Raw genomic sequence first — 288358 nt, 5'->3', positions numbered from 1 at the left:
TTACTGACTTGTTACTAATGCACACTACTTGGTGCTGAATTAAAACCAGAACAAACATGCCGCGATCTTTACGTACTTGCTTTCTTATTTGAGAAAGTGAAGCATGTTAACAACTGCTTACTACGGTATGTAGCGTAAAGACTGAAAACTCGAGAGATGTGAAGGTATAGTGGTATTGCATCAGAGGGAAGGGCTGACAACGCCGAGGAAGTGATAGGAGAGAACTCTGTGAGATAGTATTTTTGAGCTGGTTCCCAGGTTTCACTCATTCACGGAACGAATTAGAGATCAAGAGAGTCTCTAGGACTCTGTTCTCTAGCATGTGGCATATTTTCTTTTTCAGTTTCAAATCTTATTTCACTAACTTAAAGATAAAATGAGTATTTCAAATCTTATTAAACTCATTTATCTGAAACATGTTTACATAGAGGACAAGCAGATACAGGATTTCAAGTAATGTATGGTAAGTTCACCGTCTTGTACAACGGACTGAGCTAGTCTCTGAAAGCGAGTCATCACACAGGCTGCTGAAGCTACAGGTGTCTCCCAGAAACTGCTTCCCAGGACACAAAAAATACTGACGCCAAAGACGAGAATCCCTCACTGCTCAGGCTGAGGGAAGAGCATCCCAAAAAGATCTACATTTTAAATATATAAAATAGTGCTACTTTAATTCATTTAGTCCTACAGTTAGTAATAACATGCTCCTCTTTCTTGGCTGACCAAAATAACACCAAATCAAATCCCCGCTAACTCATAACCTCACTAAAAACCTTTAATCAATGTTTATGTCCAATTTGCAAGACTCCCATGTTAATTGTCTGTGTTGCTTATTTTTCAATTAATCATATGTCTTGTGAAATCTACTGCAGTAATACATTGAAGTTTATTTTTAAAATAATATTATTTGCACCTTTAAACATTTATATCAGGTTTCTCTAACTTTATATTAAGTCCCAAGAGAGTAGAAATGGCAGTTTGCATCTCTTCCTTTCCTACAATCCTAGAGATTATGTGCTTTAGTTGATATTAAATAAATGCTTATTGATTGGTTATTTTAAATAAGTTCTCCAAGTAAAAGTGGCAAGGGTTTGTACTAAGTCAATGGCCACGAGAAAATAAAGTAGGGGTTCTATTTAAGAGGAATATAGAAAGTAGGATTGGCCAGACTTGGTGACTTACTACTTAATGGAGGGCTGAGAGATAGGAGATGGATGACAAGAATTCAATGTTTGTAGACTGAATAACTGAATAGAGGAGGCCATATTTAACATATATATATATGCAACATATATAGGGACTATAGAAGGGGAATGCCTTGCTTTGGGGAGGAGGTACATGTTTTCTCAGTGCATATTAACAGCCAGGCCTAGTCAAGCAATTTGCCGCCTCATAATAAACCTAATATCATTATTCATTCTTGAAATGTTGCAAAAATAAGACTCAGAATCCAAAATCACTAATAAGTGGCTGAGATTCCAGTCCTGATGGGTTGACTGCAGAGCTGCTGTTCTTCACTCTTGCTTTCCCTCAGTCATTTCATTAGCACTATGCAAATTAAATACAAGTACAAAACTTCTATATGATCTCATCTAAGCATTTTCTACACATAAATTTTCTATAATACTCATGAATAGCAGAATAAAAAATGCTAGTTAGAAAATCTTTGAAGAACTACTCGATGCACTGTAATACCAAGGACGTTTTTTCGCTTTATCAAACACATTCATCTTCCTTCCACCTCAGCAAGAACATCTGCATGATTCAGACTTAAAAGCCCAACACTTAGCATACTGGTTCACATGTGATAAGCACAGTGATAATTTTTATTGAACAAATGGTGAATGAATGAATGAAAAAATGACAGAAGGAGCGCATAGAAGGGGCTACGACTTAACCACCTTCTGTTTCAGTTCTGCTCTTAAAAATGAAAGTAATAATACATAACAGATATCTGTTATAAGAATTAAATAAAATGGTTATATATAATTAATGGCCTGCTAATAATAATCCATACAGGTATGAGTTAGTATTGTTATTACAATAAAGGAGGTAAAGCTGGTGACATACTTTTTTATAAGTATGTTAGACTATAAGCTGAAAGATATAAAAACTCATAAGATTAAGGATGACTGATTTCCGAATGTGATGTTTCTTTTTACTCTTATGGTTTCATCATTAATTATAGGAGAGCTATGAATCATAAGGCATGATACAATTATTATATGCTAATTTTAACCACAGCACTGTGCCTGCATGAATGTATATTTGCATAAATGCGAGATTTTGCAATAAATTGCTGTTGCATACTGTACAATCCCCAAAGAAAATTCTAAATATCATTTAATATAGTAAAAGTAAGGTTTTGTATTTTAATTTTCAAAGAAGAATGGATAACAAAAATAAAGTTAATTTCTCACCAAATAGTATGTGTAATAGCATTTCTTATCAAATAGTAGAAAAGTGTTATCTCCAAACACTAAAAAAAAATTAAACAAATGCACAGGCAGATAATCAAAAAACAAACAAATAAAATTCAGAGTAACTGTGAAGTGAAATGGACACGATGGTGAATTGAATGTCTCACTAATGAAGAGCGGCGTCGTGGGACAGGGCTGTTTTGATCTGTTGCCTTCACTGCCTCCTGTTTTATTTTGAAACTGGAGCATCAGCAAAGGCCACTTACTAGTAATGAAGATAAGAGTGAGGGCTAATATGTAATCACTTTTAACAAGTGTGTGTATGCTCTTTACTGGAGGTGTGGTTAGGAGGTGACCTCTCTAACAAAAGCAATCTGAAAGGGTAGATGTTTATTTTACATTCAGGATTGCCATTTGCTTTAAGATATTGGAAGTCTAGGAGGACAATCATTTTAGCCTCGTGTTTTTTTTTTTTTTTTTTTTGCTTCTATTAGTGTGCACCTAATCTGTCCAATATTTATGTTTTTAAAAACTCATATACATGTCCACATTCATCATTTTTGTATTTCTCTTTAAAGTTGGCAGTGGAAGTTGAAAAGTCAACTATTTGCCACTCCAGAGAGCAGGTCATTTTTATGTTTATGCCAGTTGAATTCTAGGGAGTCAGTTTCTGCATTTTTTAAGGGAGAGCCTCTACAACTATGTGGTAAACAGTGACATCTGAGGTCTGATCTGAGAGAAATACATTAGCATCACTTAGAGGAGATGAGCACGACAAGCCATATCTGTTACATTTGGTCCTTTCTTCCAATTTTTAAGCCTATGCCAGATTTTCTTGAAAAGAAATCATCATAGAGAGTTTTGAACAAGGAATTTTTGCTTGATTTGCAGTGTACAATATAAAACCCATTCCCATATTGGAATAAGTTAAGCCAGAGTTCACATACCTTTTGAAAAAACTCAACTTCAGTTTACAATAGAACTTGGGAAATTTTCAACTGTTTCATGGTTAGGTGTGAAAATCAATGGAATCTTTGTGGTTTTGGTTGGGATAGTAATAAGACCAAATTATTACTATAAGATAGACGCTTGCATTTCATTTGGCTCCAAACTTGAAGAAAATTTTGTCATGCAAATCAACAAAATTATAAAATTTATAAAGTTGTGTTTTATCTTGATGTATAATATTATAGCTAAGAAGCTTAACTTCATGTTAAATATTGCTCCCTTGTATAATTAAAATCTATACATCTATTGTTGATATCTCCAAATACATTGCTATTGTTTTGTTTTGTTTACTTCTCATCTTTAACCTATTACTGCATTTCATCAATTCTTCATCAAATATAGGTGCTGAATAATCCATCTTCTACTTATTTCATTAATTTAAGCTGTAATGCCCTCGTATTCACATTTAAGGATGGTATCCTCCCTTTAAATTCAATAGATGTAATATTTTATAATACAGATTGAGTGTATTAATTTTCATCTCATCAGCATTCTCACATGACCAAATATATCTTGTATTAAATGTGAACTTTAGATTTAAATTGTAAGCACTCTATACACATTGCAGGAAATTACCCATTTACTTTACCTTTGCCTGCCTCCCAACAGTTATAGTTTTGAAATGTCTGAAATAGGAATTATTTTCACATTTTTTCCTAAGCTATATTCCTTGGCCTCCTCCAGAACTGTACCCAGAATTCTACTCCACAAGTTTCAAATTGCTCTCAATCATGTATTCAGTACACTATAGTCATTCATAATTTACTTTCTGTTTTTCTAGTTTCTTTTACATCTCAGTGTGCAAATAACAGTTACAAAATGTATGAAGACCATTTATTGGTGTTCTGAATTGATCCGTGACAGTGTGGTCGTGAATAAATGATTTTTAATTTGACGTGTTGCAGTATTACAAATTATGTTTGGTACTTTATATATTATAGGAATATAAAAATAGTATTCTTTTAGTTTCATAAACACTGTTTTTAATTAACGTTATGAATAAATACATTTAAATTTAATTTTTTACTATTTGGACAAAAATCTGAAATTAGTATAAACCACATATAGTTGATGATCAGTAAACAAATATAAATATAAATATTTCACATTAATTGGTTTGTAAGTTTGCTAGAGATGTCATAACAAAGTACCACAAACAGGATGCCTTAAACAATAGAAATGTATTTCTCATACTTCCAGTGTACAGATGTCCAAAATTAAGGTGTTGGTATGTAAGACAATTTTTTAGGCTATCTCTACCTATCTAAATACTATTATGGCCCTATCACCCTATCTTGCTTTTCAGAAATGGAAATATTTTTATCAATTAAAATATTTTTATATTTTTAAATTCCCTGTGACTTGAACAAATGTCAAAAATGTCTTGTTTATTAGCCGTATTACAAGTATTAAAACATAATAACCAGAATAACAAACACATTACACGTTTTTAAAATGATGATTATTCATGATAAGTAACTGCTTAATTGGAAAAAAAAATTCTTAATGAGATGAAAGTGGATATTTTTCACAGTGAATTTGTATATCCATGGGTAGAAATTACTTCTTTTTGAAATGAGTCAGGATGTTAGTTAGGGTTCAACCAGAGAAACAGACATAACAGACAGTATACATTAAGGGCTTAAATGCAAGGAATTGGTTTACATGATTGTGAGGGCTGGCTAGGCAGGTGGGAATTCTATAGGGCTGGCGGTCAGGAAAGACAGGCTGGATGCCTGCAGGAGCTGAAGCTGCTATCCTTGGGCAAAGTTTCTTCTTCGGAGAAGTCTTCAACTCTGTCCTCAAAGCCTTTCAATTGAATGAATCACTTCTACCCAGATTATCTGTATAGTTTTCCAAACTTAAAGTCAACTGATTATAGACCTTAAACACATCTATAAAATGCCTCACAGCAATGCCCAAATTAGTGTTTGAATGACTGGAGACTGTAGCCAGGACAGGCTGACACATAAAACTGACTAGCAAACAGGGCTTGCCATCACCATTTGAGAATCCATTTTTTGATACTCAGTTTTTCATGTGATAGATTTAAGTTCCAAAAATTCTTGCAGAAAAATAACAGGATGGAAATTGTGGCTTCATAGATTTTTCTAGAAAGCTTTGTCACTAAATTCTTTAAAGCCATTCCATGTTATAGGCCAAAATTCACATAGTAACCTATCTGACCATAGAATAATTTCAGTCTATCTGCTGAAAACTCAGTTAGATCCTCCTTTAATTCTGTTAAAATTAAACAATTGGAAGCCAACTGACTTTCAGAACAATTTATTATCCACTCATCGGATTCATTAATTTGCTCAGCTTATAGGAAATAAGCAAAAAGCTTTAACCAATATGTATCGATTCTATTACTCTTTCCCTTCGAGGCACTTTCACTTTTTCACCCTGATACAATTAGAAAAGGTTGCAAAAAAATATATATGTGTGTATATATACGTATGTATTGTGTGCATTTTTATATATAATTTTATTAAATCCTTTCATATAACATTTTCATATAGTACTTCATAGATCGACAGAATGTATTATAACTTTAGACACATTTTTAAAAAACCCAAAAGTTTAGTTCTGCATATTTAGTTCACTCAATTTATTGAAAATATCTGCCACATAAATTAACTGGCAAAGTCAGTAAATATTGCCAAACTGGTCAGCCAAATCATACTGAAATTCTATGAGAAAAAAGTCTGATTTCATTTCATTTCAAATAAATATATTAATACACACATTTTTCCTTAAATTTCAGCTTTGATAGATGTATAAATGTATATACATACCTATAGATATAGATTTAGATATTACATAGAGCCATGATTTGAATTCTAGATCTGGATGATAAAAATATGCTGCCATTTTCAATGGTTTATACTGATAGTATACCAATTAATAAGCTGTTTTCTCACAGCTCCAAAACCACAATTATCTAGTCAGCTATGTGATGCTAGACTAGAACCCTGCAAACTACATTTCTAATTTGTCAGCTGGCTCCCTATTATATTCTACCACTGAGGGTGTTAGAGAGAGACTGAATGGCTGAGAAAGAAAGGATTTCCTCTTTATTCTTAGCATTACTTTAGTCTTTTTTTTCCTTTTTAATCTGATAGCAGCAGTTTATTCCTATAGCAGTGGGTGAAGCCAGTTAGTGGTTTTTTCTTTATGCACAGAAGCAACCTCACCATGTCCCCTCAGAGACAGCGGAATCAGCCAAGCAACGTGGCCTCCCGAGAAGTCTGAATTTCAGTCCTTCAAGTTTACTCCTCTAAGCTTTAAGTTTTCATTATTTCAAACAATCCCTTTTATTCCCTCACCCACAGGGATGGTAGCTATTTCCCCTAGGTTGATACCTCCGTGACGATATTTTGGCTTTTTTGTTTTTATGGTGAACTGTTTTAACAAACAGTTATGTCTAGTTAATAAATTAATTTTATTTAACTACATCCTTAAAATATGTGCTATAATTTTTGTTTCCTGACTGAATCCTGATTGATGTAGATATACTTTTCCGTGCACATCTGAAAGCAACAATAGACTCCTACAATTACCTCCTTGGTTAAGATTGAACCATCTAGCCACATCTAGGTACAAAGAAAGCAGATCAATCTCATTTTTGACTTATCAAATTTCTACAGTAAGAACATGTAAAACATAAGGTGGGTGGAAATTTAAATCACTCCAATCAAGCTACATTGTCTGTCAACCTAAGAACATTAGTTACAATGGAAAGAAGTTGAATCAGATAAAAAAATTGAATGAAATTAAAGTGTAATAATAAAGTTAAATAAAAGGTAATAAAAGTAGTATTGACATTGTGGAAATTTTAGTCATAATTTGCAGAGCAAACCTGGAAATTTGTCATGAATCACAGAGAAGAAAGTAAAAAGATTGAAGAGAGACAAGAAAGAGAGAGAGAAAACCTGATAGCCAAGTAAGTTAGACAACACGCATCTGAACAAATAATTATAAACATCTTAGACAATAACATAAGAACAGTTGGAAAGCTATATAAGAATCAAAGACCACATTTGGAAAAGGAAAATTCTCATCTTGAAGAAATATGAAAAGGCACAAAGTAAAGTGGTTCACCCTATGCCAGGAAAAAGTATTGAAAAAAAAATTAGAAAATGGAAAATATTTTTTAAAAGACTATAGAACTTATGGAGATGAAAAAAATATATTAATGGAAAAAATGTACAAGATGAAATTAACAGCTGATTAGACAATGCAAATAAGAAAAGATAAGTGAACTTGAATATGTAGCAGTATAAACTATCCAAAAAGAATCATATATAGTGGGCCAGCCCAGTGGCGTAGTGGTTAAGTTCACGTGCTCTGCTTCATTGGCCCGGGGTTCATGGGTTTGGATCCTGGGAGCAGACCTGTGCACCACTCATCAAGTCATGCTGTGGCAGTGTCCCACATACCAAAAAATAGAGGAAGATTGCCACAGATGTTAGCTCAGGGCCAATCTTCCTCACAAAAAGAAAAAAAAATTAAAAAAATATATAATATATATATTTTATATATCAAAAAGAATCATATATAGAGAAAAGATTGGAAAACAAAATCAGTAAGTCTAATAAACGTGTGAGTGAAGACCTAAAGACAAAGAAATGAGCAGGGAGAATCCTCAAATAAAATATTTGGAGAAATATAATCGGCCCTCCACATCTGTGTGTTTGCATCCAAGGATTCAACCAACCACGGATTGAAAGGCCTACAATGGTTGCATCTGTACTGAATATGTACAGACGTTTTTCCTTGTAATTATTCACTAAACAATACAGTATAACAACTATTTACATAACTTTTACACTGGATTTGGTATTATAAGTAATCCGAGATGATTTAAAGTATATAGGAGGATATGCATAGGTTATGTGCAACTACTATGCCATTTTATTTAAGGGACTTGAGCTTCTATGAATTTTGGTACCTACAGGGGATCCTAGAGCCAATTCCCCAGGAATATCAAGGGATGACTGTGATATTAAAACAGTTTCTGAATTTAATAAAAACAATATTTCATATATGGAAGATGCTAAACTAACCCCAACTAATTCGGCTACTATAAAAAGACAAATGTGGAGCTTTGGATCATGAAAGTGGGTGATGGAAGAGAATAAAAGCTCTCATAATGTTTTGATGTCAGCGTAAATTATAGATAATTAGACCACTTGCAAACAGAAGTCAATATCCAGTTTGAACATACAGTGTTCTAGTCCGCATATACTCTAGCACCTTCCTACTCAATGTGTAGTGTTGGATCAGCAGCTTCAACATCACCTAGAGCCCAGTTAGAAACTCAGGCCCATCTCAAATCTACTATAAACTACTATAAACAGAAGAAAAACATCAAAATTATGATATAATGAAATTACTGCAAACCAATGTTAGAGATTACCTTAACAGCAGCCATAGAAAACTGAAAAGGAACAAAGATTATAATGACAATAGATTTCTCATTAGATACAATATGATCCAGAAGATAAAATGTCTTTAATGAACGGACAGGACAAAACAAAAAAATTGTTGTCTTATTTTTCTATTTTATAATTATAGATATTTTATAGATATTTCAAAATTTCAGACAAATTAAAGGCTTTTGGGACATATAAGATATGAAAGACTTCATCACTGACAGAAATGCACTAAAATAAATTTTAAGAGAAGGTCTTCGGATAGAAGAGAAATGACACAAGATGAAAATTTGGATCTGGATAAGAAATACAAGGCACCAATAACAACTAAAACAAAAGAAATCAGAAAAGTTAATCTGAGGAACACAATGCAAATAAGTTTGAAAATATTTAAGAATTGGATGGTTTTCTAGAGAAACACAGATAATCATTTTGACCGTAGTAGAGTTAGAAAGCTTAAACAGATACATGTCTATACTGTGAATAGAGAAAGTTATCAAGAAACTACCCAACAAGAAAGAACCAGGTTCAAATAGTTTCAAAAGAGAATTCTACCAAATCTTCAAAGACCATACTATTCCAATGTGCTATAAATTGTTTCAGAGCATTGAAAATGAAAGAAACCATCCTAACTACTTTTATAAAGTAGGTAGGATATTGTATCTAAAACTGCTAAAGAAAGTAGGAAGAAAAGAAAAATCCGGACGAAAATCACTCAAAAATATTGATGCAAAAATACTACATAAAATATTAGCAACAGAATCTAAGAGCACATTTAAAAAATACAAATTGACCAAGTAGTTTTTATTCCAGGAGTAATTTATTCACATGATTACTATGTTAATAAATGTAAAGAAAAAAAATCATACATATCATGTGGTTATCTCCACTGATGCTAAGCCTTCAAAAAAATTCAGCATTAATTTGGATAATAAGATAAAATTGAGCGATGATTTCTTTTTATGAATATATAAATGCAAAAACCAACATATAAACAAATATAATACATAAATATATTTGTTATGTATACTAAATTTAAATACACATATATGTAATCTCTCAAGGCATAACGGGAAACAAGAGAAATATCCACTGTCAGACAGACAAAGCAAGAATGCACACTTAGCTACTACGCAATAGTGTACTAGAGGTATTAACCAATCCAATTCAATGATAGAAATCATTTCATGGCATGCAAGTTGGTACCAAAGAAGTAACACTATCTTTTTCTATATGATATGATAGTATATCTAGAAATACATAGAACCCCAATAACAGAATTACTCAATAAAATAATTCATTAAAGTAGAAAGATATAAAGTCAATATATAAAAACTAATGGCTTTTTTATACTAAACAATAATCAATCGGAGAATATAAGTGTAAAAAAATACCATTAAAATGACATCACACAAACAAATTCTGAACCTTTAGTAAAAAAATGTGTAAAACCTATGTGGGGAAACTAAAACTTTAAAACACTCCTCAAGAAAAGAAAAAAATGTCTTGGACAAATGAAAAGACATTTTCTGTTCTTGGATAGAATGACTCAACATTGTAAAGATGTCAGTTCTTCTTAAGTTAATTCATAACTTTAATGCCATTTTAATAAAGATACTACCAAGCTTTGTTATTGAGTTCAACAAATTAATTCTAAAGTTCATATGGTAGACAAACACATAAGAATGGTTAAGGAATTACTGGGGGTAGATTGGGGGTTGGGAAGTACCAAAAAACTATGAAGCAGGACTAGTTCTGCCAGACTATAAAACATACTGAGCTTCTATAATTAAAACGGGGTAGTATTGGCACGTGAATAGTCACGAAACCAGTGGGAAGAAAATAGATAACCTAGAAACAGATCCAACATATAATGTCAGAAAATATGCAAACCAAAAGATGATGGAAAGCCATGTTTAAAACAGATATTAAAATATCTGTTACCTTTGAAGTACTTGAAAAGTAAAAGAATAGAATAAAAATATGCGATACAAGTACTAATCCAAAGAATGCTGAAGTGACTTTTTAATAAAAGACCACGTAAAAGTCAGAAAAAGAAATATTACCAGGATAAAGAAGGAATCTCATAACAATAATTATTTCAAGTCATCAAAGAGAACATAGAAATCTTAAATATTTTGAGAAATAAAAGTTTCAATATGCATGAAGAAAGTCTGATAGGAATGAAAGAAGAGAGAGACAAATCTACAGGTATACTTGGACTTTGCTGCACTGCGATCCCAGTAATTATCAGAACAAATAGAAAATCAGTAAGGACAGAAGACTTGAAGAGCAGTGTCAGCTAAGTTGAACTAACGCATTTATAGAACAGCCATATGAAAATAACAGAATATACATTCTTTTCAATGACACTTAGATCATTCTCTAACACAGATAATATTTTACACCATAAAAAATCCTCAATAAATTTCAAAAACTTGGGAAATCACTTCTATTCTCCGGCCATAAGGGAATTAAACTGAAAATCAATTACAGAAAGATGTCTGGAAATTGTCCAGATATTTGGAAATAAGCTATACATTTTTAAATCCATGAGCCAAAGAAGAAATCACAAGAAAAAATTAAAAACTTGAACTGAAAAATGTCAAAATTTGGGAAATGCCATAAAAGTCATGCTTAGAGTAATATTATAGCATAAAATGCTCATTAGAGAAAAGAAAGGATTCAAATAAATGCTCAAGTTTCCACTTAAAGTAACTAGAAATGAAGAATAATATTTAGCTTGAAAAAAGTAAAAAAAGAGAAATATTAGAATAAACAGAAGAAAACAAAAAACAGAATAAAAATAGAGAAAAACAATAAAAACAAAAATAGTTTCTTTCAAAGAACAAACAAAATTAATAAATCCTATCATGAAAACTGATCATGACAAAGAGAGGACAAAACTTAATGTCAGAAAAGAAAGAAGAAATTACAAAGCCTATAGACATTAGAAAGCTAAGTCAATATTATGAACAATTACTGCCAATATATTTGACGTCTTAGAAGAAAAACATAAACTGCCAAAGCTCATTAAAGAAGGAATAGACAACATGAATAGGCCTATATCTATTAAAAAAAAGCTAAACTTTCCCATTAAAAAGAAAACTTGTCCATGCCAAGTTGCCTTCATAGTTTATCAAGCGTTTAGAAGTTTATTAAGCATGTAATGTCAATTCTATAGAGTCTTCTGTAGAATAAAAGAGGAGAGATCACTAAAAAAATACTTTGATGATGCCAACACTATCAGGACAATAAAACATTTCAAAGACATTACAAGAAAATATGACTATAAACCAATATCCCTCAGGGACATGGATGCAAATGTCCTTACCAAAATTTTAACAAATATAATTCTATAATACATTAAAGAGATGATATCCCATGAAGAAGTAGCGCTTATCCTAGGAATGGAAAGTGGTCTTAACATTTGAAAAACAATGAAATTACCATATAAATGAATTAAATAAGATAATTCATATGATGATTTTTCATAAATCAGAAAAAATACAACAAAATTCAATTACCGTTCCCGAGTCTTAAAAATCTCCATAATGCAGAAGAAAACATTCTCAACCTGATACAGGCATCTTTCTGAAACCTACATTTAAATTCTACTTAAAATGAAAGACTGGATATTTTCCTGTAAGCTCATGAACAAGAGGAGGAAGCATGACTTCACCATTTCTACTCAACTTGTAACGGAGGTACTAACCAGTGCAATAGATGAGAAATAAATAAAAGATTTATTTATTAACACAGATTGTACAGAAGAAATAGAAATTGTCTTATTTGCCAACAGCATGATCATCCATGTGGAAAGTCCTAAAGAACCTAAAAAGGCTTTGATCACTTAAAGGAGAGCTTAGGGAGGTTGTAGGATTCATGGTAAATATACAAATATTAAGCATATTTCCATTTCTAGGAATAGGAAATAGAAATTTCAACAAATATTACTTATAAAAGCACCAAAAATACAAAGCATTTAGGGAGGACAAATATTAATATAATCTCTACATTGAAGAGAAGAAATCACAGAGGACCCAAATAAATAAAGAGAAATCCTATGCTCATGGGTCAGATACAATGCAATTTCAATCAAAATCCCAGCAGGCTTTTTTCTATAAAAAGTATTTTTTGATGAACTGCTTCTAAAATTTTTATGAAGAGGCAAAGGATCTCAGAGAGCCAAAACAGCTTTGAAAAGGAACAAAAATAGATGACTCATACTGCCTCAGTTCAAGATTTACAATGAAGCTACAAAAATTGAGAGAGTGTATGATTGTGTAAGGATATACAAACAGATCACTGCAATAGATCAGGGAGTCCAGAAATAGACCAACACATATGTGATCAATTGATTTTTCAAAAAAGGGCCAAGGTTTGTAATTCAATGGGTAAGCGCTGGAACAATTGGATATACATATACAAACAAACAAACAAAAATAGGAACTTCTATACTTGTAACTGAAATCAGAAATTAACTTGAAATGCACCATAAGCCCAATGTAAGCACTTGTGTATAGAATGCATGGAACTTGTGCATACATGTATAGAACTCTTGGGAAAAAAAAATGAGAAATTTGTTGTGATCTTGAGTTAGGCATGGATTTCTTAAGTCACAATAGGTAAATACATTACAATAAGAATAAAATGATAAGTTGACTTCATTAGGATAAAAAAAGCTTTTCAAAGTATATTGTTAGGTCAATAAAAAGGCAAGCCACTGGAAGAAAATATTTGCAACATATATATCTGATAAAGAACATATATCTAGGATATATAAAGAACTCATAACTCAATAATACTAAAAGCAACCAGACAAGCTCATTGAGATTTGAATAAATATGTCACCAAATAAGACATAGGTATAGGAATGGCAAATAAGCACAAAAACGATGCTCGAATCGTTAGTCATTAGGAAAGCAGAGGTTAGAGCAAGTCCTAGGCCTGCTGAGGCGTGGCCAGAGACAATTTTCATGGAATATTTCCAGTCTCCATCTGAATCAGGGAAAGACTTGCTATAGGAAAGGAATCATTTGGACTTTGTCCTCTAATATACACCTGAGACTTATTAAAAAATTAAAATGAGAAAAAAGTAAATTTCTTAAAATTCAGTTTGTGATAAAATGTTACATTTATGAGTTCAGTTCTATGCTGTATCTGACATATCTAAAAAATTTTCAAGGAAAAACTAAATTTAGAAATTCTATACCTCTATAAATACCACTTCGACTCAGTTTGAAGAAAACACTAGCAGAAGATCTACCATATTTCTTATAAATAAAGAAAACTTTGATTTCATTAAAAAAATGATTTCTCCCTTTGATGAATTTTAGACAAAGAAAGTATGTATGTAGTTTAGTTAATAAATGTTTATTCTCATTTACTCACAATGTCCAGATTCCAAATTATTTACTTTATCCTTTTTAGGAAGTAAAATAAATACACCTTTGTATTTTAAACCTGCAGCTGTTTGGGAAACCTTCCCAGAATGATTAAAAAACTAACTCGTTCCCTTGACTGTATTTCGTGTGCACATGTGGTACTGTGTTTTTTCTCCTTGATTTCACCATTAAATACCCAGTCTACAAAAACTTCAGCATCTAATCTCCTTCTTTTACGGTTCATGTGGTATTTTAAAGTGTCCATAATATAAACTGTCTATGCAACAGTTTTATTTTTCTTAAGGAACTATAATTGCTTGATTTAGTAACAATCAGGACTTTGTGTGTGAGTTTTTTTAAACATTTATTTTAACACAGCAGTTGTTATATGAATGACATGGAAAAGTTAAGATAAACTGTTAAAATGTAGTTAAATTTACTATTTTTCTGGAGAAACAGACAACAAAGATGGATAAATGATTGTTATATCTGTGAAGTTTTATGAATTGTACTGAGTCTTCTAAATTTCTTATAGTGGCTAAAGTGTATTTCTTCTAGAAGATCTCGGTTATGCAAATGAATGAACACAAACGTATTATTTTAACTGGGCTAATTGGGCAGGGAGAATTGTACTAGTTAAGCACATTCCTAAACTCTACAGGGCACATAACATTTATATCTTCATTGTCTAATAAAAAGTAAATTTCTAAAATTTTACATACAAATGCTTTGATTCATAAATCGAATGTACACATATGTATGTAACCATATTCTCTTTTAGATATCTCTCTCTTAAATGTTAATAAAGGCATATAAAGAAAACTGTTCCAGGCAATGCTTCCTACATAGTAGTATTATTAGACACTTATTTTCCTTTGTTTTTTTTTTTTTTAAATAAAGGAATAAGAAGGTAATGGCAAAGGTCCTTACTTTGAGCCAGTTTCAATGATATGCCTTAGCTGCTTAGAGTCTGGTGCTAATGAGGTCAAGGCTAAGGGTCTAATCCCCACATGAGCCAATTAGCATTGTTCTGCTTTCTGATCTCACACCATGTATCTTGCAAAGCGCCCCACTTACAAAAGGGAAGCCAGGTGATAAAGTGTTGGTGGATCAGTAAAATTCAGAAAATCTCAGTTGGCTAACACTTAGGCAACATCTCTGTCCTACTGTAGATCTGTTATGTTCCAGCTAAACTTGTCACTTGCAATTCCAAAATCATGCTCTGTGATTTTCAGCCTTTATGTACTTTTTTTTTCTTTAATCTTCTGTGTTATTCATATCTTTAGGAATTAAAATTTTTCTTATCCCTTAAATCCTAGAACATTTGGCATCTCTTCCACAAAGCGTCACCACTTTCTTCTCTCGAATTACAACAATCTTCTTTATAGCAATCATATGATATCAGTCTGATAATTTATGTATGTGTATGTGGCACAAATCCTTTAGGAAAATAAATCCTTGAATTAGATATAGTGTGTTGTTATTCATCTTTATATCTCAGTGTGCCTTGAACACCATCTATTTCTATAAATATTTGCTGAAAGAATGAATAAATAAAACAGAGAGTGAATAAGTGAAAGAATGAATGTAGTTCCAGAGTTCCAATTAATTACCTGGCAGCTAATCCAGAGCATGTACTACACTTCACAGCAAAAGCTTTTCTTATGAAAGGACAGTCTCTATACCCAACTATACTATATCTCTAATATTCCTAAGTAAAGTTCAAGTATTGGCCATGGTTAATTTTTTCACTTTATCCAAAATGCTTATTACGTATGATTAGGAATGCTTCAACTTCAAGTAGCATTATCAGACTTTGCCTTTCTCTTAAAATATAATTATAGCATTATTTGGAAGGATAGCTGGCTCAGAGAAGCAATGGGAAAGGGAAAAACCAGATTTCGAAAATAGGCTTTAATTAAATAAGGCAGCTTCAGAGGAGCGAAAAGGAGACAGCCACAAAATTATCTTTTATGTGGAAAAGTCTAGCCAGAAAGCAAGTATATTACAGGAACCACCACAGCTCAGGGTTTAATGCAACTCAATAGCTACTTTCCTCTGTGTTACTCACTCAGGATTCAAAGTTCCAAGTAGCAGAATCCTGTTGAAGGGGCCTTGGCTGTCAGGAGAGGAGAGAGCAATATGGTAGCCACTAAGGATGAATGTGGTTTGAGCCCTTGAATTGTGGCTGGTCCTAACTGAGATGTGCTGTGAGTGTAAACTACGCTGGGTTTTGAAGACATGGTAAAAAATTAAAAGAACATAAAATATCTCAATATTTTATATTGTTTGCATGTTGAAATTGGCTAAACAAAATATATTATTAAAATGAATTTTACCACTTTTAATGAAAAATTTATTGTGGCTACTGGAAAATGTAAAATTCCACATATGGCGCACTTTAAATTTATCATTTCTGTTGGACAGTGCTACTGATCTAGATCTTTTAGGCATTTTTAGCAAGTAGTGGGATGGTGCCTACCACGTTCCCCACCCATGGGGACCCAACCAAGCCTACACACAATGGCGAGTGTGGAGGGGGAAAGAGCACAGACTGCACTTGTGCCCCTCATCATTTGTGAGAGAACACATAATTTGCGGGAGACCCACAATCTTATAGTGAAGCCGTGATATCAGTGGGATCCTACATAGAATGAGCACTACAAAGTCTCAAAAGTCTTTAGATTTTGACCTTTGATTTTTGTTCCAAGTGAGATAATATAAAGCAACACAGAGATATACTGCTAAGACAGAAACATGAAGACACTCATTAACCTTTAACATTCATCTCATTACCATATTTTAGTGGCTATTTAAAGAAATCTTGTGAATGTAAAAATTATATTGCATGATATTTATGTTTATATTAAAGTGTTAATTCAACGTACGTATCTAATTTTCTCAAGATATGTGTTTAAAGTAAAAGACATAAGATATATATATTCACTCCTGTGAAGTTCTACCTATAAATGTCAGGTTTTCATGTGGGGAAAAAAATCATACTGTAAAAGCTCAAAATTTCATATTAAAAGTAGATGAATTCAAGTCCTCTCTATGTACCTATCTTCCTCTTTTTTCCATTAGTATTTATTAATATTCCAAATAATTCTTTAATTGCCTCTTTACGGTATAATGCCACTTGTAATAATATCAGGAATATAAATATTTTCTTTCAAATATTTTATGAGCTTTTGAAGTGACTAAAAAAACTGTGTGTGTTAGTTTTATCCCCCATCTCTGCTGGGTACATAAAATATTCTCAGTTAACACGCAGTGTATGGGATTACACTCAAACAAGAAAATGTGCAAACCATTAGAGAGAAAAAAGAACAAACAGGATAAATAAAAAGGAAAGGCTAAAAATTTTTTTCCAAACCACTTTTAGGCAGGGGTGTTAATCTCCTGGTTAGGATTTGGAGGGTGGGAGAAAAGGCTCTGCCTACCTGGTTACAACAAACATGTTTTAAATTTCATTGCTTCATTAAGGCGAAATTTCTGTGTGAGACTCCAATGAGTGCTAATGCGAAATGGAATGTTTACTATTCACTGCCAAATACTTTGGAACTTCTTTATAAAGCTTGTTTTTGGAAATAGCATTAATGTATACTTGAGGTTAAATATAACATGACAAAAGAGTTCTATGTGTAGCTTTGATTTGGAATATGCAGAACATTTTGGATTTTTCTTTTGTATATGGAGTTTCAGTGGATATATCCTAATCCCTATTAATTTTTATTAAAATTTTGTGTTTGAGTTAAACATAGTATGATTCCCCTTTGGATCTTTATGATTTTCTTTTCCTATTTGTAGGTTCTTCTGGTATTATGGTTATACGATTATGTGCTTTCAGTTTATAAATAAAATCACTCCATAGGGCAATTCTTAGAACAAAGGGTGAATATATCTTTGATCTGTTAAGATTATTGGAGAAAGTGGAGCTATTTATTTATAACGTGCTCCAGACTTATTTCCAAGAGAAAAGACATAGTGAAAAGAAGATAACTAGAAACAGAAGACTTAAAATGTACCATGTTGAGGGAAAAAGTAAGCATCCCAATTTACTGTAGATATCTCATTTTAAAGATAAATCTAGCATCTTTATTTTTTTTCAGTAAGATTAGCCCTGAGCTAACATCTGCTGCCAATCCTCCTCTTTTTGCTGAAGAAGATTGGCCCTGAGCTAACATCCGTGCCCATCTTCCTCCATTTTATATGTGGGACGCCTGCCACAGCGTGCGTGGCTTATAGGTCTTTCTTAGTAATTAAAAATATTACACGGAATTTATTTTATTCAATTATTTATATACATTCAGGGTTTTTTGTGTCCCCACAACTCTTCTTTACTAGTATTTTTATGACTATAGCAAGGCTCTCCAGAGATGGATTCCTCACTCAAAATTTGTAAGTAATTTTAATTTTAATATACCTAAGAAATCAGAATTTTTCCTTAGGAGGTTTTACAACACCAAACTCTCATGTCAATGAGACAACCTCTTGCCTTTAATTCTCATAAACTGGATATATGATGGTTTATTTTCTTAATTTTTAAGAATCTAATAAGGCAAAAGCACATTTCTTTATGCTTTCAATTTACAGGGCCCTAACTTCTGTAGAAGTTGAACATTTTAAATTTGAGTAATAAACATCCCTTTATTTAGTGGTTAAAAACTGATTATATTAGTTACTGAAAGGGAGTTTTTGCATGAGTTTGAAGTCAAGCACAGCTACTCCTGCAAAAGGTGAATAAAACAGTGAAAACAACAATATTAAAAATGTTAAATTTTGTATTTTCATTATCATATTTTAGTATCTGAACAAATCTTATTTCACAAAGATTATATATTCTTTCTATCTCGAGGAATATAAATATTTAATTATTTCTAATTTTATTGTAATAACTAAAATCTGATATTATCTATACAAGTAAGAACTTTATTTTTCTCTTTTTTCTATATCCAATAGTTTAATAAGAATTAGAAAACACACAATTCTGTTTATTGTTGAGCATCTTTGCATATATATGTATTGGCTATATGGATTTTCTTTTCTGAATATTGTCTTTCCACATTCTTTTCTCACATTCTTTTCTATTTCTCCCTTTCATATTTAGAAGCATTAGGCATAGTTCGAATGTTAACACTATCTTCATTCATAAATTATATTATAATTAACATTTATAATTGACACTCTTTCTCCTCAGAAATAGCACTTAATAAAAGATCAAACTTTCAAGAATGCAATTTGAGATATTCATGACTATTATATTTTGCAAATGAATAAAGATTTTGTTAAAAGTTTGTCATTCTTTCAGGGTTAGAAACATAGGCAAGTCTTATAGTGTCAATAAACTGCATCAATGGAAAAGAGTGGCTGGTTTTTAAAGTTACATTTTGTGGAAATTCTAATTTTGTTTTCAAAAGTTTGAATAAATAAGCTGTCAGATACACCTGTATTCTCATATAGTTATTCCCTTGCTATAATCTACCTGTATCTTATTTACAAATTAATTTACATGTAATCTACCAGTATCAGTATTTACAAATTAATTTATATGATTTTCAAGCGACTCTTGCGACCTGGCTATAGTTGTCAACAGAACACTTGTCTAAATGAAATTTGGAGAAACATATTGCTATACGATACACGTGGAGAGGAGAGGAAATAATGTCTGAGCTATTGGGCTGACCTCACTCTCCCTCCTCCTTGCAAAGTGGCCCACTAGAGCTGCCACATAGGGGGACTGTGTGGCTTAGGGTGATAGTGGTTGGTTAGTGGATACTTAGTGGTCAGTATGGGATTCTCAGTATATGTAGAAGGGATGTTGAGATTACTCCAGACTGTGTTTATGAAGAAACTGGCACATCTGAACTGTCCCAGCAAATGGAGAGGTGCTAATTATCTGATGGCTGCAATAAGCCCTCTGTGGTTAGACTTTCAGGGAAGCCATCGTGTCCAGATAGCTCAAGAGTTCTAGTCTGGTCAGTCTGGACTGACAAATGTACTTAGGTGTATCTCTCTGTTCTAATTGATCATGATCTCTAGGCCACTTTGGTGACTGGAATATTCGGCCCACCAGGTCACTTGTACCAGATCCAGTAAGAGTATGGTTCAAATGAAATGTAAAAAAAAGAAAAGAGTAAGTGAATAAATAAGAATTCAGTAGATGACATTGACTTTTCGCTCTACTCAAGAAAAGTAAGCCACGTGCACAAGAACTTATCCCCTAGCTTTACGGATGCATGGGTACAACTCAAGATATACAGTAAAACACACAGTATTGGAGAAACATGGCAGTGTATTCACATACTTCAGTATGATACTATGCTTACTGTGTTAGGCACACACAAATGTACTTTATCCTTTGCTATGTTTATTTAAACCAACCTTCTGAAGAAAGAAATGAAGGAATAGATGGCTCTCTAAAGATAGCAGCATTGTGATATTTTCCTTTGCGTCTTTATTTTCTGTGTACACTTTCATCCTGTGGTTAGGCATATGAATATGCATCATTTACTAGTTAATATTAAGGCTTATTTATTTTATTCTTTTTTCTTTTTTTTTGCTTTGAGAGCGTGAGGTAAAGTTAATAAACACACAAACACGCACACATACAGAAAGAGAAAGCGTTATTTAGATAAGCTGTGTGAGGTGCAGACATTTTCGAGAAGGATGGGACTACAGAGGTCCTCTAGTATTGTTTCTCCTCTCATCTTAATACAAACAATTATTTTCTTTTGTCGATTAAATAAAGATGGAAAAAGATAAATGGCCCTAAATTCCGCTCTCAGATCTTCAACCAGTTTGTAAGATGATTTTGAGCCAGGTCTTGTATGCATTGTGTTTCTGTGTCTCCCCAATTAAACTCTCTACCGGTTACTGCTTTGAAGTATGTGTCAGTTTAAAATATATTTGTATTCAAAATTTCCACATTTCCACTTGGAAATCAGAAAAGGCTGGAAAATTTGTTTGAAAATCCACAGGGATGCTAATCAAGACCTGAAGTAATTTTGGAATGGACAAGTGGAAAGGAACATCATTCTAAGGTTGAACTAAACCAATCAAAAGACACTTAGGGGAGATTTTGGTCCTGCTGGTGTTTCAACAAAAATAATTTTGATGCTGTTTACAATAAACATAAATGCATTTGGTAACTGGAGATAAAACATAGCCCCTTAGGGAAATAAATCTGCATTGTTTTCGTGCAAGTGGATGGAAAAAATTTTATAACAGAAAGTTGCTGTTCATGAAAACAAAAGAACTCAGTTTATCCAGTTCCAGACGAAAATGTTACCTGTCTAGAAGTGGCAAAGGGTTCTGCTGAGCCATCTATGTTTTCTTACCTGATTAGGAAGCTGGTAGCTCTAGCAAGTATCTGTGCTCCCACGTGCATAGGAGTCTGTGGACAAAGACAAGAACCAGGGTCTAGCTATTATAGAAGCTTAAATAGGGTTGAAAAATTCTAAAATTTATTTGAGAATCTGTGAAGAATTACCTGTTTCTCTATACATTTACTGATAAAGTACAATTAGTTGAAAAAAGAATTTGAAGCTTGAAGAGAGAGTAAATTCCTAAAACAGAATTATAATGCTTGAATAAAAATGAAGTATTAGAACCAAGGATAATGCAAAAATAGGAAGTACTTGTAAAATTGAAATGTCAAAATGCAGGTACACAGATGATAAATACTTGAGAGTTACTATTCATAAACTCAAAATGTGGCTCTAAGTTTCCTAAAAGCCAAAAGAAAACAAATCTGAATGCCCCAGATTGGATTTATAATACTGATGAATGTAATTTACTAGAGAATGAGGAACTGTCCCGAGGATATATGTATAGGTAAATTCCTCCAGCTATCATCATCACTCTTGAAAACTCCCACAGCCCTATGTCAAAGTGAGGTGAAAACTTCAAAAGTATTACTGTGTCAATGGAACAGAAAGTGGCCCAAATTAATGTGGATATTTTTTTTGAAGCCCTGAATGCACCAGTCAAGACACCCAGCAAAGAGAGCAAAGCCTGTGGCTCCGTTTAGAAAAGAATATAACTTAGTTAAGTGGTCTCCATGTCTGAAATAGACAGTGTCAGCCATGACGGTCTCACCATGCAATATAGCATTGAGAAAACTGAAAACAGCAGAAATGTATTTGTTTGCATCTCAAGCCGCTACTGTGCTGTCCCAAATCAAAAGTAAATGCAAAACCATGATCACTGGTGCTGGGCTACTTTCTCCTTTCATGCCGCTTGATCACTCCTTCCAGTCTCCCTTGGTCTCAGCAGTTCTGAGGAGAATAATGTCTTGCGGTGCAGCCAAGATCTCCTTATCTCCGAAGGGAACCCAAAGGCCATTCTCACGAATGTGAGCATACTGAGGAACTTTGGGGAAAGCAGGAACTCAAACTGTATGGTTCTGTTGAATACAGACACCCAAGTCGCCACTGCACCTGCTCTTGTTGGGCAGGGGACCTCAAATTTAACTGATGGATTTGGGGTAAGATTCACAGCAAGGAAGGTAATCTAAAGTTATCTTGTGGGTAGGGCCCTTTGGAAGGATTCAATGTACTGTTGTGACTTCCGCATGTTTGTGAGTAACGTTTTACATGCTTGTGATAGGAATGCTCATGAAGTTCAGAGGCGGATCCTCCGGACTGAGAATAGCTCCACACAGAGAAGTGCTAATGGGATGCCTAAATCACTTCAAACCACCTCCTCGTCCCTGCTCTGATGGTCCTTGCAGAACTCCAAGGAGAGAAAGAGAAAATACAACCTTGATTAGGACTTGAAAGCAGCACAAGTAACAAGAGATGAAATATTTCAATACAACAGCCATGATGCTAGTAAAAATGACTCACAGGATCTGGAGACTTACAGTTGATTATTGTCAACTGAATTTATTCGTTGCTCCCATAGCCCCAACTGTTCCAGAAATTCTGATTGTAACTGAATCCATTGCACAGACTGATGACACTGGATATGCTGTCTTAGACATTGCTAACAACTTCTTCTACAACCTATTGGCACCCAAGGGCCAAGATCAATTCCAATTCATGTGACAAGTCCTCCAATACATGTTTGCAGTAGTTTTCAAGGGATATATAAACTCCCCTACTTCTTGCCATCAGCAGTCAGATCATGATTTAATATGAGTGGTCTCCTTTACTCTCCGAGACAAAAAAGTTTTTGTGGTATAGATGATGTCCTGCTGGCAGGTCAGAAGTTTTAAACTCAATAGACCTGAACACAGTGTTGTCATATGTATTTATGGCTAAAATGGCTAAAAAGGTATTTAAGGGCTTGATTGCCAAGAAATGTTACTTGAATTATGCTGGGAGATTTGCAGTGCTCAGTCTCTTCAATACTGAAAAACAATGTTGGCTCTTATCTCTTTGATCACCATCACCAAAAAAGATCCAGGACCAGCTTAGTCCTTTGTGTACTGGTGATTGAATGTGCTTCGCATCGTCATTGTATTTTATCCTTTCTATCAGCCAGCCCACAAATCAGCACAGTCAGTGTTGGAAGATATTTAGCAAGCTGAGGCCTGCTTGCTACCTTCCAGGCAAATAATCTAATAGCTCTTTGAGCTACAAGTCTCTGTGCTGATGATTTTGCTTATCAGAGCGTCTGGCAAAGGAAAGCACAGCTACATGTTTTGGATTCATCGTCTCCTTGGCATGGAGAAATATCAATTTTGAAAAAACGTTACTAGTTTGTTGTTGGGCTCTTGTGAAAACTGAACTGTTTCAGGGCAGGCTCTGTGGCTGAGTGGTTAAAGTTCCACATCACATGCTCTGTTTTGGCAGCCAAGGGTTTGCAGGTTTGGATCCAGGATGTGGACCTACTCCACTCATCAGCCATGCTATGGAGGCATCTTACATTCAAAGTAGAGGAAGATTAGTACAAATGTTAGCTCAGGGCTAATCTTCCTCAAACCAAAAAAAAAAAAAAAAAAAAAGAGGAGGATTGGCAATGGATGTTAGCTCAGGGTAAATCTTCCTCACAAAAACAAACAAACAACAAAAAACTGAACTGTTGTCATAGTCTACACAATGGAAATCTAGTGATTCTCCAGATGATTCTGCCATTTTGAGGTAAGTTGACTTGCATACAGTGACTATTGTAGTGGGAAGGACCTAATATGCATTGCTTGTTAAAAGGAAATGGTGTGTTCAAAAATAGCGACCCCAATGGCATCTCAACTTTACCCAATAGAATTCCAGCTATCCCTTTTGGGGAAATATTATCCCACACTTTGCCATCGAAATCAAAGCTTCTGGCTTAAAGAGAACGTTGATTTATGCATTTAAGGAAACTCTAGGTGTAGATTATGTAATCCTCAGGTCACTTGGCGATCTCTCCAAAATGAGGCTACCCTGAGCTCCTTGACAGAACTTCTTGTAGGGGTAACTGATTCATTACTTCTGTGTTACCGGTGGGCAGTTATCCCTATAATTAAAGTCATCCAACTGGAAAAGTTGGTACAAAATTTTTCCAACATTTAGAAGAAGGGATCAATGACACCACCTGATCCCTGGGAAGCATTCAGATTGGCTGCGACTCACCGGCCAGAGTTATAAATGATAAAGTTAACCTAGGTTTCCTCCTTGTAAGACGATATATAGTATGAAATCACTACTACATCTTGCTTTGCCTGGTTAAAGCCTTGGGCCACATAGAAAGATCTTCACAGAAATTCAAGGAGACAGCCATATGACTCTTTAAAGTACACCCTGTAAGTTTATGGACTTCTTTAGCTGGCTGACTCCAAGTGCCTGGTGGACACGGTCAAAGGTTTGGCCTCAAATTCTGCTTGGAGCCTTGTTTATGGTAGCCTTAATGGAAAGCTGAATGAAACAAACTGAGTGGATACGATCAGCTTCTATCAGTCAGACTACTCAGAATGACCAACTGAATGACATACCTGTGGGAAAATTTTCTGGAAAGTAAGACCATAGAAATAGATGGGGACGTTGTTGGAAGATAATTCTCCACGGTGATACTCTGGCCATGGCTATTACCATGAATGTTAAAGTCTTTGTCTTTGACCCAGTAGTTTCATATTTTCTGCTAGGATCTATGAAATTAGCTGGCTAACTTGTTGGCTTGGCTTACAAGGATGGTAAAATCTCAGACTCTTCACAGTACTTCAGATAAGTATGGGGTTATATGTGTATAAATTTTATTTTTATATATATATTTTTTTAATTTTATATTCACTTTTAGTCACGTCAAAGTTGAGCTTTTCAAAGGAATATAAGAATGAATAAACATTACCAGTTCAGTCAACATAACTCCATGTATTAATAGATTAAAGATAAACAGGCAATGGGCATCCCAATAATTCTGTGATAACATTCAACATCTTTTATGAAAATGTTATCCAGTGAAGGCTAAGAAAGAATCTCCTATATCTGATAAAAGTAATTTATCTCAGCCAATACCAAATTGTACTTCGCTTGTAAAACGTTCAAATCAAGATTGCAATCCCAGACATAGACCATCTAGTAAGCAAAGTTAAATACATAAATAAATAGATAAATAAGTTAATGGGTGAATAAATAAATACATAGGTAAATTACTTTTTAATTTTTTTTGTATTAAGGCTTTATCTTTTTAGAAGTTTAGGTTCACAGCAACACTGAGGGGAAAGTTCAGAGATTTCCCATACACTCCCTGCCTCCACATACACATATCCTCCCTCATTATCAACATCCCTCATCTCAGTAAGACATTTATTACAATTGACTCCGTTGACACATCATAATCACCCATAGTCCATAGTTTACCTTAAGGTTCACTCTTGGTACTCTTGGGGTACATTCTATGGATTTAGGAAAATGCATAATGACATTTATCCATCATTATAATAACATGTGGAATATTTTTACTGCCCTAAAACTCCTCCATGTTTCGCCTATTCATCAGAGCACCCTGCCAACCCCTGGCAATCTTTGACTTTTTTGCTGTCTCCATAGTTTGCTCTTTTCCACAATGTTATATATTTGGAATTATACAGTATGTGCAGCCGTTTCAGAATGGCTTCTTTCACTTAGTAATATGCATTTAAGTTTCCTCCATGTCTTTTCATGGCTTGATAGCTCATTTCTTTTTAGCACTGAATAATAGTCCATTGTCTGGACATACCCAGTATATTCATTTACTTACTAAAGGACATCTTAGTTGCTTCCAGATTTGGGCAATTGTGAATATAGCTGTTATAAATATCCATGAGCAAGTTTTCGTTTGGACATAAATTTACAACTCCTTAGGATACAATTGCTGTATCCTATGATACGATCATGTTTAGTTTTGTAAGAAAGCACCAAAACATTTTCCAAAGTGGCTGAACCATTTTGACCTCCCACCAGTAATGAATGTTGAGTTCTCGTTGCTTCCTATCCTTGCCAACAATTGATGTCAGTGTTAGATCTTGGCTATTCTAATAGATATGCGGTGGCATTTCATTGTTGTTTTAATTTGCACTTCCCTGAAGACAGATGAAGTGGAGCATCTTTTCATATGCTTATTTGTGATCTGCATATATACTTTGGTGAAGTGTCTTTTAAGCTATTTGGCCCACTTTTTAAACAGGTGGCTTCTTTTCTTATTACTGAGTTTTAAGAATTCTTTGTACATTTTGGATAACATTCCTTCATCAAATGTGTCTTTTGCAAATAGTGTCTACCACTCTGTGGCTTCTTCTCCATCACTTGACATTGTTTTTTGCAGAACAGAAGTTTTTAATGTTAACTTTAATCAAGTCTAACTTACTAATAATTTCTTTCTTAAAAATTTACTTAGGGGCCTGATTGCCAAAAGAAGTTACTTAGACTATATGGGGAGATTTATAATGCTCAATCTTTTCAACAGTAAAGAAAAATCTTGACTCTTATCCCTTTGACCACCGTCACCAAAAAGAGATCTAGGACCTGTTTACTCTTTTGTGTATTGCAGGTTGAATGTGCCTCCTATGTATCTCTTTCATTGATCTTGCTTTTGGTGTTGTATCTAAAAACTCATCTCCACAACCAAGGTCTAATACATGCATTCAGTGCTATAATTTCCCTCTAAACACTGCTTTTGCTACATCCCACACATTTTTATAAGTTGTTTTTTCCTTTTCATTTAGTTCAAAATACTTTTTAATTTTATCCTGAGATTTTTTCTTTGACCTGTGTGTCATTTGGAAGCATGTTGGTAATTTCCATATATTTTGGAATTTTCAACTTATCTTTCTGTTGTTGAATTCTAGTAGTTTTACTCCACGGTGGTGTGAGAGCAGAGTATTAGTTCTATTCTTTTAAATTTGTTAAGATGTGTTTCTGGCCCTGAATGTGGTCTATCTTGCTGAATGTTCCATGTGAGACAAAGAAGAATATGTGTTCTGCTGTTGTTGGATAAAGCAGTTGTAGGGACCTGGAAATGGCCACCCCAAGATATGTCTCTTTGGCATCAGGATTATTTGAGGCTGATTGCTTTTGATAAACTGGGACAGGGAAGGAGGAATGGAACTTGCCTTTGTTAAGACACATTTACACTTGTAAGGTAAATCTCTATCTGTAAAAGGTGCCTCCCTCTCTGTACCAGGAAGAAGAAAGGAGATGACCTTCTCTCTAGAAACTCTTAATCAATATCAAAGGCAAGGACTTAAATCTGCATTTTACTGTGCTAGTCTGGTAACCTCCTGTAACTGACTTCCCTCCCCCTCCCAATGTTGGCATTTCTTAAGGATTAAGCATCTTTCCTTAGGCAAGGAACTGATTGCTGCACTCACCTGTGACCGCCCAGCTCCAGACAATAGACTTGCCTCCTGCTATGCCCACAGAGATAGCAGACCACTACCTGCTGTGTCCATCAAGCACTGTGCCAACAGGGCAATCTTGTGACTATTGCGGGAGGGACATTTCAATCACATGTGAAACACCCTGTTTGGGGGTATATAACCACTACGTGCACCCCACTTCTTCAGTGCCCTTTCTTCCTTTGGGAAGAAAGGCCCCGGGCCATGGTTCCTCATAAAGCTTTGTTTAATTTTCTCTTGCTGTTCTGTCTCATGTGAATTAATTCGTTCTCCAGCCAGAGGAACCCTCATTTGGGAAGAGGAAATGTCTTCCTCCCCAACACAGTCTATAGATGTCAATTATATCCAGTTGGTCAGTGTTGTTAAGTTGAACTATGTTAGAGATTTTCTGCTCACTGGATCTATCTATTTCTGATAGATATTAAAGTCTCCAATTATGATAAGGAATTCATCTCTTTTTCTTTGCAATCCTATTAATTCTTGCTCACATAGTTTGACACTCTGTTGTTAGGTGTATACACATGAAAGACTGTTATGTCTTCTTAGAATTGACCCCTTTATTATTATGTAATGCCTTTCTTTATCCCTGATAACTTCCCATGCTTCCAAGTCTGCTCCGTCTGAGGTTAATATAGCTACTCCTGCATTCTTTTGATTAGTGTTAGCACGTATATTTTTCTCCATCCACTTACTTTTAATCTATATGTGTCTTTATATTTAACGTAATTTTACTGTAGACGACACAATATTTGGGTCATGTTTTTTGGCCCATCTGACAATCTCTGTCTTTCATTGGTGCATTTAGACCATTGATGTTCAAACTGGTTAATAATAAAGTTGGATTAGTATCTACTATATTTGTTCCTATTTTCTATTTGTTGCCCTTGTTCTGTGTTTCTATGCTTATCTTCCACACTTTGCCTGCCTTCTGTCATTTTAATTGAGCATTTTATATGATTCCATTTTGTCTCCTTTTTTAGCATGCAGGTTATACTTCTTTTTTTAACTATTTTTTATTGTTTTCCATACAGTTTGCAATATACAGTTACAGCCAATCCAAATTCACTTTCAGATAAAACCAGACTACTTCACAGGTGTGGGGATATTTTATAATCACAATGTAATCCTAATTCTTTCCTCCTGCCCCTTGCATCTCAGTCTTGTAGTGAGTCTACGCTTCTGGACTGTGAACTTCCCAAGTGTTTCTCTGAGTTTTTTTCTTCCTCCTTGCTGATGCAAAATAACCGATAACCATCCTATAGAGAAGAGAGATAGGTGAGTTTTGCTTGAGCCAGGTGAGGATTATAACCCAGGAAGGGTTTTTCCAGAAAGGAAGAAAGCATTCTGGAGAAGCATGGTTTTCAGTACAGTCTTGTATCTTTTTAGAACAAAGGACATACATTAAACACACTCAGGATACATTTCCACCCAGGTTTCAAAGAGGTATTCAGCTGTAAATCAGCAGATCAAGATGACCCTGATGTCAGGAAAGGGACTAAAGGGGATGTTATCAATAGGGTGTTACCAATAGGGAGTAAGAGGGGAGTATGCATTCTTATTTTAAGAGAATGAATTCTTTACTTTAATGGTTAAAGCAGATGTACAATATATCTTTGATATGCCACAAGTAAGGCTTTTTCTTCAAGCTGAACCAGTTTTGAATCCCAATAGTTACCTCATATACCTCAATATGTGAAAATCTCTTGTCACCCTTAGGTGGAACAAGACGGTACAGTGGGCTGGAGTTTGGTATTTCCCTTCCCCCAGGTCAGTTACTCTCTAATAATACTCAAGCAGGTTAGGTTCTGGTTTAGTAGTTTCCCTGAAGGCAGGCCTTGTTAAGAACAAAGTGTTCTGGTCTATTTGAAATGGTTCCTTTTTCCTTTCCCCCCTGCTGGAAGTCTGAAGGGATTTTTCTCTGATATTTATTGTGAACCCCTGGTTGAGTTCTGGAGGTAAATCACACAATGTCGTAGGGGCCCGCCATGACTGAGTCTCCATGAAGTTTTTAACTTTCAGAATTGTTCACATTGAACCTCCAATAATTAGTCAGTTACAGTTTAGGTTGTTCTACCCCTTCACTGGTTCCCAGGTTAGCCCACTCCAGTGACTTGTGACTCCCTGTATTCACCTGTCTATCTCTCCAATCTCAGCGGCATCAATTTGCCCTCTCCTACAGATGCAAGAAGAGTCCTTGATTTTTCAGTCTGTTCAGCTTTTACTTGTTATTAAGATGGAGTGGTAAATTCCAAACTTCTTACATGTGAAACTGTAAATGATTTTTGAGTAAAATTAAAATGATCATTATTTGTAGATGATATCATTGTCTATAAAATAACTTCATATGTTTAATAAGAGATTACACCCATTTTAGAATAAATGTACAAGAATATATTTCAAATCTTTATAAAGGAAGGATTTCTTAACTAAGAAGTAAAATCCTTGAACTTTAAAAAAATATATAAACTAGGCTATACCAAAATGAGGTAATAATTTTAGTTTACATGAAAGCACTACAAATAAATTCAAGAAAATTAGCCCAATGATGGAAAAATATAGCTGAAACATACAAAACTAAGTAGGAATTAAAAAGAACATCTAAAAGTCATGAATAAATATCTAAAGTAAATTATTGGTAGGATGCAGTTAAAACATGTGAAAATGTAATTAACATAAAAGAAATACAAATGAAAACTAAATGTATTAAGGATGCTTAAATTCACTAGCACTAGGGAAATGCAAAATAAACACACAATTGCTACTTCCAACTGCAAAAATTTAAAAACTATCACCATAACAAAGATTAACAATAATCATTCTATACTATTGGAGTATAAAACTGGGATCACAATTTTGGGAAAAAAATTAGCACAATCTAGTAAATATATAGACACAAAATTTTGTTGGCAATTACTCTTCTATTTTCATTAACTTACAGTAACTTGTGCATCTGTACACAATTCAACATGAACATGAATATTCAAAGTAGCTTTGCTTGTAATATCAAAAAAACAAAAACTGGAGGCAATGAAATGCATAGTAGTAGAAGAATGGAAGAATGGAATAATATACAGCAATAAAAATGAATGAAGGCCATAGGCATCAAGATGATAAATATTGAAACATAATAATTGAGCTGAAAATTGTTTCAGAAGAATGATGTAATTTAAGTATATTTTTAAAATGTAAAATAGTTTCATGAAAGGACAGATAAAACTATATAAAACTATGTATATCACTTCAGACCGTACTGACTGTACATATGCATCTGTACTATGTATAGATGTATACATCTATCCTTAAAACTATGAAAAAATTCATTTGAATGTAAATGATCAAATTGTAATTAGTCAATGCCAGTTGAAAAGGAGGATAAATCAGGGAAGGGCTCTCCTACAGACTGAATTTTTGTGTCCCCCCAAAATCACATGTTGAAACCTAATCCCCAGTGATGTATTTGGAGGTGGGTCCTTCCAGAGGTGATTAGATCATGAAGGCAGAGCTCTAATGAATAAGATTAGTGCCCTTATGAAAGAGATCCCAGAGAGTTCTCTCGCTCCTTCCACCATGCAAAGAAACAGTGAAAAGATTTCCATCTTATGAACCAGGCAACAGGCCCTCACCAGACATTGAATCAGCCGGCACCTTGATCTAGGACTTCCCAGTTCCAGAACTCTGAGAAAGAAGTGTTTGTTGTTTATAAGCCACCCAGTTTATGGTATTTTGCAATAGCAAAAGGACTAAAATTGACTCATATACTCTTCAACTGTAGTAACGTTTTGTTTCTATAAAGTAGAAAGTCACAGTGTTTGTTGTGTCATTCACTACATGTTTTTCAGCACAGGAAAATGAGGGTTGAGGAATGTTTAAGTGGGGTTAAAAGACACACTATCATTAAACTGAGAATTTCTCATCGAAGGATTGTAAGGAATTGAAATGGGAATAACTTTCTCAGTTTGTGATTTACTACCATCTAATGCTGTTGCCATGTAACAGCTAAAATCACCTTGAGAATTGTAACTCATCCAATATCCCCATAATTTGGGAAACAATAGTGTGGATACAAGACTCAAAAGACCTGGGTCCTCTGCTCAATTCTATCATTTACTGGATGTGTGATTTTGAGGCAAATCCTTTCTCTGCTCTGTCTCATTTTTTCCATCTATAAAATGAACTCTTACAGGCCCTTCATTCTCTACAATAACAGAATTTTCTGGTCTTAAATTTAAGTCACTTTCAGCCTTCAGAAATTACCCTTTCGAAAAAGTCCTTTTAATGGGAGAAATGTACAGATTTTTGGGAGAGGAAGGTATGGACACGTGGCCAGAGTTCTCAACCCTTTAGCCCTCTGGTGGGGCTTACTTTGCTCCTCTTGTCCAGAAGATGAGAGAGAAAGGAGAGAAACAAAGTGAGGTCTTAAGGAAGAAAAGCAGATGAGAGCAGCAAACAGAAGTCCAGCAGGACGGGGATGGGTAGTATGGTGATATTAGTGGAGTACGAGTTCTGGAATCAGCAAAGCTAGGTTTGAATCCTGGATCTCTATACACATAATTACATGGTCTTATGCAAGCTACTTAATCCTCAAAGCATCCATTTTCTCATACAGTAGGTTGAGATTCTAGTACTTAGTATATAAGATTGTTGTGAAGAATAAGTGAATCATAACAAGCTAAGTTGAAAAAGTCACGTTCGGTCCCTGTCCAGGGGATATATATTGGGATACCCAAAATGAGGGATTTTGACCTCTTTTGTACTTGAATCAACAACTTGATTCTTCTATCTCACTTCTTGTGAACACCAGGCATAGAGTAGGTATGGAGGAAGACATTCCTGTTATTAATACTATTGTTTGTAATATCAGAGAATACAAGAATGACACCAATTAGTAAGATTAAACAGAAAAATAAAATCTAGAATATGGTGAGTTCGATAGGGCAAATTAAATGTTAAAAGAAAACAAATTTGGCTTTTAAATTTATATTAAAATGAAGAAGATAAACAACAAAAAAGAGGGTAGATTGGATTGGTTCTTAAGACAAATGTTATAATATTGCTAAATGATATGAATCAGAGTAAGGAAATTCAACTCACGTCATGTGTGAATTACTTTTGAGAATGATAATAGTTGTTATACTATAAATTATTGAACGAATATCAGAAAGAAAGGATTGACCTTCAAGGCAGTTGAGATTTTGAGGGAGTATATTTCACTTCACCACGTGTCCATATTTTATATATGCTCTGTTGCTAGAAGAAGTTAAAAACAATCAGCTGTAAAGCAGCATAATAATACTACCTAAATAAAGCATTTCTTTTGGTACTTAAAAGAGATAATATACGTAAAGTTTTTAAAAGAATTTTAACATTCATGTTAGTTGCAATAATAATAGGGAATCTAGAAATTCTCCATGAATCCCAGAAATGACAAGTAATTTATCTATAAAAATCAGGATAACTGTAGTACCCACTTTGTGATGTTTCAGTGAGAATGCGTCATATAATATATGTCAAGTAGTGGGAATAGCACTGACACAACCAAGATTCACTTGGTGTTATGTATCAGGGCTTTTAAATATGACTTACAGATCATTATCTATAACTTCTGAGGAATTGTTAAGAAGTGATGTATTTTGGGTCAAAATGTGGCGTTAACGTGATTTTTAAGAGAAAAAGGACAAATTTGTTAAATATCTACCAATGAACCTTACATTAATATCCAGACCAAATTATGGAACTGTTTATATAAATGACGATTTGTGGAATTTTTATATAATTGATATTATGAGAGTTATGTAACTATCAATTTTCACATACCTAGGTTTTCGTTAGAAGGAAGGCCACAGTTCTTTTGAGGACGGACTAGCGGTTCAAGAGCAGGCTCCGGAGTCAGACCATGTGGATTCAAGGCCTTGCTCCCTGCTTTCTAAAAGCATTACCTCTAGGAAACAATGAAACGATTAGTCCCTCAGTTTCATCATCTGTAATGTGAAAATTGTAAAGGTATCTACCGCATTTTTTTGGTGAGATTTAGACAGTGCCTGGCATACGATAAATACCCGATAGGTATTAGCTTTCATTACTACTTTTCAGAATTATTAGAAAATATTTTGATAAAGTTCTTCCAGATTTCTGCGGATAGATTGGGCGTGGTACTTACTTTTTTATTTTAGTATTCTTAATTCTAGTCTTTTGCTTCTAATTAATTGCTCATTACTCTGATGTAGAGCTCTTATTTTCCTTCCTGTCCATTTTCAGTACTTTATATATATATTTCTTCATATATATACATAGATATAAACAGTTCTTCAAAATCCTAGTTTTAAGCAGAGATGGTCAGGAAGTCAGGAAAGGTGACTGGACAGATTCGATGTTAAAGGCAAATTTCATTTCATTCATTACCTACTTAAATTTACAATTAGATCAGACGCTTAATTATTCCTCTAGAATCACAGAACTTCAGGGTCCTAAATACCGTTCAGAAACTTGTCTTTATGAAATCCAAATATGATTCTATATGATTTAAATTTGATGGCGTTTTATCCCAGGACAATACTGGAAAGTTCTTGAGACTGTTACTGGGCTGCTGCGAAGGACAGTTTCCAGTATGGATAATGATGATAGAAATTATCATCCAACATGGATAATTTGGAGACTGGGAAAATTACATTGGGATAGTGGATGTAAACTGAGGATATTTCATGAGAAGTGGGAGATATGTTAGCCCTACTGCTGTGTATGAAACAATAGCAACAACAACAACTAGTAGTTCATGATATAATTGTTTAAGAAACCCAAAGGTAGTATTTATCTTCAGTTTTATCCACACAATTATGATAAACCCCCAAATAGAATACTTTTATGTTTTCTCCACTATTATATTTACCTTTTGGCAGCCTGCTGGGTGTCTAAATCAAGAGCCTTCTCTCAGAAGCAAATCAAAATTGCTATGTGTGAATTTTTAATTTTCCAGTTCCAAGCTTAGAAGAACCAATAAGCATACAATCGATTTTCATTTAAATTGAAACCCACTGCTCTATTTACTATAGATGGTCTTTTAGGGAACTAAATCTAATATAATTTCCTCACTTATCTAATCATATTGAAGGGATGCTTTGGCCAGCCTGTTACAAGGAGAATATGTAATGAAATAGCAGGAGATGATGTTATGTTTTACTATGTTTCATATTGTTCTGTTATTCTTCGATTGTGAGAAGTAGTAAGTCATTTGGATTGAATATGTCAGAGTATGTAATTACTGCTGACAATAGTACAAAAAAACACTGAAATTGTGGCTATGAATGGAGGTACAAATAATTCAGGAAGGGCTGTTACAGAGGCCCACACATGTAGCACACTGTCCAACTCTTGGGGACATCCTCACATAAATTATAAAGGGAAGGTTCCCCCTGCCCAGAGTGTGTGATTCAGTGGCTCTATACCTAGGCTTTAACAAAGTGATTCACTAGGAAACCAGAAAAGAATATCATTCTTTTTTACTTATTTGATCTGTTTGTCCTAGAGTCCTTCAAACGTAAAGTGCTACACTTGGGGAGAAAAGAGGAAATTGGTCCCAAAAGTTCAAAAACTTCGAAATTTCTTAATGGAATGAGTGGGTATAGAAATGATGATAGATAGATATATGCATAGCTACACAGAAACCTAGAGTAAAGAATGATGCTTCTCAGTGTTTACCATCTGTGCTCACTACACATATAGCAGGATTGATACAGCATAGCTCAATGGCTAAGTGGAAAATCACGGAGTCAGAATTCTGTTTCCTTCCTTGATTTGAGATGTTTAATTGTCCACAAATTATTTAACCTGCAAATTTGATCATTTTCTCACTGGGACTACCCAGTAAGTCATATAAAATGGTTTTCTAAAAACAAAGTTATATTCATAAAGTATTTCAAACATTTATTTGAATATTACTCTATGTGCACTTGAACTTTTCTTTTATAAAATAACAAAATTCTATGGAAATAGGTAACTTCTTTGAAAAACAAACTTTCCTTTAACTTTAAAAATAAGGATATTGGGTCTTAATTTGCAACAGGCAGAACTCTTAAGCTACATATTGATCTAGATTTAGTCTAACTTGTCTTACTCTTTTTAAAAATAATTTGGCCGCTGAACAGAAGCTCGGTTCAGAGCTGTGTATAGTGCCACTTCAGGGGTTTCTACTCCATCTCTGAAACTCATCCAGAATTTTTCTGCTGTTCCTACTTAACTCTGTCACGGTTTTAATATTCCTTCTCAGAGTTTTCCCTTAGCAAAGACCAAAGGAAAGCCAGTGTAGGGGAGTTAAGCTCCACAGAGTCTGGGGGCCACATCTAGATAAGGCACTAAGGAAAAAGAGGGTTTAGAAAGGGAGAGTCAGAGAAGGCCAAGGTGGACAAGGGTTTATGTGTGTTTTGAATAGTTTTCCTGTAAGTATGTTGTACGGCGGGTGCACTTTAGCTTGTTTTTCCTATATCCCTCCAAATGTTTTCTTCCAGGCAGCGCTTGTTTTAGAAAAGTATTTCAGGAAATCTCTCTCACTCCGCTCCCTTCTCCAAGTCCCATTAGGGACCTGGTTCTAGGTGGAGTGGAATTGAGAAGTAGAGGCTGGGTTTTGTTTTGTTTTGTTCCAGAAAGGATGTGAGGTGTGAGAAATAGATGTTATAATTCAGCTTCTGTTATGTTACTTTTGTAGATACTCCTGAAAGGTGGCTTTGTAGCAGACAAACATACTTCCTTTCTTTTTTCTCTATGCTCTATGGGTGGTGAGAAGGGTGTGAGAATAGGAAGATGCTCCAGAAGAGCTCTGAATAAATATTACAATGTGGATGAAGCTCCAAATAATTAAGCTAAATTAAAAAAACATAAAAAAATGTACATACTGTATGATTCAATTTAGATAAGATTATAGGAAATGCCCACTAATGCATAGTGTTAGAAGGCAGATGTGTGGTTTCCTGGGGCCAGGGAGGAGTGTGAGGGAAGATGAGAGGGAGGAATTACAAAGAGGCAGGATAAATTTTGGGGGATGATGAGTATGTTAATTATAGTTACCATTTTGCCAATTTCACAGACATATGCTTGTATCAAAACTAATCAAAGCACACTTTAAATGTGTACAGTTTATTATATGACAATTTTATCTTAGTTAAGCTGTTAAAAATAATAGATATTATGGGCTGGCCCTGTGACCTAGTGGTTAAGTTGGGCGTGCTCCAATTCAGCAGCCAAGATTCAAGGGCTCGGATTCCTGGTGTGGACCTACACCACTCATAAGCCATGCTGTGGCAGTGACCCACATATAAAGTAGAAGACTGGCACAAATGTCAGCTCAGGGTTAATCTTCCTCAAGGAAAAAAAGAGGAAGATTGGCAATAGGTGTTACCTCAGGGCTAATCTTCCTCAGCAAAAAAAGAAAAAAAAAGATATTAGAAAATAAGGGATCGAAAGTAATTAAAATGACAATAGAAATAGTTATAACAAATACTTTGTATGTGTGACTTTTGAGATGTATGAAACAACCCAAACCAGAAAATAAAATTTATCTTCTTCTGTTATTCAAACATTGTTTGAAGACCTTTCAGGCCATTTTCCCAACAGCTCCAAGATTTTGCTTCTCATATTATCATCAAAATAAAGATTACTTAAGAGCAAAATAATATTTAAAATAATCTAAATCAGTGGCTATAAAACCAGTAAACAGTTATCCATTAATGATTAGGTAACCAATGACTAAAGTGTTTTTTGCAATTACTAATTATAGCTTTTAGTTGTTCCGTGAACTGTGCTTCCTAGGCAATGTATTATCCTACTCCAACTGGGTTCCTATAGATAACACCTCCCAGGCTCCTGAGTCATAAGGATATTCAAGTTGTTTTATAGGGATTAGGACCCCCTTGTCTAGTTCACATCAGTTGAGACCACCAACCCATCAACTGAGCCTGTGTAGGTGCCCAGTAAGTGACATTTTTGGGTGTCAAGAGGTTAACAACTCCCTTTAGATCACACGAACACCACCATCTTGTGAACATGCATCCTATGAGCAGCTGTGAAGCTTGACTATGCACACGCACATCATCGATTATCTCACTTCTCCCCGCCTCCAAACATATATCCCCACACTTCAGATCCCCTTGCCCCCAATCCCATAAATATCCCTGAGTCCCCATTTTCAAGGAGGCTGATTTGAGACTTGTTCTCCTGCCTCCTCACTTGGCTGCCTTGTGATTAAAACCTCTCTCTGCTGCAAGCTTGTCATTTGGGTGATTGGGTTTCTGGGCGATGGGCAAAGATAAACCTGCTTCAGTAACAGTTATAACTATGTTTTTAAAACAGTTGCTATATTTCATCTTAACATTTTAACTACTTTAAATTTCTTAGATAATGAATAATTGTGGATCTCTTATTATTCTAGGAATTTGCCTTTACTTCTCTAACTATTTAGCCACCAAAATATACTCATGTAGAAAACTTGTGTTTTTTATCCTTTTAGTTTAGAATTTTTTGTCTGACGTTCCCTAATCAGATCTGAAAACTATTTAGAACTGGATTATCAGTCAAATTTTGGTAACTGAAAACTGTGTATTTGAATAGAAAGTCAAACTTGTTTCAGTGTCATTTTAAATTAGGCTATTAGTTTAAAGTTTCCTTCCATTCTTGCACATTTGCTTTTTGCGTGCAGTTTTTGAAGTAATGTTTTGGAACATTGTAGATAAATCTTCCTTCATTTCAACCTATGTTATATCAGAAATAAATTTTTAAGTCAAATCAACAACCCATCCAAATATGTAAGATTTTCATGGAAGAGGAATGTGTGTGTGTGTGTGTGTGTATACGTAATGTAAAATTTTGGACTCTTGAATTTACGTGTAATTGATGGCTAGTGTTGTCCTTCCCATGGTAATCATCATGCCTAAAGGAGCATTCAAATAATATTCTAAAAAATGAGAGAGGTATTGACTTAAAAACTTAGGACTCATTAATGTCAAATGCCTCATTGCTTAGAGAGGTTTGGTTCCCTGACTAACAACATTAGCATTACCGGAAAACTTATCAGAAATGCAAATTCTTGGGCTCCACCCCAGACGTACTGATTTACAATCTCTGTGCTTCATCCAGCCATCCATGTGATTCCGATTTGTGATTTGAGAGTTATTCTACAGTAACACCTTTACTGTCAACAGAATTTTTTGACAAAAACAGACAAGAAAATGGCAGCAATCTGTGGCAATAATTAAGACTCTGATTTCAATGGAGAGCACATATCCACATGCATGTGTGCAACACACCCACATAGATCTTCACAATTACTGAATTCAAAATGAGAATCTTTCTAATACATGTTGCCGTGAGCAGCGTCAATTAGTTTCTCATTCAGGATTTGAACTTAATCATTTTTTGCCCTTGACATTTTTATAGATTAAACTTGAATTGGAATATCTAGGCAGCAATTCCAAGAGCTTGGCCTAAAAGAATTCATCTCACTGGGAAGATACCTAAGTGACAAAAAGTTTGTCTCAGGTGAAATACACAAAAAGCAAACTACCTCTTCCAATTTCGACAATTCCTTTTCAACAAAGCATGGTAAAAATGCAGAACACGGAGGTGAAACAATTGGAACTCATATCAGAACAGATCAGCATGTTGCAGCGACAGAAAATGCTACAAGCTCCCAGCTGGGAAAACTTGTAATTGCAACCAGCCAGAACATTGATATAGAGATAGCAAAATTACTAACAAGGGAAAAAGAAAATTTAGAAGACAAATAGAGGAAGCGTTTTCCTATGTATGACAAGAACTCTAGTAAATATGACAAAGTGCTCGTCAAGAGCAGAATGTTGAACTGGCGTGAAGAAAATATAAAATTGATTACTACAATGACAAGCTACATAAAATGCCATAATAACAGCACAGGAACTCATTTCAAATAAAAGCGAAATAAAAACACTCTCCCAAATTAAGGGGGAAAATGTGAACAAAACTAAACTTCTTGCTTTGGGCAATTTCGTAACCATTGTCAAAAGCAATCAAGACTAATGGTAACATTATCATAACAGAAGAATACGCATGGCTCTAGGGATTTCTTCAATATATACATCTATAGCCCCAGCTCCTGTAGCATCAGGAAAGCAGCAATCTAGGAGCTAATACCCCATTACAGTAGAATTTGAACAAAGCTATGCCATAAATTCATTTCTAAGCCATGAAGTATCTCTTCCTTGATTCAGATATACCAAAATACAGGGAGGCAGAAATATACATCAGTTAACATATTCGGGACTGCAATACTATATATATTGATGTCAACTCAAAAATGTATCATTGCAGCTGGTTATTATTAATGACCTTTTGTTCTAAAGTCAGAAAATTAAAGGGATAAAGAAGACTCTAGATCTCATCTGCAATGCTTATTCCGGAAAAGTTGTTCAGTTGCAAAAAAAAAAGGGCAAGCTCTAAAGTGATTGCTAAATAAATAAATGTCTGGTGAGCATGAAGACTCATGTTGTGCCTAGAACTGCTTATTCTAACCTGTCAGATTCTATTGAACAAGATACCCACAGTAGAGGGCAACCATGATACTGTTTATTAGTGTAGGGGAGGAAGACAATTCCACTGCCCTCTAGGACCTTCTGGTTGGCTGAAGAACTAAATTGACGTGAGACAGAATAATGGGAGAAAATTAAACAAAGCTTTATAACGTATATATGGGAGAAACCCAGAAAAACTGAGTAACTTGCCAGAATGGCCAAAGTTGCCACCTTAAATACCATTTTTAGCTAGACACAAAGGAGAATGTTGACTGTAGTGGTTTGGGACTTCAAAGGGGAGGAAGGCAATTTACATGGAGATCAAAATGCAAATGTTTATTAAACAAGTGTTTCCTGGGTCGGAGAGAGACAATGTTTTCTTATAGTATTAGCTCCTTCCTGGAACAGGCCTTCTATCTTAAATTTTTTAAGGCAGTTAGGGGGAAGGTCAAAGTTTCTTTCAGAGTCTTGTTCTTAAAAGTAGTCAAGACAGAGACACATTTTGAGGTGGCTGATTCTGATCCCCGACAGTAGCAAGGGACATATAAAGCTCTTTCCACGTTACTAACAATAGATGCCTAGAATAATACTCACCTGTATCAGGTGTGATAGTCTTGGTTGGTGTAGGCACTCCTGGGTTTCAAAATTCTCCATGATCCCAAAACCAACAAGTTGGACAGTAGCCAGGAAATGAATAAGCAGAACTGTGGGATGCCAGCAGCTCTGTAGAGAGAAGGCCTCTGTGAATTAAATGATGCTCTCCGCTCTCTTTACCTTTTACACTATTATGAGGCTGCCCTTCACTCACAGGTCTCTCTCACATATAGTGCTTGGCTTGTTTTATTTTATTTTGGTGAAGCTATTTTGTCCACATTCCACAAGCCTAAGAAAATAGTCCGCCACAATGGATAGGCTTATTGATATTTAAAGATACAAAATTCTAAGTACAGGCTTATCCAGAGGCCATTGGATATTGTGAGGGTGCAAAACACCATCCTGTGCTTACTTACTGTGGATCATTTTGTACTGTTTTTTTTTTTATTTATTTGTTTATTTTACCATGCCCATGTGTTTCCTATTCAAATGAATTATTTTAAGATCACATTTAAGCATTCGAAATTCCTCCCCAACTTAATGAATCTATGTAATCTAAAAGTCCCTGTGGTAAAGAAAACTTAATTTTTTTTAACAAAAAGCATGAGATGAAAATAAAAGAAACAAATACAGAGTAAAATTCCTTATCAAAATAATTTTATTAAAACAAAATACATATATTTGTAATAAAGTTTTCCTTATGATTAAATATATTTTCATTAGTCACTGCTACCTTTGACTCTCCATCTTTTCCTCTAAAACAAAGATATTTAGGTGTTTTAGAAGGTAGTATGGATGCCACAGTCTTTCTTCCCCCCAGTGCTCAATGCCTTTTTGTTTTTCTGGATTGTCATCTACTCCTTCTGTACATCGCCATTTTCCCAAATACAGAGAAAGTAAGTATGAAAAGCCCATGCTCTATTCTGCTTTCTCTCTCTTTTATAATTTGATGTCTTGAGAAGAACTCAGTTCTTTCCCTCTTGACATTCATATGGATACAGTACCAATGTTTTGGAATGCTTCTCTTTAGTATCTTTCAGGCATCCTGATACTGTATTGTGATAATCAGCTTTGTGTATTGTCAACACTAGGTGCCAAAGGAAGACCCTCTAAGGTAGTAATGATAGCAGACCCTTGGCATCAGGCAGGGGATCCAGTCCCAATTATGTCAAACATAATCACTGTTCACTTCAGAAGTTCAAACTATGCAGAATCTCAGTTACCCCTCCATAGACTAGCATTAATAATACCAATTGGTAAGTATTAGGGATGATTCATTCCATAGAAAGAAAAGAGAGATTGCTTTATTTTAAAATGTCTGTGGAATGTTACAAAGCTGATAGTGTACAAGTTCAATGATATTTCAATATATTGAAAAGGAAGAATGAAAAAATGGGTGAAGGGGGTATAAATTTATCTTAAAAATTAAAAAAATACAAAAGGAGTATTACACATGACATTATCTGACCAGAAGGAAATTATGTTAGATATTAATATAAAGGGATAAATAAAGCAAGGGAAATCTTTGAAAACAACTCATTTAATTGCCTGGGGTCAAGAACGAAATCGGGGCCAGCCCTGTGGTTGAGTGGTTAAGTTCACACACTCTGCTTCAGTGGCCCAGGGTTTTGCCAGTTTGGATCCTGGGTGTGGACACGGCACCATTCATCAGGCCACGCTGAGGTGGTGTCCCACACAGCACAATCAGAAGGAGCACATCTACAATATACAACTGTGCACTGGGGGTATGAGGGGAGAAGAAGAAGGAAAAAAAAAAGAAAAGAAAAGATTGGCAACACATGTTAGCTCAGGTGCCAATATTAAAGAAAATTTTAAAAAAGGAAACGAGGGGCTGGCCCCGTGGCCAAGTGGTTAAGTTCGCGCGCTCCACTGCAGGTGGCCCAGTGTTTTGTTGGTTCAAATCCTGGGCACAGACATGGCACTGCTCATCAAACCACGCTGAGGCAGCGTCCCACATGCCACAACTAGAAAGACCCACAACGAAGAATGTACAACTATGTACCGGGGGAACTTTGGGGAGAAAAAGGAAAAGAAATAAAAAAAAAAAAGAAACCAAATGATAGGTTAAAACTATTTAGAATTTGATGAAAAAAAGAATATTAAATATAAAATTAATAAAAAGGAAATTTATAACTGTCACAGGAAATTTTATAAGGTACTTTCATTAAATAAGCTAAGTTGAAAAGACAAGGTAATTCACTGGACAAAAAAACTAGAAAAATGATAGTAAAATAAATCTAAAATGAAGAAAATGCAATAAATAATTAGAATACATTTAGGAATTGCTGCAGTACTAAACAAAAAAAATTATTTACAAATGACTATAGACAAATGTGTTTACCGAATGATTGACCGAAGACTCATCAAGATTCCCAAAGAGTGTAAACTTTTAAATACTAACTTCTCAGGGCACTACATCCTCTCTCAAGGAGGAATGATATTCTGATCCATCAGCTTTCTACTCTTGGGGAAAATATAGCCTGATCCAAGAACATTCCTGAGGTCACCTCCGTAAAACCAGACCAGCAATTAGAGTCTGACATATCTCCAGGAGAGTGCCAACAAGTCCACCAGGGAGCTAGAGAATTTATTCCACAAAATACATAGTTTGTGTATTGAAAAAACTAATTGAAAGCTTTTTTTTGGCATACTCAAATAAGAAGAGAGGGAAGACACAAATACACAAGAGTAAAGAATAGGAAAACATTAATCCAAAAATACAGAAAAAGTATTTTTCAACTGTTTAAAAAATTATAGAGGGCATATTTAATAAAATCAAAAATTCAAACAATAAGATACATAGAACAAAACCCATTGCATACATATCCCTTCACTCACCCCCATCCCCAACCTTACTCCAAATCTAGGAATTTATTCCAATGAAATAATGATGACAAATAAATCAAAAGAACCACAGTGCCATATATAATAGAGAGAACATACACAAAAATTTTACAATATACCTTTATATATAACTATATATAGTCATATATATAAAGACATATATATATAACCATAGCATAACTATATATATGTATATAAATGTAACTGCCGGAAGATAATTGTCCAAATAAGAGACTCAAAGGTACTGGCCTTGGAGGGAAGAAAGATCCATATCTTTCCAGTTGCCACAGAGATGTTCTGTTGCAGCTGACACCTTCTTTCAGATCCTTTCAAGAAACATGGGTGGTATGCGGGGGCCAGAGGAGTAGTGGGAGGTGGTTGATATTCGTTAGAATATTCTGGAGTCTCTGGATATGTTTGTGCCAGCCCATTGCCGCAAGTAAGTGGTAACGAAATCAATACTTTCTGAGTGCTCATGAGAGGAGAAAGTAAAGTTCCTCCTCTTTGGGTAAGTCTTCCCGGTGCTCCAGACCCTAAGAACCCTGGGCTTCAGGCCTACTGAAGTACATTCCTACACATACCAAATGCCCAATATCTAGGGATTTGTAATAAACGATTCGAAGAATTCATACAATGAAATCCCTCACAGATATAAATGATATATTTCAAAGTAATCTACAAATCAAATTACAAAGAGATGTAATTATAGTTACAACATAGTTTCTGAAAACCAAGAGGCATCAAATCATCCCCTCTCTGTCCTAAAGAAATATCCTTCTTACTCACCATTGCATAAGTTGCACCTATCATCCCTAGTTCCAGCCACCACCCAAATGCGGCTGTCTACTATGCTAAGAACCTGTTAATGAGTCCCACATTTGGTAATCCAGTCAGATTTTGGATTAGTGGTTATTTTTATCTGTATCATTTTACTTTTCACTTTATTTGCAGAAAGTATGATAAAAGCTAAATGTTAATCTTTGTGATTCAATTTATACAATAATAGTTTTTCTTGTATCACTGAAGGATGTGCATTTTGCTAAAAGGGAAGTGCACTATTTGGTACTTTATACTTGATATATACATACTTTCGTTCATCTGACCAGACAGATTTTTGAGGAAAAAGTTCTGCAGTTTAAACCAGTTTCTACATGTGATTCAGCCACTAACTAAAACTTTTCAAAATTTTATGAATTTTCTGAAGAGAGTATTCTTAAATATGTAAGCTGAAGAGGAGCAATGCTTTTAAAGATATTTTCGATGTATCATTAACCTAGTTAATACAAACTTACATCAAGCACCTACTAAGTTTAGGATACTGTGTTTCATATTATGAGCAATACAATGTGATCTTTATCCTCAAGGAGCTTAGAGTCTAGTGGAATTGAGAAGAAGGACAAACATATCCATAATACGAAACAGAATGTGCTAAGGATTTTGAGAGCTTTACAAATTGCCATTACAGCATAGACTGCGCCCTTTGCCAATGATTTCCAGCCAGGAGGATTAGGGAACACTTTAAGGAAAAAGCATGAAACTTGAAAGCTGAGCATGCTTTGAGCAAGTGAAAATAAGGGAAAGGAAATCTACTCTTGGGCAGAGGAAAGGCACAAAGTCAAGAAAGTTTCAATGGTGAATCAAGAGCAGAAATTACTTATATGCGATTAAAGAGTAGAGAATGGAAGAAGGATTTCTGGGAGTTAGGATTGAAACTGTAAGTGGAGACGTGATTAAAAGGAAGCTCTTTTGTGTTTAGTTTGGAAAAATTGCTTCAGAAAACACTTCGTACCTCATTCTTCTCTTTTATTACTTGAAGTGAGCTGCTTTTGGAAGAAACATTTCCAGGAACAGGTTTCATTGATATTGTTAGGGTTGCATTGTCTTAGTTACATACTGAGGAACACATCCCAACTAATGAATATTAAAACAAGATTCTCAACTCCAGACTGAAGATTTTTGATTAGATTAGTAACACCTAGCGGGTAATTTTAAAATTACTTTCTTTAGACTAGCTCTGATAAAAATTTCCCAGCTTTCTTCAGGCTAGCTCTGATAAAACTTTTCTTTGTGTAGACTTTTGAACTTGTCACCCAATATCTTATTTACCATTCCTTTTCTGAAAACAAGCTTGCAGAACTGAACTACTATTTAGTTGATGCATCATTACTCTTACCTGAGGAGTTTCACATTATTTTGTGAATATTGCAGAACACGGGCTGCTTTTACGCTTTTAGAGTCATAGAGACCAACATTTCCAACTAGTAACTCTTCAGTAATGCCTCTGACCCAAGTGAATTTTATTCTATTTTCCCTGAGAAGTATCGGAAATGTTTCAGGTCTCATTACCTCATCAACTGTCCTCCTAACCCCATAAAATAATGGAAAGCAAAACAGCTTTTCATAGGCCTTCATTGTAATTGATTCTCCACGGTATCTTGCACTGCCCCATTAAAATGGTGGTGTTGCTCTGATGATATTTCTCAGCAGGGATGTTCTTAATAACTGATTAATATGCAAAGCAGTAAAAATGTAACTTTTGCTGTTAAATTGGCCAATGCACAGCAACTCAGAGCTGTTGAAACAAAGCAAAATAAAACGTTCAAGCCATTCTTCCTGACGTAGTATCATCTAAGATGCTAACAAGCCAGGTAGCTAACGTGTATTCATAGCATTGTATGTTATAATCCATCAATGCATAAATCACTTTCAAGTTCTTTGTACCACTTTTAATTTTGCAGTATACCAAAGTGCTTTAGAATTTATGGCAAACCCTTGAATATTGTGTTACTTCTTCTTTAAAGTGAGGGTTAAAATATGTCTGTAATACGTCTTATTTTATTTAATGCCTTTATTTATAGAACACTTTTTTAATGTTGCTAGACACATGAAGCATTATTATAGTCTGTTTTCAAATTTCTTCTCAATGCCTTATTTATACTTTTAAAAGAAAAATAGAAGCCAGATGGTTTTACTATTGTCCTGTCCCACAAAACAAAATCAAACAAAACTATTGAGAAAAACAGAATTAAAAAAAAAAAAAAAAAAAACATAATCTCCATCTTCCCAACCCATATGGTCTAGATACCCTAGTTTTGCTGGAGGTTTCAAACTATACAGCAGCCCCTGAGAAAGCGCTTTCAGGAGAGAAGCCAACAAGATCTCCCTCCCACCCCGTCCACCCTGCCCTGCTCCCCAGCCCCCTGCCTCGCAGTGGCTGTGGCACACGCACACAAGCCCTTTCGTGAATTCTTCACATATGCTTTCTGGGTTTTACTCAGTGAACAAGCACCAAATCACTGGAGATTTTATGCCCAGTGACTTCTCACGGAGCTGATTTTAATTTGGCAACGATTCTAGGCTCCTCCTGGTGAGAAAGCTGCTTCTGGCAGAAGCTTCATTGCTGATGGAGGGAGGGTCCGCCCATGGCTCTGTCTCTTTAGACTAGGCCTGAAATCACATCTGTTCCTGGGGCTCTGAGCCCCAGGGAACTCTGAGGGAAGCATCACCACAGAGAACTCGGCATTTTCTGGTTAAATGCAATCCTCTCCCCTGTTTCAGAATGAATGCTCCTCGTTGCCTAATGACCCTGACATGTTTTTTCCCCACAGCATGCAATTTTACCTCAGGTGTATGAAACGATATTGTGAATAGGAGAAAGACTATGGCATTTCATACCATGTAGGAAACTATGTAGGCATACTTTTCCTGGAATAAAGTGACTACAAAATTAACAACAAGATGAGGTCTTTCAGAAATAAAGACAATATCAACAAAAACAATTAAGAATGAATAAAAAATGTTTGCCGTATCTATGAAAAAAAATTGTTCTCTGTATGATGAACTATGTTAATCATAAAGGATTCCTTTTTTCTTTTTTTTGAGGAAGATTAGTTAGCCCTGAGCTAACTACTGCCAATCCTCCTCTTTTTGCTGAGGAAGACTGGCCCTGAGCTAACATCCATGCTCATCTTCCTCTACTTTATATTTGGGACGTCTACCACAGCATGGTGTGCCAAGCAGTGCCATGTCCGCACCTGGGATCCAAACCGGGAACCCCAGGCCCCGAGAGGCGGAACGTATGAACTTAACGGCTGCACTACCGGGTGGGACCCATAAAGAATTTTTGAGTCAACTATGAAACTCAGAATGTGTAAAGTTATTTCTTATAAGTGCTGCCAATTCCTCTGATACTAACACCACTAACTTCTCTTTATACCTGCACATGTTGAAAACTCAATAGAAATTTCTGGCTTAATTTGAACAAAAATATTTAAAAAGTAACATCTTTGTTATAAGTTAAGTCAGCCTATAATTTTTAGGAATGTTCCAAACGGGAAAATTAAAAAGAAGAGGCTCATTTCTTTGCAAACTGTCAGGATAAATAGATATCTCCAACAGCTGGTACCACACAGTATTCCTAATTAAATCATTGCAAATATTTCCAATTCTCCATTCATAGTTGTATATAAGTAAATATCCCTTCCATTTCACTCCATTAAAGATCCTTTGAATTTCCACAATACCAGGTACTCAGCTAAGCTTTGCCTTCAAGACCTCTTCATGAATTAGTAACCACTTGAAACATACTCTTTTCAAAGACAGAGACAATAGTTTATGTTGTCTTTCTATGCTTCATTTAAATAGTTTTGTATGTGTGTGAAGAAAAGATAGAAATTTTTCCGAGGGAAATGGCAGACAAAGACTCAGCCGCATAGTATGTATGTGCTGCCTGTGGCTATTTTACAAGGAAATCTACCAGCTCTCAATAATGTGAAAATCTTCTTGAGAGGCACCGTGGAACAGCAAGTCACTGAACCAGAGAAATTCAATTTGCCTACTGTAAAGTATGTTTTGTCTGTCTCAGAAAGCTCTAATTCAATCCAAAATTACTTTCTAGAAGCAGTCACTCTGGCCAAGGAAGGGTGTCCAGAGTCTGGGATAGAACAGAATACAGTGGGCTAAAATTGTCAAAAAGCATTTGATGCTACTTCTCCCTCTTGGGACGTGAACCACAGCCTCATCTGGATGTCACTGATCTCTCCATGTTTTAGATCTATGTATATTTGTGATCAAATAAACTTTAGGTCACTTTTATCTTTGTTCTACATTTACTCTAATAGTATCAAGGGAGAAACGGGAAACAGAGAAGATGGTTAGATTAACAATACGTGGATAGGTAAGGAAATATATTTCTGCTCGAATTCTATGAATCTTACATTATTTGCAGGTAGCTTTGAACATGCCTGGAGAGGTTTGCAATAGCTCTCTAATGCATATCTTCGTGGTTGATTGCAGGGTAAATAAACTAATGTTTCACATAAATTGACTCAAAACCTACTTTTTTTTCCTAAATTACATAGTTAAATTTATCTTTTCAAAACTTGGCAGATTTTGTCAAATATTATGTCTTAACTCTGCTTTGTCTAGAAGTCATGACACTAGCTTGCTTATGGTAAAATTATTAAGTTAATTATACTTAATTAGAAACTATGGGATTTCATAATATTTGAGTCATTAATATTAAGTAAATGTTTGTCACACCTCTCAAAAAAATTAAGTAAGCTTAATGTGATTGTTAGGTTCTATATAGAAATACATGAGTGATAAAGAATCTTAAAATTACCCATGAGGTATATAAGAATAGAAAGATAGCGCCTTGGCAAATATCTGTAGCACTTTGGTAATTTCTTTTTTAAACTAAGGTTACTTTCACATTTCAATATTTGTAGGCAAAAGTAAGAAATAGGAAATAATTATATTAAGTGTTTATTAATAAATGCAGTAAGATTATAGTTTTCATGGTGATTCATAAACTTCAGCGTGCAAAACAATTCCCTGGACATCTTAATTAAAAAATGTAAATGCATGGAACCCACCCTCGGAAGATTCTAGTTAGCTGGGTTGGAAGCAGATCTTGGCACCACCAGTTTAGCAAGCGATCCCGTAATTATGATGCAGGTGATTCTTTGAGTACATTTGGAGGAAAAAAACCTCACCATACAAACATCTAAAAACTATCTGGGAAGTAATTTTTTTAATGCTTACAATAAACGTACCATGACAATATTTTCGTTACATTGATATCTTTTAAAGTGATGTGAAATACTTTATAATTTACTTTAGGGGAGGTGACAATAGTCCCCAAAGAAGACTATAGCTTAAAAAAATCTCTGTATCTTTAAAACACAGGATTGATTTTTTTCAACATGATTAACTCCTTTACGTTTTTAATAGTAAAACTTTGGAGTTGTAGTGGTATAGAAAATCCTTGTTACATAGAGTCCTGATTGCATTATTTATTTCTCTACAACTGAAATCTCAAGGTAATAAATAATTTTGATCCCTCATTGGTGAATAATATGTCTCAGCACTTGGGAAAATTCTTGACCATACTTTCAGATTTGAGCATGAAACTGTCAAGTATTCCAGATTTCTTTTTAAGCAAAAGCAGGCATCCTTTATTTTACCTTGCTAATAACTGTGAGATGAGCCTACACATCTAAGGAGAAAAATAATTTCTGTTTCTGCTTATTCTAAAAATGAAAAGGAAGTATGTGTGTTGAAAAATTGTCAGCACAATTGTGTTTACTTTCCTGACAAAATAAATACACTAGTATGTCTTCATTTTTTTTGGTTCATGTTAATTACCACTTTAAGTAGGTTCTATAGTGGAAAACGTGACTATTAATAAAGCTATTTAGGCTCTTTGGTATCTCATACGGCATTATAAAATGAATAAGTTTAAGGACGTTAATACTTTTAAGATTTTAAAAGGAGTACTTCCATTAAATAAGGGCTTAAGGACTGTGAAACATATGATAAAATATACACACTATTCATGGCTTTTTGCCAAGGGACAATATAATCAGCCAAATAGAGATGGGTTAACTAGGAAGCTCATGAAAATTAAACTTTGTGGCTTGTTCCTTTCATGAGTCCCTGCTAAGGCTTCCATTTTCTCATTCTAAATGGATATTCAGTTTCTTATGCAATTACATACTTTTAATCTTTGTCTTCTTTTTCTAAAAAGGGGTTGCCAAATTGTTTGACTTTCAGGACCCCAAACTTGGATCTGCCCTCGCATATAAAGATATATTTTTAAAACTGAAAGAAAAGAACAAAGTGCATACCTCTTTTGTCTGCATTTCGATAGCTCTTATTCTACGGAAACCACTAAAACTTTCATTTTTCAAAATGGAAAACAGTACTATGTGTAAGCACACAATCAAACCAGAAGAAGAGGTAGAAAAGTTCTTTAAGACAGGGATGAATTTTGTCATTATTTTAATCATGTGCCATCTTTTAAGCATGCAAAGCTGGGGTTCTAATGGCTGATCCTAGTGAGAGTTAAACAAGGGAGGTATCAGCTGGTCTGAGGCCCTGTTAGCCAATCTGCCATGAGATGCTTATCTCCGTGGGAATCTTGCCTGTGTGCTTCTGCAAGTTCCACTAGAGCCGGACTGAGATGACATGTCATATGCACTCTTCAACCTATTTCTAAAGGCTGGATTAGCAACTGTGAAATGATATTACTTGCCTTTAGGGTCTCTACAGTAACAAGAGGATTTGGAAAAGTTGAGAAGGGGTCAGCTCTGTCCTTAGTAAGTCACTCTGAAGCCTGTTCTGGCAAATTTCTCTTCTGCTCCTGTCTTGGCCACTTACCTTGTTTTCAATCTTAGAAAAATACCCAAATTAAAGCACATTAAAAACCTATCAGAAAGAGAGTTGAGAAAGAGTTTCAAAGAAACTAGGTGAAATTGAGGTGACCTACCTGGAAGTTCAAAAAAAAAATCAAAACTACTGCTGAAAATTAAAATAGGTAAATGCTTAGTTTATTTTTTTGTTTTAAACAGGAAAGTAGCCACCATAAACGTTTCTCTAGAAGGAAGGTATAAAGGAGAATGATTAGCTTTGGGATTAGAGTTTAAAATTGTCTAAAACACAAAGTGATCAAGTTCAGAAAATGTCTTCATCTCAATCTATATTTATAAAATATGAGGAACTGTTTGCAGCTCAGAGAGAAACAAAATTTATCTGACCATATGAATATTTTTATTCTACACTTCCAAATATTTCAATATTTACCTATTTGAATTTTTTATGCATAGCCGTATAGACAGACAAAAACTTGAATATGTAAAGAAATGTTTAGTTAGCAGAATTTGGGTATTCTAATGGTCTGCTCTGGACTTGTCATCTACCCCTCACTTCTTTGCCTCCACGTCATCTCTAATAAAGAGGTGTGACTTTTAGGGGTGAGCTCTTGAAGCCTGGGCCGCACTTTGAGACTCAGAAAATCACTTATATTTTTGGAGCCTCTCCTTCCTCATCTATAAAATGAAAGACTTACATAAATTTCTAATACTCAATCCAGCTTTGAAAATATGTACTTTGATTTTTGTGAAGTATCAATGAAAAAGAAATCTTAGACACTAGCCAGCATAGAAAAGCAACTATTTAGCATTTGGGGTAAAAATGATCTCTGTGGTAGTGATTTTATGTCATCTACCTTTTCCTACTGAGTTTACTCTCCAATTTCTTCATCACTTTTTTTTGGGTCCCTTTTATGTATCCTTTACCGCTCTGGGCCGGGGCGGGGAAGAAGGAGAAAAAGAGGGAGAACAAGAAGGAGAAGGAGAATTAGAAGAAAAAAAAAATAAGGACAATGGAAAGAGCAAGTGAAGAGAAAAAATCTTACCATTTTAATATTTTTAAATAATCTATAGGGGTTGGCCCCATGGCCGAGTGGTTAAAATTGCATGCTCCACTTCAGTGGCCCAGGGTTTCCCTGGTTTGGATCCTGGGCACAGACATGGCACTGCTCATTAGGTCACGTTGTGGCGGCATCTCACATGCCACAACTAGAAGGACCCACAACTAGAATATACAACTATGTACTGGGGAGCTTTGGGGAGAAAAAGCAGGAAAAAAAAGAAGATTGGCAACAGTTAGCTCAGGTGCCAATCTTTAAAAGAAAATAATAATCTATAGGTTAAAAAGCTTATAACATGGGGCCAGCCCAGTGGCACAGCGGTTAGGTGCACATGCTTTGGTGGCCCCGGGTTTGCTGGTTCGGATCCCAGGTGCTGACATGGCACTGCTTGGCACACCATGCTGTGGTAGACATCCCACATATAAAGTAGAGGAAGATGGGCACAGATGTTAGCTCGGGGCCAGCCTTCCTCAGCAGAAAGAGGAGGATTGGCAACAGTTAGCTCAGGGCTAATCTTCCTCAAAAGAAAAAACAAAAGATTATAACACTATTATTCAATTCAACCTGAGTATAAGTCTATCATTAGAAAAAAGACCCTGGGTTGAGAAATCAAACAGCAACATAATTTTGATGAAGACCATAAAAAGCCATTGAAAAAAGTAATTCAATTGCAATGAAGTTTTGGTTTCCCAAGAAAGAGTTTGTAGAATGATTTTAATACTAGATGACCTCATTTGTATTTTTCTCTTCCGCTTGCTGAAACTCCAGTTTAGATGAGACAATTAAGGTTCAGACAAATTGATTAAAGGTAATTCTTTTGATTTTAGGTGACAGCAAAAAAGAAATTCAGATAGTTATGAGTGTTTATTTTCGTATGTTCCCTCTTTCTTATGAATACATGACCATACTTATCACAGCAATCGTCAACTTAAAATACAGTTTTCTGTCTTTCCCAATAGTTGGTGAATTTTTGAAAATAAGAGACCATATTTTATCAGAGCTTGGCATACTAAACAGAATTTGTTTTCAACGGTTATTGACTAAATGAATTAATAGACTAATAGCCATTTTAATATACCAATACAAACTACTAGGATTCAGTTCAGTTTCTTAGACAAGTAAGATTAACTACAGATTTATTTTTGGTAATATACCACCTCAGTTTGAGATTATTTTTCTCCTCCACAAACTTATTGGTGGAAGTAAAATTATATTTCAAGTGTTACATATTTTGTTAGAATCATTTTCAAAGTGAAATTATGTATATTAAATTCTTACTAACAGTTTTAAAGATGTTATTTCTAACTCTATAGAGAAAGCTAAGAATCTAAGAAAATTTATATAAATAGAACATGATATGTCTTCTTTATAGTTTTGCAATCAGTTCTTAAATGAAAAAGTACAGAAAGTCTTCTTTTAAAAAGACTCTTTTCATCAGAAAATGAGAAAATAGCTATAATTTACAATGTATGTATTACTTTAGGATTTTATAAAATTGTAACTCACATGTGTCACCACACAAGATCCTTTCTTCTGTTTTCATTTATATTATTTACATTATTGTGTAAATATCCCTTATTCTTTCAGAGTGTATTGAAGACAAGTCTTTTACATACATGACATGAGAGACGTTGAGAAAACAGCAAATGTAATAGCTCAAATGGAAATTAGATTATTAAGAAGCTTTGTTTCATTTCATCTCCTGCTTCTTCTTTCAAGAGAATAAATTCAATGATGCTAGTAAACCACTGCTCTTCAGGCTGGGATGTAGATGGTTATTTATGGGTCCTTGATTCAACGCTGACTTGGAATTCCAGAATCTCTTACATTTTCAAAGACTAACAGATGGTTTTTTCCCTAGTTAATTAAATTCATTTTATTTTTAAATTATTTATTTCTCATTCACTCATTTTCCTTTTTAAATTCTGTAGATGGAAAAGAAAATTGTGCCTATAGTTTCTTTTGAAACAAAATTATGACCTCAGATTCTAAATGTGTGAAATGCCCATGAAGTTTTATGATTCCTGTGTTAGATTTCTAAGAAATCTGGTCATGCATTTGCATTAACTACGTTAGAGTCCAACACACTGATTTTCCTTTTGAATCATTCAGACTAAGAAAAAAAAGTAAACTAGTAAAAGTAATATTATTATAGCTTTCAACTTCAGTAAGTCTCGCTGTATTATTCTCTGCTACTACGGCTTTTCCTAGGAATAAAAAAATAAAATCCTTTCAAAAGGCACCTCACTTTCAAAACCAAACTAAAAATGATCTGAAGCCTTCATTTAAAACCTTCATTCACAGTATGTTATGTTTCTTTTGGGAGATGGTAGAGGCCTATTGAAAGCCCAAACTTCTTGCTCTTCATTTTCTCAAAAAGGAAGTGATCACCAAACTTTGTCATTTGGGTTAAAAAAAAAAGTGCAGCAATCTTTTTAAATATTTTCATCTTTTTGATTTTTTGAAAGTGCAACAAAGCTTAGAATCCACCTCCTAGCACAGTGACTGGCACCTTAAAGAAGGTTAATAAATATTGTGAATGAATGAATAAAATATGGAAGAAACACCCCACTATGCTTATCTCCCACACTAGAACAATTTTTTAAAAGTTGTCAATACTCCCCATTTAAAACATCACGTGTTTAAAGTCCTCAAAGAATGAACTCTGTTAAAAACATTTTTTTCACTATAATTGATACTGTTGGCCTTAATCGATCTCCTTTTCAGAGAACATATTCTAAATTTGGAATTTTCATGAGTGGAGTGATTTGTTTGTTTGTAATGTGCCATTTCTTTTGCTTATCTGGCTCATTCAATTAATAGGTATGTGAAGAGCAGCAAGAAAGGGGAAAAAAAACCACATTAGAATTCTGTCTGTAAAAAATATAGCTATTCTTATGTCTCTACAGTAAGAATCTAGAGGAGAGCTTCCTAGTTATCAATCAGGTCAATATACTACATATGCAATTTTTATCATTATATTGAAAGGCAACGATATTTTATGGCAAGTGAAACACACACTCTTCCTAACTTGTCAACCATTCATTCCATGGGACAGGAAGGTTTCAAAAGATACTAAGCAGGAACAATTAGTTGCTTGAGATACTGAAGTACTTCACTATAGATAAGGTTCCATTTGTTAGCATCAGTGACGTCATCTTTGGTGGTTTTCTCCGTGTGGCCTGACACTGATCTGAATGACAATCAAAGTCCTCTTCTCTGAAGGGATCTCTTCCCTGTCTCACAGCTTCTTAGGAAGATTTACACCGCCCTTGACTTATGTGCAGACCAGGGGGTTTCATTCTTCAATGAGGACTTTCTACCTATTACAGCGTGGTTTGTTGCTGCCTTGTCATTTGGAAGCTGGATGTTAGAAGTGACTTTTTTTTTGTAAGAATATGCTCTAATCTAAGTTCAAGGGACAAAGCATCTTTCACAGGAAGAAACATCTAGCCCTTCAGAAAGATTTAGACATGTTATCTAAGACTATTCTTCTCTCTCTTTCAATGATCCTCAAGATATATTCTTTTCTAACCTCTCTATTCTGGGGGTTGCACTCAATAAGCCCATTAGGACATTTTTCTTTTTTCTATTTGTTCTGTGAAGCACTTGATAGGTCTTTTCAATCTAAAAAAATAATGCCCTTTATTGGAATGTTTCCTTTTTATTAGTTTCTTTTGCTAGATTTTTTCCCCCTATTCTCTCATTCTGGAAATGCTGTAGCGAATATTGAATTTTACAAACTGAACTTGTATTTACATTTGTCTTCAATTTTGTGAAAATTTTATTTTACTTTATCTTCTAAAATTTGATTGATTTTTATCAAACAGAGCTATATTATTTTAAATTTCCATGAGCTTCTTATTTCTTTCTAGTTGTTCCTTGTTAAAAATAACATTTATACTTTCATAGATACAGTATTTTTAAAAAAATCTCTATGAAGATATTGCTTATAGTTTTTAAGTTGTCTTTATTTCATCTGATCTCCTTTCCTTCTTCATGTCTCCCTTGCATTAAGACTTTATTCAGATAACTAGAGATTCTTGGGTGCCTATTCTTTTTTTAATTAATAAACTTTGTTTTTAGAGCAGTTTTAGATTCACAGCAAAACTGAACAGAAAGTAGAGAGTTCCCATATGCTTTCTGTCCCCACACATGCACAATCTCCCCCACTATGAACATCCCTCACTAGAGTGGTATGTTATTATACTGATGTGCCTATTCATTTTTTAAAATAAAATTCTAAAATATTAGAAGCTTTGTATGAGTAGTGTGGGGGGGAGGGGAAATTCCTCCACCCTTCTTTGTTCTTCTAGCTGATCTAAGAATTAAATTGACATAAGACAGAATAACAGGAAAAAATCAAACAAATCTAATAACATGTATACATGGGAGAAAACCAGGTAAACTGAAAATCTCCCAAAATGGCCAAGCTACCACCTTAAATACCATCCTCAGCTCAAGATGAAGGAGGATGTTTTGGGTAGTGGTTTGGGACCTCAGAGGGGAGGAAGGCAATTCATATGGAGATGGAAAAGCAAATGTTTGGTAAACAAATGTTTGCCATGCCTTGTCAAGACAATGGGATGTGGAGAAGACTTTGATCCAAGGGGCTCCACTAGATTCCTCCCTGTCTACCACACTTAATTCATATCATACTGTAGTACTATAGTTATCTGTGGTGATAGGTCCTTTCTGGAACATGCTTTCCATCTTAAAGACTTTTAGACATTTAAGGGGAAGGTCAAAGTTTCTTCCTGACTCTTTTCTTCTCAAAAATAATGAAGTCAAAGAGACAGAATTTGGGGTAGCAAATTCTGTTCCCCTACATTTCTGTATATTGACTGATGGCGTTAATACTTAACAATTGGTTGAACAGCTGTGTTTTTCATTGGAGACACCAAAACACTATTTCTTTGTGTCTTATCTATAGAGTAGTTCAATTTCTCCTGAAAAGTATCCTTTCTTAATACAAACACAAGCAGTTGTGTTTTCTAACTGTGCCGGGAAAGAGGCCTGGCCAGGGGGTTGTCACCATTTTTTATATAGACAAATGGAGCATACCTGAAGGCAATAAATCTTGTGTCACCCTAACCCAGCTGAACTCAGATGGAATTAGTTAAAACATGGTAGAGATTTGGGTTCTGTTTGTTTTGCAGCATTTTCATTGCAATCGCTGATGAATATAAATGTATGCAGTAGGGGGAATAATGACTCCCAAAGATATCAGATCCTAATACGTGGAATCTGTAAATCTTACCTTATATTGAAAAAGGGTCTATGCAGATATGATTAAATTGAGGATCTTGAGACAGGGAAATTATCCTGGATTATCCAGATGGGCTCTAAATACTATTACATGTATTTATGAGAGGGGGCAGGGGAAGATTACATACAAAAGGAAAGGTTAAGGTTATTTAATAGGGAGGCAGAGACGTTAACGATGAGGCCACAAGCCAAGGAATGTTAGCAGTCACCAGACTCTGGAAGAGGCAAGAAATGGATTCTGCTCTAGAGGCTCTGGAGGGAATCCGGTCCTGCTAAAACTTGATTTCAGCCCAGTGATACTGATTTTGGACTTCTGGCCTCTAGAATTGTAATAGAATAAATTTATGTTTTTTAAAACTTCAGGTCTTTGATTACAGCAGCCATAGCTCAGTGGAATTTGATTCATTTGCCATGGATTTCTGTGTCATAGATGATTTGATTTCTTTTCTTCCCATTTCCATTGTACTTGGTAATTACTTGTGATATGCTAAGATAATATTCTATTTTGGATATGCCGTGGGTTCTAAATAATTTTTAAACCTCTTTAGTTCCATCTTCTCCTTAAAAGTTAACTCTTCTTTTGTTATACTCTTTCAGGTCTTTAGTGTTAGTTGATAGCTAATATTTTGATAAATGTATCCATGTTAATTATAGTTGTTAAGACCTCTGCATCAAAAGGTAGTATTTCCTTTATTACTGTAGCCCAAAAATCACCCAAAAACTTAATGACTTAAAATACCACTTTATTATCTCTCACAGTGTCTGTGGGTCAGAAATTTGGAAGAGTATGTTGGGAGACAATTCTCCATGTCTCTTGCACTTCTGCCCATCTTCCAAGCAAGAGGCATTGGCATCTTCGTTCCATATGCTTTTTAAAGGATGTTTCTACAGCAATGAGCCTTGGAAGATAGATATAACGTCTCTCCATAGTTCTAGATAGGATTCACCTGTAAGGTTCTGGTTCGAGGTATCTCAGACAGTGACTTACACATCTGGGGGCCAGAGCAGTTGGAGACTAGCTGGATGGAGATCTCTCTCTATCTTCTCGCTAGCCTGTTGCACAGATTTCAGATCTCACTGTGCAGTCCCCACAATCAATGGACCAATTCCTCACAATAAATCTCTTCTCTCTGATATAAACATGCACACATATGTATTTATGTGTGTATGTATATATACACATATAACACCTATGTGTTTTTATATATATATATAAAAAATTGGCTCTTTTTCTCTGGAAACTCTGACTGATACAAATGGTCTGAAAAATATTGACTCAAACAAAATGACAGAGACAGTTCAGATCCTTTAATAATAATACTTACCATGTATCAAGAATATTCTCTAAGTCAAAGGTTTTGCTGTATTAGTTTAATCCACAGAACTAGAATGCAGACATATCCCAATGTACAAATGAGGAAGCATAGGTTGGGTAATGCTAAGCAACTTGCTCTTGTCACCCAGGAGATGAGAGCCAGGGTTATGACTTGATGTTAAGCCTTTCCACTCCAGAGCATGTTATTGTCACTCAGTCATGTGACTACTAGCCTTAGTATTTCTCCTAAAACATCAATAGATTCTTTGCTTTACGTTGAAGAATTTGCTCAATTATTGGTTACTCAAATTTTGATGCATTTTTAAATGAAAAGGAAAAAACTACTTGCCCATTTGTCATAGATACTTTAACTAGCTGTCTCCCTTTATAGCCAACTCTTTATAGTTATAAAATATGAATTTATCAGCATGAAAATATCTTAATGAAATATCCCTGAGTAGAAATTTATTATCAAATAAAACACAATATCAGAATACTAAAAACATTGATGTTCTGTTTTTTCACAATAACATTGGCGTGAAATTTAGCTTTCAGTTTCTGATCACAGAAATAATATATAAAAATTAGTGAAATATGGCAAAATATAAAATACAATGAAGGAAAATCAAACTAACCACAATTAGACCATTAGGCATACAATGAGAAATTTTACCATAATCAAAATTTGTAACTTGTTTTTCACTTACTACATAATACACAGATGTTCCATGTCATTGAATATGATTTTTAATGGCTACAGAGTATTCCATATAAGTAAGGGGCCCTTACAGACCCCTACTTTAAACAACTAGAGAAAAGTAGAAAGACCATATTATAAATGGCAACATCTGACATCTTTACACATACATCTCTTTGGTCATTTCTGATGGTTTAATTTAGAAATTATGCTCTGATTAGAATTTCTGGCTCAACAATTATGAACATTTTAAACTTATATAATATTGATTGCCCTCTAATCATTTTATTACATTTACTTGCCTCCCAGCAGAGTGTCTTAAAACCCTCACAAACTTTTGAGAGAATAAGATGCTTAAATTATCATAATTCTTCTCAAAAATTCTTAATTCTGACTTATACTCTATTGATGTTATATAAAAGGAAATGCTAACACTTTTTGGAAATTTCTGATGTAATTAAATAATAAAATCATAATTGTGAGCCTATATTTTACTCCACGCCTTATGTAACACAGTTTTAATATATAATATTCTTGCTTGCACTGTTTCATAATATTTGTGAAACAGAAACTATTATAATGAAAGTGGTATCCTTGCTCAAGGTCAAATAGGTATTAAGAAGTAAAGAAGGACTTCTGTCTCAAGAAATGGAATAACAGGGAATAACAGGGATTTACCCTCCCTTCTGAAACAACCAAAAAAACAGAAAAGGTATATGAAATAATGTTTTTCAAAACACTAGACATCAAAGACAGTGATTTCTGAAAGAGAGAAAACAAATGATGAGACAACTAAAATTGTACCAGATTACGGCCTTTAGACAGTACAGCAAATGTGATGCAGGAAGGGGAACCCAGGCAGAGCATGGAATTGAAGAGAGAAAGAGACAGAGCTTAGCATCAAGGGAGATCAAGACAACTAGTGTTTGAAGGACAGAGAACCAGAAAGAAGAGAGCTACACATAGACATAACCGGAAGAGCTGCAAAAGGTGTCTAGTAGAGTCCTGATCAGTGCATGTGCGTGAAGAAACTAAGGCTGGGAAACACCATCAAATGGACTAAAGGGAATTATAACTGATGCTATTCTCCAGCCAGAGTAGGAAAGTCATCATTCAAGGGAAAGTACTCAGAAGCATTTTGTATCAAAAAGGAGAATAAATGCTGCTTGACTTCACTAAACAAATCAGGAAATCAAGACCCAAGAGTATCACAGTTCCCAAGTAATTTAACTGTGCCCCTTAAGAAAGCTCAAGAATTTTTATAGGAATGCAAAGATATTCAGGGCCTACAAGGTAAAATTCACAATGTTTCAGTCAATAAAATGTTACCAGGCATGTGCAGAAGCAGTAAATATGACCGATTATGAAGAGAAAAGTCAATTGACTATAGTGGATCCAGAATTAACACAGATGTAATAATTAGAAAACAAGGACACAAAAACAGTTATTACAACTGCATTAAATATGTTTACACAGTTAAGCAGAGATAAGGAAGATATAAAAGATCCAAACGGAACTTTTAGAAATAAACTGTACAATGTCTCAGATGAAAGATATATTGAATACAATTAATAACAGATTCGACATGGCAAAAGAAAGGAACTTAGTAGGATAAACTATCCAATACAGAACACAGATGGGAAAAAAGAATTACAAAAAATGAACAGAGGCACCAGCCCAGTGGCATAGTGGTTGAGTTTATGCGCCCCACTTCGGCTGCCCAAGGTTCGCAGGTTCAGATCCCAAGCGTGGACACACTGCTTATCAACCCATGCTGTGGTGGTGTTCCACATACAAAATAGAGGAAGACTGGCACAAATGTTAGCTCAGGGACAATCTTCCTCAAGCAAAAAGAGGAAGATTGGTGGCCAATGTTAGCTGAGGGCCCATCTTCCTCACCAAACGAAATAAAAAAGAACAGAGTACCAGTGAACAGTCTAATATACACATAACTGGAGTTCCCAAAGAAGAGAGAGAGGGATGAGAAAGAAAAATATTTGAAAAATAGAGGTTGAAATTTACCAAATTTGCGGAAAAAAAAGTAAATGTACAGATTCAAGGTCAATGAACCCAGCACAAGAAATATGAAAACACTAAACCAAAGCACATAGTAATTAAAATGCTTAAAATCAGAAATAAGGGCACATCTTAAATGTATGCAGAGGGAGGGAAAAGCTGCATACGCGGTAACAAAGGTAATGATGACAGCAACTATTTCATTAGTAATAATGCAAACAAAAAGAGTGCAGTGTAACATCTTCAAACTATTGAAAAACAGCAACAACAAAACAAAACAAAAAACTATCAAGCTAGAACTCTATACCATGCTTAAATACTTTTCAAAAGTGAGACAGTCAGACAAAGCTTGCAGAAGAAAAGAAAACTCCACGCTAATATCTCTCAGGAACTTAGATAAAAAAATCCTCAACAAAATATTAGTAAGTCAAATTTTAAAAATGTGTAAATTAATTAATTTTACAGCAAGGAAAATTGGGATTTACTCCGAATATGCAAGACTGGTTCAACATTCAGCAACTAATGTACAATATCAATATAATCCATAATAGCAATAAGCTAAAAGAGAAAATGATCAGTTGACATAATAATATGATCAGTTGACACAAAAAAAGCATTGGACAAAATCCAACGCCATTTATGATAAAAACTCAGCATAATAGGAATAGAGAACCTCTTCTATCTGATAAAAAAATCTCCGTTAAATCTCTACAGCCACATCACATTTGATGGCAAAACGATGAATGTTTTCTCTTAAGACTGAGAACAAGGCAAAGATATCCTCTTTTACTACTCTTTTCCAACATAGTACTGGAATTTCTAACCTGAACAATAAGGCAAGAAGAAGAAATAAAAGGCATTCAGATAGGAAAGGAAGATGACATAATTTGCAGTTGTCTATATAGAAAATTCTCGGAAATATATATCTATTCCAAGAATTAATAATAGAGTTTAGAAAAGTCACAGGATACAAGATCATCACAGAGAAGAAAATTGTATTACTGCATACAATCACGTGGATACAACACAATATCATTTAAAATTTCTTCAAAGAAAATGACCTTGAGGCTATTAGACCTGATTGAAAATGTTCATTACAAACAGATATGCACTATAAGAAAGTTTAAAAGATGCCCTTCAGGTAGAAGGAAAATAACACCAGATGAAAATATGGGTACACACAAAACCATGAAGAGCACCAGAATAGAAACCGCATTGTAAATATTTGACTGTTAAAAAAATTTATATAAATCTCTTTAAAAGATAACTGACTATTTAAATGAATATAACACTGCATTGTGAGGGTTTACAACATGTATAAGTAAAATATATGAAAGAATACTGGAAAGACACTAAGTCGAGAAATGGGAGTATTTTAAGGTTTCTATACTTTATATGCTGTGGCATAATACCACATGAGGGTAAATAGTAGTGTTAAGGTTGTATAATAAAAACTGTAAAGTAACCACTAAAATAACAAAACAAATAGCTATGGTTAGCAAGCTGTAGAAAAGGAAAACAAGCTTATATAAAAAAAAGCTCACCTAATAAGAAGGCAGGAAAAGAGGAAAAATGGAACGCAACACAGAAGGGACAAATAAAAAACAAATAGCAAGATGATAGATTCAAGACTGCCCAGATTAATAATCACATTAAAAATAAATGGCCAAAACCTTCCAATTAAGAGGCAGAGTGTGTCAGTTTAGGTACAAAAGCAAGACTCATCTATATGTTGTTTACAGGAATCTACTTTAAATATCAAGACACAAATAAGTTTAAAGTAAAAGGATGGAAAATGATATACAATAAAAAAGCCAGAAAGGGTATATTCATACACACACACAAATACAAAGTAGGTATCATACAAAGTAGATTTTGGAGTAAAGAATATTACAAAGGATAAAGAAGATCATTTCATAATGAGAAAGGGATGAATTCACCCACAGGATGTACAATTCTAAATATGCAACTAATCATAGGATTTCAGAATACATGAAAAAAAAGTCAGAACTGTAAGAAGTAGTAGACAAATTTGTAATGATACATGAATAAATCAAAACCCCTATCTTATCAATTGATGGAACAAGTAGTCAGAAAGTCAGGAAGGATATACAAGATTACCAACACTATTAACCAACATGACCCACCTGACATTTATTCAACATCCCAAACAACAGCATTCTTTCAAGGGCACAGGGAACATTTATGAAGGTAGACCACATTCCATGGCATATTAAATGTGTGGGGTACCACTAGAGCAGTTTTTAGGAGGAATACTACACCAATAAATGCCTTTATTAGAAATAAACTCAGCTTTTACATTAAGAAACTCGGGGCTGGCCCCATGGCTGAGAGGTTCGAGTCTACTTGCTCCACTTCAGCAGTCCAAGTTTGCCAGTTCAGATCCAGGGCACAGACCTACACAGCTCATCAGCCATGCTGCTGAGGCATGCCACATACAAAGTGGAGGAAGGGTGGTACAGATGTTAGCTCCGAGCAAATCTTCCTCACCAAAAGAAAAAAAAAGAAGAAGAAGAAGAAGTAAAGAAAGAAACCAGAAAGTGACAAGAAAATTAAATTGAGAATAGTGGAAGAAAGAAAATATGAAAAATCAGAGTCAATTTTAATGCAGTAGAAAAAGGAAAAATGGTAGAGAAAAACCAATGAACTAAAAGGTGGAACTTTGAGAAAATCAACAAATTGATAAAATTTGGGCCAACTAGCTGGGCAAATACTGGTTGTGGGCCAAATTTGGCCCTCAGTCTGTTTTTGTACGGCCTGTGTGCTCTGAGTTTTTTTTTTTTGAAGGGTTGTTAAAAAACAAAAACAAGGATTTTCCTCCCTTTTTAAGGTTGAATGAATAATATTCCATTGGACGGCTGTACCACAATTTAACTATTCATCTGTCGATGGACTTTAGATTTTTTCCACCTCTTGGCTGTTGCAGACAATGCTGAAATGGACATAGGAGTGCTAATATCTCTTTGAGATCCTGTTTTCAATTCTTTTGGATAAAGACTCAGATGTGGGATTGCTGGATCATGCGATAATTCTACTTTTAATCTTTTGAGGAATTGCTATACTGTTTTCCATAATGGCTGCAGCATTTTATGTTTCCACAAATAGTGCACAAGTGTTTCAATTTCTCCACATCCTGGCCAGCTTTCGTTACTTTCTATTTTTTTGATAATGGCAATTTTAACAGGAGTAAGGTGAGGTCTCATTGTGGTTTTGAGTTGCATTTCCCTGATGATTAGTGATGTGGAGCATCTTTTCTTATATCTGTTGGGAATGTGTATGTCTTCTTTGGAAGAATGCCTATTCAAATTATTTGCCCCTTTTTGAACCATTTCTTTTTCTTTATTTCTGCCATATGCTACAACATGGATGAATCTTGAGAATGTTACATTAAGTAAAATAAGCCAGTCACAAAAAGACAAATACTGCATGATTCCAATTACAGGAGGAAGCTAACGTGGTCAAACTCATAGAAGTGGCAAGTAAAATGGTGGTTTGCAGGGGCTGAGAAGAGGGGCAATGAAGAGTTGCTATTCGACGGGCATAGAGTATTAGTCATGAATGATAAAAAAGTACTAGATATCTTCTGTACAACAATGTGCATATACTAATAATACTATACTGTAGACTCAAAAGTTTTTTAAGAGGGAAGATTTCATGCTAGGTGTTTTTTACCACACTAAAGAAAAGCAGCAACAAAGACTTGATGTGGGCCATGGCCTAAAACATTCACTATCTGATTCTTTACAGAAAAACATTTGCCAACCCTTGCTCTAGTCAGACTCATCAGGAAAAAGTGAGAGAGGACAAATATTAACACAATCAGGAATGAGGATGTTGACATCACTATACAGGCACAGATATTAAAAGGACAATAACGGAGTATTGTGAGCAATTTAATGCTAATAAATTTGACAATTTACACGAAATGGGCACATTCCTTGAAATAAACCACCAAAGTTCACTCAACAGTACATAGATCACCTGAATAGCACTATGTAATTTAAAGAAATTGAATTTTTAGTTAGAAACTAACCCCCAAAACAACTGCAGGCTAAAATGGATTCACTGGTAATTTTTAACAAACATTTAAGAAAATAATACCAATTCTGCCCAAGCTCTTTCAGAAGATTGAAGAATTCTCTGAAGCCAACATTATCCTGATATTAAAATCATGCAAACACATTCCAGAAGAAAAGAAAAAAGGCATTACAAAATATCCCTCGTGACTTTAGACACAAAAATCCTAAACAAATGTTCAAATCCAACAATATCTCACAAGGGTAAAACATCATGACCTAGTTGGGTTTATCTCGGTATTTTAGAGGTGGTTTAACATTATAAAAATAAGTTAATGTAACTCATCACATTAATAGACAAAAATATTCTAAAAACCATATTATCATCCCAATAGACCCAGAGAAATCATTTGACAAAGTCCAATAATCATTCCTGATAAAACTCTCAGCAAACTAGGAATAGAAGGAAACTTCGTTAACCTGATAATGTCATTATGAAAAAGTACAGCTGATATTGTACTTAATTATGGAACACTGAATGCTTTCCACCTAAAATTAGGATTAAGACATGAGCATCCACTCTCACTACTTGTATTTAACATTGTCCTAGGAGTTCAAGATAGAGCCAAAAATAATTAAAAAGCAAGAAAAATAAATAAAAGACCTACATATTGGAAGCGAAAAAGTGAAATTGTCTTTGTGTACAGATGAAATGATCACCTATGCAGAAAATCTGGTAAAGTCTAGAAAAAAGCTACCAGAACTAGTAAGTGAATTTAGCTAGATTTCAAGATAGGAACTTTTATTTCTATATACTAACAAAGAAAAATTTAATATAATTTTAAAGAAATCAATGCCATTAGTAATAGCAACAAAAGTATGAAATATTTAGGGATAGATATGACAAAAAGTATCCAAAACCTGTTCTGTTCACAGAAAATTATGAAACATTGCTGAGGAATTAAAAACCTAAACAAATGGGAAGATATAGCTGGTTTATGAGTCTGAAGACTCAATATCTTTAAGACATCAATTCCCCAAAGTTGATATATAGATTCTATAAAATCCCAGTAGTTTTTTTTTTAAAAAGAAATTGCCAAGTAAAAATTCATATAGAAATGCAAAAGACTGACAAAAGCCAAAACAACTTTAAAAAATAAGAACAAACTGGGAGGACTAATAATATCTGACTTTAAGACTTAGTATGGAGCTACATTATAAAGGTTTACTTACTATGTAATTTATTCTAAAGTTTTATATTGTCATTAAGGGAATCAAATTATAAATGTAGACTCCAGAAATAAACCCATACATATATGACATATATTGACAACTGTCAGAATACGATTTTAAAGAAAGTTGGCAAGGCAATTCAGTGTAAAATGGATGATCTTTCAACAAATCATACTGAAACAATGGAATATCCACATACAAATAATGAACTTAAATTGCTGTTGACACCATATACAAACATTTACTCGAAATAAATCAAAGATGTAAATGTAAATGTAAATCCATATTATTCTAGAAGTTTGGGTTAGGCAAACCCTTCTTAGACGTGATCCTAAAACCAGAATCCATAAAAAAAAAATGATGAATTGTAACTTGTTAAAATTAAAAAATTCTCCTTGAAAGACATTTTTAGACATGATTTTAAAACCAACAGCCATTAAAAAATGATCAATTGTAACGTATCAAAACTTAGAAATTCTTTGCAAGACTATTAAATGAAGGAAAAGCCACGGCACAAACTGGGAGAAAAATATTTGCTAAGCATGTATCTGATAATGGATTTATATCTGAAATATATCATGTCAAAATCTAATAAGAACATTCACAACCGAATTAAGAAATGAGCAAAAGATTAGAACAGACACTTCACTAAAGAAGATAAACAGATGAAAACGAACACATGAAAAGATGTTCCACTTCACTAGACCCTAGGAAAATGCATAGCAACATGGCAATGGAGTACAATTACACACGTTAGAGGGGCTACAATTAAATAGCTGACAATAAAAATGTTGACAAAGACGTGGAGAAACTGGAACTCTCAGATTTTTCTGGTAGAAATGTAAAATATTATTACTAATTTGGAAAACAGTGAGGCAGTTTTTAAAAATGTTAAGCATACATCTACCGTATAACCCAGCCACTCTAACCCTAGGTGTTTAATTAACACCATAGAAAAAAAGGAATGATGTTGGAAAGGCTTGTACAGGAATGTTCTTACTAGCTTTATCTGTAATATAGCTAAAAACTTGAAACAGCCCAAATATTTATCAACAGGAGACTAGATAAACGAATTGTGACATATCCAAACAACGGAACCCTATTCAACAATATAAAGGAACAAACAATACATAAAACAACACGGAAAAGTTCTTGAAATAATTATGTTTAGTGAAAGAAGCCAGAGCCCCCCAAAATATATGAATTTGTACCTTTTGAGTATCTTTTATATTTTTGTCTAATTCCATTTATATAGAATTTCAGAAAATATGAACTAATCTATAGTAACTGAAAGCACATCAGTGGTTGCCTGGGACAGCGGCAGAGAGGCAGAGGGGGCCAAGGGAGAGGAATTATAATGCAACCTAAAGAAGCTTTTGGATGTGATGAATATGTTCACTATCTTGCCTGTGATGGATTCAGAGGTGGCTAAATATGTCAATGCATGAGAAAGCGCATACTTTATGTATGTGCAGTTATTTTATGTCAATTACACATCAATGCAAACATTCAATTAGGGCTCAAGAGCCACCCCTTCCCTAAGTTCCACAGGGAAAACAAAAAGTAAAGGAGGATTTCACAATTTTGCATTCTTACTCCACATTTTACCCTTTTAACCATTGAACTATATCCCTAGGCTCCAGCACAGTCATGGGAAAAAATAATGACGAGTATTTTTTGGCACCCTTTAAGCCATGGGTCCTAGCAAATCACTCTTGAAAGGTAGAAAGCTCAGATCTGAAGCGAACACTTGCTTCCTACAGCCCTTTTCATTTATCATTGTCCACTCACAGGAGGCAGCGAGGGATGGGCAGAGCATTATGTTGACGGCTACAAGTACTTTCTTCTCAAAACACATCCCTATGGTTCTGTGACTGGAGCAAAAATGAAAAGGCAATTGCTGTGACACTTATTTTTCTCTCTCAGGATATCCAGACAAGAAAACAGGTTCTGTCCATCTTGGAGATTGTCTAGACATACTTGTACTACAGTTCACTCTAAAGGCTAGAGAAAAAATAATAATAATAGAAGTTTCATGTTTGTCGTTGTTTCTACTGCTTCCAGGATTTCAGTGAGTCAATTAGGCAGCCCGAAGGCTTCTGAGATTTATTTAAGTGTGGAGTACATGGCATTATCTGTCCTTTGAACCTCTAATGAGGAGGTTTTAGCACATGAGATCTAATTTATAACAAGGACCTACACCCCGGATAATGAAACACAGCCTATTAAGAGCTTACATAAACAAGGGCTACATGCAATGCCAAAACAAATCATTCTGACATGTTTTAAAAATACAAGGGGCTTCTTCAAATATCATCAGGAATAAGTCATTTGGTGTTTCAGGTTCACACATCAGTGCAGTTGCTGTCACTATGAAAAATTGGACTTTTTGTTTACTTAAAATTTGAAATGCCATGATTTGGTACTTGAAAAATGAGGAGGGAAAAATGAAGGTCCTCCTGTTTGTGAAAAATGGAGATTTTATTAGAGCCAAGTAGGGAGGAGGAGAGAATGCTCATCTGCACTGGTAAAACAGTGTTTACACGGGAAGAAGTAGAACAATGGGCAGGTCACGGGGGACAGGGAGCAGAGTCACTCAGGGAGCTGATGACAACAGGAGCCAAGAATAGAGGCTGGACCCAGAGCTGAACCACCTCCTGGGCTCTTTACACATGTAATGAATAAATGCATCGTGAAGACTCATATTTCATAGCAGCATGAGACTCCCCAGTTAGAATGCATCTGTTAATAATAAAAATTTCCCTTCTGGAATGAGAGTTTAATAGTTTTTGTTCATGCTTTAAATAGGAGATCACAGCAATAAATCAGCATTATGATTTTAGTAGGTAGTAACATATGAAATATAATATATTATTTCTGGCATTTAATTTGGTCAAAATTAAGTTAAAATATTCACCCAAAGGGACAGATTGATAAAGTAATAATTATAAGCATACAATCCTAAGAAATTTTGTACTTTGTGCATTCTGGAAGTACTGTTAAATTTAACATACATATTATCTTTGTGGTCGTAATGAGAAAATGTTGAATTATTTTATTCAACTTCAGAAGCCAAGTGTCTGTTTCAAATAAAATTTATCCAAATAAAGTTTACACACTTACTGTATTTTACAACACATTTTCATCTGTTCCCTTGGTGAATTTCATTAGTTATAAACATATGAGAATAATTATTCGGTAAATTTTTTAAAGATAAACACCCACATTTATGGTTTAGATGGGTCATTTTCATTTTAGATTTGGATGTTAATTCAATTAAATTATTCCCACCGCCTTCCTCTTATCTACCTATAACACACACATACAAAGACACACACACACTCATACTCAGGAGTGTTAAAATTATCACAGGCAATTCACTTGATAAAAATGCGTTTGAATACAGACGATGTACACATAAATATGCACTGACAAAACACAAATATATAGAAAGATAATTTTAAAAGCTTTTAGAAAGTAAGCTCTATATCTGACATCTTTTATCTGCACCCCATACTTACTGCAATAAATGGCAAAAAGTAGATTCTTAGTAAGTATTCATTGAATTAATGAGAATAAATTAGTGAAAGAGTGAATAAAATAACTGGGCACCATTAAAGATAATGTTGGCACACAGCCTGGCGTGCCTGGCTCGTAACTCTCATGGATTCCTCCAGGACTGCACATGTAGAACACTCTCTTTTCGGAGAGGAATATGCAACTGATATACCGAGTCACAGCTTAGGCATACCTAATTCCACGCATCCTTGTTAGCTCTAGGTTTCTGAGAAGTACTCTTTACTAGGTTGAGAAATTGTATTTATATGCTGATGTTATTGTGGGGTTTTGTTGACATTAATAGCTATGGAATTTTACTAAATTCTTTGTGGGACGTAAAGTGATGCTTCACGGCGCTTTCCACTAATCCACCTTACCGGGGAACTACGTTAACAGTTTTTTTCTTGAGGAACCACTATACTCCCTGATGTAAAGTCTTTGTTCATCGTATATTGTCTGGTCACTATATGTTTATTATATTGCTTATTTGTTTTGCAGATTTTGACTTATGATTATTTTATTTTCTAAGGAGAAAGTCTGATGAAGCAAAATATATGTAGTTTTATAAAACTGTACCAAGACCAATATTTAAAATGGTTAAAGCATACCGCTAAACGAAATATTTTCTCATTTACTAAGGACAAACTACATAAACTTCTAGGAGAAAGTCATGTCGTGGCTTAAATATTTTGTACCAATCAAATTTACATGCTATTACTTGTGGAATGTTAATATAGTTCCATTTGATTAAATAAATTAAATAAATGCCACACAGCTCTAATTACTATAGTTTTAGAATATGTCTTACCATATGGTGGTGTAAGCCCTCCAGCACTGTCTTTTTCTTAAAGATTCCCTTGACTATTCTGGAGTCTTTGCGTGGCCATGTGAAGTTTATAATCTCATAAACAATTACTGCAAAAGAAAAATAAAGGGATTATGTTGAAATTGCATGTTATATATGCTATATTAATGTGAAGAGAATTGCCATCTTTATAATAGGAAGTCTGAGAATTCATGAACATATATTCCTCCATTTATTTAGGTTTCCTTTAATTTTCCCGAGCAAGTCTGTTTTAGTTTTCACGTGGAGGACTTATAACTTTTCTGTTTGATTTATTCAAATATATTTGATGTTTGTCAACACAATTTTGAACAATATTGTCTACTATGCAAACACTAAACACAGACAAGTTGGTTCCATATGCCAACATCAGGCAAAGCTGACTTGAAGACTAGAAGCGTTATTAAAATTAGGGACATTTGTCAGTGATACAAGGGTAAAACCAGAGTATCATATAACAATCCTAAAATTGTGAACACTCAACATATGCAAAAATATTAATGAAATGAGAAAGAGAGAGGAAAAGAGAGAGAGAGAGAAACTTGAGTTTGACTTGAGCAGTTATCCAAAGAGCTAAAACTGGTTTGCATAGTTTTTTTCTTTTCCTTCTTTCCTTCTTTTTCTCTTTCTTCCTTCCTTGCTTCTTTTCTTCCTCCCTCCCTCCCTCCCTCCCTTTCTATCTCTTTCTCTCAGTGTGTCTCTTTCTTTCTATCTTAACTTTTCAAACTCTGAACTGATTTTTGGCTTTTGAGATTTTTTTATTTTCTTGTCCAGTCAACACTTCATTTTAATTTATGTTTTTAATTTTGTTTTTTCTGTGTGTGTGTGTGAGGAAGATTGGCCCTGAGCTAACATCTGTTGCCAATCTCCCTCTATTTCGTATGTGGGATGCCACCACAACATGGCTTGATGAGTGGTGTGTAGATCGGTGCCTGGGATCTGAATCAGTGAACACTGAGCCACCAAGGCGGAGCATGGGAACTTAACCACTATGCCCACAGCTGGGCTGGCTCCACATTTTTGTAAATATTTTCATCCAATATTTTAGTTTTAGAAGGAGGGTTTTCTCAGTGTATCTGACATCTATAATGACAGAAGACATAGGTGGAGCTTTTTCACTTCAGTGAAGTGAGAATCTAAAAAGTCAGAGAAGTCTAGGTCGTATGTTTACATGATAACTGCAAGGAAAGCTGGAGAAGTGACTTTCTGGGTTGTCTTCATGAATTTGTCATTATAAGGCAAAAAATTTCTGAACAATAGGAGTGGTAAACAAATAGTGTTCCTTCTAAGCCAGGTATTTTAGATGGATTACAAATTGTGGGATTATCAGAAAAAAATATAGTTTAATATTAACATAAAATTTTGTAACTGTAGCTTTTAATGGGTTCATAGTATGGGTAAACTGGACTATGCTTTGTCATTAAGAAAAGAAACTTCCTTTTAAGAAGTCCATCTCTAAGCCAAAATCCATATGTGATCTTTCAGGCAGAACTGTAGGCAATCACGAGGCTTTTCCTGGCAGGCCTCATGAGGGGGAGCTGCTCTCACCTCACCAGACTAGGAGTACACTCAGCATACGCAATTTTCCAAGGGAGCTGCAGCCGCCAAGGACTCGGCGCTCCTAGGCTAGCCACGCTCACGTGCGCATCTATATTCCTACCCTGGGAACCTCCTACTGGAGGTCTCCTTTTTGGCTGAGACTTTGCAAAGATCTCTTTTTTGGGGGGGCTGACCCCGTGGCCGAGTGGTTAAGTTCTCGCACTCCACTGCAGGCAACTCAGTGTTTTGTTGGTTCGAATCCTGGGCGCCGACATGGCACTGCTCATCAAACCACGTTGAGGCGGCATCCCACATGCCACAACTAGAAGGACCCACAATGAAGAATATACAACTATGTACCAGGGGGCTTTGGGGAGAAAAAGGAAAAAAATAAAAATCTTTAAAAAAAAAAAGATCTCTTTTTTGGGGGACTTCAACTGAGGTATTTTCCTTTGCATCTGCACTCATGTCATCTAGTCATTGGACTATATCATTCCTTGGGGGAAGATGGAACACTGGCAAGTTGGCAGCTTTCTCTTTTGCCTCTTGCCTGCACTGTCTCAGTAAGTAAATAAAGGCTTGATTGTCACTTTCAGTTGAGTTCATTGTGCTAAATGACCACCGATGCAACAGGCAACTCTACAGTTTTGCTTACAAACACTTTCATTGAACTATTGTTAATACATTTCTTAATGATAATGTGACTTATACTGCTTATTTTAACATTACATGCCATCAGTAATATAAATTCTTCAGCAGAATAATGCTACACAAAACATTATTAAATGTTTTATTTAAATGAACTAATGAATGTTGTATACTTAATATATCATATTCTATGATTATTACTATGCAGAATGTTGCCAAAAGAATGAATTTGGTCACAGGCATAAATAAAAATAAAATAATTTATAACCAAAATATGTTCTAAGACACAAACAGCGATTCTCAAAATTGATAATATATTGATGCATTACACTTGAAACTGCTAAACAAGGTCATTGAACAATCACTGAGAAAAAAGGGTGAAACAGTTATCATTTTTTCCCCCATTGTTGAGAAAGTGGCAGGGGTATAATTTAGGGTGTTTATACAATTTTTTATTTGTATCCATCATCTACCAGTCTAGCACTGTAACATTCAGTACTCAATAGAATCTTTGTTTCTTTTTTCCTGAGGAAGTTGGGCCCTGAGCTAAAATTTGTGCCCATCTTCCTCTATTTTATATGTGGGACGCCTGCCACAGCATAACTTGCAAAGCGGTGCCATGTCTGCACCCAGGATCCAAACCAGTGAACCCTGGGCCAATGAAGGGGCATGTGCACACAGAACTCCTGTGCCACCGGGCTGGCCCCCATTAGAATCTTTAATTAACAAAATATACTCCTTAACAACATATAAAGTACAAAATAGTTTACCATAATATTAAATATGTTCTTAAATATAAATTTAATATTAAATATAAATTTAAGCACATATTTAAGAAGGGCATCATGTTTTGAAAACAAATTCAAAAAGCCAGATTCCTAGCAAAGGATTAAATGTCATTGACTCTAATACTGATTTGATGAGATTCATTTCCCAACTAATGAGAAATGTGATTGTGGTAGAGCTAGTAATTAACAACAAATGTCCCATGGTTACATTTTAGGTGTGAGAAATCATAGAACTACTAGAAAACTCTCAAGCTCTTTTTACTCAGATTGAATAGGAGTTAAATCATTTCAATGATGAACATCTTTCTTTTTCACATACTGTTATGACACGTGACGTGCCAAATCTGATGAAAATATTTTGTGTCAAGTGACAGCATTACTGTAAGTTATCATTTTCTTTTAAATATACTTTCTTTGTAGTTGCAGAATCCTTCTTTAGAATTATTATGTGTATTCTTTTGTTTCAGCAAATAGCCTTACCCTGGGGCTTATGTCATTGGTTTCCTTGTTAACTTATTTTGTATTGCAAATCTCATGTTAGCTGTGAATCCAGGTACATTCTTTCCCCGTAGGTGCTACGGGCTTTATAAAACACATTATAATTTAGATTGCTTAACATATTTTGAATGCTTTCAATTTTAAACTTCCAACAGAACAAGAAATATATTTCATTTGTTTACACTCATTTTATGAAAACAAGCCTACAGCCTTTAAATAGCATTCTCAAATTTAGACAATTTGTCATTAGAACTTGTATTATTACTGTCAGTACAACAGGGTTGTGTTTAGAAGAGATAGTTTTCCCAACCGTCAGATGATACCCAAACTAAGGAATCCCCTTTGCTCCAGCTCTAAATAGCTCTACTGCCAGATTAAACCACTAGTGTGATTCATTTGGGCTGTATCAACGATTCTCGTTTATTCCTTTAGCATGTTGGAAACTAAGCATTTGGGAATTTGCCACAACAGCAGCATGCATCTGCTTGAATTTTTTGTTGTTTCTTTAAACAGAAGCAATTGGAAATCATCAGTTTAAAATAAAATTTTGACCAAATTAGAGAAGAGTCCAAATTAATAATATCATTTCCTTTAATCATTGTCCTCTTTGAGAAGCCTAGTTTGGAGTCTTTAGTTCTATAAACTGCACAGATTGCCATTTTGTCATTAATTATCTTTGTAGAACATTAGTCTATTTCATATAGTATTTAGTCAGTAAAATACTTCAAGGAATGTTTGGAAAGTGTATTAAAACATATCTCAGAGGAGGGTAAATTATGTAAAATCAAAAGCAATTTAGTAAATACAATTTTATCAGTTTTGATGAATTATTACATTTTATTAATATTTAATATTTTTAAAGTTATGTGAATGACCTGAAGTTTGAAAGATTCTAACAGAGCAAATTGATAGCTGGGGTTTAAGTAATCTAAAATAATATTTGAAATTTAATGTAGACAAATTATTAGATTTAGTATTTTTTCTAGAGTTCAAATAAACTTATTTTTGTAGAGTTTACTTATATAAGTAGGATATTCAAATACATGTAAATGCAGTTATGGTTTATCTTTCCTTTAAGATTCTCCAAAATAGGGGCTGGGCCGGTGGCATAGTGGTTAAGTTCAAGCGCTCCGCTTTGGCAGCCCAGGGTTCGCCATTTTAGATCTTGGGCGTAGACCTACACACCGCTCATCAAGCCATGCTGTGGTGGCATCCCACATAGAAGATCTAGAAGGCCTGGATATACAACTATGCTGGGGCTTTGGAGAGGAAAAAAAAAATGTAACAAGATCTTTTAAAAAGAAAATATTTTCCAAAGTATAAATAAATTAGGAACATCAACTAAGATCCAGAAAGCCATTTATTTGTGCTATTTTATAGAGATTTGACCTAAATTTATCATCTTTGTTTTTTCCAGTCTACCTACTTCAAGAATTTTAAATTATCTAAATTATTCCTGTCTATATTTAACATGCTTAAATTCCTTTTCTGAGTTTTAGAGTTTCTCTGCGCTGAAATTATCTTGCCAAATAAGTGCTTTGCTTCAATGCTGTTTGATCCTTACTTCTTGAGCTCTGAAATTATTTAGCAGAAATCAGCTTGGCCAGAAGATAGTCCCTTTAAGAAAAATAAAATTAGTCATCAATAAGATCTTAGAAAATGTGAATCTGGCCAGAAAAATTTGGTGAACAATGAGAAAATTTAAAATACTAAAAGATTGTCGTGTACTTTTCTCATTTATGTTTGATTTGCTGTCTATATTTTAAGCTTCAATTTTCATGAAGGAGAGGAAGGAAGTCCAATTAGGCTCCCTTAATGTGTCCTTTCCAAACTTAAATATAAACATTATGTAAAATATAAGTGATAATAATAATAAATAATAATTAATAAATAATATTTGTATAAAATATATATGTATTAATATGAATTGAACTATATATAATCACTACTGAAAAATGTGAAGAAAATTTTAAGTTCTGAAGGAAGTCAAAACAAAATATAAATTTAGATTATCATAATGTAAATGATAAGTCTATGCCATTTCTGAAATTGATATAGATGAGTAGTTGGCATACAAAGTGGAGACTAAGAAGTAAATTTATTTATTTATTTACTTATTCTCCTTACTATTTCCTTATTCTCATGTTCTCTGCAAAAAATGACAATTCCCCTTAAAAATCAACTTTATTTTAAATTTCATAAATGGCTATTCCTTATCCATAGATTTTATTGTGCATAAATAGTGTGAAAGTATAAATATCATTTTGAATAAAAACGTCTTCTTTCCTAGAAAATAAAGAAAACAAATTTACATTTTATAAAAACACGGTTGAAAGATTTTCATCATTCAAAATTTCAAAGTGATTTTAAATGGTCTGTAACATCAGACTTATGAAATCTAATGTTCTTTCAATGTTAAAATGTCTAATAGCTCAGAAATATCTTATTAGTGAAGTATACAACTACTGGTAAAGGTAGATCATTATCTTCACTAGTTAAACAAATATTAGCGCCATAAAGAAAATAAAGTGCCTTGTAAATAATTGGCTTTAAGGTGTTTACTCAGATATTGTTGCTACACAGATGGCTAGTGCCACACTTTTGAATAGATGTACAGGTTAATGAATTGACCTTAAATTGTAAACTACAATTCAAGTGTGAATGAAGAAGTTTGCTTTTGTTTCAAACACCCCTTATATGCCACTTCAGTTTCTCTTGCTCTCACCTATCTCCAGCTTTGGCCACTCTTTTGGTTCAGTAACCATTGTAAGGGCCAACTCTGTAACTGCAGGTAAGCACAGCACAACCGCACCTTGCCTGGGTGCTAGGGTGCGTCCCTCCATGGGGTCACGTCCTAAAGCTTTCTTTTTGACACAGAAGCTTGTGACTTCTTAGGACCTAGTCAGAGCCCATGCTTGTGGAAGAAAATAAGTGCTGTGGAGTTAACACCTTGTGGAAGCAAACATCCCCTGGTTTAGACCAGGAAAGTTCATGGTTGAATGCTTTCTCTTCCTTCTTCCTTCCCTGCCTCGCCATGGACTTCCTTGGGACCAGAAATTCTGTAACCTCTCAGAAGAGTCCCCTGAGAGCACATGATCATTTTTGCTTGGTTCCAAGTGGTAGCAGCTTAGTACCACATAATCTTATTGACTTCCTTCTTCCTTGTTTCATTCCTTCTTTCTTATTTCTGCTTCCCTGATATTCTACCTCATAATAAAGTAATAGCCCCTAAGTTTATGCCTCAGTTCTGATTCCTGGTGGAATCAAATCAACTAAGTTTTCGAAGTCAGTTTTCCATTCAAACATTCTCTTTCTAGGAACAATATTCCCAGGGTAGAAAACCTACAGTTCACTGTTTTGCCATGATGTTACATCTTCTAAGCAACATCAATGCTATTAAAACCAATACAACCAGTATCTCAGAATCAATTATTGTTGAAAATTCAGACTTCAACTGCAAACAGATTTCTGTTTCTATATATTTATAAGTCTAAGGAGTGTTCACTTTGGCATCACTTTAATGCTAGACATTTAATTAAACATTTGGAACAAAAACTCATCCCCCTACCTCATCAAATGGAAGAATTAAATATTTTCAAACAACAATTGCATGAAATCTTCAAGAGGAAATTATTTGGAAATCACATTTTTGAAATGGCAGTGACACTAAATAAGTTTAAAGAAGCTTCTCAAGATTAAATTAGTAAGTATACTCAGCATTATAATACATAATGACATTTAATCTTTAAAACTGTTGATACTTGGGCAAATAAACTTTAAAAAAACAGTGTTAGCCATCATTGGTAAATTTTATAATAAATCATTTGTGTATAAAATATTCAGCATATGTTGGGCTTTGCAAACTGGCAACTGCTCAAAGTAAAAATTGCCAAATGTTTTAGGGTTATTTCCTTTAATTAATACCGAAATTGGTATTTGATGTTTGTGTATGCCTAGAAACCTGCAGAAATAAGTGCAAACTCATTTCATTTCAAAGAAATGTTCTGTTGTCTCTGTGGAGTTCTGGAATTTAAATGCAAACCTCTGAGGTTAAACAACTATGTTTCCGATTATAGAGCTTTACCATGTCATGTGTGCACACATTTAAAAAAATAATCAATAGAAAGCTCTTTCTTTGTTGTCAAATGAGAAACAGTAAATTAATTTTGCCTTTGAATTATGTGGAATTGAATTATACAAGAAAATCTTGGCAATATTCCTTCTTTTAATTAATGTTTTGTCAGATCATCAATCTTACTTTCTCCCTGTGTGTTAATACTCAATTTGTTTAGTATTTACTTAAGCCCACATCTCTTTCCTAAAGAAGAATTCTTATCTAGTTCGTTAAGATGTCTCTAAGCAGCACAACAAAAGCATTGGGGATAATTTCCTACAATGTTTAACTATAAAATGAAGTGCCCAGTTCTCCATATTGAAATTCAGAGTGCTTTTTAATGAGTTAGGTTAGAAGACTACATATACGTTTTGCAGGTAAATAGAATCTGTAGCACAAGAAAGCCGGTTGTTTGGAAGAATAATAATCTTAATATGATAAAAGTGTATTTAATAGTAGCTTTACACCTCTGAGGCAATATTATTTTTCCTTTAGAAATATAGACTGAGATGATTATTTCTCAATTTAATCACAAAATTGAGAAAAACAATGTGTTTTACCCTCTGGTCATTGGCTTTGCCCATTTCAGAAGCTTTATGCTGAAGATATTAGAAGGTGCAATTACCTCATGGATCAGTGACTACTAAGCTGATATGCCATTGATTTTCTAACTCGTGAGGCGAGGCAGAGCACAGCTGAAGTGGATCAAAATGTCTCAGCCCTGTTAGAAGGTCTTTTTCCCAAGTCTCTGCTGCATCTATGCAGGGAGGAATCAATCAGGGAGGAAAGATTTGGGTAATATTTAGTCTACACTAAGCAGAGAGAAGAAATTTCATTTTAAGAGTGAATTTTTATCTAAAATTGTATTATAATTCTTTTTACTGCATTACCTAGGTCGTTAGTAAATGATTTTGACCAAGACTTAGGCATAGGCTGGCTGCAAATAAAAATGAATGAACTGAGCAGAAAATAGATTCTTGATCTCCTAGTGAAAAATCAGAAATTCAATGATTTAAACATCACAAATTTCAAACTGACATAGTATTTGAATAGTCCCGTTGTGCATGCTAATCCTTAGAAGAGATTTAATCCATCACTTTTAAGTGCTAACACACACACACGAAGAATGGTAAAATGCAGATAACTCGAAAGAGAAATAAATTTATATTGATCTTTAAATAGATCACAATAAAGGTGGGAATTATGGTCAATGTTGTGGAAGGAATCACTAATATGGGCTCAATCCAGAACTGAACAGACTCTCCAAGTTTCATTTTTAGACAAACTGAAGTAGCTTTCAGATCTGTGCTTTTTTGGCTTTGAGAGTTTGCTGGTAAATCATTCAGTTTTTTAAATCTGTCACATGCACAAAAACCTTTTGGAAGCATCCAGTAGTAGTAAGTTTAATGACTGACTATATCATTGACACATATTTATTATTCCTATATTAATATTATTTATAGAATATCACAAAAATAGTTAAAACCAAAGGCAAAGGTTGTCTGAGGAAGAAAGAAAGAAAAAAAGGAAGGAAGAAATAAAGGAGGAAGGAAGGAAAGGAGGGAAGAAAGAAAGACATCATCATAAATGTGTATTCATATTTATCTTATGAAAATAGTTTTTTGGGAGATTTCTCCTAACAAGGACCGTACCTATTGAAAAAACAGAAGAAAAGGGTAACATTTGATTCAATATTTGAGAAGTAGTATGTCACAGCGGGAAAGAGAAAAAACTAGAGCCAGACCACGCGGGTTTGAATCCCAGTTCAACCGCTTGCTAATCCTATGACCTTTGCAAGTTACTCAATCTTTTTGTGTATCTTTTGTGCCCCTGTAAAATAAGGATAATAACATTAATTTTCTATATAGTCCTTGCAGTGTGAGTTGTAGTGCTCCCAGAACAATGTCTGGTATGGAGCAGGCGCTATATAAGTATTAGCAAATAGTATTTTCATTATTTTTAATGAAATAACAATAACACAAACAGAAACTCTGTGAACCAGGTATTGCCTGCTTGAAAACATTTTTCTTTCCCAAGATTCTGAGACACAAAGAAATTTTCTTTGTTATTATCATCTTATGTTGTCTTCATCCTCATATGCACTGCTTCCTCCTCTCCAGCTCTCCTCCAAATTTACCTGTAATCCGTCTCTTGGTTTGGGCCATTTCTGAATTTACCTTCCTCAGTTACAAACTCGTGACCTTCAAAGGGCCTCAGCGGCCCTTATGATATGATGCCGTAGTTTGTGTCCACCAGCCCCTCTGGCATTGTCTGCTTAAGCTGGTAGCCTCACATATGATGGCCTTTGCTAAAGTCAGAGTTTACTGACTGCCTGAATGTAGCCAGCGAAGAATTCCCTCTAACTGTACAAGCATCTTGATAGACTGATATTGCTCAGAATCACCTTAGAGGAATGCTTCTAGATTCCACACTCTGGACTGGAAAACATCCCTCGTCCACCTCCTCCTCCTTCCAAGAGAGGTACCTGCCACAGAATAAGGACTTAATAAACACTTTTAAACAAATTAGGAGGGATAAAGTTGAGATTATGTTTTATATCCTATCTTTGAATTAGTAATATATTTAGATGAGACTATTTTAGGGTGACTTCAATTCAAAATTATAAAGATCAATAAAAGTTTAAGTAACAAAATGCATACGCTTTAATATCTGGAAAAATTGGCTCTCTAAATAATAATTTCTTCAAGGATTTTAAATAACCAAATATGCTTGGTTAATATTAAGCCTGATAGTATTTTTCTGGTTTAGAAAAGTAATGATTTCTGTGTTTCTCCACACATGATTGAAGCTAAAGCTAATTGACAAATTTGATTTAACATTTTCTTTCCAGTTTTTGAGACTCTCGGGAAGTATTTTTGTGTCAGAGTTGAATGATCAGTGAATTATCCTCTGTTTTATCAGTTTTAAGAGAGAGAGCTGGCAATGGTGCTTAAAACATATTGGAATACAAAAATAACTGTACATGTTGGAGAGCAAAATATTATGAGACAAAACAGCAAAGTCTTTATTTGTATATGTAACTGGTCACTAATTCCTGCCATCTTGTCTTGCATATGTTTGAGAATCTATGGCTTTCTCCCACTACATTTATTTTCTTGTTACACATCCTTGTCTGTGAGAGAACTGCAATTTCAACCAAATACAAATATGGCTGAAAACTAGATTTTCATGCTAGTGTATTATGAGAAAGTAAAATAAATGTGCTACAAAGACACTGTTAGAATAGGGAATTTTCACTAATCTATGTCTTGCCCAGAAAAGTGCCAACAACTATTTTTTTTTTAGAAGCTGATATAAAATTGACCTTTCATAAGTGAAATGAGCAAAAAATCAATAAAACTTGCATCCACTGCATTTTTTAGTTTAAAATTGCCTATTCCTTTCATTTTCGTTTATTCTCTAAAAATGTAATAGGTTATTCACACACTTTCTAAGATAGCCTTTATAATGTAATGCTAATTCACTGAAGTCATTCAATATGGCATAGCAGTGCAATTATAATAATGGCAATAATTTGTACATCTATACTCCATTGTGCTTGAGAGGCTAAGATGTACTCATCTGTCCAGACTTTTCCATGGAGTGAGCATGACGGTTCACTGAAATTCTTCAGGGGCACATCTGCTCTAGCGTGGTGGCTAAGTCGGCATGTGCGGAGGAGTCATGTAATGAGATACATGAAGCCCACTTTCCTCTCTCTGCTGGAAAATCTATAGGGGAAATATGCACTTATATCAAAATATGTGACACACAGGAATACAATTAGCTTTACATGAAACTCTAGCCCTGAAAATAGAGTGCATTAATTGAAAATGGCAAAACAAAGAAACAACAGAAAATTTTTATTTCCCTACACATTTAATGAGTGTTTGGGGATTATTTTGAAGTCGTAATACCAAAAGTAAATTAACTGCTCTCACCTGATAAAATGTTCTATTAAGAGTGGTTTAAGGATGTGTACATTTGTTTCTCAGTGGAATGAGGATTAGAATTCTGAAACTCTGTTAAGTATATACTACTGTTGACCAAATAAGTAAATATATCTTAGATCATGTGAGTTGGGTTTCTTATTATTGGGGAAAGAAGGAATAAGGAAAGGAGGAGGGCTAGAATGAGTGATGTAATACTGCATTTAATGGAAGTATCAATGTGAACTTATGGTTTTAAAATAGATATACAGGCAGATAGATTCAGAAACAAACACAGATACCTGCGTATACATGGGTTAATATACATACATATATTTCCAAGCTCCATTTGTTGAGAGGGCCTATAAGTTACACCTTTGTAACAATGGGAACTCTCAGAACATACATGTTGCATTCTTGATACTATTCCCCAATAAAAGGCACTTGGATCTTTGGAGAAATGGTTTATTCCAAGACGAGAGCAGAGGAAATATAAGAGATCTTGGAGCCTTTTGTGAAGCTAGAAAATGCTCAGAAAATGATAGGAGCAGGTCAAAAGGGCAGAGGAACCATTGCAAAAGAGCTCCCAATAGCCAAAGTTGGAAAACTGGAAGGAACAAAATAACAAAGGTATTGAAAAAAACCCCATAGAATAAAATATAAATTCATGAGTCCATACTGATATAAACAAATTATTGAATGAAGAAAGAAAGAAATAGGGAGAAGAAAAACAGTTCTTCATTATAAAGAATTCCAATTAATAAATGTAAAAGAAATGAAAGAAAAAGAAAATAATCATTAGAACACCATGATGATAATTGTTGCAGGCAAGACTCACTGATGGATACTAAAATAGTGGGTAGAAGTGAAACAGGGTATTTGCATGTTTCAAAATACCTCTCACAATACATTTATTAATGAAAAAGGGGGAAAGTAGTAACTTTACAGTCAAATATCTGGCAGATACCACCTTATTCAAGTGATCGAGGTTAAAATCACCAGTAAAAAGATGTATTAACATCATACACTCCCAGAAATGATGCAATAATAGAGGGACATCAGTTCTGTGGCAGCCTCACCAATGAATACATAATCTTAATCTAATCATAAGAAAATGTTAGACAACTCCCCCATACCCCCACCTCCAAGCCCCTCATGACCATGGTTCACTTTCTGTTTCTGCAAGTTCACTGTTTTTAGATTGCACGTATAAGTGATGTCATACAGTATTTGTCCTTCTCTGTTAGAAGATGAATAAGTTCTGGAGAACGAATGCATGCATTTTGGTTACAGTCAATAATACTGTATTATATACCTCAAAGTTGCTCAGAGACTAGATCTTAAATGCCCTCACCATAAAGAAAATGATAATTATGTGACGTGATAGAAGGGTTAGCAAATGATACTGTGGTAATCACATTGCAAGACATAACTGTATTGCATCAACACGTTGTACACCTTGAACTTACGCAATGTTATATGTCAACTGTATCTCAATAAAAAAGAAATATATTAGACAAACACGAGTTAACGGATAGTCTGAAAAAGAATTGACCAATACTCGTCAGAAGTGTCAAGGCCACTAAAGAAAGGAACGAAAGACTGAGAAACGGGCACAGATTGAAGGAGACTGACGATAGCAACTAAGTGTAATAGGAGCTCATGGGGTGGGATCCTGGAACAGCAACATCAAAAAGATATTAATGATATATCAGGAGAAACCCTAATTAAGTTTTTAATTTAGATAATAAAGTTGTATAAATGTTAATTTCTTAGTTTGGATAATTGTACTATTGTTATCCACACCCTAACATAAGAATAATCTGGTAAAATGAAGACAGGAACACTCTGCACTATTTGTGCAATTTTTCTGTAAGTATAAAATTGCATTAAGATAAAAAAAGAGATAAAAATAGTGGAGGTTCATGTCAACTCCAATAAGTGTTACTTCAATATTTAATCTCTTATTAAGATTGCAATAACCTAAAAGGGCAATCTGAGACCTCATTTGCAGATATTAAATTTCATTTAGGCAAGAGCTCAATTTTGGGGTGTCATGGGGTAACTCTATAATAAAAGGTAAGCCAGAAGGAACGAGGGAGAAGAGATTGAAAAAGGGAAAGTCTTTTTTTTTTACATCTTACTACTGAAGGAAGGGAACTCTGAATATATCATGTATAATTGTATATTATTTGTAGGTTTAAGGATTGAAGCAGACTATAATAAATAATGCTATCTTTGTTGCTGTAAGAAATAATTTGAAAACTTGCTATCTCTCTTGAATATGTAATTTCATTTTTACTAATTAAATGGATTCCTTATAAATTGTGATTGAGCTTTTCATAGCAAATCTTAAGCATCCTTGATAACCTTCTTGAAATTAAAGTAAGTTATTTATATATCGTTCTTCATATGATAATTCCTTTCTAAACATTAAATTATTTATATATACATCACTAAAGAGCAAAAATAAAAACATTAAGGGAGAAATGTTAAAACATCTCTGCAGGGTCATAGGAAAGGTGGTGTTCTAGTTCCAAAAGAGAATAAAATTTCCCTTTGCCCTTTAGCTTCTTCTGCTTTCTCCTTACCATGTTATTTTTCAATAGTGGGTTATGTGATGACATATATTTCATCACTGTATTCCCATTATTTTGAAATATTGATAATTAATAATAATTATTACCACAAAGCAGACAATTTTTTTGTGGCAGGTCTAATGCAATCTGTCTATGAACTGCGGAATTACAACCAAATTATTTTCTTCAGCAATGCATTTTTAGATATGAAGGCATGGAGATTTCATTATGGAGAAATGAATGTGAGATATTTCATTCTCCTTAACTATAACATTCAATTACTGCAGGTCTCTACTAAAAGCCTTTTATTCACAATGAAAGAAAAAGTGGGTCAATATAATATTCAAATAAGATTAATGGATATGTGATTTTAAAGTACTTTGAAAATATAAATTACTCTTCAAATATCAAATATTAGAACATATATTATACTTTTCTACATGTAGAATTTTATAACAAAAATGTGCTAATATTTTGATAGAATAGGAAAAAATTGTTTCAATGTGAAAAGGTCGTATAGTGAAGGTAGTAAGAGAGAGTGAGCACTAGATAAACAAAATGATAATTTGCACACAAAAGAGTCCTCATTTAACATTAAATTTACATGATGACAGACTAGCCCTAATTTAACATTAAATTTTACGATGTTTAAGAAAATTCTGAAAATTATTTGGCCAAAGCTGCAGATTTTAGACCTATTTGCAGTGTAATAAAACATCTAGCTTTACAAATCAGTATACAGAGGTAGCATGATGTGGCACACAGTTCAGGGAAATTCACTCAATATCCTTGCAGCCCTATGTCCCAGGTGTCTTCTGCTGTAGAAGTCGGAATGGTGTTGCCACTATTTCTCAATCTGCATTTCAGTTAGGAATGGTGGTGTGATATAGACCTGACACCAGTGCAAATAAGCTGGTGTTCTTGTCTCTTTCTCTCTTCCTGCTACCTGGGAAGTGGGTATGATGCCTAGAGATTCAGCAGCTACGTTGTGAACATGAGGACAAAGGCCTTACCTACAGAGAATAGAACAGAATTAAAAGCATCATTGAGCTGCCACAAATCCTGGAATGTGATGTTATTGATGTTGAAGAAAAAAAAAAAAGCCTTGATTGTTTAAGTCAATGGAATATGTTTTCCCATTCCTTGCACGTGATTGCAATTCTACATGACACACGTGGCCTTGGGGGAAAGAGAGCCCGTGTCTGATTCATCCTTGCTTCACAGTCCCTGGCCCAGAGGAGATATGCAGACATTGCTAAAGACAGGATGCTGGCAATAGAGAGACAATGGGATTTCATAGCATAAAGACAGAGCATCAACAGAAAAACAGGGAATGTGCAAGAGAAAACTCATTTAGGCAGCAGGTATTAAGCAAGCTCGTTAAGAAGTGAAAGTGCAGCAAATAGTTCTCCAGATTCCAGGGCAAGACACTAATCACTATGGAACAGGGTACCATAGTACAGGGCCCTTGCAGAAGGAACAGAGTACTAGGCATTTTACCCATTTAGAATTTAAGCACAGGAAAAAATCAGACATTTATTCATTGCTTCACTCACTCAACATTTATTTGGCACTATATTATTAGCACCACACTACAGCAAGGGCCAGCAGCGTAAGGCCAGTGAACCTGTTTCAGTAAGCAAAGTTTTATTGGAACACAACCATGTTCATTCATTTACTTATTGCCTATGGCTGCTTTGATGCTACAACAGCAGAGCTGAGAAGTTGTGAGGGAGATCGTGTGGCCCATAAAGCCAAAAATACGTACTATCTGTCCCTTTACAAACACAGTTTGTCAGCACTGAGCTAGAGGTCAGGACTGAAAAAAAAAATGAAGGAATGATTCCATCCCTCAAGAAGCTTAGGTACAGAGAGATGGGCAGAAACACCAACAAACAATTTCTCTGTAGTTATTAATGTTAGGATAGATATATGCAAGAGTGCTATGAAGTCACAGGCAAAAAGTAACAAAGGATGCCTGGAAGACAAGTCTCCTGACCTAAGGGGAGAATAATAATACCAAAAAAAGGTAGAAAGTGGGTTTCTTGGGGAGAGAGAACATGAGCAAAGAGGCATAAAACAGATAAAGTGAATGGAAATGATAAGCATTTTGTATTTGAGGGTGGAAATTGTGAAGCATGAAATATGAGCAGATGAGGATGGAGGCAGAAACAGGGCCTGTGCCCAACAGAGCCCTACATACTCATGGCTCGAAACTTGGAATTTATCCTGAAGTTCATTTGCAGTCCAGTCAAGGATTTGACAAAAGTTCTGGCTGCAAAGTGAGTGAATTTGATTGTTTGTTTGTTTTTTGGATGGAGGGTTGGAGTCAAGATAAGAAATAGAGAAAGGAACTGCAGAAATGGGATAGTTTATGGCTGAATTTTGTTGCTTATGTATCTTCCCATTCACATTCTTATTCATCTTTGTATTCCCAACATCCAACACTGCATTGTGTACAGTAGGGGCACAATGATTTTGTTTAATTGAATTAATAAAGAAACAACATTAGGTATTATGTAAAATAGGAAGCACTGAGAAAAATGGTTTTAAATAGCTTTGTTTAATAGAAAGAAAGCAGCATGAACTGAGGCAATAGTGTGGGGCTACGGCTGTCAGAAAGAAAGATATAAAGTTCAACTTTTAAGCCTCATTCTTAGTAATAGCGGCCAACGTATAACTCATTGGTGGTACTTTTCTACCTGAGTCTGAAAATACAATGTAAGGATTGTTTTGATACCCCCACAAAAAAAAATTTATTGTTACCAAAATCCATAATAGGAAATATTGACACAACATGAAGTGAGATCTTTTTCCCCAAGTCACACATGTAGAAGTGGAAACCTGGAATGTGAACTCTTCTTTATTACTCTAAGTATCCAAATCATGCTTCTTACTATTTAGTGAAGCAAATTGGATTGTAAGGAAGAATCAGTTAAACTAACATCATATCCTCAGAAGATTTACACTCGCCGTAAAAAAGATATAATGAAAATAGAAAGAAAAAAAGCAGCTTTTCCCAGCATCATTTATTGAGGAGACTGCTTTACCCATTGTGTGTTCTTGGCATCTTTGTCGAAGATCAATTGACCATAAACACGTGGTTTTATTTCTAGGCTCTCTTTTCTGTTCCACTGGTCTATATGTCTATTTTTATGCCAATTGTTTTTATTATTATAGCTTTTTAGTATGTTTTGAAATCAGGTAGTATGATGCCTCCAACTTGGTACTTTTTTGCTCAAGATTGCTTTGGCTGTTTGGGATCTTTTGTGGCTCCATATGAATTTTAGGATTTTTGTTTTATTTCTGTGAAAAAGGCCATTGACATTTTGATAGGGATTGCACTTAATCTGTAGATCACTTTGGGTAATACAGACATTTTAACAATATTAATTTTTCCAATCCATGAACATGGGATATTTTTCCACTTATTTGTATCTTCTCCAATTACCTTTTTAAAAGTTTTATAGTGTTCAGTGTACAGATCTTTCAACTTCTTGGTTAAATTCGTTCCTAAGAATTTTATGTATTTTTTGATGTTACTATAAATGGGATTATTTTCTTAATTTCTTTTTCGGGTAATTCGCTGTTAGTGTATAGAAATGCAACTGCTTTTTGTATGTTGATTTTGTATTCTGAATTTGTGGATTAATTTTAACAGATATTTTTACTTTTTCCTTTCCTATTTGGGTAGATTTTATTTCTTTTTCCCTTGCCTAATTGCTATGGCTAGGACTTCCAGTACTAAGTTGAATAGACGTGGTAAGTGTGGCCATCCTTTTCTTGTTCATTTTCTTAGAGGAAGGAGTTTTAACTTTTCACCATTGAGTATGATGTTAGCTGTGGGCTTGTCATATATGGCCTTTATTATGCTGAGGTACATTTTTTCTATACCTTATTTGTTGAGAGCTTTTATCATGAAAGAAATTGAATTTATGAAAGAATTGAATTTTATCAAATGCTTTTTCTACGTATATTGAGATGACCATATGATTTTTATCCTTCATTTTGTTAATATGGTGTATCACATTTATTGATTTGCATATGTTGAAACATCCTTGCATCCCAGGGATAAATCCTACTTGACCATGGTATATGATACCTTTAATGTGCTGTTGAATTCTGTTTGCTAGTATTTTTTGAGAATTTTTGCATCTATGCTCATTAGGGATATTGGCCTCTAATTTTCTTTTCTTATAGTGTCCCTGTCTGGTTTTGGTATGAGGATAACCCTGACCTCACAAAATGAATTTGGAAATACTCCTTCCTTCTTAATTTTTTTGGTAGAGTTCGAGAAAGATTGATATTAATTCTCCTTTAAATGTTTGGTAGAATTCACCAGTGAAGCCAACTGTTCTGGGCCTTTACCTGTTGAGAGGTTTTTGATTACCAATTCAATCTCCTTACTCATTACAGGTCTCTCAGATTTTCTATATCTTCATGATCTAGACTGGTAAGTTGTATATTTTTAGAAATGTATCCATTTCTTCTAGAATATCCAATTTGTTGGCATAATTTGTTCACTGTAGTCTCTTGTCATTCTCTGTATTTCTGTGGTATAAGTCGTAATGTCTCTTTTTTATTTCTAGTTTTATTTATTTGAGTCTTCTTTCTTTTTTCCTTAGTCTAGCTAAAAGTTTCTCAATTTTGCTTATCTTTTTGAAAAGCCAATTCCTGTTTAACTGCTCTTTTCTACTGTTTTTCTAGGTTCTATTTCATTTACTTCTGCTCTGATCTGTATTATTTCCTTCCTTCTACTAACTTGGGTTTAATTTGATCTTCTTTTCCCAGTTTCTGGGGGTGTGAAATTAGGTTGTTTATTTGGGGTCTTTCTTTTCCTTGATGTAGGCATTTATCACTGTAAACTTCCCTCTTAGAACTGCTTTTGCTGTATCCCATAAGTTTTGGTATGTTTGTTTCTATTTTCATTTGTCTCAAGATATTTTCAGATTTCCCTTTTGAGTTCTTCTTCACCCCATTACTTGTTTAGAAGTGTGTTGTTTAATTTCCACATATTTATGAATTTTCCAATCTTCCTTCTGTTACTGATTTTCCACATGCATAAGGATAAAATTGGACCTGTATTTCACTCTCTACATAAAAGTCAACTCAAAATGGATTAAAGACTTAAGCATAAGACCTGAAGCCATAAAACTATTAGAAGAAAACTTACGCAAAAAGCTTCTTGGCATTGATCTGGGCAATGATTTTTTGGATATGACCCCAAAAAGCACAGGCAACGAAAGCAAAAATAGACAGATGAGATTGTATGAAACTAAAAAGCTTTTCTACAGCGGAGGAAACAATCAATGGCTTGAATAGAAAACATTAGGAGTGGGACAAGATGTTTGCAAACCATTCATCTGATAAGTGATTGATACCCAAAATATGTAAGCAATCGAATAACTGAATAGCAAGAAAACAAATAACCTAATTATAAATGGACAAAGAACCTAAATAGACATTTCTCAAAAGGAGACATACAAAGGGCCAATAGCTATATGAAAAGGTGCTCAATATCAGCCATCATCAGGAAAATGCAAATCAAAACCACAATATCACCTACCTGTTAGCATGGTTGTTATCAAAAAGACAAAAGATAGCAAGTGTTGGCTAGGAGATAGGTAAAAGAGAACCCTTGTATACTGCTGGTGGGAATGTAAGTTAGTACAGATATTATGGAAAACAGTGTGGGGACTCCTTAAAAAATTAGAAATAGAACTACCATATGACCCAGCAATCCCACTTCTGGTTATATATTTGAAGGAAACAAAATCAGTATCTCAAAAAGATATCTGCACTCTCATGTTCATTGCAGTTATTCACAATAGCCAAGATATGGAAACAACCTAAGTGTCTCTGGATGTATGAATGGATAAAGTTGATGTGATATATATATATATATATATATATATAGGAATATTATTCAGCCATGAGCAAGAAGGAAATTCTGCCATTTATGACAACGTGGATGAACCTGGAGGACATTATGCTAAATAAAATAAGCCAGACAGAGAAAGACAAATACTTTATGCTCTCATTTCCATGTAGAATTAAAAAAAAAATTGAGTTCATAGAAGTAGATAGTAGAACAGTGGTTAACCAGTAGCTGGGAGCCTGGGGGAAATGGAGATATATTAGTAAAAGAGGTACAAATTTGTAGTTATGGGGGATGAATAAGTCTAGATGTCTAATCTGCAGGCATGATGACTTTACTTAAGAATACTGTACCAAACACTGGAAATATTCGAAGAGAGTAGATTTCAAGTCCACTCATCACACACACAAAAAATGGTAATTATGTGATGAGGATACGTTAATTAGCTTAACTGTAGTAATCATTTAACTTTGTATATGTATATGAGATTACTATGTTGCACACCTTATATACATATACACCGTTTTCAGTAAAAAAGAACAAAGAAAACAAGGAGCTCTTCTAATTGAAAAAATAATGCATTGTACTTGGAAATTTTAAATGTATTTGCCCCAAGTCCTGATTCCACACTACTAAAAAATGAATGAACAAATGATAAGCCTGATCTTGAAGACTTGTCATAAGCTAGCAAACCTGCTTTTAGATACTAAAGTTTTTCTATGCCATAGATTTTCAAATAAATGCAAATTTTATAAGAATCAAATACTGGAGTGATGAAAGAGGAGGTTCTAAGAGAAAAGAGTGTCTTTTGTATTTAGAGACAGCTTAGTACTACCTGTAATATGTAGGAGGAAAAAATTCAACAATGAAAGAATTTGAAAGCAAAAGTTACAAATGCAAATAAATATGTCAAAGTCTCAGGAAAATGACACTATAAAATCACTACCCAACTGTAGACTAAGAGAAAGGTTACTTATTCATATTTCCAAATGCCAATTTCCTTAGGCGAGAAATGCCATTGACAGCTTGTCTATTCTTCTACCAATTTATAAGTCTTTTGATCAAAATGGCATATTCATTTTGGTTACCTGGGTTGGTACTTTAATATTGTAGCTAAAGTAATAGAAAATTAAGTTGGGTTAGACAAAGAATTGAGGATGCCTGTACAAAACATTTTTCAATAATAATCTTGGTTGAAAGAACTGTGTAAAGTTACTCAAATGTCAGAATTGATTATTGGTTTAGCATGAAAGAGATACAGACAACTGATCCAAAATGCACAATATATTTGAGGTGTGGAATTTCTACACATGGATCTCTTTAAGGCAATGATGTTTTGTTAGGCCTGATAAAAATCACAGGAGTCTGGGCATCACAAAGAACACTTTTACAAATATTATTTTTCATTCTACTCTTACAAAACAGGGTTACTATGTTAATAGCACAGAATTAATTAGAGACACAGAATCTTAGATGATGGATGTTTTATACCTGTGTTTGTGAACGTTTAGTGAAAGTACAATTATTCTCATAATTTAAGATTGTTTTTACATTTGTTTTCTTTTGGAGAACTATATGATTCATTTTAGGTGTTCTAAGGAAGGACCATTTTAACTGAAAATGCTCTCTTTAAGAAAAAAAGGAAGCAACAATATAAATTGAATCAGTTTTAGATTCTGACTACATATTGGGAAATAAAAAATATTTTGTGGTCCCCTGGAACTGCCCTAGCGCATTTACAACTTTGAATTGAGTGGTTTTATTATTATTATTATTTGCTCTAAGTTTTTGTAGTTTTTCTTATTACTTTTCTTTGTGTAGATGTCCCTACACTCCTCTTAAAAATATTAAAAGCCTAAAATTAAATGGGGAGAAAAAATGAGAGAGAATATCCAGGGGAAGGGGAAAGGAGAACCAAGACAACATTTACCCCTAGTTGGGGCTTCCCCAGACCTCAGTTTATATTCCTAACTCTGGACCCTTACTCTCTCCAACTCATCCCATATGCCACTGTTAGTCTACTGTTTCATAAGCTCTTCTTTAGCCAAAAGGGTCTTGCCTAGTAATTATTTTCCAAGGACTATCCAAATAAATACAAAAATAGATAAATTGTGGGATAATCCTTTTAACATTATATACATAAGCTAGAAGGAAGGAAGGAAGGAAGAACAGGATGGGAAGAAGGATGCAAGGGAAGGAGGGATGGAGGAAAGAAGTGGAGAGAAAGAGAAGGAATGAAGGAAAGAGAAAGGAGATGAAGAAAAGGTAAAAAAAAAGCCATTGATAGTTGCTAACATTGGGAAACTTGACCAACGTTGGCGTAATATATAACGCTACTTGGCAATTGAGTAGTGTTTTCAAAAGAAAAATTGTTATTTCAAAAATGTTATATGTGAAAATTTCCACAATATGATTCACACAGACACACACACACACATACACACACACACAATGTGATCCCACTGTTATTATAAATAGATAAAAATAAAACGCTATTAGGAAGCAGTACCTATTAATGTGAACATAGGCTATTTATTTCTGATGTGACTATGAATGATTTTTATCTTACCACTTGTATTACTCATATTTTTCACAATTTTTGCAATTAATATGCATATTAGTCATTTTCACAATAAAAATTCAAATGCAATAAAAGAACTTTTTAAAATTTGACACTCTTCTACAGATCTAAACTTATCCTCCATTCTGTCCAGAGCTCTATTCTTCCTACAACGTAATTTAGACGGAAAGTAATCCGGCAATACACCATGATTATTCCTTCATCTACATCTTTGAAGAAGTGAAATCCATAGAATTCCCTTTTTCTTTGCAAATTTTACCCACTTATCTTTTCCATCCTTCTTTATGATAACTTCATTGACTACTACAGCTTTCTCCAATTCTCTCTCCCCTGTCAGTATCAGTATTAGACTCCATAAAATGTCTACTTTACTTACTTTAAGCCAAGAAAGAGATGGGAGTATTTATTTCAGTTTCCCTCCAGTGTTAGAAAATGTGTGAACACCTTGTGGTCACTTAAATGTCTCACTAACTTGCTATTTCATTTCCCTTTCTTTCTTGAGAAATGAATCATCCAGGTCCTCCTAAACTCAAGGCTTAAATACCAATAATCATGTATCAAGGGGCTTAGGGTTGTAATTATTAACAAACTGTCATACTGTGTTTTCTTCAATCTTCATGCTCCCTTTTATGAAAGTAATTTGCTCTTATAACCAGGTACAAGCAGTAATTTAAGACCAAGATCTTAAATGGATCACCACTGCAGTCACAGAATACCCAGGGCAAATTTGCCCTTTGGGATATTGAAAAAAAGTAAACTTTATAAATTTCACCAAAGTCTATATTTTTCAGACCACCTGCTGTTGATAAGCCTGTCAGGTGATTGTGTCACAAGTTTGATGACTGCTATTTTGTTTAAATATCTTAGTGGTGGGTCTTATATTCTCAAAGGTAAGTCTGCCAGTCTAACTGCTTGCTTCATTTTACCTCTGTCTTCACAGTAGACTCATAGAGATGCCTGAAATTATTCAGTTCATCTATATGCAAATATACGTGGCCAATCTTCCTGGTCTGTTACAACAGAGAAAGTAATCGCAATGATGCAGTGATTTTACTCACTCAAAACTTTGGCTTATAACAAATAGGCATTGTTTTTTTATCTAAAAAATTCTGAATACTTCTTGAATCTGAGTCTGATGAAAATTTATGAACACCGAGGGTGAACCAGCAGTCAGTTTATATAAAATGAATAACATATAAGTGCATTATGTCAGTCAAAAAACAAATATGTTACTTTTTAATCAACATCAACTGCATTTAATATTAGCTAAAAATATTTGTATCTTAATTGTTTGTCCTTGTTCTGGCACTGAAAACCTCACAAAGTATTATCAATACAGAAAGAGCAGACAAAGTGTGCTTATACTGTATTCAAGTACCTCTGTGTTATGTTTTACTTGAAAGAGGGATTAAGGTAAGAACGAGTCTGATGCTAAACTAAGTAGTCTCAGCAATTATAGGTGGTTAGTCTTGCTGTGATAACTGTTAGTTTTTCACGTTCCTACTTCTAGATAAAAAGTCGAGGCTGAGGAGATGCTATCTATCCTGGGACTGCATCTTCCAGTCCTACCTGGTTCCTACCTCCTTTGAATGTAGGTAGGACTATGTAGCTATTTCTTTCAAAAAGCATGGGAGTGGAAGTGAGTAGAGCACCAAAGCACGATTTCAGTTAAAAGGAGGTCCTAATGAATGATAAGAGAATACAGTGCAAGGATACTGGATCGTTGATTCACCGTGTGGAGAAAACTGCCTGCCGAACAAGAAAACCCATATTGGACTACTGCGAGAGGGAAATATAAACCTCCGGTATACAAATCTCCTGAAATGTTCCGGTTTGCTTTATGCAGCAGCTAGCATATTAAAAAAAAAATCACATACTTACTTAAACCACTGCAATTTCCATAAAGTTCAATAAAGCACAAAATTAATTTAGAAAATTCTGAAAAATTATTGAATAAACTGCACAGAGTATAGATAAACTGAGAAAAGAAGTATGTCCATCTTAAATTCAGAAATAAATAGTGAAACAATAGAGGCATTCACATAACCATCAAGCATCGTAATTCATATTATCTCTATATTACATAACATTATTCTGGAAATACAAACTATTCAGTAATAGAAAATAGAATTATAGAATTCAATCATTATAAGGAGACAGACATATCATTCTATCTTTGATACAATTGAATAACAATAAAACAAAGAGAAATGATCACATTACAAAGATAATAGGATATACTGAATATTCAGTAAGTTGACCAGACACAACAAATATTAAAAAGTTAACAGCATTACTATTAAAGCAAAAATAAATAAAAACAGAAATTAAATCAATATTGTTTTATGGAATGTTATTAATAGTGAATGTAGACAACCTACATGAAAATAATCATAAAATTACACAACTTTTTGCAAAGTATCCTGAAAGTCACAAGTTCACACTGAAGACAAATCATAAGATTTGAGACAAATGAATGAAAATGTCCAATAGTGTGTATGGGATAATATATATGGTTGCTATATTTTATTTTAATTAATAGACAATTTATTAATTTAATTAATGAGAGAATACTATTTATTGCATGACTATAATAATTCTTTTATAAATTATGGGATATTATAATATGATTTGGAATAAATTTTTTTGCATATATTTGTATGTAAGATTTGCTCATGGAATTATTTCCTCTGTCAGGAATCTGTGTCAGGTTTTAGTCATTAAATATCCTTTATAAAATAAAGAGTGTATGTAATTTAAAGTAATATAATAAAATGTTATTTAAGTTTAAAGTAATTCACTAATTTATATGTGTCTGGATGTTCTTCGAGATCGTTTTTCTTCTATTTCTTTTCCTTAAATAATTGGCTATTGACAATGTTAAATGTTTTCAAAACATTTTGAAAAATGTTATTTTGTTTTCAAAAAAATGTTTTGTTTATGACAAAGTTAAAATGTTTTCATTTGCATTTTCCAAGTATTTCACAAGCTATTAGATTTGTATGAGTATAGAATTCTCTCATACTGTGTTAATCTGTATACTGATTGTTATTTCTTTTTATACCTGGTGGTTTGTTCTGATAATGGGATAACCACAAATGTATGCCACAATTTGCTTATCCAATCATCAATTGATGATCATTGTTTCCATATTTTGGCTATTGTGAATAATACTACTGTAAATATTCCTGTACAAGTTTCAGTGTGAACATATGTTTTCATTTCTGTTGGGTATTAACCTTGGAGTGGAATTGCTGTGTGATATGTTATTTCTATGTTTAACTTTTGGAGAAACCACCAAAATGTTTTCCACAGAGGCTGTTCCATTTTACATTCCCACCAGGAATGTACTGGGATTGCTATTTCTCCACATCCTTGCCCATGCTTGTCATGTTCTGCTTTTTGTTTAAAGCCACCACAGAGGGTGAAAAGTGATATCTCATTGTGGTTTTGATGTGAATTTCCATAATGACCTATGATCTTAAACATTTTTTTCCTGTGCTTATTGGCCATTTGTACATCTTTTTTAGAGAAATATCTGTCCAGGTCTTACACACATTTTTCAGTAGGGTTGTCTTTCTGTTGATGAGTTGTAAGAGTTTTTTATATATTCTGAATACTAAACTTTTGTCAGATACACAATTTGAAAATAGTTTCTCCCATTCTGTCAGTTATCTTTTCACTTTCTTCATAATGTCCTTTGATGTACAAAAATTTTACTTTTTATGAAATTCAATTTATATATTTTTTTCTTTGGTTTCTTATGGTTTTGGTGTCAAATTTAAGAATCCGTTGCCAAAATCTAGGTCATAAAGATTTATCCCTATCTTTTCTTCTAATAGTTTTATAATTTTAGCTGTTATATTCACAATGTTGATTAATTTGGGGTTAATTTTTTTAATATGGGGTGAGATAGAGATCCAATTTTTTCTTTTGCATGTGATTACTCAGTTGTCCCAGCACCAATTTTTTGGAAGAGACAATTCCTTCCCCAATGGATAGTCTTCACTCTCTTGTCGAAAATCAATTGACCATAGATGTCTGAATTTGTTTTTTGACTCTCGCTTTTATTCTACTAGTCTTTATGTATGCTTACACCAATACCACACTGCTTTGATTTCAGTAGCTTTTCAGTAAACTTTGAAATCAAGAAGCGTAAGTCATTTGTTTTTCATGTCAATATTGCTTAGTTTACCCAAGACCTCTTGCAGTTTCTTATGAATGTTGTTTTAATCTTTATTTCCTTTTCAGTTTTTCATTGATAGTGTCTAGAAAAACAATTGACCCTGCAACTTTGCTGAATTTGATTATTAGCTCTAGCAGTTTGCGTGTATGCTTGGGTGTGTGTTGGTTGTAGGGGGAGGTAGTTTAGGATGCTCTGTATATAAACTCATGTTATCTGAGAGTAAAAATAGCTTTCTTTCTCTCTTTCCAATGTGGACCCTGTTTATTTCTTTTACTTGACTATTTTTTCTCTGTAGACTTCCAATATAATGTGGAATAGCAGTAGTGAAAGTGGTCATCTTCTTCTTCTTCCTGATCTTAGGAAGGAAAGTTTTCAATCTTTCACAATTGAGAGTGACATTAGCTGTGACTTTTTGATAAATGCTCTGTATCATGTTAAGGAAGCTCCCTCTATTCCTAGTTTGTTGAATGCTTTTTATAATGAAACTGTGTTGAATTTGCTTGAATCCTTTTTCTCCATCTGTTGAGATGGTCATATGATTTTCCCCTTTGTTCTTTTAATGTGGTGTGCTGCATTGAGTGTTTTCTTATATTGAACTACCCTTGCGTTCCTGAGATAAATTGTACTTGTTCAGGATGTATCATTCTTTCAATGTACTGTTGAATTTGATTTGCTATTATTTTGTTGAAGACTGTTGTATCTATATTAATATATATTGATTATAGTTTTTTTCTTGCGGTATCTTGTGTATCAGAGTACTACTGGCCTTGTAGAATGTGTTTGGAGTCTTACCTCCTCTTCTCTTTTGGAAGAGTTTGAGTAGCACTGGTGTTAATTCATTTTTATGGTTTGGTAGACTTCACCACTCAGTGAAGCCATCTGGTCCGGGGCTTGCCTTTGTTGGGAGATTTTTGATTACTTAATCTGTTTACTTGTTATAGATGTCTTTAGATTTTTTCATTTGAGTCAGATTTGGTAATTTATGTGTTTCTAGGAATTTTTATATTTCATCTAGATTATCTAATTTCTTTGACATACAATTTGTCATAGTTTTTTCAAGATCAATACTAATGAACTTGTATTTATTTCTGATTTAGTTACTGTGTATTCTCTCTTTTTTGCTTCAGTCTAAGGGTTTATCAATTTTGTTTATCTTTTCCAAAAACCAACATTTGGTTTTATTAATTCTTTCTATTGCTTTTCTATTCTCTATTTTGTTTATCTCTACTCTAACCTTTATTATCTCCTTCCTTCTACTTGCTTTGGGTTTAGTTTGCCACTTTTTTTCTAGTTCCTTACGGTATAAAATTAAGTTATTGATTTGAGATATTTCTTTCTTTTTAATGTAGGCATTTACAGCTACACTTTTCTCTCTGAGCATTGCTTTCATTGCATCCCAGAAGTTTTGGTGTGTTGTGGTTTTGTTGTCATTCATCTCCAAGTACTTTCTAATTTCTCTAGTGATTTCTTCTCTGACTCATTGATTTTAAGACTATCTTGTTTAATTTCCACATATTTTCCAATTTTCCTTCTATTGTTGATTTCTTTCATTCCATTGTGATCATAAAACATACTTTATATGCCTTCAATCTTTTAAAATATAATGAGAATTTTATATGGCCTAACATATGATCTATTCTGAAAAATGTTGCATGCACCCTTGAGATGAATATATTTTTTCTCTTATTGTATGAAGTGTTCTGTATATCTGTTAAGTATAGTTGGTTTATAGTGTTGATGAGGTCCCTATTTCCTTTTGATGTTCTGTCTTGATCTTCTTTTCATTATTGAAAGTGTAGCATTGAAATCTACAACTATTATTGAAGAATTGTCTATTTCTTCCTTCAGTTCTGTCAATGCTTCTTTCAGTGTCCATAACAAGGTTTTATTGGAACACAGTCATACTTATTTAGTGTACTCTCTATGGTTACATTTGTACTGCAATGGTCGACTTGAGTAGTTGAGACATGAAACAAATGGCTCTCGAAGTTAAAATATTCACTCTCCGGGCCTTTACTAAACAGGTTTATTGTAAAAGAATGGCAGAACCCCGGCAAAGACAAGAATTGATGTAAGATTTTTCACACAATTGAAAAATTGAAAATTCATGTTGAATTATATATTTGGAGTTGTTCATGAAAAAGTCCAGACATTTAACATAAGAAAGTGCTCTTTGGCTTTATTGGGGATCATTTCAAGCACAAGAATATAAAGTCATGTTATCATCAATGAGAGAAAGTTGGTAAAAAAAGGAGGAAACCTATTATGACCGAGAATTGATCCCATGATTGCATAAATGCTTACAATCAAAAGTCAGAGTTTATGGCAACTATTTTAACAAAGTAAAGTAGCCTTAAAAACCATCAAAAGTTGTAAAAATTGCTAAATCCAAACACCCTTTCTTGACAATGTGTGTTAATACACTAAAGCCACAAGAGAACTTTCTTAACTGATAATAGCAATTTTCTAAATTCTATCCATTCATCATATTTAGTAGTGAAACAGATAGAGTGCCTTTAAAGAAATTAACAAGATAGAAATTGAGATTTATTGAATTACTTATAAATATTGAATAGAAAAATATTTATAAAAATCATAGATAGTAAAATAATACAGGGTAAACCAAAAAGATGTTTAAAAGTTGAAATAAAAAGATACCAAATTTTTATTATTCAGTGATTAAATAAATAAACCAAAAATCCAAAAACTTTCCAGCAAACTAAACAATATGACTCCTACACAGGATTCAATAGCATTACATATACTAGAAACATAAAGTAGCAAAGTTAATTTTAAAAATCCCATTTTAAATACCAATATAAATTGAAAATTACTTAGGAAACGTGTAAAATATTCATTGAGAAAATTATAAAACTTTCATTAAGGACGTAAAAGAAGGCATTGAGAAATGAAAACATAAGCCGTATTCAAAGATAGAGAATTATAAATAATAGCGAGATATAAATTAATCCTAAATTTGTCTATAAATTATATGCAAGTCCTATCAAAAATCATGGTTTTCATGAAAATCTTGATTTGGCAGAGTGACCTGAAGTTCATTGAATGACTACGAGAGACACACCGTGTGGAATGGACAGGTATGCAGGAATGAGACAGAATCTATTTCAGTGCTACGGAGGAAGACTTCCTTTGGCCAACGAACAAATGATAAGGCACAATTCTCTAAAAAAACCTAAATTACTCTGATAGGAGAGATTCTTTTCTAGATGATATGGTGTTTGTTAAACTCCACTTTGGTTGATATGTTTGCGGTATAAATATTAGTAAAGAGCAAGTGGTTTGACTGGTATGACTTGGGTCCTGGGAAATTCAAAAGAAGGGTCCATGACATGGTTGCTCACTTCTTCTGAGAACATCTGAAAATGACTCAACCACACCCCAAAAGAACAGCAGAATCCCTATAGACTAATTCCTAACTATTTGGTAAATTAAATTTCAGATTCCTAGAAAATTGTAAATCCAAAATTCTTTATGTACTATTTCAATTTTTAAAGAGCCAAACATTAGACCAGGTGAAGAAGACAAATCTTGGTAAGAGGTTTTGCTGGTGAAATTGCAGACTTATACACATGTGCTTATTGAGTATGACTCCATCTTCTCCTAAGATTTCATCTCCACCTTTCCCACGACAAGCAAAGCTTGTCATGATTACGGTTAAACCCAAGTTCCTCTGTGCCTTTGCTTTTGTTCTCATCCCGAGTTGTTGCTATATTGACAACTATATAGACAATCAAAATAAACTAAATAGATTCTCTGGATTATCAAATAGATATAGAACATTACAAATAGAAATGCATGAATGGATGTCTGGTTATTAGTTATAGATAATATCAGTTTTTGTCTTGGGATTTACCTACTCCCTAGTAAGCAGTAGTCACTGACAATTCTACATATATGCTTCTTTTTCAAGTGTTCTCAACTTCCTTAGCTCTAGGGGGAGAGGGGGTCAAAACATTATATGTTCTCCAATTTGTATTTTAATCAAAAAGATGGAGTAAACTTTACGATTTATTCTTAGCCATTATTTATTTGCCAACTCTTCCCTTCATTGCAAAATATAATACAATTTCGTCTTTAAAAAGAAACATATGCAAGAGATAACATCAGGGTGGAGAGATGTCTTTAGGGTGATAAGAATTTCATGCCTAGGTTTATTCTATTCTTTAATTATGCTCACTCAGGGAACAAAGTTATGTAATGCTTGATGTTAATTTCAGACCAAAAGTTAGTATTGGACATTTCAACTATGAGCAATCACTATAAGGATGAATTGACATATTTAACTTTACAATGGAATAAATCAAATTTGTAATATCTGTCTAAAATCATTTTAGCAATATAATTTAAGAAGAAAATTACTTACAATTGGAGCTTTAGATAAAAACTAGGTATTTTGAGTGATAGAATAATCTTATCAAATTATTTGATTATCATAACTTTACCTTTGATTATACCTCTTATCTATGTCAGTAAGAAAAGCAAGAATATAATCCTCCAAATCACCATTTTTGTGACTTCTCTAACATACACTTTTAAATCACATATTTTTCTCAGTAATATGTATGCAAACCTCCATCTTTCTTCATACCTGCTCTCATTTCAGCTACTTAAATTGCTAATTACTTGGAATCAAATAAAAGAAATAATCTTCCCTTTTTTCCTTTCAGAATTTCCTCAGGATAAAGATATTTCTAAAGCCCCTTGATGTATTTTTTAATGATTTCTAAGTTTAATTTTCAACAGACTATAATGTTATAATTCAACATAAAAATATTGCTAATAAATTGATTATTCTTCATAATCTTAGTACTTGGTAATTTCCTTACATATAAATAGCCAAAATTAATTAAATTAATTAATGTTTTGTTCAACCATTTTAACATTCCTAAAATGTCTACTAACTAATTTAATAGGAATATTTATGTTTCATATGTTACTTTCTGCCCTCAAGAAAAAAATAAAATATTTATGTACTTTTTATTTATTATGTCAGCAACCTAATCATGCATAGTATACCATCCTCAACCTTCCCATGAAAATAACTATAAAAATATTTTTTATAAAAAGAAAAAACTGTCTTTGCAAGTGAAAACCAAAACCCATGTGTGGAGACTTCTCACTAATTGCACCATCAAGGCAGAAGCCCTTTCTTAAGCCGTCTAGCACTCTCCTCCCTCTGACACAAAATTGAAAAACTCTCTCAAAGGAACATTTTACATCATATTACCTGTCAGTATTTAGATATAAGATTTTAAAGACTGTGTCTCGGTTATTGGAACTATGGCTTAAGTGAAAAAATTATTCCTACTTCTCCCCCCCTGCACATGATCAGCTTCCCTGGCTCTCCAACCATTCTGAGGATGTAATACTAAGTCCCATACATGACAATGGGAGAGAGAGATACTCTGAAGTTCTTTTATACTGACCCCTAATACTGGCAAGATGGATAATTTTTTGAACAGCATGTGGTTGAGAAAAGAACTTCCAACTCCATCAGATTCTCTAGGCAAGTGTTTGTAGCAGAACAATATACAATTTCTGGGGGCAAGCTCATTAGAATAATTGTTGGGGGTTGGCTCTGTGGCTGAATGGTTAAGTTCATGCACTCTGCTTCGGAGGCCTGGATTCACCCCCAGTTCAGATCCCGGGTGTGGGCCTAGGCACTACTCATCAAGCCATGCTGTGGCAGCATCCAACACAGAAGAACTAGAACAACTTATAAGTAGGATATACAACTATGTACTGGGGCTTTGGATATTACATATTTAACAATGAAATGTACAAGCATAGGTTCAGAAGAAGCAATTTATGAGTACTCATATTTACACATAGGTGGTGGAAGGGGTTGAAGAGATGTCAATAGGATACTTAGATCAATGCACACAATTCTGAGAGTGACATCAGCATCATGGCAGCATGAAGTTTCCTGGTAATCTCTCCCCTTCAACATACAATGAAAAAACATTCATACTCCAACAGAGGACATCCAAACACAGCAAAAATAACGTTGGAGAGACACACACAGCCATAGGACAGAGGACAGAGAGGCTGTAGCCACTCTTGGAGGAGGTGGAATAGGGTAAGAGAAAACTTTGCTTCCTCCCCTAAGGACTGTGGTCCAGGGCTGTGGGAGGCCTCTGAGCGGGAAGGGATGGGGGAAGGAAAATCATTCACAGGAATGTCAAGGACTCCTGAGGGCTCTTGCAGACAAGAGGGAAGCCCTCTACTTAGGTGAAAGCCTTCATGGGGGGTGACCTTATCAAGCCAACACCCCAGGAGAGCAGATAGCAAGAGCAGAGGAAGAAAACCGTGAGAGCATGCAGGAGAAAGGGCCCATCCTCCTACCCACTCAGCATGGCTCCAACACCTGGGATCTTGGCTGAAGGCAGATGTCTCAGAATACGTGGCACTTGACACTCACTCAGTGGCAATAGGTGGTAACTGTGACCAAACAACACCAGGATGTGTAAAAACAGAGCCACCCCCTCTAGCAATATCAAGAATTATATCAAATCTCCAAACCAGAGAGAAACGACAAGTACCCAGAATTCAGTCCAGAGGACACAGACATCTCTAATCTAAATGACAATGAATTCAAAATAGATATCATAAAAAAACTCAGTGAGGTAAAAGAGAATGTAGAGAAACAATTCAATGAGTTCAGGAGCTGCTTCACAAAAGAGATGGAAACTATAAAGAAGAATCCATCAGAATATTAGAGATGAAAGACACAATGGAAGAAATAAAATAAAATACAGAATCCCTGAACGCTCGAGTGGACATCATAGAGGATTGTATCAGCATAATCAAAGATAGACATGTTGAAATGCTCCAGACAGAGCAGGAGAGAGAAATAAGACTAAAAAGAAATGAAGAAAGTCTCTGAGAAATATCCAACTCAATTAGGAAATGCAACGTAAGAATGATAGGTATTCATGAAGGAGAAGAGAAGGAAAATGGAGCAGAGACTGTTCAAAGAAATAATAGCAGAGAACTTCCCAAACCTAGGGAAAGAGAAGGAAATCCATGTGGAAGAAGCTTCCAGATCTCCTAGATTTGTCAGTGTAAAAAGACCTACTACAAGGCATATAGTAGTAAAACTGGCAAAACTGAATGACAAAGAAAGAATACTAAAGGAAGAAAGTAGAAGGAAATAAACTACAAAGGAACCCCTATCAGGCTTTCAGCAGATTTCTCTGCAGAAACCCTACATGCTAGGAGAGAACGGAATGACATATTCAAATCTAGAAAGACAAAAATTTTCAGGCAAGAATACTCTATCCAGCAAAAATATCCTTCAGATATGATGGAGAAATAAATACTTTCCAAGACAAACAAAAGCTAAGGTATGGAGTGAGGAGATAAATAGGTAGACAGAATCAGAACAGGATAGAAAATGCTCAAGTATAGCATTAAAGATAAAGGGAAGGAAAACACCAAAAACATAGATAATCTTGTCATTTTAACCACAAACTCACAACACAAGATAGAATAAGATATGAGAAAAACAACGTAGGAGGGGAGGAGGAAAGAGATTGAATTGGTTTAAAATAATGAAAACGATGGCAAAATGGCAGCATTAAGCCTTCATATATTGATAATCACCCCAAATGTAAATAGCTTAAATTCTCCACTAGAAAGACTCAGAGTGGCGAGACGGAATGAAAAACAAGACCCAACAATATGCTGCCCCCAGGAAACATATCTCAGCTCCAATGACAAATGCAGGCTCAGAGTGAAGGGATGGAAGAATATGATACTCCAAGCTAATGGCAAACAAAAGGAAGCAGGGGTTACATTACTTAGCAAAGTAGACTTCAAGATAAGATAGGTAAATAGACAAAGAGGGGCAGTTTATAATGATCAGTGGGACACTCCATCAAGAAGAAATAACACTTATACATATCTATGCACCCAACAGAGGAGCACCAAAGTTCATAAATCAACTATTAACAAACCTAAAAGAAGATATTAATAATAACATGATAATAGTGGGGGATCTCAACACCCCACTCACATCAATGTATAGATGATCCAGACAAAAAATCAAAAAGGAAACTGGAATTAAATGAAAAGCTACTCAGTTGGACTTAATAGACATATAAAGAACAGACATATAAAGACATATGAAGAATAAACATATAAAGAAATCCATCCAAAAACAGTAGTGTAGACATTCTTCTCAAGTGCACATGGAACATTTACAAGGACAGACCATATGCTGAGAAACAAGGCAAGCCTCAATAAATTTAAGAAAATTGAAATAATAAGCATCTTTTCTGATCATAATGCTATAAAGCTAGAAATTAATTACAAGAAAAAGCTGAGAAAGGGACAAAGATGTGGAGACTAAACATCATGCTATTGAACAAGCAATGGATCATTAAAGAAATTAACAGAGAAATAAAAAATATCTGGAAACAAATGAAAATGAAAACATACTGTACCAACTTATACGGGATGCAGCAAAAGCAGTATTAAGAAGGAAATTCACTATAATACAGGCTCACCTTAGCAAACCAGAAAAATCTCAAATAAGCAATCTCCAATTATACCTAATTGAAATAGAAAAAGAAAAACAAATCCCAAAGTCAGCAGAAGGAGAGAGATAATGAAAATCAGAGCAGAAATAAATGCTAATGAAACTAAAAAGGCAGTAGAAAGGATCAATGAAACAAAGAACTGGTTCTTTGGGAAGATAGGCAAAATTGACAAACTCCTAGGCAGACCTACAAAGAAAAAAAGAGAGAGAGCTCAAATAAACAAAATTAGAAATGAAAGAGGATAAATAACAATGGATACCACAGAAATACAAGGGATTATAAGAGAATACTATGAAAACTATATGCCAACAACATAGATAACCTAGAGGAAATGGATAAATTCTTAGACTCTCACAACCTCCCAAAGCTGAATCAAGAAGAAACAGATTATCTGAATAGACCAATCACAAAGAAAGAGATTCATGATAACAGTAAACAAAAGCATTTTAAGAATAAAAGCCCAGGACCAGACAGCTTCCCTGGAGAATTCTGCCAAACTTTCAGAGAGGATTTAATATCTATCCTTCTCAAGCTCCTCCAAAAATTAGGGAAGATGGAACACTTCCTAACGAATTCTACAAGGCCAACAACACTCTAATACCAAAGCCTGACAAAGACAACACAAAAAAGGAAAACTATAGGTCAATATTGATGATGAACATTGATGCAAAAATCCTCAACAAAATTTTGGCAACCCGAATTCAGTGATAAATCAAAAGCATCATAGATCATGATCAAGTGGGATTTATACCAGGAACACAGGAATGGTTCATCATCTGCAGATCAATCAATTTGATACACCACATCAACAAATTGAGGAATAAAAACTACATGATCATCTCAATAGATGCAGAGAAAGAATTTGACAAGATCCAAAGCGATTTATGACAAAAACTCTTAACAAAGTGGGGATAGAAGGAAATTACCTCAATAATAAAGGCCATATATGACAAACCTACAGCCAACATCATACTCAATGGGGAAAAACTGAACCCCATCCTTCTGAGAACAGGAACAAGACAAGGATGACCACTATCACTACTCTTATTCAACATAGCACTGGGGGTTTTGACCAGAGCAATTAGGCAAGAGAAAGGAATAAAAGGAATCCAAATAGGCAGTGAAGAAGTGAAACTCTTGCTGTTTGCAGATAACATGACCTTATATATAGAACACCCTAAAGAATCCATTGGAAAACTATTAGAAATAATTAACCACGGTAAAGTTGCAGGGTACAAAATCAACTTACAAAAATCAGTTGCAGTTCTATACTAAATTAACAAACTTAGAGAAAGAGAACTCAAGAATACAATTCCAGTTACAATTGCAACAAAAAGAATAAAACAACTAGGAATAAATTTAACTAAGGAGGTGAAGGACTTATACAATGAAAACTATAAGACAATGTGAAAGAAATAGATAATGACACAAAGAGATGGAAAGAGATTCCATGCACATGGTTTGGAAGGATAAACATAGTTAAAATGTCCATACTACCCAAAGCAATTTACAGATTCAGCGCAATCCCAATCAAAATCCCAATGACATTCTTCACAGAAACAGAACAAAGAATCCTAAAATTCATATGGGGCAACCAAAGACCCTGAACTGCAAAAGCAATACTGAGAAAAAAGAACAAAGCTAGAGGCATCACAATCCCTGACTTCAAAACATACTACAAAGCTACAGTCATCAAAACAGCATGGTACTGGTACAAAAACAGGTGCACAGATCAATGGAACAGAATTGAAAGCCCAGAAATAAAACCACACATCTGTGGACAGCTAATCTTCGACAAAGGAGCTGAGGGCATACAATGGAGAAAAGAAAGTCTTTTCAACAAATGGTGCTGGGAAAACTGGAAAGCCACATGTAAAAGAATGAAATTGATCATTCTTTTCCACCATTCCCCAAAATAAACTCAAAATGGATCAAAGACCTAAAGGTAAGACCTGAAACCGTAAGGCTTCTAGAAGAAAATGTAGGCAGTACACTCTTTGACATCAGTATTAAAAGGATCTTTTTGGACACCATGTCTTCTCAGACAAGGGAAACATAGAAAGAATAAACAAATGGGACTTCATCAGATTAAAGAGCTTCTTCAAGGCAAAAGACAACAAGATTGAAACAAAAAAAACAACCCACTAACTGGGAAAAAATATTTTCAAGTCATACATCTGACAAAGGCTTAATATTCATAATATATAAAGAACTCACACAACTCAACAACAAAAAATCAAACAACCCGATCAAAAAATGGGCAGGAGACACGAACAGACATTTCTCCAAAGAAAATATACCGATGGCCAATAGGCACATGAAATGATGTTCATCATCGCTGAACATCAGGGAAATGCAAATCAAAACTATACTAAGATATCACCTTACACACATTAGAATGGCAAAAATAACCAAAACAAATACTAACAAATGTTGGAGAGGTTGTGGAGAAAAAGGAACCCTCATACACTGCTGGTGGGAATGCAAATTGGTGCAGCCACCATGGAAAACAATATGGAGATTCCTCAAAAAATCAAAAATAGAACTACCATATGATCCAGCTATCCCCCTACTGGGTATCTATCCAAAGAGCTTGAAGTCAGCAATTCCAAAAGTCCCATGCACCCCAATGTTCATTGCAGCATTAATTACAATAGCCAAGATCTGGAAGCAACCTAAGTGCCCATCAACAGACGAGTGGATAAAGATGTGGTATATATATATATATATATATATATATATATATATATATATATATATACAATGGAATACTACTCAGCCATAAAAAAGAACAAAATCGTCCCATTTGCAACAACATGGATGAACCTTGAGAGAATTATGTTAAGCAAAATAAGCCAGATAGAGAAGGATAATCTCTGTATGACTCCACTCATATGAGGAATTTAAAAATATAGACAAAGAGAACAGATTAGTGGTTACCAGGGGAAAGGTAGGGTGGGGGGGTGGGCATAAATGGTGAAGGGGTGCACCTACAACACGACTGACAAACAATAATGTACAATTGAAATTTCACAAGATTGTAACCTATCATTAACTCAATAAAAATTAAATTAAAAAAAAAGACTCCATTAACCAGGGGAAGCATTTCCAGCTAGACATAACATCCATTCCCAAAAACCACTCAGGCAAAGTTGACATAACCTCTTTATAAAATACTAGCTCAAACATTTTAATCTTTATAATTTTATCAACCTTAGTGGCTTAACTGTTGCCCCAAATGAGTGTTGGTCAGATTTCTCATTGTAATTTCTGCCTTCTGGCTTTTTTCTTTTCCTTTTCATAGGTTCATAATTGAAAATGTTCCAAAACAACAACAAAAAAGCAATACTGAGAAAAAAGAACAAAGCTGGAGGCATCACAATCCCTGACTTTAAAATGTACTACAAAGCCATAGTGATCAAACAGCATGGTACTGGTACAAAAACAGGCACACAGATCAATGGAACAGAACTGAAATCTCAGAAATAAAACTGCATTTCTATGGACAGCTAATCCAAAGATGCCAAGAACATACAAGGGAGAAAAGATAGTCTCTTCAGTAAATAACGTTGGGAAAACTGGACAGTCACATGCAAAAGAATGAAAGTAGACCATTATCTCAAACCATACACAAAAATAAACTCAAAATGGACCAAAGACTTGAAGATAAGTTCTGAAACCATAAAACTCCTTGAAGATAATATTGGTAGTACATCCTTTGACATGGAACTTTAAAGGATATTTTCGAATATCATGTCTTCTCTGACAAGGGTAACAAAAGAAAAAATGGACAAGTGAGACTTCATCAGACTAAAGAGCTTCTGCAAGGCAAAAGAAACTAGGGTCAAAACAAAGAGACAATCCATCAATTGGGAGGAAATATTTGCAAATCATATATCTTACAAGGCATTAATCTCCATAATACATAAGGAACAAACACAACTGAACAATAAAAAAAAAAAACAGCCTGATCAAAAAATGGGCAGAGGATACAAACAGACATTTTTCCAAAGAAGATATACAGGTGGCCAAGAAATATGTGAAAAGATGTTCAACATCCCTAATCAGGGAAATGCAAATTAAAACTACACTAAGATACCACCTTATGCCTGTTAAAATGATTATAATTACTAAGACTAAAAATAACAAATGTGAGAGAGGTGGTAGAGAAAAGGGAAACCTCATACACTGCTGGTGGGAATGCAAACTGGTGCAACCACTATGGAAAGCAGTATGGAGATTCCTCAAAAAACTAAAAATAGAACTACCATATGACCGAGCTACCCCACTACTGGGTATCTACCCAAACTCCTTGAAATCAACAATCCAAAATAACATATGTACCCCTATGTTCATCGCAGCGCTATTCACAATAGCCAAGACATAGAAACAACCCAAGTGCCCATCAGCCGATGAGTGAATAAACAAGATGTGGTATATGTATATAATGGAATGCTACTTAGCCATAAAATAAGACAAAATGATGCCATTTGCAGCAACATGGATGGACCTGGAGGGAATTAATTCTTTGTGAAATAAAACAGGTTAAGAAAGACAAACGCCAGGTGATTTCACTCATATGTGGAATATAAACAAACACATGGACAAAGAAAACAATTCAGTGGTTACCAGGGAAAGGAGGGTGGGAGTTGTGCACAGGGGGCGAAGGGGAGCACATACCTCATGACAGTCAAGAAATAATGTACGACTGAAATTTCACATTGATATATACTATTATGAACTCAATTTTAAAAAAGCACACAATTCTGTTCCTACTGGGTCCCATTGCCGACCCTAGCACCAGCAAACTATACCAGAAATGGAAAAGCCCAACCTCACATTCATATAGAACCACAAGGAGCCCAGGATAATCAAAATGATTAAAAAAAAATGTTGGAGGACTCACATGCTTGATTTCCAAACTTACTATTAAGCTGTAGTAATTGAAACAGTGTGGTACTAGTAAAAGCATACACATGTAGACCAATGGAATAGAATTGAGAGTCCAGAAACAAATCCAAACATATATGGCCAATTGATTTAAATTTCATATAGTTTTCACATGTAACAAAATCTTCTTCTCTACTATTTACAAATGCAAATATCATTCTTAACCTACAAGCTGTACAAAAATAGGTGATGGGCTATAGTTTGCCTACCTCAAAAGGGAATCTGTTTCTCTCAAATTCACTTCATTCTCCAACCTGATTAACCTCAAAAAATATTCAGGTGTTTTTCTATATTTCTATTGATAACGAAAGGCTATATCTAGAAATTACTACTCTTCCTGTAAATTACTTATTAATTCCCACAGTATTTTCTTTCTCTGTATTTTGATTACCACTCTATTATTTCACCTCCTCTCTCTCTCAATCAATATTCCAAATTATAATCCTATAGATTTTATACTCCTCTAATCTGTTTAACGTTTTCAGGGAATTTCTTATTCCAGAATCTTCTATGCCATTGCTTGCAATAATGTTGACACACTAGGAAAATAAGAATTATAGAAATAATTACTTCAGATTATCCTTCCCCTAATAACTTCATTTAAAAAAATATTGCATAACCAATGGATTCTTTTCTACCCTAGTCACTAAGGAAAAGAGAAAGTCATTGAGGACTGAGACAAGTAAAAAAGTCCATATCAAAACCATCCATTCTGGAAGAACAGATTTTTTTTTTATTTTGATCACATATGTAACATCTACTCTTAGAGACTTGACATATAGCAAGTGATCAAAATGTTTACTGTCATGATTAATTTGATACTGTTTGTTTTTGCTACTACATCTCCCAAACCTCAGAACAGGTGAGAAGAGACATATTAATAAGAATGAAATTTACTATAGACTTCTAAAGAAGACAGTGTTCGTTAATTTAAGGGTGGGTAAGGAAAAACTACCTGAGGAGTACCTAGCTGTCTCTTACAGGCTCTGGTGGAGAAAGAATTAAAGCCTGTTAATGTTAAGTGTAGATTTTTCAGACAATCAAGGCATGATTGGGTTTATCTAGTTAAGATTTGCTTGTTCCAGAATAAAATAAGGATTTTCTACAAAGCAGCTACTCGTCAAAAGGGCAAAGCCTACATCACAGAAAGGTAATAGAGTCACAAAACTCTGTAAGTTGTTTTTGTGCACTGGTTGTTGTCTTTTGCTTTTGCCCTTGACATCATTTTTTACAAAAGATGAGTGTTCATAAATTCATTGATCAATTAAAGACACTTATTTCCTCCATTTCAACAGAAACTTAGCACTCCCCCAGAGGGACTATTTTCACAGCTGTGCTACCTGCTTTAATGAATAAATTATGAAGTCTACAAAGAAAGTCATACAGTGTAACAGTAAAACAAAATATTTGAATTTTAAATCTTTATGGTTCCCAATGCCATATTTTTTGAAAGATAGGGCATTCACATATTAGCATCTGTGTAAAACATGATTCATTACAGAATTGTGGTTAAATCACTGATACAGCAAACCACATATATCTGACCTTCTCCAGGGAGACACTTGATTACATGTACACTAAGGAGGTGCACAGTGAATAAAATGTTCCCTTGTGATTAGAGTTAAGGAACTTTTCTTGATACTTGAGTAGAAAACAAGGACTATTTAGGTGAATAATTGAAAGCAGGACAGAGTCTCCAAATAATTCTGATATTTGAATCAACTTTGCCCTTCACTAATTAATAACTTTTATAATAAGTAGACCCTCAAAAACATATGAAGTTCATACCTATTAAATGACCAGAATGAGTGTACACATCTAGCTGACTGGATATTTGGACATCAGGTGTTAATTGCCAAATTCATCACATCTGATTTCATGCTATTTTTGGACTTGACTTTATGAAATTATACTTGTAAATATTTAACATGAGAGGTGGTAAAAAAAAAAGTGCTAGAAAACTCACAGTAGAAAGTAAATGCAAGTTAGGCATACCTCAAAATGAGGGAGGATTTTTGCCACCTCAAGCTACTAATTTTAAGAATCAACAGTGGTAATCAAATGTAAATTCTGAGATTAAAAATCGGTTGATATCAATTTGAAATATGTATATATATCGAAAAAAGATATATTTGTGATATTGTTATAAGTGAGAATGTCAAAGAGAAGAGATGTAAGTGTACAAAGAGATCAGGCAAGATTTACTTGAAGAGTGGAGAATAATCAGGAAAAGGGCAGGGCTCATGAAATACATAAGTCAGCTGAGCTAGTGTTTCTTGAAACAGGATATTACACTATAGAATTGGGGAAGGTAAGAATATAATTTTTTTAAAACTACCCAATTGAGCATGAAAGAAGAAATACACAAGTCAATAAAGCAAACAACAGCATAAATTTCCTAAATATGTCATCAGCTAGAGACCAAGAATGCATTCCCTTTAAGAAATAATGAAGAAAATGCATCAATAAAATAGATGAATAGTGATAGGAAACATAAGCTGGAGGGAGAACACATAAAGAAGACCATCTTTCATGTGAGTGTGAGAAAAATTATTAAAATTCCAGGGTACAATTGAGATAAGTTAGTGCAACATATTTTTCTAAAAAAGCATTTTGCAGAAACTAGTTTATTAAAAGAAAAGCCACAATGTTAAATCAACAGTAGAGAATGTATAATCAATTAAGTGAGAATTGGTCCAGAAAGCCAATATAAGATAGAGACAAGATGAAACTAAGACAGCCATCCTGGACTTTTCCTCTGTAATGAGAGAGATTCATTGATTACTAAGAAAATAGGGACGTCTTGAGAAGAAACTAAAAAGTGAAAGACAATTGACAAGGACATAGAAAGTCAAAGATGTTCTTATTTGTCCATGAATGGCTCAGCTGAAGGCTTCCTGACATCTCTGGGAGCGGGGGGTGGAATTAATGCCTTGACCTCCTTAGTAATTCTCTTTTATATATAAGTAGGACAGATTGCTCGTAGGAGCAAATGTAGACTGATCTCCTCAGCTTTTCTAGGAGGATGTCCAAAAAAACTGCGGCATCAGCCCTGAGTACGCAGGAGCCAGGTGCAGAGTTTGATCATCTGTGGTAGTGAAGTCGTCTTAAATTCCATCTACTCACGCTCTTCTTAGTCCTGATCCCAGAGTGTCAGTTTTCTGCATAGATTCTTATTTACTGTAGTGACTCCACGTTGCAGTAACTAGAATGATGTTATTCCGTCAACTCTCTGAAAAATTCACAAGCTCATCGTATTAAGAGTTATCCAGTTAAGGAAAATATCTGATAATCTTAGTGAAAAAGAGCCATGGCGGGTCTAGACATGAGATAGAAAAGGATCTAGAGGACAAGATGCGTTTTTCTAAGAGACAAAATTCTATTTTCCTTTTTCCCAGTTCTTCCAAAATTGGAGGAAATTAAAAAAAAAAAAGAGTTCCTATATTACCCCATTTCTCCCCATGACAAGTCAATTAGATCAATGGTATGATCTCCGTTTTATACATATGAAAACTGGGACTAAGACAGGCTAAAGCAATTTATCCGGTAGTTGCCAGTAAATGGTAGAACTGGGGTTGAAACCCAGGTGGTTCTGTTAGTACTTGATGGGACTAAGACATTGTTAAACTTATGGAGACATAGACAAGCCTGGTATTTAAAAGCAATGACTTTGAAGGCAGATTTGATGGTTTGTAACCCAGAACAGCCTCTTCCAGCTGTGTAACTTGGCAAATTTCTAAACCTCTGTCTGTATCTTATTTTCTCATCTGTATAATAGGCATAATATTTGTGCTACCTTAAGGAGTTTTTGTGAGGATTACAACAGTTATTGTGTATAAAAGTTGAGAAGAATATTTGCCACATAGCAAGTTCTGCATGTATTTGTTAAGTAACTTTTCATCTTTTCAGCTGTGGGAGGGATATTTGCATATGCTGAAAAACAATACTGAGAATGCTTGCTCTAAACACTTCACTGGACTGCACTGTCTGTACTAAATTCTCTTTGATTTTTTTTCTTTTTTTGTCTAGCTGCCATATGCTTCCAAATGCAAATACAGAGGAAGCCTTTTGGAATTTGACACAAGAGTTTCAGGCGCAATTTAAAGCAGGTACCATTTTTTTCTGGAAACCTCAGACAGTATAAATAAGCAATAGTAAGTTAAGAAATGATTTATAGCATGACAGCATTGCTCATCCTCTTTTGGCTATTCCTGTTTTTTGTAAGTTCTGTAATTGATGGATTGTGCATGGATAATGGAACACAATGCTAACAAAAGGGATGTCCATCGTCCAGGTGTCTTTGATGCTGAAATACCCCCTGAGAGTGCTAAGAAAAGTTTGTGAATCATGTTTGAGCTTCAAATAGTGTCTCATTCATCAGATGTCCTGATGTCCCTTCCTGTTCCATATTTCCCAGGGACTTCATCATTCAGGATTACTCTACCATTCTACTTTTCTTCTTCATATAGAAAAGCATCCCATATGATATTACCCTCATTAGATTATCGTATGCAGTTGAGATAATAAAAGTAAAGCTTGATCAAATGCTTATGAATGTATAGTCGAATTATATAAATAATATTGTCAAGTTGCATTCCTGGTTTGAATTATGATCCTCCACAATGAGGAAGAAACCTCTCAAGTTTCTGAATCTAGGTAACTGCCAGTAGTCTCCTACTTATATCCCATTAACCCCCTCCATCCACGATCTTTCAAACACTTTTAAGGAAAAAAAAATGAGGGACTTCAGGTAAGGTTTGCCATGATCATTATTCAACACATGATTGCTGTCATCAAGGCCCATGTCTATTTCGGAGGAGTGGTTACCTTACAATATTGAGTCTGCAGAACATCCTAGTTCATTAGTTCTGGCCAAGAGAGAGACTTGGTTCATTAGTCAGAGGAATTAACTCATCCATCATACACAGTAACACAAGAACTGGACTTCAACTGCCATTCTTTCTTGTACGAATGATCATTTCCCCTCTAATGTTCTCTATCTTATATTGATAAGCAATTATTTTTTTATACCCTCTTGCAGTTGATTCAGGAAGAACTTTGTTCTTGTTACAACAAAATTGGCTTTTAAAGAAGAAATGACTGTTATGAAAATATGAAAAACTCAATGCCTTAGTTAATATTTTACATATAATTCTACTCTACTTTTTGTTACAGACCAAATATTTTGCACTGACACTTCACCCAACTTTCTAAAAGGAGAGATATTATTCCGTGTGAATGCAAACAATCTCCTTAAGCCTCACTTTATTCTACTGTAAAAGATGATTAAAAATAGTTTATGTTTCATAGAATTAGTTGTGAAAAGTGCATATAAACCTTTAGTATAGTATCTGCATAAAGTAAATGTTCAAAACATTAAATATGACTAAAATATTAATAACTTTCTATTTAAAATAATACCTTATATACTTATATATATATAAATATATATATATACTTATTGTAAAAAAATCAAAAATGCATAAAATGGCAATGAAAAATATAAACCTATAATTTCTTTAGAGATAAACACAGTTAACGTTTTTTTATATTTCTCTCTTGGATGTATTTTGTGGGAAAATATATCTGTGTTTAGCTACTTATACTCTTACTGACGCAAATACATGTCTTTGGGTGCATATATCTAACTACAGTTTTAACTATATATGTATTTAGATACATAGTTATTTAATTAAATTAAGATCAGAGTATTAAGAAAAATAAGTTAAGGAGCCGGCCCGGTGGTGCAGCGGTTAAGTTCGCACGTTCTGCTTCTCAGCAGCCTGGGGTTCACCAGTTCCAATCCCAGGTGTGGACATGGCACCGCTTGGCAGGCCATGCTGTGGTAGGTGTCCCACATATAAAGTAGAGGAAGATGGGCACGGCTGTTAGCTCAGGGCCAGGCTTCCTCAGCAAAGAGAGGAGGACTGGCAGTAGTTAGCTCAGGGCTAATCTTCCTCAAAAAAAAAAAAAGAAAAAAAGAAAAAGAAGTTAAATATATATTTGATCAAACATTTTATCATGAAAATTTACCTTGTACCTAAATATATTGAAAAATGTAACAAATATCTGCATATTAGTCCTGTGATATGGATTATCAGAATTTATTAATTCAATATCTTATTACTACTCATGTAGTTTATTTCCATTATTAATTGTTACAAATAATCCTGTACTGGAATCATTTGTACAGAAGTTACTTGTAATATGACTTTTCTTCATTAAATTCTTTTCCTGAATGTATGTGGAAACTAAAAGGTTGTTTTAAATTCATTTTTCTGGAGAGAGGAGGTATTAGCGGTCATAACAATAGATTTTTTCAGAGTAAAACTGGCCTTTGAGAGGTCATTTATTGCAAAACTATGATTTTACAGTTAAGGTGATTGGTCGTCACCTATCTAAGAGGTGTGCCCAGGGTTTCACTGATAGCAAGTGTGTGACGCATGCAAAGGCTGGCCTGCTCACTCCCAGGACACCCCTGATCTTGACCCTGCACAACATTCTCCAAGAATATTTCAATGCTTTTTAAGCGAATCCATATGGCCTTTCCACTTTTCTGAATTTGATCTTAGCTGAAATTTTAGTTCAGGTAGATACACTTTTCTACTTCTTCAGTTGCCCGTAAAATTGATATTTTCTATTTCAAATGGGCATGCCTTAGGGATCTGCTTTCCAATCCTCTTGGAGGACTTGGTCCAAGGTGATTTATTTTCTTTCTATGGGAATTTCCTCCCATAAAGATGGGTGTCACTCTCCGGAAGTAGAGACTGTCCAGTTGTCACCAATGGAAGCAGACAGACTTATTTCATCATTTTATAACTGCTATTTTCCCTTTGTTATGAGCTTCAGGGTAATGGTCAATGGCCATATCTGACTGTTTCTTCCCCCTAGGTCTAGTAGTTGGCTTAAACATTGAAGAAAAACAATTAATATTTGTTAAATAAAATGCAATTAATTTTTTAGGGCACTTTTGTTTATTACAAAATTCAAAGTAAAATAAAACACAAATCAAGTGTTTTTATTTTCTAACATTTAAAAAATCAGACTAAAATAAAGAAACTGAAGATGAAATTAAAAACAAAAACAATGTATACTGCTGTTGCTTGCCAATTTTCAATTTCTACCCCCAATTTATTCCCAAAATATCCTTTTGCAGGTACACAAGTCAGAAAGTTAAACAAGGGTGTGTATACTGTCTATGCATCTGAAGACAACCTTTGACTTTAATGCTTAAGAAGATGGCAAATTTTGTTTATGCAAGCTTGTTCAATAAGAAGGTACCTCAAAAAATATCTTGAGCCAACTTTCTACAAAGCATATTTATTAAGTAATATCAATATTTTTCAAGGTTTGGTATTTTAATATATCCAATTCTAGGGTTTTTGTTTTTCATTTTCCCCCCTCCCCACCTTCTTCTTGTCATTGGCTCCTGTAACTTTTGAAGCATAGGGATTGTTTTCATGTAGTCTTAATAATTTCACTGAGGGAAGTATTGGAATAGAATTTGAATAGACATTTCATTTTAATCCATTCTGTGAAATACTACTTTTATTTCCAATGGCAATCAACATAGCTGTTCTTTTTCCTTTTGGATTATGAAATAATTTATTTTCTGGATTGCAGTTTTAGAGGCTATGGGAGTGAAGATATATCATGACATCATGAATAGCCTTTGGGGAGACAACAGTCATTACACCCTCCAATATATCACAAAAAGAACAGACTGTCTTCAGCTACAGCTACCCTACAGAGTTAAGCAAATTTCATATTAAATCTATTTATTTTTCAGTGATTTAGTTAGGATTTTTTTAAACAGAATAACTTTCTTTCCACCTTTATGTTTTCCCTAGGTTCTGAATACATCCAGAATGTTTAAAAACATAAACCAAAAGATGCTATTTATCTCATATTTAAAGATAACATTTACTCTGAGTTGAAAAAATAAATGTCTTTATTTAATATGGACAAAAATGACAGGTGCATTTACAGAAAGCTGATGGAAATATTGGACAAGTTTATAAAACTGACGTAGGAAATATAACCATTAAGGCTTAAAATAAACTGTTCTAATTCAAAATGGACTGTGGCTTAAAGCATTATAGTTTTCCCTCTTTTAAAATTGATCGAAGGTCATCTGAGGCAATTTAATTTCCCTGAGAATTTAAAGTTCTGGATATGGTATTTGTCAAGGAGCTCGAGAGTTTTCTAGAGTTTTCTCTCTATCAAATCAAAAGGGCATTACTGCTATTCTTTGTTTGAGGAGAGCATACTTTCTTGGATTTTCATGTTTTCAAGGCTATATTGTTGATTCTGTTGTCGTAAAGTACTCTGATACATCGGCACTACAATCCATAAATTAATAAATAATAATGCTTGTCTAACCACAGGAACCAAGGCTCCTCTGCAGCATTTGTTTCCTAGAGAATGTTCAGCACCATCCTACTGTTATTTCAGATGCTGTTTTAATTAAGAGGCAAATACTAAAAGGCAGGCGCTTTTCCAGGGTGATAGCAAGGCCCCCTATCTATGGGCATTTTATTCCGGAATTTTAAAATGATTACCATTTGAACCTGTATAGTAAGAAATAAAGAGCTGATGTGCTTATCAGAAAGAGCTGACTGCTCTCAGCATTGCAGCTGTGACAGTAATAAGACAGACTAAATACATTCCCCTTCACAGCCATAACTTGATACACAAAGTTTTGCATTGCATTCTATCAACAAAAAAGAAGAGACCAGGCTCGTGTTTAGGTATAAAATGTTACCATCAATCCAAAGTCTTAATTGACATGATTGGTTGCATTACTATTGAAATAATTGCACTGAACTTCCTTAACAGTAGGCAGACTCTGATAATTTTCTTTACAAAATTCTGGTAGGAGCAGAGATATCCTTGGGTGTTAGCCATTGCGAATTTAAGTTGTCGTGTAAATGTACCTGATTGATGTTGGCAAAAATACCTTAAAAATTACAGGGCATCATTTCTCATCAAAATAAATCCCAAATAAAACAATATATTATGTTATAAAAATGTAAATGTAGAAATACAGTATTTTCCATCTTTAGGATAGGCCAATATCACATGTAATGCAAGAGATTTGACTAATCTGTTCATAATCAAATGTCAATCACAACACAAGAAAATATTTGCCTTGGATAGGTATGCCAAAGGAGAAAATAGTTATATTTCAATTAAAGTGATGCAATCAAACTAAATCTTTCTCAATTTTAAAGTAAAAAAGGCCTTATCTTCAAGATTTAGGCAAAGTAACCAAGTAGTAGAAGTACCTTCATCCGTCAAAACAGTGAAATACTCATGGCTTGCCACTGATTAAAGGAACAGTTAGTCTACAATTGTTTTATGCCTAAGGAATGGCTTAGTTGATGTCTACATACTTGTTCCAATTCGGTACTTATTTATAATCATTTTCTTCCACCTGCTCTTAGAATAGATTGCCATTCAGCTCATCGCTAAATTTTATGAATTCTTTAATCATAATATCATTTGGGTTAGAACTAGGAAATTTGATGGAGCATTATAGCCAACTGTTAGATAACGAGCATGTGAACCATGGATCTAAATCGACATTTATATATAATATCAGGAAATAAAGAATCTGAGACTGATTAATTTGCACATACAGCTTAAAACTCACAAAATAAAATGAAATTGTGGTCATTTGGACATATAAAATACAAAATCTTAAAACTTCAAATGTCATTATAGTGGAAATTCATTTGAGGCAAACAGGCTTCAAACAAATGCTTTCAATAAAATGAATATCTTGGAGGCTGGCCCCATGGCTTAGTGGTTAAATTTAGCGTGCTCCTCTTCAGCAGCCTGGGTTTGGTTCCTGGGCGTGGACCTACGCCACTTGTCAGTGGCTATGCGTTGGTGGTGCCCCACATACAAAATAGAGGACGACTGGCACAGATGTTAGCTAAGGGTGAATTTTCCTAAAGTGAAAACAAGAATATTAGCAACAGATGTTAGCTCAGGGCAAATCTTCCTCAGGGAAAAAAAAAAGGAAATCTTATTTAACTTTAATTTATGTTTATAGTTACCATTCAAGAAGGAAATATTTTACAAGATTCAAAAGTGAGAAGTTAAATTTAGCTCCGAGGCACAATTGTAAATATTTTGTTAATTTCTTATGTACACCACCAGTGTTATTCCATGCCAGTCCTTTAGGAGCTATAAAGTATTGTACTTTGTACATGATAAATATTTTATAGAAATTATGCCCTGTTGATAAAATTGATGGAAATGATAAAAATGATGAGTTATTGTTACCAATACTCCAGCATTAATAATAATTCTGCAACAAATAGCCTTGAATATTATCTTGCACACTTACAGATATATACAGACAATAAATTCTGAGAAGTGAGATTGTTGGGTTAAGCGGGTAAATAGATGCCTTTTTAATTTTGGTATATTTTTTCAAAATATGCTACAAAGACATTGTAGCATTTTACACTCACTCTCAAAATTGATGAGAAAGTCTGTATCCTCAAAATCTTGCCAACAAGTATATTATAAAATTTGTGTTTCTTCTAACCTATTAGATGAAAAATGACAACTCAATGTAGTTTAATTTGCAGTTTTCTGACTATAAGTGAATGCGAGCATACTTTATATGTTTTAGAATCATTTATCTTTCTCTGTGGAATGTCCATGTATATCCTCTCTTCTATTTTTCTATAGGATTTTGAGTTTTTCTTCTTCATTTCTTGGAGTCCAGTATATTAAGACATTAGCCCTTGTGGCCATGATGAGCTGCCAATATTTTTCCCAATCTACCATTCATCTTTTTGTTTGCTTATAGTATTTTGCTTGTTAGATTTTTAATGTAGTAAACTTTATCAGTCTTTAATCTATGACTGCCAGATTTTGTGTTGCATTTTAAAAATGCTTATACTGTTCCAAATTTTTTTGTTTTTTATCCCCAAAATATGTACCCATATTTACTTTTGGTTCTTTTATTATTTCATATTTTTAATTTAAGATTTGATCCATTTGGAGTTTATGCTGATGTACAATGTGATGAAATATGAAACAAAATTTATCTTTTCCATATGACTAACCAGATGTCTAAATATCATTTATTTAAAAAGTCTAATTTTATCCCATAGACTTGAGACAGACCTTTATTGCATACTGAAACACTGTGTATAATTGGGTCTGTTTCTGGATTTTCTATTCTGTTCAGTTTGTTCTGTCTGTTCATGTGCCAGATTCAAATTTCAATTATTGAAGATTTATAATATGTTTAGGGAGGGCTATTCCATTCTCTTTACTCTTTTTTTTCCATAGTTTTTCTGAATATTCTTAATTCTTCATTTTATAGTTTATATATTAGCTGTCTGTCTACTTCATATTGTTGTGATTAGACTATGAGTTAAATTCCACTTCAATCGCAGCGTTTATTCTTTCCAGTAAGTTATCTCACTTCTCTGTGCCTCAATTTGCATATAAATAAATAGTTAAGGCAATAATGCTATCTATCTCTTGGGATTAATTGGAGGATTACACTAATATAAAATCATAGAGGCATGTCTAAAACATTAAAAGAGTATATAAATTGTTATTATCATAGATATTATTAACTGTAGTAATATTAAAATTATGAATTAATATAGGTAAAATTGACATCTTAATTATGCTATGTCTTCTTATCCAAAACTATAGTTTATGTTTCCATTTGTAGAAAGCCACTTTTGATCAAGAGTTTTTTTAATGTTTTCTCCATCTGTACACATTAAATTTATTCCTAGCCATTTTTGTTTTTTGATGCTATCAAAATTACATTGATAAGATTATTTCAGGTTTTGCAATAAGCGATAATGCATACATTCTTACTGCAGTATAATATTCCTGTGAATTGGTAGACTATACTTTATTTACCTAATGTGGTCTTGATGGGCATTTGGGTTGTGTCCAGGGTTCTATTATTACTAACTACTCTGATATGGACTTTCCTTTACTTATATTGCACATATACAAGAGTTTCTGTACAGTGTTTATCTAGGAGTGAATTTGGTGGATTTGGTGGAAAGCATCTTTTCACATGTATGATATAATTCCACGTGGTTTTCCAAATGGTTGAATCAATGAATAGTCTCACCTCAGTAGTATTTACTAATTCACCTTGCTCCATATTGTTGAAGTTGGCTAAACTGATGTTGTTTAACTTTAAGTTTTTAAATTTTAATGAAATGGTATTGTACTGTGTTTTCACTTGCAGTTCTAGATTGCTAAAACGATTTTTAGACATCATTTAATATTTCACTGTCCATTCTTGTTACCTATTCTTTGGAATTACTATCAATTTCCTTGCCCACTTCGTTATTAGGAAGCTTGACTTTCTTACAGAATTTTAAGAATTCTCTATATAATCAAGATATCAATCCTTAGTTACATATATTATAAATGATTTTCTCAACTTTTTCTTGCTTTTTCACTTTTCCATTTGATCCATATGATCCATTTTTTATGGATATAACCTCAATTTCAACATGAAGTAATTTACAATATTTTACTATGTGGCCCTCCATGTTTATATCTTCAGAAATCTATACATATTCTAAGGTAAGAAACATATTCATTCATACACACAACAACAATAAAATCTGCATAAATTATTCCTTTCATGCTTGGTGTGATTGAGACTTTTACTCAAGTTAAGCACATTCTATTTGACAATATAAGTAAAGATTTGGGAAGAAATACGCACCTACAACAGTCCTGGAATTTTATTTTATTAACTCTCTCTCCTTAACCACTCAGCACACAGTCAGCAAGACTATGGCTACTGTTTATGTGAGGAGATCAGCAATCTCTCTCAGGATGCATGTTCCCACCTTCATGAGATCCCACCTCCACTATCGACCAATGTTTCATTGGAATTTCTGGGAGTGATGTTGGAAAATATTCATTTTGCCTCCAGAAGTTCTGAAATTGATTTAAATTGTACATTAATTAAATTACTTCTAAAGTCTCTCTGTACTCAAGACTGACTATTCAGTCCCTATAATATTATTCTTTGCAAATATGTCCAGCCTCATAGCTCTGGTTCTGCATTTATACATATGTACGTGTGTATATGTATCTAGCTATCTATAAATGTATTATATATAACATAATATGTTGTATTAAAATATGTTTTATATTTTATAAATAATATATTTAATTACATTTAATGTATGATATATGCATTATTAGAAGATATATGTATTAGAAGATATATATATATTTAAAATTCATGTAAGTGATATCTTACAGTGGATATTCTTTTGCGTTTGGTTGCATTCTCAATGTGTGCTCTTTTGTCTGTATTGAAACGTAGAGCAATAACAAATCATTGATTTTCATTGCCATAGAGAATTTCATTATGTGAACATACTACAATATTATATTATGGCTATAATTCATTGATTTGATGGATAGGGAAGTTGAGCATCTTTTCATAGATAAGTGGGCATTGGAAACTGTCTTGTGTGAAGTTCAAGGCTTCTATCTCTTTTTCCGTGGGTTGTCTGCCATTTTCTTATTTATTTGTAGGAGTTCTTTGTAGATTCTAGTACAGTTCCATTGTTGGTGCGTTACCATTATGTTCTTGGAAATTTTAGGTTGCCCTCTTGATGTTTCAAATTTTTTAAAAAATAGATAAGATTTCTTAACTTTAATGTAGTCCAGTTAATTTTCTTATAGTTGAAAATTCTGTATCCTTTCAAGAACTCTTCATCTCTCCAAAGCTCATGAAAACAGAAATATATCTTTTAACATTTTCCTCTAAAAGATTTATAGATTTATTTTTCCTACTTAGATTTTTCAATCCATATCAAATTGATATTTTCTCTCTAAGGTAAGAGTGGGATCCATCAGCATTCATCCACCTCTTTCCTCAAATTGATGTCCATTTGACTCAGCACCATTTAATAAAGAGATCATGCTTCCTTTCTGCATTGCAGTGACACCTTTGCCATAAACTGAAAGAGCATATATGCATAATGTGTGCATGAGTATATTCCAATGTTCCATTTGTCTTGATTTCTTAAACCAAATTTGTCAAATGTTAAAGTGGAAATAAAGGTTATCTACCTTTCTTCTTTGCAGTTCTGTCTTCTAGAATTCTTGAATTTTTGCTTCCCTGTTCCTCGTTGATTCAGGAGTTTCTAGATGCTTCATACACACAAACACACACACACACAGCAAGCACACGCATACTTTGTTTACTTAAATAATATATCATTAATTACATGTAATATAATATATGTAATTTTAATGTTCCATTCTGCTATGTAAATTGTATAATAAAGGCAAAGGGTACAAAGACTTGGCAAGCAAACTTCCCAGAATTCAAGATATTTCTGTGCAGCCTTCCCAGGTCCAGAGTTCCCTAGGGGCTTGGCTGAGCCATTTGTTGTCACTTACAACCTTTTCCTCTGCTCAGATATGATTGTTTCACTCTTCCATAGGTATTATCTCAGAGTCTGATTCCTAGGGAACATGACCTGTGAAATATGTAAGATACACGCGCACACACACATTTGCATTTGTACTTTATCTGATTTTTCCTAAGCAGCTCTATTGTACCTAGAACTTGGTATCTCTATTTCTTGCTTTTTATAGAGTCCAAAAAGATAATAATATGTCCATGATAATCAGAAATCAAACCACTGGCCCCACATTCACTTTTTTTAGAAAACAAGTCAATCCTTAGCCTCTGGAGATCAAACAAGATCTCCAAAAAGATCTTGTTTGAAGGGCTCAGTGTTTGGGGATGGAGTGGTGATGGCCCTGGGCACCAGGTCCTGTATGAATTACCTTCGTTTCCTACCCAACATACTCAATGAAATGTAAGATGTGAGCTTTGCCTAACACAGTCACTGAGAATTCAAAGCTGAAACTGCACTAGTGCTATTAGCACAGCCCAAACCCAGCTGCCTTCAGTTTTAGACTCGTCAATATTGTTCTGTTCAACAACACCTAAAAAGACATAAGACAGGATACCATCTCGGCCAAGCTTGTGATTCCAGGTGTAGCTGTAGGTATGTTGTTCCACATTCATGTTCCAAGAAAGTCTCTTCTGCTTGGCTAAGTTGGCCTCCGTGGACCACGTGTTTTCTGAAGTCAGAGTAAGTGGTGTATGTTCATTCTGCAACGAGAACCATGAATCTTTGAGGTCTCCATGGTCCAAACGTCTGCTGGGAATCATGCCCTCTATGTAGTTACTGAGATAAATTGTCTCTTTATCTTTTCTGCAATGTTAGATTTTGCTTAAGCGAGATCTTCAGTTCTTTTAAGTTCAGCACTTAAGGTCTGAACACATGCAATTATCTGAAACAGCTGCTAGCCTATGGCCAAATATGCCATAAAATGTACTGATTTGCCAATTTGAAAATGCTGTTTAGCTGGCATTTAATGCCTAATGCTACATGTCCAGATTCTAACAGTAAAAACCAAAGAGTACAATCATACAAGTCAGGCTCATGACTACAAAATACTGCCTGATGTCTACAGTTTAAAGGGTCAAGCCATGTATTGTCCATTGCAAGAGAATCTTTATATTTTGCACCTCCAAATAGATACCCTTTATAATATTGTTCTGATTTTAATTTACCCCCTAAATTTTCAGAAGTAGAGTCTGCCCCTATAAAAGTATGAAAGAAGGAGCAGAACGTATGCTACCTACTTGCTGGCTTATTCAGAAGAGGAAGAGGAAACAGACAAAAGCTATCTTGATATACCCATTGCCTCCCCTTGAAACATCACAATTAGATATGTCACTCTAGATGCCTTGTACTGTATCTGTCTGGATTCAATTTGGTTTCAAAGCTATTCTAATCTCATAAAAATAGATTTATATTCCCTGGAAAATTTTGTGGAAGAATCAAATTGTCCCTGTTGAATGTTTGGATGAAATTGTGTGTAAAATTACTCGGAATTAGTAACTTTGTATGTTTGTATAAAATGTGCAAAAAGGATAATACCTGAAAAATGAAAGTAATTCATCCATTGGGCACTGTTCTATATGTTAATGTGTTCATCTTCTCTTGCCTCAGTGACCCTTTTTCTCTTAATGCGTTGTTTACTGAGAGGCAGATAATTTCCCTCTCATTTCTCCTTTCCATGTACTATTATCTAAGAGAACAAATTTATCTTTAGATTGAGACTGAAAAAAATTTTAGACAAAAACCGAAGAATTTACTGTCAATAAACTCTAACTAAAGAAATTTCCAATGTATGAACCAATGAAAATGGTAAACATAAGGATTAATCTTAAAAAATAAAAAGCTTTTCATTATGAACAACCTCATATATATTCTAAAATGGAAAAATATTATAACAAACTCTCATATATCTATCATTCAGTTTCAGCAAGTATCAAAGCATAGCTAATCTTGTTTGATCTATTGTCTTACCTAATAGAAATCCACTATTACATTAATTTGAAGTGAATCCTAGCATCTATGTAATTTAACCCAAAAACACTTTAAAATGCAAGAATTCTTTAAAATAAAACATCATTATACTATTTAAAAATAGAGCACAAATTATCAGTAAATACTCAGTATGTGTCCAGGTTTCTCTGATTAAGTCATACTTTTTAGCAATTGATTTGTTTGAGTAGAGTCAAAGAAGGTTCGTGCATTGGAACTGGTTGATATATCTATTACACTTCTTTTAAATTATGGGTTTAAACTATAGGTTCTCTCTCTCCCTTTGTGTTACAATTTCCCTGTTGAATAAATGGGTTCACATGTTTCTCAGAACGTCTGAGAGTTGGATTTGGCTAATTACATCCCCATGCTGCCATTTAAGGCATCTCCAACTTGTACTGAATAAGATTCATTTCTGGGAAGGTTAACTCCTCCCTCCCCTCTGAGTTACATCATCTGGCAGTCACTCATGAATCAGAGATCCCCACTCTAAATTGTGATATTTTGTTCAATTCAGAAGCAGAGTGGTTTATTGTTTATTGTTTGTCTACTCCACTAGAATGTAAGTTCTATGAGAAGGGAAATTTTTATTTTGCCTTTCTATGAATATACCCCTACCGATTAGGACAGAGCTTGCCATATTGTGGACTAAAAAGCCCAAAAACTGATCATGAGAATGTATGAATGAATGAATAAACTTTGTTATATGGGAAAATTTCAACCTAAAGCCATTTACATAGATCTCTTTAGTGATGGGAGTATCAAAATTTTGCTTTTATTATTTCCTGTGTAAATTAATAAATGCAGCAAAAACATCAAAGGCTATTTCTAATTAAATATTATTATTTTGAGACAAAGGATGTGGTTAATATTACCATTGAAGGTTTTCTAGTACTTGGGTTATTTTTTTAAAAGAAATAAGAAGCTGTACAGTTATTTTTAAAACTTCAAAATTAGAAAGAGTAATATGATCTATGCCAGACATTTTGCATGAAATACCATTGCAAATTCATGCCTGATTTAGTGAGTGAAGAATGCCATTTTCTCCAGCATCACTGTGATTCGTGGACCATGGAAAAATAACAAAAATAGCCTTGGAGAGCAACAGAAAAGAATTTTATCTTTATCATAAGTTTGATAGGGATATTTAAGTCTCAGACATGTGGTAATGTTTAGAGGGAAAAAAATCATTTAAGGTTTTATGATTTCCATAAGCAGAAATGCTTGGAATATTTTTAGGGAAAATGAATTTCTGCCAATCTGTCAGAGTTTTAAACTCTGGTAACAGAGATTGGTTTCCTTTACATTACATGAAATACATTTCCTGAAAATTATTAGTATTTTGATAATTCCTTTTGATGCCATTGAAAAAGGGAGCAAGGCAAGAATGACAACTAGTACTTGTCAAGAAAACTGAAGCAGAGAACCCAAGACAAGATATTTGTGAAATAATGCCACACTGTTTTTAAGAACAGAAATTAAAAGCTTCTTGAACCATAGCTGTATAATTATTCACTGTATCAATTTTGATAATTTTGAAACTAATCACTGAATAAGTGATGAATGTACCATCAATTGTAAACAACCTAAAAAACCCATCAACCACGCTGCAGTCAATTAAACTGTTGTGCATAAAAGCAGCAAGAAAGACTTTCCACTGCTTCATTCTCAGACTATTCATGAGTGTAATAGACCGTGCTATTTCAATGCAAAATGCAGTCGGCTCTTTATTATCCTCACTAATGGTGCAGATAATCCAAAGTGTTAGATAATCCCCAAACCATTTATTGTGGCATAGAAATAGACCTTTTAAGGTTAAAAAAATCCTTTTTAAAATTGGGGTTGATTTATCCACTGAGAGTTAGACACATCTGAGACCTTTGTGCCCTTGCACCCAGCAGACAGACATGAAGGCTCTCCTAGGCCTCCAGTAATGCTCCAAATTTTAGTCCATATTTTTATTCGGTGAGGAATTATTTTGCCACACTTTCAAAGCTCTATTTATTTATTTACGCAATTTTTACTTAAACCAGTTTCCACATAAGAGGCAGGTATGTGTTTTCATAACCTTTATTGCACTAAATAATACTCAAACTTTTGAATTGTGGTTTGAGAAAAAATGTTACATTTATTCTTGCACTACCATTCTTCCAGACTATTCTTCTCAATGTTCTATAACATTTTCTCTTTGTCTAATTGGCGCCTAATAAATGTGCATTACTTTATTTAAAAATTGAACAGCAGAATATGCATTCAATGTGAGAATCCCTCTGTTACAGAACCATGAAGATTAAGGGAGATACTACAAATTCTTTCATAAGGATAGTTAACAGAGAAAACTAGAGCCCAAAGAGACGAAGTAATTTGCTGATGGTCAAGAAGGGACTAAAAGTAGTAGCTAAAAGGTTTTTTTTTCTCTTGTTAAATATGCTGTGTTATTCTTAAAGAGGAATGCTAGAACGTTCTGCATAATGTTAAATAATCCCATAGAATTTTACTTGAGTTTGAATTTGATTCTAGGGTCCTCCTTCTCCTGTGTGTTCTCTCATCCCAAGAATAGTACATTCTAGCTGAAAATTTGCTTGACATTTTTTAACATTAGTTTGTTTTCTGAACAGAAAGTCATGGACTATAGGAGAAGGCGGTTTCGGAAGTGTTCTTGATAGCTGAGGTATATAAGCTGGGGGTTTCAAACTAATCGTGGGAAATCACAGTGAAAACTTTAGTCATTGACTGGAGAGTTTTTATTTCTCATTTTGCTTCCTTGTGACAACAGAGAAATATGTATTGAAAATTACATTTTCCATTAAATTATATCTAAAATGTTATACCCAGTTGAGTGCTTATTCTACAGTAAGAGAGAACAATTAGAAATTTGTGTTTATAATTACTCGATTTAATATTTATTGCAAGCCAAAGCTTAAAAAAGGAAGTTCCATCTGGGACACTATTAAAATGAGGCTTAGTATAATCAAAATGATCACATGCTCAAGAAAAGTTACATTGATGTTTAAGAAATTCACTAATATTAGCTAATAATGAGGTTTAAATCATGAAAGATGTGCACAAGAAATAAAGTTTACTATATACTAAGAATTTTATTAATGCTTAATTTTATAAAACCATAAACATAATTTTTAAATTGTAAAGAAACCATATTTTAAACTACTTACTGAACAACTTTTTAGAAATTGGCTACTATCCTCATCACACTAGCAAATATCTTTTTCTGTCCTCCTTTGACAAAAGTTCTCCTGCCTCCAAAATATGGTAGGAAAATGGGAATATATCCCTTCAAAACATTCCCTACTGCCACCTTATGGTCAAGCATGTGGCATCATTCGTTTTTAGACATTAGATTAAACAATATGAAGTCATCAATATTTGACCATTTTTGACCCAAAGAAGCTTGAAAGTCTAGTGTAGGTGAAAATGTGGTAAAAATCCTTTTAGCAGTGTACAATTAGAAAGTAAGATTATTTCTTCCTAAGGGTAAAAGTCACCAATAATAATGGATAGCATTTATTGAGAGTTTAGCATATAGCAGGAATTTTTTATGTTAATTTATCCTTCTTTATTCTCATCATTATCCTACTGGGAAAACATTATTACTGTCTCTATTTTACTGATCAAAAAATTGACTTCAGAAAGTTTAAGTAACCTGACCTAGACTACAGAGCTCTCAGTGGGACATAGGATAAGGTCTTTTATTTCATGCCCTTTTTTCTATTATGGTATAGAGACATTTTCTGGATTGCTCCCGTAAATTAAAAGCCATGTTTCATAGCGATGTTACCTATATTTTATTTCTTATATGAAATGGAGAAAAAACATTCCCCCTAGGACATGGAAGTTTCCAGCATTTTTCCCCTCCCATGGAAGAGCCAGAACTTAACATTTCCACGAAGAGCCATTCTCATTGTTATGTAAGCACTGCTTCCCTTCTGTTTGAGGTGCCAAAAGAAACTAGTTGAAATGAGCAGGCACCTAAGACTAGGGTATTGTAAGACAGAAGAAAGGACTGAAAAAAGGTAACTTGATTTTTTTGTAGAGAGAGTTAGGGTATCTCTAGAAAAGATGAAAGGCTGAGACTCTCAGAAATAAAGACAGGGGGTTTATTTAAAGGAGAGGACCACAGAAGAGTAGGAGAAGAGCAATTGGAGGTGGGGGGTGTTCATAAGGGACATCCTTCACATGCTTAGAAAACATTCAGGCCAAGCCCTAAAGGCCTAGCTATTAGGGAAGTGCCTTTGTGTAGTAGAATAGAGCTCTGGGACACAAAACCAGTTAGATTTTCATAGTAGAGTAGTGCTTCAAATTTTCTCTGGATCCTTTGTCATTCCCATTGAGGGAAAGTGGCTGAGGTAGTATTCTAAATATCGATAGGGTCAATCTTAGTTGATTATCTTTTAACACACATCTAATCGCTACTGTATTTCAGACTACTTGGAGGCAAAGAAGATCTACTGTTGATAATATTTAGCTGGAGGCTGTGTAAAGATAATCCATCCTGAGAAGACAGCTAGAGGAAAAGGAAATTGAGCAGAAGGAGGATTTACATAAAGCTAATTGCTCCCAGTGATTCTAGTCACTTCTACTTTCTCTTATATTGTTAATTCTCTTAACAGCCAAACTCTCAGGTAGGGTTGTGTCAATTCAAATTTGCATTTTCTTCCTGCTCACCTCCCACTTACTGAACCACCTTTTCGAATTTGGCTACTCTACCTACTACATCTCCTAAAAATGTTCTTGCAAGTTAACCGTAATTTTGTTGTTACTACATCCAATGGACTCTTCAATTGTTATCTTTCTCAAATTCTCAACAGCATTGACAACTCTTAGAATATTCTCACACCCATGTTTGATAATAACTAAGTTTTCCTGCTTCACTTGACATTTTTCTAGCAGTTCCTTCTTTCTATCCTTCATGGTTTTTCTCTCACTCCTTTCTTTTCTCTTCTGATTTAGACTTTCCTTGGTAAATTTCTTCTAAGCCCATGATTTCAGTACATTTTGACTATACATTTCCCTCTAAATGTATTAATCATCTTCGCTTGAATGCCCCATGACTACCTTAAACTTAATCTATCTAAAAGAAAGCTCATTATCTTGTCTAACAAGTCTTCTCCTCCCAATGTATTTCCCAAGCACACTGATGGTTATCCCATCCGCCTAAACTAAAAAAAAATACACAAAATTCTGGCAGTCATCCTTGACTTCCATCTCTCCTTCTTTCCCTTTGATAAACAAGTTCTATACATTTCTTTTGCTAAACAGTTCTCTGGTTTTCAACAACTCTACTAGTTCAGGTAATTGTCATCCTTCATTTGAATTATTCAACAGTCTCCCTTCAACTCAGTCTCCCCAATTCAGTTTCTACACTGTGCACAGAGTGATGCCTCCAAAAACATACATTTGATTGGATTGCTCTTTATTTAAAAAGTCTTTCACAGGCACCCCATTAGTTATCTGCTGACATCCAGATATGGCATGATCTGTCTCCTATTTACCTTTCCATCTCATCTCTCACTGATCCCTTCTTGCACATTTAACACCTACAGTTATTGAAACATGCCACTATTTCACCCTGGTGAAAGGCACATGCTGTTTCCTTTCTCTAAAATGCCCCTTTCTCTGAACCCATTCACCTAGTACTTATAATATAGGTCTCTACTTAGGTATCATTTATTCTAGAATAGTCCAAAACCCTAGTCTAGTTCAGACCAAGTCTAGCCCAGGTTGGAGGATCCTCCCACATTATCCCATATTATCTATGCTTCCTTTACACCCATCACACCATATTTTAGCTGTCTCATCTTGTTTTACTTCTGTTTGATCCTAAGGAGGTGTCCATAGAGCAGGGAATTTTTCTTAATCATTTTCTTACCTGATCTTAGAAAAGTGCCAAAACATGGTGAGTGCTCAATAAACATGTGCTGAATGAGTAGTGGACTGATATTAATATTTTCTAAAGATTTAGGAAAGCAGCATCAGGTAATTTACTTTCTGAGAAAAAGGAAGTATTTAGCTTTTATTAAAGATGATCAAATGCTTTAGTTTTCCTTTAAAGTGAGTACAATAAAATTCCATGCTGCTAAAAGGGGAGGATTATGTCTAGCTCTCTCTGTGGTCTCCATAACATCAAACGCATCAGTGACTATAGACTTAGTCAAATAAACAATTGTGAAATAAATAAGTGAATGAATGAATCACATAAACTAGATAAGTAAAATCAAGGACATGTGTCACTTTCCCCTGTATGTCTAAAAAGTACCCCACTAAGGCTAATATATTATGAAGTTGGCAATTTGCTTCACTGAATGATTTCCAGGGAACTGAATGAAGGAAGCACCAATCATTACAAGATAAATTTAAGGGTGGAACTTCAAAGTGCAAAGCTGTGAAAAAGACTGTAAGATTTATGGTTAAGACAATAGTTTATATTGGTGTCTTTGAACTCCAATTAAGTCTATAAAAACGTATAGAGAAAAGAATAGCTAGTCTATACAAAATGTTTTTTTTGCTGGATGTGTAAGCAGAAATACAGATGAATTTTTTAAAAAGACAGCAGTAAACTCTGAGTTGGATCAGAAGCAGTTAAAAGTACTTAAAGACATGTATACATTCATCATACATGGGGCCGCCAAATCTGCATGTAACTGGTAGTAAAGTTGTAATTCAAACCAGCAAAAGTCAAGAAATTCAAATTCAAAGATAAAACATAATTTACACCATTGAGTTTTCACTTCCTTTGCCTGGCTCCATCTGAAATTCCATTCGAGAATCTTAAGTCAAATCTCTGTTGGAAGCAAGTAAGCCTGAGGAAACCTGTGATTCGCCAGCACAGCTCAGGCAAAGGGCGTTCCACAAGACTGCAAATGTGTGCACCAAGACTTTGCAGTAACATAGAGTGCAGTGCTGTGTACTCGGGGAAAAATGTAGTTAAAATTGTATTATGCAACTACAGTATATCTCCTCCAAGTGGAAGCTATATTCATCATGGCTTGCTCACTGTAGATGTTATGTCCTTTAGCAATATATTTAGCAATACATTTGTGATCATTACAAATAAGTAAAAAAGATGTGGACAGTCATCACAATGTAATCATTGGAAAAATTGTTAAACTCTTCTTTAGGATGGAAAACACTGCGAATTTATTTAATAAAACAGTCATTATTCCAGTAAGACAAAGGTTTAATGAAATTATAGATGTCTTTTTCCTCCTCACTTAATCATTTTAGGAATCTGAGTAAAACCTAAATGCTTTCTGAAGTTATTGATTACTCTTGTAAAAATCTATGTGAACTGTATCATAGAGTCATTAGCAGGTAATGCTATGCCTCACAAACGATGTACTGACAGAATTTACTGGTGAGGTAGGAGAATCAGGACTCATTGCCCATTCTCTCAACTAATTGTTGCTACTGTGTGCATTGTAGTGCATGCAGTTTCTGCAAAACAGTTTTTAATGAGGCCATTAGTCTTTTTCTTATATTATCCCCCTAATTCCCTTCTATATTCTTTAAAACCCTAATCAGCAAAATCATTTACAATACCACTTTATAAAGTGAAACATCTGCAATGTGGTATCAATGGACTTAGCCTTATACCTTGAATATGTGTATATTGTACCACTCAAAGGGAGTCAACTCTATATATTTGTTCAGTAAATAATAATAATGGTCTTAATAAGGTACTATGCATATTTGATGAGTTTTTAATGTAAAGCATATTTCCTAATATAGCAGATATACAAAAAGGCGTCTTTCAATTCTAGTAGTTATCTCCTCTAGAATCCGTTAAGAGCAGGAGCTTCCAAATGAATGCTAATGAATTATACATCAATGAGTTCTTTCAGGAGAATCTCACACATCCAAAAGAGTTAATATTGAATGTAAAATAGACATGCAAATTAACTGTGGTAAGGCATTAATAGTATATAAATGCTGGCCAAAATGGTTAAGCATCCCCAATGAAATGGAATAACTGCGATTCAACAGATTTAAATTCTAGGCCCAAGGGTAACAAAAATATAGATCAAAATAGAATGGTCCTAACTAAAATTTTCAGAGGAATCATTATTTCTGTGGAATGACAGTACACAAGTAGTACTTCTAGGGCCTAATGCTGTTATCAAGAAAATAACAAAAGTCTACAGCCAATTAAACTCACATAAGTACTTTATATTTTAAATAACACAAAATGCTTACAATCTTAGGTATTAAGCTTTCATTTCAATAACATTGAAACTTCCATTTGGTTTAAAAAATTCCAGAGGAAAATTTCTATGAATATTTAAGCGTTTATAGATATTTTGACTCTAAATTCCTCCTCTACACACTGAAATTCTGAATGGTTCAAGCTGAATATCCAATGGACCCAAATAGTGTATGTGATGGTGTGCATATGTGAATCTGACGAAGTAATATAATTGTATTCTGCAACAATTGCTCCCATAATTAATAAACAATGGTTGAATACTAAATCTATGTTGAGAGTCCAGATCTTTTTCTGAACTTTAGTATTGCATTCTGTCCATCTAGATACTTCACATGTCTTTAACTTAACATATAAATAGCCTTCTTTTTCTCTATTCTACCCTTTTCCTTGTCCCATACACAATTTTTCACACAGATGTGAGAATGGATAGTAAATTATACATCTAATTAGGCAAAAGTTTTGCCACAGCTTGTGTAATAAAACTTACATTCCTTTAGTCTACAAGACTACATTGAATTTGTCCCTGAACGCTGTCGAGTCTCATTTCCCATAACTCAGCCACAAGTTCTTTCATTCCTCAGTTTATTTGCAGGTGGTCTTCCTCCTTGCCTTGAATACCAGCCCCTTTCCTAACATTCCCTCATAAATAATTATGCATTTTCAAAGTACATGAAGGTCACCTTTTACATAGTATCTTGCCTGACACTCTGCTTTCAGGTAGAGTATGATTTTTCACATAATTTTGAATTACGTATTTACATATCTCTCATCTTTGAGAAGATAAGTAAAACTGACAAACTCCTAGCCAGAGATACAAAGAACAAAAGAGAAATAATGGATACCACAGAAATACAACGGATTATAAGAGAAGACTATGAAAAACTATATGCCAACAAAATGGGCAATCTAGAGGAAATGGATAAATTCTTAGACTCTTACAACCTCCCAAAGCTGAATCAAGAAGAAATAGAGAATCCGAGTAGACCAGTCACAAGGAAAGAGATTCAAACAGTCATCAAAAGCATCCCAAAGAATGAAAGCTCAGGACCAGACAGCTTCCCTGGAGAATTGTGCCAAACTTTCAGAGAAGATTTAATACCTATCCTTCTCAAGCTATTCCAAAAAATTAGGGAAGATGGAACACTTCCTAAAACATTCTACTAGGCCAACATCACTGTGATACCAAAGCCTGACAAGGACAACACAAAAAAGGAAAACTACAGGCCAATGTTACTGATGAACATAGATGCAAAAATCCTCAACAAAATATTGTCAACCCAAATACAGCAATACATCGAAAGGATCATACATCGTGGTCAAGTGGGATTTATACCAGGGACACAGAGATGGTTCAACATCAGCAAATCAATGAATGTGATACACCATATTAACAAAATGAAGAATAAAAACCACATGATCATTTCAATAGATGTAGAGAAAGCATTTGACAAGATCCAACAGCCATTTATGATAAAAACTCTTAACAAAATGGGGATAGAAGGAAATTGCCTCAATAATTAAGGCTATATATGACAAACTTACAGCCAACATCATACTCAGTGGGGAAAAACTGAACACCATCCTTCTGAGAACAGGAACAAGACAAGGATGACCACTCTCACCACTCTTATTCAACACAGTACTGGGGGTTTTGGCCAGAGAAATTAGACAAGAGAAAGGAATCCAAATAGGCAGTGAAGAAGTGAAACTTTTGCTGTTTGCAGACGACATGATCTTATATATAGAAAATCCTAAAGAATCCATCAGAAAACTATTAGAAATAATTAACAACTATGGTAAAGTTTCCAGGTACAAAATCAATGTACAAAAATCAGTTGCATTTAGGTACTCTAATAACTAGCTTCCAGAAAGAGAACTCAGGAATACAATCTCATTTACAATCACAACTAAAATAATAAAATACCTAGGAATAAATTTAACCAAGGAGGTGAAGGACTTATACAATAAAAACTATAAGACGTTACTGAAAGAAATAGATAATGACATAAAGAGATGGAAAGGGATTCCATACACATGGATTAAAAGAACAAAGATGGTTAAAATGTCCATGCTACCCAAAGAAATCTACTGATTCAATGCAATCCCAATCAAAATCCCAATAACATTCTTCACAGAAACAGAACAAAGAATCCTAAAATTCATATGGGGCAACCAAAGAGCCCGAATTTTAAATGCAATGCTGAGTAAAAAGAACAAAGCTAGAGGCATCACAATCCCTGACTTCAAAATGTACTACAAAGCCATAGCAATCAAAACATCATGGTACTGGTACAAAAACAAGCACACAGACCAATGGAACAGAACTCAAAGCCCAGAAATAAAACCACACTATATGCACAGCTAATCTTCGACAAAGGTGCCAAGAACATACAATGGAGAACAGACAGTCTCTTCAACAAATGGCATTGGGAAAACTGGAGAGCCACATGCAAAAGAATGAAAGTAGATCAATATCTCACACCATACACAAAAATAAAATGGATCAAAGACTTGGAGATAAGTCTTGAAACCATAATACTCCTGGAAGATAATTTAGGCAGCACATTCTTTGACATTGACCTTAAAAGGATCTTTTTGAATACCAGATCTTCTCACACGAGGGAAACAAAAGAAAAAATAAACAAGTAGGAGTTCATCAGACTACAGATTTTCTGCAAGGCAAAATAAACTAGGATCAAAAGAAACTAGGGTCAAAAGACAACCCACGAAATGGGAGAAAATTTTTGCAGATCATATATCCGATAAGCGGTTAATCTCCGTAATATATAAGGAACTGACACAACTGAACAACAAAAAAACAAATAGCCCTATCAAAAAAAGGGGCAGAGAAGGGGCTGGCCCCGTGGCCAGGTGGTTGGGTTTGCACGCTCCGCTGCAGGCAACCCAGTGTTTCGTTGGTTCGAATCCTGGGCGAGGACATGGCACTGCTCGTCAAGCCACGCTGAGGCAGCGTCCCACATGCTACAACTAGAAGGACCCACAACGAAGAATATACAACTATGTACCAGGGGGCTTTGGGGAGAAAAAGGAAAAAAAAAAAAGGGGCAGAGGATACAAACAGACATTTTTCCAAAGAAGATATACAGATGGCCAATAAACGTGTGGAAAGATGTTCAACATCACTAATCAGCAGAGAAATGTGAATCAAAACTCCACTAAGATACCATTTTATGGCTGTTAAAATTGCTATAATCACTAAGACTAAAAATAACAAATGTTGGAGAGAATATGGAGAGAAGGGAACCCTCATACACTGCTGGTGGGAATGCAAACTGATGCAACCACTATGGAAAGCAGCATGGAGATTCCTCAAAAAACTAAAAATAGAACTACCATATGACCCAGCTATCCCACTACTGGGTATCTACCCAAACAACTTGAAATCAACAATCCAAAGTAACATATGCACTCCTATGTTCACTGCAGCACTGTTCACAATAGTCAAGACATGGAAACAACCCAAGTACCCATCGACTGATGATTTAATAAAGAAGATGTGGTATACACACACACATACACACACACACAATGGAATACTACTCAGCCATAAAAAAGACAGAACCATCCCATTTGCAACAACAAGGATGGACCTGGAAGGAATTATGCTTAGCAAAATAAGCCAGACTGAGAAAGACAAACACCAGATGATTTGACTCATATGTAGAATATAAGCAAGCACATGGACAAAGAAAACAGTTCAGTGGTTACCAGGGGAAGGGGGCTAGGGGGTGGGCACGGGAGGTGAGTGGGAACATCTATGTGGTGACAGACAAGAAATAATGTACAGCTGAAATTTTACAGTGATACAAACTATTATGAACTCAACTAAAAGAATTAAAAGAAAATAAATCATGTGATAAAACAAAACAAAAAATATTTACGTATCTCTCATATTAGCCTGTCACTTACCTGATACAGAGGACTTTGCCCATTATTGTATGAGCACTGTCTATTACATTGTCAAGTATATGATAACTATTTAAAAATATTTTATGCAAAGTAATTAGTGGCCATTTTATAATCTCCTCCACATACGCTTTATACCAAGACCTGGAGGAACAACTCCAGATTTTGGGGTGTAGGAGGTTCTGGCTAATTCTTCAAGTCAGTCACCTTCTGTGTCATAATGACACATTGATTTTGATATTAGTAAACCGAATACTATCAACATATTACATTTTCTGGCTGTAGAAATAGGTTGAGGAATGGATATTGACCTAATGCAGGTCAAGAAGCATAAAAATATTTTGGGGGGGTTCTCTTGCATTTATGAAGAACTTCAGGAAAAAATTCTGTTTTCATCTGGACAATGTCATATGGAGATGCTGTTACCTTACCTATTCTATCCCATCTAGGATTTGTTACACTGAAGCAGCTTAGATTTATATTTAGCTTATTACTTACATTAATTTCAACCAAAGTCAGCTGGATAGTCAATGGGCTGAGTCCACAATTTAAAAACAATTTCAAATACGTAAGTCTTGTTTAATGTTTTTATAATCAATCCAAAGTTTTCAGTGATCTACCTTTTAGTTTCTGCACCATCCTTTCCAAATTCTTCCTTTCAACATCCCCCAAAGTAGCTCTGTCTAGATCCCTTTCTGCTCCATCTTAATTGCTCTATATTTTGTTTTCCTGTAGCTATTGTGATTATCACAAGAACTTCCATTTCCAAGGCAACTCAGAGTAGTGAAGAGACTTCTGTCTCAGTTGGTTTTCCTCAATTTTAATCGGTCAAATTCAGACCATATCACAAAAATATTATTAAAATGTCATAAGAATGTGAACATTCTTCATCTCTTTCTTGCTATTTTGTCTGCTCCTCCACAAGATGTTTTAGGCTTGCCTGAATTTCTCAAAAATTAACTCATATCATTCAACTAAATTAGCTAACCTAAGCTTTTATTAAATTAAATCAATAAAGAAATCTCATTCTGACACAGAGTCTCCATTCAGCTGACATAAGGCCAGCTTACTGTGAAGCTGGGTTTGAAGTTAACATACAGAAGAGGACAAAAAAAATTAGAATCTGTGTGAAATGAAGCTGGAAACTTGATCGAACCTTCCTGATCGCCATCTTTATTCTGGAATTCCTCTGCAATGTAAGTCAGTGAAACTCCTCTGTCTTTTAAGCTGCCTTGAGTTTGGTTTTTTGTTACTGGCAATCAGAATTGTTCCAACAAACACAGCATTTAATATTTTCAAAAGTATTCCTTGATTTATATATGTCTTATTAGTAATATAATATATGTCTACTTATCCATATCTATCATTTGTTTTAGGAAAGGGTGAAAAAATTATCTTGATAAAAAGAGGACATAACATAATATTTTTAAAAAAAGATTATTAAATTCCTTTTTGTTGCTGAATAATGTTCCATTTTATGGCCAGACCATATTTTATTTATCTGTTCATCAGTTAGTGGACACTTGAGTTGTTTCAACTATTTTTGCTTTTATGAATAATCTACAGTGGATATGTGCGTGCAAGTTTTGCATGAATATGTTTTCAGTTAATTGGGGTATACACCAAGGAGTAAAATTGCTGGGTGAGGTGGTAACTGCATGTTACCAAACTGTTTTCTATAATAGCCACACTGCTTTATATTCCCACCAGCCAAGTAGGAGGCGTCCAGTTTCTCCACATCTTCTCCAACATTTATTTTTCATTGTTTTAATTATAGCCTTCCTAATGGGTGTGAAACATGCAAAATATGGATAAACTTTGAAAAATTATGCTACGTGAAAGAAGCCAGACACAAAAGGCCATGTTTTGTATGATTCTATTTATTGGAAATGTCCGGAGTAGACAGATCCATAGAGACAGAAAGTAGATTAGTGGGAAGATGGAGTTAGGAGTGACTGCTAGTAGTTATGGGATTTCCTTTTGGGTTACAAAAATATTCTGGAATTGAATGGTGGTGATAGTTGCACAACCTTGTGAATATATTAAAAGTTACTGAATTCTATGCTTTAAAGTGGTGAATTTAAGTTCTGTGAAGTTTTATATTATGTGAATTATATCTCAGTAAAAATTAGAAAGAATCAAGCGTACAAGGTGACAAAAAAAAGTAAAAGAAAGACTCCTTCTTCATTCCCAGAGTTTCCTGTAAGGAAACAAGAGAGAGATAAGAAAGGAATATAGCAAGATTCGTGCCATGGCCATAATATTTCTGAGTTTTAAAGCTCATAATGAAGAGTTATTTGCTCCACTCTGTTGGAAAGCCTGGTGGACGTCCAGCAGAATGGTGGCCCTTCATCAACAGGGTGGACCCAGACTGCATGCAAACATGAACAGCAAGATCAGGCAGAGCTAGGGCCTGCTTTGCCACCCAAGCTAGCCTTCATTTCCGTGTATTATGACACTAAGTTGAGAGAAATCCTCCTTGGGCTCTGATACAGCAAGGATCATGGTGACTCCACAGAAGGGGCTTGGGGGACTCTCTCAGGGACTGGGTGGAGAACATGATTGAGACTCTGAGGTATCCACAGTGCTACTAAGATGTAAAAGGGAACCAGATTGACCAGAGTGGCATAGGCCCTGACCAAATCGGAGAGAGCCCAGACTGCATAATATACATATCCACCTCAATGCTGAATTTATCCTAATAGTCAAGCTAAACGCTTAAACAGCGTGAAAAGTTATAACATGAATGCCATCAGAATAAAGAATGAGGATTTAATCAAGAGACTTTGTCATGACTAGAGCGGCCAGTAGCAAGAGGACACTCACAGACATGAAAACTAAGGCATTTGGGCACAAACAAACCTTATTTAAATATTCACATTTTGAGGATAGATTGACATTAATAAACTAAGCTAAATCTTGTCGTTCTCTATCTCCCATCCTCATCACTAGGCAATGGACTTGGGGATTGAGAAAGGAGATTGGCAAGCCTCCCTTACCCCTTAGATATCAACGAGGGGAAGAACGGTGAGTGGGATGAGGTCTGAAAGTCTGAGAATGTTTCCAAAAGAGAACAAATTACTTTAACTGTCAGTTCAGCTTACGATTCTGGACCAAACCTATTCTCCTTTGGCATCTGCCATCCACTAGGATGGAGGTGATTGTATGTCTGTCTTTCTAATTTCCTGTGCAGTGAGGTCGCATGGGTACCTTGAAATCAGCCACCATCCTTTATGAACATAGAAACTATTTTGGGTAAGAGAAAGAGTTTACAGAGAATATTGCAAAAACTGAACACTTAACCAAAACATATTAAGAGTCTAAAGAGATAAGAGATTAGCCTGAAAATATCTTAGTGCAAACTCTTATTTTTGTTTTCTCCTTGCTTCAGCTCATAAGGAAAACTGGAGCAATTTTATCAAATAAGCTATATTTTCACTATCCATCTAAGTGCATTCTGAGTCATTTTTTTCAGCTATACATCAAAGAAATAAATGTCACATTCAAGGAGTATAAATAAAATATGTAAGCAAACAACTACTGCTAGCAAAAAGAAATAACAAAATGTTGTTTTCTACTTTCTGAGCCAGAGAATGATGTAAAAATCCTGGAGGGAGGAATTCTGTTGCAACCATAAACAAATGATGGTCTTGACACTGGTGTGTCTGTGGAAATGAGGATTTTTTTCATTTGATTACAAAGTTATAAACACCTGATAAATATATGTTCTATATGGAATGAATAATTTTTTTGTAAAGTAGAAATATTATATTTTGTAATCTTTTATTTTCTGATACGCAAAACTCACTTCCACAGTCAAATGCTAGAGTGCATTTATTCTGTAAACGTGGTAATCAGATAATTTTCAATTATTTTCTATAATTTTATATTAAAGTTTATATCTAGACAAAATCTTTTCTATTAATTAATTTTTCCTCTGATTGTTAAATTATTTTGTTTTGATATAAATATAATCAAAATGGACTATCATGGTAGATGAATGGATAAAGATGTGGCATATATATATATAATGGTATATTACTCAGCCATGAGAAAGAGGGAAATTTTTTCATTTGCGACAATATGGATGTACCTCGAGGACAGTATGCTAAGCAAAATAAGCCAGACAGACAAAGACAAATACTATGGAGACAGTAAAAAATTATACAATGAATTTTTGTAAATTTGATTAAGTTCTTAGATTTCATATTAGTTATAAACTAGATATTAAGATCAGAGATATACAGTACCAAATAATTCCAGACTAATAAACTGAAAGGAAAATATTGAAAGTAAATTGGCCATGTGTTTGTTGAACTACCTACCTATTGCATTTTTAAAAAGTTGTGTTACTTAGTGTCATATAAAAAATTGTGATTGACTTAAAGACTGCTTTTATAGATACGTATTTTTTTTTCTTTTTGCTCCAAAGTAATTCCCTGGAATGATATTTCTGTGTACGCATTCAACAATAATATCACCTCCAACGACAAAATTATAAAGAATATATAATAGCAAGGTTTTTCTTTCATATACACCCCAAACACCTATCTTTATAGAAGCATTAAGTATTTCTTTAATATCCTACATATGTTTTTGACACTGTAATAATAAGCTAAATTGTCTTCCCTCCCTATTCTATAATATTTCACGCTCTCAAAATATGAGTGTTTATTGCACTAAATATTAATATCCTCAGTTTCATCTTATCTCTCAAGAGAACCATTTGCTCTTCTATCTCCAGCTCTTTATTCTTCAGAACACACTGACTTATATTACCTCTTCTCACTTCATTTTCAGGCTTCTCATTTTGTGTGGCAGAAAATTTCAGCAAATACTCTCATGCTTCTGCCTATGGGTCACTAAATTATAAGGTGGAGAAAATTGCCTTTAAAACTAAATCATGTGGCAACCATGCCTTTGTTTTGTTTTGTTTTGTTTTTATTGAGGTCACATTGGTTTATAACATTATATAAATTTTAGGTGTACATCATTATGTTTTGACTTCTGTGTAGACTACATCACTTTCACCACCAAAAGTCTAGTTTCTATCCATCACAGTACAAATGTCCCCCTTTACCCCTTTTGCTCTTCCCCTCCGTTTCCCTCCCTCCGGTAACCACCAATCTGTTCACTGTATTATGTGTTTGTTTGGTGGTAGTGTTGTTGTTTTATCCTCCACGTATGAGTGAAATCATATGGCATTCGTCTTTCTCCATGTGACGTATTTTGCTTAGCATATGCGTCATCTCTTCAGCAGTGTTTTAATCACTTTATGTCTTATATTTTCACATATTATTGATCTTTCTAAATCTAAAACAATATATAAAGCAGTACAATGTTTTCTTATATGATAGATAGCTTTACACATTTTTATCTGCTTGAGATACTCAACTGAAAAAGTCCATTTCTAATACTTGACCATAATTAAGTAAAAAAAAAATTAAGGGGGCTGGCCTCATGGCAGAGTGGTTAAGTTCGCGTGTTCCACTGCAGGTGGCACAGTGTTTCGTTGTTTTGAGTCCTGGGCGTGGACATGGCACTGCTCATCAAGCCAGGCTGGGGCAGCGTCCCACATGCCACAACTAGAAGGACCCACAACGAAGAACATACAACTATGTACCTGGGGGCTTTGGGGAGAAAAACGAAAAAAATAAAATCTTGAAAAAAAAAGAAAAAATAATTAAGACCAGAAAAATTTAATGGTCAGGGAATTCAGAGGATCATTTGGTTAATTTTGCTATGAACCAAAAATTGTTGTGAAATCCATGACGAAAGAAATGTAAAAAAGAAAAAATTAACATAAAAAGCAAAAAAAGAGGAATCAGAAATGTCAGTCTAATAGATGTAGTCTAATGAATAAATTATAATAATTAATTCATAAAAGTGTAATTGTCATACAAAATTTTACTAATTAATTCATTCAAAAGTTCTATTGCTATGAATAATACAGACTATATCGCTGCCCTAGAAATATTAACTTAAAAATATGAGAGTACTATGCTTTAAAAGGCATTTGCACCAAACAGTTTTATGAATCACATGGATCATACCTTCCGGAAACAAACAATCTTGGTTTTATTTATATTATTTAAAGTTAAAGATGGAAACAACTAATCACATCTTATCTGAACTTCCTACTTCACTCTTGCCTCTCTTGGATGTAATAACTAAACAGTAGGCTGTATGATTTTTCAATTTTGTCTGGTGGCCTTTGTTACTTTGAGATTTCTATTTTTTAACAGTGATTAAGAAATTTAGTATTTAGATTTGTTATTTAATGTCATTAAGTTTTAAAATTTTCTCATTCATAGTTTATACTTTCATTTTATCAATTTTGTAGAGTGTGGTATAATGTACATGCCACAAAATATACAGATCTGAAGTGCATAGTTACATGAATTTTGACAATTCCATATAGCCACGTGATATGCACTGTTGTCAAGATACTGAATATTTCCAACACTCCAGAAAAATTCCCTAAGTCTCTTCCCAGTAAATATCTGCTACATGTTCTAGCACAGAGACAAACACTGTTATGATTAATTTTGCCTATTCTAGAACTTCACGTAAATGGAATTCGTAAGCATGTTATCTATTTGCGTCTGGCTCCTTTCACTTAGCATAATATTCTGAGGTTCAGCTATGTTGTTGTTTGTACCTGTTGTATCATTCCCTTTTAAAAAAAATCACTGAGGAGTGTTCCATTGTATTTTTGTAACATGACTATAAATTTTCCTATTGATGGACATTCCTTGTTTCCCATTTTTAATACTATGAATTAAACTGCTTTGACATTCTTATTCAAATATTTTGGTGTACACATGTTCCAATTTCTCTTAGAGAAATACATAGAAGTAAAGATCTGGATCACAGAGTGAGTATAAGGTTAATAGTAACAGATATTGCTAGAAAGATGTCCATAGTAGTTGTATAGTCTTACATGCCCGCTGGCAAAATATGTCCCAGTTGTTCCACATTCATTTATATATATATTTTTTGTTTGTTTGTTTTTGCTGTCAATCTTTCTAATTTTAGTATTCTAGTTTTTGTGTATCAGAATCTCAGGACGATTTTAATTTCATTTCCCTAATAACTAAAAATATATGTGTTTTCTCATTGGCTTATTGGTCATTCACATATCTACATTTTTGAAATGCAAGTATAAGTCTTTTGGCCATTTTTTATTGGTTTGTAATACTGTTTAAGCTTTTATACGTTTATTGATTTTTGTTCTACTTTTTCTGTCAATTGCTCAATGCTGTTGAAGTCTTAAACTATAATTCTGGATTTGTCAGAAGTTTTCTTCAGTTCTATTTACCTCTTATTATTATTATCATTGTCATTATATGTTTAAGGTGTACAGCATTATAATCCGATGTGTGTATACACTACCAAATGCTCACCACCACAAGTCTAGTTATCATCCATCATCATACCACTGACCCCCTTCACCTATTTTGCCCACCCCTCAAACGTTTTCTACTCTGGTAACCGGTAATCTGTTTCTGTATCTATGAGTTTGTTTATGTTTTCTTTTCTTTGATATTTTGTTATTCTTTTTAGATTCAACATATGAGTATTTGTCTTTCTCTGTCTGACTTATTTCATGTAGTGTAGTGCATTCAAGGTCCATCCATGTTGTTGCAAATGGCAATATTTCATTCTTTTTTATGGCTGAGTACTATTGCATTATCTGTGTGTGTACACACACACACACTTTACATTTTCTTTATCCGTTCATCCATCAATAGATACTTAGGTTGTTTCCACATCTTGGCTGTTGTAAATAATGCTGCAGTGAACATAGGGGTACATATATCTTTTTGAATTAGTATTTTCATATTCTTCCAATAAATATGCAGAAATGGAATAGCTGGATCATATGACAGTTTTATTCTTATTTTTTTGAGGACTCTCCATAACATTTTCCATAGTGGCTGCACAAATTTATACTCTAATCCCACCAACAGTGTATGAGGGTTTCCTTTTCTCCCCATCCTCACCAATATTTTTTACTTCTTGTCTTTTTGATAATAGCCATTCTAACAGATGTGAGAGGCAATATTTCATTGTGGTTTTGATTTGCATTTCCCCAATAATTGGTGATGTTGAACATCTTTTCATATGCCTGTTACTCATCTGTATATTCCTTGGAAAAATGTCTATTCAGAACCTCTGTCCATTTTTTAATTGAGTTTTTTGTTGTTGTTGAGTTGTATGAATTCTTTATATATTTTGGATATTATCCCCTTATTGAATATATGGTTTGCAAATATCTTCTCCCATTCGGTAGGTTGCCTTTTCACTTTTATGATGCTTTCCTTCACTGTGTAGAGACTTTTTAGTTTGATGTAGTCCCATTTGTTTAATTTTGCTGTTGTTTCCCTTGCTTTTGGTGTCAGATCCACACATACGTCTCTACAAGTGACATCAAGGATCTTACTGCCTCTATTCTTTTCCAGAAATTTTATAGTTTTGGGTCTTACATTCAAGTCTTTAATCCATTGGAGTTAATTTTTATGTATGGTGTAAGACAGTGCTCTAGTTTCATTCTTTTGCATATGGCGGTCCAGTTTTCCCAACATCATTTATTGAAAGGACTGTCCTTTCTCCATTGTATGTTCTTGGGTCCTTTGTTGTAGATGAATTATCCATATATGTGTGAATTTATTTCTGGGTTGTCTATACTGTTCCATTGATCTGTGTGTTTCTTTTTGTCCCAATACCATACTGTTTTGATTGCTATAGCTTTGTAGTAAGTTAGAAATCAGAGATCATGATACCTCCAGATTTGTTCTTTTTTCTTCAGATTCCTTTGACTATTCAGGATCTTTTGTGGTTCCATAAAATTTCAGAAATATTTATTCTAGCTCTGTAAAGTATGCTATTGGAATTTTGATAGGGATTGCATTGAATCTGTAGATTTCTTTGGATAGTATGGACATTTTAACAACATTAATTCTTCCAATTCATGAGCATGAAGTATCTATTCTTTTATTCGTGTCTTTTACAATTTCTTTCATCAGTGTTTTACAGTTTTCAGTACACAGGTCTTTCACTTCCTAAATTTATTCCTAGGTATTTTATTCTTTTTCGAATGCAATTGTAAGTGGGATTGTTTCCTTAATTTCTCCTTCTGATAGTTTTTTTATTAGTGAATAAAAAATGCCATAAATGTCCATATATTGATTTTGTATCATGCAACTTTAGTGAATTCATTTATTAGTTGTAACAGTTTTTTGGTGGAGCCTTGAGGTTTTTCTATATATTGCCTCATTGTATGCAAATAGTCACAATTTTACTTCTTTTTTTCCAATTTGGATATCTTTTATTTCTTTTTCTTACTTAATTGCTCTGGTTAGGACTTACAACATTATGTTGAATAAAAGTGGTGAGGGTGGGCATCTTTGTCTTGTTCCTGATCTTAGAGGAAAAGCTTTCAGCTTTTCACCATTGAGAGTCACGCTAGCTGTGGGCTTGTCAAATATGGCCTTTATTATGGTGAAGTATGTTCCCTTTATATGCACTTTGTTTTGCTTTTATCATAAATGGATATTGAATTTTGTCAAATGCTTTTTCTGCACCCATTGAGATGATCATATGATTTTTAGTCTTCATTTTGTTAATGTGATATATCATGTTGGTTGATTTGTAGATGTTGAACTATCCTTGCATTCCCAGAATAAATCCTACTTTATCATTGTGTATGATCCTTTTAATATATTGTTGGGTTCAGTTTGCTAATATTTTGTTGAGGATTTTTGCACCTATGTTCATCAAGGATATTGGCCGTAATTTCCTTTTTTTCTGTGATGTCCTTGTCTGGTTTTGTTATTAGGGTGATGCTGGCTTCATAGAAATTGTTTAGAAGCTTTCCTTGCTCTTCAATTGTTTGAAAGAGTTTGAGAAGGATAGTATTAAATCTTCTTTGAATGTTCGATAGGATTCCCCAGTGAAGCTATCTGGTCTTGGACTTTTGTTTGTTGGGAGGTTTTTAATTACTCTTTCAATCTCCTTACATAATCATTCCATTCAAATTTTCTTTCTCTTCATGATTCAGTCTTGGAATATTGTACATTTCTAGGAATTTATCCATTTCTTCTAGGTTGTCCAGTTTGTTGGCATATAATTGTTCATAGTATTCTCTTACGATCCTTTCTGTTTCTGTGTAATGAATTGTAACTTCTTCTCTTTCATTTCTGATTTTATTTATTTGAACCCTCTCTCTTTGTTTTCTTGGTGAATCTAGACAAAATGTTTGTGGATTTTTTTTATCTTTTCAAAGAATAAGCTCTTAGTTTCATTCATCTTTTCTATTGCTTTTTTAGTCTCTATATCATTTATTTCTGCTCTGATCTTTTTTGTTATTTCTTTCCTTCTGCTAATTTTGGGCTTTCCAGTTCCTTCAGGTGTAATGTTAGATTGATTATTTGAGGTTTTTCTTGTCTTTTGAGGTAAGCCTGTATTGCTATGAACTTCCTTCTTTAAACCACTTTTGCTGTATCCCATAGATTTTGGCATGTCATATTTCTGTTTTCATTTGCCTCTAGGTATTTTTCATTTCTCTTTGGATTTCTTCAAGGATCCATTGCTTGCTCAGCAGCATGTTGTTTACTTTTCATGTTTTTGTGTTTTATTCCCATTTTCTTCTTATAATTGATTTCTAGTTTTATACCACTGTGGTCAGAAAAGATGCTTGACATGATTTCAATCTTGAATTTATTGAAGCTTATTTTGTGACCTAATATGTAATCTGTTCTGCAGAATGTTCCATATGCACTTGAGAAGAATGTGCATTCTGCTACTTTTGGATGGAATGTTTTGTATATATCTATTAAGTCCATCTGGTCTAAAGTGTCATTTAAGGCTGATGTTTCCTTATTGATTTTCTGTTTGGATAATCTATTATTGATGTAAATGGGGTGTTAAAGTCCCCTACTGTTATTGTGTTGCTTTCAGTTTACCCCTTTAGGTTTGTTAATATTTATTTTATATATTTTGGTGCCCCTATGTTGGCTGCATATATATTTATAAATGTTGCATCATCTTGCTGGATTGACTCCTTTTTCATTATCTAATGTCCTTCTATCTTTTATTACAGTCTTTGTTTAAAGTCTATTTTGTCTGAAATGACTATAGTTACTCCAGTTTTCTTTTAATTCCCAATGGTGTGGAATATCTTTTTCTATCCCTTCACTGCCAATCTATGTGAGTCTTTACTTCTGAAGTGAGTCTGTTATAGACAACACATAGATAGATCTTATTGTTTTTATCCATTCAGCTACTCTATGTCTTTCAATTGGCAAATTTAGTCCATTTACATTTAAAGTAATTATTGATAATTATGTACTTATTGACATTTTGTTGATTGTTTTCTGGATGTTTTTTGTAGTTCTTCTCTGTTCCTTCCTTCTTATCTTTATTTTTTTCTCATGGTTTGATGGCTTTATTTAGTGAACTTTCCTTTCTCATTTTTCTTTTGTGTTTACTATAAGGTTTTTCCTTGTGGTTACACATAGCATTTTATGTAAATAGCAGTCAGTTTTAAGCTGATAGCAGCTTAAATCTGAACACATTCCAGAGCTTTACTTTTTTACTGCCCCCCTCATGTTTTATATTTTTGATTACACATTTTACATACTCTTATTTTATGCATCCCTTAACTATTTTTTAGTTGATTTTACTACTTTTATCTTTTAACTTCCATACTTGTTTTATAAGTGATTGATCTACTACCTTTATTATATATATATTTAAATATATATACATATATGTATACATATGAGAAAGAGAGAGAACGAGACTTCTTCTTTTTTCTTAGCAGTTTTAGTTTCATATCAAAATGGAGGGAAAGGTATAGAAATTTCCCATATAACCCCTCCAACACATGTATATCTTCCACCATTATCGACGTTCGCCCACCAAGGTGACATATTTGCTAAAATTGATGAACTGACACATCATAATCACTCAAAGTCCATAGTTTACTATGATATTATTATGGTTCAATCTTGATGTTGTACATTCTACATTCCATGTGTTTGGACAAGTGTATGATGACACGTCCATTATTATGATATCATACAGAGTATTTTTAATGCCCTAAAAATCCTGTTTTTCACCTATTTATTCCTCCCACACACCTCCAACCTCTGGCAACCACTAATCTTTTTACTGTCTCTATAGTTTTGCCTTTTACCAAATGTCATATAGTTGGAATCATACAGTATGTAGTCTTTTCAGATTTGATTCTTTCACTTAGTAATATGTATTTAAGTTTCCTTCATCTCTTTTCATGGCTTGACTGCTTAGTTCTTCTTACCATTGAATAATATTTCATTGTCTGGCTGTACCACAGTATATTTATCTATTCATCTACCAAAATACATCTTAATTTCTTCCCAGTTTTGGTAATTATGAATAGAACTTCTATAAACAACCATATATATGTTTCCATCTGTCATAAAGTTTCAACTTCTTTGGGTAAAAACCAAGTAGTGGAATTGCTGGATTGTATGGTAAGAGTATGTTTAGTTTTGTAAGAAACCACCAAACTGTCTTTTAATGTGACTATCATTTTGTATTCCCACCAACAATGAATGAGAGTTCCTGTTGCTCCACATTATCAACAGTATTTGGTGTGGACAGTATTTCAGATTTTGGCCATTCTAATAGGTGTGTAGCAATATCCCATTGTTTTAACTTGTACTTTCCTGATGATGTAAGATGTGGAAAATCTTTTCATATGCTTGTTTACCATTTGTGTATAACTTCTTTAATGAGATATCTGTTAAAGTCTTTGGCTTATTTTTTTAAATCAGATTGTGCATTTGCTTATTGTTTAGTTTTAAGAGTTCATTATTTATTTTGTATAACAGTCCTTTATCGGATGTGTCTTTTGCAATACTTTCTCCTAGTTTGTGGTTTGTCTTCTCCTTGTCTTGACATTGTCTTTTGCAGTGCAGAAGTTTTTAATTTTAATGAAGACTCATTTATTAGCTACTTTTTTCTTAGGATTGTATCTAAACAGCTATGGTCATACTCAAGATCATCTAGGTTTTCTACTCTGTTATCTTCTAGGAGTTTCATAGTTTGGCTTTTTAAATTTGGATCTGTGATTCATTTTGAGTCAATTTTTCTGAGGATATAGGATCTGTGTCTAGATTAATTTTTTTGCATGTGAATGTCCAGTTGTTCCAGTAGCACTTTTAAAAGAGACTATTTTTGATCCATTTTATTGCTTTTGCTCCTTTGTTAAAGATCAGTTGACTATATTTATGGGAGGTCTGTATCTGGGCTCTTTATTCTGTTCCATTAATCTATATGTGTATTTTTTCACTGATACCACACTGTCTTGAGTGCTCTAGCTTTATAGTAAGTCTTGAAGTTGGATACCATCAGTAACCCAACTTTGTTCTTCTCCTCCAATGTTGAGTTGGTTATATTGAGTTTTTGTCTCTCTATAAAAACTTTAGAATCACTTTATTGATATCACAAAGTAACTCGCTGAGATTTTGACTAGAAGTGCATTGAACCTATTGATCAAGTTGGGAAGAACTGACATTTGACAATATTGAGTTTTTCTATCCAAAAATATGAAATATCTGTCCATTTATTCAGTGCTTCTTTGATTTCATTCACCAGAGTTTTCTAGTTTTCCTCATACAGATCTTGTACATAGTTAGATTTATAATTTATATATTTTGGGGGATGTGGTAATGTAAATGGTATTGTGTTTTTAATTCCAAATTCTACTTGTTAATTGATGATATATAGAAAAATAATTGACTTTGCATATTAACCTTGTACTCTGAAACCTTACTATTCCACTTATTAGTTCCTGGAGCTTTTCTGTTGATTCTTTTGGATTTTCCACATAGATGATCATGTCATTTATAAACAAAGGCAGCTTTATGTGTCCTTCTTAATCTGTATACCTTTGATCTCCTTTTCTTTTCCTGATGCATTAGCCAGAACTTCCAGTACATTATTGAAAAGCAGTGGTAAGAGAGATGAGAGTCAAGAATGTCTTGTACCTGATGTTAGTAGGAAAGCTTCAAGTTTCTCATTATTAAAAATAATGTTGGCTGTAGGTTTTTTGTAGATATTCTTTATCAAGTTGAAGAAGTTTCTCTCTACTTATAGTTTATTAAGAGTTTTTATCATGAATGGGTGTTGGATCTTGCCAAATGTTTTTTCTGCATCTATTAATATGAAAATGTGATTTTTTTTCAGTCTGTTGATGTGATGAATTAAATTAATTGATATTTGAATGTTGAATCAGGTTTGCATATATGGAGTAAATGCCACTTAATCACAGTGTATAATTATTTTTATACAGAGTTGGATTCAATTTGTTAGTAGTTGTTGAGGATTTTGTACATATAATTCCATGTATCTTTTATAAATGTTCAGGAACAAATTCTTTTCTGTTTATAAAATAAAACAGCTACAATTTATAGATATAAATATGGAGAGAAAATAAAGGTTTTGTCTACTTCTAGAAGTTTTGCCTTTAAGAATTCCATTGCCATGCTGTTTGGTATACATTGGGTTTATAATATTTTATGCAAATTTTGTTTTCATAGAACAATATAATGTATATGATATGTTATATATAATATATTACCTATTATTCTCCATTGCATTATGTAATAAAAGGTAATATATTATAATGTATAATATGTAATAGAATAATTATTATCGTAGACAGTTTATCTATTAACTGCTTAATATTTGCCAACTGCCATATTGTGAATTTCTTTGTCAGATTAATTCATTCAATCCCCTGAAGTTTACAATGAGGAGGGAGTTATGATACTTATTTTTTATAGACTAAAAAATGGAGGTTAAAGGGGATAATAATTGGTCAAGGATACACTATTTTTAGTGCCAGAACTAGAGTTTAAACTACTCAACTACTATGACGAGACTTTAGCAAGTTAAACTGAGTTTTATGTCATTCTCAAATACCTCTTTTTGCTCCTTTTCTTCTTAAATTCTTTTTTATGTTATGTAAATTAATGTTGTTATTTTGGCTCATTTTATGTTTGCATTTGTTATCTCTATGCCCATATTTTCATTTCAAGCTTCTTTCTTGGGAAGGAGGGGTTACAGATGTGGTTCTTTGCAGAGGCTATATTTGGACATTTGGACAGGGAATTGTAACATATTTACATATGTATTTTATTAACCAATATGCTATCTAGGTTAAATAACTCAATCTTATTTATTTTACATTCCCTTTCTGAAATTTACACATAAGCCCATATACAAGACATGATTTACTACAAGACATTCAACAAAATAAAATGGATGATCATGATGATGATGATAACGTAGTTTTCCAAAATAAGTAGAATTAGAGTATGTATTATGAAAGGTGATGTTAACTAGAGGTAGGCATGACTAATTGTTGAATCTTAGGGAAAATGCCCAAACTCACCATAGCTTGGTTTTTTCATTCAAAGCATATGAGAAATCATGATCTGCTCATAATTATAAATCACTATAACTTTAATAAATGGAATAGGCTTTCCAATAAAATACATTTTATTCCCATGTATGTTCAAGAACATGAGGCCTGATAAAACAAGTGGCATTAAATGTATGGTAGAGACTTACATGGATTTTAAACACAATGAACTCCCTTCAGATTCATCTTTTATTTTTATTATTACCTTTAGACTTGGTGGCATTATTTACAAATTTGATTATCAGCAGTATTAAGAATATTAATGCACGGAAAGGAAGAAAGAGAAAAATGTGTTGTATACTTTCCTATTACTGCAATGCTATATATCTTTTCTTTCTTCATAAGATAAACATTACATTCCACTGAGAACTAAGGAAAAATATCAAAACAAAATAAACTCCCTGGACAGTATTTTATGTAGAAATATAATTTTACTCTAGGTAATACTTTTGTAAAACAATTTACACTTTCTATCTTGACTTGTTACATTACAAAGATATTTGCGTATAATTCTATATCTAACTTTTAGAGAATAATAAGAATATACAATACACTTTGAGGTCTGTCAAGACGCTATTTATTTTCCATTTTAAGTTGTTTAAATTAAAAATAATTAATTTTAGTAAAAAAATTAGACAATGAAAATAAGCCATGAATGAATATATAATCACAGACAAATAAACAAAACCAAAATATTCAATTCATTCTTTCAAGATTTATGACTTTCAACATTTGTGGTAAAGCCTTCCAGCTATAATATGTAAATAAGATAGATAGATAACATGCATATACATACATTCACACATATGTATATATACACACATGCATACACATATAAATATAAACGCATATAAATATAGATCTACCACCCTTCTTGCGTTTAAAAAATGTAACTGTTTATCCTGAATATTTCTTTAGGGCAATATTTATAAATCTCTACCATTTTTCACTTTAGATGGAGAGGAAAAATGTCCCCCAAATCCTAACATCAAAGATAAACATCACCAATGTTTTGGTACATAATCTTACTAATATCCTCTCTCTCTCTTTCTTTCTCTAGTGGTACATGCCTCTGCTCATACTATTTAGCAATATATTTTTCATTTATTGATTAAATATGAAGCTAAATTCATCTGAATTTGAAGCTAAATACATATTCATACGTATGGAACTAAATATGTATGAATTTTAAAGTGAATCATACTTTTTTAAGTTAAGGATGTAAAATAATATTAAACTAACCTTAAATGATAGTCCAATAGGCTGCTTCTACTTTTGACTATTAGACAATGCTCAAAAGGCACCCTTGTATGTATATGAGTGCAAATCTGTTAAAAAATCACTGAAAAAAAGTTTTAAGAATTGGAATGCTCCAATTATCTGCAATTTAGATACTTATATCCACTTGCAATAAGGCTGAAACTATTTTTCATGAGTAATATATGACAATGCTTATAATATCCTTGAAATTATTGTTTATTTTAATCTTTTTGTCTCTTAGAAGCTATTCAATTTTAGTTGCAATTTTAAAAATCAAAAGTAAAGGTATCAATGATAGATATTTTCTCTACTACATTTTCAAATACGTCTTGACTCTGTTTTCTACATGGGTTGCATTATAAGACTATATGAGAGTTATTTAAGAAATACCACATAAGTGGACACAGATTGCTTCTAATTTACTGTCATTGTAAATCTGTAGTGATAATTATCTTTGTATTTTTTTATGTAATTTTAAACTTTTCCATTATGGACAAATTCCTAAAGATAATATTGTCTGGTTAAATGGTGCATACTTTTTAAATGCCTCTGACATAAATAAGTATGTGGACTTACATATACACATGTACACAAACATATTCTACCTATATTGCTATGATCCTATTGTTTGTCTTCCATAAATTATAACAGTTCCATAAAGTTTTAAATTCACTTTCATTTATCAATCACACATGTAATTACATTTTTAACTATATCTTCATCAAACATTTATCCTAAAATGACCACTACTTATAACTTTCCGATACATAGAAACATTTACTATTATTACTTGAGTTCTTATAAAGAAAGCTATTATTTATAAGATGTGAATTTTGACATCAATCTTTTAAATGAAGTTTAAATATTTATATTCTCTATGTTTTTATTCCTGGATCTAATCTATTCAGAATGAGAAAGACATTCAGGAAATTCCAATTATATTTTGATTCTGTCTACTTCTTCACTGTAATTAGTGATATCTGTTTTGTATAACTTGAGACTGAAAATAAATACTTTCCATTGTGGATTGAACATTTCTTCAATAAAACAACACCACTCATTTCAAGTGATGCTATTGCATTCTATTGTATGTTCTATATTGATATTAAAATATCTGCTTATTTTATGCTTACATTTTCCTTGCTTATCTTTGCTTATATTGAGTGATTTCTTCTTGATAAATAGCATATGAAAGAATTGAGTAGGGTTTCCAATCTTAAAGAGCTCATTAATCTTTATGTCATTATAGATTGGCTGATTATTATTTCTATAAGCTGACTTCTTCTGTTTCTTTACTTATTTGTTTTCTTGCTTTTGCTACATGTATTTTTAATTTTTTTATTAATCTTGCAAGTTTAGAGCACATTTTTATTTATGATGTAATTTGTATTTAAGTATTTTCATAAAAATAATTAGTATGATTTTTAAAAAATTCTAGTTCTTTGTTTTGATTACTTTGTAGGAGTTTGAATATGTTCTTTAGCAAGTCATACCCCATGCATCCCATTTAGAAAAAGTACACATGATTTTTTAAAAAGTAATCTGAGGCTGTATTTCTACTACATTCATACATAAAAGACATATTAGTTAGAATAGAGCTATTAATAGGTGACCTATATAACTATTATATTTAGGTGACCTCAAAACTCTGTGAATATTGCTCTATTTCACTTTGATGTCTAATATTTATTAGGATAAATCTACATTTTGAGTAATATATTTACTTTGTAATTTAGCTCTTTTGTTTCTAACAGGTTGCGTTAAATTAAATTAATTTACCAAGTTTCTCTAAGCGATGGTCACATTTTTTTATTTTTCCTCATAATAGTAGCAGCTTACTTACTGAACTTTTCTATGTGTTTAGCACTAAGGACTTTTCCTCTATTAAATCATTTAATCTTCCAGGGCCAGCCCAGTGGCACAGTGGTTAAGTTTGCATGTTCCACTTCGACAGCCCAGGGTTGCTGGTTTGGATCCGGGTGTGGACATGGCACTGGTTGGCAAAATCCATGCTGTGGTAGGTATCCCACATATAAAGAGGAGGAAGATGGGCACGGATGCTAGCTCAGGGCCAGTCTCCCTCAGCAAAAAGAGGAGGATTGGCAGTAGATGTTAGCTCAGGGCTAATCTTCCTTACAAATAAATAAATAAATAAATAAATAAATAAATAAATAAATTTTTTAAAAAGCTACATCACCCATGGATTGAATTATTGGATATGTAGGAGATGAGCACCAAACAAACAAGATGAACTCAAAGAGGCCTACACCAAGACACATTATAAATAAAATGTCAAGAATTAAGGACAAAGAGAGGATCCTAAAAGCTGCAAGAGAAAAGCAACATGTTACATATAAAGAAAACTACATAATACTATCAGCTGACTTCTCATCAGAAATTGTACAGTCTAGAAAGGAGGGGCACAATATATTTAAAGTGCTTAACAGAAGAAATCTACAGCCAGGAATGCTCTACCTGGCAAGGTTATCATTCAGAATGGAAGGAGAAAAAAACTAGTTTTCCAGACAAGCAAAACTAAAGGACTTTATCACAAAGAAACCAGTCTTACAAGAAATGCTAAAGAGACTTATTTAAATGGAAAGAAAAGATCACAAATAAGGAGAAAATTATCACAAAAAATTAAAATCACTGGTAAAGGCAAATATACAGTAAAGGTAGCAGATCAATCACCTGTGAAGCTAATATGGTCAAAAGACAGAAGTACTAAAACTATCTGTTTCCATGATAAGAGGTTAGTGGATACACACACAAGAAGATAGGTTAAATATGATATCAAAAACATAAAATGTGGGAGGATGGGAGTAAAGAGTGGAGCTTTTAGAAAGAGGAGAAACTTAAAAGGCCATCAACTTAATATAGATTGCCATTTATGTAGGTTATTATATATGAACTTCACGCTCATCACAAACCAGAAACCCATAATAAATACACAAAAAATTAAGTGACAGGAACCCAAACATAATACTAAAGAAAGCCATTTAACTACAAGGGAAGAGAGCAAGAGAAGAAAAGAACAGAGAACTATTAAAACACTCAGAAAAAAAGTAACAAAATGGCAATAAGTACATACATATCAGTAGCTGCTTTAAAAGTCAATGGACTGGGGCCAGTCCCATGGCCAAGTGGTTAGGTGCATGAACTCCACTTTGGTGGCCCAGGATTTTGCTGGTACAGATCCTGGGCACGGATATGGCACCACTCACCAAGTCATGCTGAGGTGACACCCCACATACCATAACTAGAAGGACCCACAACTAAAAATATGCAACTATGTACCGGTGGGCTTTGGGGAGAAAAAGAAAAAAAATGTCAAAGGATGAAATGCTCCAATCAAAAGACATGGCTGATCAGATAAAAAAACAAGACCTGTATATATGCTGCATATAAGAGACATACTTCAGACCTAAAAACACTCACAAACAGAAAGGGAAGGGATAGAAAAAGATACTCCATGCAAATGACAATGAAAAGAAAGCTGGGATAGCAATACTTATATCAGACAAAATAGACTTAAAAAAAAAACTGAAACAAGAGACAAAGAAGAGTACTACATAATAATAAAGGGAACAATCCAACAAGAAGATATAACACTAGTAAATCTCTATGCACCCAACATAGGAACACCTGAATATATAAAGCAATTATTAACAGACATAAAAGGAGAAATACACAATAACACAATAATAGTAGTGGACTTAAACATTCCGCTTACACCAATGGATAGATCATCCAAACAGAAGATCAATAAGGAGACATTGGGCTTAAAGGACACATTAGACCAGATGGACTTAGCAGACACATACAGAACATTCCATCCAAATCGCACAGAATACAGAATCTTTTTAAATGTAGATGCAGCATTCTCCAGGATAGATCACATATTAGGCCACAAAACAAACCTCAATAAATTTAAAAAGATTTAAATAACACCAGGCATCATTTCTGACAACAATGGTATGAAACTAGAATTCAACTACAGGAAGAAAAGCGACAAATATGTGGAGATTAAACAAAATGCTACTGAACAATTATTGGGTCAATAAAAAAAATCAAAGGATAAATAAAAAAAATACCTGGAGACAAATGAAATCCAAAATACAACATGTCAAAATATATGGGATACAGCAAAAGTGGTTCAAGAGGGAAGTTTATAGCAATACGGGCCTACCTCAACAAATGAGAAGAATCTCAAATAAGCAATCTAAGAGTGTGCCTAAAGGAACAAAAAAAAGAAGAGCAAACAAAGCCAAAAATCAGTAGAGGATGGAAATAATGAAAATCAAAGCCGAAATAAATGAAATAGAGACTAAAAAAACCAATAGAAAAATATCAATGAAATTAAGCGGTGGTTCTTTGAAAAGATAAACAAAATTGAAAAACCTTTAGCTAGACTCAGCAAGAATAAAGGGAGAAGGCTCTAATAAATAAAATCAGGAATGTAAGAGGAGAAATTAAAACGGACACTTCAGAAATACAAAAGATTATAAGAGAATACTACAAAAAGCTATATGCCAACAAATTAGATAATCTAGAAGAAATGGATAAATTCCTAGAATCAAACAACGTTCCAAAACAGAATCAAGGAGAAATAGAGAAGCTGAATTGACCAATCACCAGCAAGCAGATCAAAATAGCAATCAAAAACCTCTGCAAAAATAAAAGTCCATGACCAGACGGCTTCCCTGGAGAATTCCACCAAACATTCAAAGAAGACTTAGTACCTATCCTTCTCAAACTTTTCTAAAATTTGAAGAGGAAGGGACGCTTACTATCTCATTCTATGAGGTTAACATTACCCTGATACCAAAACTAGATAAGGACAACACAGAAACAGAAAATTACAGGCCAATATCACTGATGAACATTAACGCAAAAATCCCCCCAAAAATACTAGCAAATCGAATACAATACATTAAAAAGATCATAAACCATGATCAAGTGGGATTTATTCCAGGGATGCAGAGATGGTTAAACATTTGCAAATCAATTAGTGTGATATACTACATTAACAAAATGAAGAATGAAAATCACATGATTATCTCAATAGATGCAGAGAAGCATTTGACAAGATGCAACATCCAGTTATGACAAAAACTCTGAATAAAATAGGCTTAGATGGAAAGTATCTCAAGATAATAATGGCCATCCATATATGAACTAACCCACAGTTAATATCATACTAAACTGAGAAAAGCTGAAATCTCTCCCTGTAAGAACAAGAACCAGATAGGGATGTCCACTTTTGCTACTGTTTTTTAACATAGGATTGGAAATCCTAGCCAGAGCAATCAGGCAAGAAAAATAAATAAAATGGATCCAAATTGGAAAGGAAGAAGTGGAACTTTCATTATTTGCAGATGACATGATTTTATATATAGAAAACCCTAAAGAATTCACCAAAAACCTTTTAGAAATAGTAAATGAATATAGTAAGGTTGCAGGATACAAAATCAACATACAAAAATCAGTTGCATTTCTATATACTAAAAACGAACTAGCAGAAAGAGAAATTAAGAAAATAATCCCATTTACAATTGCAAAAAAAAAAATAAAATACCCAGGAATAAATTTATCCAAAGAGCTGAAAGACCTGTATACTCAAAACTATAAAACACTGTTGATAGTAACTGAATAAGACACAAAGAAATGGAAAGATATTCCATGCTCTTGGATTGGAAGAATTAACATGGTTAAAACGTCCATACTTCCTAAAGCAATCTACAGATTCAACGCACTCATTATCTAAGTTCCAGTGATGTTTTTCACAGAAATAGAACAGAGAATCCTAAAATTTATACGGAACAACAAAAGACCTCGATTAGACAAAGCAATCCTGAGAAAAAGAACAAAGCTGGATGTATCACACCTGCTGATTTCAAAATATACTGCAAAGCTATAGTAATCAAAAGAGCATAATACTGGCACAAAAATAGACACACAGATCAATGGAACAGAAACCAGATACCAGAAATAAACTCACACATCTATGGACAGCTAATTTTTGACAGAGAGCAAGAACATACAATGGAGAAAGAAAAGTCTCTTCAATAAATGATGTGGGGAAAACTGGACATCCACATGCGAAAGCATAAAAGTAGACCGTTATCTTACACCATATGCAAAAATAAACACAAAATGGATTAAGGATTTGAATGTATGACCTGAAACCATAAAACTCTAGAAGAAAATGTAGGCAGTACATCTTTTGACATCAGTCTTAGGAATATCTTCTGAATATCATGTCTCCTCTTCAACATCGATTTTAGCAGCATATTTTCAAATACTGTGTCTGACCAGGCAAAGGAAACAAAAGAAAAAATAAACAAATGGGACTACATCAGACTAAAAATCTTCTTCTCAATAAAGGAAACCATCGACAAAACAAAAAGACAGCCTAACAATTGGGAGAAGATATTTGCAAACCATATATATGAAAAGGCATTAATATCTAATATATATGAAGAACTCGTACATCTCAATAACAAAAATACAAACAGCCCAATTAAAAAATTGGAAAAAGATCTGAACAGACATTTCTCCATAAAATATATACAGATGGCCAACACTCACATCGAAAAATGTTCAACATCGCTATTTATTGGGGAAATGGAAATCAAAACTACAATAAGATATCACCTCACTCCAATCAGAGTGGCTATAATTAACAAGACAGAAAACAAAAAGTGTTGGAGAGGATGTGGAGAAAAGAGAACTGTCATACACTGCGGGTGGGAGTGCAAACTTGTGAAGCTACTATGGAAAACAGCTTGGAGTGTCCTCAAAAAATTAAGAATAGACCTACCATATGATCCAGCTATTCCACTGCTGGGTATTTATCCAAAGAAAATGAATACATGAATGCGTAAAGATACATGCACTCCTGTGTTCATTGCAGCATTGCTCACAGTAACCAAGACTTGGAAACCTAAGGGCCCATTAAGGGATGAATGGATAAAGAAGATGTGGTATAGATACACAAGGGAATACCACTCACCTATAAAAAAAGATGAAATCTTGCTATTTGTGACAACATGGATGGACCTTGAGGGTATTATGCCAAGTGAAATGTTAGACAGAAAAATTCAAGTATCATATGATCTCACTCATAAATAGGGGATAAAAACAACAACAATAAACAAACAGATTGATACAGAGATTAGATTGGTGGTTACCGGAGGAGAGGGGGGAGAATGAAAGGGATGACTGGGCACACGGGTAAGGTGATGGAGGGTAATTAGTCTTTGGGTGATGAACATGATGTAGTCTACACCGAAATCAAAATATAATGATGTACACCTGAAATTTACATAACGTTATAAAATAATGTTACCTCAATAAAAAATTAATTAAAAAAATAAAGTTAAAAGCAGTACTAAATCTCAGGGTCACTCAAATATGCTTTCTTCTCTTTGGTCCCTAAAAAGCTGCCTTGGTAGATCATTTTCCAAGTTTTGTCCTCAAGTTTGCCAACTGCTGCTTTAGCACACTTGGAAATATAAGCACAAGAGAAAAGCCAAGTAACTTATGCAAAAGGAAGACAATGAAAGCAAAACAGCATTAGAAAATATTAAAATCTATTCTAAATCCACAGTAATTAAAACAGTGAAGTGTCTGCACAGAATAGACATATAGCTAAATGAAACAATATGGAGAATACAGAAATAGACATAAACATATTTAGTAATGTAATTTATGAAAAATATCTAGTTCTTTGGAAACTTTCTTTTTAAAGCAGAGAAGTACCAGAATTAATATGGCAACATTTAAAAATATTCTTGCAATGAGGAACATTTCAGAAAAAATTTTAAATGAAGCCAAAAAAGTAATAAGATTAAATTTGACTGAACTTTTAATTTTTAAAACAACCGTTAATGAAAAAGGCCATTTATTCTACATAGGACCTAACAGCTTTAATAAATTAGACAAAAGTTGCACACATACAACTCAAAAAATATTTAAAAACAAAAACAGACTTCAAATATGAAAGAAATCTGATAAATAAATTCAGTCTTGAAATGACAATCTGGAGGGAATAATTGCAATACCTCCTAGAAAAAACAGGCTAATTCCTTCAACTTTGTTGTTATATAAATCCATTAGAAAAAAATAACAAAGAAAAAATGCGAAAAAGATATTAATAGGCAGGACACAGAAAAATTACAAAATTAAACAAAATAAAAATAAAGATCCCTCAAATATGTGAAAATGCTTTATCTCACTTATAATCTGAAAAAATATGTGAAATAAAGTTCCAAAATACTTTTACCTATCAGAGTAAAATAAAATTTGCATACATTTCGTAAAACCAAGTGTTTGCTAAGATATGAGAAAGCAGATACTGGTAATTTTGTTGGTGTTAGTGTCAACTGGGGCAAACATCTTGGAAGCAGATTTGGACATAAATATAATGTTTACATTAGCAATCCATCAATCTAAGAAGATACACTACTTTGCCATGAAATAAATTGAAGGATATTTATGGTCGCATTGTCTTCAATATCATCAATCTGTGAATAAAAATAAACATCTAAATAGGTCTAATTAATCATAGTACAGTTTTAAATTGGAATACTGTAGAGCCTTTAAAGCAAATGATTCACATCTATCTGTCCTGATATGGAAATATCACTAAAGTATGCTGTTAATGGAAAGCAGGTGGTACAATAATACATATAGTATTTTGCTTTAAAATAACACACATACACATTTCTGGTTGAAAAGATTGATGAGTTGGTAAGGAAAATGTAGCTTTTATTCTATTTTCTTTTTTTGTTTCAGTCTAAATGATTTTATTTCATTTTTTATGATTAGCTTCTATTAATTTTATAATAAACAGAAAACTGATTTGAAACTATATTTAGTTTAAGTGTATTTAATTTTATATTACTAAGTAATTTCAGGGTCAGGATAAGGACTAATGGAATGCTTAAATCAATTTAGTTTCCCCAGTTATAAGCTGAACTTCCATGATTTATTCAGTTAGGCTCCCAAAATATGAGAAGCAGAAGTGTACCAGGGAAAATATTTTTCCTCAGAGAAATCACAAAAGTCATGACATTTGCTAGCAAATATGTAAAGATAAAGAAAGTATACACATAAAAAATTGTTGAAGACTGCTTTTTTCCACAAGGAATATATTCCAACTTTCTGTCAAATATTAGAGGAAAATAAACAGAAATAGAGCTGTAAAGACTTGGGGAATATAAAACTATGTATGTTATTGATTACGAAGAAAATAGAGTGACAATCATTGACAAAGATAATAGCAAGCCATAAAGAAGAGGAGATTATACAATTTGAATCTTGGGATCACGTCCCTTCTCTTTATCCTCTACAGTGAGAAATGCAATCTATATGTAAGAAAACGATTCATAGTTTTAAAATAAAAACTATCTGAATGGCTCCTGGCTCTTGGAAACAATGTGATAAATGATTCAAAGTTGGGAACAAGGAAGTTGAAGTAAAGTAAGAATGCTTATAAAAGTTTAGGTATAGTGTCTGGAATTTAGTTGAAAGAGAGCTAATCTCATACAGGAACACATTTTCAAAAATCTGTCTTGAGTTTACCGTTAATGAATATAAGAGTTTGAGTTTTATTTCTTTCCTCTCAAGTATCTTAAAATGCATGCTTTTCTTCTTCAGAAATAAGCTTCTTGGCATTTTTACCATCAATGATTTTGTTCAAAATAGGCATATCTTTTATCAAGCAGCCCCTTTAAGAACTTGTAACCATTGGAAATTAATTTACTTTCAAATATTGTGAATTAGATATTTTGGTTTCCCGAATACAGTACGGAGATGCATGAGGACTTAGGGAATGACTATTAATTGGCCTTCTTTTGTGAGAATTAACATAGAATTGAAAACAAACATAACTTCTTTTTAGAAATCAGGTTCAGTAGAGGTCACTGCTTTCACGGCCAGGTTTAAGTTAGTTGACATTTATAGAGCATTTATTCTACGCCAGGCACTATAAAGTGATGACCCTTTTATATATAACATCTCACTTGTTCCTCCAAAACCCTTCTGAAGTAGGTAATCCTATCCTTGTTCACAGATGGGAAAACAGATGCAGAACAGTAAGTACCTTGCCCAAGGTAATAGTGCTTATACGTGAGAGTCATATTCAGACCTAGGCCTTTCTGACTCAAAGCCCCAAATCTTCCTGCTGAATCAGTAATGCCTTCTCCAGTTAAAGAGTCCCAGATCAGTGGATGAACTTATTAATATTAACCCATTGCTGCTGAGTATTATGTTTATTTTTTAATAAAACTTCTGTAGTATGGAAATTTTAAAACATACGTGAAAGGGGAAGAAATAGCATTATGAATCCCAAGAGCCCATTGTCACTCAGAGTCAAGTCTGTGCAAATTTACACAGATTTAGCGTTAGATGATATTAAGGAATTACTGTTAATTTTATGAGGTATGATAATTTCTTAGTATCTTCTAATGTCCAATCTGTGCACATTTTCCTAGCTTGTCTGAAAAATGTTTTTTTTCTTGTTCAAATTTTTATGTTTCTTACATCTTAGGTCTCCATGAATCTGTATTCCCAGTCCCTTCACTTCAAACCACTTACTTATTAAAGAAATTGAGTCACTTTCTTGTAGAATTCTCCACTTTCTTGATTTGATTTCTTGTATTCTTCTGGTGCTATTTAACATGCTTCTCAATCTTTCATATTTCCTGAAAACTGGTGGTCATAGAGTTGACAAATTCAAGTTCAATTCTTTTAAAAAGAATGTTTCTTAAATGGGTTATGTTTTTCCCAGTGCATTATATCAGGAGGCACTTAAGGTATGTTTGTCCTACTTTGAATAATGTTCAGAGATTGTCAGACAGATCCATCTATTAAAAAATTCCTCATTAACCTTTCACCTCATAGTTTTAGTAGCCATTGATTTTATCTGGATGCATTATTTTATTGTTCATTTAGGATATAATTCACATGCCGTAAAAATTCAGCCTTTAAAAGTGTACAGTCCAATGGTTTTTGGTATAGTCGCAGGGCTCTGTGACCATCCCCACTATCTAATTCCAGAACATTTATATTATACAAAAAGAATATCTATATCCATTGGCAATCATTCCCAATTCCATCTTCCTTCCAGCCCCTAGCAATCCCTAATCTGCTTTCTGTCTTTATGAATTTGTTTATTCTGGATATTTCATAAGAATGGCTCATAAAACATGTGGCCTTTTGTGTTTGACTTCTTCACTTAGCTTAGTATTCACTTGTGTTGGAGCACATTTCAGTACTTCATTCACTTTTATGGCTGGCAAATATTCCATTGCGTGGATATGTCACACTTTTTTTATTCATTGACCAGTTGATGGACATTAGGGTTGTTTCCGCTTTTTATTTATTATGAATAATGCAGCTGTGGACATTCATATGCAAGTTTTATTTAGTGAACATATACTTTCAATTCCTTTGGGTATATATTTAGTAGTAGAATTGCTGTGCCATATGATATCCCTATGTTTAACTTCTGGAGGAACTGTCAAACTCTTTTCCAGGTGGACGTCCATTTTATATTCTCTCCAGTAATGTGTAAGGATTCAAATTTTTCCACATGCTCTCCAACACTTGTTATCATATGTCTTTTTTCATTATAGCCAACCTAGTGGCTGTGAGTGATATATTATTTGTTGATTTACAATTTCTTAATGATGTTAAGCATCTTTTCACGTGTTTACTTGCCATTGGTACATCTTATTTGGAGAAATTCTTATCCAAATCCTTTGTACATTTAAAAAAATCGAGTTATTTGTTATTTTCTTGTTGAACTGTAAGAATTATGTATATATTCAAGATACTAGATCCTCATGAGATGTATGATTTTCAAATATTTCTCCCATTTTTTGAGTTGTCTTTTTACTTTCTTGATAATGTTCTTCATAGGAAAAAAGTTTTTAATTTTTATGAAGTCCACTTTATCTATTTCTTCTTTGGTTGCTTGTGTTTTATGTGTCAGTGTCATATCTAAGAAACCATTGCCCACTCCACAGTTCTAAAGATTTACATCTATGAAGATTTACCTTTAGGTTTTCTTATAAGGCTTTTATAGTTTTAGCTCTTACATTTAGCTCTTTGATCCATTTTGAGTTAAAATTTTATATAATGTCAGGTAGAGGTACAAATTATTCATTTTGCATGTGAATATCCAGTTTCAGCACCACTTGTTAAAAAGACTGTACTTTCTCCCATAGAATTTTCTTAGCATCCTTGTCAAAAATCACTTGACCAGGGATACATGGGTTTATTTCTAGACTCTCAATTTTACTGCATTGATTTACATGTCTATTCTTGTGCCAATAATACATAGTTTAATTACCATAATTTTTCTTATCTAATTTTGTAAAGTCAGTATTTTTTTGTTGTGTGTGGCCTGAAGTCTCTGCTTGGGTAGCTTAACAGTAATCTAATTATTGGACAGAGATTTCCGTAAACGCCTAGTACCAATAAGTCCCCCAGAGCTTGCTAAAAGGCTCTACATATATACTGGAGCATGCCTCCAACACTCAGCCAGGGAATTGACAACAATGTCTTAACCTTCACTTCCTACTTGTGCAGAGCCTCATTCTCAGGCCTTTCTTAAGTCTGTGCACAGCCTTGGGCATGCTTGCTCACAGCCCTATGCACGTGTATGGCCTTTCAGATTCCAAGGAATATGTCAGAGTTTTTCAAAGACATTGTGTATGTCTCATTTCCCAACTTTTCCTTTTAACATTTTGATTAGTCTATTGTTTTCTCCAACTTTATTCACCACCTCAGGAAGCCACAAAGTTAAACAATTACCTTTAATTGTTTTTAATGCCCCTTCTTCCCAAGAAAAAGGCTTTTCACACTGGGAAAGCTTGGAGATATGTCAAATTCACACATCCTTGCAAGTGAGGTCTTCCAGGGAACCCACCAGAAAAGTCAAATATTATTAATTCTCTCAGAATGAGGCTTTAAAGGAGCTCCAATCTTGTTCTGCTCCCACCAGTGGCTTTCAGGTGCTGGTTTTCACTGTGAATGCCTGTTAGTTTCCTAGGCTATCATGGAACTGGAGAGCAAGCATAGGGAGTATTGAAAGTTAAAGCACCACAAAGTTCACTCTTCTTACAGAGATTAAGCTGTTTTTCTTAAATGAATGCTCCCTGGGTTGCTCTAAGTCTTTGGTGAATTTCTAGCATTATGTAATAATTTATTGTGACAATGTTTGCCAGTTTTCTTATTGCTTTTATGAAGAAGAGATTTTGGAAATCCTTACTCTGCCAGTTTTGCTGACATTGCTGAGGGCCATTCTTGACAGTACTTAGAAAGTTATAGACATTTAAAAAAAGTTTAACTCTTTCTCCACCTTTATTTTCCACTTAAATTGTTTTCATTCACAATTTAAAACAAATTTTATCCGTAGATAGAAATTCAGCTCCAGTTAAAGAGAGGAGTATAGAAATACCTTTCCCATTCTTCTTCCATAAACACCAATGAGAACAGATGAAAGAAAGAGAGAAAGGGAAAAACACAATTTGTGACGGAGCAAAGACATTGCCATAGCCACATACTGTGTCTATACCAAAGTGAGTCAGCAACTTAAGAGTTAACATATGTGACCTATGCCTCTAAAAGGATTCTAATTTTCTTGAAATTTTCACCAACATAAATTTCTCTCACTGATCCTTTGATTAGGAGGATGAGCCTAGGGCTATGGACCAGGTTCCCCAGGTGCAGAGAGGCTCAATTCAAACTGCAAGGTAATAGAGGAGTTGGAACTGAAGGAGACTCTATGCTTATTATATTATACTTAACATCTCTATTATCTCTCCCTAGTCTTTTGCCTTTTGTGAAAAGTGTGGCGATTGAGTGAATGGGCTCCATTACTATATAAACGACTGTGACACATATGAGATTGCTCATTGCTGTGAGTAAAATAGACTTGCAAAATCATAAAAACTGAGGGGAAGGCGTATCCCTAAAGCAATAATAGACTTGGCAAGTACGTGTTTGAAAGAACATGAGAAAGCAGAGGTTGTGGGCCATCCCAGCCTACTTCCTCCTCCTTCCAAACCAACACTATTTGATGAAGTATATAGAACTCTTTCAAAGATACCAATCAAAACAAAGGCATCTTGTGGACTGCGGGGGATGAGCAGAGTGAGAAGAATCAGGAAGGAATTTGGGGAAAATTATCCGTAGAAACACAACAAGACTGTAATGAAAAAGTTACAGATAATTTCATAGATATTTTAGATAAAATGTTCCTCTTAAAAAGTCTAAGGAATAGTCATGGGCATTTAAAGATGACAATATAAGAGAAATAAATACAGCTGGTGGAACAAAAAGTGTGCAAATATTTTGACTAGTATGATATTAAATTCACTGCTAACCACTGGGGCCATTGTGGCATAAGTCCAAAAATTAAGATTCAATATTTAGTGCTATCTTGACATCTTTGAGCATCACAGAGCCTCAAAGTCTCAGCCACAAGTTACCCACTTTCACCAAATATGCCCTCTATCCATCGGCAAAAGGCTCTCCACTCAGCTAGTTCCACTATCAGCCAGATCATCCTCAACCTAATGTGTTTCACTTTCCCACTAGTTCATGAAATTATTCCAACAAGCCAGTCACATCTTCCTGCAGGAACCAGGTGTCACCCACCCTCTTGTTACTACAAAGCCAGCCTCCCACAATACCTGCTTGTTTACTCTGTTCCTCAGTGTAACCCCTGTGTAGCCTGCATGCCTCCTGGTCTTCCCCCAGCCTACGAGTAAAAGTGACTAATAAACTGCTGTTAACCTTGTCCATGCAGGGTCAGATGTTCTATGTTCAACCCTCTCATCCTATTTAGGGCAGGAATCCCTCCCTATGCAACAGAGTGAAGAGGTGGTCATCCAAACAACCCCGAGCATTGCCCAGAAGACATATATTTTGAGAAAATATTAACTATTCTAGTGTCTTAGGTGATTGCGTAGTATAATTTTATTTTTTTTATATACATACAAATCCTCCCCTATTGTCACTTACAACTGAACTACTTGTTTTCTTTTAGATAGTGAATGGAAGGGATAAGAACACAATTTCTACAAATTCCCATGCTCTCATCTCCTTGCACTGTACCCACATTCTCTGCCTGTGCCTGTGTTACTGTGGATGAATGGTGATGAGTCCCAGGAAAGGCCAAACTCTGCACTTGCACACTAGATTCCATCTCTTCTTGACTAATCAAAGGCACCACTCCTTCTGTTATTCCCTTTATCTACTGCATCTTCGGAGTTTCTCTATTCTTATCTTTCAATAAGCAAGCAAACATGTGATCATTTCTACCGTGTTTAAAAACACCGAAAAACTAAAAGCATCTTTTGATCCGAATTCCCCCACTAGCTTACATCCAACTTCTTACTTCCTCTTTATAACATTACTACTCAAAAGAATTTTTTACACACATTTTCTCTGTCTTTTCTTCTTCAGTTTTCCCTTGTACTTACTCCATCCAGGCTTTTGCCTCCACTAACACAGCTGTAATGATGACCATCAATGATCTGTGTCCTAACAAATTCAAAGGTCACTTGTCAGATTTAATGTTACTTAGCAGCATTGACCCCAGTAGATCCCTCCTTCCCCGTTGCAGCACTTTCTTTTTTTGTCAGCCAGGAGATCACATACTCCTGGTTCTCCTCTTGCTTTGTGAGTATTCTTTCTCAGTCTCTACTGATGGCTATTCCATGTCTAGAACTATCAGTGTTGACAGGCTCCAAAACTACTCTTCAGATGTACTTTTTTTTCTATTTTGTTGACCTCATCAGTACTAGAACATTAATATCTTTCATTCTCTGGTTATTTCCAAATTTATATTTTAAGCCAGCATCTATCACTAGGCTTCAGACTTGAATATCTGATTACTCAACACAGCCATGTGTATATAAAATAAACACCTCGTACTTAAGAGATCCAAAATTAAACTTAGATTTCCTTCATTTCAACTTTATCTTCATGGACTCTCCTTTATCTCAGAAAATGGTAACCTAATATTTCTAATTACTTAGGCAATAAATAAATAAATAAGAAAAAAAGTGAAAAATTGGGACTATGCTCAATTTTTTTCTTTCAAAAAAATCCCACTGTCTTTACCAACAAGAGTCATTCTGTATTTTTCTGTCTGAGTTATTTTCAAAACTTTTAAATCAGACTCCATACATTTCATGCTTCTTCCCTGACTCCCTGTAATTCTATTCTCCCTTTTTTGTGAGTTAGAAGAGATTTAGTCTATTCTAAATTCTTGTTTTAAAATTTAAATCAGATTATCATTCCTCTCCGTAAAACCCTCAAATAATTTCCTATCATCTCAGGTAAGGACTTGAAGTCCTTATAATTTTATTCAAGGCCTTATTATTTGCTTTCAGCTTTTATAATTGTTTAAAAGTATAAGTATATAAGGACAAATCTAACGAAGTTGGTACTGATACAGGACTATAAAATGACCAAAACAATAGCATACAGAACCTAGCAACAAACTCATACATACATACAAACTTACTTTGCAATGGAAATAGGTAAGTTGTGGTATTTTAATCAAAACAAAACAAGATCATTTTAGTAAAATTAGTAACCCAAGAGGAAAACTAAATCCATAATTTTATATTATGTTACATGTACCAGATTGTTAAAAAAAAGTTAGAGAAAGTAAAATGTAGGTGAGGATATATAAGATATATGATATATGATATATATGTAATTCTTATCTCCTGTTTGGGGGAGTAAAAATTTTAAAAGACTGTTTTAAAAAATTTGACATTACTCAGTAAAGTGAACATCATCATATATTATTACGTTATGTTTACCCTTAATGATTCATATACATGGCCCAGAAAATATATGTGAGAAAGTTTATAACAGCCTTCTTCTAAAATATTTGGAAAAAATTGGAATGTCCATCATGAGTTAAACATATTTTAAAAATATGTGAAATATTTACACAATAGATAAAGTACATTTATTAGCATACCTTCATCTCAAAAACATAACTTTGAGCAAAAGAAACATCATAAATGAATATATCTGGAATGAATTTATTTACATAGTTGAAAATTTTTATATAGTGCTTAGGAATGAAAATATATATAATAATCCTATAGAGAAATTTAATGAATTTAACATAATATTCAGGATAATGATTACCTTGCAATAGGGGAATACAAAAGAAGCTCTCAGAGAGCTTCTTAGATTCTAGGAAATTCCACTTATTGGCCTGAGTAGAAGGAGTTATTGCTTGTCATTTCTCTATTGTTTTCCATGCAAGCTCTTTTGCTTATTCTTTGCTTCACAAAGAAGCAAGAATCTCTTTTAAAATTATAGATATTGAAGACAAATGAAATTCATTATGTGCATAATTGGTTATAATGGAAAGCAAAACAAAATAGAAACATACAGACACAAACACACGAGGAATTAAAAAAGAAACATTGGTTGAAATAAATCCTTGAGACACGTCATACTGAAGTATCATTTACCAGAAAAAAGAACATGATTATAAACATCATGAGATTAAGGTTCTAGACCTTAATGAAGAAAGAAGATTTATGAACATATGAACAGGCAAAAAAAAGGTCACTCAAAACAGGAAAAATTCTGGTTTACTTCATATTTCTCTACAGCAATATTCAAAGGTTATAATGTAAACTGTAAAGTAAAACCTACAATGTTTTGATAAACAGTGTAAACCAAGAATTTTATTTCCAAGAACTCTAACTTAAGAAATTATAGCATAAATACATGAGATAAATATATAAATGGTTGCATGAATAGATCTAAGGATGGAAAGAAAACAACAATTAAATTCAGCCATTCAAGATATGATTAAAAGCAAAGGGGGAAGAGGAAACCATACCGAAAGGATTTTTGTGTCATTGAACCAATTCCAATAACTAAGATTAAACAACTATAGGAATTCTTTGATTATATACATATATTTCATTCCTAGTCAATAAAGTAAAAAAATACTTGGGAGGTGAGAAATTAATAATAGAAGGGTAAATCTGCTAATTTCTTTTCTTTTATGTTGTTGTATAATTTGATACTGTTGAAAGGTGTTTAAAATTACAAGATTTACAACTTTTTCTAACTTTACGTAACTCCAGATTTTCACTATAGCTTTCCCTGCTTTAGAGCAGTGTTTCTCAACTCTGCCTTCACTTTAGAATCACTTTAAAACTCCTGATAATCCAGCTGCGTCCTCTTAGACCAATTAAATCAGAACCTATGGAAGTGAGACTCAGGCATCAGTAATTATAACGCGCTCTCTGGTGAGCCAGTGAGCAGCCACACAGTTTGGGTGTGTTTTCTACATTTAAATAGAGTTTATAGTAACTATATCTTTGTGTAAAACAAGGTTTATCTGAAATTCATTAATTTCTGCACCTTGTCTTCAGCTTCATTTTTTTTGTTTAAACTCAATGGCATTTTAATCATTTTTTCTAAAGCAACAGTCTTTTTGTTTTTCTATATCTATATGTTTCTCTGCCTCTATCTATCTATCTACCATCTATCATCTACCTATCTATCTATCTACCATCTCTATCTACCTATCTCTATCTTTGCATCTCTTTATGTGCAGTAGAGAGATATTCTTTACAACGTAAGTGAATTTTGTCAGAGACTATCTTCAAGTATTAGAATTTTGGTGTGAAGTTTTAACTTTGTGTGCTTTTTTCTATGGCTTGACATTTTATAACACATGCTTCATTTTTACAAAAAGTTAATCTATTTTAAGCTTTATTTTTGATGTATTAAATCATTTTTGTTTCATTTGTTTGTTCAATAATTCATCATATATAAATTTATAGTTATAGTTATCCTTTGAAAGATTAAATATTCACTTACTAATGATTGAAAATATCATTTAATAAAAGTATATGACAGTAAAATATCTGTTTGTCTATAATTTGGTGCCTGGTTTTTATGTGCCTGGAACTAGAACAAGGCAATGGCTGTCCGCAGTTTAATTTTAACATTTCACAGCTTGCATTGGTGAAAATATATGTATCTATGATGTGATAGTTAAATGGGTATATATCAAGGCTAAAAGAAGGAAATGAATATCCATAATTAAATTTTTATATGTTATAGCTTGCAGGGTGAAATAAATATCTGTCACTGACATGAATGTTAAATGGTTATGTGTCAGCATCTAGAGTACAGAAATTAATATCCTCAATTAAATGTCTATATGTTACGTAAGATTTTGACACAGAAATTTCTTACAACTTGAAATTTCTGTAAGAGTTTTTCTATCTTAGAAAAGATAAGATCTGTATATTTGCCCTTTTTGAAAATATGGTGAGTGTGGAGCACTGAGGGAATTTAATTTACAGAATGTTTGCAATTTTTAAACAGTAAATGATCCATAAGTCACTTCACAACTCCTTTATGATTTTAATTTCCTAGTACACTGAAAAGTTGAATCTCTTTTTCCCTCTCATCTTTAGCCCTCTTTATGAATCATCTTTGATCACTTTCATTCCATTAAAAGTTAATAGGTAAAAAAATAACTACATATAACTATAAAATTAAGAAGGATTCTATGCAACACAATTAATCAAGTTATAATGAGAAAATACTATTTTGGTATTTTAGTTTATTACATACAAGTTTTTCTGAATAGCGTTAATGGAGTAGGAAATAATTTAAAAATTTCTAAAAATATCATGCTTACACAGAGAAATATTATGCAAGTCTTTGAACTATCTTTTAGGACTGCAGAGAACTCCATCTCCTGGAGAACTCTTACCAGTGGACATTTCGAAGAGCATTGTCGTAGGGTTGGTCACAATGCTGAAATTCATTTAGAGACATTCTTTAGCAAATAGTCTTTCGAAATGATGTTCGTTTTGGAAATGATGTGGAAATAGCAAATGGTGAATTCAGCAATCATAGGTTATTTAAGATTCTTCTGGAAATTCTTTAAGGGTAATGTTTATTAACTATGAAAAACAAGTCAATTGTTACGACACTATTGGTTTGATAAGACTAAGCAGGTATGACAAGCTAATACTGGAAATAATGTGATTTCATTATCTGCTGATTCTATATAGGAAATGCAACTACTTAACCTCATATCAATTATAAATTGTCATTTTTTTTCTCATGTGGCTTTCACATTAGAAATACATATCCATACAACTATATTTCCATATACAGATACACACACACACACGTGCTCATGGTATCAACTTGCTACAAATTTTGTTTTGTTAACTTAGAAGAGAATCAGCATTTGCAAATTCTAGTTGCCACTCACCAAATCACTTTTCCCTCAAGATGACTCCATTTTGATGACAAATCAAGCTGTTACACTGTTCTTTCATCAGACAGTGTCTGCACATGTATCCTGGCAACGACAGGCTGCAGTTGCGCTGACTCCTTGAAGCACAGGATGAGAAGGAAATTGTTAAGGTTAAGAAATAAGTGTTAAGAAATAACTGCCAGAAATAATAAAATATTTCTGAGTTGTTTTTGAGCCAATGGCATTCCCATCAGCTGAACCAATAAACTCTTGATTTTAAAGACATTTGCATTTACTACCTAAATAAGAATGTCAGGTTACAAAAAAGAAGTGGATTTTTTTCTAGACAATGTAATAAAGACCCAGACCCAAAATATGGACAATTTAAATTCATTAATTTAATATTTCTTTTATTTTAGCTTGGGGAGTTTTTCCATTTTCATTATTCCTATAGCAAAACATATCTGAACACGTTGAAAGTATGTTAACAGTCTGAACACATCAGCTGGTTTGTATATGCTGAGCATGCTAAAAATACTGTTCATATCAATCTTAATTATCTGCAGCATCCACTGGACAGACGGACCTCTCAACTGCATCAATGATGATCAAAAACTATCCAGGCCCACTTACCATAAAAGCCGTACACTTTCTCTGACTTACTCCTCACAAGTTGAGAGGGGTGAGTAAGGGCCAGGGAAAGGCCATCAATGGACCATATTCTATCTTCCATTAATTTAAAAGACTAAAAAGTGTTCCCCAATGTTCAGCTAGACAAATTTTTTATGTGGTCACTCCAGTCTGTGAACATGCAAACATACAGTGATCACATGAAAACTGTGAATATCAATTAACATTTAGAAAACTTAACTTTCAGTCTCTGGAAAAGAAGAAAAAAGAATAAAACACCTGAAGAAATTGGAAAAAGAGCGGGATAAAAATCAAAGAAATAAGAGAGGAAATAAAGATAGAAATCAATAAAATAAAAAACAAAAACAATAGCGAAAATTGAAGGACAAGAAAATGTAGTTGAAAGGAAGATGTGCTGTTTTGGTGTGACTGAGGAACAGAAGTACAGAATGAAGGAGGATAAAATTATTGATAAAATAGGGGTTTAAAACACAATGTTATGAAATTTATGTCAACAAATTTGGTTAATTGAAACGAATACATTCATTACAAAAGAAATGCCAAAACTAGAGAAAGAATAAATAGAAACTTGCAACTTGCATGGACTTACATGCCACTAAATTTTTTTAGTAATTAAGAACTTGTCTCCCAATCTACTACTATTCTACACGCTAACATGGACATATTTTCCTATTTCTTATACTGCTGATCTTTATAATCATTAATTTCTAGAAAATTTGAATTTCTAAAGTATGTGAGATAGTAACCATTTTATCTATTGTGAACTTTACACAGTATATAAAATGTTGTTATATTCTGAAACCTGTAATTAATCATAGATAATGATATACTGCTCTTTGAAGTTTTCAGGCAGAAGTTTAAGTAAATGTTGTATCTGAGAAGAATGTATATACTATATATTTATATATGAATAATTATTTGTTTCTATGTATTTGTGTATGTAATATACATATATACAATGTATACCATGTGCATACATAGAAACAAATAATTATGTAAAATAAATATGAGAAAATAAATGGAAAATTAATATATAATAAATTATATAAATAATTTTAGAGTAAGTATTAAGATATAGTAATTGTGGCAGCCTTGATGGTATAATTAATGGATGAGCCAGCTGTTGCACTTTGAAATCCCTCCCCACATTTTTGCAGGCACACATACTCCATGGGGTGCTCCCAGCCAAGACTCAATACAACAGGGATGCTAAGGCAAATGTGCTTCTGGTAAAAACCAATCTTCTCTCATGACCATCTTTGGCTTGAAGGCTCCCCAAGGCTGTGCCAAACACGCCTTACACTAAGCGGGAGTCTAGGATGTTTCCATCCAACATTTTTCCCTCTCTTGCACTCAAGGTCAGACTTGCATTGCCCTCTCAGCCTGTCCAGCCCCCTTACTTTCTCTCCCATAGCCAGTTCCTCTAACACAATCCTTACATATTTAATCGTCTCTTGGTGTTTGCTTCTCAGGGGAACTGGGCTAAAACACATTGTATGGCCTATCATGTACCACTAATTTCTGTTAATTATTTTCAGAGCACAATCAGGAATGCTTCCAAGGAAACTCATAAGAAAAGGATCAGTAAATGTGTTTCAACAGGTTTTTAAGGCATGTCAAAAAGTTACTTGTGAATACAAAGAAGATTGTGCACTGACGGAATTTTTATAACAGCCTCTAACATTAGTCTAAAGTTTATTTTTATAACTATTTGGTTTCAATGTGTATGCATTGTTTATGTAAGCCATTCATTAATAGTGATAATATACTCTTAATTTTAAACACCATAAAATTAAACATCTAATAAAACGTTAAAATCACCAGTGTTCTCTAAATTGCAAGACCTTCCTGATTATTATATAACATTCTTTTGAATGTTTGGAGATTATAATTGCCTTTGAAAATCTGATGAAATTTATAGACCTTCCTCTCAGAATAATGCACATGTATGTAATTTTTTTCCCAACATTTGTGTGTGTGTGCATTTGTGTGTGTGTGTGAGCGTGTGTGTGTAGGGTTATAAGCCCTTTGCCTAAGAGACGTGGAAGCATATTGCTTTGTAAATTGATTTTATTTTTTACTGAGCACATTATAACGATTAGTATATTATTCTTAAACAGCATCATTAAATTATATAAAGTATGCAATCAATTTTGTTTATTTAACCAATCTTCTATCGTATTATTTTAAAATGCTTTCAATATTATTGTAGTTAAATATTTGAGTATATTAACAATTATTTCCATAGGATAAGTTTCTAGCAATAGAATTTCTTAACAAAAAATACACTCTTTAAAAATATATATATATATATAGGCACCTGCCTGGTGGCATAGTGGTTCAGTTTGCACACTCTGCTTTGGTGGCGCAGGGTTTGCAGGTTCGGATCCTGGGCACAGACCTAGCACCGCTGGTCAAGCCACACTGTGATGGCATCCCATATAAAATAGAAGAAGATTGGAACATGTGTTAGCTCAGCGAGAATTTTCGCACACGAAATTTACGTATGTATATTGAATTATCCTAAAAAAAGGTTAAAATAAAGTACTTGTTTATTTGAACCTCAATGTCACTAATTATAATTGATTTAATCTTTAATAAATTGAAGGTGAAATGTTATTTTAGTGTTTAGATACATATTTCATTGATTTCTGGAGAGGTCCTCTTATCTCTCTCTTTTTCCTATATAATGTTTGTTGTTTTTGTTGTTTTCTTTTGTGAACTGCCTCTCTACGGCATTTGCCTGTTTTTTCTATTAATAAGTTGAATTGCATTAATGAATTTAGAATGAATAATCTATTCTTACTTTTCTGGAATGAACTCACTTGTCTTTAATGTACTGCTGAATTATATTTGTTAATATTTTATGAAGTCAAACATCCATAAGTTAAATTTATTTTTTACTTTTTTTTTTGCTTGAGGAAGATTTTCCCTGAGTTAACATCCATGCCAATCTTCCTCTATTCTGTATGTGGGTTGCCACCACAGCATGGCCACCAATGAGTGGTGTAGGTCTGTGTCTGGGAACCGAACCCAAGTCACTGAAGCAGAGCATGCCAAACGTAAGCACTCAAACACAGGGTTGGCCCCATAAATTTTACTGTTTATTTTTGTCAGACTTTGATATTAGTGATATGCTGGCTATATAAAAATCATGTATGCCTAGACTGGATTAAATTTTAACTTGAATTCACCCTGGACTTTTCTCAGCCTGGACTTTTATGAAAATTATCATGTTGCTTATTCCATCCATTTCATCCTTTCTTACTTACCTCTTACATTTTCTATTTTTCATGCATTCTTAAAAAAACTCTAATTTTCTAAAAGTATTTCCTTCATCCAGATTTTACTAGATATTACTATAGATGTTTGAAGTAGTCTGTTGTGATTTTTATTTCTAATGTCAATTTAATTTTCAACTATGGGTTCCAATTGCATTAATCAAAAAGTTCTATATATTGGTAAACAATTTCCAAGCAACAAAAAATTGTATAAATCTTAGACTACTGAGTGAATTAAAAAGGTGACATTTGATTTAAAAATGTATTTCACCTCACTGCTTTCAAATATTTGATGCTAAAAAGGATTATTTTATGATATAGTGTAACTTCATGTACAAATTTAAAATGAGCGACAGAACAGGAGCACAGATTTCCATTTAGTTATGCTTCTCTTTTGTCACATCAGATAAGTTATTTTGTCATAATTTACTCCCTTGTAATCTAAAAGAAGTAAAGAATACAGTCTCTAAGTAGTTTTAGAGTTATGTAATTCCCCAAATTAAATATCTCTAATTTTATAATGAAGAGTAAAAGTAGAGGCATGCTCCAAACAGGATGTGTGTCGTCTGTACTGATACAGTAGTCAGCGGCTTCGTGTAACATAAATTCTTTGGGGAAAGCATACAAAAAGAACAAAGGCGGGGCCTACCATTCAGTAAGATTCACACCTACGGAAAGGAAAAAATGGGAAAACTAGTAAAGAAGAGAAATATATTTATACATTTGATTTGATGCAGTGTTAGCTATATTGGTAGAGTGTAAAGTTCACCTTAAAACATATTTTTAGCAAAGATGAACTACTTTTAACCAAGCCAAGAGTCCAAGTAGTAGAGATAATCAATTTATGTTAATTGTTTAAAAATTATGATGAAAGCCCCACAATATTTTTTAGATTCATTTAATGATCAATTAATCCTCTGCTACATTTTATAAACTCAACCTGGATAAGACATGTGGATGTTGAGAGGAAAGGGGAATAACTGAGGTATGTGCGAGTAGATTGCTGCTCTTTCCTTCTAAAATATAGAAACAATAGAATTAATGAAATTTTGCACTTAGACTTCTTTTCTTCCTCAAAGCTTCAAGCAAGCAGAAAGATTAAATTAATTGCCTTTTTTTTTTTTTTTTACTTATTTAACCAAGATCAAACCTGTAGCAAAAATAAAAGAGCTATTCTTATTGCTTCTCTGATAAATTCTAATCATGGCCAGTCAGTAGTTTACTGTTTTCTTCAGCATGTAACAAGTTCTATTTTCTTTCTAAACTGCATATGTACCTTTTGCATTGTTCTCTGCTCACTAAGGACAGGTATTTGACTGCTGTCTTGGTGCATAGCTGATGTTTGTGTATCTCTGTGGGTGTGGAGGTCAGAGATATGTGTAAGATCAAGTGCTGGCCAAAGAGCTACTGACACTCACCTTTGAGCACCTTCAGTGTATTATTAATAGGGACATTTAACAGAGACCTGAGCTCTTATTAATAAAAATAGCATTCTTATCCAAAAGCTCTTGGGGAGAAGTTATCAATAAAGATTTTTATTGCAACATGAAATTGTGCCAGACCATTAATATAAAACAAATATAGATAGCACATACAGATTGAAATTACAAGTGGATGGGATGTCATTATGAGAAAATGGATTGAAAAATGCTAAATCTCACTAATCCAATTCCTGACAGCCCATCATTTACAACAGTGACCTACCTACAAGAGTGCTCTGTGGTAAAGCAGAGATGGATGAACAACTGTAAATTCTAAACAGTTTTGAATTGTCATACCTAATTGTCTACTCTAGCTTACTGTCTTAGCCAGGAATGTCTATCTGGGGTCTTCCTCTATAGATAAAATTTCTCTTAATATGAAATATTTACATGAATATATCTAAATCATAACTACTTGGTGTTTTCTAATTTAGTGTTGCTTTATTCACTATAACCTTTACTCCTAAATTACTTTTCAAAACATTTATTCTACGATTATCACTCTCTCTTACCTAATTTTATTTCACAAAAATGAGGATTCTTTCTGTTGCATGTAACAGAAGCCCACCCAACTTGCTTAAGTTGAAAAAATTTAGTGTGTCTCAAAGAACTTAAGACAAGGATAAAATTCATACAGTAGTCCCCCCTTATCCTCTGGGGATATGTTCTAAGACCCCCCAGTGGATGCCTGAACCCTATATATAAAATGTTTTATCATATACATATGTACATACAAACATGCATATGATAAAGTTTAATTTGTAAATTAGGCACAGTGAGAGATTAAAAATAATAATAATTAAATCGAACAATTATAATAATATACTATATTAAAAGTTACCATAGGTCTTAGCAACTTCAGCAAACGATTCTGCTTCTTTCTTTAAGTCGAGAACTTTCACCTTTTCACTTAAAGGAAGCACTTTATGGCCTCTCTTTGGCATATCTGAATCATCCGTATCACTATTCTTGTGCTTTGGGGCCATTATTAAGTAAAATAAAGGTTACTTGAACACGAGCACTTTGACACCACGTCAGTCGATCTGATAACTGAGAGGGCCCGGGTAGTGTATACAGAGTGGATATGCTGGACAAGGGGTGACTCATCTCACAGGTAGGACAGAGCAAAAGGGCCAGAGATTTCTTCACACTGCTCAGAATGGTGTGTCATTTAAAATTTTTCAATTGTTTATTTCTGGAATTTTCCATTTAATATTTTCTGACTGTGGTTGACTATAGGTAACTAAAACTGTAGAAAGCAAAACCACAGATAAGAGGGGGCTACTGTATTAGAATCTACTGCAAACTAGGTATCACATGCCATCAAGACAGCATTTCTTCCATTTTTTTCTCTATGCATTTCCAGTGCATTCTTCACTCTTGCTGCAGGAAGTGTCTTCTACTTCTCAGTACAGCTGGCAGAACAGACACTGAGGTACATTATGTTGTTCTGTTGGCACTAAAGACAGACTTCTCTTGATTCATCTTTCTATGTGTCTGGATCTCTCTCTGTCTCTTGCTCTATCTGTCTCCCTCTCCCCTTCTCTCCAGTTTTTCATCTTCCTTTCTCTCTCGCTCTCTCCCATCCTCCCTCCCTCTCTCCCTTCTCTCTGTGTCTCTCATTCTTTCTTTCTCTCCATTTCATGTTTCAAATCCCTTAGAAATGGAAATAGAATTAACCAGATTGTGACATGCGTCTACCTGTCTTTCTGCCTTTCTTTCTGGAGCAATTCCAGAAAGAAAATATAATTTCACTTTAAACGACTGCTTCTTTGGGTAGAAGGTCAATCAATAACATTTCTCAGCAACGGTGAGTGACGTTGAGTGAAAGACCAGTCTGCAGACAAAGCAACCAGCCCATCAGTTAAATATATACCACTAATGCTCTGCGAAATTTATACCTTTTTTAATATTTTCCCCAGATTTCCCACTTCGTTTTGAAATTACATTAATTTACATATAAATTATACTAGTATATCAATGTAAAGTATGTTAATTACATTGTAATATATTAATTTTCAGTTATATATTATATTAATTTTCAAATTTTATATCAATTTCTAAAAATATATCTCGTGGTAAATATTAAATATTTTATTGTTTCATACACATCTTTTATTGTTTTGATTTTGTTTTCAAGCTCTCCAGTTAAATCTTCCTTTTCTTTTCCAATTTTTGTTTTTTGTTCCTGTATACTTTCTTCTTTAATGCCCAAATTGGTAACCCAGTGCTTCTTTTAAAATCCCAAATGCACTGTACATCAACTTTGCTGAAGCTGCATTTTTTAGATGAGTGTTTACGGCATTTTTTGTTTTGATTTAAGAGGAAATAATTCAACAAGGTCATTCATGCAAAATTTTGCACACCAAACTAAGTATCTAATTATGCTTTCTTCTAGCAGATTGTGCTTCGCTCCAGATGTATGCTCTTAAATAGCTCCTTAATGTCCTGCAACTCCAAGTAATGGCACTCTGAAACTTTCGTTTTTTTTCCTTGGAAAATTGGTTTATCAACTTTAGTCAAAGAATAAACACGTATATATCATGACACAATCTACTTAGTCAATCATGTTTATGCTTGATTCTGAGAGAAGTCAAGCTTGTGTCATTCTTAAGTTTAAGTGGCATAGGAACTCACATAGAGTATGAGACTAAATGTTTCTGCCAACACAGATATAAAATACAGGAATATTTTCAAAACATCACTTCTGGAGGTCATAAAACAGGATATTAAAAAAAAAAGTCATACCAGTTTAAAATGCTTGGTTTTGGAATAATACAAATCAAGCTCCAACAAAGATTTTATTCTTCCTAAATAGGTCATTTTAATCTGATATGATCATGTGTGTGTGTGTATATGTATGTATATACACAAATATATATACATGTATATATGATTGCCTATGTAATCATTTCTTTCTAGTGCATTATTGATTGTTTCATGGGTTTTGCATATTGCATCCACCGTAAAATACAAGTGATTTCTTTTTATTGAAGTACATGCCAACACAAAATTCTCTACTGTGGCAATTTCGGAAGTGCATATAAATATTCCAGGTACAAAAATCTTAGCAGTGAAATCAGTTAACCACAAATCGATCTTGTAATTATGAATGCCGCATGTAAAACTCAATACATTTTTAACACTCAAATTAAGACACACTAATTACACAGTGACTGCTAAATAAATGGCATATAATTTAGAGATATGCCAGAGTGCTGCTCAGCTTTAGATGCTTCTAATCATGGGGGAAACTTGCTCACCGCTGGTAAAATGTTAACTTTGATGAACAAACTGGTGATTATCTAAGAGAAGATCTTTGAATGGAAATGTTGAGTTCATATAATTTCAGGTATCTGTTTTTCTTCATTGACCTATTTTTAAGATTGTTTTTAAACTGTTTATTTCAGTTTCCTGTTAATTTATTCAGTGTTTCATAACAGCGGGGGATTCCAAATTCGAAAAAGATTTTTGTAAAAAAATCAAACAGATTATTCACAGAAACAGTATTTTGAATACTGATTATGTTACAGAGTATAGTAAACAAATACCAATTTTATCTGATGTTGCTGCTAAAACTTATGTGTTTTCAATGTAATTCAGTGGAAACAATATGATGATAATAGCAGAAATAAAGAGAAAATTTGAATGAGAGTTTAAAAAGTTACCATGAATTCTGGTTGTTGAAGGATAAAGTATTTTCATTAAAGGAGAATAACAGAAGTAGATGGAAGTTTGTGGAGATTCATGTGGGAAATTCTAAGCAATTTCAAAGTCTATCAAGTTGAATGTCACATGTTTTTCTTTAAGACTAAATTCACTTAAAATATATGACTTTTGGGGCTGGCCCTGTGGCTGAGTGGTTAAGTTCTCGCGCTCCGCTGCAGGTGGCCCAGTGTTTCATTGGTTCGAATCCTGGGTGCGGACATGGCACTGCTCATCAAACCACGCTGAGGCAGCGTCCCACATGCCACAACTAGAAGGACCCACAACGAAGAACATACAACTATGTACTGGGGGGCTTTGGGGAGAAAAAGGAAAAGAATAAAATCTAAATTGCTATTTAAAAAAATATGACTTTTATTTTCCTTGATATATGTTTGCCATTAGCTTTCCTTTATGTTTATTGTTCTTAAGGGAGGTCATTCTTTAACTCATAAATGGAATAAAGGTAAAAGGAGAAAAGAAGGAGAGATCTTCTTGGAATAACCAGAGAAGAGTTGAAAGGATAGGAAATAAGAGAATAAAAATAATGTGCATCCAAATATGAAAAACTGCCTTAACAAAATAAGCTGAACTGTAAGTGAATTTAAGCAAAGAAAATTGAGTAGATTATAAGGGTAATTTTTTTGGAATAGAAATAAAAGAAGTGGTTAAGTAATTGGTTAAGAAAGACAAATGAATTAAAGAGTAGACAAGCCATTTACTCACCAGAACTATTGAATTTCTCTCCAGTTAGAAATGGGTATGAAGGAGCCAACGATACCCAAAGGCAGGGCAGTGGGGATTCAGCTATTGATGAAAATGGGTGTTGATCATGTCAGGTATTCATTCATCATTGATTGCAGAGTCCTATAATTATTAGTTTCTCTCTAATATTTCCCCAGCAACCTGTAGTGGAATTTCTGGGGGAGTGTAGAGGGGCCTTCAAGAACAAGCATTTTGATGTAGGTTTTTTTTCAGTTGCAAAGTACAGAAAGCCTCCCAAAATAATTCCAATAATAAGGTAATTTATTGAACAAATGCAGAGAAATCTCAATACACTCAGTAACAAGAAGAATAGTTAGCCTTCAGATTTTGGGATAATTTACCAGGCAGTTATGGCCAAGGTGAGGTCATCTGGTGTATTACCATTTACTTTTACAGAAAGCATAGATGGGACAGTTTCACTAAAGACAGAAGTATGGGAGTTTAGTCAATATTTATAATGCCCACTAGTCAATATAAATACATAACATTAACAGTACTCAAGTATTAAACAAGAAAGAATAGACTTAATTACTATCTTTTAACTTTTGTGAATGAGAATTCAGCCTTCAGTCTGTTACAGTTTGTTCTCTCCACTTACCACATCAGAAGAAATTACACCACCTAAGATTACTAACAATTTTGTAACTGATAAACCCTATGCCTTATTTTACATTTTCACCTTGTTTGGTGGTAGAGTAGGATTTGGCAATAGTGAACTACCACTATTATTCAAAACTCTTGCCCTTTTTGTTTTCTTCAGCACCACTCTTAATAAGTTCTATTTATTCTTTCTTTCTTTATGTTGTTTTCTTTGTTCTCTTTCCACCTCATGAGGTCCATCGTATATTTGATTCAAGTTCCATTTAAGGTTGTGTTCTTCTCTAACTCGAAATGTTTCCTTGGGGGGCTGGCCCTGTGGTCGAGTGGTTAAGTTCGCGTGCTCCGCTGCAGGCGGCCCAGTGTTTCGTTGGTTCGAATCCTGGGTGCGGACATGGCACTGCTCATCAAACCACGCTGAGGCAGCATCCCACATGCCACAACTAGAAGGACTCACAATGAAGAATATACAACTATGTACCGGGGGGCTTTGGGGAGAAAAAGGAAAAAAATAAAATCTTTAAAAAAAAATCTTAAAAAAATAAATGTTTCCTTGGGTAATCTGACATACCTACATGATTTCAAACATAATCAGATATTATTGGAATGGTATGCAACTTTTGATGTGTATGTATGATTGTGTATGCTCATTGAGTTAAAGGTCTATAGATTTCACCAGATTTTTTTTAGGTCTATGAAATTTAGAACCACATCCCTATATTATACTTTTCTTCAAAGTCCTAAACTCATAATTCTTGCTATTTAGCATAACACTTGAACAACCTGAAAACACTATACAATCTCATTCTTAGCAAGTACAAACCTGAATTTATCACCTATCTTCAAAAATATATTCTCTACTTCCTGTTTCTTTAGACTTGTTAATTGAATTACCTTCCACTCTACTCCTGTAGTATAACTTTTAGTGCTAAATCTGGATTTCTCCTTCTTTCTCATTCCCTAACATCTTTAACACTGGATGTGAACCCCACATCTATCCATCCCCAATTTTTCTTAGTTAAGAACCTCTTCAGTTGCCTTTTAAACTATTGAAATGAAATTCTCCCTAGTCATCCCATTCCAGATTGTCTTCCATACTGACAGTTGGTTATATCAGTTCAATTATTAAAAACAAAGCAAAACAGAAAACCCTGTTGGAAACCTTTAATCTTTAGGAAAAATATGACAGACTCCTCATAGTTTCTTCTCCAGCTGCTTGTGTCTTAGATCCTATGGTCAGTATCACTGTAATTCTCACCATTCTCATTGTAAAGCCTTTCATTTTGTTCTCATAGTGGAGTTACCTATGTTTTTACTTTCACAAATTTCTGCTTGTCCCTTAAAACCCTACTCAATTCTTATATCTTCAATGGAATTTCCCCCAGTCCCAAAATAATGCTGGCTCATCCGCCCTCTAGGTTCATGTAGCATATATCTAGTATTTCTCTTATAGCACTTAACAAGCTGTTTTATACTTGCATTAATTTTCAGGTTAAACTTCCTCATCATTTCTCAATTCCTCATAATAAGCTCCTTGAGAACATTGCTTCCCCACAATCCCTAAAGGTGTTAGAATACCAAATCATACTATACTGGTCAGATAAATATTGACCAGTATATTGACTGGTCAGATAAATACCAAGTCAGACACGAAGAAGGAGGAGAAGCATAGCATCTATAGCTCTCTTAGTTTTAACATAAAATTCTCAATTTGAATTGTCCTAGAGCCATCTTGCTCTAAATGATGCTTATATTCCATATTAGTTTACTCCATGAAAGAAAAAAACCTTCTATCATCCATTTAAAACTAAAACTCAATTAATAAAGTATGAGGAACATTTAATTAATAAGGTAAAAGTCTTAATCATCATATAATCTGAGAAATTTATAGCTATCAATATGTGTATTATATAGAATAAAAATTAATTCAGGTAATGTATGAGTTTAGGTATTTACACGAGGTAGATCCTTTTCTGACAATTACATTAAATTCATTGGTATGACCAGAGTGCCCTTTAATGTCTGTACTCTCACTAGAGTGCTATAATCCATGCAGAGAACGTATTGTTAAATCCCAAACATCTAAATCTGCCACGATTAGAGGAGAGGATATATTATGAAATAAGTGTGGACAACTGGAGAAAAATTCATTTTAATTGATTCTCTGTCTCAAAAACTTTTTTTTTTTTAAAGATTTTATTTTTCCTTTTTCTCCCCAAAGCCCCCCAGTACATAGTTGTATATTCTTCATTGTGGGTCCTAGTTGTGGCATGTGGGATGCTGCCTCAGCGTGGTTTGATGAGCAGTGCCATGTCCGCACCCAGGATTCGAACCAACGAAACACTGGGCCGCCTGCAGCGGAGCGCGCGAACTTAACCACTCGGCCACGGGGCCAGCCCCTCTGTCTCAAAAACTTTTGTATGTAAACCTTGGAGAAAAATGTGATCTGCAAAAGGCAGTGTCAATAGAATGAGAAGACAAGCCACAGACAGTGAGAAAGTCTTTTCAAAAGACACATCTGATAAAAGACTGATATCCAAAATAAACACATAACTCTTAAAAGTCAACAGTAACAAGACAAACAACCAGGGGAATGTCAGCATTATGGCAGTGAAATGTACCTCCTTTTTGTCCCCCCTTTTAAGAACTAAAAAGCAGCATCCGTCTATAAACAGAAGTACCTCTGTGGGAGCTGTAAAATCTAGCACCATATGCCAAAGGACCTGGGAGAAGTCTTCCTCACCTGTGCATCAGGTATTGGGCAGATGGACCTTGGTATGAGTTGTGGAGTCATAAGAAGCCAATGCACTAGCCCCATCTCCTCTTGGTCATGGTTGGGGAAAACCCAGAATGTGCTGGTTTGGACAGATACCCACAAAGAAGAGAGATTTTGTGGAAATACAGTCTTCTCAAGGATAAATTCTGGCACTCCGTTGGAGAAAAAAAATCCAAGTTTAGAGGCATTGGAGAGGGTAAGGGGAACTTTGCCAGCACTGCCCCGCCTCTAAGGCAACGTAGCACGGAGCTGAACTAGCCAGCATTTCTCTTCCTCAGCACCCAGAGTATTGAAGCAGGGCCTTCATGACTGGAGGGAGGGAGGAGTCAGGAAAGAGGCATAAAAGAATATCAAAGGGCATTAATGGCCCTTTTGACAGTTCCTTTTGACAACTCAGGACTCCAGCATGAAGTCTGCCCAAGCTGCTGAGAGAATCTCACACAAGGGAATACAGCCACCCCTGCCCACAGGCACTCTCAACACTTTAGTGCTAAACCCAAACCTCCAACCACTCTGTGACTGGCTCCTTGTGAATGGCTCCTGAGTGTGGCAGCAGGATAGAGCTCTGGTAAACAGGGCATATGCTCAGAAAGTCAAGGGCAGAGTTTTTGGGCAAGTGAGAAAAAACAAACTGGAGCTGCAGCTCCATCTTTTGGAAAACAAAAGAGGTTTTCAATAGCCAGCCTGGTGAGTTGTAATAACCACCAGGTTATTACATATAAGCTTGAGAATTTAGCCACAAGAGGGAAGAAGTGGGGAGCAGGTGTATTCATACAAGGTTTGAGAAAATTCAGGATATAAGCAAGACCAATGAAAATATCAACCACTGGAAGACAACAAGTACAGATGTGGGGAGGTTTCTGCTACCTCAGATGTAAAAACAGCAACACAAAAATACAAGAGACATGGAGAATGAAGGAAATGTTACCACCAAAGGATAACAATAATCCTCTAACAACTGAATTAAAGACTCAGAATGGTGCAATCTAGCTGACAAGGTATTCAAACTAGCTGTTTTGAGGAAACTCAACAAGCTACGAGAAAATACAGAAAGACAATTCAATAAAATAAGAAAAACAATACATGAACAAAATGATACATTTAGCAAAGAGATAGAAATCATGAAAAAAGAACCAAACAGAAATTCTGGAGCTGAAGAACTCAATGGATAAAATGAAAAATGCAACAGAGAACATTGCCATCAGAATAGACCAAACAGAAGATAGAATCAGTGAGTTAGAGGATGGAACTCTGGAATAACCCAGTCACAAGAGAACAAAGAAAATGGAATGAAAAAAAGAGGGAAGAAAGCCTACATGATCTATAAGGACAGAATCAAACATACAAATATTAGAATAATTGGAGTTCCAGAGGGAGAAGAAAGAGAGAAGTATGTTGGTGCCATACTATTCCAATTACTAATTATACAGGCAGGAAGTTTTGGACTTGAACCAAACACTAGACCAAATAGACATAACAGAAATTTACAAAAAATTCTATCCAACAGCAGCAGAATACATATTATTCTCAAATGTACACAAAGCATTCTCTAGGACAAATCATATGGCAGGCCACAAAGCAAGTCGTAGCAAATTTAAGAAGATTCAAATCATACCAAGTATCTTTTCCAACCACAATGGTATAAAATTAGAAATCAATAACAGAAAGGTAGCTGGAAAATTCACAAATATGTGGAGACTAAACAACATGCTCCTGAACAACTAATGGATCAAAAAAGAAATCAAAGGGAGATCAAGAAATATGTTGAAATAAACAAAAATGGAAGCACTACGTATCAAAATATATGGGATGCTGCAAAAGAGTTCTAAGAGGGAATTTTATACAATTAATGCCTATGTTAAGAAACAAAAACAAGGTCTGGCCACATGGCCGAGTGGTTAAGTCCATGTGCTCTGCTTTGGTGGCCCAGGCTTTCAGCAGTTCAGATCCTCAGTGCAGACATGGCACCATTGATCAAGCCATACTTGGGTGGCATCCCACATAGCACAACCAGAGGCACTCACAACTAGAATATACAACTGTGTGCCAGTGGGCTTTGGGGAGAAGAAGAAGAAGAAGAAGAAGAAAAAAAAACGATTGGCAACAGATGTTAGCTCAGGTGCCAATCTTTAAGAAAAAAAATAAACAAAAACAACTCAGATAAAAAATTCTCACTTTATACCCCAACAAACTAGAAAAAGAAGGATGATTTAAGCTGGAAGTTAGCAGAAGAAAGGAAATAACAAAGATCAGAGCAGAAATAAAAGAAATAGAAATCAGAAAACAATAGCAAGGATCAGCAAAACTAAGAGCTGGTATTTTGAAAAGATAAACAAAATTGACAAACCTTTTTCTAGACTAAGAAAAAAGAGAGAAGACTCAAATAAAATAATGAAAGAGGAGACATTAAAACTGATACTACAGAAATCCATAGCATCAAAAGAGACTATCAGCGATTATATGCCAACAAATTGGATAACCAAGAAGAAATGGATAAATTCCTAAAAACGTACAACATACTAGGACTGACTCATGAAGAAATGGAAAATCTGAACAATACAATAATGAGTAAGGAGATTGAATCAGTAATCAAAAACCTCCCAACAGAAAAAAGACCAGGACAAGTGGTTTCATTGGTGAATTCTATCAACATTTACTGAAGAATTAACCCCAATCCTTTTCAAACTCTTCCAAAAAACTGAAGAGGAGAGAACACTCCCAAACTCATTTCATGAGAGTAGAATTATCTTGATAGTGAAGCCAGATAAGGATACTACATGGCAAGAAAACTACAGATTAACATCCCTGATTAATACAGATGCAAAAATTTTCAGCAAAATATTAACAAACTGAAATCAACAGCATATTAAAAGGATCATACCATGACCAAGTGAAATTTATCACTAGGATGTAAGGATGGTTCAACATATGCAAGGTATTTGACAAAATACAATATCCTTTCAAGATAAAAAGCCCCCACAAATTGGATATAAAAGGAACATACCTCAACATAATACGGCCATCTATGCCAAACTCAAACTAGCATCATACTCAGTGGTGAAAGACTGAGAGCTCTTCCTCTAAGAGCAGCAACAAGACAAGGGTGCCCATGCTCATCATTTTTATTCAACAGAGTCCTGGAAATTGTAGTTAGAGCAATGAACCAAAATAAAAGACATGCAAACTGGAGAGGTGAAATAGAATTGTTGCTATTTGCAGATGATAGGATCTTATACAGAGAAGATCCTAAAGACGCAACCAAAAAGCTGTTGGAACTAATAAATGTATTCAGCAAAGTTGCAGGATACAAAATCAACATACAGAAATCGGTTGTGTTTCTATACACTAACAAACAATCTGAAAAAAGAAAGAAACAAAACTATCCCACTTACAATAGCATCAAAAATAATAAAATACTCAGGAATAAATTTAACTGAGGGAGTGAAAGACCTGTACAATAAAAACTACAAGACTTTGATGAAAGAAATTGAAGAAGACACACACAAATGGAAAGATATCCTATGTTCATTATTGGAAGAATTAACACAGTTAATATGTCCGTACTACCTAAAGCCATCCATAGATTCAGTGCAATCCCTATCAAAATTCCAATGGCATTTTTTCACAGAAATAGAAAAAGCAATCCTAAAATTTGTATGGAATCACAAAAGACCCTGAATAGCCAAAGCAATCCTGAGAAAGAAAATAATTCTGGAGGTATCACACTTCCTGATTTCAATCTATGTTACAAAGCTATAATAATTAGAACAGTATGGAACCAGCATAAAAATAGACACATAGGCCGACGGAACAGAAGTCCCAGAAATAAACCCCTGCATATGTGGTCAACTATATTTGGCAAAGGAGCCAAGGACACTCAGTGGGGAAAGGATGGTCTCTTCAACAAAATGTGTTGGGAAAACTGGATAATGACAAGCACAAAAATGAAATTGAAAGCCTATCTTCGTACCCTACTTGCAAAAACTAACTCAAAATGGATTAAAGCCTTAAACATAATTCCTGATATGAAAAAACTCCTAGAAAAAAAGCATAGGGAAGATGATCCATAAGGATAGGTTTGGCAACGATTTTTAGGATAAAACACCAAAAGCAACAACAAAAGAAAAAATCAACAAGTGGGACTACATCAAACTGAAACATTCCGCACTGCAAAAGAAACTACCAGCAAAATGAAAAGGCAACCTACTGAATGGGAGAAATTATTTGCAAACCATGTATCAGACAAGGGGTTAATATCCAAAATATATAAAGAACTCATACAATGCAATAATGAAAAAACAAACAGTATGATTTAAAAAAAGGGCACAGGAACCGAATATATATTTTTTCCAAAGAAGACATCTAAATGATCAGGTACTTTGAAAGATGCTTAACATCACTAATCATCAGGGAAATGCAAATCAAGGCCACAATGAGATATCACCTCACATTTGTTAGAATGGCTAACAACTAGAAGACAAGCAATAAGTGTTGCTGATGACGTGGAAATAAGGGAACATTTGTGTACTGTTGCTGGAAACAAAATTGGTTCAGCTGCTATGGGAAATAACATGGAGGTTCCTCAAATTAGAAAATAGAACTACCATATGATCTAAGAATCCCACTTCTGGGTATATAGCCAAAGGAAATGAAAACAGGATATTGAAACAGTATCTGCATTCCCAAGTTTATTGCAGCATTAGTCACAATAGTCAAGATATGGAAACAATCTAAGTATCCACCAACAGATGAATGGATAGTGAGGATGTGGTATATATATGCAACGGAATATTATTCAGCCATGAGAAAAAAATACTATGTTAATAAAATACTATTTTATTATTGACCTTTATAATTAAATAAAAAAGTTTTTTGAATGGTAAAAACTTTTTTAAAGGATGCATATTTTCCAAACTACTGCAAAAATGAATCAATAAAAGCAAATAAATTTTGTATTAAAATAAAATAAAATCAATCCATAGAAATAAAGTTTCAGAAATAGAAAGAATTAAATCAAATAAGTATGAGCAACCATATCATCTTGTCCGGTATGGCCAAATAATTTGAAATTCCATATTATATTTCAAGGCTTTCAAATTGAATATTTAAAAAGGTAAAAAATTATAAAATAATTTTATTATATAATAAAATGAAAAATTAAAATCCAATTTTAGAAAGCTATGTTAAGAAAATTTGAAAATAAAGAAACCAGATTTGACAGTAATAGCAATAGAAAGCAGGATTTTGTTGGAAAAATATGTGAGGGTTATCTTAATTGAATAGAAGATGCATTGAAGAATATGAAAAGTATGGTAAAAAAAAGTATCAAATTATGTACAGCAAAAAAAAAAAAGGAAATTTAGAAGAAATTGACTGCATAAGAATGGAGCCTTTTCCCATACTCTGTCGAAGCAAAATTAAATAAATACATAAATCCGAAGGATCTGATTCAGATTGTTTCAACAGACTCATGTCAAAGACTTATCCTACAACGTGAAAAATTTTGTTTTCATTTGAATACTTTTGGTGAATTTATACTTTTATTATAATTTAGGTGACAGAAAATCTCAATGAATGGCAAAAATTAAATATTTACGAAACACTCTCAAACCTAAATGTTAATAACTAGAAAATAGTCATCAAAGGATCCACCATAAAATCACTAACTTTGAAATTAATAAGTAAAAGAATTATTTCTGTGAATTTGCTTTGAATGACTCCCCATAGTTTGGATCTATTGCTTTAATCACCATAATTTCCAAAGTGTTGTGTTGGACTACTTCCTAGATACAAGAAGAATTTTGTAATTTTGTAAAAGATACCACTCAACATAATGTGAAAAATATTTGCATTACTGCAGAAAAATTAAAGCTATACAAACCTAAATATAGTTCTAGTCCATATATTTCAACATATCAGACTGGTGGAACCCAGAGCTAAATGAGACTGTTTTTGTGTAAACCTTTGTTCCCTTCTTCCTAGCCCTGTTACCTAGGCCAATTACTCTACCTCTCTGAGCTCCTATTTCCTCTTCTGTCACATAAAGACATTAATGATATTTGCCTTTTAAGGTTATTTTAAATATTGAATGAGATAAAATATATAAAATACTTTGAGTGTTTTTTGGTCCATATCATTATTTTATTTGGTCGATTGCTGCCAACTCAATTAACAGCAAATTTAGTAGTATTATAAACTTGCTCTCTATCTGGGCAATTAGAATCTTGTTTAAAAATGCAGTATTCCAATAACTTTGAGGCTGTATCACTCAAATGATGGTCCATTAAACACTGCCAATTCCTAAGATAGTCAGAATTACTCTGGTTCATTTTATGTCTGAACCAGAATTGTTTTTCCTCTTTCATTAATTCTGGGAGCTACTCAGTATACTTCCCATAACATGATTTTTTAAAAGAAATTTTTAATGATTTACATAAATTTAGAGTCAGATTTTACGATTGGTATCAAAGGATACTAATTAGCACCAAAGTTGGGTTTTGGAAAGATTGATTCAAGAAAAGTGGGGCATTCAGAGTTGGCTACTGAGAAATAACAAAAGATGGAATGGGAAGGCTTCAGCCATTGGCACATTATGGCAAAATGGGTCATTAAATCATATAGGTAGATTAAGAGTGAAATTCACAAGGATTAGATACTTGTTCCGCCACAAATTTAACACACATGCTGTCAATTAGGCTGATAACACTGATATTATCCATTAGGTTGGATGGTTTGGCTGATCCAAAGAAACAAGATCTTTGGGAATGGTCTCTTTGTAGTTCATTAATTCATGGAGATCTCTTAATAGTTCCTTAATTATGGGGTTCCCAGGAATGAAATCAATAGGATATTCACTGACATTGTAAGTGATTTATATAAGCAAAAAACAACAGAAAGAACATGTAACAATGAAAATATACAAACTGCAGGTAGGAATAACTAAAAGTCTGAATGACAGCACTAAGCCAGACACAGTCTTCCCTATTCTTTAGTCAATTCAGAGTCTCAGAGTTTTTAAATGAACAGTTTTCTTGATTCCTTTAAGGAAGGAACCTATAAAAATTCACCAGCATATAACTGCGAAAATTCACCTCCATTCAATGACCAAATTACATATGATCACTTACCAAAATAACTCTATAGACAAAGGACTGTGAACACTGCAGGCTTTGTGAGGTTATTGCATACCAATTCTGAGCTAATTCACATACTTGAGGACCTGGAGAAGTTATCATGTTGTTTCCTATAAAAGAAAGAGTTGTTGAAAAATAAGTTTATAATACAAAAGTTGAATTGCATTTAATTATTGTTGGTATCATCTTGAAATGTTTCAGAATAATATTAAGCATACAAGTTAATTTAAAATAAGTCTCAAGGTACCCTTGACTTTTCCATTATATGTCATTTTAGTTAAGCTAGCTGCAGCAAGAAAATATGATGAAAAACTACAAATTGAGCATTTCTATATTTCTTGTGGAAACTGAAAAATAATGTGAGGTTGAAGGCAGATGTGTAACCAATAGCATCAAGAGCCACAAGTGTCTCAATAAGATATTTTTTGGTAGATCTATTCCACATATATTTATTAAGAACTTAGTAAGTGCCAGACATGTTCTAGGTGTTTAGAATATTTCAGGGAACAAAATAAGCCACAGAAAAGCCCCCTGCCTTCAAGAAAGAGATCTTTTAGTAGAAAGATGTGGGCAATAAGTTATATATTGTACTGCATCGAAAGTATTAAATGCTATGGAGGAAAAAAAATGATATAGTAAAAGGAGAAAGAGAGTTCCAATGACTGAACATTTGCAGTGTTAAGTAGACATCATTGAGGATGCGACATCTGAGCAAAGACTTAAAGAATATGAGGGATCAAGCTCTGCAAATATTTGTGGCAAGAACATTCCAGGTAGAGGGAACAAGAGCAAATATCTCGGGGCAAAGGACAGCCAAGAGGGCAGTAGAGAGCAAGGGGACATTGATTGGAATGAGATAAGAACAGAGGGATATACTCAGATGGAAGTAAACGTGACATTTATGGTAAAATAGCCTTCATATCAGTCTTCTCTCGCTTAATCTTAGATGAATGCTTAATCTTAGTTTATAAAAAGATGTGCCTATAGAAACCATAGCTAAATAAAACCATATATATATATGTGCGTGTGTGTGCTTGTAACTCCCATCGCTATTCTATGTCAGAAGAAAGGTAAAATTTAACTATTTGTTTATCAAAAAAGCAGCATAGGGAGCCGGCCCGTGGCTGCTACAGTGGCCCAGGTTTTTGCCGGTTCGCATCCTGGGCACTGACATGGCATTGCTCGTCAGGCCACACTGGGGAGGCATCCCAAATGCCACAACTGGAAGGACCTGCAACTAAGATATACAACTATGTGCCGGGGGGGATTTGTGGAGAAAAGCAGAAAAAAAAGAAAGTAGCATATATTCATCACCTCATATTGGCATGTTAAGTAGCAAAGATCAACGTATTTATAGAAGTATCATGATTTAAAAAATACCCTAGTCTGTTTTCTGTGACAAGTTTATAACAAATTGGTGAGAATATCATTCTGTTGAAAGTTAAGGTTTTCGAAGTAGGAGGTACAAATGACATTTCTAGGTGTTAGCTTGTTACTTCGGGTACAGTGACATTGACCTCAAGCAATTCTCTTAAACACAGGTATACATCTCTTAAGTAGGTATAAATCTCCTATGAATTCCATGGTGAGCATGGTAGGAGGGGAACTGCCTCTCCTCTGCCCATTCATTCTTTGTGTGGTAGAGAAGCAATAAAGATTTATCCATATGGAATCAGATCTTGAATAAATATTTCTGTTCCTCTTACTTTGTACCCATGTTATCCATCCCATTAGGTGCTACTTAGAAATTGTGTCAAGACAGCAAAAAAGCCTTTTCTCCAGGGTAAGTAGCCACTCCCCCCTCCCCAATCTAAAAGCTGTAGATGTTAAACCCTTAGAACCTGTGAACGCTTTCTTATTTGGAAAAGGATTCTTTTGCAGATGTGGTTTATTAGAGGATCGTGAGATGAGATAATTCTGGATTATCCAGGGGAGGCCTAAATCCAATGATGTGTCCTTATAGCAGAAAGACAAAGGGAGATTTGAGGCAGACGGAGGAGGAGAATACACAAAAGAGGAGGAGACAATGTAGCCATGGAGGGAGAGACTGGAGTGATGCAGCCACAAGCCAAGGAGAGCCTGGAGCCACCAGAAGCGGAAGAGGCAGGGAATGGAATCTCTGCAGTCATCAGAGGAATGGCCACCCTGTTGACACCCTGATTTCAGACTTCTGACGTCCAGAACAGTTGGACAATAAATCAATACTGTTTAATCCACTAAATTTATTACAGCAGCCCAAAGAAATTAATACAGAGGTTATAGGACAAACACTGTATAGCTTTTCGGATTGTCAAATTTGCTTGAAATCTGGGGAAAAATATAGCTAACATGGACTATTAGGAGTCAAATATAATTTTTTTCATAATTTTAGAATAAATGAAGACTTCAGAAAAAATTTACACCTTTTGCCAGTGCCCACATATTCCTGTAGGCACATTTTTTTTTTCTTCCATTTCAAGGTTCCTTTGGCAGAAACATTTGAGAAGTGGGATATTAAAAGATTAGAAACACCTGATGAAAAGATAGAAGGAAAGCATTTTACTTGGTTGTATTTATTTAAGCAATTTTTATAAGACGAAATTATTGAAAGAGAATGGCTACTCCTCAGAATACAAAGGAAAGTGGGTTGAAACAGAATACGATTTGATAAATAGTCCCTGAGCCTAGACACTCTGCTAAACTCACTCATATATTATGTATAATATTATTTAGCCTTCCTAATAATCTTAAATGTAAGCAAATGCTGATGTAAGCCTAAATATTAAATACAATGTTTCTGTTATCTGGATTAGTAGTTTTCATTGAGCAGTTCCAGTAAAATAAAAAAAGCTCACTAGTACCACCAAGTTTGGAGTTCCTCTGCTAAAATTGTGCTCAAAACTCTATTATAAGGTATGAACATTTTAATTGGGTTTAGTGGGTAGGAAAGTATCCGAAACAGGATGAATCTAGAGGGATTCGTTAAGCTCGGGACAAAAAAGTGGGCCAAAGCTGAGAAGAATTATGATAAAATAAAAGCAAACCTTCCCTGATTCAAGCTTCCGCACCTACCATCCTTGATTCCATTGGGTAAATAGCCTCGGATAACAGACAAGAAGCAATGCTGCTGCTTCTTTCGCACCATTTCCTCCAGAGAATGCCATGGGCGCCTATTTTCTGATATTTGCTATGAGGTACGCAAGTTACTCAGAGTGTTAACAGGATCAAAAAATGTTTGAGAAACAATAAGCATTCTATGAATATTCTACTTCCCTCTGGGAGAGTCACAGTGAACATCACCAATTTATAAGCCCTGAAACATCCCGATTTAAAAAAAAAACAAATTTTTAATGTTTCCATTTTGCCAAATGTATTTGGCCATGGCCTCCTTTTATCACCTAATATTTGTTTTCCAGAGGAGCTCACTTTGGACAAAAGTGATAACTCAGCTTTTTCTGACATCATGCAATAAGAATGATTCTGAGGACAGTCCCGACCGAAACTTGTAGGGAGCCAAGAGTAAGCATGACATCTCCAGATTTCTGCTACTTAGGTTACCATCTTAATGGACTGTTTAGTCACAGCAAATTTACAGTACAATGATTTTAAAACTTTCGTGCCTGTAACCAGCCTAAGGTACAAAAATTGAGAAGGGCAGCACAGTTAATTATTTTATGAAATTAAAAGAAGTGGATTTAATACAAAAATATCCAAGACGTACCTGTACTCTGCCCTCTGGAAACGGTACGAAGGCTGTTATGTAAAATTACCAAAAAAAAAGACATCCAACCACCCCAATATCACTATAAATTTCACTCTCTCTTTCTTCTTCCTTTCTCCTTTCCTTCCTTCCTTCCTTCTTAAAAATTTGACTTCAATGAATACACCACAGGCTTAAAATCTGGCAAAACTAGATAGTGACTTTTATTTCTCAAGAAAAAGAAAAAGACTTTCAAAATACATTTTCTCAATTTTATCTTAGCTGCATTTATTGACAGTAAAGTGTTTTTCTCAGTAGTTTATCTGGCACGCCAATAACAACTTCTTTTATTAAAACACTGGACTTCCATAGGCAACAACCTAATTAAATGCCCTTTGTCCCTTTCTGCCCCAAACAGGCATTACCATCTGCATTTTCTCCAGGCTTGATAGTATATACCCCAAACAGTATATTGAGTAGGGAGAAAAAAAAGGAGAAAAACAAAACAAAACCTAAAACAGAACCTAAGAGACAATTTTGCACATCTGTTCCTGCGGGTGTTCTTTCATTCTTTCTCATTTATAATTAATGAAAAATAATGGTGCTGACACAAGTTAATTACTATGAAAAATTACAGTTTATGCTATTCATTATAATAATGGCAAATTACTTGAGATTTTCAAACACTGTTCCTAAGCAATTAGAAGTGTTCATAAGGAGTTCACCTGTGAAATTTTTTCATCTGCGTTTGCATTCTGTGAAGTGAAAGAACACCCAATGTTTTTCATTAGCAGCAGAGATAACACAGCAAGAGATATTAATCATAGAGTCCTGTACCTGGGAAAACATTTAAAATAAATTGGGATTGTGTAGTTGAAGCAGAGGTCAAAATAATACACAGAGATATTTATTACAACCAAACTTTTCTTAACAGGTTCAAAGGGACTATTAAATCTATTTCATTTAGTAACAATTTGCTATAACTAATTAGAACTGCTATCTTGTCCTGGTTTACTAAAAATATTAAATTACTGATTTTAAAATTAGAATTAATATCTTTCTAATTAGCTCATGCAAATTAGGGGATTGTCCCTTCTCCAACTTGCTTTTCTTATAAACCTATAAATTGTAACACTAATGCCATAGTCCTCAGGTTATTAAGAATAACTTATGACTAAAAAATACTAATTAGGCCTAATATGCCTGTGAAAATGAGCTGAATGAAAAACATCCCTGTGAAATATTTGGTCTGCTCTAGTTTCAATAGTAACCTAAACAGGGAGAAGCTCGTGTGTCTTATTTAGCTCAACAACAAAGTTGCTGTACATAACACTTACTTTGTATCATTTTTTATTCATTCAAGCTAATACAGAAAAAATGAAAATTTTCCAGACAGTGACAAATGTTCCATATTATTTTTAATATTTTCAATTAATTATGTTTTCAGAAATGCATTGATTTAAGAATAAACCAGTTGCTAAGATAAAGACAAATAAATATCAAGCTCTTTTGAAAAGGCAAAAGAAAAAATGCACAAAAATGTTAAATTTTATTCATTAATATGTAGTCAGTAATTGCTGTTACCATTAACTTGGATAAAATTTATTGAAAATATTCATAAATCTTTTAAGGGTTTATCTGTAATATTTCTCTCTTTATGTCAGTATATTTTCAAAAAAGGAATTCCAAATATAAAGTTATGTTGTAGATCTTGAGTCAATATCATGTAACACCTCTCCTACAATGCATTAACTATCATACTTTGGATGATATTATTCTCTTTTCTAAACATGTGTAAAAAAATTTAAATCAATGAATGGAACTGAACGTGTTTAAAGACAATAAGTATACAGAAGATAAAAGTCTTGGGGCCAGCCCAGTGGCGCAGTGGTTAAATTTGCGTGCTCCGCTTTAGTGGCCTGGAGTCCTAGGGATGGGATTGTGAGTGTTGACCTACACACCACTTATTAAGCCATGCTGTGGCAATGTCTCACATACAAAATAGTGGCTGACTGGCACAGATGTTAGCTCAGGGCCAATCTTCCTCACAAAATAAAAGTCTTAGTAAATCTTATAATCTTAGCATAAGCAATTAGAATATCAGAATTTGGATTTTTTTTTTAAGCAAAAAGGAAGGTTGATTGATTCATATAACTCTATTGAATACATCTTTTTTCTTGGTTTCAGAAATGCTGATTGGATAATGCTGATGTTAAGGCATCAGAATTATCTCTCTCTGTTTCGGTTAGGCTGCTCTTCTTTGGGTTGCTTGCATTCTCATCAGGATCTCTCCACGTGGTTGCCGTGACGACACTAACAGTTGCAATATCCATAAACCCTAAGATTTCCAATGGTTGATGGGATCAGATTAAAAAGGAGTAAAAGTTCTGTCTATTTTCAAAAGCAATAGTGATTTGAAATAAACTTATAAATTGTGTTTGACAAGTAACTTCATGAATAGAAAGACAAATTTTTGATATCTTTGAAAATTAGCTATGCATTTATAGATATTTCTTGGTATAATATGAATAAAATAGTGAACTGTAAATACCATTTTGCTCACTATGTTAGGGGTATTATGACCAACATACTGTCTTATCTTTATGCAAGAACTATGATGTACAAAATATTCTCCTATCACTGAAGACATAATTGATATTAGACATGTTAAATAGATTGCTCAAGATCAAACAATTGACAAGCAGGTAATCCAGGCATCAAACACAGATTTATCTTATTACAAATCTATTTTACTATATATTTTTTCAGTTCCTCTTTTGAAATAAGCTATATTTAAATAGAATTAATAGAAAATGATTTTGCTAAGGAAGATAATTACATTCTCTTTATTAAGAGAAGTCTTAACTCTTTCCTTGGTAAGAACATAAAATTATATACAGATATCTGAAAATTTTGCATCTTTCTGTCTTGTATTTCAGGATTCTACTTAATTATTAAATATTATTTGAGGTAATCTGGTGGTACGTAAAGAAAATGCTGTGTACTGAAGGGACCTTATATTTGATCGTTCAGAGACTGAGGTTATTACATATATTCAACAGTATTCTTTTTTAATAAAGACTTTGTGTGGCTAATTGTCTCTAACGTGAATCAGGTTAAATATTTTAATTTTAGTGACAACAGCATGGAATTATAAACTAGAAACTGGTTTCAAAACCAAGGACAATTTTGAAATCATTTGTATATTTTATAAAATTTTACATTGTGGACTTTATGTGCATTCATTCTATGAATTCATTTCTATGTAGGATGTCCTCCTTCGTGAAATGGCTCCTCCTTTTGCGTTTAAGAATTCATGGATCCAACAATCAGAAAAATAATCATTTAATATATTCTTGTGTCAATTCTCTCCAAACTCTTTCAATACATGTATATATATATATATATATATATAATAGAATACAAATAAAGAGCAAATTTAATTATCCAAAATGTTAACATTCACCTAGCAACTTTATCAATAAAACTCTAGATACTCAGATGTGTAAGAAATTTTGCAATACATTATTTTCTTTAATGAAATTAAACCTGAATCCTAGCAACCATGCCACTCTGTTGATACAACATTTCCTTTCAGTCATTTGGGAAGTTGTTGAAGAATCTTGGCAGAGGAGTGGTTACATGATTATTAAAAATTAGGAAGAGGACTTCAAGTATCCACTCTATAATGGTCAGGCTCACATGATTATGGTCACAATCCACATGGCCTCTGAAAGTGGCACTGCAAATTCTCTGAAAGATGTGGGCTTATGGAGTCTTGGGGAGGCCCCTTTAGGCAACTCTGCATTTGGTAGGAGGGTTGGATCCTGGAAGAAGGAAGGCCTGCTCCCAGTCATCAGGCCATTAGCCCTTGTGCTTGACTACATCCTAGAGGAAAAAGTATCTTTTCTAATACAATTGAAGGTGCCATAGCTGTGGGCCACCGTCCTGGCTCAACCTCCCTAGGTGTACCACACAGATGTTTCCCTTAAAGGTCCTGCTTCTGTCCAAATTGCCACCATGGATCTTGATACAGGGCTCCGCTCTCTGAAGGGTCTGAAGATGTCTGCTATCATCCCAGTCTCGTGAGCCAACCATCCACTTTCCTCCAGAAGCTCCCGTATCGCCCTGTCCTCTCAACGTATTCTCCTCAAAGCGGGTTTGTTTACACATACACAAAAACAAACCAAAACAAAACAAAACAAGGAAAGAGGTTTACCTTTAAGCTTTTTGACATAGACCTCACCAGGGGCAACTTAAATGCTCCTATAAACTTTCTTGAGCTAAGTAAGTAAATATTTTCCTCATGACAACTACATACCACACACTTTTTTTTTTTTTTTGAGGAAGATTAGTCCTGAGCTAACAACTGCTGCCAATCCTCCTCTTTTTGCTGAGGAAGACTGCCCCTGAGCTAACATCTGTGCCTATCTTCCTCTACTTTATACGTGAGATGCCTACCACAGCATGGCTTGTCATGCAGTGCCATGTTCGCACCTGGGATCCGAACCAGCGAACCCCGGGCACCGAAGCCCAACATGCACACTTAACAGCTGCACCACCAGGCCTATCCCATCTGCACACATTTTTAAACGTGTTTTGTGAGGGGAAAAAAAGGACGGGGAAGAAGAGAGCTAATATGTATTGAATGCATACTGTGTTTCAGGTGCTTAGTATTATATCATCTCTTCTAACAGTCTCACTATCCTCACAGTGTTATAATTTTTATCATTTCTTTTGGAAGATGAGGAAACTAAAACTCGGTGCAATGAAATAACCAAATCAATTTATGCCTCATTGCTAGTGATACAACTTCCATCTGGACTTTGTTTTGTCTCACCCAAAGCACCATGGTATTTCCACTTTATTGGTGTTTCCAAAATTTCGTTATTTGTTATGTATCAAACTTTTAGATTGTGCCATGACGTTGGACAACTTGAACATCTCATATGTCTACCCATTGTTAGATACAAAGTCACAATAGCCTCTCCTAGAATGCACCCTCATTCCATGGACAGAGGTCTTATCCATAAGGCTCAACCACCCAATTCTGGGTCCCAGAACTCCTCCTGCAGCTTGTAGAATTTACACTTCCCTGAAACAGATCACAATCACAAAGAAAAGAGAGAAAAGTCAGTCCTCCCTTCTTTAGATCCCTCTATACTTTATTCTTAAGAGAAATACATCCTCTACCACATTAGAGTTGACAGATTGTGCCTTCACTTGTGTTAGAGATTAGGAGTCCAGGTAGTAAGATTCATAAATAAATGAAGAAGAAGGAGAATCTAGACAGAAGTGAAAAATAATACAAAAGGGAATTGAAAAGATAGGATTTTAAAAAAACAGGCTGGTGGGAAAGGGGCCGATCCTAGAGATAGGCACGTGCTTTTGCGGCTGGTATTGCAAAGGTTGGCATTAAGAAGCAGGAGCTGGGGAACGAAAGAACAGTGTGGGCCTGACAGAAGGGCCGGACGCCTTGTGAGAAGTAGGTGTAGGTTCTTTAGGGGATGATCTGCTGAAAGCAGATGGGGATGCGGCAGGGCTAAAACGCGAGTGAAGAGGTAGACTGCAGCTGAGGAGAAGGGCTAGGAATGGGAGGACTGAGCAAACTAAGGCACTGAAAGCATGAAGGAGGCCGTGCTGAGGGAAGAGGTGCTGAGAACTGTGAGGCTATGATGATGCAGCAGGGGCAAGCCAAAAATTCAAAGAAGGAGTGGGACCCAAAACTTGAGAGGAGCATAGTTGAGGTCTTGACATTTAGGGGAGAACACAGGGCTTTAGTAATGGACCTTGCAGGGTAACAAGCCAGAGCAAACATGTAAGAAGCATGTTCAAAATCTTCTCCATGGAGGACACATAAGAATAAAATGGCTCCTCCACTAAGCACTGTGCTGGAAGCACATCTCCTGCGCCTCCTCTGATTTCCTCAACCATGACTTGGGCTCTGCTGTCTGACGCTAACCAGTCACTATCCCCATTGCATAGTCAGGCTGAACAGCTATACAACCAAGACTCTGGCTTTTAACATTACTTCTGGGCTTGTATGAAATGCCATCTACAGGGTATAAGATCTGCCCTTTTTAGAATCCCCTAAAATTAGCCTTTTTTAGGACCCTCTAAAATGGGTTGAATGATTCCACCTGTAATTGCAGGGGAGTTGATTCCATAAGACGAAAACTTTGACCAATCAGAACTGGGAAACAGAAGGAACACAGAAGATAAACTCCCTTTCCTGCCTTCCTTCTGTGGTCTACTTTAAGGTATGGCTCCCCTTGATGTGTGCCCAGAGGTCTTAAATGCATCGGCCTAGACACAGCAAGGGACTGGATCTCTTTCCAACTTTCCTTAAAGTGGTAGCCAGCACTGTTATGCACGACATTACTTTAGCTCACATCCTCCTTTATCTCCTTACTCTTTCTCTTCATCTTGGATTTGCCTCCCCAAATAACACTGTCACTTTAACCCTTGTTTTGGTCTCCATTTCTAGATAACTCTAGTGAAGGCAACTACATAAAACTGTCTCCTATATCTGAGCCATATTTCAGCAAACACTGCAACACACCATGTTGATTCCTATAGGAGTAATGAAAAATAGTAATCAAATACGGATTCAAGTTCCAGCATTTTTACTTGCCATGTGGCTTTTCACAGACTTTAGTCTTACTATTTTTTAGCCTCTAATGACACCACCACCAGATAATTTAACTGCATCATAGAGTTATTGATAATATGCAAAAAAAAAAGTCGAAGTCTATATTACAAGGCAAATTCAGTCAAAAGTTTTCACAATAAATTAAAAAAACCTTAGTCGTATCAAATTAATTATACAGTTGAAATTTTGTTACAAGTGTAATATACCACATTACTATACAAAACTATTTTATTTAATAATTTGAAGTTTGAAGTAAAATTGAAACCTTTATAGAGAAATGTATCGCATATATTACACGAGAATGTAGTCATAATACAATTCAATATATAACTGCCATTTTTTCCTATGTAAAAAAATAAAAATGGAAGGAAAGAAGGAAGAAAAGGAGGAAGGGTAAAAGAAAAGGAAGAAGAGAAGAAGGAAGAACGTGAGAAAGAGGGGGAAGGAGAAAAGGAGGGAAGAAAGATAAGAAAAAGTAATAAATTTACATATAGAATGTAAGTATCACAAAATATCGCTTTAATTATTTGTAAGGAAAAAATTACACTCTGAACTAACTGAATTTCAATTTTAAACCAAATTTTCAATTTTAAAGGATCAGCAAGCAATCCATTTTACTTGTTGGCATCAATTGCATGGAAGAAAAATATAGTTTTTCTGTTAATCTCAATTTTAACTTTTCGCAATTATACTATTCATTTTGGTCAAAAAAAATGAATGCTTAGGCAAACACATCGGGTTGTAATTGAGATCTGTTTTCTGTTCTGTTCAAAGGTGTCTTGATTAAAACAATTTAGCTTATACAAAGGATTTAACACAGCTTCTTAACTGTAATGGTTTTACTGCATTCTCCAAGTCCACTAACATGTAGATCAGTGCAACTAAAACAAATCTAGGAATTCTAAGGTATGCCATATGGTAAATTTCCAATTCTATGTTGGTTTCAGAAGTATTGATACTTGGAGCAGTCCTCATTCATTAAAGGAAAAAGTTAAAAGCAAAATACTTGATCTTAGGAACAGAAGATGACTACAAAAGCCGTTCCTCTGAACTTCTGCTCTAACTAAACTTTCCCACTGTGATATTTAATAGGCTTTATCATTCAACTATACTTCTTACTATCTATTCTAATGTTTTACTGTAATAGGAGCCCATGTTTTATCTATTTTTTATTTTTTTAATCGATTGCTTAAGAAAGTATACAAAGGTAGAAACACTGATTGTATACTTGTTTCTGTGTGCTAGGAAATTCATTTTTTCAGAGTTGATAACATGATTGCATTTACCTAAATCTCCCCTAGGGAATATCAAATAAGGTCTATCAGATGATATAACATTGCTGTCTCTGAATATTTCTGGAAATTGCTCCAAAATCAATATTTTAAAATTTAACAATGAATATGTAGTTTAAATCAGAATAAAAGACAAGACACAAGAGTTCGTCAATACTTGCATTTAAAACTTTAGAAAACAACCATGACTGGACTCAAAACTGCCTACTTGCCTGCTGCATCGTTGCGTTTTTCTGTCTTGAGTGTCCCAAACACATGAGCTTAATCCTCTTGAGTTTACAATCTTTTATGGCTACAAAATATGTGGTTTAATTTTCCATTGAATTTTAATGATTTCCTTGGGTCTCCCCCTCATGCCTTCTCAAACTGGTTTTATCACTGTAATATAAAGCAATGGAATTAAATATATAAATCTCTGGCAGCTCACTGGTTTGCTTTTCTTCTGAGTCAAATTAAAGTATCATTGAGTTTAAAACTTGCAAGCACTACTAGGTTTAGCTCAAATCTTCAAGAACTGATTTCCCATGCAGTATATTTTATTTTGAATGTCTCATTTCAATATTTAGAACATGACACAATCTAACACATATCTTAATCAAGAATATATCAATTTTATAGACCAAATTAGGAAATCTGAAAGGACAAAAGTAACTATTTACTAAAAGTGAGGAAAAGTACAATTTATGTGGGCATGTAGAGTTTGAAGGAATGGTAGCTGATATTCTGTGCTTTCAATCAATTTCTATAACCTGAAGAACATCTTCCATTTAATACACTATTTTATTGTTATTATTGTTCCGTATGCAAAAAGAAAAAAACATAAACACAATTAAAGTGGAGGTTATAACTTGGTAAAACATGTGTAAAGATTTAAGGCTATGATGTCAGTTTTAAAATATCTCTTAAATGACAAATTCGTGTACAGTACACCATTGGATTTTGGATATTTCCCAGGTTTTAGTGAGTAAGATTATCAATTACAGAGCAGGGCATGGTTATTTGTTGTTTAATGTAATTTTTAAAACTCAACATTTTGTTAGCTGCTTATAATTATAGTACATCTGATATATATTTTAAACTTTCTTCCATATCCCTAAAAGAAATATATTTTAAAAAATAATAAAAAATAATTTTAAGGGATAAGCAAGATATAAAAGTAAGTAATTCCAAATCATTTAAAAACCACGAGAGAACAAAATGATTTGTTTGGGTTAAAACTCAAGTGTTCCCATAGCTAACATCACACTCAATGGTGAAAGACTGAAAGTTTCTCCTCTAAGATCAGGAACAAATCAAGGATGCTCACTGTTGCCACTTCCATTCAAGATAGCACTGGAAGTCCTAGCCAGAGCAATTAGGCAAGAAAAAGAAATAAAAGTCGTTCAAATTGGAAAGAAGAAGTAAAATCATCTCTGTTTGCAGATGACATAATCTTACATATGGAAAAGCCTAAAGGTTCCACACTAGTAACAAAACAAAACAAAACAAAACAAAAATTGTTAGAACTAATAAACAAGTTCAGAAATTTTCAGGATACAAAATCAAAACACAGAATTAAGTTGCATTTCTATACATTAACATTGAAGTATGAAAAAAGTAAATCCAGACAGCAATTTCATTTACAGTAGCATCAAAAAGAATAAAATACTAAGAAATAAACTCAACTAAGGATGTAAAAGATTTTTACAGTGAAAGGTATGAAGTATTTAAAAAATGTAAAAAGACATCAAGAAATGGAAATACATCCTGTGTTCATGGATTCAGCCATAATACTGTTTATTGTTAAGATATAGGGGCTGGCCCAGTGGTGCAGCAAAGTGCACACGTTCCACTTTGGCAGCCTGGGGTTTGCTGATTCAGATCCTGGGTGCGGAAATGGCACCCACATATAAAGTAGAGGAAGATGGGCATGGATGTAACCTCAGGGCCAGCCTTCCTCAGCAAAGAGAGGAGGATTGGCAGCAGTAAGCTCAGGGCTAATCTTCCTCACACACACAAAAAAATGATATAGATACTACCCACAGCAATCTACAAAATCAGTTCAATTCCTATTAAACTTGCAATGACGTTTTTTGAAGAAGTACAAAAATGCATCCTAAAATTCAAATGGAATCTCAAGGAAGCACATATAGCCAAAGCTATCTTGAAAAAGAATAAACTTGAAGGTCTCGTACTTCCTAATTTCAAAATTTTCTATAAAGCTACAGTATTCAAAACAGTGTAGTGTTGGCAGAAAGACAGACATATAGACCAATAGATTAAAATAAGAGGCCAGAAATAAACCTTCACATATATAGTCAGATGGGTGTCAATAAGGGCACCAAGATCATGAAATGGGGAAGGACAGTGTTTTCAATAAACAATATTTAGAAAATTTGATACACCCTTGCAAAAGAAAGAGTTGGTCCCTTACCTTGTATCATATACAAAATTAACTCAAAATTGATCAAAAACCTAAATGTAAGAGCTAAAACTATAACATTCTTATAAGACAACAGAGGAAAATCTTGATGACATTGGATTTGGTAATGATTTCCTTGAAAAGACACCAAAAGCACAGGCAAGTAAGAAAAAAATAGATAGATAGGACTATAAACTTTTATGCATCCAAAAGACACAACAGAGTAAAAAGGAAACCTTAAGAAATGTGAGAAGATATTCGAGAATCATATATCCAATAAGGAACTAATATCCAGAATATCTAAGGAATTCCTACAACTCAACAACAACAACAAAAGCAAACAACCCTATTTAAAAATGTGCAAAGGAGCTGAATAGACATTTCTCCAAAGAAGATATACAAATAACTAATAATTACGTGAAAAGATGCTCAACACCTTTAACCATTAGGGAAATACTTTAAAACTACAATGAGATGTCACCTCACAACTATTAGGATAGCTAATATCAAAAACGCAAAAAACAAGTGTTGGTGAAGATGTAGAGAAACTGGAACCCTTGGGCACAGTTGGTGGGAATGTAAAATGATGCAACCAGTAGGAAACCCTTAATTAAAATTTAATTGCAATGTGATCCAGCAGTTCCATTTTTGGTTATATTCACGAAAGAATTAAAAGCAGGGACTTGAATAGATTCTTTTTTTCAGGAAGATTGGCCCTGAGCTACCATCTGTGCCAATCCTTCTCCATGTTGTATGCGGGATGCTGCCACAGCATGGTTTGACAAGCAGTATGTAGGTCCACACACAAGATCTGAATCTACAAACCCCAGGCCACCGAAGCCGAGCAAGCAAACCTAACCACTATGCCACCAGGCCAGCCCCTGAATAGATATTTTTAGACCCATGTTCATGACAGCATTATTCACAATAAGCAAGAGGTAGAAGCAATCCAAATGGTGAATTTGAGTTGCTTTAAAGCTATAGTAATCAAGAAAGTATGGTATTGTAAGAAAGAGATCTATAAAGATTATTAGAAGAGAATTGAGATTCTAGAGATAGACTGACACACATATATAGTAAATTTGTTTTGAAGAAGATGCCAATGTAAATAATTCACTTTGGGAAAGGATGGCCTTTTCAACAAATGGTGGTAGAACAATTAGATATCTAAATGCAAATTTATATATATATCTCAACCAAAACTTGATGTACCACATGCCATGGACCAAAATTAATTCAAAATGTAGGGTCCTAGACTTAAATTTAGAGCTAAAATTTTAAAACTTCTCAAGGTAAAACAAAAGAGAAAATTTTATGCATATTGGTTATAAGAACAGATTTTTTGATAAGAAAAAGTAGCAAGAACAACAAAAAAATTTTAAATGACAAATTGACTTTTTCAAACAGAAAACAATTTTACACTTTATAGTAAACTTTAAGAAATTAAAAATTCGAGCCACAGATTGGGAGAAAGCATTTGCAGAACATAAATCTGATAAAGGACATGGGTCCAGAATATATAAAGAGCTTTTACAGTCCAATAATAAAATGATGATTGCCCTGATAAAAGACATGGACATAGGATTTGAATAGATAACTCTTGAAGGAAGATTTACAAATGAAAAATAAACACATATACAGATGCCCAACATGATCAGTCATTAGGGAAATACAAATTAAATCATAGTAAGATATTACTACACAAAGCCATGGTAAGATTAAAAAGACTAACAATACTAAGTGTCTCATTAATTGATAGTGGGAATGAAAAATAATACATCTGCTTTGAAAAATATTTTGGCATTTTCTTATAATTTTAACATACACTCAGCAATCCCACTCCTTTTCATTTACCTTGGGAAACAAACTTGTACTCAAATATTCATAGTAACTTTAGTCATAATACCCCCAAAGAGGAACAATCCAAATGCCCATCAGAGGAGAATAAGAAAAATCAATCTGGTATGCCCATAACATGGAATACTACTTTGCAATAAAAAAATCAAAGTACAGACACACATAAAAACTTGAATGAATCTCAAAATCATTCTGCTAAGTGAAAAAAAATTAGCTACACTACTACGTCCTTTCTATTCTATTTATATGAAATTCTTAATAAGGCAAAGAGCATAACAGTGTTTTCCAGAGGCTAATACTTTTGGAGGGAGATTGATACGGGGACACAAAGGAACTCTTCAGCTTGGTAGATATATTTTATATCATAATTATGGTTGTAGTTATGTTACTTTATACATTTGTCTAAACTCACTGAATTGATAGATTTTATTGTAAGTCAATTTTAAAGAAAACTGATTAAATTACATATCTTATAAACGTGGGCTAATTACAAAGTCACCTACAAATAACAGTTTTTCCATGACACTGTTTTGAGACATAGGTATTCTATTACATTATTATATTTTTTCCTTGCTATTACACTTTTTATCCTTAAAAAAAGATGTTCATAAAGTTACACTGATGGTAAAAATCCTGTCCTACTGAGTAAAAATTTGAAAAAATATTCATGATACTGAAGAGTGAGAAAAAAATTTTAAGTGCAAAGAGGTTAAAATTGAAATAATGTGAGGGATTTGGTTTAGTTGGTTAGAAAGAAAGAAAGAAAAATTAGTCTTAACATTTTAATGTTGGGTTATGGAAATTTCAACTGGAAATAAAGATAGCAACAATATGGAAAAACTAAAATATGAGTTTAAGAAATAGTGCCTATATTATTAAGGACTGGAATTAAAGCATTGACTTTAGCACCATATATTGTTCCCAAACACTAAAATATTCTAGCCAGGTTATTGAAAAAATTTAATCCAAGATCAAGAAATAATAACTTTTTTATGACCTTTTAGGTCTTTCCCAATGCTCCCAACACTGCATGCCATTAGTTGTAAAATATGGTACCATGTACTGAATAACAAGGATACATTTGGCTAAGTGTTATTTGATTTCAATGGTACAATTTCTAGGGAAGTCGTAAAAGTATTTGAAAAGCTGCTCTTCCTGACTAAGATTAAACATGCTGTGTGATACTGTCATGAGATTTTAACATTCCCTGCAGTAGATATTTCATCATTGATCTGAGCAAAGTCAGAGCATGATAACATCTCTTTATTTTCATAGCTTGAATAAACCTAGAGTCACCAACCAGGAAAGTCCCCCTTGTATTGCCAAACTTTTTCATTCATTCCTTATATTTATTGGTACCATTTTCTGAGGGAGGGATTCATTAGCATTTATATTGCTGTGATTTTACCAACACTTAAAATGAAGATCTGGACCTTTTAGTAAGAGGACTATGCAAGACAAGCAGGTTGGGTATCACATATGTCATTCCAGAAAAAAAAAAATTAATAATACAGTAAAAGAAAAAAAGAATGTGGCTAGAATTTCCATTACCTATGAAAAAAAGAGTGAATTTAGTTAGAAAATATAAATTTTCAAGTTTGCCGTTTTCTTCATTCTGTTTAATGTTGTGAGGGAGAAAATGTGAACCTTCACGTAAAGTGAGAATTATCAAAAATTTGGTAAGATATCAATTAATATTAAACAAATTAGAGGTATGAAAAAAGAGAATAAAACTTGTCCAATAACTGGAAGAAACTTTCAATCTTTTGAAGTAATAAAATACAAAAAATATGCCACGAGGCAGCAGAACGTGCTAAGAAACATAAGAGAAAATTAAGAGGGCAACAGGAGCACAGAGGACGAGAACAATGCCTCTGAATAAGGGTCAAGGAAGGGATGAGCAGATAGAATCAGGGAGAGCTTGATAGATATAAACCATTTGAACTTGGCCTTAAAGAACATGAGACATACATGGAGTGACAGGGAAGAACAATAATTAAGTGGAATCCTGTCTATGCCAGAGAGAAGGATACTCGTGGTGCGAACTCAAGGACCCCAGAAACTTTCCCCCTTGTTCTTTTTTTCTTCCTTTTAGAAGCCTTCAGTTTTCTTAATAAGGTTCACTTAACTATATTTATTAATACATCATTTATGACATTTTAATCATTTATAGTTATCAGAAAAAACATTAAAAATATTAAAGACAAATTTAAAATTTACAGAACAAAGAAAAAACATAGCACCCATATTAATTCCACCGACAGCTACTGTTACATCTGATATATTTTCTTTCTGACTTTTTTCCGTGCATTTGTTTATACAGGTGTAATTTTTATGCCTTACTTTTTCTTTGATAGCATATCATATATATTTTCCCATGAAGAACTCTAAATAACAGGAAATATTTGGTCAAAATGAACTGACAATCCTTTCCCCAGCCTTTTACCTTCAGAATTCAAGAACAACAGCTTATTTTCTGTGGATAAAAAGGAAGAAACAAGAATGGAACAGAGGTCTTTGGGACTTGAATTTATCGATTTTGTGGTGTTGACGTGCCTATGTGCAATATGTTTTGCCTGTGTGTAGACGTAGCGATTTTGACTTGAATATATATTTCAAAGATTATAGTATCTTATGAACAAATGTGTAATTTCACCCACAAACAGTTTCCTTTCAGGAGAGTCGTGCAGGAGTAAAAGCAACTGTGTTTCACCACAAACAGATCATCACATTAGCAAAGGAATCATCGTGATAATTATGATGTGTTTTAAATAACTACACAATTGTTTTTATGAAAGCTGCATACTAATAAATCATAAAAAGCACAGTAAAGTATTAAAATCTCAGAAGTAAGAAACTTGAAGCCTAATTCATAACACTTTCCAGAAGCCATTGCCTCAGCATTGAGTTGTGCTGCTTTAGACCCGAATGGGAACTCAACAATCGTTAAATGTTAAGTATAGAGTCCCTCTTCTAACAGACCAGGAAGCTGAGGCCGGGAAAACAGAATTTGACCTAAAAAGCTGGTTTTCTTCATTCCCCATCCAGCTATGTTTCTACTTCCCAGTGACAGTGGCATAATCCCAATGAGTTCACTGCGGGAGCAACCATTCCATGGAGGAGGGTGGGAATGCAGAGGAAGCTGGGAAACAGTCACGCATAGTAGCTCAGACTTCTTAACCTTACATTAAAAAAAATTGTTCAATCCTCTAACTCCACTAACCTCCATATTTATAGCAGGGATGTCAAATAGCTTTTTATTTTATCACAAATTTTGAACAAGTAATATTGGCTGCTGGGAACATTATGTTAAAAAGGATTCTGAAAAAGTGCCATGAATGCTTACCTAAATTGGTGCTAAGTAGAGGAGGGAATGATACAAATGTTTCCTATATTTGGCTTAGATGCAATTTTAAGAGAATAAAAATAACTTTTTAATATTGACACACGCAACAAATCAATGTATTGTTCTCCCGATGACTAATATCTTAGTCATCAACAAAATAATAATGGCATATATACAGCAGTTATTTGGGTCATGCTATATGTACATTAAATGCCACTGCATGAGGACACCAATTAAAGTGTGGGTTTTAAATGCTCAGAGGCTCAAGTGAAAGGAACTGACATGACAGATTTTTTTCTGAAGTGAAACACTGTGAGGAGACACAGAGCTGATGGCCAGCTGCGGAGTCAGGAAAGCATCATGGAGATAGCGGTGGTAGGGAAGGATATTTAGATGTACCAGTTGGTCTTTATGGCTTTCCTATATGTTCGACTTAACTTATAGCCAATGCACAAAAGTAAAGAATAAGAAGGAGAGCATATTCCAAAGAATTGGTCAGGTTCTCACAAGTCCCTGGAAACAAACTTAAAATGTTTTTTCAGAGTTCAATAGCTGGTTAGGTAGTCATTTGGACATGATGTAAATATCATGGGAAGAAGAGAAGTTTGGAGTAACTAGTTGAGACTTGGATATTGTAAATAGCACACTTAATTTGAAGATGTTTGAAATACATAGCTAGCTAGCTACTTCCTGGGGATAGGTAAACATCATTTTTCTGTAAAACAGATACTAAATAATGTCAGAATCAACTAAAATTTGTGTGAGTTGATTTCTATTTCAAGTAACGTACTTTTCCTAGATTAGGCACACTAATTACTTTGATTTCCTTTGGTTTATATCTCTCTTGATTTGCCTTTATTTTATATCTGAAAGAGAAATATTTCCTTTAAAATCATCGTCATAAAAACTTATCATAAAACATCATTTTGAAAGAAAGAAACAAAGTCACCATGTTGGCTAAGCAGACTCTTCCAATAAGCTTTCCTTAGTCCTAAGACCTATTTCTAATCATTATGTAGCTATTCTTCTAACGTCTTTTCAAATTTAAATTTTAAAGCATGGTTCCTGAGGAAAAATATATGCCAACTAAATCTTTCTGCAATTGCCAATTTCTTTAATATATTCGATTTGATACAGATTCCAACAAGCTACCTCCACTTCTTCTGAATACGACTTTATAATAAGTGTCAGCCACTTCAGCGGGCTGGTAGTGGTAATGGAGTACCTAATCTGTTCCATATTTTCCCAAGATTTCTAAAATGCTTCCCATGTGAACATTAGGATTAGTAGAATATTAGTATTTTTTGTTTTATTTCCTCAAGATGAAATGAAAGCTCTGTACCTTGCAGCTGGCTCAGCCCTCTACATAAATGACTCTTTCTTGCCTGCCAACCTGTACATACTCATTCAGCTTAGAATGTGGAGCCAATTTTGTCCATAAAAAAAGAAAAAAGATAAGTGTAGAAGAAAAAAGAGAAAAGTGTGCCATGGATAAGGTACGAAAATGCTGTCTTTGGCAGGCAAAGGAGTAAAAGGAGCTCAGCTGCTGGAACAAAAGGTATCATTCAAAGTGAAGCGACTGTGTCTTAACCCTGAGCGTACTTCGATGAGGACTTTTCCTCCCTCAATTGAGAAAAGGGAAAGCAAGTATTGAGAAGTGGTTACTAGAGCTAAGTAAGGCTAACCAATGACACGCATTAGCATTCACTTTACCAAGAGGAAGTACTTCTTTAAAAAATTAATAAAGAGGAGAAAGTGAGGAAGTGGTACCAATTCCAAAGAGAGTTTAGAAATTTTTTGTTGTTAGTTTTGTTAATAAAAACACATCTCTGATAATCTGAAAAGAGGAGGAAAACACATAAAAGTTGAAGCTAGTGTTTATTTTATTTAATGTTATAAGTTTCTTTTTCCACAAGTATGTGTGAGAGTACAAATATGAGATGACCAGGGGCCCCCTGGCAACACTTGCCAAATTTAAAATCCTTGATGCATAAGAAAACATCTAGAAACACATTTCTTAGCGATATATATTATCTTCCGATGTGGTAGAATAAACATAAAAGGAGAGAGAGAGAGATTGATTGTCATCTAAGGCAAAATAAAAAAAATATGTAGCTGAAATAACTCATTTTTCCCTTGGGTACTTGTGGGGTCACTGATTAAGGAATAATAATCAAATAAATAACAAAAATCTAATTTTGTTTTAATTCTAAAGTTGACAATCGGGACGAAAAGGGAGTGGTAAATTGTGTTTCTCATGTCCACTTACCTCAGCCACTTAAGCTACTTAATAGTAAACACTTATTTTACACGCATGTTAGAAGTCACTTAGACTCCACTTTCTCCTCTAAAAGACGTTTGAGGCCGGTTAAGCTATTGTTCTGTAAGGACGGAGCTGGGGGCTGTAAGAGGCAAGTGAGGATTAGCTGGATGATTAGCTTTTACTACAATAACCACTCAGTGTCCCCAAGGCTGGGAAGAAATTAACCTAAATGCTCATATAAAGTGTACCAAGGCAACCAATGTTTGTTTTGGGAGATTTCTTCTATGCTTAAGAGAGGGCACCTCTCTGTGAGCCATCTCAGAACCCACAGTTCACTCCCAATGCCTCAAACACACACACATGGAGCGTCAAGAGGATGCACAGATGAAGCAGAACTTCACCAGTTTTATCTGGGTGACAGAAAATCAGAAAAATGAAACAGGAAGTGTGAATTTTAGGATTACATAATTCGTAATACTAACAAGCAAAATGCACTAGGCACAAAAAAACGGATGGAATAAAGATTTGAGTGATTTATAGTCTGAAGGGACACGTTCACTGTTGTCATTCACCACCTCTCATTCAGTCCTTATTGAAATTTGAATGATATGTTCAGATTTACCTTAAATTTCTATGTTAATATTTATTGGTATCGTATATCTATTTTAGTGTTTCTAACTGCCGGGTGGTGCCCCACAGCGTGCATTAGCCACATTTTACACACCTGTTTCCATGATGGACTTCCAGGTTATCTGCAGGTCCTCACTGCTACAAGACAAACACCACAATGGAAATCTTTTTCATCTCAACTTAATGCCTTTTTTTGAAAATTTTTCTTGAATTGGCTCCCTTTCTGTTCACAGTGTAAGGAAAGCCACCAGCCCACAAGGTTAGTCCCTCCCCACGCCACACCTAGCCGCACAAGAGCAACTGGCTGGCTTCCCATTCCCGAGGGAAGTCTAATGGGAAACAAACCAATCTGAAAAACAGCTGAGGAAATCCACATAGCCACCTAGAAAAATCAATATAATTCTTTGTTCTTAACGACTCTGGCAAGATTCCATATTCTTAATGATCCAGCAAGAATCACCACACTTCAAGGAGGGAAATACACATAATGTAGGAGAAAGATTGTGCAAATAAGAAAAAAAACCCTTTGACACTTGATAAAACAAGAGAACTTTGAGAAGAGAACTTTAAAACTTTGTGGTACATCCTCAGTGTAATTTTGAGAAGATGAGAAGAATGCTGAGAGAAAAGTCTATGTAAAGAATAAGAAAAAGACCTTGGAAATTAGAAATACGATTGTTGAAATGAATGCAGTAAAAATCTGTGAAACAATGTTAAAGAAACACGCAAGGATACAGATCAAATGATAAAGAAACAAAAATATAAATATATATTTAATACATATTAATTATATTTATATAAGGAAAATAGAGATACATAAGTACCACATCAGCATTTTTGATTCTCAACTAATAGAAAATGCAAAAACAAAAAAGTTTATGCATTTTGCAATAAAAAATAGCAGATATAATCTTAGAATGGACACAATATATAAATTTTGTATTGAAAGGGTCTACAAGATATAGAAGAAGATTAAGGAAAAAGTCACACAGACATCTACGTTAATAATTTAAGCATGCAAAATCGAAAGGAATATTCCACAAGTATTGAAAAGCTCAAAGGACTCTCATGGGAAGTGTTTAGTTATCTTCTGTGTGACCCCATCAGGAAATGCGATAAAATTTCAGTGATGCAGACTTGGCTTCCAAAGTTTCACTGTACGTAAAAAGAAAGAAGAGGAAATTCAAAGAACTTCAAGTCTGATGGCTGACGAATATGGTAAGATGATTAAAGGAGATGAAGAATATGATAAGATGGTTAAAGGAAATAAACAAAGAACATTAAGTAACTTTGAAAGGATGGGCATAAAAAAATAATGCCTTTTATACCCAACCCATTTAAGGACTATCTGTATTTACATTAATACTTGACAGTATGTTAATTGTTAGTGTGAAGGCTATTTAAGCAGTGTGTAGTTTATGAAACAGTGCGTATTACAGAAAGTTTAAGGAAGGACTGAAAGAAAACATATTTTGTATTTTGATCAATATTTTCCAAGTACTATATATAACAAATAATAAATATCAATGTGATAAGAGATTTCATTTTTTGGGTCCATATGAATTCTAGATAAAAGTTAAAGAAAATAATCTGATTTTAAAGAACACATAAGCAACTTTTTCTTGCTTTTTTTCTTCTACCTTTTTATAGCATTCTATTTCAAGATGAAGAAGAAAGCAAAACCTTTGATTTCTTTCAGCACTTGTTTTTCATACTCCAGACTGTTTATTCTCTATTGCAGGAGCAAGAGAAGGTTTCAGTAAAAAGCATAACAGGTGTGATTTCACCATAGACAAAAAGCATTTAAATGATAAAATGTGACATAGGCTAGGAAGAAAATATTAACCCAATGAAAAGAAAATCATCTCTATTTACAACTTTAAAAAAAACCTGTGAATATCACAAGAGTCAAAAAGAAAGTATCTTACCTTATGTGTTGCCTGCATCAATTACTCAAAATCAAAATTGAAGGAACAACAGAAAGATAAAGGCTGGGTTTTCCCCTTCTTCCACCAATTATTGTCTTAAATATCACATTAACAGAGAGGAATTTATGGTTTCTCAAAGAAGCCTTAAAGAACTACATATGGCTCTGGGTCCATGACTATCTGTCATGAGTCTTACAAATAACCCAAAAGGACTATTTTGTGAACAAAAATTCTTATCAATCAGTGAAATTTCAACTTTTAAAGAACAAACAGCTTGTTATTGGCACTTTTCTCTTTGAATATTGGGGAACAAAGCATAAAGGAAGTTTGACATTGGTATTCTGTAGATAGCTTTCTCTGTTTCAACTGTTTGGGTGGCCATTTTGACTTAATGAGTTGTGGGTTTTTGTTTGTTTCTTTTTAATATGATAAACACTAGAACTACACTTGCCTCATCCTGGACAGGTCTATGTTCGGATAAAGATGAGACAAGATCAGAAAGTTTCTGGAGACCTAGCAGAATTGCTTGCTACTCTCAGCTAATTCAATCCATCTGGGGCAAAAATATATCAATGTGAATTTATACAGCCGATGTTTCCTGTTTTATATGTTAAGCCAAAGCAAAGTTCAGCATGCTGGCCTTCCGTGTAAGGACGAATCATCTTATCTGCCCACAGCAAATATAATCTCACATAGCATCTTTCAAGTGAACCAAACCAAGCAGATCTGGAGCCTGGTATTTCTTTTGCATTCCAAGTCTCATTTCATTTGTTTTGAGCTCAGGGAATCTGAGGAAGTCCTTGTTTTCATGAATAGCTAGAGTTAATGTATTTATGTTCTGTCTTTCTTATATGAACCATCTTTGAAGCAATGTTGGTTTAAACATCATTTTTTTTCCTTTTATTTTTATATCTATCCAAATATTATCTATCCTATGCAGTGTTGCCTATCTCTTGCAGAGTTAGTTTATAGTTTTGTTTTTTGCTGACATGGTTCTTTATATCATCAGGAATAATAAACATGAAAAAATCATGTGCTATTCTTTGAGGATAAGAAATAACATGTGCCTGTAAAGAGTTTATGAGTTAGTTGCAGAGAAGAGACAGACACCCGATGAAAAACATTATAAGAGCAAATTCTACAGGGAAAATGAATGATCGAGGCAAAAATGGTCTATGAAGTCTGAGGAAATTATCCCCAAAGACTGAGGCATTTAGGGAGGCTTCTTCTAAAGGAAAGTATTTAAAGGAACCCTTGAAATTGGACCTGGGCAGTAAGAATTGCTCAAAAAAAAAATCTCTAAGATGAAGATTTGCATGGTATGCTGATGAGACCACCTAAACCAGAGGGTTTATGATGGATAACAGAGAATGAGGCCTGAGTGCTAAACGAGGCTGACTTCTAAAGAGTCTTGGGAGACTTTGGGGGGAAAAAAGCCAAGAAATGCAAACATATTAACATATGTATTTCAGAATACTTCCTTTGACCCACTGGATTGAGAATCAAATGATACATTTTATTCAATAAATAGGAAACCATTTTATGTCTTATGTGTTTGATATTTTTATGTTGATCAAATAATCTCAATTTTATAATGATAAATTTTCTGAGTGATATTTTTATATTTTTTACACAGAGTTTTTGCAGAGGAAGATTCACCCGGAGCTAACATCTGTTGCCAGTCTTCTTCTTTTTGCGTGAGGAAGATTTGTCCTGAGTTAACTGTGCCAATCTTCCTCATTTTGTATGTGGGTTGCCCCATCGCATGGCTGCTAACAAGTGGTGTAGGTGCACGCTCAGGAACCGAACCTGGCCACCTAGGCGGAGTGTGCCAAATGTAACCACTAGGCCACAGGGCCAGCCCTATGCTTAATTTTTAATAAAGCAATTTTATTCTACTGGAAAAATTCATTCACATTCATTATTACTATGAACTATAAAGCCTTTTGGTTTGTTTTGAGATTAAAAGAAGCACATTTGTATTTTGTTTTACTTTTCAGTTTAAAATAAAACATGCTTACATATTTTAATACCATTTTGTAAAACAGTGGAAAAAGACTAAATAGTTCATCTTAATTTTAAATATAATCATGTAAAATTATTTTGAAAGTGTTAAAGATTTGAAAACTTGAACACGTAACAGGAGTTTGAAATGTAAGAAAGCCTTAAAATTAAGAGGCACTAGGCAAATATGTCCAGTTTTTTAATACTTTTTTCTTCTAAATAATATTCTTTCTAAGCAATTTCCTCTAAGATGTACTTATTAAAGATATAAACTCTTTTAACAATTTAAAAGCTGCCTTGGTGGAGGTTTGGTATGTGGAAGTTTCAAAAAGAGAATAGAACTATAATGACAAAAAACAAAAAATTAAAAAAGCAAATAATGACAAAGAGCAGCTACTAGAAAATTGGGGACCAAGAAGACCACAAAATTTGCAGGGGAAAGAAAAAGATATAAAAAGATATCTGCAAATTAATTTCGAGTTCAAAATCTTCTGTCAATTATTGCGTCTTGCTAAATGTGCAAACTGAAATATTTACAGCTCTGGGTTCTGTTTTCAAATTGAATTTATTAATAATGACGAAAATTTTTATGATGATGTTGAAGGTAATGAAGGTTTGTCACTGTGAAACATTTCCCATTTTCGTGGAATTTTGGGAAACAATATCTTATTGACTTGTAGAAGAAAAGATTGTAAATATTTTATTCAGACTAGAAAGGAAAATCAGATAGATAGGTGGGAGGAGGGAAACAACAATGATTGAGTACCAAGTATGTGTCATGCTTAATTTGATTCATTCAACATCTGTACAAGGTCACTAAGGCAACTTCAAGTCAGAGTATTTGCCCAAGTTCACACATCTGAATAAGAGACTAAGCAAGGAATCAAACTCGCAGGCCTGACCTTAATATCCATGCTGATTCTACTCTAATAAAACACTTCCATGCAGAAGCAATCATCTTTCAGATATTACTCCGGCTTCTGGTCAGATCGTACCCTGAAAATGATTTTAACACAGTAATGCTGATGATAAACTTACTCTGTAAAACTGTAGCACAGACTGAGGCAAAGACTGTGATTTCCATAATCAATATCCATTTTTTCCTTCTCACCTACAAAAATAATCCTGATTTCATCAGGGGGAATAAGTTTGCATTTTCTACTTTCCCTTGTAGATTGGAGTAAAACAGTTCTAGCCAATGGCATATAAATGGAAGCTGTTGATGACACCATTGACGAAAGCCTCAAAATGTATGAGTGAAGGGACAGAGGATGGTAGGCTCCAAGGCATGTGTGATTCTTTTTCCTTGCACTTCTTCTTGCCATCAGGAAAACTGATGCAATACCCAGAAGTCAGAAACTATCTTGGAACTACACGAATAGTGATTGAAATATCAAAGGTGTCTGGCCTGGTAGCACGATGGTTAAGTTCTCACCTTCTGGTTCAGTGTCCCTGGGTTCGCCAAGAGGGATCCTGGGTGCGGACATGGCACCGCTTGTCCAGCCATGCTGTAGTAGGCGTTCCACATATAAAGTAGAGGAAGATGGGCATGGATGTTAGCTCAAGGCCAGTCTTCCTCAGCAAAAGGAAGAGGATTGGCAGTAGATGTTAGCTCAGGGCTAATCTTCCTCAACAAAAAGAAAAAAGTGCAAAGGATCCTAGGTCCCTGACAGCATTGTGAAGTCACCTCACCAGTCCCAGACTATGCTTCCCCAAATTTCTCATTACAAGGACAAAAGAAAAGATAATTCTTTAATTGTTCAAGCCAATGTGTTTTTCAGATTTTGCAATTAATAGCCTAAAACAAAACCCTAAATTATGTGCCAATATATATGAAAAGCTGCCTTTCAATCATTATGTGTGTGTAGTATAAAATATCCAGACAAATGTAAAAAAAAGTCATTAAATGGTGTTATTCTTAACATCTAGAATTTTAATGTTATAAGGATACACACGTAAGTTTGGTTCTCCATCATGTAATTAATCCTTGCTTCAGATTTAAACTATGTTAAAAGAAAAAAAGACATTTTTAGGAAATTTACTTAAATTAGTTATGATGATCAGAATATTACAGGGACAAAAAATACTTGGGTCCTGAGTAATCTAATTTAGTCCATAATCCTACAGTGTCAAGGTGTCAGTGGTCACAGGCACTGTGAAAGTAAAATGCCATGGTATCTCAACTTTCTGCAATGAATTTTTATGGGGAATGAGTAAATATTCTATAAAATTCCATGCCAATGCATTACTATATAAATAAGAATATCTATATTTTATAGCAAAAATTGTATAAAGCTACCAGTAATTTGGAATGCTTTTACAGTATTGACAGCACTTATGTTTTCAATTATCAGTTACTAATTTTACAGGTATAGAGGCATTTTGGTCAATTCTTTTTATAAATATATTAGCTATATTTCTATAGTTTTGAGGTACCTTTTATTACACATAATTTAAATATTTAAATGTGCATACAATGAAATTTAAATGATTGTAACATCATTAAACTTGAAACATGCATTTAAAACAAACATATATTGCCTAGTTAATTAAGTTTGAATATGTAAACTAAAATTATATAGATTATGTCCGTTTAATTTTTACTGAAATACTTGACAGTATGTAGAATGTGATGTGATCATGGCAAAACATTTTTTTCGATTATTTTATTGAGAACATAATGGTTGATAACATTGTGTAATTTGAGGGTACATTATGATTATCAATCTCTGTATAGACTACATTGTGATCACCACCAATAGTCTAATTTTTATCCGTCACCATGCTCATGTGCCCCTTTACCTCTTTCACCCACGCTCCTCCTCCTTTCCCTCTGGTAACCACTAATCTGTTCTATTTTGCATGTGTTTGTTTATTTTCTTCATAAGAGTGAAATCATGTCTTGTCTTTCTCTGGCTTATTTCACTTGACATAATACCCTCAAAATCCATCCATGTTGTTGCAAATGGGATGATTTTGTCTTGTTTTATGGCTGAGTATATATATATATACCACATCTTTTTTACCCATTCATCGTTAGAAGGGCACTTGGGTTGCTTCCATGTCTTGGCTATTGTGAATAATGCTGAAATGAACATAGGGGTACGTAGATCTCTTTGGATTGCTGATTTCAATTTTTTTGGATAAATACCCAGTAGTGGAATAGCTGGATCATATGGTGTTTCTATTTTTAATTTTTTGAGAATTCTCCACACTGTTTTTCCCTAGTGGCTACACCAGTTTGCGTTCCCACTAGGAGTGTATGAGAGTTCCCTTTTCTCCATATCCTCTCCAACATTTGTTATTTTTTGTCTTGGTAGTTATAGCCATTCTGACCAGTGTAAGGTGATATCTGATTGTAGTTTTGATTTGCATTTCCCTAATAATTAGTGATGTTGAACATCTTTTCCTGTACCTGTTGGCCATCTGTATATCTTCTTTGGAAATATATCTGCTCACATCCTTTGCGCATTTTTTGATCAGGTTGTTTGCTTTTTGAGTTGTATGAGTTCTTTAAATATCTTGGAAATTAACCCCTTGTTAGATATATGTTTGAAAAATATTTTCTCCCAGTTGGTGGGGTGTCTTTTCATTTTGTTCATGGTTTCCTTTGCCTTGTAGCAGGTTTTTAGTCTGATGTAGTCCCATTTTTAAATTTTTTCTTTTGTTTCCCTTGCCTGAGTAGACACGGTATTTGAAAAGATGCTTCTAAGACCAATGTCAAAGAGTGTACTGCCTATATTTTCTTCTGGAAGTTTTATGGCTTCAGGTCTTACATTCAAATCTTTAATCAATTTGGAATTAATTTTTGTGTATGGTGTAAGATAATGGTCCACTTTCATTCTTTTGCTAGTGGCTGTCCAGTTTTCCTAATATCATTTATTGAATAAACTTTCTTTCCTCCATTGTATGTTCTTGGCTCCTTTGTCAAAGATTATCTATCCACAAATCTGTGGTTTTATTTCTGGGTTTTCAATTCTGTTCCATTGATCTGTGTGTCTGTTTTTGTACCAGGACCATGCTGTTTTGATTACTAAAGCTTTACAGTATATTTTGAAGTCAGGGATTGTGATGCCTCCAGCTTTTTTCTTATTTCTCATATTATTTCTCAGGATTGCTTTGGCTATTTGAGGTCTTTTATTGTTCCACATAAATTTTAGGATTCTTTGTTCTATTTCCATGAAGAATATCATGGGATTCTGATTGGAATTGCATTGAATCTGTAGATTGCTTTAGGTAATATGAACATTTTAAATATGTTTATTTTTCCAACCCATGTGTATAGAATATCTTTCCATTTCTTCGTATCTTCTTAAATTTCTTTCAATAATGCTTTATAGTTTTCATTGTGCAGGTCTTTCACCTCCTTTGTTAAATTTACTCCTAAGTATTTTATTCTTTTTTTAGTGATTGTGAATGGGATTGTGTTCTGCTAGTTCATTCTTAGTGTATAGAAATGCAACTGATTTTTGTAAGTTGATTTTGTACCCTTCAACTTCGCTTTAATTGTTGATTATTTCTAATAGTATGCCAATGGATTGTTTAGGGTTTTGTATGTATAAAATCATGTGATTTGCAAACAATGAGAGTTTCATTTCGTCCTTTCCAATTTGGATACCTTTTATTTCTTTTTCTTTCCTAATTGCTCTGGCCACAACCTCCAGTACTATGCTGAATAGGAGTGGTGAAAGTGGGCACCATTGTCTTCTTCCTATTCTCAGAGAAATGTCTTTTAGTTTTACACTGTTAAGTATGTTTGATGTGGGTTTGGCCTTTATTATGTTGAGGTACATTCCTTCTATACCCATCTTATTGAGAGTTTTTGTCATAAATGGATGTTGGATCTTGTCAAATGCTTTCCCTGTATCTATTGAGATGATCATGTGATTTTTACTTCTCATTTTGTTAATGTGGTATATCACATTGATTGATTTGAAGATGTTTAACCATCCCTGCATCCTTGGTATGAATCCCTCTTGATCATGGTGTATGATCCTTTTAATATATTGCTGTATTCAGTTTGTCAATATTTTGTTGAGGATTTTTGCATTTATGTTCATCAGTGATATTGGCCTGAAATTTTCATTTTTTGTGCTGTTCTTGCCTCATTTTGGTAACAAGGTAATGTTGGACCTTATAGAATGAATAAGGGAGTGTTCTGTCTTCTTCAAATTTTTGGAATAGTTTGAGAAGGATAGGTATTAAATACTCTTTGAATGTTTGGGAGAATTTTCCAGAGAAGCCATCTGGTCCTGGACTTTTGTTTTGGGGGAGGTTTTGATTACTGTTTCAATCTCCTTACATGTGACTGGTCTAATCAGATATTCTAGATCTTCTTGATTCAGTTTTGGGAGGTTGTATGAGTTTAAGAATTTATTCATTTTTTCTAGGTGGTCCAACTTGGGGGCATATAGGTTTTCATAGTATTCTCTTATAATCCTTTGTATTTCTGTGTATTTCTCCTGTTTCATTTCTAATTTTATTTATTTGAGCCTCCTCTCTTTTTTTCTAGTGAGTCTGGCTAAGGATTTGTCAATTTTGTTTATATTCTCAAAGAACCATCTCTTTGTTTCATTGATCCATTCTTCTGTTTTTTTAGTCTCTCTTTCATTTGTTGAGGTCCCCTACTATTACTGTGTTGCTGTTAATTTCTACCTTTAGTTTTGTTAATAGTTTCTTTATATACTTAGATGCTCCTGTGTTAGATGCATAATATTCATAAATGTTATGTCTTCTTGGTGGAAAGTCCCTTTTATTGTTAATACTGTCCCTCTTTCTCTCTCATTGTCTTTTTTATCTTGAAGTCTGCTTTTTCTGATATAAGTATGGCAACATCTGCTTTCTTTTGTTTGCCATTTGCTTGGAGTATTGTCTTCTGTCCCTTCACTCTGAGCTGATGTTTGTCTTTAGAATTGATATATGTTTACTGGAGACAACATATTGCTGGGACTTATTTTTTAATCTATTCAGCTACTCTGTGTCTTTTGATTGGAGAATTCAATCCATTTACATATAGAGTGATTATTGATATATGAGGGCTTAATACTGCCATTTTATCCCTTGTTTTCTTTTTGTTCTACATTTCCGTTGTTTCTCTTCTTTTGTATTTTCAACTGCTATTTCATTTTGGTGGTTTTCTGTGGTGGTTTTCACATTTTTCTCTTTTTTATGTATTGTGACTCTGCTCTGATTTTTTGTTTAGTGGTTACTATGCGATTTTTATAAATGATCTCATAGATGAGATAGTCCATTTTTTGATAGCCTATCTCTATTAGCCTAAGTAGGTTCCATTCCTTTCCTCTTCCTCTTCTGAGTTATTGTTATCCCAAATTATTCTGCTTTGTGTTGTGAATTTGTGACTAAGTAGAAGTGTTTATAGTTACTTTTGATGCTTTCATTTCCCTTATCTTTTGAGTTATAATTAAGTATAGTATAAGTATAAGTATCTGTTGTATGAATGTTTTACCAGTCAGGAGTGCCCATAGCATCACTGTGGTCTTGCAAGTGGGAACATGCTTTGGCAAGATTGTAAGAAAAGGCAGAGGCAGCCCTGAGTCCACACACAAATGCTTTCCTGGCTGTGCCACTGTGGTCCCAATGAGTTGCCCTAGCTCAGACCCTATGAAGAAGCCCTTCCCACCAAGCACAGCAGCTGGTGTGACTGTAAGAAGAGGTGGGGGCAGATCTACAGAGGCACGTGAATGATTTCTCTGCCAGTGGGAGTGCTCAGTGTACCCCTACAACTTCCAGTAGATGGAGTAGGATCAGAAACAGCTCCTGCTTCTCTCCTGTGGTAGCAGGTGGAATCTGCCACCTGATACTACCACAGATGTGCCAGAAAAGGATTAGTTCAGTAAACACCGTGAGAAACTGCAGCAACAATTCACAGCACAAGGAAAATGACGTCTCCAAAATTGAACCCTGAAGTCACAGAAATTTACAATCTAAGTGATAGAGATCAAAACAGTTGTCATAGAGAAACTCAATGAGTTATAAGAAAACTCAGAAAGACAATTTAATGAACTCAGGAATAAAATTAATGAGAAGGAGGAATTCTTCACCAAAGAGACCAAAAAAACTATTTTAAAAAAAGCAGAAATTCTGGCTACGAAGAAGACAATTAATGAGATAAAAAATAACCTAGAATCCTTAAAAAACAGAGCTGACATTATAGAGGAAAGAATAAGCGATTTAGAGAATAGAAATTTAGAAATGCTTCAGGTGGAGGAGAGAGAACTAAGATTCAAAAAAAAAAGTGAAGGAATTCTTCAAGAAATATCCAGCTCAATTAGGACAACAACATAAGTATTGTAGGTATTCCAGAGGGAGAAGAAAGGGAGAAAGGAGCAGAGAGCTTGTTCAAAGAAATAATAACTGAGAACTTCCCAAACATGGAGAAAGAACCAGACTTACACATACACGAAACCACTAAAACTCCTAACTACATCAATGCTAAAAAACCTTCTGCAAGGCATAAAGTAGTAAAACTGACAAAAGTAAATGATAAAGATAAAGTATTAAGGGTAGCAAGGCAGAAGAAAATAACCTACAAAGGAACCCCTTTCAGGCTTTCAGCAGATTTATCAACAGAAACCTTACAGCCTAGGAGAAAATGGAATGAAATATTCAAAATACTGAAAGACAAAAACTTTCAGCCAAGAATATCCTATACAGCAAAACTAAACTTCAGATAAGATGGAGAAATAAAAACCTTCCCAGGTAAACAAAATTTGAGGGAGTTCATCACCATTAGACCTCCCCTTTAAGAGATGATCAAGGATGCCCTCAAACCTGAAACAAAAAGGCAAAGGTCTACAAAGCTTTGAGCAAGGAGATAAGTACACAGACAAAATCAGAAAACTTCAGCTCTCTTTCAGAATGCACAGGGCTGCTGAGAAGGGTCAAGGAGTAGTCACCTATCTCCACTACATCCCAAAGGCCCAGTCTATCCACTTTCAGATGTATAGCTGTGTGGGTCTCTCAGGCATCCTATTGTGCTGTGTCAGTATCCTCTGTTGGGCAGTGAATGTCCATTTAGTTGTAGTTCAAGGGGGGAGATATAAAGGGAACAGCTCATTCCACCATGTTGCTGATGTCACTCCATGGTAAAATACTTTGTTCTCAGTTTTTAAAAAATAAAAATTTTAAAATATTTTCTAGAATGGCTCAATTACTTAAAGTAATTTTAATTCATATCCTTAGGGAATATAATGCCATAGAATTTTAAATAGACAGAAAATCTGACTTTGGAATTAATATTTCCACTCAAGAGATGTTATTCAACAGCAAGGAATATATTTATATCTTGCATTAACCTTAAAAAGAAGACATCTGGAGCCAGCCCCGTGGCCAAGTGGTTAAGTTTGCACGCTCCACATTGGCAGCCTGAGGTTTCGCCAGTTTGGATCCTGGGCACAGACATGACACCACTCATCAAGCCATGCTGAGGTCGCATCCCACATAGCACAACCAGATGGACCTACAACTAGAATATACAACTATGTACTGGGGGGCTTTGGGGAGAAGAAGAAGAAGAAAAGAAAAAAAAGATTAGGAACAGATGTTAGCTCAGGTGTCAATCTTTAAAAAAAAAAAAGCGAAACCTAAAAATAAAAGAAGACATTCAATATATAATTTCATTGTGTTTGTTCAGAACATGTGAATACAGTTTTTTAAGTGGATGTTAATCAGAGTAGATTGAAAGGACTAATTCATTACCAAGGTTAGCCTATTATCCTTTCCTAAAGGTTATAAATAAACACTTAAGGAACACTGAAAGAGAAAGTAATGATATGCCATTGAACAGAGTAAAGAACTGAAAGGGACACCCATACTCTAACTTTGCTGAATTAATATATAGAATCAAGCCACTCTATCTAAACATAGATAAATAGAATACTTTTCAAAGGTATTCATCTTGTCATGATCTTTGCAAAACATATCTAAAGTAACCTTAATTGTGTTTTTACTCCTGTTTTACACTAATTTCCTTGGTGATGTACCATGTAGTTAGTTGGATGTCACTGATTATTTATTTATTTTAAACACTTTCATTTCTTCTCTTATTATTACTGTTACTTTAAGTACACCCAGATGACTAAACTAAACGTTGTATTTAAACAAAGTAAGATGCATTCATGTGTTGCTTAATGACAGGGATACGTTCTGAGAAGTGCATCCTTAAGTGATTTTGTTATTGTGGGAATATCACAGGGTATACTTGAACACACCTAGATGGTATATCCTACTACACACCTATGCTATATCATACTAATCTTATGGGACCACCAGTGTATATGCAGTCCATCATTGGCCAAAATGTTGTTATGTGGCACATGACTGTATTTTACGTAGGGTAAAATATGTTTTATTTAGGTCATATATAATAGACACGTAAGATTTAAAATGTTCTTTCTTTAATTTACTTGTATAATACTTGCCGATATGGGGCAACAGTTCTGGTTCACATATATATTTAAATATTTTCTTTTTATCATGGCTCAAACTTTCAAAGTCTCAAGTTTACAAAAAATATAAGGACTAGACTATTTGAAAAAAATTAACAATATTAATTTTTATTTTATTAAACTAACCCTTAATGCATGCTGGAACTCTAATGAATACGTGTTAATAATATTAAAACATAGTAATATTCAACATAGCTGAATAAATTTGACATCCTGTACTCATAAAAGAAATGTATTTTAACAATATTAAAATTGAGTTACTTTGTGAAAACATGGAAGGTGGCTCATAGGATATTTACAGAGTTCAAAGTTAGGGAGATGACTCCAATCATAGCCATTTAAACCAGTAAGGAACAAAAAATCTCCTAAGTGGTTCTTCAAATTCCATTTTTTCTTAATTGATTGGTGCAGGTGATTGGAGCCCCATCAAACAACACTGCAATGTTTCAGCGAGCACAGCTGTATCACTCGACATAAATATCTTCAATCCTTCTAGAAAAGTAGGAATATCTCTGTTTAAATTTACATTTGCATTCTCTCTGCTCTTCCTTTTAGTCAGCCATTTGGTTAGAGTTGAGAATTTCAGTGTTCCAGGAGGAGTACTGGTTTTCTTTCAGCACTGAGGTTTATGATGTCCTTTCTAGACGACAATTCCATAAGTTTGATGTATCATATTAATTTGTTTTGTAGGAGTTGATCAATTAACTTGAGAAAACTCTATGTAGTGTTGATTCAATCATATAACAAGCGTAATTTAATCTAAATGGTGCATAAGACATTGATTTTGCCCAACTGCTCTGTAGAATTAGTGTCACTGAAGAAAGCAGCCAAGCTGAACTAACAATATTAAACATTTGTGCAATTTATCTCTTGCTATAATGAACAGTAAATGATATAATGACCAACAAGATTAATGATAAAACAAACATGCTAGTTAGATTCACGCTATAGAAGACCAATTCATAGTGTTACTTGGTAATCAATAATTGGAAGATTAATTTAACCAATAGGAGTGTAAAATCAAACAGCAGGGGAAATGGAAACTTTTCCTGGAACATGTTTATTGCTGCAGCCTTTTAAAACTACGTTCAAGATCGAGTATGCTGTAATTTATCTATTTAAACTTTCATATAAATTTATTTTCCAGAGTTTTAACCTAAAATTATATACTGGGCCAAGTAATTTGTTTCTCTCAAAGTCCTTAATCTGATGAAACCCCGGGTGATTAGGGATGCCTCCTTCCCCGTTCTGCTATGAATGGAGAGCATATTTATTAAGAGTAGTCATTCACAACCAATATGCTTTCCTTCCAGTGGCTTTGCTGAATATAATTAAAGAAAGAGAAGTGTGTCCAACAAATTAAAGAAAATATTAAAGGTAACAAAAGAATCTTGTTTATTGCCCTTTCAGTCCTTCTCTCCACTTCACTAACTCTCTCTGACCCTCTCATAAATTATTTTAAACCATTATACTTAAATTATGGACTATATGGCAATCATACATGCAACAGTAAATTGAAAACTTGTAACTTTCAAGTTGTATGTTTCTCTAGAAGGAAGTAATTCAGAGTAGTTCAAAGCCTCACGGTAAATGGAAATGTTCCCTTTGACTCCATGTCTTCTATGGAATGAAATGGCCGAAAGTTAATACTCTGCAATTCCTTTACTCAATGCATTTGTTCATGATTTCAACTACAGCCAACAGTTACTTCCTCTCTAAAAGAGAGTTATAAGTATTATTCCCATAGTCAACTCCACTATAAAAACAAAGCATTTGCATCTTGGGCGTTTTTGCATTCAAATAAACCATACAAACTAATTTTATGTGAATAATTCTTATAGATTCAAATATACATTATTAGTGTCTGTTTTATTATTATACAAGGGCATCATTTTCTGACACAAAGAGATTGGGATGGTATTTATGGTCAAATGTACAAATAACAAGTATTCTAAGGCATGTGATTATGAGAACACAATAATAAATAAAAACAGCACTCACTGAAATCTTACTGTGCTTCAAGTACTCTGCAAGCACTTTAGATGTAATAATATTTATTCATCACTATCAACTCTGAAACACATAAGAATTTTACCCCCATTTTGTAGATGTGGAAAATGATGCAAGAGAAGTTAAGTAACCTGCTAAGCGGAAGACTTGCAGTTGGCACCAAAACTTGGATCTTTGCTATACTATGATTTCTGTCTAGTTAATTTGAAAAAGGATTCCCCCATTCCACTTGATTTTTCTAAAGACAATCAAAGGCTTTTGTTGGCTTCTTTTATTTTCTTTTGTTTATTCTATACTTCAAAGAAATCTATACCTCGTCACTTATCTAATTAAGTTCACATGCTTGTGAAGAACAGAATTTTGGATGTCTTATAAGAGGAAGCTAAGTATCCTAGCCTCAAGAAGGGGAGTAACAGAAGTAGAAGAGAGCTCCAGGCTTTTCACCCTAATGTCTGCTAGTAACATGCCACCACTACTCCCTATACTCTTACTTCTTTTCCTTGTGCAACAACTCCCTGGATTTCCTCCACTGTGGAAAGGCACGTATAGCATCTGTTCACTCACAGCTTTTGCCCTTTCATAATTATAACTTGTGTTTTCTCAAAACCTTGGATTTCTGTGACTACTTATAACATTTTTCACCTTAAACTTCAGTCCTAATTGCTTAACTTACATTTCTGAGAAAGATGTCTGATTGGCTTAGCGGATTTTGGCAGACTAGATCATATGGGGCTGGCTGATACATTGGTTAGCTAGCTATTCTTGGGTCAGATGCCCACCTCTGGTCCAGCTGCTCTGTTATAACAAGGTGGTCATGGGTCCTTTTAGATTAGGGCCAGTGAGTGAGTTGGGTGAGGATCATTTAGAAGAGGCTGTAGGCTAGCTAATTTCATGCTGGCATCTTTAACAAAAGATCCATTGATAGTGGACATCACTATTCACAGACATTCATAGTTTTCTTGTCACATGTCAGAAACCAAGGAGGACAGAAAAAAAGGAGAAACACTTGCCTTTCAGTTACTTTCAGTGTTTTTTAGTTATAAACTGATTAACAGTATTAGATAAAAAGGTACTTTATGGCAGAACAATATAATTTAAAGAAAATCTTTCACTAAAACATTTCATTTGATCCATACAGTTGTATAATTTAAAAAGTTATCATTCCTCTGCACTCATAATAATTTGTCTCATTAAAAAATGTTTTACATTTTTTCATTCACATTGGTGTTTCAGGGTATTGACATTAAAAATCAGAAAGGATTATCAAATATACTATATCAATAAAATTATCTGTTTAAAATCATAATTTAACATCTAAAAGGCCCCCCAAAACAAGTGCATATATTTTTCAAGGACAAAGAGTAATGATTTATAAGGAGCTCTATCTGTGGGCTTTGAACATGGAAGGATTACAAAAACCCTCTCTACCTCCTTTCTTAGTGGTTGCAACTTCTTCGGAGTCCTAGAGTAATTTAAGGAAAACAGAGATGCTTTGTAAAGTTTTTGTTGACCTCTTGATGTTCATTGACCACTTGGCAGACAATGTAGCATCGCAGCCCAGCTTCAGGTATTTAATGTAGAAAATCCATATTTAGATTATATTACCTACACATTGCCTATTTTTCAGTCCTCTCAGATTTTACCTCCTTCGTTATTTTATAACTCCTCTTATCAGTAAAAATGCAAGCTGACTCTGCACTTACAGCTTTGTCCATAAATCAGAAACAGGCAACTGTTCTTGTGTAGGTGTTTGTACTCAGGAATGTCAGTGAAGGTGGACCTATGCTATGTAATTATCAAGCAGCATTTGAAAATCCCCACATTAATCAAGGTAATTCTATTTGCTTGGCGTGGAAGCGCCTTCTAAGAATCCCAGATGTTCTTCATAAAGTCTATCATTAGTAGATAAGAGTGACAGAGGAAATCAGAGGAATCTAAATGAACCCAGCTCTAGCTAACAAGGTAGCCTGATAAAATAAGATTAGGTTTAAAAGGAATACTATATGAGTGAGAGCATATAGAACATCTCTTTAAAGAAAGAGGGATAGAAATCACATTCCACCCTTTAACCTGGATGCATAGTACTACTCTTCGCCTGTGAATGCTCCCCTTTTCAATCTCAGGCAACAGGAGATACTGTAGATTTCTCTAAATGGGTAACAATTAGGCAAAGCCTCAAAGGAGCCTAACAGTTTACATAACACTCAGTGTTCCCTCGGATCTGCTTATAATGTGTTGTCTCTAGGAATCTGAAGAATTTCTCTCTGCCTAATTCTCATTTTAAAATTCTTCACGTAATGTATACATTGTGCTCATAACTTTATCTCCATATATGTGCATACAGAGATATGTATGTATATCATATATAGCTATATCAAGAGTATTAAAAAGTTCTATACATTTTTCTAAGAAAATAAATTACACGTTTATTTTAAATGATAAGACGGAAATAGTACTGAGTGAAATATAGAAGATATACATAATATTTGATAAGAGAAAGATACTATTCAACCTGCTTTGGGGAAACAATCAACCAAAAATCTGCATTACTAGTTACACAAACTAGAATACGAGTGGAAACTGTTTTGGTTACATTGTTTCACAGTGATTTCAGTATCCTAAAAATATTAATTTTCAAAAATTATATTTCTTAATGTTTACACACCTAGTTAGAAGAAATTGTGATAGATTTGATTTTATAGCATGAAATAGTGATATTTTTGAACAGGGCCACTAAAGATCATGATCATTCTTAAAAATGAAGTGAAAAACATTTCAAGTATCCAATATAGTGAATCAGAAGAAGGATATTGATATGAGGCAATAGACAGTAAGGAAAGCTGTGAAATATAATTCAATAAAGCTATCTGATATTTTAGCTTATCTCTTATATTTAGAACTGATCTATTTTTTCCAGAGACTAATTCTCAGGTAAAACTTCCAGATTGGGAATATGAAAAAAGAGCTGAGATTTATTTGAATTTGATAAAAAATATGTTTATAACAAAAGCTTAAAATTCCTAAGAGAATGTCTTTTTCAGAGTAAATTTTTATTCTTACTTAAAAATTTATATACTTTATGCTATTAATAGTCTTTAGACTATTAAAGACTATTAAAGTCTGATACACGTTAGGAGCTAAAAAATGTTGGTTGAATGCATTTTGAAAAGTTTAGTGTATATCTAATTATCACTTTTATGTTTTTAAACATTTCCATATGATGTTGATTTTTTAAAAACAGTCAGCTTGTTTTGCTTCTCTGCTTTGTGACTTTTAGGACCTCCGATGTTTGTTTGTTAAACGAAGATTTGCAACGTCATTCAATGAAATCAGTGCATGGGGGTCTGGTACATAGTATATGTTAAATTAAAACTATTTTTCTTTCCATGGTAAATATCATCTTTTAATAAAAAATAAATATATTGATGGCAGTTAAGTCATGCATCCATTATTTTCCTCAACAGTGTATCAGTAATGACCAAAATTATATGGAGAATTCTTCAGAACACTAGTCTTCTTGTTTCTTTGTAAGATATTTTTTCAGTTTTGCAGTTGATATCATAATTCAGACATTAGGTATATATAAACAGAGAGGAAGATTAAAATAATTTAAGAAAAAATAACTATAATTAGTAGTTGATCTGAAATATTTTTAAACTCAGATCATTAAACAACATATTTAAAAGAGGTATTACTTCAAGAAATTATTAGAAGTCTAGAGATGAATCTAATAAATTAATATTCTTTACAGGATGAAACATTGTTTAATACCTCATATAAGGAAAATTCATGGCTGTTCATGCTTTACATACCTTTACAACCCTGTCAGTTTACTCTCTTGAACTTTCTTCCTGAATTTCCACATTTTATTTTAAAACTACACAAAATTTATATCCTGCATTCTATCAACACACTTGTAATCATGGAGACATAATTTGAGAGAAATTGAGAAGCTTTTAACTTCTCCCCCAGTACTCAAATTTCAATCATACGTAGAACTTCACATCACTGAAATCTTAATAATCTCCATCTTTCCTTATAGCTAATTTATTATCCTTATGAAACTCAAAATATATTTATAATATATATTATATTCCTATGTCAATCTTATATACCTATAAACATATTAATAATATTCATATATATATGGTATTATGGATAATTGTACATATTTGTTTTTCTCGATTGATCATGATTAACTTGTTAGGAATATAGCATGTTAATCATGATCAACTGAAGAAAGAATCACAATTAATCATAATAATACATTAAAAGTTGCCTTCTAGCATTTTGGTCAGTGTTTGATGAAATGCTATGAAGGAAGCAATTAATAGTGCAGGGGATGTGATGAGGAATAGAAAAGTTTTCATAGAGAATTGGATACAATAAATATGACTAGAAGATCATTTCTTTGTTACTCTGTGAAGGTGGTACCCTCTATATCTGGTCCAATGGGTCAAGATATAGGAGAAATGAACAAGAAGTAGTATTTGAGGAAGCAAAGTGTCTTTGGTTCAGTCTAGGACCTATGGCATTAAACATTAGGCTGTAGTGCCTGAGTCTTTTTAACTTTGATTTTGGTAATTCATGGCAACTATATTGTGTAGTGCAGCTGATATTTCTGTTCTACAGCTTGTTTTCAACTGGACGAGTTTCTTTAATTCTTGGGGCCCACTATCCTGAGAGATGGCTGATTTCTCTCGTCCCACTTCAGCCCCCCATCGTGCCACCCTTGGATCAGAATACATTGGACAGAAATGGTTTAACTGGCATAACAGAGCTTAGAAGGAAACAAACTAACAGAAGACTAGAAATTTGTATTCACCCCTTTCTCTTTCCTTAGTCTTGGAACTGAGCTTACACACAACAAGTATATTCTCTGCTCTGCCACAATCCTCCACACTTTGTTTTACAGGTGTCTTCTTCCATAGCGGAGGCCTGTGATGGCCCATCACCTTCCCTAATTCAGCAGGCAAAGTGGTCTAGTTCTGGGATTCCTAAAAATTCAGTTTGGAAATGCCCAAGTCACATATTCAAATATAATTCTATCAGTAATAAAATAATGTCTTAGCCTGTATCTACTTTTTAAAAAAATTTTTTACTTGAGTCAGAACGTTATAGAAGGGGTGCTGAGTATTTTATTGGGATCCACAAAGCCCAGCTTACAGCATCCCATATAAATATTAGAGTTTTATTAAATCAGTCTGTTATCACAGACAGGCCACTGGAAAAGAACAGGAACTAAAAAATAGAACATTGAATGAATTAATTTCTTAAAGCAGGGGTTGGTAAGCTATGATTGTGAGTCAAATCCAGCCGACTACGTGTTTCATATATAAACTTTTGGTAGAACATAGCCACAGTCTTTTGTTTCTGTATTGTAGCTGTGTTCATGCTACGATGGAAAGGTTAAGTAGTTGTGGTAGAGGCTGAATGTCCTGCAAAGCCTAAAATGTTTACTATCAGGGCCTTTACAGAAAGAGTTTTCTAATCCTTGTCTTTGTCTTATTGATCAGAAATTTTTAGAAGATAGAAGGAAAGTGGATTGTAATGAAATTATAATACTCGATGATCTATATTTTAAATTTTTCTCTAGTTTGAATGTTAGTTTCTAGAGATGTTGAGATAGTGATTATTTTATCATCTTCTTTAGGTTAGAACATAACCTTGTGAGTAGACTTAGTATTTCCTTAAGGAGTAGTTGTCTCTTCTTTCATTTGCAATGAGAAGAGTCTGATAATGAGAAGATGAAAATGCATAAAGTAAGCTTTATATAGGCGATAAAGAAATACCCATTGCTCTTCGGGCTTCTCTTGAGTTTTGTCTTCGGGGGGGTAGATGTCTGGCCTCTCAGTAGAAGGTACTAAGGTGGCACCCTTCATATGGAAGCAGACCAAGAGACAGGATGCAACAGCACTGCCTGCAACCCCTAGTAAAATGCAGTTGCAGGGTTCGGATAACCAAGGTCTATCTATCTCATTCTCACTTTTTTTTCCTGTTATTTGCAGCACTTGTAAACGTCTACTTGCATAGTCTAAACTTATTTAATCTGCATAATTGGGTATTTCTTAGAGAAATGTTTGTAGGTTTAAAAAATAAACCCCCAATTTCTGTGACTTAACATGACAAAAGTTTATTTCTAACTCTTAAAGCACTTCAATATAAGTGTTATAGTTGGCAGGCAGGTTTCCTTTATGTGTTATTCAGACAGCAGGATTTTTCCATTTTGTGAGTTTTTATCACATCACTCCACCTGGCTGCCTGGAGACCATAGGAGAAGGGGGGATGGTTGGGAAACTATCTCACTGGGCAGCTGCTTCACCTGTATTATGGAAGAGGGTTCAATTTTTTGTTACCCATTTTACTGTCTCTACCAAAAAACCCCAAAACGAAGTAGCTATAATTTAGCTACCCATGACCCATAGTTGAGGCAAGAAACTCCTGAAGCCATCTTGATAAAAAGAGAGAAATATGTAAGGAAAAAGTACATCTTGGAAACGAGAAATGAGAGTGTGAGTCCAACTCAAACATCCTCCTTTTTCCCATTATCAATATTCATCTATACTTGGCTTCATTTTATTAAAGCAGCTTTTCTTCAATGGGCCCAAATAAAATAATATGGAATAAATGTGTACATATACTGTGGGGCAGAAAGTGGTATAGACTTTGGCATCTGGTGAACAACATTAATATTTAGAAAAAGCGAAAACTCATGAAAAAGAGAAAAAGACAGGGAAGTCCAAAGTAAGCTTTGTTTCATATTCATATTTGGTAGAGAATTCCCCAATTACAAAAATATTTTTCAACAAAAAATAATTTAAATATTTTTATTAATGACCTAAGGTTTATATCCTTAGTGGAGTTCTATGAGGAATGTTTCCATCTTTTTTAACAGAGAAAACTAAGCCTATGTGAAGTTCAGTGGTTTGCCCAAAGTCACGTAGTCAAGGAAAAGAGACTGTTTTTCAGTCCAGATTTTCTGACTCTTCATTGTATATTTTGTCTATTACACTACATTGTTTCCATAGCATCAGGACAGGAAATTTTATGGACTCATCAGTGTAAGTCAAAGTGCTGAGTTTACCACACCATGCTTTCTTCTTTGAGATATGTGTGTGTTGGAAGAGGAGGCAATTTGCTTTCGTTAGTCCAAAAATAGGTAGAAGACCTTCAGCTACAATTCCCTGGAAGAAAGTGAGCCAAATCTGAGAGACTGATGCCTTTCCTCTGTGTGGCTGGGTCAGACGGAGTTAATTACGCACACTCAGGGCCCCCAAGCTAGAAAGTGCTTTTGGATGAAGTTCAGAGAAAAGTCCCTGAAGCTAGCATGGAGCTGGCCCCAACTTCCTCATGTTGGCCAATACAAATATTATTATTGCTCTTATTAATCAGTTACAGTTTTTGACTCTGTGACCTTCTAAAGGCAATATATTTCCACAATGCTGTGTGAAGTATTTCCTTCTCTTTGCTCAAATGTATTTGATATTAATTTATTTTAAGGCTTTCATAGTCACTTTGTAAAAACAGTAAAGAAACAATATGGATCAATTTTTACTACATCTTTCTTAAACGCTCATGACTCATTCAATTTCCACTTCATTTCCTATTTCTGGAAAACAGGAAAACACTATCTCTCTCTAATATATTTCTATACTTACTTTCTCATAAATGGTACTACGAACACTGACCTTTTCAGGATACTTTTTGTCCTGATGACATATTCCTTTACTGAAATCACCAAATTAAATGCAGTACATTGCCTTTAGTTTGTTTTTACATTAAGTTCAAGTTTTGTTTTTATATACTAAGAAGGATCTATAATATCTATAACCCATTTTATAAAGCTTCTCAAACACTTTTTCTTTTAATAGATTTTTACATATCGGAATCTAATTTTAAAAACATCATTGTTATTTTTGCCAGCATATCTATATTATATCTAATCAAAATTTTTATATCATTATGCTGGCCTATGCTATTGGATTTATCTGGACTTTCTTGCAAACTCTTATAAATAAAAAGTTTTTAACAAGTAGAAACCACTTAATGGTATGAGCCAACCTCACTTACTCATTGTCTACTTCCTCCTTTAAATCATTAATTTGTATAAACATCTGGGTAAGTCTTGAGTGGTTTCTCATGTTTCTCATAGATAACGTTTCTAGACATGGAGAGACAGAAAAAAGAAACCCCAGATTTCTACCACACAAGTAGCTAAGTCTAAAGCAAATGGCATTGATACATGATCGCTTGGCACTGCTTGATATAATGATCATAAAAAGCAAGTAATCACTAATTTGCACATACTTAAGCTCATCATACTTCAAAATGAGTTTATACATGTAAAGTAGTTTTTAAATATTTTTATAAATATGGTGCATACTTTTTGTGCTTTGTAACTAAACACACTTCAACAAATTTTATGCATGGGAAGTGTGATATCAACAAGGTCCCAAGTTGTATTAGAACACTTTTACCTATCCAAGATTTTTAGAAAAAAAGAACAAAATCACGTATATTCCTTGCTCAAAATGTACTTTGACTATATGCAATTTCCTTCTGAAGCTCCTTTGTATTATGATTGTAGTTTAAAATCCTTAATATAAATGTTTTTGTGGTTGATTATGGTAGCCTTATCTTCACGTGTAGGATTCTTAAGAAGATAGTTATTATCTTTCCAGTCCTGGATACCTCTAAAGTTGCATGCAAATACTTGTACATACACACATGCTTCAGAATAGGTTCTGTGAATTGTAGCTTTGGTGGTAGAGTGAGGTGTTAGGCAAGATAAGTTGAGCAACTAATATTTGTTGGTATGTTGACCATGCATATGAAAGTGACACAATAAATGTTACTTGTTTGGTAATATTTAGGACAATTGCAAATAATTTCAACTTTAAGATAGCTCAGGAAATATACAGAACAATTTTTAAAACCAATTTTACGAAATGTATAAAGTCATGAAATTTTCACTATGTGATTGTATGCTTTCAAAAATCTCCAAAAAACCTTCATTCTGAACTTTACATTATTTCAATATCTTTTTTACCTACCAGAATGTCTCAGTAAACAATGAACTCAAAAATACTTATTGAATCAAAACTCAGAATGTACCAAGGATAGAAGGCAGTTGTCAGTCAAACAAGACATTTATTTTCAGGTTAAAGTTACAAATGCAATGGAAAATAATCTGAAAAAAACCCATGAGATCAGGCGCCTTTGACAGACATATAGGAATTAAAATTTGTTTTATAATTTTCGTTTCTATTTTCTTTCCTTTCCATGACTAAGAAATCTGAGAAGTTAGAATTACATGTTAAAGTTTTAAATAATTATCTGCATAACAATGCCAACATTCAGACAAGAGAGGAAAAAATCAAGAAATTTTCACATTCACCTTGCCGATTAAAAAAAAGAAAGAACAGGGGCCAGCCTGGTGGGGCAGCGGTTAAGTTTGCACGTTACACTTCTCAGCAGCCCGGGGTTCGCCGGTTCGGATCCCAGGTGGGGCAACGCTTGGCAAATGCCATGCTGTGGTAAGCGTCCCACATAGAAAGTGAAGGAAGATAGGCAAGAATGTTAGCTCAGGGCCAGGCTTCCTCAGCAAAAAGAGGAGGACTGGCAGTAGCTAGCTCAGGGCTAATCTTCTTCAGAAAAAAAAAAAAGAAAGAAAGAAAGAACAAATTTACCCCATGATCTTTCAAATAGAAAGTTAGTAAGAGAAAGCCATAAGAATAAAATATAAAATACTATGGGAGGGAGTGTATCAGTGGTGCAATAAATGGAAAGGAATCAAACTTAAAAATTGAAGTTCTCTGTAGCAGGAGGCACAAAGGGGTGTTGATTCTGATGTCATTTAAAAGAGATTCATTTATAAAATCTGAAAAGGTTGAAAACACACAAAATTTTACAAGTTAAATATAAACAAAAGTAATCATATAAACATAAAACAGTTTTCTCTGCATTAGTATCCCCCATTCTAATATATCCTCAGGCAGTCATATCTACATAAGAAAGTTATAATTTTAAAGCTTCTTCAATAATCTTAGACTTATAGGGAATGATGAAACAGTGAATTTTCATACTAGTTTTTAAGTAAATTTTACTGTAGAATGATCCTTTTCATTATCATTTTTGGTAGAAATCATATTGTGATTTAATTTTATTTAAATTTAAAAATTAATAAATATTCTGTGCCTGCACTTCTTAATAATTTTAGTTATTATATACCTATCCTTATGTTAAGAATATATAAATTATTTTAATTTCTGGTTTAAATTGGTCCTTAAACATGGGGGAATTCACAATATAGGAAATCCAAATTACTAAAACAAAACTTATATTAAATCTTACGAGTAATCAACAAAATATGTATTAAAAAATAAAATCACATTCTTCACCAATTGGAGTGACAAAGACAGCACAAACATAATGCTCGTTTTGTAGAAGATACGAAGAAACTGATACAGTTTGTATGAATTGGTTCACTGTGAAGAGCGATTTTGGTAATACTCCTAATTCATCAATTTTTCTAGAACTATATAGCCTGAGGAAATAATTTATACAGTTATATGTATATAAAAGACAGCATGCAGCAATATTGTTTGCAATTGATAAGAATGTAAATGAGCCGGTTCAGATCCCAGGTGCAGAGAAGTCACTGAGGGGCAAGCCATGCAGTGGTAGGCATCCCACATAGAAAGTAGAGGAAGATAGACACTGATGTTAGCTCAGGGCCCATCTTCCTCAGCAAAAAGAGGAGGATTGGCAGATATTAGCTCAGGGCTAATCCTCCTCAGGAAAAAAAAAATAAACAAATAAAAATAAATAAATAAATAATAAAAAAAGAACTAAAAAATAAATAAAAATTAAAAATAAAAAAAAACCTAAGTAAGCCTTTAGGTAAAAGCTAAGAAATCTGTTAAATTATGGTGTACATTCATAAAAATAACATTGGGTAGGCGAAATAAAAGCAAATGGTTATTTTGGGGTAAAATACTTTTTTTATTATGAAATTATGAGAAAAACAGATTAGATTAAATATGTCATACTTTCTACCCACATGTGTGGCTATTCACAAATATTCTGGCTTTCCCTTCCTCAGGCACATGGGAAGATTCATCTTTCTTACCCACTTGAAGTTAGGTTATATGACTTGATATGGCCAATTGAACATAAACAGAAGTGATATGTGTCCCTTCCAGGCAGAAGCTTAAAAAGTCAGTACATGCTTCACCACCCTCTCTTCTCTGCTCAGGAAATAATGGTCACCCTGTCAGGTTGGATCCCAGAGTGAAGAAAACAAGTACGTGAATAACAGCCTTCTAGTTGACTGGTGATGGACGTGTAGCTTAAGCAAGGGATTACCTTTTGGTCTTTTAAGCAACTGAAATGCTGTGGTTTTTACCACAGCCTAATCTAGTTAATCCTAGTATTTGTTGAAATATAGTAACATATATGTTGGGAACAAAATTATTCAGATAAATCTATTAATTTTATGGATTTTTAATATTATCATAGAATTAGAAATAAATTTGGAGGGGCATGAAACTTTAAAAATCTTGATCTTTGACCCACTAGCTAGATCCTTACGGATTATTTTAATTTGCCGCTACTGTTACACTTCATTCCTACTTTTACTCTGAGTTTATAGCTTTGAAATACCTTAGTTGATGTTAGCAGGGACTTTTGTTTATAGTCACTTTGACAGTAATAAAAAGGAAAAATGTAAGCATCCCCATCTCGATAGTAAGATTTAGGAAATTTCACATTTTTTGATTCAAAGCATTGGGTACGGAAGAATCTGTCCAAAGTATAATTGGACTATGAAATTCTACAAGTCTAAAGACAAAAACTGTGCCTCTGTGGCTGACATAAGGCAAGAATTTGGAAAAACTTGAAGAAAACCTGTCTATCATCTATTTATCTATGTACTTCTTAAAATCTCAGACAAATCAAGGAGGGCATGAACCAACAATCCTAGCATGCGGATGTAACAATGTATCAATAGTGGAGTCACATTGTCTCTACAAATGACATACTATAAATATGGTGTCTATAAATGACATACCATAAAATAATAGTCATGTTTATCTTTTTGGTTGAGAGTTCAGGTATTGCTTTTGTTTATGGCTGTACTGTATTTTTCATAATACAAATGTATGACTCAAAAAATAATATTTTAAAATTATAGGTCTTATTTCTTGTTAATAAGCAATGTGTGTAGTGATTGGTTAGGGTTAAAACGAATTTATAACTGAAGTCCTCTCCAACACCCTCTTCATCCCAACTGAAAAAAATTGAAGAACTGATGATCTCTTATAGAAACATAAATTAAACTTTTATTTGTTTCTCACTTGGCAGAATAATACAAATTATAATTTCAGTTGGAACTGAACTGAGGATTTGGGAAACCAAGAGAGTCTTAAAAGTTGGGAATGAAGAGAACATAGAAAGATCCAAAGATTTAGAGGGAGATCTTTGTGTTTGTTATGGCTATCTGGATGGCATATCTCTGGGAAGTATGGGTCACTGTGTTACCAGGATATTGAGGAAAAATAGCTCCCAGGAATGTGGTGGACTTCTCTCTTACTCAATGAAGTAAACATAGCTATCTTAGTCTTTAACTGGGGAACGATGAAGCAGAAATAGTCTGAACCAATGCATAATCATGAGATAAGCTGGATGAAACCCAAATGTCGTATTATTAGGTAGTCACGGGGTTATCTGAGAGAAGCAACTTGTTGTAGGGAAGTGGTTCTAATTAGAACTTTGGTTCTGAATAGTGGATACTTTGTTCAAGGCACTTAAATTCTAAATCTTCCTCCTTCATTTATAAAATCGAGAAGCAGATAGAGTAGTGCCTTTTACACTCTTTATTCTGTATCTCTCAAGTCATAATTTGGTACATAACTTTAAGCTACATGGATTCTGAGAATAAAATTTATCTTAACAGCAGATCTTGGCATTACTTTTATTTTGACACTCAGAGATCATTAAGGGATGATAAACACTATCCCACTAGCTTTATGTCACTTTTTAGAAAGCATTTTAAAAGAGGGGCTGAAGTCTAGACCTACAACCACGTTTGGCTCTTTTAATTTGTAAGTGATTAGCCATTTTGTTAGTTTACAAAGAAATCATTCTTTAGCGCAAAAAGTGGCAGTCAACACCACCAAAGGAGATATGTGTAGCTGCAGTTACAGGGGAAGGAACAGCAGATGTAAAAGCAGTTTTCAAATTTTAAAAAACATTAAAACATCAGATAGCATTCACTGCACTTCCAAACTTCTTCTAAAAGGTGATTTTTATGTTCCCATTTTACAGATACGTGAAACAAGGATGAAGACGAGTCTCTTAAAGTTGAAGTCTCTTGCCCACAATCGTAGAATTGATAAGGGTTAACCATTTTTAATCCTGTGGCTTTTCTTTGGACAATGCTGCTCCCTGAATACCTTTCTGCTTTCTTACATGAAGCAAAAATTTGATCCACACATTATTAGGTCAATATAATGTTGCTGTTACAAATGAATTACTCATCTGTGTGTGTGTGTTTTAATTAATCTGAAGCATTTGACCAACATTAAGACATGATATATCTTTCAGTAGAATTAATATCTAATGACACAGTCCTGTCCTTCCCAAATGGTGGATGTGATTAACATTTCATAAGACTAGTATATGAGTGCTTGATCATATGTTTTTCTCATCTTTTTAATTGTCACATAATTTGACTTTTTTTTATGGTTAAGATTATGCACCAATATATCTGAGTAAGGCATGTTTCCTATATTCAGTGAATATTAGTCTTTGGATTTGATGTTTTTTAATCACCCTCCATGCTGAGAACTATTTGGTTTGATTTAAAGAGATGAGCTGTTATAATAACTTTTGCAAGAGGCATTTGTATCTCTTTCCACCCACTTACATTATTGCTTTGAGATATTGCTTTTAATTAAGTTCATGCTTTGATAGCCATAACCAGTCTATATAAAGTATACATTTACTTAGGAACTATTGTTTAGGTTGTAGTTTTGGGGAAAAAATGCTGATAATTAAATCAAGTAACTTTAGATATAAAGGAAAATTATAGTAGCTAAACATCAGTGGAGTAATCAACAACTGAGGAATGTAGTGTCATCCAAATAGAACAGAGCAACTATTACAACTTAGGTCAAAGGAGGTTGCAAAAACTCAGGACTTTATAACTTTGGAATAAACTAAAATTTCCATATATAAAAAGAAAATGTTGATGCCTGAATTGCAATATCTCTCAAGATTACACATAGGAACATTTAACAATTAGCAGGAGAGCATGATAATAAAGAAAATTACCCAATGCCTTGAGGGAAAAAAATGCCGGCTGTAACTTTTTTACTCAGCCTAAAATAAGACATGGGTAATGAGGAAATAAACTGTGCAATTTTTTTTCCAAGTGTAGGCGTTTAAAAAGAAGCAAAACAAATCAAACAGAACAACAGGGTCCTATTTAAAATGTGGTAAAAGGTAGGTCAAGACAACTAGAAAACCTAAAAATCCCAGCAATGAAAGTTTATAAAAGATGTATTCCTCCCACTCCGTCTCACTCATATTCTTGTCTCTTGTGATATCAGTTTCCATCTAGTTCAAGAAAGGAATATTTAAAAACAACTGTATCAGTTATAACTGGATCCTTTCATATTTATATTGTAAAGCAAAGTTTTCCGAATGTGGCTTCATGTAGAGGGTCACTCATTTTCCTTTCTCTCCAGATTCAATTCAAAAGATAAATCAATAATATAAAATATCTTAATGTGTGATTCTTTCCTTTCCAACAAACTTTTTCTTACCCTAAGGGCTCAGAGATGAGGAGGAAGGCAGCCTCTGTGTTAACAATGGAGAATGTAAAATTGTCACTTAGGAAAATCTTTCAAAAGCAAAGTCCATCAAAGTGGCATTTTTGTACTTTGAAACTTCACAAAAATGTGAAAAAGAATCAATTTTCACTGCAAGCAGTTACTGAATAGTATAGAAATATTTTAGGTTCGTAAATCTTAGTATATGAGCTTAAGTCATGGAATCTTAGAGGAACTCAGATATTCTGCATTTACTTTTTCTTTCATATCAGTATATATTATTAGTAGGGCATGAGAGGTAACAGCTAAAAACTAAGATGTTTAAAAACATCCATCAACTTAAAATTGCATAATTCATAAAACCAAAATGAAGAAAACTCACTGTATTTTTCCTTCATTTCTTTGCATAGATTTTATTTAGTTTCTTTTCTTTTTTTCACAACTTTGTTGAGGTATAATTGAAAATAAAATTGTGTACAATGTAATGATTTGGTATATGTGCACGTTGTGAAAAATTCCCCCCATGAAGTTAATTAGCACATCAATCACTCCACCAAATTACTATTTTTTGGGTGTTTGTGGTAAGAATGCTTAAGATCTACTCTCATAGCAAATTTCAAGCATAAAATACAGTATCATTAACTACAGTCACCAAGAACTTACTCATCTTATAACTGAATTTTTGTACCTTTGACTATCGTCTCCCCATTTCCCCCACCCCAAAGCCCCTGGAAACCACCATTATTCTACTCCTTCTATGAGTTTGACTTTTTTTTTTAGATTCAATATATAAGTGAGATCACAGTATTTGCCTTCCTCTATCTTGTTTATGTCACTTAGCATGTTTTCCAGGTTCATTCTTATTGTTGCAAAGGGCAGGATTGCCTCTTTTTTATGGCTGTATAATATTCCACTGTGCATATATACCACACTTTCTTAACCCATTTGTCCATCAACAGACACTTAGGGTGTTTCCATATCTTGGCTATTGTGAATAATGCTACAATGAACATGGAAGAGCAGATATCTCTTTGAGATATTGATTGCATTCCCTTCATATATGTATCCAGAAGCAGGATTGTTGGATCATATGGTAGTTCTATGTTTAATTTTTGTTTGTTTGTTTTGTTTTTTGTTTTGCTGGGAAAGATTTGCCCTGGGCTAAATCTGTTGCCAATGTTCCTCTCTTTTTTTTCCTCCTCAAAGCCCCACTACATAGTTGTATATTCTAGTTGTAGGTCCTTCCCATTCTTCTATATGAGCCTCCATCACAGTATGGCTACTGACAGACATGTGGTGTGGTTCTGCACCTGGAAACCAAACCTGGGCCACTGAAGCAGGGCGCACCGAACTTTAAGCACTAGGCCATCAGGGCTGGCTTTCTATTTTTAATTTTTTGATGAACTTCCATATTGTTTTCCATAGTAGCTGTATGAGTTTATATTCCCACCTACAGTGTACAAGGGTTCCCTTTTCTCCACATCCTCACCAAAATTTATGTCTTATCTTTTTGATAATATTCATTCTAACAGATATGAGTTGATATCTCATCGTGGTTTTGATTTGCATTTCCTTGATGATTTGTGATGTTGAGCACCTTTTTATGTACATGTTAGTCATCTTCTTTGGAAAAAAATCTATTCAGGTCCTTTGCCTATTTTTTTAATCAGCTTAATTGTTTTTTGTTATTGGGTTGTATGAGTTCTTCATATATTTTAGATGTTAACCCCTTATTAGATATATGGTTTGTAAATATTTTCTCCCATTCACTAGGTTGCCTTTTCATTCTGTTGATAGTTTTCTTTGCTGTGCAGAGCTTGTTAGTTTGATGCAGTCCCATTTGTTTATTTTGCTTTTTCTGCTTGTGCTTTTTGGTGACATATGCAAAAAAACAAATCATTGCCAAGATCAATATCAAGGAGCTTTTTCCCTATGTTTTCTTCTAGGAATTTTGTGGTATCAGGACTTACGTTTAAGTCTTTAATCCATTTCGAGTTAATTTTTGTGAGTGGTGTAAGATAGGGGTTCAGTTTCATTCTTTTGCTTGTGGATATCCAGTCTTCCCAATACCATTTATTGAAGAGACCATAATGCTAAGCAATGCAGATACAAGAGTAAGTATCTTTTGGGTGATTCTGGCATCTTTGGGTTGAACAGGGATGGAGGAAAGAATACGTTCAGAGTTTGGCTAGAGAATTAATGTGTTATATTTATATTTATATACCTTCCTTGTGCGCTGAACACTGTAGACAAAATTTACAAAGTTCTTTCTGGTTCTCAATATTGATATTAGTGCTCCTTTAAATCATTGTTTTATATATTTTGACCACATAATCTTCAATTTTCAAAATATAAGCCAAATATGAACAACACCATTACTATGATAATCTCCTATGAATTGGATTTTCATATTCTCCACCTGTAGATTTAAGTTATTATAAGACAATATTTAATGAACAGAATTCCAGTAGAATAAAGTAATAGGCAAATAAATAGAATTTGGTTCTTGTATTGTTTATAAAAGGAATGCTTCAATGCCAATCTCAGTGTGTTTGTATAGAACTCTAAACTTTTGAGTACAAACACGTAGTGCTGATCTGGAACTTTCAAAGATCTAAAAATAAAAATACAGCTTTCCTCCACTTTGAGTTACCTAAAATGTCACTTAACTCTTACTTAGTGCTAACAACCGGAAGGTAGATCTGTGCACTGTTTCTCTGACCATCTACATGGAAAGTAGGACATTTTTGTAACTTACAGATTTGGAGACACCTATAGAGTCCCCAGAAGGATTTAACAATATTCACCAAAACAAGGACTATCTACCTCATTTACCTCTTTCTACCTTGAATCCCAGCAAGTAAGTGTTAAATCTCTTCTCTTTGAAGAAAAAAAAAACCTATATATCTAATTTATGTACCTCTTCTTTCCTGATTGCTTTATGACTTTTTTCTAATAAAAATTCAATAATGTTTTTATGCCAAATGGATCCTGCTAACAGAGATGCAAAATTCTCCACTCTTGTTTTTCTGCCCATCAGGTACACTTTGTTATCTCCAATGTGTATTTCTCTTCCTGTGCTTCTCTTACACAAAGAATAGTGAATGTAGCGCAAGCAAAAAGATTTGCAAAAAAGATTACTTTTAAGTACTAAATTGGTGTCGTCTATTCTCCTTTCCATTTCTCCTTTAAATAGTGACTGATTTCCTGGAGTTAATAAATTGATTGTCTATTCTATGCACACACCTATGCACACATATATACATAACTCTTTATCTTATGATTTAAATAATAAAAGTATAAAGATATCAGATGTTTGGTGTTTAATGTCAAATATAGGTAGATACTCTTAGTTTAGCACATTTATTTCTCCTAAACATCCATGCCAATGCACTCATAAACACTTTCATTCTAGAATGATGAATGCAGAAAAAAAATTAAATCACTCTTTTCTAATCTTATAACCACATTCTCATTTACTCTTTTCAACAAAACTTAAGGATTAAATAACTGCATGACATTTTTATGTAGTCCTAATGTCAAGTAATTCTTGTGACTAAGTCTCCTTTGTTGCAATTTATAACCATTTCACTTCATCCAATATTCCTACAGCAATCATTCAGATTCTTAATGTTACTCGCATCTTTCTTTATGAATAGCTACTGTAGATATTATATTCACACATTTCCCTGCTTTTTAATTATATTATGCATCTTTTCAATATATAGAGAAGCCAATACAAAAAGACCCCATGTATTTTACATTACAGTAAATGATTCCCCTTTAACTCCATCCACTTCTCTATAAAGTCAAATAATGTGAATGAAACAAGACAGTTTTCATAATATTAGGATCACCATATTACAACTTTTGTATTTCTACATCTCTAGAAACAAGAAAAAATATCCTCTGTTCTCTATCTAATAAACTATAGTGAGATGTTATTTAATATTTAGTATTTACTAACTAGGCATTATCATAAGAACTTCACACGCATTTACTTATAGCCTTCAAATTCATTTTATAGGACATTTTATGTTATTTGTCTCATTTCCATATTCTTTATGTAGTTTAGCTAGTCTGTCTGAATTCACCCTATCTTGGGTCAAACCAGGTCAAACCAGGTGTGAACCCAAAGCACATCTGACATACAGGTATGTCCTCTTAGGTGCTCTCTGGTCTTAAGGATATTGTGTTTTCCCACTTGTGTATTCCAATCGAGGGCACACTCAGCTCAGAGTACTCTTTTTTTCATAATTAAGAACAGATGTAAGTTCATTTGTCTCTAGTTATTACCATATTGATATTGCAAAAAAGCATCAGTTATATCCTCCTTTTAAAAAATATTAAATATTTCACCAAGTATAATAGAGCAGATAAACAACAGTAGCAAAAGCAAATGGCACTTTGACCACATTATTTTAATTTAATCTGACATCTTTGGACCTTAATATGTGAGCTCTTATTTTTTACACAACTGTCTTCAATGTAATCAATTTTTTAGCATTTTAACATGCTGTTATATACAAACATTTCTTTTTTATATACACAGTCCACATATTTATGACTTAATAACAAAAATATTTATTGTACCATATGACATAGATCATGTAACATTCTCCAATTGCTAGGCATATTTATTTTTTAATTTACTTTTGCTATTATAAAACATGCAATCATTAAGATTTTTAGAAATACAAGGCCATTTTTTTCATTTGAAGTTTTTATAGGCCCTTAGACTTACGAAATTAGATAAATAAAATTTTATGTTTTTATCAATCCTCATTTTATAGATAAGGTAGTAGAGAATTTGAAAAGTTTATTACCTTGTGTCATACAACTAAAGTGGCATCAACAGACTTGACATTCGGACCCTGGGTACGTAGTCCAGTGTTCTTTCTCTGACATTGTGAACTTTATATTGACATTATGAACATGCTAGCTTAAGGCTATTTATAGAAATACCATGGTAACTTTAAAGGATGCCTCAAATGTCTTTTTTTTTTTTTTTTTGAGGAAGATTAGTCCTGAGCTAACTACTGCTAATCCTCTTTTTGCTGAGGAAGACTGGCGCTGAGCTAACATCCATGCCCATCCTCCTCTGCTTTATACGTGGGACGCCTACCACAGCATGGCTTTTGCCAGGTGGTGCCACGTCTGCACCCGGGATCCGAACCAGCATACCCTGGGCCACCGAGAAGTGGAATGTGTGAACTTGACTGCTGCGTCACTGGGCCGGCCCTCGAATGTCTTTTAATCCATAGCTGTATAAATATAGAAACATCTGTTCTCTCTTTATTTTTAGTATAAAAGCTAGGAATAGTTAAATAAAATGTGTAATTTACTGCATTTTCGTACTTATTTTGCTTTGCTGTAATCTCAAGGTTTATTTAAAGCTAAAATAAAACTTTTAAAAGAAAAGTTAAACTTGTTCTTTTCTGAAGTAACTGTTGAGCTCCAGACAGACAACATTAATACAATTTACAAGATATGCTAAGCATTAGCTACTGAAATCTGCTAATGCAGCATTTAAGCAGAAAAGATAGGTCAGGAAATTCAAAGTGATGACTGTGTACTATTGTTCATGCAAAACTATATTCTAAGTGACCAGGTCACCATAGAAACTAGATATATATGTATACATAATACATATTTTCTATATTTTATGCATTGAAACTCCCAAATTATATTAAGTGTGTTTATTTGCATTCTTATTTCTATTATAAGCATAGATCAAATTGTATTCAAAGAGAGTTTAGAACACATGAGGCATACTTAGATAACCAAATGGGAAGAAAATGTAGCCTGTGTCTTTTTGAGGGTCATTGAATTTTTTTCAAAACATTATTTGTTATAATTTAAATTAACATTTCTTGTATATTTCATTAGGTTGACAATGTATTTGGCACAACATTTTTAGGCTTTAAATATATAGGCCATTGTAATTTCCCTTTTAAAATCTATGGACTTTTACCACAACCAGAAGGACCTACAACTAGAATATACAACTCAGTACTGGGGGCTTTGGGGAGAAGGAAAAACAAAAACAAAAACCGCTAAAATATATGGACTTTTAAAACATTTGGAGAAAATATAATTCCTTCTTAACAAAATACATCTTCAGAAATTATAGCAAATATGCAGTTTTATTCCAATCTAGTTTTTTTAACTTGCTTCTTTTGAGGAGGAAATATTTATTTAACTCAGTGAATTTCTTATACACATTATAATAATTGATTAAAATATTATTAGCTTCTTGAATAGTCTTGCATTCAAATGAGACAATACACATCAAGGTAATGGTATGTGTGTAAGAAGAAAATAGTGTTTGATTATTTTAAAATAGCTTCTTCTCCACATACAAATCTGTGAAATAGGCAACATTTGACAGACTCTCAAATCTCTCCCGTCTTCCCTCAACACTGGTTTCTTTACAACTGCTCTCCAGCTCTTCTTCATAACAGCACACGTGTCCTGTCTCTTTGCGTACACCTTGTTCTCTTTCTTCCATCCATTCACTGAGCATTTTCACTGCCTCTTTTGTATCCAGAATGATGCTTGGTGATTGTGTATTCTAGATCTTCTAGGTGCTTAGGTGTTCTGAACACACCTGAACAGTACATCATAAAAATGCTCAAATGGCAGCATGTGCAAAGGGTTGCAGAACCACACAGGAGGACGCAACAAGATCTGCCTGGAAAAACCTGGAACTCTTCATAATCGAAGTGGTTTTTGATAAAATATTTGACAGCTAAAGGAGGAGAGCTTCAAGTGGTAAAAACAACTGGTGTAAAGGCACAAAACTGTGGAAGACTAGAACAAGTCAACAAGCAATAGTGCTGGAATCATAAATTATTTGGTACAAATGTTTTAATCATAAAGATCTGAGGATGAAATTAAAAGCATCATGGTGGCACTTTATCATTGAAGGGGAGAGAGGTAAGTTAAAGACAAGAGATGAAATAGAGTTTCTAGGTGCAAAAAAAAGAATCAGTTTGTGTACTTGAACTAAATATTTATCCATAAAAATGTATCGATCATAAAAAAGAGGATTTATTCAAACTCTTTAAGGAAACACTAGCAAAGCTCTCCTTCAAGATATTTTAATGCTGTTATTTCATCTGGTAATTTAAAAAAAATATATGATATGCACAGTGAGGGAAAGTAGTGATTCTTTTTAAAAAATACACTTCACTGACCGAGAATAGGAAATAATGTTTCTGGCTCTACAATACTAGTGCCCCTTGCCCTCTATCTTCTCCTAGCTATTGTTTGGGAAAACTTTGGCAGCCTATAATCCCTAGTTTCATCATTTCACATTGGTGAGATGAAAGATATAACACCAGTCATAAAAATGTTCCTTTTTTAAAAACCTCATCCAGGTCTTGATTTTTCAAACCCCTTTATCCCAGCAAGAATAATTTTCAAGCACAAAAGATAATTGGACGAATAGATATTAATAGTTTTATTTGACATATTGCTAAGTATACTAAGGAGGAATGTGCATTTCATTGTTTTATCTTTAGTCCATCCAGTTCAAAAATAGGAAGTATGCTGCATCACCATATAGGGCATGCAGTGTTTTTCTTCTGTGTAGAATTTCCAGGAAAGTCTCTGTAGAAAACAGTTCCTAGTTGTGAGGTCTTCAAATTCAAGCATAGTTATGGAAATCTTCCAACTCAGAAAGGAAGAAGGTAAACTCTCAGTAACTTAAGTATATTTACTTTATGGTTAAAAGTTCAACTCGCCCAAATTTTCATCCAGGATCCTATCATGTATTTTAGTGCAAACAGAATGTTCATCAAAACATGACACTTCCTTTAGTCAGTCATGAGTTTGCTTTAACTAAAAAAACAACGATTTTGGTGTACAGCCTACATACAAAAGTAAAATTTCGAACATTTGCAAGATAATTAGTTATACCTATATTTTTACAGCTGCAAGATACTGAAAATGTATAGGAACATTTGATATATTACAGCATTTATCTCTCTCACACACACACTTTCCCTCTCTCTCCCTTTATATATATATGTGTGTGGGTGTGGGTGTGTGTGTGTGTTTTTCCCCCTGCCTAATGTGACTAGTTATATTTAATTCAGTCACACTGGAAAATAACTGAAATTAAAGCTTATATTAATCCAACATTGCTAATGCTTGTGTGGAAAGTAAAACTTTTATATGAAAAATGAATGCACTAAGGGTAGTTTTCTTATGTTAGCACAGACCCTCCTTTCAAAATAACTGCCTTCAGATCATGTCACTAGTGAGAAGCTGAGCAGGTGCTTCAGAGAGGAGCAGAGTGGGAGCTTCAGCATGGGCCTGACGGGATAATCCTTTCTATGTCTCATTTCTTATTCTCGTTCACTTTCTACTTTATAGTAATTAGAAAGTCTTTTTACAGAGTGCTACTTCCTTTTAACAACATTTGGTACACACACTTCAGTTCTTCAGAGGAAAAGCAGGGGCTGGCAGAGAGTACAATGGAGTAAACTTGTGTACATTTAATTATTTGTACTTAGCAAAGACTAGAACAGAGACACCAAAATATCTGTATTTTCATATCTTTGTCTATGTCTATATATATCAACATAGATATCTAACAGTATATCTATATCTTTATCCATATTGTCTATCTAGTCTCAAAGCACAAGTCAAATTTTAATCTACTGGCTCTTCATACATTGAAGAAATATTTGGCTTTGTTGGAATTATTCAGAAATCATATAGTTAATGCAGAACCATATGTAATGAACTTTTTGAGCAATATAAAGGATTTTTCTGAGGAAAGTTGTGCAAACATTCTCTTTGTGCCTTCTGGGCTAATCTAGAACCAGACTCCCTGGCAATATGACATGACACTAAAGAAGAAAAGATGGGGCTGAGAACCAAACACAACTGGTTCAAACCTCTTCTATTCTTTTATTAAGTGAATAATACGACAAGTCACTTGCATTCTATGAATTCCAAAGTCTAGGTGAGTTAAAAAATGCTTTATCACAAAATTGTAAAGTGCTGTAAGTTGTAAAGAATTGTAAATTATCAAGCATGGAATTTCACACACCGCAAGGGTCTAGTGTATACATCAAATGTTTTAATTTTCTTTGTAAGATTCTCTAAAAATGATTATTTGGAAAAATTAAAAAGTTTGTGTAAGTATATGGCCTTATACAATGACTGAAATAACCTCTTGAATATATAATCTCCACATTTAAAAACTGTGGTAAAAATATAAGCAGAATATAAATTTTCAAGGAATTACTAAATGACCAGACATGAAGGTCAACATATGCTTTAATTTGTCTAGGAGAATTAACTAAGGCATTTTGAACCGAAGTCTCGGCAAATGCATTGGTTATATCTGTTAATTCACTTAAGTAAAGCTTTTAGAACAGCTATTTAATCACAGATACACACATGTACTTAATATACTTTTTAAAAGTATCCCTTACCCTTTTAGTTTCTCTAATGAAATGTGGATAGCTTTCATATAAGTGTTTTCTGAGTTATTTGCATACCTTAGCATGTATCACCATGATTCTCTACATTAGAACAAACCAGGTGATAGATCTGTTGACATTAAATTATCATTTAATAAATAGCGAATCAGGGGCCAGCCCCATGGATGAGCAGTTAAAGTTCTGCATGTTCCACTTGGGCAGCCCAGGTTTGCAGGTTCAGATCCTGGGCATGGACCTACTCCATTCATCAGCCATGCTATGGAGGCGTCTCATATAACAAGGTAGAGGAAAATTGGCACAGACGTTAGTTCAGGGCTAATCTTCCTCAAGCAAAAAAAAAAGAGAGAGAGAGAGAGAATTGGCAAGAGATGTTAGCTCAGGGTGAATCTTCCTCACCAAAAGAAAATAAATAGTGAATCAAAGAAAAATAATTCTCAGATAATTATTAACATAGGAAAGGTAGACTACTTTCCTAAATAAGTGCTCTTTTTACCTTTCCCTTAAATGTTGCTTTCTCACAGAGTTCTGTCTTTTAGACTTCACAATTTTAAACTGAGATTTTCTCACTTTCATGATGTCATGAATTCCTATATGTGAATGACTTCCAAATATATAACTCTAGCACAGATCTTGTCCCTGCACTTCAAACCTATATATTCAACTATCTACCAGGTCTGACTAACTGGTGTCCCAAGGGTGTATCAAAACCACAGTGTCTACAACTGAAAGCATTAATTTTCCTCCAAAAATCAATATTCTTTAATTACATCACCATCAACGAAGTCACACAATCATAAAACCTAGAATTTGTCTTCAAATCTTTTATTCCTCTCATTCTGTAGATAAATTAGTAATGCAATCCTATTTCTCCTATCTTCTTAACTATTTTTGCATCTCCCCTCCCTGATCCATCTTCACTAGTGCTGCCTTATTTCAGGCAATCAACTCTTATCTTGACTATCACTGTAGTCTCTTAACCAGTCTAAGAGCTATTATCTTCCAAAATTTGGCAGAGAAATCCTTCTAAAACTAATAATGATGACAATGAAAATGTGATGTCCATTATCTTCCAACTTCAAACTATTAATTCAATTGCTTCCTGTTACCTGCTGGATATGGTGAAAATTCCTTAGCATAGTATGAAGAGTTCACCATAATCTGGTCTCTGCCTAACTCTCTAGTTATTGATTTCACATTCTTCTCTCATCCACCTGAGATATTACTCAAATGGAACTACTGGCTCATCCCAAACTACCCGTATTTTGCAACTACACCTAGAATACTGAATCCCTATGTCAAGATATATGAACACTGGGAAGCTGTCCAGCAGCTTTCTAGTCTAAACAAAATTGTCCACCCATTTCTGTGTGCACTAACTGAACTCTGTAAAATTTTAAAAAATGCTTTATTTTTCATAATAAAAAAGATTGCATTTATATATTTGGCCATTACACAATTGTAAGATCACTGAAAGCTGGAATTGTACCTCATCTCTCATTGAGTTTCCTAATTCCTGTGCTTAGAATAGTAATTGAGACAAAGCAAGAGTCTACCAATATTCATAGAATAAATGAATTCCAAATCAATACTTATTAATCCATTTATCAAATAAAGTGAACCCATCTTCTAGATGCTCAGCCCAGGAGAAAAATAAATTGAGTTTTAAATTCTGGGAGTAAAAGAAATAATGAACATTACTATGATGGTGATATCGGTGATGATTAAGAAATGCCCCAAAGTGTTCTGAAAGAAGCTAACTCTGTGGGCTGATGGGATGGCAGGGGGTGAGGGTGGATGAAAGGCACTGTAATGGGAAAATTATAATAATAAACAAGTAATGATGTGTTGTGGAACTTATAAATGATATTTTGTAAATATGTGACCCAGTTGCTGGTAATAGCAAACTGGATTAGAGAGTTATAATGTCTTTCATTTCATTTTAAGTTGTCTTTTAACCAAGAGAAATGGAATTAGTATATTATTAAATTGATTCTAAGCATTTATGGTTATACATCATTTATCTCATATTATTGAGGAAGGATATTGTTTTTTACATTAAATGCAATATTCAGATAACTGAAAATATCCTTAAAAAATAATCATTTAAATAGGTATTTATTCTACATCCATGATGGCATCGTGAGGAGCTCTGCGGACATTCCCCCTAGATAAACAAGCAAACCTGGGGAAATTCATTGATACAAATAAATAAAGTCTCTGGAAATTGTCCTAAGGGCATATTTTGAAGAAAAATCATTTATTTAAGAAAATCTCCTATAATTCCGCAAGAACAGTGGGAGTCCATGCATTTGAGCCATAACCCTCCTCCTCCCGCCTACCACCCCGGTCACCTTAATGGGGGCTACACTTGGGTGGGTTTGGCCAAGAGGACAGAGCTCCTTCTGTCCTCATCTTCCAATCAAGAGTTAACATACCCATGAAGGGCAAACAATCAATGTTTTTCCTCTCCTCCAACACTAAATTGAAGAGGCTAAGGGCTTGATCAGTAGATCCAACATGCCAGGAGCTCTCTTCCACTACCAAGCCCCTACCCATAGCTTGGAGGTTCTACTTCAGGCATGTCCAGCCAAAAACAGTGGGCCATGAGTGCCCTCACTCCAGCTTGCTAGTTGAGTAGATGATCCAAGCTGGGAGAGGCAAGCTGGGGGAACCTGAAGCTACAGCCACATCCAGCACATAGAGCAGTGCCTCAGTGAGTTTTCCCAGAAGGATAAGAAATCCACAAAAATAGAGAGCTCCAAAGCTCTGCCTAAGGTTACTGACTTTATTTGAAACAGAGTGTGGAAAAGTCCACTTGTAAGGACACTCTTGAAAAGAATAACAAGCTAAACAATCTCAGAACAAACAGCTAAATCATAGACCATCTAGTTCACCAGAAAGAACAAGGAAAAGATAGTTAGGAATAGCCCTGCTGGGGTAAGAACAAATCTCAAAGACTGGCTTTAATTTAATTCCTGAATTTAACTGGATCTGACTGCTTACCAATTTATGCACCAGGACATTGTTGCAAACTATAGAGCAATTAACTAGCGTTCAGGGGAACCTAACATGCAAGGTGTAAACCTAAATGAAATACATATGTTGATAGAGAGATCAGGGAAGGAGATAGCCAAGAAAGCCCTGCTAATCCACTGTTGTCCCAGGATGGCTGTGCACACACTCAAGGCTGCACCCTCCAGGGAATGATACTAAAAGCTGCATGGTTAGAAACTAATTTCACTAAAATGGCCAAGTAACAAAACAAATAAATAAACAACAACAAAACAAGCCCTGGAGAGGAAAAATATCAATATCCAGAGTTGCTAAAATAAATTGCTGAAAACATCCAGTTTTCAACAAGAAATTATGAAATAGGCAAAGAACAGAAACCATGACCTATACACAGTAAAACAAACAAGCCTCAAAAAACAAACACACAAAAAACAAGGCAACAGAAACTGTGAGAGACCAGATGTCAGATTTAACAGATAAGCTTCAAAGTAACCATTATAAATGTATTCAAAGAACTAGAGGAAGCCGTGCTTAAAGAAGTATAGGAAGATATGAAGACAATGTCTCATCAAATAGAAAATATGTATAAAGAATTAGAAATAATTTTTTTTTCTTTTTCTCCCCAAAGCCCCCCAGTACATAGTTGTATATTCTTCATTGTGGGTCCTTCTAGTTGTGGCATGTGGGACGCTGCCTCAGCGTGGTCTGATGAGCAGTGCCATGTCCGCGCCCAGGATTCAAACCAACGAAACACTGGGCCGCCTGGAGTGGAGCGCGCGAACTTAACCACTCGGCCACGGGGCCAGCCCCAAATTAGAAATAATTTTTAACAAGAAAATGGAAATTCTGGAGTTGAAAAGTACAATAATTGAAATAAATTCTTTAAAGGAACACAATAGTAGATTTGAACTGGCAGAAGAAAGCATCAGCAAACTCAACATTAGATCTCTGGAGATTATCCTACCTGAGGAATAGAGAGAAATAAAATGAAGAAAAATGAACAGAGCCTCAGGGAAATGTGGGACTCCTTTTAGTTCACCAACATAGCATACTGGGAGTACCAGAAGGAAAGGGGAATGAGAAAGGGATTGAAAACGTATTCAAAGAAAAAATGGTTGAAAACGTCCCAAATTTGCTGGTAAATAGTAACCTACACATCCCAGAATTTCAACAAATCCAAATAGGATAAATGCAAAAAGATCTACACACAAATGTATCATAGTAAAAATATTGAAAGACAAAGAAAAAATTTTGAAATCAGTGAGAGAAAAATCATTCATCACTTACAAGGGAAATTCAATAATATTAACACCCGACCTCTCATCAGAAACAGTGGAGGCTGGGCCGGCCCCGTGGCATGGCCAAGTGGTTAAGTTCACTTGCTCAGCCTTCAGCGCCCAGGGTTTCACTGGTGCGGATCCTGGGCATGGACATGCCACCACTCATTAGGCCACACTGAGGTGATGTCCCATGTGCCACAACCAGAAGGACCCACAACTAAAAATATACAACTATGTATTAGGGGTACTGGGGGAGAAAAAGCATGGGAAAAAAAAGAAGATTGGCAACAGTTGTTAGCTCAGGTGCCAATCTTTAAAAAAAAAAAAAAGAAAGAATGGAGGCTAAAGGCAACGAGATGACATAGTCAAAATTCTCAAGAATAAAACTGTCACCCAAGAATATTGTATCCAGCAAAACTACCTTTCAAAGATAAAGGGCAAATAAAGACATTTCCCGATAAACAAACACAGACAATTCCTGTAACTGCAAAGAAGCTGTGCAAGAAATACTAAAGGAAGTTCCTTATGCTGAAGACATGAAAATCTGGATGGAAATTCGAATCCACATGAAAAGATAAAGAGCATGGGGAAAGATAATTACGTAATTACAAAACGCTGTGTAAATTCATATTTTTTGTTTCTTCTTTTAATTGATTTAAAAAACAATTGTATAAATGTATGTATATAATTGCACTTTGGCCTATAACATATAGCAATGCACTATGTTTGCCAAAGGAGGTAGGTGACTCGAACCCACGGGAACAAATGAAGAGAAGCATAAATGGTAAGTAAAAGGGTAAGTATAAGACAATCTATACGTACTGTTCTCCTTTCTGTTCTCAGCTTCCGTAATTGATGTAAAATCATATAAAGTTCTAAGAGTAACATACGCTTGATTTTGTAGCATATGTGGATGCAATATATATAACAATAATAGGGAAAATAAGGAAAAGACAGAACTATATGGGAACAGCATTTCTACACTTCACTGGAATTTAGTTAGTATAAATCAGAAGTAGATTCTCATAAACTAAAATGTATGCAGTCAGCCCTGGAGCAACCATAAAGAAAATAATTCCAAAATATAATGAAAACAATTAAGCTTTCAGTCCAAAACATAAATAAGGTATCCAAAATAAAAGTTTATAAATGTGCTGCCTTCCTTCTTAACCAAAATTCTGTGAACATAGATTAAATCTTCTTTGGCAGCTTGAGGCCATCAATGTGAATATAACTGACATATCGACAATGTCAGTATGTCACATGGCTATAAAATGATGTGAAGTTGAAATATACAGAACTGTTGACTGTTAATCTAACCGCCTCCTTATTTTTCCTTTTGTTATCTGTCAAGTGATGATCCCTTCTTTGTGTTCATATCACAACACATATTAAAATGACATTTATTGATTTGTATACTTGTCTTATTTATCTTTACCCCCAGCAACCAGCTCAGGGTGCTGCAAACACTAAACACTAAATGAATGCTTGAATAAAGACTAAATAGAGACTTGGAGATTAACCACTCGAAGTGGTTGAAAGATCTCTGTTTTGAATATTTACTAACCCCCTTGCTGGCTGAGCTTCCTCTGAAAAGGTACTGAGACTTTGTCTCATTCGATTCTCTCCTTTATCAAATGGCGATAAATACAATGCTTATCTCATGAGGTTGCTATGAGGATTAAGCGAGTTACTGTCTAAAGACAGCCCTTGGAACTGGTTCTGACTTCCAATAAGCACTATATGTGTTGCCGCTATTCTTCCTGTATGGATATGCTGACATTTGTCTTAGTTGCTCTAGTATATCTTTTGATACCTTATGTTCTTTGCAAATTTGAGATAGCCAAGCTTATCAGGTAGGAGACTTCTGGATACAACTTCACATTCACTTAGTTTTTTGCTATTTGTCTTTTTATTCTCCTTGAAGGCTACTCTAATTACAAGCAGGAGAGAATAACTACAAAACATAAGACATTTGTCTTTGCAGAGATTTAACAATATGGCCAAAAAGATAGGAAGATCTTATTTTGTAATACTAATTTGATAGTGAAGACTCAGTCAAGACAGAAACTTATGAACAAGGATCAGGTTCTTTATACTGTCTTTATTTCCTGTAAACGGACCTTGATATTCAAGATGTTTTTCTAATCTTGTCACAATGCCTTCTTCAAGCTCTTTTATCTATTCTCTGTTAAATGTTCTGATGGTTCATGTCAGAAAGAGAGTGTTGGAATTCATACTGAATGACAAAGGATCTGCATTGTGGAATCTCATTGACTGACAGCTGGTAGTAGCTTCCAGGATTCCTGTACTTTTAGAATGTTTTGCTGTTCTTTAAAATTCTCCTCAAAGAATGTGTGAGAGGACCAGCCTGGTGGAGCAGTGGTTAAGTTGGCACATTCTGTTTCAGTGGACTGGGGTTTGCTGGTTCAGATCCTGGGCACGGACCTATGCACTGCTTGTCAAGCCATGCTGTGGCAGGTGTCCAACATATAAAGTAGAGGAAGATGGGCACGGATGTTAGCTCAAGGCCCATCTTCCTCAGCAAAAAGAGGAGGTTTGATGGCAGATGTTAGCTCAGAGCTAATCTTCCTCAAAACAAAGTTACTAAAAAAAAATAATGTGATAATCCCAAAAAGTCTTCTGGAGTATTAGGAACTCAAGAACAACACTGAAGAAAATAGACTCCAAACTTGAACTCATTTAATATTAATTTGTCATGTCCAAGGGTTATATGTAGCTAAAGCATGTCACTAGCTTTAGTGTTTTTTTTCTATATATTTGCTATTACAAATCTTCCTGTCTAGTATGTGTCTTTGAGGTCCTAAAGAGTCTTTTGCTTTGGAATTATAAAGGTATGATCATCTCTAATTTCTGTGTTGATGCCACCCACAAACTTTGGACTCCTGTGGCATCAGATTTTTTTCAGATGTTCTTCCAAGGACCTAGGAAGCTTTCCTGATGAGAAAGGGAATAGAATGTGAAGGAAGTGAAGAAGCCAAATATTGAATTACTTCTACCAATTAAATGCTTCCACTGAGACCCTGCACATTTTGCAGAATATTTCCAGAAAGTAAAAAAGGAAAGAAAAACTCAAGCATTTTACACATTTTGAAAAAAAGTTCTAAACTTCATGATCCTTGATTTTCTCATGTAGGTGGTAATTTCTTATTAATATCAAAACATAACTTAAAACTTAATCCTTGTATGTAAGAACTGGCAGATTCAGTTTGGAAACCCTGAAAACAATGCTTCCCACTGGATAGTATTTAATAATATCCTGTTATCCCAAAGAAAATTTATAGTTAATGAAAATGCCTAATTTATTCTTCGAAAGTTCTTTATATTCTCAAGATTCTAACTCAAATTCAGTTTTCCTCTTCCAATTGGAGATGATTCTAATAAAATAGCCTGAGCCGAGTTTTCTCCACCTTGGCACTATTAACTTTGAGCATAACCCTGTGCTTTGAGGGGCTGTCTTGTGCATTGCAGGACGTTTAGCAGCACCCCTGCCCTCTATGCACTAGATGCAAATAGGACCCCCTTCAAATTGTGACAATCTAAAATATACCCAGACATCGCCAAAGGGCCTAGCTTGAAAAGAAGAGTGCCTTAGTTTGTAATACTATGTAATAGATTACCACAAACTCAGTGTTCTAAAGCAACACAAATTTATTATATCACACTTTCCATGGTGAGGCATCTGAGTTAGCAGGGTCCTCTGCTCACGACATCACTAGGCTGAAATGAACGTGTTGGCTGGGGCTTCGTTCTCATCTATGGCTCAGGATTCTCTTCCAAGCCCGCTAATTTGGGCAGAATCATTTCCTTGCAGTTCTGTTATTGAAGTCCCCATTTTTCTGCTAGCTATTGCCAGGAGCCACTCTTTGCTTCTAGAGGGCACCCTCACTTCCTTGGCACAGGACCCACCCAGTAAGGTCGCAACATGGGTGTTTTGTCTTCTTCTAAGCCAATGTCTCTGACTTTAAATCCCCTTCCAGTCACTGTGCTGCAGTCCTATAGAAGGTAGAGGAAAGTTCTTATTCTTAAGAATATATGCTAGGTATCTACATATAACACATCTTGCAGTCTGCAAATTGCTTTCAAATAGTTCAACAAATAGATAGTTGATTGATAGATAGATGGATAGATAGATGATAAATTGAAGGAGAGAAGAGGCAAGGACTACCCTATATTCTAGTTGTTCAAGTTTAAAACTAGGAAGTAGGCACTTCAGAACTATGCAGGAACTGAGGAAGAAAGTATCAGGTAAGCCACCACTATGGTTCAGAGAAGCACTGCCAAAAGTCAATAAAGCAAAGGCTGAAGGTCTTAGCCTGAAGCACCTAAGTGGATAGTGGTGGCTCACTGAAATTCCTAAGAATTTCTAAGTAGGTGCTGTGGACTGAATTATGTTTCCTCTAAAATCAATATGTTGAAGCCCCAGCCCCCGTACCTAAGAATGTGAATGTATTTTGAGAAAGAGCCTTTAAAGAAGTAGTTAAATTAAAATAAGGTCATTAGAGCAATCCCTAATACAATCTTCCTAGTGTACTTACAGGAAAAAGAGATTAGGACATACTAATCCAATTTTCAGCTTTCCTTGTAAGAAAGGAGATGAAGATATACAGAGAGGCATGATGATGTAGGCCAGGGGTGTGAGTGCACAGAGTGATGGCCCCATGAGGACCACACAGTGAGCAGGAGGCCATCTGTAAGTGAAGGAGAGAGGGCTCAGGAGAAATTAATTCTTCTGGCACATTGATCGTGGACTTCACCCTCCAGAACTGTGAGAAAAAAAAAAAAAATTCCATTGTGTAAGCCACTCAGTCTGTGGTATTTTGTTATGGAATGCTTAATGGACTAATACAGGAGGGTATTCAAACACTTCAGTCTGCAGCAGCAAAGCAGTTGATTCCCAGGAAACTACAAGACAGTGCACGTGAATCTCACATCAGGATGCAACGGTCTCAGGAAAATAATAATTTCTCCTTCTCTTCTACTTTCCAAATCTCATGTGATTCTGTGTATCACACAGAAAAGAGGACTCTGGGAAATGTAATATCCAGCTTCTCTTCTGCATACAGAAGGGACTTTAGACCATGCTTTTAGTGGATCCAAGTTGAAAATAGACAACGAAGCATAGTGGTGATCAGAAATTCATTTCTAAATCCCAGCTTGCTGCTCCTTCTGTAGTTGTTTCTTCAGCCCCAGAGTTTTATTCGTGCTACACTCGAAGCTTCTTTAGTGCTATTATTTTTCTTTCAAGTGTACCTTTCTCCCCAGTTGTTCTAGGAGTTGCCTAATCCATGTATTTGGCTTCTAGTTTTCTCTTGGCTACTGGGTCTTCTTGGATTTGCTATTATCATTAATTAATTAATGTATATTTTTAGTGTGCTCATTGCTTTACCTCCTGGGGTAACTTAAGAGATAGTAGCACTGAGTAATTTCTCTTTCGTGAGGGGTTTACTAGTCAGTAAGTTGTCAGTGCCCGTTGCAGGTGGGAGACTGGACTCAGGAGTGTTCTGAGCAGCAAAGGCTGGAGGCTTCTCAGCTTAGGAGACAAGAGCGCAGAGCCTGGAGGACTCCTTGTGCCGAAACTCCATTCTCTGGAAGACCCCTGAGTAAGGGCTCCCTTCAGTATTTGCAGTACAATTGTTCACTTTGAAAATTCTAAAGGAGCTGAGACCTCAAGGCTTCAAAGCTGTCCAGCTCCAGACAGGTAGATAGGTGCCTTTCAAAGGCTATCATATTATGGAAGAATCGGAAAGTCACAGAGCCTGACATTTAATAACAAAAACAAAAACATGAAACTCTTCTCTTCCTATAGCATCAAGTAGGATTTGACATTTTGAACTTCTAGTATTTTCTATAACTTACAGATGGGAATATATGACATAAATGACTAAATATTTGTTAGACTACCAACTATTAATCATCCTGCATTCCTTGGCTAATTATCAGAGCTGCTTTTTTTTTTCACTATCTAAAAAAGTTTAAATTTATACAAATAAATTAATGAATGAAAAGACCAAAAGGAGATGGATGAATATAGAATATAAAAGGATTCCTCATTTGTCATCCTGCTGAAATTCAAAAGGCCCAAACAACATAAGAAACCTCCTTTCTGGATAGAAGTTTTCTATCCTTACACCAGTTGCCTTAATAATAGATAATTATAGCCTGTCTACAGACTTCCTAGAGCTTAAATTGGATATAATTTTCTTCATTTCCTGCCTTAAGTCATTTTTAAAATTTGTTGAAAAATTTTAAACATCTGCTTAATTCCACTGAAGAGGTGGCTATGTTTTGTTATAAGCAAGGCAATCTGTATGTTTAGCTTATTTCTTATGTGTATATTCAGCATGGTGATTTGATATAAATGGATCTATACATTTAAATCATACCCTTATTTGTATTTTGCAAAGTCCAGGGAACTGTTTAAAATTTAAGGTCATGCTTTTCTTATGGCTACAAGGATCGTATATGAAGCCAGAGTGTCTTTATCCATTTGATTTATTGGCTCCAATTACTATCTACAGATTAAAAATGGGCACCCACTTGTCCTGGGAGATACAAGCTTTCAGAACATCACGTCTTACTTGCTTTCCAGTCAAACTTAGTTTTATTCCTTTGGCAGCTGCTCAAGCTTATTACTCCATAATTGGCACCAACAGCTGCCTCTGCTGTGTAAACCATATGAACATCACACAACCCAGACTCTCACCATCTCATTTAGTGTTAACTCACTTTTTGTGCAATGAAGTGTGTAGTCACAAAAAGAAAATAACCAAAAAAAATAGTATGGAGAGTCTTATGATCTTGAAATTGAGAAAAATTATAGTCCAAAAGTATTCCTTTCAGTATCTGAAGCTGACACAATGTCATAGTTTTCTTAAAGCCATTTATATATTTATTTTTCTATGTAGTTTTGGCTTACTTGTAAACTAAAGGAGAAAATAAATTTACAAGTAATTCAAATAAAGTAACAATATAATTACAAAAGGACTCAACTTCTGCATTCGGCACTTAAAAAAACAAATTATAGATCTATCTGTATCTTGTGAGCACAATTTAAAATAATGGACGGGAATCACATAAGGCTAAGTAGAGTTTTATCAAGATATTGCCTTGAGGCATACGGAGTTTTATCTAGTTGAGGATAAAGTGAACTGAAATCTCTAATTCAGAAGCATATTTCCTTCTGGTACCATAAACCAAACATTTATCCATCTGCCCTCTCAGTGGGATGCAGACCTTTGGCCCATAATAGAATTCACCTTAAGTATGTTCTTTAAAAAAATGTTCCCCTTAATCACACCCCATTAAATGTGTAGTAAGCTTAGGAAATACATCTTGGCTGACAAAGATACATCTAGAGTAAACAAGACCCTGTAATTCTTTGTAACAAGTAACCTTGCTTGATCACCAATTCACGTATTCATGCACTTCCATGCGATGGTATTGAATCTCTTTTAGAGTCAATGTAGTGTTTTAGGGAAAATATAGGATGTGTAGGTCTAATAAATGACAGTAATGCATGTATGTTCTAATAGAGGATCTTAGATAAGATGAATATGAATATAAATACAAATGTGTGTAAGTATAAATATGTATAAATTAATATACATGAATGAATGATTATATAGTGCGTAATTTCAGTTACTATAGCTGAATTTAACTGTTACCAGAGGAAAAAAAAATATTTTAAATAAATGATTTTTTAATCCTCTTCTCTTTTGGAAACAATATTAACTTATAGCCTGAGTTATTTACCTCATAGAATTGAAGAAACAAAGATTTCCAATATATTTTTCTTATCTATCATCTTCATCAAATCTACTGCCATTGAGACTCTGATCGTCAGGTCTGGAATAAACTGTACATAGTTTTAGCTCCTTTCACAACTCATTTTAAATTACACAGGAAAATTAAAATGCATCAGCTTCCCAAAATGAATTTTTGATATCAAGGCAGCTTGGAAACCTAGAGAAATATGTTATTTCTTCTTAACAAACTTGCTCCGCAAGATAAAGTTTTCACAGCATCAAATCTTCCCCTGTGGATAAACACTTAACTCTCACAATTTCACACGCACAAAAAAAACGCAAACACATTTCACGTCCTCCTACTTTTGAGCCTTCACTCCAGAGGATATTCATTAGAATTGGTGAAGTGATTGGATCTATTTGTACAAAACAGTTTGTGTGTGGGGGGGTTTTAAATTGGACACTGTCAATTTACATATTGGTAAATAATTTATTTTGCAAATCTTTTTTTCACCTTTGTAACAAGGACTGTGCTAAGCACTGGTTAAAGGAATCACCAAGTCATGGTCCTTGCCCTCTAGGACTTCCCTTTCCTGCTAGTTAAAGAAGTTCCCTTTGTTCCTAGTTCACTGAGAGTTTTTTAAATGAATGCATGTTGGATTTTATCAAATGTATTTTCTAGTTCTATTGAAATGATTATACAACTTTTCTTGTTTAGTGTGTTGGTATGGTGAATTACTCGATTTTCAAATGTTGAACTGATCTTTTATTACTGAAATAAACTCCAATTGGTCATAATATATTATCCCTTCCTATATTGCTGGGTATGATTTGTTAATATTTTGCTGAGGATTTTGTGTCTGTATTTATGATGGATATTTGTAGTTTTCTTGTAATATCTTTATCCAGATATGATATCAGGATGTTACACTGATTAAGTGGGGCAGTATTTCCTCCCCTTGGATTTTCTGGAGAGATTGTGTAGAAGTGATATGACTTCTATCTTAAATGTTTGGTAGAATTCACCAGTGAAACAATCAGGGACCGGGATTTACTTTGTTGAGTATTGTGCTACTCATGGTTTTATTTCATCTGGAATGAATTTGGGTAGTTTGTATCTTTCAAGGCATTGGTCCATTTCATCTAATTTCTCAAATTTATTGCCATAGAATTGTTTGTAATATTGCCTTATTATCATTTTCATATCAGAGGGGCATGTATCATGTCTTCTTTCCTTTCTTTGTTAGCATTGCTAGTGGTTTATCAATTTTGTTGATCTTAAAAAGCAAAACTTTTGGCTTATTGATTTTCTCTATAGTTTGGTTTTCGATTTCGTTGCTTTCCACTCTAATCATTATTCTTATTGCCTTCTTTCAGCTTGCTCTAGGTTTCCTTTGGCTCTTCCGTCTCTAGTTCTTAAGGTGAAAACTTAGTTTCCTGATTTTAGATCACTACTCTTCTGTTCCAATATATACATTTAATGCTATAAATTTCCCTCTAAGCACTGTTTTAGCTGCGTTCCACAAGTGTTGGTATATTGTATTTTCATTTTTATTTAGTTCAAAATATTTCTTTTATATTCCTGAGGTGTCTTCTTTGGTCCATAGGTTGTTTAGAAGTGTATTATTTGATTTCCAACCATTTGGGGATTTTCCAGATATCTTTTTGTCTGTTATCTCTAGTTTCATTCTATTATGAGAGAATATGCTTTAGATGATATCAATTTTATTAACTTAACTACTATTTCTTCTGCTCTTTCTTTATTGCAAAATTTACAAGATTTCTTTTGAAATTATTTCTGCTTAGCCTGAGAAACTTCCTCTTAGCTTTGTTTTTAGGGGTGGGGGGAAATGACTGCTAATGACAGATTCTCTGAGTTTTCCTTGTGCGAAGAATATCTTTATTTTACTGTCATTCCTGAAGGATATTTTTACTGCATATAGAGTTCTAAGTTGAAAGAATTTTTACTTTTTTGTGGTTAGTCTGGTTAGACGTTTACCAACTTTACAAATGGACTGACATCTGCAGTGGTTCCAACATTGGTTTGGTTTTCAAATCCCCTGCCTTATTTGATAGGTTGTTCCACCGAATCCCTCAGGGGCGAGCCCAGGCTTGGTTAGGTTTACAGACAGAGTTTGGAAGCTCCCTTCTCTAGCTCACTCCTCTCCAGGATTTTCTCTACACATTCTGTATCCCAAGAATCCCTTACCTGGTCTTCTGGATAGAAATATTTTGTTTTTCAGTAATTTAGCTTCCCATGCTGCATCCTTCTGGAGCTACCCTCAGAGCTAAGTGCTATGAGAAAAATAAAGAAACAAATTTTCCTAAAGCTCTATGGACCACAGGATCTCCTTTCTATAATTCCTATGGCCAGGAAAATGGTTTTATCTTTAGCTTCTAGGTGCCTATGATATTCTACAGTACTGATGACTCATTCCTTTTTAAAATCCTCTCCTGTCATGACTTCAGGAACACTTTTCTCTTATGGATATTATCTTACTTCAATTACTGCTCCAGCTCTCTCTTTAAGTGTTACCACTTCTGTCAATTCTATCTCATCCTTCTATGGTCTCTCCTTCTTTTCTAAACTTAATAAAGTTGTGTTTGCACAAAGCTGAACCTTCCTTAAACTTTTCTACCATATTCTTATTTGAATGAAAGATTTCCTGGAAATATTTTTTAAAAGTCTGCTCTTTGCTGCTGAGTACATGATTCTGTTATTTCACCATGAACCCCATTGCTTATATTTAGAGTAATCTAACAGGAAGTGAGCAAGTGAACCAGAAATTTGAAATATTGCCAAAGAAAGTAAATGAAAAGATAACCAATAGGTAAATAAACATAAGCCACATTTTGTATATGCTTCTGTTTTTTAAAATGTATTTGAAAAAATTTTGTAATTTTAATGCAATTTTAAATGTTTTCTTAGAAAATAAAAATACTACACATGGTATCAATCCTAACTTGTACACTCTGGTATCAGGTTCAAGTATCTACAAAATTAAAATTATTTACTGTCTTGGACAAGAACTTTTTATGCTACGGTCTTTGTCCCATTAGATGAATTTCCTCCCCAAACAATAAAAAACCTGTTTAATTAAAAATTGGAAATCATGATAATTAAGGTAAGCTGAATTGAAATACATATGTGCACCCTTCAAAACATTACTTTCTAATGAGCTTAAACTGCAAATGGGGTAATATTTAGCCTATTTTCAAGCAAAAGCCATGAAATTATTTGAAGCCATTTTAGCAGTGTTGTTTTTTCCCAAATATGGTAATAAAAATAAATTTTATCTATTAGTATTTTTAAGCTCAAAACAAGCTCTTTTCTCTCACATTTGTGACTGATTCTCACATCCCTCAGTTGCTGTCAGCAGATTATTATATGCATATTTCATTTAATACCATTTCTTCTTAAATGTTCTATAATTCAGACTTACCTTTTATTTCCCAATTGGGCACAATTAATGAGATTTTACTACAGATACTTCAGTGTGAAAGTCAACGCTAATTAAGAGCTTTACAATACGGAAAGGTGAACTGAGAATTCCTGTGTTGAAATCACAAGAAGAAAATACTAGAACACTGCATATGGTGAGAAAAAAAGGAATTAAATGGGAAGGAGAAAGAACAATAGAATGAACAGAATGTGCAGTTTTATACATAGCTAGGATATAAAGCGTAACACTTGAAACTTAGGGAATGTCTAATTCCAATGTTGGTGACAATTCACTGCCTCAACTTGTCTTAATGTCCTGCTCCAGCATAATGTAGTATCACCTATAAGGACCTATAAAGTCCTTAATTTTTATTTAAATCATTTTCTCTTAGAATATACAGGAAGACAATATTCTAGCACTAGACATATCCAATAGCTTTAAAAAGCTTGGCTGACATTATGGCTTATATGTACATAGTTTATAGCATACTTTGACTGTTTGTTTTACCAGTCTATAAAAGATAAATTTCTTAAGGGCAAAAGATTTGTATGATTCATCTATATATCATGAATAATCCCTAATCCAGTGTCTTGAGCACAGTAGGAGTGAAATAAATGCTTGTTGAATGGATGGATAGACCAGACTTTTCAGGGCATTTGACACCTCGATTGTTGTCTGCATGTGTAACGTAATTGTCTCTTTCCTGACTTCATGCTCTTAAAATGTATCTTGCTGCCCTACTGGGCAGCATTTTTTAACTACTTGTACTAACTCAGTCTCAAGGAGGAGAGGAGCTATAAGATGAGAATGGGAAAACTTGTGAAGATTTCCTTTCGAACTTCTTTCGATTGTAAAAATATGTGATAACCAGTGCAGCTTGAATGAAATAATAGAGTATTATTGTTCCTAACGCCTATGCGTCTTGCCCCTCTGGACTGACATGCCGAAACAGTGGTAGTGCAAGTTCCATGAAGTGAAATTAACTGACACATATTTACTGAACTCCTAGATTTCAGTAGGAGATAAATATAACATGATGAGCAGACAAAGGGATCCCTGTCATATTTAGGAAACAAAAATTCAAACTTGCCATTTCAGGACAGTAAGATCAAAAATTAGAAAATCCAGTGGAAACATATGCTGCTCACCAAAACCACTCTGTGGTCTGGTGTGGTGACTACGTTAATAAAATATATTTTAATCTAGTATCACTTCATCAAAAAAAGGATTTAAAAGGAAAAAAATGTTAAAATTGCAAGGGCAATTAGGAGCCGTAATATGTTGCCAAGCGAAGCAATTAATTGTATGAAATTATTTTTCTCATAAATATAGTCTTAATTTTCCCCAATAGTAAATAAAATGGCAATAAAAGAAGAAATAAATTGGAAAAGAAAGGGGCTTGATGCACAGAATCATAATAATGAAAACCTTTATATTCATTAAACAAAAGAACATTCTCATATAAAAATAATTTTATTTCTGGCATCTATGTCTTTAAATGAACCTATAATACAATGAATTAATTTAAATATATGCTCTATTTTGTTTAAACTGGATCTTAATTACATTGATATGGTAAAATAATATCTTAATGTTATGTTCTCTTTAAATGATTATATTTGCCAATTTTAAATGTTCTCTGAGCAATTCTCGTTCTTTAGGGCTTCCAGAACTAGGCACTCAAACTTAAAAAGCAATGGTCAAATTGAATGTTTCTTTCCAGTGTGGATAACTGCTATTCTTGTATATATAACCTATGCTCAGTGCATGTCAACATTTCCACTCAAAACTCAGTCACATAGTTAACAAAATATCAAGATTCTTCTGAAGGTTGTCAGGTTCTCACATTCAATGAAAATATCAAATTAGTCTTCTGAATACTTTATATTGTTATTTTTCATAAAATTAACTAATATTTACATTATTTAAAATATTTCAATATTAAAAATATGCTCCAGGTAGCAATGAATAAACCAGCATTATAAGGCATCTTTATCACACCTAACAGAAGGGAATTTACAAAGAATAATTATTGAGATAAGGGTTACTACAAATATTTGTTTTCTCTTACTAACTGCCATCCTAAGACCATCAATACAGTTCTTTTGCAGAAACTGGTGTATGTTTACATGCAGAAAGGGAAAAAAGAGTAGTTTTCAGCATTGAGAGGAGCAGCAGCATATGGGATTTTAAAAAAGTAAATGTCATTAGATTCTAGGAAAGGCTCAAAACTTGACAATAGAGTTTGCTTGTGGGACATAAGTTTCCATCAATTTCATCACTCAGTAATAAGCACAAAGAAGTGATCTTATTTGGACATTTGTGCTGCTAAAAATATAAATAGTTGTTTTTCTTTTATTTAAGTATACAAAACCGAGGTGAGAGGGAGTGTACTAAACTTTCAAATGTTGGGAATTCCATTTAATATTTACCTTGTGTTGTTACATATTAAGTATTTTTGACCAATGAATATTCCATATTTCTGCAATGTGAAAGACAAAACTGAAATATTGTGTGCAAATACATATTTTGGATAAGAAGGCATTTAAAACAATTTATAAAAGAAACATATAATTGAGCCATTATCAATGAAAACTATTTTCAAGAGTCAAAAGAAGGCATTGCAAATGTACCAGTATAAATGCAAAGTCAAATACAGAAAAATGTTAAATCACTCTGTGAATTTTAATAATTGCATACACACACTTTTTCTAAAACTAAATATTGACTGCATAATGGTCTCCTAAATGACTCCACAGGGCGCTGTTAAAGTTGCTGGAGGAATGTGTTAAATATTACATTGATTGAAGTAAGTACAGAAGAGAGACAAAAGACTGAATATTTCCAACAGGGGAAAACATACGTGTAAGAGTTCATTCGTGGAATAGCTAAATGCAGACTTTATTTTCCCTAAATCTATAGGTTTGAGGTGAAAGTTTTGAGGTAGCATTTACTCTAAATTTTAAAAAAAATGTCACTTCAGAAAATGTTTTAATTTACCTAAGGGTTCACTCTTGGTGTTGTACATTCAATAGTTTTGGGAAAATACATGATAACATACATCCACCATTATAATATCATACACAGTGTTTTCACTTACTGCTCCCAAAATCCTCTGTGCTCTACCTATACATCTCTCCCCCTTCCCTTCTGGCAGCTCTGATATTGTATTGTCTCTGTAGTTTTGTCCTATAGAATGTCATATAGCTGGAATCATACAGTATGTAGCCTTCTCAGATTGTCTTCTTTCACTTAGCAATATGAATTTAAGATTCCTCCATGCCTTTTCATGGCTTGATAGAGCATTTCTTTTTAGCACTGAATAATATTCCATTATCTGGACATAGCACAGTTGTTTATCCACTCATCTTCTACAGGATATTTTGGTTGCTTCCAAGTGTGGGCAACTATGAATAAAGCTGCTATAAACATCCATGTGCAGGTTTTTGTGTGGACATAATTTTTATCTCTTTTGCACAAATACCAAAGAGCACAATTGCTGGATTGTATGGTAAGAGTGTGTTTAGCTTTGCAAGAAATGGCCAAACTCTTCCAAAGCAGCTGCACCATTTTACGTTTCCAGCAACAATGCATGGAATTTCCTGGTAGCTCCACATCCTCACCAGCACTTGATGTTTTCAATGTTCCAGACTTTGGCCATTCTAATAGGTATGTAGTAGCATCTGATTGTTGTTTTAATTTGCATTTCTCTGATGACATGTGATGTGGATCATCTTTTTACATGCTTATTTTTCATCTGTTATCTTCTTTGGTGAAGTGTCTGTTAAGGACTTGGGCCTTTTTAAAATTAGGTTATTTGTTTTCCTTCTGTTGAGTTTTATAAGTTCTTTGTATAGTTTCGATAACAGTTCTTTATCAGATATTTCTGTTGGAAATATTTTCTCCTAGACTGTGGCTTATCTATTAATTCTCTTGATATTGTCTATAACAGAGGAGAAGTTTTTAATTTTAATGAAATCCAGCTTGTCCATGATTTCCTTCATGGATCATATCTTTGGTGGTGTATCTAAAAAGTTATCACCGTATCCAAGGTCACCTAGGTTTTCTCCTAGATTATCTGCTAGGATTTTTATAATTTTGCATTTTAAATTTATGTCTATGATCTGTTTTGAGTTAATTTTCATGAAAATTAGAAGATCTGTGCCTAAATTCATGTTTTTTCTGTATGTGATTACCCAGTTGTTCCAGCACCACTGGTTGAAGAGACTATCTTTGCTCCATTGTATTTCCTTTGCTCCATGTTCTGGTTTTGTTTCTTCAGTCTTTTTTTCACATTGCTTTTCAGTTTTTGAAGTTTCTTTAGTCATATCCCCAAGGGCAGAGATTCTTAACTATATCTAGTCTCCTAAACAGCTCATCAAACGCATTCTTCATTTTGTTACAATGTCTTTGATCTCTAGCAGTTCTTTCTTAATCTTTCTTAGAATTTCCATCTATCTGCTTATATTATCCCTCTGTTCTTACAGACTGTCTCCTTGTTTTTCCACTAAAGCCCTTATTATGTTAATCATAGTTTTCTTATAGTCCTAGTCCGATAATTCCAGCATTCCTGCCATATCTGACTCTGGTTCTGGTGCTTGTGCAGTCAAACTATTTTTTACCTTTTAGTATGCCTTGTAATTTTTGTTGAAAGGTGAACATGATGTTGTGGGTAAAAGGAATTGTGATAAATACATCTTTAATTATGTAGTGGCAAAGTGTGAAGAAAGGGGAACCATTCTCTAGCCTCTACATATGTCTCAGTCTTTTGATTAACGTGTTTCCCTGGGCCGTGAACTTCACATTGCTTCTTGTTTTCTTTTTCTCCCCTTAGGTGGGACAGCATGGGTGGAGGGGCTGGAGTTGTGTATCGTCCTTCCCCCAGGTAGGTTAGGCTTTGGTAAATAGTTTCTCATGAAGGCAGGCAGGCCTCGTTAAGAAAAATAGAATGCACTCATGTTTTTTAAAATAGTTTTTTTTTCCCCTCCACCTGCTGGAAGCTGAAGGGAATTTTTCCCTGATATTCACTGTGAGGACCTGTTAGACTTCCGGGAAGCCAAACTCACAAAAGTGTTGGGGCACTCTTACGACTGCGTCCTCCTGGAGTTTTTAACTCTTAGGTTTGTCCACACTGAGCCTCCTGCAATTCATCAATTACAGTTGAAGTTTTTCTACCGAAGCATTGGTTCCCACAGAGGTCTCTACTTGTGAGTTTCTGCTCTGGTAAGTTGTGCTTCTCTATATCCACCTGTCTCTCTCTCCAATTTTGGGGGTGGCAGTTTGTCCTGTTACTTAACTGACAACTCTGAGAAGGGTTGTTGATTTTTCAGTTTGTTCAGATTGTTGCTTGTTTTTAAGATAGAGTAGTGATTTCTAAGTTCCTTACACCTGGACTGGAAACTGGAAGTCCCAAAGTGTTTTTTCTTTCCTCTCTCTCTCACTCTCTCTTTTACTTTAGAGGCTTTCTTTTGTTTTCTGGTAATCTTTGAATATGTACTGATATTTCTGAGTTAAGTCTTAAAAGATTGATTGGGAACTTTTAGCAGATGGGTGGCTCTTGTCAGCTATAAACTTTATTCCAGGATGAAACCCCTAATAGCAATATCCTCATATTTCACATCAAACTGACTCAATTGTTATTTCCAACCTGGGAAGATTTGACTGCCAGCATACTGAGAGTCAAGAGTTCCTGGCTGTCAGCATAAGATATGCACACTGTCACTCCCTCACCTCTCCACCTGAGGTTTCCCTTATGAGAACCCTGTAGTCAAGTATACCCGATGTTTCCCAGGTCCAGAGGTTCACTCTCTTAGCCTCTCCGTCTAGAAGAAGCTGTTACCAGGCTGCTCACAACTGGTCTTCCTCACTGTAGTCACCTGTTAATCCCCAACTCGAAGCAGCACCTGACGCTGCCAATTCTCAAGGCTGTGGGGAATTTTGCCCAATGTAAGTCAGGATGATTTTCAGCTTGTACCACTAGTGATTTAGAATTGGGATTTCTCACGTCTGAGAATTCAGGTCTGTGTATTCACTTACCACTTTTCCATCTACATTCTAGCTTCCAAATTTGTTGTTCTTGTGTCCCTTCTAGTTCTCTCCATCCTTGGAGTTTCGTGCCCTTAAAATATTCCCCTTAACTTTTTTCTTCAGAAAGATTTTGCTTGCTGTGAAATTAGACCAGCGTTCAATCCACCATTTTACCTGAAAACCTACACATTGCTCTTACTAATGTAGAATCGGGATGTTGGATCAAACGTATTCCACCCATGAAAAAGTGCATCACAAATTTAACTTTGCTAGGGCATTCATTCTACCAGTTCCAGAAATAAGTCAAATTTTAAAAAGTTGATCAAGCAATGTTAGAATTTCAAAACTAGTAATAACATAAATAATTTAAAAAAATAAGTCTACCTCTTTAAAAAATGAAGAGGAAAAGATGTTAGAGAAAACTGCTAACCACAGGAAAACCCATAGAAAGCCTGGAGAGAGAACATCACAAGGCATTTCCTGCTCCGTGTTCCTCAGTGTTTCTTCCTCTGACCTCCCAGAAGAGAAATCTAGTCATTGAGACTCATCAACTCTGCCAGTTAATCTCAAAGGCAAATGTAAGATCTAGACCTTGTGCTTTCTGCTTTTTTGTGACTTATAAGAGAATATATTACAATTGTTTGGCATGTGGTAAAAATATATTACCTGTGATATACCACATCAACATTTGCTAGCTTTCGTTCTCAGAATAATTACATCTTCTCTTATGCAAATAATTTGAGACTTTAGAATATCTGACTAATTGAAACTTGAGATATCAATGATTATAACATTAGCTATATTGCCACAGTTGTGAAAGGGCTATATGTTTACTAAACATAGAATGAAATAGAGCTTGAGTATAATGGTTTTAGCAGATAAGCCTCTTATTATATGTGCTAAGTTGGTTTGTAAACTCATTAAATAGTATATATATGCTTTTTTGGTAGAATCTCAATATTCTGATATTGTGATTTTATGTTAATTTAGTTAACTTCTGTAAACTTGTCAGGCCTGAAAATGATTGCATATCAAAGAAATGTGACACATTCAGGTCTCAGTGATTGCTATTGTTAATATAACATGATAAGTAGCATTTATATCATTTTATAGCTTATAAGGAATTTCAAACTGCATTATTTCATTGATAGAACTAACTTACGAGGGAAAAAAGCCCATTAGAATCAACCACAATGTACAACAGAGGAAAGCGATATTTAAGGAAGTAAAAATTCTTGCTCAATGTTCCATGCAAAAAATGGCATCCTGGTTCCCCTTAGAGCTTTGCTTTTCCCAACTCTGCTTCATATATATGATATATGATCACATACATATGATATATGATATATGATTATATATATGATAAAGACACTTCTAGATTTTTTTAAATCTTTAAGTATTTACTACCTTGTTTCCCATGCATTATTCCAGAAAATCATCTCAAATAAAAATAATCATATATTCTAGCTGCTATGTTAGGTTGACAGTAAAGTAACTGAGAGAGAGAAGTTAAGCAAGTTTTCCAAAGTCACACGGTAAGTTGACAGCTAGTGTTCTAACTCAAGGCAGTCAGGCTCAGGAGTCTTCACTATTAAATGTTGTAGGAATCTCCTTCCCAGTTAAATAAATCTCCTTTGCAGTGAAATGAGTTTTAAAAATTGTAATAAGTGAAAATATTTTGACTTCTTATTCCTTCCATTGAACACAAGTATATTCAGGAAGGAGAGAGATGAAAAACAAGTCAACTAAATTATCCAGAGTGGTTAGCAACCACAAGGCTTAAACAGAAACAGCGTTCATGTGGGTGTGAGAGACCTCATGCTTGAGGCATAATTTTAGTTATCTCTTTAATATTGTGTTAAAAGGAACGTGATTTTTAAAAATATTTTGTACGCATAACAATAAAATGTAACTGAAAATAAAAGTAGAACTGAAAGATGTGTGGCATTAATAAGGTTAGCTTTAGGTAGCTTAAATTTACATTTGTTTTCAAATGAAATGGGAATATTGGTCATTTTAATATTGATTTAAAATGGCATTTACATTTAATACACATATTTGAAGGGGACAAAAAATGTTACTTTAAACTGAAAGAAAGCAGTGAATAGACACGCTTGTGCATCATGCAATTGATCACGCTTTACAGTTTCTAAGGCAATCTCATGGGAATGTGCTTTTCCTTTCCAGATTATTGACTTCCAATTAAATAGAATCCAGCATAAATTAAGCAGTTGCAGGTGAACAACTGGACCTTAATTTCTTCATCTGACTTTTTAAGTGCATGTATTTAAGATTATTTAATTAAATTTTCACTGATGTCACAAATCGACAAACACGCACACTGAGGGCTTAATGAAAATGGAATTACCTTCAATAACAGTGAAGTTGGAAATAAACCCCTTTGCAGAAATTCTATGCAGTGCTAAGATTAAAGGCCTCTGATGACACCACGGCATTTGGAAGACCAGAGCCTAGAAAACTTAGATATTATTTTGAATCATTCTATATACATTTGTTGAATGAATTTGAACAATTCTTCAGAGAATCAACATAGTAAGACATTTGGGAGTTGCATTTCCTCCTTTGCCTGATAGAACCATTATGTTTGGCTTGAAGATCAGACAGGACCTATGTAGCTTTCCTCTGAATATAAACCTTGCTAGGCCTCTAAGAAGCAAAGCAAATGAAAGAAGCAACAGAGCCTTTTAGAGCATTGGCCTGTGCTGAGTATCCACAAGTGATTTCTAAGGAGCAGCGATACTCTAAGAAACTAATTTGGGTGGATTCCCCTCCTCCCTTGAGTACCAGATCACTTCCAACGTACAATCAGGGGTTTGGCATTCGTTTGACTTATGGAACTATCAGACTTTCTGTATCCCCTATGGAACAGACCTTTAGGCATAGAATCAGTCCATCATATTGTTTTCTGGAATTAAAACATTTTATTTCTTACTACGTAAGAAAATCTTGCATACAAACATCTGTGTGAACTCTCACTCACTGTCTCTCTCCCACTCCTGCTCTTTCACATGCATTTGCACAAACAAACCCAAAGCCTCATGCAGACATAAGAGCTGTGTACTAAAACCAGATCTCATTTGGACAGATTTGTGCAAGACATCATTTGTACATTACCGTGATATGAACTATGTCACACTCAGAGTTTTGATATAGAAGATCAAGAATATAAGCACAGAACACAATGACAAACGTACAGATTTTTTTTCTGGGGGGGGTGTAGGAAATAATATTTGTTTTTTACAAATTGAACTACAAATAGAAGTGTGGAAACAACAAAAAATGTTTGAGACATGTAAGTGACTTAAGATTGTTTTGGAAAGCAATCTTCATATTTTAATAATTTAAAATAATTTGTCATATTAACTTCCATTATAAACAGCATGAGGAAAGCATACATTTCTGTTAAAAATTATAATTTATAATCAAGACAAATTAGAGATCATTATACTAAATTATCCAACTATAACAAGCAGTGTAGTTTAACTAAAAAGGGAAAAAGTAAGGTATGGGGATGTAATGTACAGTATGGCCACCGTAGTTAATAATACTGTATTGTATATTTGAAAGTTAAGAGAGTAGATCTTAAAAGTTCTCATCACCAGAAAAAAACTTGTAACTATGTATAGTGACAGATATTAACTAGACTCACTATGGTGATCATTTTGCCATATATAGAAATATTGAATTGTTATATTGTACACCTGAAACTAGTATAATGTTATATGCCAATTATACCTCAACAAAAATAATAAATAAAACCCAGCTCTTCCTGCTCACTTTTACCAACCCCAAGAACGTCAACATCATCTATCCAATACGCCAAGTCAGAAATCTTATTTATCCTTGATACTTCTCTTTTTTCACCTTGTATATCTGTCAGGATTGCTGGGTTATATTGCAGTTAACAAAAACCTCTGACTCTCAGTGGCTTAATGCAATAGAAGTTTATTTCTCACTCTGCCTACTGAGTCAGAGTTGGGGGCTCTGCTCCACTTTCTCACACTGACTCTAGGTCCCAGGCTGATAGAGCAGCCGCTATCTGAAACGTTCTTGGTCATAATAACAGAGGGAAAAGATCTCTAAAGCGTTTCATCCTGGCAATTTGACGTTCAGCCCAGAAGCAGCACACATCACTTCTGCTAGAGCTCATAACGTGGCCCATCACCCAACCAAGAGAGGTCAGGCAGTACGATCCTACCTTGTGCCCAGAAGGGACAGAGTAGAAAAATGAATGAACAGCATTAATGACTACCATACTATCTTAGGAGGGACTACCCGGAAGCAGACCCTAAGATGAAGATTCATGCGAAAAAGATTTATTAGGAAGTGCTGCCAGGAAAAAACAGTAAAGGAGTGGGGAAGAGAGACAGGGAAAAGGAGGAAGCCAAGCAACTATTCGATGTCAAACAAAGTCCCATGAAGGGCATTTTAGGCTCAACTCCATGGAAGATTCTGGAGACAAGCGTACCTCAGAGCTGTCTGGACCACAGGTGAGGAAGCTGGCTTAGTTACATTTTTGCACCAGGAAATCATTTGCTAGGGCTCTCCCCAGGAAGAGGTAAATCTCAGGTATTTCTGGCTTTTCTTGCAGGAGTTGGCTGTTGGAAGTGAAAGTACAGCATAAAAATGATAAGAGATCCAAAAGCATACAGGCAGAGCATTGATATCATCTGCCACTCCCACTCCCAAACCAATTAAAAAAAAATTTGTTGGAAGACTACTTTCCTTTAAAACAAAAACATTTTAGACTTCTAATTAAAGAAAATTATTTTTTTTCCTTCTACCATTTTTAGGTTTATAATTCAAGTCAGAGTTCAATTTAAAGAAATAATTACAGTCCACTAATTTGCTAATTTTGAATTAATTTTCTACTTAATTTGTTTCAATTTTCATTGTCCTGCAGATAATTCAAAACTCTTGACTGTGAACCTTCAGTCTGAAAACGTGTTACTATTTAATATAGTATTTTGCATATATTCATTTAATGAGTATAAGAGTAAGGACAAGAATAAACTATTTTTTTTTTAAGTCTACAAAATGTACACAAACTTAGCTTTGTCTCTGGAGTTAGGATGGAAGCAACATCTGCCGTATATTGAGTTTGTCTTCTTACGAGACTTCAGAAGATTCAGAATAGAGTCCAATGAAATTATATTTTTTCTTTAAATGAGTTTAGAGCGATATGTTTAAATTGTATTTTGTAATAATGATAAATACGTGTTGATTCTGTTTTGACAAGTGAACTTCACCTATAATGAATACTATGAATCAGTAGCAAGTCCTATTCATTATGAGTCTACAACGTCTTAACTAGCGCATGTCAAAAATGTGAAGGAAGGTGTTACCCTGCATTCTAATAAGACAGACTCTACTCTCAAGTGACTTCATCCTAGTCAACACACTCAATTTTAAGATCTATTATGTTGCTGTTTATATGTTTAAAATAAATTCTATAATCATATGTCGAAAAGAAAATAAATGATTTATAACTTGAAGTATGAAAAGCAATAATACTGAGATAAAGTCATTATTTTGATTTTTTGAAATTAAACTTTATCTACAAAGTGAACTTAGTTGTTAAATAAGGATGAAATCATTCTAAGTGCCTTGAAGATCAGATCCTTGGTTGGATACTAAGTAAAACGCTCTTATTTAAACTGAGAGAAAGAGGGCCACACACATGCATCTTTCTTTTATTCAATCTATGAATGATAACCAGAAATATTATCAGATATCTGATAATCAGAAAGATTATCTGATTTAAAGAAACAAACAAAAGTAGCAAGGATAAGTCCATACAATACAAGTAATGTCATTGATTTACAAAAGTAAATTAAGATGTAATCTCTCAGGTCTACACATGCTTGGTAAGTATGCCTACTAATGCCTACAATCTAGTTAAGAGACTCGGACACGCGTAATAGACAACTGCTTTAAATACACGCGTAAAATTGGTTGACTACTCAGATCCATACATGATGATTATCTAGATAGGTAAGGAATTTGAGATTGTACCCAAGCCTCTACTCAGTCTCTCCAAGAAAAGATTCCACAGTCAGACATCTCAATACTTTGTTTTGTTAAGGAAAGGTGCCATCTGTTGTGTAGATAAAATAACTGATTCTTTGAATTTCTTCTGCAATGAAAGGAAAGTAAAAAAATAGCTTCTGGAAGGTGAGGCCAATTCATGAATTCTAAGCTAAATGAAATAGAATAGAAAGTGCAAAAAATATTTGAAGATGCAAATTGGGTAAAATATACAAAAAACATGCCATAGGTTGTGTAATTTTTCAAACATTTTACAAATATTATTTGAGGTCCCGTAATGCTCTTGGCCCCATGCAAAGCACTGAGAATAGACCAGTGAACCACACAGTCATCCTTCTCTCCTTCATAAATCTTACATTCTTGTGTGTGTATGTTAATTATGAGTGATAATTCTATAAAAGATAATTACAGAATGCTTGAAGAGCATATTTTACAGAAGATGAGAATTTCTTTTTTTTCAGTCAGGGTCCTTCTAACCCATCTCTATGTTATGTATTCCTGTATTTAATAAATACCAATGCTAAGACTCTACTGCATGTAACAAAAAGCTCCAGAGGAATTCATATGACCACTTCTTCACTTTCTCCACCAGAATGGAAGTTAAAGAAATGAGAATAAACGCAGACCATCTTTCAAATTCTTTCCCTTTTATGCTGGTGTACACCAAAAATGTTTTCACTCCTATTTTAAAAGAGTTAATAAATGTCATTTAGTGTCTGACTTACTACTAGCTACAGGAGAATTTAGAGCTTCTTGAAATATGCTATGGTCTTCTAAGTACTTTCAAAGGGCCGTGGTTGAAAGCTGCTCCAACAAAATCAAGTATCATATTGGCATAGAGGGGTACTCTCTGCTTGACTTAGCTTCTGCTTACAAGGCCCATATTTTTGCTACCTGACTTTCTCAGGCTGAAGTGTGTAAAGTGCTTTCTCATTAGCAAGTCTGTGGT

This window comes from Equus caballus, chromosome 14 (genome assembly GCF_041296265.1).
Source record: "Equus caballus isolate H_3958 breed thoroughbred chromosome 14, TB-T2T, whole genome shotgun sequence".
NCBI lineage: Eukaryota > Metazoa > Chordata > Mammalia > Perissodactyla > Equidae > Equus > Equus caballus.
Note: the sequence above shows the minus strand (reverse complement) of the source record.